At 43.1% G+C, this 288,358-nt stretch overlaps 2 protein-coding genes and 1 pseudogene across 3 annotated transcripts; 1 reads left to right on the top strand and 2 right to left on the bottom strand.

Moving 5' to 3' along the window:
* Nucleotides 1–9,424: 9,424 nt before the first annotated feature.
* TMEM30B (transmembrane protein 30B) lies at nt 9,425–12,563 on the bottom strand (the record flags this gene model as incomplete). Its single annotated transcript, XM_082648839.1, has 1 exon — nt 9,425–12,563. The coding sequence occupies one exon, from the start codon at nt 12,561–12,563 to the stop codon at nt 11,502–11,504; it is 1,062 nt and encodes a 353-aa protein (XP_082504965.1). The 3' UTR covers nt 9,425–11,501.
* A 35,716-nt stretch (nt 12,564–48,279) lies between these two features.
* PRKCH (protein kinase C eta) lies at nt 48,280–271,750 on the top strand. Its single transcript, XM_082649021.1, has 14 exons — nt 48,280–48,736; nt 120,337–120,400; nt 168,656–168,806; nt 173,603–173,637; nt 177,008–177,096; nt 178,635–178,764; nt 181,239–181,366; nt 184,289–184,432; nt 184,614–184,787; nt 208,009–208,163; nt 249,391–249,529; nt 250,183–250,371; nt 268,902–269,045; nt 270,454–271,750. Exons 1-14 carry the CDS (start codon nt 48,374–48,376, stop codon nt 270,598–270,600), a joined length of 2,052 nt encoding a protein of 683 aa, XP_082505147.1. The 5' UTR covers nt 48,280–48,373; the 3' UTR covers nt 270,601–271,750.
* LOC309818483 (large ribosomal subunit protein uL11-like) lies at nt 216,715–217,832 on the bottom strand (annotated as a pseudogene). The gene is made up of 2 exons: nt 217,710–217,832; nt 216,715–217,200 (listed from the first exon to the last, which is right to left on the bottom strand). The product of its transcript is annotated as a large ribosomal subunit protein uL11-like (transcript).
* Nucleotides 271,751–288,358: the final 16,608 nt, after the last annotated feature.

The raw sequence follows: 288,358 nt of genomic DNA, 5'->3' as shown, positions 1-288,358 counted from the left end.
GGCCTAACTTTATTTCCTGTCAACAGAAATAACTCTGATTTATATTTGGTCATCAAGTTCACACACTCACATACAACTTGTATTGGGAGAGCACAGAGAGTTGTAATATACAGAGCTGTGATGTATGCCTGTCCAGCGAAGCTTCCTGGTCCAAAGGAGACCTCAGGGACTGAGAAAGACACTTCAGTATTCTCACTCTTCTGACACTATATCCCCCTGTGCATCCTTCCAGTGAGTTATATTACGTGGGCTTCAGATGAGCTACATGTCGGCTTTGATCTCTGAGCCCCTCACCTACGCTCTTTGTGATCCAGAGGTTGGTTGGCCTGTATCCAGTAATTGCGGTGGGATGCTGAAGGCTGAGGGGATGGTCCATGCTGGTATCTGGCACATTGTTTTATTCTTTTAATATCTGGATGCATCACAGGAGTGAGAGGATTTTTTAAATTCCATTTCCTTTTCAAAACTGATCGATGGTCCAGGCAGTGGAAATTGAGTGAATATGCCTTTTCAGTTAATGCCTTCTTATGTCATCTGGTTTTGAATTCAGAAGTATTCTTTCCACTGCCCTGTTATTATGCCGTATAATTCATTGAATTTAAGATGCCATCAATCATAACATGTCCCATTCTTTTATGTACCACTACAAAAAAAATACTGCCTATTAAAGGAGGACCTAATAGTTCCTTATGTTTAAATTTTGTATTTTATCCTTTTTCAAGGGGTTCTTTTATACTTATTTGGATAGATTTATTATGTGTCCCACTTGTGCAGACATAAAAAGGAAAGTATATGTAAAATAAGTTGGCTAAGTTTCTCCTAAAATTTCTTCATATCCAGAGTCCAACTCTTCCAAATCCCTCTAGAGACAGATTCTTCAATGTCTATACATAATGCAGTGTTTTGCCCCAAAATACTATGACAGTGCAACACAATAACTACATCATGACTGTGGCCTGGCTGACAGTGAGTCTAAGTGACAGCAACTGTAAGAAGCCATGGATGGTGAGAAGCCAGGAAATTGAGACACATCCTGACTGTAGAGATGTTAAAACATGGGGGGTGGGGTGGGGGGGGAGGTATATCTTAGAATGGAAGAAATATGGTATGACTCAGTCTCAAAGCGTGGTACAAGATTCATGTATACAAAACTTAGAACTATTTTACAAAAAATTCTCTTTTTATTTCTGAGGTTCAACATCAACCTCAGAGAGGAATGCAAAGTTTTAAATTATCCACCCCTGAATTGCCGTCTCAGTGTAAGCAGTTCACGGGATCCTAAGTAAGCATGCTTATTTTACTTCTAGAGAGACTCTATAGGCTTTCTTTTTAAAAAGAAGTGGCCATGGAGACGGTTTATCTGTCAGTCTATGAAGACTGTGAGGCAACTTCGTATAGTTCCTGGGAAAGGTCCTTGCCAATATTTATTAGCCTCTCATTGTAAAAAACCTAATGTGTAATTTCAAATAAATAAGAATAAAAATTTCAAATAAAACCCGACATGTTCATGCTTATTTGGCAAAGTTATTTGGTGAAAAGAAGAATAGTAGCAGTCTTTTTCATTTTGGTGCCTAAGATACAACGAAGTAGATTACATATACTTTTCCAACAATAGTGTGAAGAATCTTTTACATAGCTCTAAAATAAACACAATCGTTTTAGCAGGAAAAAACCTTAAATTGGTAGTAACCACTAGAATTATATTTGAAGGAAATATTCTATGTTATTTGAATACAAATTAAAAATAAACACTCCAGTTTCTTTTTTGATAGATTAATTGGAACGTATTAAAACTCACAGAATTATTATGCAACTTATAAGCATTCATCTTTTATTTACTCTCAGGAACCTTACTTTTGGAAACTAGTATTCCACGTGAGCATTACACAATCACATAAAAGATTTTTTTCCTTCCCACCTGCGTTAGGCCCAGAGGTAGTTAAATGCTGGTGATTCTGTCGCCGTCCAGCGGAGGGCAGTAGCGCACATCTTTAGAAGAGGGATTCCCGTTTCAGGTTGGACGAGCCTCAACCTGAGAAACCGTACACCGCGTTCCGTGTCTCTTGAGCCAGCCTCCGGTGACAGTCCTTGGCAAGGTCAGCAAGGCCACGACGAGTTGTCTTCAGGGGCCCAGGTGGCAGACTTGAAGGCTCCTCTTCCCAGTTCTGTGGCATGTACTCCCTCAGCCCAGGCGTGTGTGATGCAGGAAAAATGCACGGCCCCGTGACACGCAAAGGATCTGGGACCAAGCCCCACCACTTGGCTGCTTGAGTTCGCCTTTGGCAACAAATTGGAGGGAATGTGGTTAAAATGCGACTCATTCCCTTCCCAAGATATCGGCACTTAGATTGCATTTCTTCCTGTTTTCTGCTCTGATGAAGGACAATGAGGGGGAGATGTGGAGGCTTTGGTCCTGTAGGAGCATCTTCGAATCTAAAAATTGCCTCCTTGTACCATCCCCGCCTAGAGCTTTGCTTCCTTCATGCTGTATTTGGACAAACTGGGATTGTTCAAGCCACCAGAATTCCCAGGGGACCGACTAGCAGGCATGCTCTGTGCCTTTGAATTCAATTAGAATGGAGTGCTTTGGGCAGTAGTCAATCTAATGACATTTTTATCATTCAACTTAAAGAAAATGTTAAATTAAAAAATTTTCCAAGTTCCTTAACGAGGTAACAAATGCTTTAGAACGACTTCTAATCGTATGCATTGCGTGAGTCTGTAGAAACACCGGAAACACCACAGAAAGGAGTGGACTCTAAGGGCCTCGTGGAGGTGTAGCATGAGAACCCTCCATAGTCTTTCATGAGGACAGGGTGCATTCTCTGGGCTATTACTTTTTCTAATACTATACTATATGCCTAGTTAAGGGATGATAGCAAAATGGACACCTGTGTATCTACCTCCCAGTTTAAGAAATAGAATGTTACCAGTACCTTTGGTGCCCCTGTTTGCCCGTCCCTGCTTCTTTCCATCTGCCTCCTCTTTTCTCAGAAGCAACCACTCTCCTAAATTGTAATCACTTCTGGGCTTTTCTTTTTTTACATCTTTATTGGAGTATAATTGGTTTACAATGGTGTGTTAGTTTCTGCTTTATAACAAAGTGAATCAGTTATACATATACATATGTTCCCATATCTCTTCCCTCTTTCGTCTCCCTCCCACCCTCCCTATCCCACCCCTCCAGGTGGTCACAAAGCACCTAGCTGATCTCCCTGTGCTATGCAGCTGCTTCCCACTAGCTATCTACCTTACGTTTGGTAGTGTATATATGTCCATGCCACTCTCTCCCTTTGTCACAGCTTACCCTTCCCCCTCCCCATATCAAGTCCATTCTCTAGTAGGTCTGCGTCTTTATTCCTGTCTTACCCCTAGGTTCTTCATGACATTTTTTTCCTTAAATTCCATATATATGTGTTTTTCTTAAATTCCATATACATGTGTATACGGTATTTGTCTTTCTGTTTCTGACTTACTTCACTCTGTATGACAGACTCTAGGTCCATCCACCTCATTACAAATAGCTCAATTTCGTTTCTTTTTATGGCTGAGTAATATTCCATTGTATATATGTGCCACATCTTCTTTATCCATTCATCCTATGATGGACACTTAGGCTGTTTCCATCTCCGGGCTATTGTAAATAGAGCTGCAATGAACATTTTGGTACATGACTCTTTTTGAATTATGGTTTTCTCTGGGTATATGCCCAGTAGTGGGATTGCTGGGTCATATGGTAGTTCATGCTATGATTCCTTCTCTATTCTGTGCCATTTGTTTAGTTGTCTTCCCTGGACCAAAATCACCCTGTTGTCTAAATTACTGAAGCTTTGGAGTAAGACTTCATTTCTGGTAGGTCAAGCGAGATTCCCCTTCCACCTCCTCACTCCCACAACCCCTGTTCCTTTTCTTCAGGGGTGTCTTGTCTATGTTTGTTCCTTCATGAGATTACTCTTAATATTCAGAGAGGATGAGAAGCTGAGTGCCTTCGTGTGGATCCTCAGTCTGACAAGCTGGTTTGAATCCTGGCTCTTCATTACTATCTGTGCTGCCTTTTAGGCTAGTTACTTTACCTCTTAGCTTCAACTTCCTCATCTGTGACATGCACATCATAGTAGCACCAATTCACAGGATTGTTGTGAGGATTACAATGGGGTAACATAGATAAGGCACTGAGAACATTGCCTGGAAGGTGACACTATCGGCTTTGAATAGCTGAGAGCTTCTGCAGTCACACTGACCTCCTGGCTGTCTCTTGCCAACCATGTCACCTTGGAACAGTTTCTTTATTTTTCCAAACCTCTGTTTCTGCATATGCACATGGGGATAATATTAGGGTTGTTATAAAAGTTAAAGGAGAAAACCAAGGAAATTACATAGCATGTTGTCTGGTAAATGCTTAACAATTTCATTTCAGCATTTTAACTAGATTTAATTTTAAAAGTAAATTGGGCCTTAGTGCTAAAAACTGTCTCTACACTCACTTCTGGGTATCTACAAAAACACTTGCTTGGGAATCCAAAACGTTTGCCTGGGCGAAGGATGATGATAGTAAAGAGAAGTTTGCAAAACCATCTCTTGCTTTCTTGCAGCTTTTCCTTGCTTTCATCTTTTTGAGGTGCAGCATACTCAGAAGGAAAAACTGTTCCTGATTAAAAGCCAAACTCTCCTTCCTAGGCCTTCCCTGTTTCCACAGCCTGCTTTGCCAGCTTAGGGCTGACCAGGCAAAGCTGTTCCTTAACTTGTTTTCCAGAATCAGAGGAAAGCTTAACATAACAAAATTTTATAGCTCCTGCCCGGTAACATATATTACTTTAGAAAAATAAAAATACCTTTCCCTTATCATGCATTATTCTTTTACATGTACAATTTTCCTGACGTATTGAAGTAATATTCCACGGTTTGCTGTGACTTGGAGGTTTATGGCCCTTCTGTGGCAGATCAGACTAAACATAATTCATTCATAGCTACTTAGTGCTCTGGGAAATAAACCCCTGAACTTAAATAACTATGGTGTGACCTCTGTAAAATATTATTTATGGTTTTAAAACTACTATTATGTAGATATCAAGATATGCCAAATGTTATAAACCAAACACCAGCTGGCAAATGGGACAACAAGTATTCCATTTATTTTTGCTTTTCTTTCTGGATATTTCTCTACAAATGCTATTTTCACTTAAATGGATTCTGGGGTAATTATCTGGTGGAGGAAAGCAATGCTCATTTACATTTTATTATAGAATACTACAGTAAGTAAAACAATTCTCTATAAAAAGCACCACAAAAATATAAACATTCCATTAACTTACTGCAGTTTAATAGGAAAGATACTGATTACCTTTGAGTATAAAGTAACTGTCCCCACTATCAGTGAACTAGTGTAACCCATCTGTTATTCATTTCTGCAAATTAGTTTATGGAGGAAAACCCAACTGCACATTTAAGTTATCCAAATGGGAACTCTAAGTTTAGTCTTTTCATGCTGTCAAAAATATGTGTGCATTCACAGCACTCCTTATTGTAAGATTTTCAAAAGTGTAGGGTGTCATCTCCACACCTCCTTGATTTCCTCAATGATTTCCTGTGCATTCGACTATATTGTAAGAAATAAGCTGTTCAGTGGTAGTTAAGTCATGGAATCGTTGGTTTCCTAATAATCATTCAACAAATGTTTGAGGACCCACCACATGCTGGTCACTCAGCTTGACACTGGCAATAATAAAGATAAATGAGAAAAAAGAAATCCTCAGTGCTCAAAGAACTAACAGTTTGAATATGGAGGTAGATAACCAAATAAGAAATTTCCAGGCAGCGCATCAAGGGCTGTGAGAGAGGAATAAGCACAAAGGGAAGACGAGGCTGAGGACACAGTGGAGGAGGCAAGGAGGGCTTGTGGATGACTTCACAGAGGACGGAGACCCAAACGCTGAGCATGGTCTTGAGGATGACTGGGGAGATTCCGGTGGTCAGGTGGACGTGCAAGACCAGCACGGGCAAAGACACAAGGGGATGCTGGGTTCAGGCCTCTTCAAATCATTCGATATAGCTGAAATTTGCTGGAGCCTTGGAGAAAGAAGGGATGAAGATTCAGTGCGAGGCCAACCATGGAGGTCTTGAAGGCCCTGCTGAGGAATTTAGGCTTCCTCCTGTAGGCTGTGTGTAGACATGAGAGAGCTGAAGTTGAGGGTCACGTGATGAGGTTTGTGTATTGGCTAGCTCCTCGTGGCTGGGATGTGGAAAATAAACTGGAGCCCAATTAGCAGGCTCCTCCAACTTCCAGATGGAAAATAACAAAGTCCTGGGCCAGGGCAGTGACAAAGAGAGACCTGATTGAAAGTGCATTTGGGATCTGGAAGCAACAAGATCTGATAACCAGTTGGATGCAGGAAGAAACAGAGGGAGGAGTCAAGGAGGTAGTTCGGGTTTGGGGCTTGGATGCTTGAGTGGGACAGATGAGTCATTTTCAGCACCTGGGACTATTCTTGGAAGAATGAGTTTGGAGGAAAGGTCAATGGGTTTCCTGCTGACCACGTGGAGCTTATGTTATTTGTAGGACATTTAAGTGTGTCCCAGAGGCAGCTGGACGTGTGAGTTTGGAGAGAAGTTAAGGTTGGAGATAGAGATTATGCCATTTATATATATGATGGTCAGTGTTTTTAAAGATTCATGAAAGTGAATAAATGAGCTAATTTGCCCCCTAATGGTATGAAAGATACCATCATTCGGTTATTTGCAAACTATCTTGATGTAACAAGGTAAGTCTTCACCCCTAAAGCCCTGTAGGTAAAAACAAAAAGGGAAGGGTAAAAAGTGTTTTCCATTCTGTCATTTGCTATGAATAGGAAGTGATGCAGCTCTCATTTTGGATTCTTTAACAAAAATGGGATATGTCTTTTACTTATTAAAATCATAACAAGATTTAATCAAGTCTTCCTTTGAGAATACTCAAGTGATTCAAATCATTGAAATGATATCACGGCCACATCCAGAGGTTGTGCTTTTGTTGTAGAAGACTGCCTACTTTTGTCGAGTTCCAAACAAAACTGAGCAAAATAGAAGGGAATCTATTTCTCCCTCATTAGTCTTGATGACTTTCTAAAAGCTCATGCATTTTGATGGCTAAGATTAATGAGACCACATAGTGTGAAGCACCTTGGACTTTCAGAACAAAGGCCTTTTAGAAGAACAAAGTATCATTATTAATGACACATCACTTACAGTTTTCATCAGTAATGTTAGGTTTCAGCCACTTTAATGGGAATTTAGTTAAGAGCTCCAATGTGGAGAGCAAGGCTATTAGAGGAGGTTCTTGACAGTAATACCTTTTGCTTCTAAGGAAGAAGATAAATCATACTGAAATTGATCAAAAAGACAAGCTGAGAGGTTCAGAAGGTGAGCTACCATCCACTTAGTAAATTTCTCAAAGGCCTTATCATCAATGAGTCCGCTGGAGAGCTCTGCCCTCTGCAGTGGGCTCCCTTTGTGGCCAAGTCTCCCCCTTCTGGACAACTTGCTGGCCCAGAAAACTGCTTCTCGCTCCAAACTTCACCTTTCTTTTTTATTTCCTCTCTCCTCTCCCTCCACACCCCCAGTCTATGTTGGGTTTCACTGCCTCAGGATCTTCCTTTGTCCTATGGTGAGCTGCTCAGTCAAGTGCATGAATAAAGGAATGCCACCTTGCTGTGGTGAACTAATTTACACCATTACCGCTAAAGGTGAGAATCATAATGCCAGGTGGCAAACCAGTGGGGAAGTATTTTTCCCTGAATACATGTCGTTAGTCTTATCAGATAAATCATGGGGGATGGTGGTATACATAGAGTCAATGGTGTTTGCGATTTTTGCAAATTCTTTACACAAGATGCTACTTTCAGATAAGATCTCTCAGGGACCTTAATGTGTTTCGGTCAGATTCACTAAGACTCTCTCAATGACACTTTATAAATGACTCTGCTTTTGTTGGAGGGAAATTACGAGAAATTCTCCTGGGGGAAAAAAACTGAAGTTAAAAAAAATTTTAATTTTGTCGTCGAAATCAGTCAGCTATGTTTTATCTGTAGGAAAAAAAAAAAAAACTAGAATGCAAAGAAATGCCCAATGAAAATAAAGGAAGGGGGAATTTAGTATTATTACCGTAACTGATGACTTATACCCAGGGGCATATAAGGAATTGATTACACTGCAGCTCTACCAATAACTCTTTGAGATCTTAGTCAAGATTGTTGAGATCCCCAATGACAGGAAGAGAGCACAGACACCACAAGGCAGAAGGGGTTGTGGTTATATAGTGTGAAGTGATATTGTTACTAAAGGAAATCTCAGACTATTATTCTGTCTCTGATTTGTAACAACTGTATAGTCTGTGAATTGTTTAGTTGATTTGATTCTGGAGATCCTTGGAAAATCTTTCTTGTTATATTATTCTGTTTTGGGAGTTCCTGCCAACCACATTAATTAGTTTCTCTTTTGTTTGTGGTTTACAAGGTAGATCAAAGCACATTTCCAGTCCAATTGTTGAGGTTCACTCTTTTCTGTCTCATTCCAGATGACACAGCTCTAGCTAGGAAGCCTTTACTGGACAACATGAGAATTCAAGTCCAGCTAAAATGCTGAGATACCAAACAAAATGCTACAGTGCAGGAGAATGTTTTGTTTTTAAAATTTCTGAGGCGTTGTAGTCCAAAATACCCAACAAATAATTGCAATTTAGAATTTGAGTAAAATGCAGAAATGGAGAAGTAAGATTACTGCAATCACATTCTTTAGTAACTTTTAGTACTAAATATTATTAAAAATTGACCACAGGGCTTCCCTGGTGGTGCAGTGGTTAAGAATCCGCCTGCCAATGCAGGGGACACGGGTTCGAGCCCTGGTCCGGGAAGATCCCACATGCCACGGAGCAACTAAGCCCGTGTGCCACAACTACTGAGCCTGTGCTCTAGAGCCCGCCAGCCACAACTACTGAAGCCTGTGCTCCTAGAGCCTGTGCTCCACAAGAGAAGCCACCGCAATTAGAAGCCTGCACACTGCAACTAAGAGTAGCCTCCGCTCACTGCAACTAGAGAGAGCCCACGCACAGCAACAAAGACCCAATGCAGGCAAAAATAAATAAATAAAATAAAATAAAATATTTTAAAAATTGACCAAATTTTACCAAATTCAAACAATAGTTGAAGATCATCTGATTTGTACTACATGTTGATGTTGATATAAGCTCAGATTCTGCACTGGGAAGTTAACACTGAAAGATTGAGTTCACTGTGAGCTTTATTATGAAAGATGATTTTCTTTCTGCATTATAAATCTGCTAATAGCAAATGAGCAAAGTGGTTGCTAGTTGGTACCTTTTTTAACGTCTGTGCCTTTAAGATCATAGTTCAAAAGAATTAAGCAAGTGCGATAAAAAAGGCAACACAAACATAACCTTTATTCTCTTTCAAAAACCTGGAGAATAAATAGGGCTTGGAACCATATTCATTGATTTAATCAGAATACCTTAAATTTTGTAGTCCCATTTAAACTTTTATAGCAATACAATGATTATTGTAAAAGTGATGGCAATATACATGGTTGTTCTCAACTAAGTAGTAAAAAAATGTAGTAAATTCTCTTATCCATCATAAAGAAGGGCTAGGCTAGTGAGCTGCTCGATCAAACACTCATAATAAATAAAAATTACTCTCTATATATCTGATCATATATTCATAGCCTAAAATCACAATACACAATCTGACAGTAAAGCTGTGCTATGTTCAGGAGTTGGGAAGCCAGCACACTGGGATTATAAAACATTTTTTGGTTTATGTAAATACTGAGACAGAATCTCTAAAATCACGACTGTTCCAGAAGATCTGAGACAGATGTCAATGAACATGCATGTCTATCGGCTATTAGTTTTCAAAGGACTAGAAGAGTAAAATAAAATTAATGTAAATTATTTAATACAATTCAATATTGCTTTGACTACTTAAGAAAAATACCTCAAGGTATTGCACTGCCTTATAGGCATGAGCAAAAATTGTAGTAACTGGAAAGTAGCCGTAATAGAGAACAGGCACTGAGAATTCTGACAGAACACCAAATAACTGCTTTTGGCAAATAAACTGGTTAAGATGATCTCACTTTTTTAAAGTTCTTTTGTCATAAAAGGGGTTTTTTAAATTCTATTTTCTTAGAATAATTTTACATATATTAGAATGATTTTAGAGCAGTCAGAGTTTAACATTATCTCAAAGGTTCAAATAATTCTTAAGATTCTAGTTTACACAAGACTATATTCCTTAGCATTCATTTAAACATATTACTAAAAACAAACATGGTTCATCTGAGAACATAGATTAAAATTTTTTTTTCTTAAACCCAAGGGAAAAGGTATGAATGTAGCCCTTTCTCTCTAAGCATAAAAAGTCATTTAGATGACAAAGAGGACTGAGTCCAGAGTCAGGAGACACAGATATGACTTTAGGGAAATCACTTTCCCTCTAAGATCCCTTCCAGCTATCTGATTCTAAGGTTAAAACATTCCCTCTGAACTATACAAACTGACCTGGCATTTTCCAGTTTCTACACAGTACCTGGCCACCCTGCCCCCTCAAAAAACCTTTTAATTTCTTACACTCAAATATCAAATGAATTGATACAAACCCTGCTCTGCAAATCTGTATGCCAGCTAGTTGTTTTCACTTATTCTGCACATTGTAGAGAGCTTCCTGTGTTCAAGAAGGAGTGCTAGACCAAACTTGCTTGTCACTGCCCCTGGGAACAAATGACCCCCTGGAAAACTGGACGCAGTGATCGCGTCAGGCCCAGCTTCAGACACCTGAGGAAATAGGGAAACAGGCAGTTATCCTACTTGCTCCCTGGTTCAGGGCACTGATTCCCAAACTTGAGGGAATACAGGAGGAATCTCCAGATGGGTTTGTTAAAACCGCAGCTTCCAGGGTCTCACCGCAGCCTTATTGTATCAGAATTTCTGGGGATGGGGCCTCCTAAACTACCTACATTTTTAATCAATATGTTCTCCCCCACCCCTCCATGTCTCTGCTGGTTATTTATGGGCTTCCCTCTCTACACTCCCACCCCCCAAAAAAGAAAAAAGAAAACCACTGTACTGTAGCGGTTAAAACTCTAGAGTCAGCGTCAGGAGGCAATGAGCAGCTGCTAGATCTGGAATGAGTTATTTAACATCTCTTCACCAGATGGGGGTTGAATGAGAGGAGTCTAGCCGTCCCTTCCTCTCTCAAAGAACCTCACGTGTCAACTCGTGAAGGAGATGGGGAAAATGTGCAGGGATGTCTCACTCTAGCAGTTCAAACACCCCAGAAGAGTCTGGAAGCCCCCGATCGGGTGTAATTCCTCTCTCTCTCTGGTCCCCTCATCCACAACTGGAGGCAAAGTGAGGCGAAGTTGGAACTGGGTGACAGTCGGGAGGGAGAAACCAAAAGAAGCTTGCAAGAGCGTTGTGGCAAGAAGCAGAAAGAGTACTCTGAAAGCAGGAATTACTCGTCGTCCTCGTCGTCGTCGTTCTGGTCCTGGTAGCGAATGTAGACGACCAGCATGACAAATCCCGTGAGGATGCAGAGGGAGCCGACCACCAAGTAGGCGATGCCCAGGAACGGATTCTTGCCGCCCATCCAAGAGATGCTGCTGAAGTTGATGAGCTTGTGGCCGCCGAAGACGCGCACCGGGTAGTTGTAGGTGATGTTGACGCGGTAGGTGCCCCGCGGCAACCCGGCCGAGTAGTTGCCCTGGCGGATGCGCGCGTACAGCTTGCGGAACGTGGGCAGCGCCGCCGTGCGCATCCATACCACGAAGTCCTGGTTGATGAAGCCGGTGTTGTTCGGGTCTGGGCTGAGCTCGTAGACCGGCCGGTGCCAGCTGGGCGGGGGCGCGGTGCCCAGGAAGGCCAACGCCAGGCTGCCGTTCACCAGCGGCGGGTTGCGGAACTTGACGTGGTAGTCGGTCCACCAGGCGATGCCGGTGCGGTCGAGCGGCACCTCGACGTAGGGCCCGCCCGGCAGGCGCTGGTGCCACAGCGAGAAGGAGTCGTTGAAGAGGCTGTTGGCGATGGCGCCGCAAGGCGCGATGGGCAGGCCAGCCGCGCTGTACTGGTAGGGGTAGCAGTCGTTGACCGGGTGGTGCAGCGCGCTCTGCAGCCCGCTCAGCTGCGCGTCGTCGCGGGACACGCCGTAGCGCCGGTTGTTCTGGTAGAAGTTGGTCAGCTCGTAGTAGAGGTACACGGGGCCCTGGAAGAACTCGGGCAGCGAGAAGTACCAGGCGCACGAGCAGCGGGGCGGCGGCGCGCGGCCCTGGCCGGCGGCGGCGCACACCGAGCAGTTGCCGGTGCCCGGGTCGCCGGTGTAGTCGTACTCGAGCTCCTTGATGCCGTTGGAGGAGTAGTAGAGGCCCAGGCCCAGGCCGATGAAGGCCAGGCCGGCGCAGAAGAAGAGCGGCAGCGTGATGCTGGCTGACAGCAGCGGCTGCCAGGCGGGGAGGCGCTGCTGAGTGAACGCGGTGTTGTCGGGCTGGTGGGCGCCCCGGGCGGTGGCGCTCCAGGTCATGGCGGCCGCGCGGACCCACGGAGGGGAGCTCGGATGGGGCCGGCCGGGGGCGCCTCCCCCTCCTCACTGGGCGAACCCGGGGCTACCCCCAGGGCAGGTTTCCACCGGCTCAGGTGAGTTCTGGCCCCAGCCCCGCCTCCGACCCCCGCACAGGTGAGTCTTAGTTACAGGTTCTCCGGGCAGTGACCGGACCCTTCAGTTCCGCCTCGGCCCAGGTGATCGGCCAGCACCGCCCCTGCGGGTAATCGAGAGCCGCGCCCCGCCTCTTCGGAGGTGAGCGGGCGGGCGTTCCTTCCCTCACCTGGCGGGCCCAGAGCTCGCTTTTCCTCTGGATCCGGGTGGGTCCGGACTCTAGCTCCTCCTCCCCGAGGTGAGTGGCGGCCCCAGGATGCCTCTGAGTGGCTCATACCTTGCTCAGGTACTTCCTTCCCTTCCGCCTTCCAAGTGACTAGAGTGCCTGGGCCAGTCTTGCCCGAAATCGTAGGAGCTGCAGCCTCCAGCACAAAGTTCCACTGAGGGATTGCACCGTGCGTCCTGGAGCCTTGAAGATTTCAGGTAATTAATCCTCTTTTATCTGAAAGTGGAAAAAAGTGTCTCTGGACCCTCTTGTCTTTGTAGGTTAACTTAGGGGCCCCCTTTCAGTCAAGTTGCAGCCACAAGTTGTAATGCCCAAGAGACTGCACTATGGTAAATTGGTTTGGAATGCCGTGCCTGCATTCAAATTCTAGAATTTTTTTTTTTTAAGGGAAAATGATTTTCCGGCTAGGTGTCCCAATCTGGCTGTATAACTAAGAAAAGTGGAAAGTTCTCTAAAAATGACACTTAAAAAAGAGAACTAAAGATGGCAGGAGGTTCAGAGCCTTTAAATATCTCTCTAGCTGGTGGAGAAACCACACAAGGAGAAAATTGCACTGGACTACATGTGATTTCTTTTTCTTTTCAGATTATTTGCCTGACTGGAAAAAAGTCCGACCCAAGGTCCCAAAAGACCTAGCTGCTATCCACAATCAAGGATGTTAGGACTTTGGGCCTAAGGAGGTGAACTACAAGGTTTTATAGGACTTACTGCAAAGGAAACCCAAAATAGCTCTGAACATTGCTTGCGATTCTGGCTTTTATATCTAGGTTGGTACAATATACAAAAGAGGGTGTCGGGCCATTTCAACTTTGTGCTAAATCCTCCTTAGGTATTGAGGTGTTTCTACCTCTCTTCCCGCTCCTAAAATGCAAATAACTTAAATATTTGCTATATTACACTTCTGCACTTAGAATAATATATTGCATTCAGGAGTTATTCAAACCCATTGAAATCTGGAAAGTTAAAATACTTGCTAAATTAAACAACAGGGATTTTTTTTTTAAGCATCTTTCAAGTGTTAGCCCTAAGCTAAGCAAGGTAGAAGACAGAAGACAATTAGACTAAAAAGGACCCTTGATCTCAAGGCACTTGCAGTCTGATAGGGGACATATTACTCAGGAATAAGATGAATCAAAATAGACAATACACAGCATATACTCAAGTACCAAATTATACTTTACAAGAATGATACTAAAATTAAAAAGTAATATTGTTTTAATAACAGAAAATTCATTCTATCTTGTTGAATGGAATGAATGCAGATTGCAAGCTTTAGCTATTAGAGAATACTGAGGGAGACCCAGGTGACTCGAATTCCACTTCCCGCACTTTTAATCATATCCCAAGAGAGGAAATCCCAACATTGTCCACAACTTCCTATGGTGTGATCCAGTCTCCACTACACCTTTCTTTCAAGAAGATAAAAGAAGAAACAGTTCTCTGTATCATTTTGGTGGGTTCCATCCACTCCTATATCATTGAGTCATCAGTTGGCTTGACATAGAGTCCACAGAACTAGTCCCTAGGAAGGAATTTGGTTCCCCAAACTTAACCTAGTGGATTTTAAGTCTAACAATTGCCCTGCCACCACTCCCCGGAAGTGTGAGCCCTCCTGTTGAGCTGAGAGACTTGCCAGCTCTCCCCTCCCTGGATGACATTCATTTATTCATTCTGATAACTAGGGTCACACCAGAGTGTCCCAAAAGCCAAATGAAGAGAATATTTCAAGACAAGGAATGGTCTACAGGGTGAAACACAGCTGAGGGTTCTAGTGAGACAAGAAATGAAAAGGTTTAACTTCTGTGGGAACAATTTGGGTGGTGGGGTGGGAGGAGTCAGGCTGTCTCAGGTGAGGGAAAGAGGATGTGGAGGCAGCCCAGGCAGGACAACGCCTTTTAGAAGTATGGGGGAGGGGCAGGAGAAAGGCAAGTGGCAATCATTTAGAAGAGTATGTATCCCAAGGGAAAGGCTTCTTTATAGATGGCAGCAAGGATTTATTCTGAGGGGAAAAGATAACAGTTCCGGCAAGGTTGAAGAGAGGGGCGACAAGCTCATGGATGGTCCAAAGGCAGGAGCAGGCAGGAGGCTCCGGGTCCAGAGAGCAGGTGCAGGGTCAGCTCACCTCTGAAACAGGGAGTAAGGATGGATGCAGAATGCAACTGGGCTTTGGTCTTGGCTCAAGGGGAGAAAGTTCCCACATAAGAATTTCTTTCTGTGCAGTAAAAGGCATTGGGGGGCGGGGAAGGGAAAGCATGAGCCTAAGGAAGTCTATGAGGAGGGGAAGAGGGAACTGGCCTGGGATATATGAAGTGATGTTGAGTGGCTTCGTCTAGAGGAGTCATGCAACCCAGGCTGGGAGAAGGCAAGTGAACACGTCCAGCACATGGGGGCTTTCAGTGCAGGTGAATTGGAAATAAAGGCTTAAGATATTGCAGTTATTGTGGAGCGGGTGGCTTAAGTGATAGGCCTTAGTATTTAAGAGAATAGCAAAGAAAAATGAAACAAAGCTGGGGGACCAAAAGAGAGCATAGGGACCAGCAGACTGGCAGTCCTAATGATGTTAATTAACGAGCAGGTGGCATGAAAGCTGGGAGGGGAAAAGCCCTGGTATGAGATGGGATGTTAAAGATTTTGGAGGGGCTTCCCTGGTGGCGCAGTGGTTGAGAGTCCGCCTGCCGATGCATGGGACACGGGTTCGTGCCCCAGTCCGGGAGGATCCCATATGCCGCGGAGCGGCTGGGCCCATGAGCCATGGCCGCTGAGCCTGCGCTTCCGGAGCCTGTGCTCCGCAATGGGAGAGGCCACAACAGTGAGAGGCCCGCGTACTGCAAAACAAACAAACAAAAAGATTTTGGAGGTGAAGCAGTGCCGGGATGCATGTATACGTCATGTCTTCTCTACCAGCTTGCAAGTTCTGAGAGGCCAGGGACTGGTATGTATTGCTGTGTCCCCCAGAGTTCAGTGTATAACGAGGGCTCTGACCTCGTGTCTTGCATTTGGTTATGTGTTATGATGCATTAAAGGACACGTGACTCTTGTGAACTCTTCCCAGTCCCAAAAAAGAAGTTAGTTCATTCTAAACAATTCTTTTTTGTGTCTGTTTATTATAAAGAGAACTCAAAGTGAAAGGAAAAGTCATTCCCAATCCCAGTACTCCTCAAATCGTTTTATTTTTCCATTTTATATTGTGGGTTTTATCCATTTAATTTTAATAGATTTTAATTATAAAAAATACATTATCATTCTGTGTGTTAAATTACCTCCTTATGGAATGAGATGAAGAATAAAGTAAATATTTTCTCTGTTGCTTTGTGGTCTTCATAATTTTTAAATGGTTCCAAAATTCATGGTTTTGCCATATTTAACCACTCTCCTATTGTTGGGCATGTGGATTATTTCCAGTTTTTCAGTATTCCAAAGAATATAGTAGTAGACATCTTTTCGCCTATAACCTTTCATTTTATATTATTTCCTTAGGGTAAATTTCTAAAAGTAGGAAAGGGGCTTAAAAGTCAAACCTGTTAAAGATACATATCTCTAGAGTCTTTGACACTGCCACACATTGTTTACTTGGCTACAGTCACCAAAATGTTGCCAACAAAACCAGTTGTAAACCACAGAATATATTTAGTCTGCGCTAATAAACTATCAGATACTAGGAGAAGCAATATAAGATAGGGGAAAGAAAGTTGCCTGACGTTAAGGAAGTCCAAGTTCTACTCAAAAGTTCATCAAGAAATAGCTGGGTGACCTTTGTCAAATTGCTTAACTTCTCTGGTTTCCTGATTGCTTATCTGTAATGAGTGTGTTTGCCAAAATGATAGTAAATATCTCTTTCAATGCAAAGATATCTGTTTCTAGTCATCCCAAGAGGTCTTCCTTGCACTGACTCATTGAATAAATAGTCAGCATTAAAAAAAAAAAAAAATAGTCAGCATTTACTGAGTACCTACTGTGGGCCAGTCACTCTGTAGGCACTTTATGTGCAGTATCTCATCTAATTCACACCGCAAACCTAGGTGGTAGGTAATATTATAACCATGAAACTGATGCAGAACTAAGATTTAGGCTAAGGAAATGGAGGCTAGCCAAGTTCTTATAGAGGTAAGTGGTAGCTGAGAGTCTAGTGCTAAATTCCAGCATCCTTCATTTTCAGTCACCGCAGTGTAATGTCTAGACATACTTCTTCTTAAAAGAACCCAAAAGACTTGAACCGACTTCTAGTGTAGCAGGTCTTTTATACCCCAAAGATAAGAGAATTCTGTTCCATTTATGCAAAGTCCCAGAACATCTGAGTTGCCTTATTTTTGTTTAACAAAAGCTTTTGTTTTGAAGCCAACTTTTGTTCAGCATGTCTGTTTCTCTTGCTAAAGTAAAAATAACTTCACTTGTCTGGCTGTACTCAGTTTTTGCATTTATTTCATTTAGTTCATGACTATTTATCTTACCGTAATAGAGCCAAGGGTTTTTAATTGGTGTTCGCTTATATAAGTTTATACTGCTCAGGATTGTTGCCTATTACTCTGCCCATGGGGCAGCTTTTATTTAAAAGGAATCAAATTAAATTGCTTCATAAATTACAGCATGTGTTCAGAAAAGTTTGAAAAATATCCACTGTGCCTGGACTTCATTTTTCATTAAGAACTGTGTTCAGCAGACTTCCTGTTTCAAAAATTATGGGGTGGTACCCCCTAGTGGAAGATGCAGAGTAACTTCGGTGAACGAGTACTGTAAGCACTGGGGGCAGAAAAGACAGACAGGAGTTCTTTGCACTCCTTGCTGCAGTGTGTTGGAGTTTTGGGTCATCAACTTACTGAAAAACAGTGGAGGCCACTTGTGAGCAGAATTGGGTGAGTTGAGAGCTGCAGGGGGCAGTATAAAATGAACAATGTGACTGAGATAGGTGACAATAGGTCTTAGGTGGCACAGGCATTGGCTATGGGATGCCCAGGTTAAAAGACTGGAAAAATCAGCAGGGATTGGATTGGACTTGAACTATGTGCATAGAGTTTGGTTGTAGGAGTTGTGCTTGGTGAGTTGGTACTAGAGAGACCCAAAATATCAGGAGGACAAGTTGGGTGACAGAATTGAGATAGAGGGGAAGGAAAAGCTTTGTCACTGGAAATAAGAAAGAGTTAAATCAAAACTGAACTGGGTTAATGCAGTGTGAGAGGTGAGAGGGCCATATACCAGGGTGAGGATGGCAAGAGGGAGGGGACACCTACAGAGCAGTGTCTAGGGAACCAGCTTGTCTGTTGAGACTAAAGGCCACCCTCCCCTGCCCTTTCCCTGTCCCTGTGGGAGTGAAACTCATTGGTTTGGGGATGACCCCACTGAGGAATGTGATATACACACTGGCTTTCTCTTTCCCACAGTGACAATATCTATTTGAAATGTAGGAATCCTTCACTCTGTATCGGGAGTGAATGGTTAAACATTTAAAAATTTTCAAAAAGTTATCAGCTTGTCTTTTGACAAGATTCAACACCCATTTATGATAAAAACTCTCTGGAAAGTGGGCACAGAGGGAGCCTACCTCAACATACTATAGGCCATATATGACAAGCCCATAGCAAACATCATTCTCAATGGTTAAAAACTGAAAGCATTTCCTTTAAGATCAGAAACAAGACAAGGATGTCCACTCTCACCACTATTATTCAACATAGTTTTGGAAGTCCTGGCCATGGCAATCAGAGAAGAAAAAGAAATAAAAGGAATCCAAACTTGAAAAGAAGTAAAACTGTCACTGTTTGCAGATGACATGATACTATACATACAGAATCCTAAAGATCCCACCAGAAAACTACTAGAGCTAATCAATGAATCTGGTAAAGTTGCAGGATACAAAATTAATGCACATAAATCTCTTGCATTCCTATACACTAACAACGAAAGATCAGAAAAAGAAATTAAGGACACAATTGCATTCACCAATGCAACAAAAAGAATAAAATACCTAGGAAAAAACCTACCTAAGGAGGTAAAAGACCTGTACTCAGAAAACTATAAGACACTGATGAAAGAAATCAAAGATGACACAAACAGATGGAGAGAGATACCATGTTCTTGGATTGGAAGAATCAATATTGTGAAAATGACAATACTACCCAAAGCAATCTACAGATTCAATGCAATCCTTATCAAATTACCAATGGCATTTTTTACAGAACTAGAACAAAAAATCTTAAAATTTGTATGGAGACACAAAAGACCCAAATAGCCAAAGCAATCTTGAAGGAAAAAAATGGAGCTGAAGGAATCAGACTCCCTGACTTCGGACTATACTACAAAGCTACAGTAATCAAGACAATATGGTACTGGCACAAAAACAGAAAAATAGATCAATGGTACAGGATAGGAAGCCCAGAGATAAACCCACGCACCTATGGTCAACTAATCTATGACAAAGGAGGCAAGGATATACAATGGAGAAAAGACAGTCTCTTCAATAAGTGGTGCTGGGAAAACTGGACAGCTACATGTAAAAGAATGAAATTAGAAAATTCCCTAACACCACACACAAAAATAAACTCAAAATGGATTAAAGAACTAAATGTAAGACCAGACACTATAAAACTTTTAGAGGAAACCATAGGAAGAACCCTCTTTGACATAAATCACAGCAAGATCTTTTATGACCCACCTCCTAGAGTAATGGAAATAAAAACAAAAATACACAAATGGGACCCAATGAAACAAAAACTTTTGCACAGCAAAGGAAACTATAAACAAGACAAAAAGATAACTCTCAGATGGGAGAAAATATTTGCAAATAAATCAACGGACAAAGGATTAATCTCCAAAATATATAAACAGCTCATGCAGCTCAATATTAAAAAAACAAACAACCCAATAAAAAAATGGGCAGAAGATCTAAATAGACATTTCTCCAAAGAAGACATACAGATGGCCAAGAGGCACATGAAAACTGCTCAACATCACTAATTATTAGAGAAATGCAAATCAAAACTACAATGAGGTATCACCTCACACCAGTTAGAATGGGCATCATCATAAAATCTACAAACAACAAATGCTGGAGAGGGTGTGGAGAGAAAGGAACCCTCTTGCACTGTTGGTGGGAAGGTAAATTGATACAGCCACTGTAGAGAACAGTATGAACGTTCCTTATAAAATGAAAAATAGAATTATCATATGACACAGCAATCCCACTACTGGGCATATACCCAGAGAAAACCATAATTCAAAAAGTCACATGCCCCTCAATGTTCATTGCAGCACTATTTACAATGGCCAGGTCATGGAAGAAACCTAAATGTCCATTGACAGACGAATGGATAAAGAAGTTGTGGTACATATATACAATGGACTATTACTCAGCCATAAAAAGGAATGAAATTGGGTCATTTGTAGAGACATGGGTGGACCTAGAGACTGTCATACAGAGTGAAGTAAGTCAGAGAGAGAAAAACAAATATTGTATATTAATGCATATATGCGGAATCTAGAAAAATGGTACAGATGAACCAGTTTGCAAGGCAGAAATAGAGACACAGATGTAGAAAACAAACATGGACACCAGGGGGGAAAGCTGGGGGCGGAGCTGTGGTGGTGGGTGAATTGGAAGATTGGGATTGACATATATCTGCTAATATGTATAAAATATAAAATAAAATAATAAGAACCTGCTGTATAAAAAAATGAAATAAAATTCAAATCAAAAAAGGAAAAAGAAAAAACAGTTATCAGCCCTATGTTCTAACACCCATAATGTGAAGAGGGAGGGCTCATCTTAGGAAAACTGAAGTGCCCAAGACAGATGTGCTTAATGCTCTTTCCTGCTTGATAGCATCAACAAACTGAATAAACATACTTTTAATTCCACTATCTAGGTCACTGATACAAAAGTTTAAAAACCTTGGCCGAGAACCTGGGAACCTGTACTTGCCGTTTGTGCTGATCAATATGCCTTGTTAATATTCAATCTGGAGGTTGTATTACCCTTGGAGGACTGCAGGGGCCCCTGACCTTTGTCTCTGAAATGTGAATTTGAAGTGGTTGTGTTTAAAATTTTAGTTCTCTTTCTGTAGGAGAGATACTGTGAGGACAGCTGCATTGTGTCAACTTCTAAACCAAAGTCTGAGAATCTTAAAGGGACCAAGGCCCTGCATGATACTTGATCCAGTGGTTCCCCATCTGGCCAAGTAGCAAAATCATTGGGAGTGGGGATGGTGTTTAAAAATACACATTTCTCAGAGTCTGATTCTTGCCACTAAGTCACAGTCTCCAGGGGCTGGCACCCAGGAAGCTTGCTCAGAGCAGTGTGATGATCACCCAGCTTTGGGGGCCACTGATCTACTCCAGCCTCATAATCCATCTGGGGATTTGCTTTGATTAGATAGTCAAGGATTTCTGCAATGCAAGGAACAGCTTCAGCAACAGGTAGCTATTGTTCAGATGAGGAACGTCACAGAAGCAAGGAACTGAGGGAAGTATATCTGGCTCTCATAGGAGGAGAAAGTCATCAGGCTTCTCTCCTCTCTCTGCACTGTTTCTTGCCGCTGCTTCTCCCTGTAGTTCTGTAGGCCACCTTCTCGAGCAAGTTTGCTTCTCCAAATCTTGGACTTTGCATGCTTCAGGTTGCCACAGCTCTGACGTGGACACCAGTGCTGGGTCGCCTTTCAGCTCTTCCCGACTCTGGCAGTTATATTCTTTAGTTCAAGGGAGGCTCCAGCTTGGGTCACGGGTCCAGCCCTGGTCCAATCTGTTGTGGCCGGAGTGGGGAAAGGTCCCAAGACAGACACAGGGCTGCCCACATCCATCTCTTCAGTAAAAGTTGAAGGGACTCTTCCAAAGGAGGGGGTGTGGTCTGGCTGAGAACTAAAAGGGTGTCCACCACACATTTGTAACCTCCCAACGAGGGGGTCATTTGAGCTCCACTTGAACACTTCTTGTGACAAAGAACTCAGCAATTTGTGAGGTCCTTTCCTTGTCCAGTTCTAAGATTTGACAGCTTTTTGGGTAATGACCATAATGTATTCTATGTTCCTTCTCTAGAGGAATACAGAATAAACTTACTCCTTGCCCTTTAAGAACTCTGAAGATGGCTATCATGTTTGCATCAAGAGTTTTATTTCCAGAACATACTTGCTTAGTTTCCTGATTTGGTCCTCTTTGGGTTTAGACTCTCATCATCCTGATTTCCTTCCTTTTCTTGAGTTGGTTTCTTAATAAGAATTTTCTTACTTACATAATGTTTTTAAAAGGATTGAGGTGGCTTTAAAATATGCAGTAAAGCGACATACAAAAAATACTTCAAAGCAAAAGAATGAAGGCAAAGGGAATACATTTTGTAAAACAAGGTGGAGCTGAGTGAGAAGTTGGTTCCTGAAGCACCTGCCATGAGATTGTGTGGCTTGCTAAGGGTGGTCTACAGGCTTGCTTCTTAAGCTTTCCAGTGGCCAGCTTCAAGGGGGAAGGATCAACACTGCATCCATGGGAGGAAACAAAGCATCAGGTCAGAAGACTATTAAGTGATTTCTGGTGTAAAGACTAGGAAACATTTTCTCCTTGGGGTTCTCCCAGAGAAGATGTTGTGAAACCAGGTAAACAATGTCTTTAACAAAAACCTTGCAGTAAATATTGCATTCATTTCCTAGCACTGTTCCTTACACCATCTGCCAGAGTGAGATATAATGGTGCTTGGTCAAAGCACAATTCAGTGAAGCCATTCTAGGGAGGCCCCCCATCCAGTCTGTGTGTGCTTCTCTGCCCCGCTGTCTTTGGACGGTTCTCAAGCTACGTTCTGGGGGGACCACCAGTGGTGGGATTAAGATCCCCATCCCTTCCTCGCATCCCATTCTCTGACCCTGGGCTTCTAAGAAAGACATGGTTTGAACAAGAATTCTATTGTTAAAAAAGAAGTTTGAAAACGACTGATCTAAAAGAATGGGTGCACTGCTATCCTTCAGGTAATCTTCCATAAATATCATTCATTTCCCAAAGTTTTCCATAGTTAAGGAGCAGTTGTGAGTTCCAAGATTAAACATCGCAGTAAGTTCCTAGATCACAGAGCTTCTACATTGCCAGTTAAACTCAGGGCCATATGTTTTAATAATCAAGCAAGCTAGGGAGGGATTGACAACTTCTTATTAAATTTGAGGTACCTAACAAGGACATATGGTGGACAGAAGGCCACTGCACCTCCACTTGGAGGTGAACTAAGAAAGGACCATCTGTTGGTGCCCTGATTCTCCTGAAGAAATAATTTGGCATTTGCTCTAACACGTTGATACACAAAGTACAGCCTCAATGATTTTAGCTTGAAAAATTTATCTCATAACCAAACACCCATTTTATCCACAAGCAAATCTCAGTAAGTCACTCATAGAACATCTAGCTTTTATATTGAGAAGGGTCTACATATGTTTAAAAATATAGATGTAAAACTAGGAAGTTGATCGTTTTAGATTTAGAACAACTGGCTTTTCTTTGTGATAATAAAATATGGGGTCAGCTGACTATTAATGCCTTTCTGGTCCTTGATACTATGACCATGGCATTGGTGTACCAGAGAAAGCCCATCTTTCTCTTTCTTGTAATTGGAGTAAACACTGTGTCTGATCTATTGATGGACTGTTATTCCTGACCTTGAAACACAATGGTATTAAGTGCAGGTTCCTTATAAGCCTTTCAGGTGAGGGTGGGAATGGACCTGGGGACTCATTATTGAGCTTGTATATCTCAGCCTACAACTGATTTCAGCCTTCAGAGTCAAAAGTTATGGAAAATAGATAAAAGCAGCAAACACTCAGGTTTTTCTTGTTAGATGGCTCCATGAGATTGACAAAGAGTTTAATAATGATCAATGGTGGAATAGCTATGCCTATAGCTCCCTTTCTGTAGAACATTGACCCAAGAGTTCTAGAACTTACAATTTATCAAACAGGGAAGTGACGTACATTTTAGGTAGACCACCTAGTAAATTAAGAGAAGAGTAAATGACTGCCTTTAGGGAAAATGTGGTAGACTTAACTGTGGTCCAATCAATAAGGAGAAATTTCTCATTAAAATACCACTAACAAAGGGTCTTCCCCATCTACTCACAAAACCATGTGATAACTCAACCTTTTTAAAAAGACATCTGTGGGAATAGTGTATATGTGTAAGGAACCCTGTGTACTTTGTCACAGATGATTGAACAGTGAAAGTTGCAGAATTAATCAAACGTAAGCTCATCTTTATTAACCTCCCAAATTGGCAAAAGGAATCTGTTAGGGCAAAGCCCTGAAATGCCTGATTGACCACAGCACTGTGGACTGATAGACCTCTCGCCTTCTTACAGGGCCTGCAGCTAGGGCTCAAAGCGGAAGCATCTGGCTACCCGTAGGCCCTTTTTACCTCGTCTCAAATCACCATAGCAGACACAGGACCCCGGAGTCCAAAAGCCTTGCAGGCTGGGAAGGGACGATGACAGCAATAAAGAACAGGCTTGTGTAGCACTGGTCCCAGGTCTTCCTTCCAGAAGCAGGGGGAACACCCCCATTGGGCCCTTCCCTGTAGGTTCACACAGCCTACCTCTGGCTGTCCTTACATCCAACTGGGATGACATCTCAACCCCACGTTGAAATGGCAGAGTTCCCCTTGCCCAGCTTGTACAAACACTCATCTTGGAGACCAAATCACTTTGTTCTCCAAACATCTGAAGTTGAAACCTTTTTTTGGCAAGTAAGTTCGCTAAGATCAGAGCTCTCTCTTAGAAGTGATCTGTGGGCGATCAGTCTCCTCCAAGAGTTTTATTTAGCTCAATTTTTAAAATGTGCTAAGTGATAAGAAAGAGTCTTGCTAGGTCCTAGTCTCTGTCTGCAAACTTAGAGCACTCAGCCTTCTCCTTGCAAGCTCTGAAAATTTAACCTCTTGGGCAGCACCCACGATCTGAACATTGGGATTTCTCCCAGGACAATCTAACATGGGAAACTACCTCAGAACCTGCCCATCCACAGAGTGGGTGACTGAGCCCTTCTGAGGCAATGATATGTTTGTATTGAGATTTACTTTTTACCTGCTCCTGGGTAGCCATTTATTGAATATAATTCGCATCTCTCGTGTTGCACCACTAATCTTGGTACACTTTGTTTGTTGATACCTGACTGAGGTGAATGGTCGATTTGCCGGCCCTATCTTCACCCCTTCTTAGAGTCAGTATTCTCCCCACTCCCCCAAATATGGGGTTTGGTCAGACAGTTACTAAACAGACTTGAAGTTTTACATTTGTTATTAAGTTTTATATCAATTTAGAGCCATAATTTCTATTAATGAAGATGATTTACATTCTGATTCTGTAAATCCAGTGCATTAGCCATCTCTGCCAGCTTTGTGTCATCCAGATATTTGATCAACATACCCCTTCATCCAAGTCACTAAGAAAAATGCGGACTGGATTTGACTCAATGTTGACTTGTTGACTAGGTGGTAGATTTATTTGATGGACTGTAGCATGAGCTTCAATGTGTTATTGCAGATCTGTTTATCGTCATGGAACAGTGTCCACAGTATACTGAAAACTGAAAACAATCATTGAATATTACGCGTTTTAATGCTAGTGCTGTTAAAATATGTGTGGGTGTATACATACTCGGAAAAGGGCCTGGAAAGAGATGCACCCGGAAAAGTCACTGTTTATCTCTGGGTGGTCAGGCTGCTAGTAACTTTTCCTTTTCTTTTTAATTCTTGTATGTATCTTCTGGAAAGTTATTCAATGAGCGTGGCTTGCTTTTATAAACAGAGGAAACAAAAAAGAATTTTATAGTTTAAAAAATTCAAAAGAGGACTTCCCTGGTGGCACAGTGGTTAAGAATCTGCCTGCCAATGCAGGGGACACAGGTTCGAGCCCTGGTCTGGGAAGATCCCACATGCCACAGAGCAACTAGGCCCATGCACCACAACTACTGAGCCCACGTGCTACAACTACTGAAGCCCGTGCACCTAGAGCCCGTGCTCCACAGCAAGAGAAGCCACTGCAATAAGAAGCCTGCGCACCGCAATGAAGAGTAGCCCCTGCTCACCATAACTAGATAAAGCCTGCGTGCAGCAGCGAAGATCCAACACAGCCAAAAATTAATTAATTAATTAAAAATTCAAAAGAAATCAGGAGAAAGATCAAAGAGATCCCTGCGGCATATCTCTAAAAACCTTTCTCCAGGTCCAGGAAAGTGGTTCTCAGACCATTGTGCTAAACAGAATTATTGGAAGAGATTTTAAAAAACATCTCCCCTGGGAGAAGCACAAGATGAAACTGCTGTTGCCAGTCCCTGGACCAGCCAGTGGACAGAGCCACTTAGCTATGAATACACCTAAATTCTCTGCCTTCTACCGGCTGTGGGACCCCAGGTAACCAGCCTAAGCTTCAAAAAACTTTTTTTTTTTCCTGCTCTTCAAAATGGAATATTAACATCTATCTTCAAGGATGGTGGTGAGGCTTATATGGAGTAATGCACACAAGATGCCTAATCCAGTGCCCGGCGCATGGTAAAGCCTGGTAAGTGATATGCTGTCTCCATGGCATCCAGCCCACAAGTCTAAAATTTATCCTCAGGTCATTCCTTATCACATCTCTTCCCTCTTCTCCCTTTCCAACACATTTTAGGATCTTATCTGAGTCCAAGAAGCAAGCAAAGAAACTGATTGCTTAGTATTGATGCCAGTTTGTGCAAATCATCATTTCTAATGATCTCCATATAAAGTAACAAACCTTCCACATGTAACTTATGTTTTAACTTTTTTGTTTAGATCCTTTGCTTCTTTTTTGTGGCTTTTGCATTATGAAATCCCCCTTGCATTCTGGTAAGCCTGGAAGTTAATTCAAGAAACATTTGCAATTGTATGTAAAGCAATGTGTGATCTTCATTCCCCAAAGAACTTAAAGGCAGGTGGCAAAGACTACACAGGAAAAATCAGTTTTCCACATCATAACATTTTAGTGGAATTTTTGTCATTTTGAATATTCTATGTGATGAGGGAAGAGTGAAACAGCATACTTTATTTTTGAAATCCCTCCTCAATTAGAGCAGGATATTTTAAAACAAATCTTATGGGAAATTATCAATTTCTACAGCATATGGTTCAAACCACCTCAGAAAGGCTGAGACCAAAGAGAGGTAGCCTTGAAGAGACCAGTAAGCTGGAAGGGAAGGTGACTCATTTGACTCGGGAGCCCCACACCCAAGTCTCAGTCTGGGAGGCATTGTTCTTGGAGTAGCAAGCCTGACTAAGATGGTACACAGCCGTGCTCCTCCCATCTCTTCTCCTGTTTATGCCCCCAGAGCTGGATGGCATGTATGAACAATGGAAAATTCCTTTGACTCCAGAGCTGGGCTGGAGAAGGGTCGTGCCACATGCTACAGCTTCCCAAGACAGAACCAATAGATGCCATCTTTACTTTCTTTCCCTGGAGTCCAAGATTCATTCAGTAGTCCGCAAATGTCCCCAGTCTTGAGGGGCTGCAGGGAGAGTACTTAGAATAATCAGTTTCCATGCAGAAGACTGGTCCCACATTAGCCTTGTAGAAATCAAGATAAAGTCCTTCTACTGATACCCCTAATTTACCTCTTTAAAAGAAAAAAAGAATCATCATAGTTGAACATATTATTTCATCCAAGGTGTTTCTAGTGATTTTGTGATTTTTAAAAAATGTGTATAATTTATGGTTTCAGGTTTTTTGTGATTTACATTTAAAATGTGATCTATAGTTATCTCTGCAATGTGATCATGTGTAACTCACATGACAATATTAGGGAAAAGATAAAATTGTTGTTTGCAATGCCAGTTGACTAAACAACTTTGAAACTTGAAATTTATTTGAGTTTCCTTTTATCATTATTATTATTTTAGTTCTGTTCTTTTTTTCTTCCTCTTTCAGATATGGTTTGTGACCATTAGGTGGCGCTGTGCATTTCAAATATGAAAAGCACGTGAAATTCCAATGCTAGGCTGCGCGGAAGAAAGTGATATGCATTAGTTAAAATTGTCACATTCTTGTTTCAATGAGGGCAGAAACATTTTATTTTTCACATAAAAATTTCCAGTATTATAATTTATTAAACAACCCAGAACATAATCCCACAGTTCCATCTGAAACTTTCCTTGCAGAAAGAAAATGTTCCTTACTGTATGACATAAAAGCAATGCCTCTTAGACTTAGAGATTTGGGTGTGGGACTCCTGAGTCAAATGAGATACTTTAACTTTCGCCTCCCCTTTGGAGCACTGTGCTCCTCATTTTCTAACAGTGTTGATGAATTTGTATTAGTGTAGCCATATTCTCTCATTTGGAGGTCCTTATTACTGGAAGCATTTACTTACAGATAGGATGCAAATTCATTTACATGTTATCTGAAATGCTAGCTTTAACTCTAGAAAATAATAAAAATGGCTTTCTTAGGGATCAATCCCAGGATCTAGCTTCACGACTCTCATTGTTAACCAACTAATGGAAGATGTTACTCAAGTTTAATCCCCAGACAGAATATCCCATAGCTCCTGCTACACCAATAGTCTCCTGTTCCCCTATTTCCAGCCTTCCCTCCCACTGTGCACCCAGTCACTCTAGAGCTCTGCCAGGGGCCCCTTGTCCTCTCCTCCCACAGCTCCCCCTGAGCAGTCTCTCCTGCACCCAGGACTCTGGTTACCTTTTGGTGTTGATGTTTCCTAGTCTGTATCTTCAGCCCATGTATCCACTTCTTCCATTTAGATGTCTTCAGGCACTGTTATACTTAACTCATCTGAAATGGAACTCACCCTGCCCAACTCCAAACCAGCATTCCCTCCGTGGGGCAATGCCACCTTCATCCGTGCAGTTGCCCACGCAGAGATCTGAGAGTCAGGCTCCACCCTCCCTTGCTTTTATCCACCCATCCTTAACGTTCACTCTGCCACTACTATGGACATGGGTTGGATCATCTCTCATTTAGATGATGATTGTATGTATGTATTTATTTATGGCTGTGTTGGGTCTTCGTTGCTGTGTGCGGGCTTTCTCTAGTTGTGGTGGGCGGGGGCTACTCTTCGTTGCAGTGCCCGGGCTTCTCATTATCGTGGCTTCAGTAGTTGTGGCACGTGGGCTCAGTACTTGTGGCTTGCGGGCTCTAGAGCTCAGGCTTAGTAGTTGTGGTGCATGGGCTTAGCTGCTCCGCGGCATGTGGGATCTTCCTGGGCCAGGGCTCGAACCCGGGTCCCCTGCATTGGCAGGCAGATTCTTAACCACTGCGCCACCAGGGAAGCCCTAGATGATGGCTGTTAACCTTCTCCTAGTCTTGGTCCCTCTGAACCCTTTTTTTTTCACATTATAGCCACTGATCCTTGTATAATGTGGTTACCACCATGTTTGGATCCTGCTGGAAACCCTCGATAGCCTCTCATCTCTCTCAAGACAGATCTAAACTCCTTAATGTGAACATAAGGCCCTGGGCCCTTCCTACCTCTCTGGCTCTGTCTCCTCTGTCTCAAACTCTGTACTCTGTCCTTAGACACACCTGTCAGCATATCAGATCTGCTGGACTTTCTCCAGCCTCCCACCTCTGTACACACTGTCCCCTCTGCAATTCTTTTCTGTCCACCCCTGTCTGTCTCCTGCATAATTCCTAGCTTAGATGTCACCGCCTCTGGGAAGGGAACCTTCCCCACTGCTTCTCCCGATAGGATGAGCTCCCCTGCTTACCACGGCCCTTATCACACTATATGGTAATTGTCTGTTAGTCTACCCTGCAGACTGTAATAAACACATCTCTTACTCTCCGTCCTATCTCCACCATCCAACACAGTTCTTAACACATAGTAGGTCCTCAGTAAATATGTTTTGAACGAATGAATGAAGACCTGGTCTATGTAGCTCACTTTCGCTTACTGTTTATAACCCAGGTCAGTTGTCTTCCCAGCTCACCCCAGCGGGAGTGAGTCCCTTCCATCGACCACCACGGCACTGGGCACAAACCTCAGTCAGAGCACATATGTTGTGTGGAAATTGTGTGAACCATCTCCACTAGACTCTGCACTCTTCAGGGCAGGACAAGGTCCTCCTCAGTTATTCCATGAGAGTGGAGAAGGAACAGATTTTTCCTGCTTCCAAAGATCATGCAGCAAAAGGTGGTGAAGAGAGAATAAGTTTTCATCTGATTTGGGGGTTTAGGCCTGGTTTTGTTTATATGGCTATTACCTTCAATTTTAGGTTTTTAAAAATTTATTTTACTTAGAACTCTGTCTGAGGTTTAGAGCTACAAACCTTTGCTTGTGAAAACTACTCATGCGATCATTTAAGGGTGTTAGGTCCCATAACGTTTGAGTGAGGCTGTTGTTAGCGTTTCCGGTGCGTGTGAGGAACGTGCGTGTGTTCCGACTTCTGTTTCCCTCTGCTAGCCACTCTGTGTACTCACTTCCTTCAGAGGAAGGGAGTTGATGATCCGTTCCGTAGTAATAAAATATAGTAATGTTTCTTGAGCACATACTATGTGTCAGACACTGTTGTAAGCATTTTACATGCATTAACTCACTTAATCCTTGAAAGACCCTTTGAGACAGGTGCCATCGAGTGTTAGCATTCCCATTTTAGAGATGAGAAGACTAAGGCACTGAGAGGTTTAGTAATTCCACCCGGGATGAGAAGAGGAGCCGGGCAGTTTGCCTCTAGCTCATGACCTCTTATATACTATATTATACAAAAAGCTTGACAGGAAATACATTTTTGATTATTTTAATTGAGGATACTAACAGCTGTAAAACATTGTCACGTGGACCTGTTTCACTATGTAAATATCTCTGAGTAAAAGGGCAGTTTGTTACCCAAACCTCCCATCTCCTCTGCCTCAGACCGGAGCATTCCCAGCCCCAAACTTTGCAGAAAGCCTGTAACCCTTTGCCTTTCAGGTATAATCCTAATTGCTCATCTCCCGTGACACCTTTTCTTGAGACAAGCAAAGCCTTGCTCAGTTCTCCATAAATGGAGAGCCTTCTTTCTTTTGATCACAGATCTCTAACTGCTAAGTTACTTTCCTTCCATCTTCCTGATCCTAATTTAGAGACTTCTTAAGTTTTACAGGATCTCTTGCTAAACATTATTCATTGTGTATAATAGTACACCACACATCTTATCCCTAAGAGTTCACGTATATTTGAGCACGCCCCACTTAACCTGAAATCAAACTAGAGCACTGCAGCCCACAATATGGCTACAGAAGTTAACGAACTATATTGTGATTTGGTGTAACACAATGTAGGCATATGTATTCTCCATTATTAGAAAGGTTATTTTAAAATAAGTGTTTCAAAGGATAAATAACATTTTTTTCACACAGTTTAAATACTACCTGACCTTTCAGAAAGTGATTTAGAAAGATCTTCTTCCCATATGTAAGTTTTTCTTCCTTTTATAATCTGAAGACTGTGTACTATAGGTCCCTGGCCTCATTTCCCCATTTCATTTTATCTCATAGTTTATCTTTTCATTTAATCTTGAACTGGAGCATTTTTGAGCATTTCATTCAATATCTCCTATCTAATATCTTTGTTTCGTTGGATGTTTTATTTTTCCTCGGGGTACTGGAATACTCTTATGGAATGTGTTTCCTTAGATAACGTGTAACAGGAAGGGAATCCTATTTAAAGGGAAAATGTTTAAATACTTTTTTCAAGACCAACGGTGTATTCTGGCTCAAAGAACCTCCATATGAATATCATTAAACTATTTGCTCAATCAGTATTTATTGAGTACCTACTAAGCCTGAAATCATGCCAGGCATTGGGGAAATGAGATAAAAGCACAATCTTATCTTCAAAGAATTCATAGTATAGGGTAGGAGAGAATAACTATTTTTAGACAATCAGAATACAGTATACAGGTGCTGTAAAGCAGGTATATACTGGAGGGCAAAGGAGCAGAACTAGAGCTGATACCCTCTTTGTGGTTCCAGAAAGATTACCCTGAAAAAGGGTCACAAACTGACTCTGGAAGTCAGGATTAGCCCTGTTATTTTCATTGCAGAAAGAAATACTGTTGGTTTTGAGCTCTACAACTTTAATTCAGAAGGAAAAGAAAGCAACATTTTTCAGCTAAGGCTATAGGATCATTTTGGCGTTATACTATCTAACATACCTCATGGAACTTTCAATTTCAATTATTTAAAAAAATTTATGTTTAAAATTTCAGAATGTTTCAAGTTTTGTATGTTTATGTTGTAGTCTGGGGGATGCAATCTATTTATTTTTGAGGTGAAATGTACTTACAGTGAAATGTACTCAAGAATACAATTACCAAATTACAATTATGAGTGTGTCAATGATCCTTGTAATGAGCACAAAAATTTGCCGTATAGAACTTTTCCATCATTCCAGAGAGTTCTCTCAAGACCTCTAACAGGCACCATTCTCCATAGGCAACCACTGATCTGGTTTCTATTACCAGAGTTTTGACTGTTTTATTTCTTTAACAGATATAGGGCTATTCTGCTTTTCTCTTGTGTCAGTTTCTTCTTGTGTCAGTTTTTATGTGGTGTGTTGTTTCAAGAAATTTTTCCAATTCATTTACGTTGTTGAATTTATTGGCACAATGTTAAGCATAATATTCCCTATTATTCTATTAATATCTATATGTTCTGTGGTGAGGTCCCCTTTTCATTCCTTACATTGGTAATTTGTGTGGGGTATTTTTTTTCCTTGATAAGTATTGCTAGGGGATTAAAAATGTTATTAATCTTTCAAAGAACCAAATTTTGACTTTGCTCATTTTCTCTGTTTTCTATTTTATTCATTTCTGCTCTCAAGTATTTCCTTTCTGCTACTCATTTTGGGTTTAATTGGCTCTTCCCCCCGCCCCCTCCCCCCAGCTTTTAAAACCTTATTTTCTCCTATGAAAATATAAATGTTTAAATTACCCTCTAAGCATTGCTTTAGCTGTATCCCACAAATTTTGACATTTTTTGTTTTTATTATAAGTCAGGTGAAAGTATTTTCTAAATTCCCTGTGATTTCTTTTTTGACTTATAAGTTATCTAGAATTATGTTGTGTGGGTGTGTCTGTGAGGGTGTTTCTGGGAGAGATTAGCATTTGCATTGATGAACTGAATAAAGCAGATGGCCCTCCCCAGTGTGGGTGGACCTCAGCCAGTCCGTTGAAGGCCTGAATAGAACAAAAAGGAAAGTTGAATTCCCTGTCTGCCTGATCACTTGAGCTGGGACATTGATCTTCTCCTGCCCTTGGTGCTCCTGGTTCTCAGGCATTCAGACTTGGACGGGAACCTATACCACTGGTCTCTGGCTCTCAGGTCATTGAAGGACACCACTGGTTTCCCTGGGTCACCAGCTCACAGACAGCAGATCATAGGACTTCTCAGCCTCCATAATCGCATGAACCAATACCTTATACTAAATTCCTATCTATCGTCTATCTATCTATCTATCTATCTACATGTATCTATCATCTATCTACCTATCTATCTATCTATCATCTATCTATCATTTATCTACCTACCTGTCTATCCTATTGGTTCTGTTTCTCTGAAGAACTTTGACTAATAAAGTGACTATTCCATATGCATTTGAAAATAATGTGTATTCTGCAGATACTAATATGCATTTGAAAACAATGTGTATTCTGTAGATACTAAGTGAGATATCTGATAAATGTCAGTTAAATCAAGTTGGCTGATAATATTGCTCAAATCATTTAATCCTTATTCTTTTTTGTTTGTTTGTTTAGTTCTTGTATCAGTTACAGAGAAGGGTGTTAAAATCTTCAACTATGATTATGGATTTGTATATTTGTCCTTTAAATTCTCATTTTTACTTCTTGTACTTAAATCTTTTTTTTTTTTTTTTTTTTTTTTTTTTGCGGTACGTGGGTCTCTCACTGTTGTGGCCTCTCCCGTTGCGGGGCACAGGCTCCGGACGCGCAGGCTCAGCGGCCATGGCTCACGGGCCCAGCCGCTCCGCGGCATGTGGGATCCTCCCGGACCGGGGCACGAACCCATGTCCCCTGCATCGGCAGGCGGACTCTCAACCACTGCGCCACCAGGGAAGCCCTACTTAAACCTATTTTTAGTCCCATAGCTATTTAGAATTTTTACGTCTTCATGATGAAATGATCATTTATCATTAAGAAATATTACTTCAACTCTGATCATTTTCCTTGACTTGAAGTTTATCTTGTATGATGATATCAACACCAGCTTTCTTAGATTTGTTTGGCCTGTCTTTTCACCTCTTTTTACTTTCAACTTCGCTGGGTCTTTAAAATGCATCTTGTGTAAACTGCATGTAGTTGAATCTTGCTCTTTATTCATCCTTGTAATCTCTTTCTTTTCATTGGATTGTTCAGTTCATTTACACTTAATGTAGTTATTGATATGGTTGGATTTAAGTCTTTTATCTTGCTAGTTGTTTTCTATAGTCCCATTTATTTCCCCCTCATTTTCTCCTTTTATGTCTTTGTTTTGGTTAATAAAACATTTTTAGTCCTCTATTTTATTTAATCTTTAAGAGTTGGAAGATCTTATTCATTTAACAAATAATTGTAAAACTTCTTCTGTATGCCTGGCGCTGAGCCTGGTGTTGCATACAATAGGGAAGAAAATGAACATTTCCGCATCTACTGAGTTTGCATGACAGCAGATCTAAGATGATTAGTACTCTATTTTAATTCAATTTCTCTATTGGTTTTAAGTTATACATCTGTATTTTTTTTCCCCAGTGGTTTCTCACAGTCTCCAACTAAACTCCCTTCAGTGATACAAATATTCCATGTGCTTTTCCAATATAAGAGCTTAATATGTGGCTATTAAGACCTTGAAATGTGGCTAATAGAACTGAGAAACTGAATTTTAAACTATATTTCATTTTAATTAATTCAAGTTTAAATTTAGTCACTTGTGGTTAGTGATTACTCTGTTGGATAACACATCTTCATCATTCTACTTGGAGTTAATATTGTACCACCTCACGTAAAATATAAGAACTTCACAATAATATAATATCAACTCTATCCTTTTTGTTATTGTTGTTATATATATTTACTACTACATGAGTTAAAACCCCTACAATATATTTGTCTTTTAACTGTCATTTAAATAAATTATGAGAAGGAGAAAAAAAGACAGTCCTTCATATTTACATGCCTATTTGCCATTTCCTCTGCTCTTCTTCTTGCAGAGTTCCTGTATTCTGGTGCTTCCTTCCTCTACTGCAGGTTTCCCCCTTGCTATCATTTCCCATCATCCTCAAAAACTTTTCTATGACTATTTCTTATAGTTCACAATGAATTCTCCCAGCATGCGTTTATCTTAAAATGTTTTTTCTGTTTTCATTTTTCAAAGATATTATTACTGCACATATAATTCTGGGTTGGCCACTTCTTTTAGCATTTTAATGATGACATTCCGCTTCTTCTGGCCTCCATTGTTTCTAGTGAGAAGTCAACTCTCACTCACAGCATTGCTTCCCTGTATGTAACTGACTTTTCTCTACTCTATCTTTGGTTTTCAGCCTTTTGACTATGACATACCTAGGCGTGGTTTTTTGGATTTATTGTGGTTGGATTTTGTTGATTACACAATTTGTAGGCTGATGTTTTCCACCCAATTAGAAGAGTCCTCAACCACTGTTTCTTCAAATTTTATTCTACTCCATTCTCTTTCTTCTCTTCTACTAGGACTCAAATTACATATATATATATATATATATATATGTAATTTCAGATATGTTCTTTTTATTTCTAATATATCCATATGTTTTATTTCTTTGCTGATACTCCCCATCTGTTTACTCAATATATTCATCTTTTCCTGTTCACCCATAAATATATTTATAGCTGTTTTAAAGAACTCATCTGCTAATTCCAATATTTGTGTTCTCTTGGATTCTGCTTCTATTGACTGTTCCTTTTCTTGATTATCAGTCACATTTTCCTGCTTCTTCACATGTCTAATATTTTAAATATTATTCTTGAATACTGTTATAAGGGAGTTATAGAGAGTCTGGATTATTTTACCTTCCTTTGAAGGGTGTTGACGTTTCTTCTATCAGGCTGTTAAATTACTGGCAAATCTTTTTGATCTTGTTAGGCTTTGTTTTATTATTTGTTAGGACAGTTCTATTTCAGATTGATCCTTAGTCCTGGGGCATGGTCCTTTCTCTGGGTCATGGTACTTACTCCTAAGGTATGGCCTCTTTGGGGTTTCAGTTGAATGCATCAGGTGCTTAATAAGGCCTCTCCACTGTGTCTGGGCCAAAATTCTCATGTTTCCAGCACTGCACAGCCTGTGATATCTTGGCCCAGCTCTCTTACTTGTGGAGCCATTCTGTCTTAGTCCTCATGAAATCTCGTCCTGCACACAGGCTGTCAGGGAACACTCATGAAGTCTTCTTTGTCACCCTCCTCTGCACAGCTTCTTCCTTTATGATATCCTGCCTTACAAATTCCAGAGACCACGGATATCCTCAACTCTATCTGCACCTCTTCAGCTCAGCAGGACATCCATATCCCCTTGGATTCCACTTCCTTATGGTCCAGTTGGTGACCCCAGGCAGAGAGCTGAAGAAGATGTGGGGCTCTCTGTGTGTTTCCCTTCTCCCGAGTATCACAGTCCTACAGTGTTTATTGCCAAGTGCCTGAAATCAGTTACCTCAGATATTTATAATTGGTTTCAGTGGAGGGCCAGTCCAGTACCAGTCACTCTGTACAGCCAGAAGTGGATGTCCTCTTCTGTATGATTTGGTATGATATGTATTGGGTTGGTCAAAAGGTTCATTCAGTTTTTTCCATAAGATGTCTCTAGTAGCACTTAGTTGTCTTTAACTTCATTCAAAACAATTTTGTTAGACTGTAGGTGACAGCTGTCATACCAGTGTGCATTTAAAAAAAAGGCTTATCAAAATTGGTGAATTTTTGTGTAGCCATTTTAATATTGAAGATGGAAGAAAAAAAGCAACATTTTCAGCATATTATGCTTTATTATTTCAAGAAAGGTGAAAACACAACTGAAAGGCAAAAAAAAGATTTGTGCAGTGTATGGAGAAGGCGCTGTGACTGATCAAATGTGTCAAAAGTTTGCGAAATTTCATGCTGGAGATTTCTCGCTGGACGATGCTCCATGGTCGGGTAGACCAGTTGAAGTTGATAGTGATCAAATCGAGACATTAATTGATTGAGAACAGTCAACATTATACTACGTGGGAGATAGCCAACGTACTCAAAATACCCAAATCAAGTGCTGAAAATCATCTGCACCACCTTGGTTATGTCAATTGCTTTGATGTTTGGGTTCCACATAAGTTAAGTGAAAAAAAATTTCTTGACCATATTTCCGCATGCAGTTCTCTACTTAAAGGTAATGAAAGTGTTCTGCTTTTTTTTTTTTTAAATAAATAAATTTATTTATTATTTATTTTTGGCTGCGTTGGGTCTTCGTTGCTGCGTGTGGCTTTGTCTAGTTGCGTGAGCGGGGGCCGCTCTTCATTGTGGTGCGCAGGCCCCTCATTGCAGTGGCTTCTCTTGTTGCGGAGCTCGGGCTCTAGGCATGTGCGCTTCAGTAGTTGTGGCTCGCAGGCTCCAGAGTGCAGGCTCAGTAGTTGTGGCGCATGGGCCCAGTTGCTCCGTGGCATGTGGGATCCTCCCGGACCAGGGCTCGAACCCGTGTCCCCTGCATTGGCAGGCGGATCCTCAACCACTGCACCACCAGGGAAGCCCAAGTGTTCTGTTTTTAAAACAAATTGTGACGGGCGATGAAAAGTGGATACTGTAAAATAATGCGGAACGGAAGAGATCGTGGGGCAAATGAAATGAAACACCACCAACCACACCAAAGGCCGGTCTTCATCCAAAGAAGTGATGTCGTGTGTATGGTGGGATTGGAAGGGAGTCCGCTATTATGAGCTCCTTCCGGAAAACCAAATGATTAATTCCAACAAGTACTGCTCCCAATTAGACCAACTGAAAGCAGCCCTTGATGAAAAGTGTCCAGAATTAGTCAATGGAAGATTATCCATAATCTTCCCTCAGGATAACGCAAGACCACATGATTCTTTGATGACCAGGCAAAAGCTGTTACAGCTTGGCTGGGAAGTTCTGATGTATCCACCATATTCACCAGACATTGCACCTTTGGATTTCCATTTGTTTAGGTCTTTACAAAATTCTCTTAATGGAAAAAATTTCAATTCCCTGGAAGACTGTAAAGGGCACCTGGAACAGTTTTTTGCTCAAAAAAATAAAAAGATTTGGGAAGATGGAAATGTGAAGTTGCCTGGAAAACGGCAGAAGGTAGTGGAACAAAAGGGTGAATATGTTGTTCAATAAAGTTCTTGGTGAAAATGAAAACTGTGTCTTTTATTTTTACTTAAAAACCGAAGGCCCTTTTTGACCAACCTGATACACCTCAATAAAGTACTAAAACAAAACATCACTTTTCTTTTTTTCATTTAAAAATCTTTGTTTCATTTCTGTGTCAGGGCACTGTTCCTGATGATTATTATGTATTCTTAATCTTACCTCAATAATTGTTAGTTTGTTGAAGTTCATTTAAATTATTATAATTAATATTTCTAAATGACAATGATCAATAATTAACATTAATATCTGTGAGACTCATTACAGTGTTTATCAAACATTGAAAAGACATTTTTCAAGACTTTAAAACAAAATGTGGGTAGAACTAAGTGTATTCTAATATCCTTCTATTTTAAAAAGTGTGATAAAATTATGAGATAATAAAATGATCTACGCAAACCTTGTTCACTGGCAAAAAATTCTATTTGTAGTTTTCTTAAAAACAACAAAAATAACATTTCTCACTGGTTATAATTTAACTGGCATGTCAAAGGAAAATGCTAGAAACAAATTTTCCTGACCCTGAATTTCTAAGAAACTGAAATAAATCATCGACTGTACCATAATTTATGTGTTTTACTTTATTGTTTAACAAAACATATCCAAGCAATATAAATGATACTGCTGTTTGTATAAATCGATTAGAGATAAGGCATACTGAGTCAGTAGTTTACTTGAGACTAGAACCGGCTCTGGGGAGCTCTGGCCTCACTTTCTGAAGACCCGGGGAATGTGTAATAAACAACATGAGAAATGGCCAACTTCTGGTTCTGGCTCCTCATCTGTAAAATAGTTTTGGTCTAGGGCTTCCCTGGTGGCACAGTGGTTGAGAGTCTGCCTGCCGATGCAGGGGACACGGGTTCATGCCCTGGTCTGGGAAGATCCCACATGTATCCGGAGCCTGTGCTCCGCGATGGGAGAGGCCACAACAGTGAGAGGCCCGCGTACCACCAAAAAAAAAAAAAAAAAAAAAAATAGTTTTGGTCTAGAGTTCTCAGGCATGCCTTCCAGATCAAAGGACCAAACCTTTTTGCGTTTGTATCTTTATTTTCCAACCCATCTTCTTATTACAACGCTATATTTTTGTCTTTCAGTCTTTCATCTTAAAACGTTCTTTCCATACGTTTATTTTCAACTCAAAGTAATGACAGCTGTATTTCTGGGTGGTTATCATATTCGTCGAATACTTATAAATGGGAACAAAGAAAACGAACATGTGGCAAAGTGCCAGGTAATTTTAAAACAAGAAAACAATTACCCCATAAATGTAATGCATTGAGTCTTCGATTGCTATTACAAAAATGGACCCAAACTAACAGAAGTAGCTTGTGCATTTACATGGAAATATAGACTCTGGAATGATATCACTGCCTGCCATCAGTTATCTCAAGCTGAGTCCAAGTTTTTTAAAGTCATTTCCTAACTAATGTTAACAAGCACAGGTGTTTCCTGATTTCAGTTGTTCAAACTCTCAAAAAAATGAGTAAGTCAGGGAAATGTGTAAAATTCCTTTGTTGGTTTCCTTTCTCCTGTATCGAGCCCAAGTTTCATCTTAGTACTATAAGTGGTTTTTGTGTTTCCATGCCCATTTAGCCCATGAGCTTATTTTCTCCGTATTTGTTTGTCTTGTTACTGGTGTTATTTTTTCAAGTTTTCCTCCATATTTAGAATCTCAATATGAGTGACTATATTTGAACTAAGACAATGTGTCAAAAATTCTCCCTCTGATTTGAAGAGTCTCTGAGGGTGGTGGAGTTGAGCCCCTGGTCTTGAGCACAAATTCCTCAGCAGAGAGGGGGGAACACATGGCGTAGTGTGAAGCAGTAAGAATGAGGTGGGGGAAGGGAAAGTGAGCAGCACGGTGAGGAAGAACTGATAACATTTAAATAATACTATAGGACTTTGCCACGTGTTTTATTAAAGTTGGTTTTTCACTTAATTCTGTGCAATCATGTGACTTCTTTAAGGTCATCTAGTGATTTTAGAGGATGCAAACCTAAATCTTTGAATGCTATTGTCTGTCATGCCTGGGCTTCTTGAAATTAAGTATAAAAGAATCAGCTAAGCCTGCCAAACTTCGTCAAAAATGCCAATTCCTTGGCCATCCAACTCCCTACTCCGTCCCCAAAATCATGGCCAGAAAGTCTGAATTGCCCTTCTGTCACTTGTTGGCTTCTAGAGCTAAAATTATGTTGCCTGTATCGTGGGACTGCATTAAATTATTAGAAAACAAACAGTACATTGCTTTACTACAAAGTATTTACCTACTTTGCTCTTCTAGTATCTACAATTGCTAACTTTCTGTATTCTAAACAAATGCCTTGAGTCAGAGTTCTATGAAGGGAAGACGGGAAGGGATTTGGGGGATTTTAATATGGAAATATGTATTGGTTTTTGTAGAAAGTTAAATTTTTCTCCTTGCCTGAGAAAGATGATTGGGGTTGACGTGAAAATTTCATACTTCATTACCAAGATTTCAAGGACGGAAAAGCTTTTTTTATACCTCCTTATTATGAACTAACTATAAGCTCTTGGGAAGAGGGGACAAACTGCTTTTTCCATTTCCAAGAACGAGAAGACGTTCAAGTTTCACCAGAAAGATGACAGGAAATGATTACAATTTGAAAGGGTTAAAGTCCACCTATCTGTGATTTGGTGTGCAGTTTTTTAATATTAGCTAAATAAACTTAAATTGCTGAAATCTTCATTCCAGAAAAAAATAGAAAAATCACAAAATACAGACAGATGAAAAGAAGAAAAAGCCACCCACAATAATAAACATTTATAAAGTTGCTTACTATGTGCCTGGCACTGTTTCAAGGGCTTTACAAACAGCTCTATAGAACACACATCAACCCACTTTATGGATGAAAAACTAAGGCATAGTAAGGAGAGGTAGAGCCTAAAGTCACACAGCTATAGGGGATAGGATTTGGGTGGAGACAATCTGGCTCCAGAGTCCCTGTTTTCAACCTCTACGCTAGCCAGACTCTGCTCTGTAATCTATGACCTGTGATAGCCATTGTTCACACTTAGGGGTCTACCCTTCCAAATTTACACATACACACACACACGCAACATACACATGCACGCTTTACACCAAATAGGATCCTGCTGAATTACAGTTTGATAGCCTGCTTTTTTCACTGACAGTATATTGTGAACATCTGTAATGGTTACTATAGGAAATAGTAACTGCCACATTCTGGCTAAATATTCTATTTAAAGTGAAGCTCCTCCCCTCTCCCTTTGTACAACTAAGAAAAAGCATAGGCAGGAAGGCCCAGGTGATCTTCCTATTAAGATTACTTGAATTGACAAAAGCCATTTTATGTACTAAATTTATCACTATCTACTATTCAATTCCAAGGCTGAAAGAACACGTGGAGGGTGTTACAAATGACCTAAAGGCAATTCCAGAGGACTTTGAAAAGTCTGAGTTTGATGCCCAACGACCAGAATGGAATTACGGATTAGATGGCCACTGAGTAAACCCAAGAATGCCATCAATGAGACATAGAGAAAATCCAGCAAAGGGCGAAAGAAAGATGCCATTAGGACAAAATAATCATTTTCCTCTCACAGGTTTCTTACACAACCCTTAAAATCTAATAACTTGGTTGCTACTTCATAACCACTTAGCTTGTTAATGGACTAGAACCAAATGATAAAAGTTAACGGAACAACTGGACCATTAACTACATTAATAATAGGTTTAGAGAAAATTATTACTATTTTAAACCATAGTTGCTTGCTTCTATCACTAGTGTTTTTTAGAAATATTAAGATATTTCGAAACATACTAAAATGAAAAGTTACAGTAAGTTCTGCATTCAGAATTAAGGAATTTTGAATTATTTTAGTTTCAAAAGATATTTTTGCCTCATTTGGTGACATGCTTCCGTAAGTTGTGATTATAGAAGTGGAGACGAAGAAATGTTGGAGGTCACTAAATGCAGATTCGTCTTGGCTCCCCTAAACTATTTATCTCTTATGGTATATGAGGTATGTCTTTTTAAAAAATCTACCAAACTTTAATTCAGACCGAGGACTTTTTTTTTTTTTTTTTTTGCGGTACGCGGGCCTCTCACTGTTGTGGCCTCTCCCGTTGCGGAGCACAGGCTCCGGACGCGCAGGCTCAGCGGCCATGGCTCACGGGCCCAGCCGCTGCGTGGCATGTGGGTTCTTCCCGGATTGGGGCATGAACCCGTGTCCCCTGCATTGGCAGGCGAACTCTCAACCACTGTGCCACCAGGGAAGCCCCGGACTGAGGACTGTTTCTTAACAGAATGTTTGTAACGTTTTCCAGGATTCCATAGTACTAATAAGAAAGGCACTTAGGTGATGCAAGGGATTTAAAATGAAAATATTCTAACATGGGTAGATTCAAGTAGGTGAGTTATGTAAAAAAGTAAATCAGCCATGGGAGAGATTTGTGTTTGTTCTGTTCATACTCAGAAAATATTTAACTTCACTGGAGTTTCCTGTTAGAAAACAATGGCAGAAATGACTTACGGAGTCATTGCTCCTGATCACCAGGCTATGTCTAGGCAACTTGACTGCTTTTTATGAGGGTATTACTTTTATGTTTGCTCCTCTGTTCTGATCTCAGTCCCTGGAAGGCCCTTCTTTTGAGGACGGGTGGGGAGCTCAGCCGGTCTACCCCATCGGCTCTCTAGGACTTTGCCCCTCAGCCTTCTTTTCCCTCGTTCCCTCTCTCATTATGAGCTGTTCATCCACTGACTCACAGACTGTTGTGTCAGGACCCTTTGGCTCTCTGAAGACCTGTTACTCTGATCTCATCCCAGACTCCTCCCACCCCACCCTACCTCCCGACTTTGCCTCTGTTTCTTCCTCCAAGTCATTGAAGATTCTCCTTTTATCTGGTTTCAGAAGCCTCACAGTGATGTGTCTAGGTTTGGGTCTTCTTTCATTCATTCTGCCTAATACAACATGTCCTTTTCAATGTGACACTCGTGTCTTCCTTGCATTCTGAGAAACGGTACAACATCTGTGAAATAGCTTACCTTTCTCTGTTCTTTTTGGAACATGTATAAGGACATTGAGGCCCACCTTTGCCACTTTCTATGTACCTTTATACATATACCATTATACATACGTGCCTTTGCATATTCAGAAACGCATAAGGGACAGCACTGCTATAACCCCTGTTCTGTGTGGCACTCTCTCCTGACTGCTGAGAATCTCCATCTTCTTCCTCTTTGTACTCAGTGTGTATAATAGTTTTCATTCCTACTATGCATTAAAACCACCTGGGATGGGGGTTAGGTGTGCCTGTTTTGAAAAATGGACCAAATCTTAGCTCTTTCATGTATTAACTATGTGACCCAATTCACTTAACCATTCTGGCCCTCACTTTTCCTATGTGTAAAATAGAGATAATAACACTTACTTCTACGGTTGTCATGAGACTCAAATGAAATGTTTGTCAAGTGCCTTGTTACAATGCTGGTGGATACTTAATCAATGGTAATGTGGCGGCTGAGGTAACAGCTGAAATGTACCTTGTGATTGCCCATGTATCACATACTCTATATTGAATTATGTAATCTTCAGAGCCCTTGTAGATAAGTACATTTAGTATTCGTTTGTAAGTCCAGCATTCTAAGAACTGTGTTCGTTTATCTGTGTCAAACTCCAATCTTGATCCTGTAGTAGGCATATTTTATGTACTGCATAGCATATTGATATTTCTTACGTTAGATTTTTAAAATGCTATTTACTATCTTTTTTCTATGTCATCATATGTCATTCTAATAACGATGTGATATTCCACTGAGTTGTTATTCTATAATTTACTCAGCCATTTCACTATTACTGGACCTCTTCAGGCAAATAAGTGACTCCTTACTTTGAAGATTTTGATGTATGGTATCAAACTGCCCTCCAAAGGCTGTGTCATATTATCGTAACATGGGGTAGTTTTTGACCTGGCTGCATTATTCTCTAAATTCTCTCATTCTATTTTAAAGTGGAAGGGGGGTTGTGTGAAATGTTCCTTAAGAAATTAGAAAAGTGGCAGTGATTTAGTCAATCAAGCAATCAATCAAATAGCATTTAGACAATGTACTAGGAATTGTATATAGAGAAGTCCAAAGTTATAATGTGACTAAGACAAGAAACAAGTAATAGTGATAAGGGAAGAAAAAAGAAACAAACCTCTAGTCTATAAAAGAACCTATAATACATATTTCAAAGTAGTCTATACAGATATGCAAGTTGCTACATTGTATTATGTACAAGCCACTAGTAAGCAGGGTGGGATGTGTAGAGAGAGGGAACTTCTTGCTCCCCTGCCTTTCTTAAAAGTCATGACCAGCTCTGGATAACAGCTGTCACGTAGGCGAGGTCTGTATGGGCAGCTAGTCCTCCCCTACAGGGACTTTGTGCTATGTGCTGTCTTCTGCCTGTCTAGTGTACCCCAGGAGCCACCTAATGACACATGACACAGGCTGGAGACAGAGTCTTCCTCAAGACTGAATTAAGGATACTAGTAGAGGAAATCCTCGTTCTGCTGGGGCTGTTAAACTAGAAATCCAGGAAGCTGGGGCTGCTGTAGACCGTCTTCCCTGGCTATAGGCAGACAATTTTAGACAGCAGGCTAAGAGCCACAGGCATAGATGTTTCTTAAACTAAGGCCCATTTTTTCACATGTGCCTCAGATGGCATTCCCTCCTGCAGTCTCAGAACGGTACGAACTCTCTCCTTTCCTGCATTGTTCCCCTTACTAAAAAGCCCTCCGTCTGGTGATTGCGTCCTGATCTTCAGCTCTCTCTCTCCTCCTCACTCCAGCCAAACGTCTTGAAAGAGTGTCTAAGCTCACTCTCTCCACTTCTTATTTTTCACCTCAACCTACTCCAAATAGGCTTTCATGTCTACCCTTCTACTGAATCGGCTCAAAGATTACTCAGGACCTGTCCATTGCCAACTCCACAGGGCTTCTTCAGTCTTGTTTATTTAATCCCTTAGCATCCTCTGACCTAGCTGACCTTTCCTTCCTGCTGGAGAACTTTGGGGTTAGTTTCCACAATAACTTAACACCACATCCTCCTGCGTTTTCTCTCACTCCCGCCTGCCACTTCTCAACTCCCTTGCCTGCCCCTCCACCTATAGATGTTGGGGTTTCTGGAAGGCCGCATCATAAGCCCCTTCTTTTCTCAAGCTACGTTCTCTTCCTATCTTTTCCTGGAACAGAGATCTCATCCACTATTCCAGCTTTGATTGCGATCTCTATACTAACGGCGCCTACATTTATGCCTTTACTTCAGACTCCACCTCTGACCTTCGCAACCACATAGCCCCGATTGCCCACTTTGGATTTACACCTAAACGTATCCAAGGTGTATCAAACCTGACATGTTTTGAATTGAACTCCACCCCCTCCGAACCCTCCCACAAACCTGCGGCTCCTCTCCTAGTGTTTCCTAATGACTAATGGCTCTGTAATCCACGCAGTTGCTCAGGCTGATTTCCTGCAAGTTCCCCCTTGATACTTTCCTCTTCCTCATTCCCTCCCTTCCATCCATCCCGAGACCTGTCAATCCCACCTCCTTATCCTCATCGCCGTCACACCACCTGAGTCCCGGTCACCGTCTTCTCCCGTCTGGAGTTCAGCAGCAGCCTCCTCTCTGGTCTCCCCACACCTGTGCTTGCCCCTTCCAGTCCATTCTTCACACAGCCCCAGAGAGGATTTTCAAACCCCAATCTCATCCTGTCCTGGCCCTGCTGAACAGCCTTCAAGAGGTTTCCAGCTGTTCACAGCTAATGTCCAAAAACCTACCACTTCTGGTCAGTCTCGGACCCTGACCCACCTTTTCAGGCTCATTTCAGTCACTTGCCCCTCCAGCCACACGGAATCCTCTCTGTTCCCCAAACAGGTCAAACTGTCCCTTTTCTCAGGAGCCCTGGATAAACAGATCCTTCTGCTGTCAATGTTTTTAGGTGACCCTTCTCTGACTACCCCTGACCCGCAGGTTACATTATCCCATGGCACCTTGGCCTGTTCCTCCACTGCACCCTCCCTTCGTTGTTTTTCCTCCCTTGTGGGACTGTGAGCCCCAGGAGAGCAGGCACCATGGCTATCCTGCTCACTGCTCTGTCACCACTGCTCACCTATGCCTGGCACTGACTGATAGGGCAAAAATGGAGTATCTTGTGTCTCTCATCACACAACCGTAGGGCAGCTGTATAGCTGGCCACGATCTGGGACAGTCTTCTTTTAGTATCATAGCCCAACAGCAGCAAATCCTTTAGTGGTTCTTAAAGCTAGAGTCCCACTCTTTGGAGGAGAGGATGACAAAGTTGACGCAAATGGTCCCCTTGACCTCTTCTCCTGGAGCACCAGGGCCACGCAGGAACTCCCTGGATGATTGAGAGCTTGCTTTACGAGCCCCATCTAAAGCTAAGGGGTCATTAGGACGATGTGCTGCATCCTTGCCGTTCTTCTAAGGACATTTTGCTGTTTTCTAAGACAGGCCCTCCCCCACCGACCCATTGTTCTTATTTGTTTTCATTCCATAGTGTGCCTCAGTGAAATGTTGAGAACCTAGGTTAGAAAGCCCCCAATAGGGCACTGTGGGTAGGGGGGCTAGAAAGACTGACCCGCTAGCAGGAGGCTGAGTCGCCAGGGAGAATGTAATTAAGTATGTTAAGAATGGCCTAGGCTTTATGGGAGACAAATTGGTTGACCTGGCCCTCAGGGAGTAAGGAGCTCCCAGGGGACAAAAACTGCAGGAGCCCCGAGTGGAGAAAAAACTGAAGGCTGCCCCCTCTGACTCATAAAGAGAGCAACAGCCCCGAGTGTTCCTAGAAGAGGCGATCGAGCACATGTGCCAGGGACTGTGTGTGTGAACATCTACTGTTCTTGTCATGCAGGGCCGGGTGGACCGGGAATCACCCCGCAGAGGAAGAGATTTATTACGTCCCGGCCATGTCTGTCTTCAGAACTGAACTTTCCTGCTCTTTGTGCAACAAGACACACCTCTCCGAGGAAGGAGGCGGACAGGATTTCCATCATCACTACTGCTCTATTAAAAACACACACACACACGCACACACACAACAACCGTGTAATTACTCTCCGCAGGAAAGGTACACAAACAGGATGGGCCCAAGCTGAACTCGGGATGAGCCATCCCTGTAAAGATTAGGTAAAGGAACCTCCCGTCACGCACCCGCCTCCGGCCAGGGCCTCTCCCAGATGGCCACGTTGGGTCGCCATCCCACCTCCTAGGGGGGACGGGGGGGCGCGGGCGACTCCCGGCCGCGTGGGTTCCCTGCTCCTCCTCTTTCCCGCCTTCCGGCGCTCCCCGGGTCTGTCTCCCACGCTTCAGGTGTTCGCTCAGGCTGGGCCGCAAGCCCTTCCCTTTTTGGCCTGCACCTGGGGTAGCTTCCAGCCCAGAGCTCCCCGCCAGACCCCGCTGCAGGGAGCGCGAGCAGAGCGGTGCGAACCGGCCTGCGCCGCGCTCCCCAGGCCGCTTGCGCCCCGCTACTGACCGAACGCAGGGTCGGGCGCCGGCCGCGCGCCGCGCCCCCGGGCTTCGGAGGGCGCGCCAGCCCCGCGCAGGGTTGCCGTGAACTTGGAGCCCGGCGGCGCGAGGCTCCTGCCCGGGATGGGGCGGCAGCTGCTTCCTGGTTTGAAGCTCACCGAGTGGGGGAGAGCGTGAGCCCGCGGAGGCGGGGGCAGGAGCAGAAGCGGGAGGAGGCGGGGGCAAGAGACGCTTGAGGCTCGAGCTAACCGGACGGGTCGCTCCGGCTCTCCGGGGAGAGGTGCTTCCCGGCCCTGGAGAAGGGGCGAGTCCCGCGCGAGCCCCCGGGAGACGCCGCGCGCTCGAGAGGGACGGTCGGGCGACCCCGGCCCTCTGAGGGCTTGGCGCCCGGCTCCCCTCCTTTCCACCTCGCGAGGGAGGGAGAGAGGGAGGGAAGGAGGGGAGGGAAGGTCCGGCGGGGGACGCAGAATGGCTGTTCGAGGGGGGCTTGCGATTTGCTTTTCCCGGGAGCTGCCTCCACTCCTGCGGCCGCCGCGAGGGCTGGTCTGAACGAGGTCTCCCCGCTCTCCCGCTGCGAGACCGCGCGGTCCCTGGATTGGGACAGCGGCCCCGGCATGTCGTCCGGCACCATGAAGTTCAATGGCTACTTGAGGGTCCGCATTGGCGAGGCCGTGGGGCTGCAGCCCACCCGCTGGTCCCTGCGCCACTCGCTCTTCAAGAAGGGCTATCAGCTGCTGGACCCCTACCTGACGGTGAGCGTGGACCAGGTACGCGTGGGCCAGACGAGCACCAAGCAGAAGACCAACAAACCAACGTACAACGAGGAATTCTGCGCCAACGTCACCGACGGTGGCCACCTCGAGCTGGCTGTCTTCCACGAGACGCCCCTGGGCTACGACCACTTTGTGGCCAACTGCACCCTGCAGTTCCAGGAGCTGCTGCGCACGGCCGGCGCCTCGGACACCTTTGAGGGCTGGGTGAGTACCTTGAACCCTCCCCTTTGTGTCCACTCCGCACCTTCTCCCCCCTTCATTTTACAAAACTTGCCCGGGGCGCGCTTTCCCATCTTCCCAAGCGCAGGGAATTCCCTCCACTGCGGCCCTCGCTTTGGTTCTCGCCCAGGTGGCCACGGCACTGGTGGTGCGCTAGGGCACAGGTGTGTCTCTAGAAAGCTATCCTCGACACGGTCCCCTTTCGGGATGGCAGCTTGGGCTAACGGGAAGTCGGGGTAGGGGCGGTCACCCCCCTCCGCCCACACTTTGGGTAAGGCGCCCCAACTCTCAGCTTGAGGGTAATACGCAGGAAAGGCAAAGAAGTTGTGATAGATAGGAAAGTGACTTGATTTGGGTCAAGTTCTTTAAGCGGTTTTTAGGAGAAGGCGATACATTCTCGCAGGTATTATTCATAATGTTTCTGGATACGTGTTGGTTCAGCAGCTCAGATGTGCACACGTGTTTCAGCATGCACATCCATTACATCCCAGAGGTACATAACCTGCATTGGCAGGGATTGGAGTGCCTGGGTCTTCAGTTGGCCAAGTTTCGTTTAGCAGTTTTCCAAGGAGATGAGGTTTACGTGTGTTTGTAACTTCAGTTCAGTTTCAGCCTGAGAGGGGTGAGTCCTGCAGTATGTGTTTCTGTTGTTATTGGTACTGAGAGTTTAGAGGGCTCTTCGGCAGTTTGTGAACCGCCCCCCTCCCCTCTCCTCACCTGCTGGTGCTTCTGTGTATTGACAAGTAGTTAACCCGCCACTTCCTACTTGCCTGTGCTTTTTCACATAGTTCCCATGAGGCAAAATTTCTGCTGCAAATAAATTAAAATGTCTAGAGCACTCTACACAGTGCTAAAATGCATTTGCTTCTTAATCTTCATACTGTTTTTGTGATGCAGGTGTTATCCTTCCCACTCTTATGTGATGAAATGATAATTATAATGAAGTGGTCTGGCCTGGCAAAATGGAGTAAGCCCTTTGAAGAGTCTCGGGAGTTTAATGATTTAAATTCTGGAGAATGTCAGTTTTGAGCCCAGAATGGTGACTCAGTATTGAAAACCTGTTTGAAATTAACAAGTGGGGGAATCAGATGGATAATAAGGAAGATTCATTTAGATATTTATTTTACACTTTGAGGAATTGATTATTTTATCATATACTTTGTAAACTTACAGCAGCTTGTGGAGTAGTCTCTTAAATAGGAGAAAAAACCATAACGACTGTTTAACCATATCATCAAATTATATTGAGTTACTTTCCCTTCAGCTGAATTTACTTTGTGGAATTTAGAAGTGGATTAGAGAGGAATGGCCAAAGTAGAGATTGACTTTTTATCCTGTGACTTTCTGGACAGGAAATAGAGGTGAGTCTAGGAATCTGAACGGAATTATTAAATTAGTGTCTGATTAGGAGTTAGGTTGGGCAAAGCTCTGAAAGAACTAGGTTCTGAAATATGGTGGTGCAGACTGACCGATGGCCATTAGAAGCCTGTTTTCCCAAAAAGCTCCTAGACTGGTTCATTTTACCCCTAGTCTGCACATTTGAATCACCTGGGGAGCTTTTCAAAATCCCCACTTTTAAAGACTCTAGACAGGAATCTATTATGGCTGTGGACCCCAGCATCAGTACTTTTCAGCTCTCCACGTGATTGCAATGTGCAGTGAGGTTTGAGAACCTGTAGCCTAAATGAAGACCGCAAGATAAGGGCTGGAGAAGCTTAAGTGTAGAAAGATTCAGGTTACCTGACAAGGTGGGGGTATTTAGAGCTGCCTATTGTCCCACTGGCTGAATAGATTTAAATGTCAATTAAATTTCTGTATCTATAATTGTCTGAATTCATTATATTTAGATGTTTAATGTGGTGTTCCGGAGAATATGAGTGTTTGGTAGGATAGGTCAGCCTTTAAATGACCTTGGAACTGGTGATTTGTCAGACACTCATTCAATTAGGAGGCAGTTTTTAAAAGTTCTGGGTATTTTGAAACTGTGATGATAGGGTAGAATGGGTAGTGTGTTTCCTTTCTTTTAAAATTTTTTGTTAAGAAAATAATTTTAAGAAAATATTTGGAAATATATGGAATGCTTGTTTTCTAAATGATCCTTTATAGGTCTAAAGGTGGTTTTGAAATTTAGAATTACATATTTATCTTTAGCATATTAAATTGAAATGTGTAGTTTATTCAGGAAGTTACAAATGGAGTAATTTACTCTACAGTAAATTTATTTGTTGCAATTGAAATTACAAATTGCTAAACTCTAAAAAATACTAAAAGCTTAGTTCTTGCTAGATCACGAGAAGAGACAAAAACAGAAGACACCTTTATTATTAGACTAAAACAAAGTTGTTAATGCTCTTTTGCTTAACATGCTTTCTGAGTATTAAGAAGATAATCATTGGCGTTGATTTTGAACCAATTTCGTCTGTATTACCTTCTAAGCTTGATGAGAGAAAGGGTTAGATCTCTTCTGTGCAGTATATTCCTAGTATCAAGCACAGTGCCTGCCATGGATTAGGCAATCAACTATTTCTTTCCTAACTATACTATTTCATTTAATTTACATTATATCCAAGGAGGTAGTGGGATATAATGTAACAACTAAAGAAATTCTTAAACGGAAATTCACAGCATTAAAAACTTAAATTAGAAAAGATCTCAAAGACCTGAGTTTCCACCTGAAACTAGAAAAGAAGAGCAAATTGAATCCTAAGTAAGCAAAAAGAAGGAAATGTAAAGATAGCAGAGGTTAGTTGAAGCAGAAAATAGAAACAGCAGAGAAAAATCAATGAAACAAAAAGCTGTTCTTTGGGAAAAAAAGAACGTAATAAAATTGATAAACCTCAAATGATCAAGAATAAAAACACGCAAATTACCAATGTTAGGAATGAGAGAACATCACTATAGATCCTATGGACATTTAAAAATATATATTATGAATAACTTTATGCCAGGAAATTCCACAATTAGATGAAAGGAACAAATTCTTTGAAAGATACAAATGACCCAAACTCATTCAAATAACTTGAATAGCATTATGTCTATTAAGGCAATTGAGTTTGTAGTTAAAAACCTTCCACAGTGCAAACTCAAGGTCCCAGAAGGCTTTACTGGTGAGTTCTATCATACATTTAAGGAAGAAATATTGCCAACTACACAAACTATTTCAGAAAACAGAAGAGAAGGAAACACATCCCGGCTCATTTCATGAGGCCAACATTACCTTTATACCAAAACTTGATGAAAACATTACAAATAAATAAAACTACAGACCAGTGCCCCTCGTGAATATAGATATAAAAACTCTTAAATTTTAGCAAATCAAACCCAGCAATATAGCAAATGATCAAATGGGGTTATAACCAGGACTGCAAGGTTGATTAAACATTTATAGTCAATCAGTGCAACTCTTCATATTAACAGAATAAAAAAGGAGATTCATATGATCATCTCAATAGATAAAGAGTATTTGACAAAATTCAATACCCATTCATGATAAAAACTCTCAACAAATTAGTAATAGAAGAGAACTTCTTCAATGTGGTGAAGGACAATTGTGAAAAACCTACAGGTAACATGTTAATGGTGAAAAACAGAATGATATTCCGCTAAGATCAGGAGTGACAAGGATAGCTACTCTTACCACTTCTGTTCAACAGTGTATTGGAGGTCCCAGTCAGTGCAATAGGCAATTAAAAAAATAAAGTACATGCAAAGGAAGAAGTAAAATTGTAGAAAATTCTAAGACACCTACAAAAGGGCTTCTAGAACCAACAAGCTAGGTTTAGCTAGGTTGCAGAATCCAAACCAATCTACAAAAATCAGTTGTTTCTATATATTATCAGTGGACAATCGAAAACCGAAATAGAAAAATACCATTTAAAAGAGCATCAAAATATGAAATTGGATAAATCTGATAAAACATGCAAGGCTTGTTCACTGCAAATGACAAACCATCACTGAAATAAGTTAAAGATCTAAATAAATGGAGAGAGATACTGTGTTCATAAATGGGAAGATTCAATATTGTTAAGACCTCAATTCTTAACAGTTCTTCCCAACTTGTTCAATAGATTTAATGCAATCCTAGTTAAAATACCATCAAGCTTTGTTGTAGAAATTAACAGACTGATTCTAAAGTTTATATGAACATGTGAAGGACCCAGACTCATCTAAGAATAATTTTGAAAAAGGATGAGTTGGAGGACTTAAACTATCTGATTTCAAGATAACTATAACATTACCATAATTAAGATAGTGTGGTATCGGAGTAAAGAGAGTCATATAGATCAGCGGAGTAGAAGAGAGTCTAGAAATAGGTTCACACATATATGATAAATTGACTTTCTTTATTGACAAAGATGTCAAGGCAATTCAATGGGGAAATGATAATTTTTTTCAACAAGAGGTGCGTGAACAATTGAATAGTTATGTGCAGAAACTTGAGCATTGACCTTTACCTCATGTCATACACAAAAATTAACTTAAAATGGATCATGGACCTAAAAAAAGGATTTTAGCTATAAAATTTTTATAAGAAAACATAGAAGAAAGATCTTAGTGCCCTTGGGTTAAGCAAACATTTTTTAGACAGGACACAAAAAAGCAAGTACTATAAAAAAAAAATCAAATCAGCCTATTAAAATTAACTATTGCTTTTCAGAAGATACTTAAGAAAAAGAAAACACAAGCCACTGACTGGGAGAAATTATTTGCAACATGTAAATCAGACAAGAGACTTTTAACGGGAATATATAAAAACTCTTAAAATGCAATGAGAAAAATATTCAATTTAAAAATGGGACAAAGATTTGAATAGGCACCCTTCATGGAAAATAGCACATTAAAAGATTAGTCAAGGAAACGTAAATTAAAACCAAAACCCATGGGAAAGGCTAAAATTAAAGAGACTGATCATACCAAGAGTTGGTGAGGAAGTGGAGCAACTGGAACTCTCATATACTACTGTGCAGTATATAAAATAATAGTCACGTTAGAAAACACTTTAACAGTTTCTTAAAGTGTTAGACATATACTTACCATGGGACCTAGCTACCCTTAAGTACTTACCAAGAGAAATGAAACCATTTTACAGAGACTTGTACATGAACATTCACAGCTGCTTTATTTGTAATAGCCCCCAAACTGGAAAATGTCAGTCAACAGGTGAATATTTAAATTTATTTATTTTATTTATTTATTTTTGCCTGCGTTGGGTCTTCGTTGCTGTGTGTGGGCTTTCTCTAGTTGCGGCGAGCAGGGGCTACTCTTCGTTGAGGTGTGCTTGCTTCTCATTGAGGTAGCTTCTCTTGTTGCGGGGCACAGGCTCTAGGCACGTGGGCTTCAGTAGTTGTGGCTCAGGGGCTCTAGAGCGCAGGCTCAGTAGTTGTGGCGCACGGGCTTGGTTGCTGCGCGGCATGTGGGATCTTCCCGGACCAGGGGTCGAACCCGTGTCTCCTGCATTGGCAGGAGTGCAGTGTTCCCTACACTGGCAGGCGGATTCTTAACCGCTGTGCCACCAGGGAAGTCCCCAACAGGTGAATATTTAAACAAATTCTGTATCTATTCAATGGCATACTACCCAGTAATAAAAAGTGATGAACTATTGGTACACGTAACAGTATGGATGAATCTTAAAATATGTGATTTACATACTGAAAGAAGCCAGACACAAAAGAGTACATACTATATGATTTCATTTATGCAAAATTATGGAAAATGTAAACTAGTTTGTAGTGACAGGAAGCAGATCAGTGGTTGCCTGGGAACGGGAGAATGAAGGTGATGGAGGGATGGATTACAGAGGAGGCACAAGGAAACTTCTGAGCGAGATGAATATATTCATTATTTTGATTGTGCTGATGGTTTCACAGTTATATACTTAACGTCTAAGCACATCAGATAGTTCACTGTTAAGTGTGTGCACGTTGTTGCGTGACAGTTATACTCAATAAAGCTGTAGAGAAAAAACGTTGAGGATTTATTATCCTTATTTTACCAAAGAAGATGTTAGGTAAATAAGTGCCTGAATTAGATTTGAGCCAAGGCTGACTCTTGAAAACCATGTTGCCTCTTTAGTGCAAAAAATATTATCAGAGTAGGAGCGTTAAAAAACACCAAACTCATTAAATACAGTTTCTGACTTTTGGACACAGTCTCATTTTCTAAATTATCACTGTCAGCTTTTTTTCTGTTTCTTCTAGAACCGGTTTGTTTTGCATAATTTCTTGAACTTCTAAAACCCGAAAGTTTGTCTAAGTTAAAACCTTATCTTCTCCTTTCACAGATTTGCTCTGTATTCACTGACTTTCCAAATGGGGACCAGCACTTAATACTTAGTGCAGAGCATAGGGACATGGCAGGAGGCAGGAGGGGCTGGAGGCTGCGTCATGGAAAGGCTTGGCATCCCCTCAGGAAGGAAGGACCTGCTTGGCAGTATCCCAGGCTGTTTTCCTGGTTCAACCCTCCTGAAGACATTCTGTTCCCTGCAGCAGTGGAGGGCTGCTTTCTCTCAACTCAGTGAGGTTACCTATTTAGTAGTCTTGGTTACCTGTTTAGTAGTCTTGTCAGGGGAAGCCTCCAGGTTACCACTTGGCAATCGTTGATTATCTTTGCTCTTGATTCCTGGATCCAGGTACATGAATTTATAGCATCAGATTGAATCTTCTAGATTCGTTATCTAGCGGTTCATTCTCTTTTGTACTTTGTGGTACAGTTATTTGTTCTCACAATGATTTTTTTCGGAGCCAGTTTGGTGAGGAGCGTTTAGGGAAGAAACATATTTTAGCATCTCTAGGGAGGTTTATCCCAGTGTACGTGAATTGTGTTGGGTATATTGTGTCTTCAGTTTCATGGTAAGAATTTTGCTGCAGTGGGGCTGGCTGTTTCTCATCATGGTTAAGTTGTGGCTCAGATGTTCCCCCTGCAGAGAACACCTTCCAGACCACGTTATTATCTGTCACCCTTCATTGCACTCATCCCTCTCTGAGATCATTTTGTTAATTTATTTTCTTATTTTACCTTCCTCCTTTAGGGTATAAACACCTTGAGAGCAGGGACCCCACCTCTCTTATTCACTGTTCTAAGTCCAGCATCTTGAGCAGTGTCTGGTATATAGTAGGCACTAAATCTCTGTTGAAATGTGATTTTGGAGCAAGTAAAGTATAAGCACTTTGGAAGGATCTTGACTTAAACATTTTATTCATCTTTTTAAAAAAATTTATTTATTTTTGGCTGCACTGGGTCTTCGTTGCTACCTGCGGGCTTTCTCTAGTTGTGGCGAGCGGGGGCTACTCAGGCTTCTCATTGCCGTGGCTTCTCTTGTTGTGGAGCACAGGCTCTAGGCATGTGGGCTTCAGTAGCTGTGGCAAGTGGGCTCAGTAGTTGTGGCTCGTGGGCTCTAGAGCACAGGCTCAGTAGTTGTGGCGCATGGGCTTAGTTGCTCCGTGGCATGTGGGATCTTCCCGGACCAGGGCTCGAACCTGTGTTCCCTGCACTGGCAGGCGGATTCTTAACCACTGCTCCACCAGGGAAGTCCCTATTCATCTGTCTAAAAACAAAATGAAAGTAATTCGGGATTGACCAGTTATTACAATGATCACAGTGTCCCTTGTAAAAAAAAAAATCAATTAATTACATACCAACTTGCACTTGAAAGACTGGACCAGATTCTTGTGTCCTTTGAATATGATAATGGATGGAAAACTGTTTGGAGAATTCTTTGCTTTTGCTTATTTTACAAGACTGTGATTTCTAAACCTGTTAATATGGTATAACTTTGTTCACTGGTAGTTTGTGAGCCCGACATGTTAAATTCGGTTGTGCAACCCTGGAGAGCTAATGAGGTTGGTGGGCAGAGTGAATCATTTTATCTTACATAACTCTTAGTGCAGTTTTGGTATCTAGCAAATGTTTAGAATGATGACTAGCTGTGATAGTAGAAGTGCAGTATTTTTAATGAGAGGGGTAGCATTTATGTAGAATCAGAGAAGTGCCTTGGATTTTCTGTGGTCTTCCTTCTATTTTGTAAAACAGTTGCTACATCTGGGACTCCATTTGTGTTGGCTGCTGGCTCCATTTTATTAGAATATGATAAAAATGAGGCCTGAAAGTCATTTCCTGACCACCTTCTTTCCACCTTCATCATTGCTGCATCCAAAATGATCTTTCTCAGTTGCCGAGCTGATAGTCATTCCTTTACTTAAAACCCTTCAGTGGTTCCCCACTGCCCTTAGATAAAACACAACTCTTCAAAATGCTATAGAATGTTCTGCATGATCTGGACCCCAATTTCCTCTTCAGCCTTATTGCTTACCTCACCCCAGCCCACACTCCATGCTCCAGCCACAATGAGCAGCTTTCAGTTCCTCAAGAGCGACCATGCTAATTCCTACTTGTGCTTCAGGTCTCACCATAGACCTCACTTTACCCAGGAAACTTTCCCTGACATTCCAAGTCTGGGTTTGGTTCTCCCCCTCCTCCTTCGTGTTCCCTCAGCATCCTAAGATCTCCACTGCCCACTCCCCCTGTATCCTGAAAAGATGGATATATGAATGGATTGGGCTCTCATGGAAGTGTATGATATTGGTCAGAGGAGTTCAGGGTTTAAAAGTGTGGGTGATTGACTGAGATTCATCCCCTCTGCTCCTGGGGTAGCTACTCTAACAGACTATTACATGTTTCTCTATGAAATGCCAAGCCTTAGGTGAGCTTTCATGCACCACTGAGCGTGTCCTATGTACCAGGCACTGTGCTGTACCCTGGAGAGGCAAGTGGGCAAGACAGACATGGCCCTTTTCTTCACAGGCCTCGTAGTTCCAAGGGGGAGAGAGATTGGGGAGGTAGGGGGGACAACAACCAGGAAATGACAGAATAGAAGTAAGGACTAAGATGCTGGTGAGTGCCTGCTTTGGGGAGACCAGAAACATTTTCCTGGAGGAAAAACAGTTGATTTTTAAGGCTCCAGCATAGATAGCATGGCCACAGGCCTGCTTCAGTTAAAGGACCGTGAAAAATCATCCCTCAAAAGAAGATAAGGAACGTCTGACCTAATAATGCTTTCCCAGAGAGACATCACAGATCCCTTTTGAAAGTTAAACGTTCCTGACCCACAGAAATCTTTCCATCGTCCGAAAGTTTGGAGGGAACTAAGTTTCAATATCTATGAACAGATGACCCAAAAGAACATTTAACTCCTGAAGACAGAAAACAGTAGCACCCTTTCTGAACCATCAAATGCCCCAAGCTTTTTACAGATCAGAAAAGAATCACTGATGTTGAAGCGGGAGAGTCTAGTTCAGAACAGCAACAAAAAACCTGACAGCTCTTAGGCCCGTGGACGGGCTACAGATGTATTCATTTGGCAGTGATGTTTAACATTCAGTCTGAGGGCATTTAGTTCTGTGGTGCTCTAGTTTGCTGCAGACCCCACCACCCCCTAATACTCAGTCCCCTTGACTCATTACCTGCTTGGTCCTGAGAAATTTTTGAACCTACTATAGCTCAGTCCTTTGTTTTCAGAATGTGGAAACCAAAGCTCCAGCCAAAGTTTTACTGTTGCCTTAGCTCATGTGATGTGTGACAGACAGACACACTTAACATCTACATAGATATGAAGATGTACTTATTTCAATTTATTTAGATATGTATTAATTTGTAAATACATTAAGTTAGATATTTATATATATTTGTGTTCTAAAATGTTAGTGGAAGCTGGCTTATTAGTAAATATATGGGAAGTTTATGGGAACTTTAACTGTAAATTAGTATAGTATTAACTACCCAATTAAAGAAACTCTTTGTATTTCATTGTACAGCTTCCAGCAATATATAGGTACTGTTCTGGGAGAGTCAGGAGAGCTGGGTTCAAGGTGTGGCTTTGCCATCTGTCAGCTGTGACTGCAGGCAAGCCTCTGTGTATCAGGGTCTCGGCTCCCTAGTTTCTATCAAGAGGGGGCTGCACTAGAATCTCTCTAAGGACCCTTCCATCTCTAAAGCTTCTGCCTCCATTTGTTAGGCAGTTACATCAGTTCTTTGCTTTAGGAGTAACTGGTTTGGTTTTAAGCAGTCAAAATGACTTATATCTTCTCAAAGTTAGTTAACTCCTAAGAATTCAGTTGGTCCAAATCTAAATTGCTCCGGCTTGGAGAGGATTTAACTCATGTCTAAATGACTTTCAGCATTGGTAGTGATGTTGATGTTATTTCCTTGGTTTAGAATCAGCCTTAAGGAATTACAGTGGGTCCTCATTTCAAGCCATGCAGTTATATTTCTTTTTTTAAAAAATTTATTTATTCATTTATTTATTTTTGGCTGCGTTGGGTCTTCATTGCTGCTCACGGGCTTTCTCTAGTTGTGGCAAGCAGGGGCTACTCTTCGTTGCGGTGCGCGGGCTTCTCATTGCGGTGGCTTCTCTTGTCGCGGAGCACAGGCTCTAGGCAACGTGGGCTTCAGTAGTTGTGGCTCGTGGCTCTAGAGCGCAGGCTCAGTAGTTGTGGTGCACGGGCTTAGTTGCTTCGTGGCGTGTGGGATTCTCCTCGACCAGGGCTGGAACCCGTGTCCCCTGCATTGGCAGACGGATTCTTAACTACTGCGCCACCAGGGAAGCCTATATTTCTTGATTTACACTAATGGGTTCCTTGTTCTATGGGATGGTAAGTTATGTCCCTGTTTTCTCACATCAGAGAGCGACTGAGAATCCCACCATTTGAGCTTTTGCTAGAAGCCATTCTCACTAGCATGGTAATTAATGCTTTGTAGTCATGAAATGTCTGTAGCCACCAGTCTATCTATCCACCCTAGGTGATGACAAATACTATAAATCACTTGTAGGACAGACTTAGACTTTTTTTTTTTTTTTTTTTTTTTGCGGTACGCGGGCCTCTCACTGTTGTGACCTCTCCCGTTGCGGAGCACAGGCTCCGGACGCGCAGGCTCAGCGGCCATGGCTCACGGGCCCAGCTGCTCTGTGGCATGTGGGATCCTCCTGGACCGGGGCACGAACCTGTGTCTCCTGCATAGGCAGGCGGACTCTCAACCACTGCGCCACCAGGGAAGCCCAGGACAGACATTTTAATTAGATGGAGGAATGGGCCCAAGCGTATTGGCTATTGTAGTGTTTAAGTGCTATACTGAAGAATTTTATGAGATGGGAAATTTTTGTTGAGAACTGTGGTACTATCCAGAGAGATTTATCAAGAATTACGTTAGTGTGTTTCTGTAGCACCTGTAAATTAGAAAGTGATTGTCAGAGCACATAGGATGTTTTAGTAGAAAGACTAAACTGTGCTTTTATTATGTGTTGCCTTCTGGAAAGTTCCTTTGATTTTTTCATAAATTTCACCCTTGCACAACTTTGACCTTACAGGGAAAGAAATGCTTAAAAGTTAACCAAAGGTGTTTAGTTTGTGCTGCGATAAAAAAAATTAAGAAATTTGCTATAGGATAGAACCATGGCCAACATGAGCTCCTTGTAATTACTTTAATGAAATAAGTCACATGGGGCCAGTGTGAGCATACTCTAGACCTAGTGCCTGTTCTCCAATTGCTTAAACCAAAACCACAAAGCTGAATTTTTATTTGCAAGTCATGTATATCTCTTGTACTTGCTTGTCGCTATTTCTGCTTCTCTCTCGTAGCACTTACATTTGATGGGCCTCTGTCCTCACACTGGGCTTAGGTGTTCTTGCCTGTGATGTGTGATGCTGGCATCTGGGCAGCCAGTGTTCTGTGGCCCCTTCCAGTATCAGAGTTATGTGGTTCTGGTCATGGTTCCATTGGACGATACAAATTCTGCTCCCTTCTGAAATGTCTTCTGGACATTGTTCTGCTGATACTCAGTTTTGTTCTAGGCTCTAAAATTATTTTTGAAAGAGCCATATTAGCAGAATTTCCTAAACAAAATGCATTTATTAATTTGTGAGCTGTGGACCTCTTAAGTGCTTTATTTTTTATTACTCTTGTTCCATCACAGTACAGAAGAGTTGAGAACAAATTTTTAGCAGAAGCAGTGCTTCTGAAACTGTTTTTGAACCCTGGACCCTTTTAGTGATGTTAAAAGCTATGGACCCTGTTTCTAGAAAAATGCACGTATGTGCATATTGCCAGCATGCTGGGAAAAGAGTCATCAGGTTAGTGGTCCCCTGAAGCCTGACTGTGGACACACGGCCTCAGCTTAAGAAATTACAATGAAAAGTGTCAAAAAATAAGGTTTTTATTAATTCCTAATTCCTAGGACATTGTACTGATATTTTCCCCTGCAATTAGAGGACATTTTCACTTCAGCTAATTATAGGAGACAGTTAACTAGTAGAAAAGAGAAGCTGTAAATTTTAGAGAAAAAAGATGTAAAGTGGCTGGCTCCTGGTGAAATATACTAGATAATGACCCATTTTAGGACCTATTTGGTTGTGTTATATAGGTATTTTCAGAAGTTTCTACTGTTGAAGGGGTTTCTTTGAGGTTTGCAATAGATGAAAAGTTAAAAAAAAAAACAAAACTAGGACAGTTTGAGTGACCTTGGCTTGATGTCTTTTGTTAATATAAAGTTTTTCCCTGTAAAAAGAGATAGGATTTATCTGTATACTTAAAACTTTTACCCTCTTCTTGAGCTGTACTGGGCCTTACGGTGAACCACTGTGTTAGTCCAAGACAAAATGATGAAATCAGTGATGCTTGCCTGTTCCTCTTGCCCTGTGACCCCTGGTCTCTTATGGCCTGGGTCCCTCTGACCCAATAAGATTTTCTGATTCTGTCCTGAGTTCCAGCTCACCTTGCTGAGACCTTGGAAAACAACCTGATGGTGGTAGAAATTGAGCTGAATGGAGGGCACCCAGAGCGCAGCCCCCTAGCTAGTTGAAGGTGAAACTTGAATTTAGCTCTCTGGACTTCAAGATTCTTTCCTGATGCCACTTTAGTGTGTGATGGAGGCAGCAGGAAAGCCATTCAATCATTCATAGATCTTTATTGAGCACCTACTGTGTGCCCGACTCCATTCTAGGTGTTACAGATGGGGCAGAGAACACAACATCCAGAATTTCGGCTCTCACGGGGCTTCTACCCTCTCATGAAGAGACAGATAATAAGCAAACAAACAAAACACAAAAAAATAACAAATCATGGTTAGGTGCTAAGTGGAGAATTAAAACAGGGTGATGTGATGGAGTGTGACAAGGTGACTGCTTTACCTAGAATGGATAGAGGACTCAAGAGAAGGTGACATTTTGGCTGAGACCCAAGTGGCAAGAAACAACCAGTCATGTGAAGATTAGAGAGAGCATCCCAGGCAGAGGGGACAGCTAAGGCAAAGCCCCAAAAGTGGCAACAGGCTTGACGTGTGGAGGAACAGGCAGAAGGTATTAGAAAGAGGATAGACTTCATATTAGCAAGTGCAGTATGTTAACCCCAGGTCTGCCACGATGAACCAGTCCCTTCAGCTCTATTGCCCCTTCTGGAAAATGGTGCTAAAGTTAGATAACTCTTAGGATTGGTGTGAAGATTAGATTTAATACATTAAACATGCTCAGCACAAAATAGGCCCTCAAGAAATGGTAGCTTTGGCTGCTTTTAATCTCCCAAGGAAATTGATATTTTGACAGGGGTCTTCTGAAAATAATATTGGCCAAGGAAAGACGTTCGGATGGTTGCACTTTAGACAATGAAGGTGACGATGTAAACGTTTCCTGGGAATAGCGTCTGCTTGCTCTCTACCTCTTTCAGTGCCATATTTTCCAAAAAAAAAAAAAAGAGTAGGGGAAAGGAAACGAAGACACTAAAGTTTATTCAAGATTCTTGAATTTTTGAATGATATATTTATTTTCTATGGAGTCATAAGTATTAATGGAAAATTTTAATACTTAGAGGGATAGGATAATTGTACTGCAGTGATACAATTGATAGGGTCCCAGGTGTTTTTATTTTATTTTTTTAGGAAACTATCAGTATAAATGTATGGATGAGAATTAATAATCATGGTGCCAGTAATGATAAAGGAAATAAAACCTCAAAAATTATGAATAAGTGGATACAGTTGATTCTTGTTGACTACTGAAAGCTCATTTACCTTATTGACTATAATTTTGTGACTTAATTCTGGATAATTGTGTCTATTTTGAATAATTTTGGATCATGCCTATTTTGGCATCTCCCTGATCTCCGGAATTTCTGACTGTCCCTTCAATATCCATTTGGTCTGTGTTCAATGTAAAAAGACACATTAGCATTTGCCTAAGCCATGTAAGATGCATATTAAGATTCAGAATCTACAATGACAGTCATAGCACACAAATACCGGCTTTGAGGAATATTTATTGGACAACTACCGTAATTAGCAGTGCATCATAGTGTGATGGTTGGGTGTCAGCCAGATTGGGGTTCAGCTATTTGTTTTGCCTCGTATTGTAGAGGTCATTTAACCTCTGCTAGCCCCAGCTTTTTCATCATAACGTAATACCTACCTCACAGGGTTATGTGACAATATAGTGAAGACTTATGTAAACCATCTAGCATGGTGCATAACACATACCAACCACTACAGAAGAATCATCAATGTCACAATTACTACCACCACCATCACCACTCTACCCCAGTACTTACATATGAAGTCATGAGCCCAGCCTTTTCTGAAATTAACTCTGAAAACAGTCTGATATTTATTTACCTAGAATTTTGGAGTTTTTAATTTTAAGGAATTTAGACTTTAGAATATCTAGAATTTTAGAAGGGATTTTTGAGTCCAGCCTTCTTGCCGTGTTTGCTTTTTATTTAAGATTCTGGAGTGTAAATCAGCGGATGGTTACTGGTGGAAGAGGAGATGGTTTCCTTATCCTGGGTTTGGGGTAAATGCTGTACAAATGTCCATTCTGAAAGATCTTGCAAGGAATCTGGGGAAATGAAGCTGGAATTACTATAGTTGCAATGTTGGCCCAAGTTAGTTTATGGAAAACCTTGAGTTTGAGTCTGTTGGTTTGCTTATCCGATATTGGATAGAGAGAAGGTTCTGAGTTAGGGTGGGTAATCACAAAGAAGTAAAGTTGCAACATTTTAGTTGCGAAAGTCTGATGGAGCCCCCTTTCGAGAGCTGAAGTGAGCATGTTTATTGCTGCAGTTGAGAAAGATGGTAAATAGCCTCTTTAAATAGGCATTAAAAGACGTTTCCTTGATTTAAGTTTGAACATGTAATGCATTGGTTGTGAATTGTTCTTTCATCCTTTCAAGGAGGAAAACTACAATTTTAAAAGTGCATAGTTTGAACTTGTGGATTTCTGGGTGAATCAAAGATGCCAATAATTTTGATTTGGTTTAAAGAAAATATGACGAGTTCCCCCTATATCGATTCCCTCTAGTTTTATCTGTCGACTTGATACTTGTTTGGGGGGTCCTAGATCTTTCACAGGTGATTTTAAGTTAGAGGTTTTCTGATATGAAAATATTTAATTTTTCAGAACAAAAGTTTCATCTGCTCCATAGTAAGGGCCAACAGTGTTTATAGTAATGTTCAGCGCGGCCTTGGTTTTGGCTGTTCAGAAGCCTTGGTTAGCTCTTTGGCTCTGCGGAGAATACATTGTTTTTGAGTCTCCCTGCTGGGCCTCCCTGCCTTCTTGTCATGTACTTCCTGTACCTGGGTTGTGGTCATATTGATTTGCTGGGGCGCTGCTGTTGCAGATATCTGGGGGCGAATGAGAATTTGTTCATGGGTGTTGCCCTGACTTCGTCCGCTGACCTCCTTTCAGCCCAGTTTTACCACTCTCTGTGTGAGCACTAGAGACCCTCAGCGGCTCCCTGGTCCCTGGCAAAGTGCCCTGCACGTGGTAGAGATTCAGGAAACATTTGTAGAATGAAGAAACCCCTCCTTGTTCTCCTGTCTTGAGTCTTCCTCAGGATTCAAACACTGTCATTCACTTTTGCTAAGAGATCTTCTCTTTAAAAAAATTCCTATTTCAGATATAGACATTCATACTTGGTGTGTGTGAGGTTAAGAGCAGCCTCAGGAGTCGTTTAGAGAGAATGAATATGCCAGTGTGATTTTTATTCCCTTGATTATTTTAAGAAGTGTAAAAGGTGTGTGAAAAGACGAGCTGAATCCCAGGTTCCCCAAATAAAACGTTAACTTTTGTTTGGGTGATAAAAGATGGTTTTCAAAGGAGGAAAAACTGACTCAAACCATCTTCTGGTATACCAGATGTAAGGACCATATTAATGGCAGCCTGCCCTTGGTAAGAACAGGGCACCAGCAAGGGGTGTAAACTAGATCATGGTTTAACTGTGACCTTGAAGGAATAGTTGCCATTTAAGCTTACTTTTTTTAAAAAAAAAAAATTCTGTTACAGCAAAATAAATGAGTGACCCCTGAAGTTGCCTCATTAGGAATCCAGTGTGCATTTTTCTCTCTGAACGGAATATCTGATGGCCCATCATCTACTCCTCCTGCTGTAATTTGGTCCTATTGGGCTTCTGCATGTAGAATTTTGTTTTAAAACAGGAAAAATAATGATTCTGAAAAATTGTTCCTGTCAAGATATTAAATGAGTCTTTCCATTAATATCATTTCCATTAGTATTTTGAAGTCAAATTACCTAGTGACAGTTTGGCTTCAGTGAAGCTTACATTAAAAAGAAGAGACTGACTGAGAGAATTGGAAGAAAAATAATGAATTCTCAGCACTCTCCCCAAGCCCCTCCCCCCAACTCCCCCTCTCCTTACTCTTCTCAGGACCCTTGCTCCTTACTTGTCTCCTGCTTGGGTCATTGGTTGGAAGAGCTCAGGTTAGAGTCAGAGTTATAATCAGGGAGAATTTAAGTTTGTTTCCTAGCACCCAGATTCTTCTCTGTAGTCAAGGGCCCTAATGTTCTAAGAAAACTGAAGTGCACAGGTGTGAACTTCCTGCTCCCGCCTGTGGCGTCTCCTGCAGGCAGTTTTGGGAAGAGGCCCAGTCCTATACCTGCTGTTTGGGCTCCCTCTGTATCCACCCTGGGTCAGGTGTTTCATTTCCTGTACCTTCATCCTCTCCCTTCCTCCCGGCACCTTTCCTTTAGAAATGACCCAGATCTCTTAAGCACTCAGCATCCCCAAACCCCATAGAACAAACCACCCAGGCCTCTCTTTGCCTTGCTTGTTTCCCTTTATTTTTTTAAATAAATTTATTTATTTTATTTATTTATTTTTGGCTGCATTGGGTCTTTGTTGCTGCGCGCGGGCTTTCTCTAGTTGCGGTGACGGGGGTCTACTCTTTGTTGCAGTGTGTGGGCTTCTCATTGCAGTGGCTTCTTGTTGCGGAGCAGGGTCTCTAGGTGCGTGGGCTTCAGTAGTTCTGGCACGTGGGCTCAGTAGTTGTGGCTCGCGGGCTCTAGAGCACAGGCTCAGAAGTTGTGGCACACGGGCTTAGTTGCTCTGCGGCATGTGGGATCTTCCCAGACCAGGGCTCGCACCTACGTCCCCTGCATTGGCAGGCGGATTCTTAACCATTGCGCCACCAGGGAAGCCCTAGTCTCCCTTTTGAGGTGAGGCTCAGTGTCTCCCCTTCCCATCTCGGCCACCTCCCCAAAGAGCTGTCTGCATCTGTCCTCCCTAGCCCATTCATTCTTCTTCCCAACGCAGGCTGACTTCTGCCTGCATCACTGTGTGAATACCGCTCCTGCAAAGCCCAGGAATGGCCGTGTAATCATGGTACTTACTTGTCTTGTTGACTGCTACCTTCTCTTTGCTTCCCTGCTTCTGTGTTTCTCCAGCACCTTCTGGGAATTTTGTTTGTTTCTTACTGTACCCCTTTCATTATCCCTTAATCTCCTTTAATATTGGTGTTTCCTGGAGTTTTGTCCTTATATTGTTGTCTTTCTCACTCCAGATGGTCTAATCTGCTCTCCTGGTCTTAACCATATTGCACATATGCCAAGAATTTCCAAAGCTCTGTCTCCCATCTTTGTCCCTGGGCTTGATTACAGCTTCTAGGATTGGGGTAGGCTCAGGGCAAAGGGGTTTATACTCTGTCTCCTTCAGTCTATACAACAGTCGTGAGAGATGAGCAGTGCCATGGTTCCTGCATTTCCTACCCGAGGAGACTGTGGCTTAGAATGTCCAAGAACAGGTCCAAGGCCTTGTGTCTAATAGGCTTGCTGGAAAGACCTACTTGGGCCTCCTTCAGGCATTTCCAAGTCAACGGTGTCCACAACTAAATACCCCACCTTTATCCCTACCTGCTCCTCCACCCACTTTCCCAGTCAGAACTCATCTCACCATTGTTCAGGTACCTATGCATCATTGTGGAGTTTTCTCTCTCCTTTCACCTCTTTTCCCATTTTCACCAACTGCCAAGTCCTGCTGACTTGGCTTGCTAAATATTCTTGAGTCAGTTTCTCTTTTCCATCAGCACCACACTTGTTCAGGCCCTTATCACGTAGATAATTCCAATAGCCTTGGAACGGGTCGCCATGAATCTACTCCCTCAAATCCGTCCTCCACAGAGCTACCCGGATCAGCTGTCTAAAAACTCGACCTTAGCCTCTCTCCTGCTAGAAATCTTTTAAAGGCTTCCCATCTCCTATAAAGTGCAGGCTCCTTGGGAAGATTCCCAGTAGTCTGGCCCTTGTCTCCCTCCCCCAGTCCTTTTGCCACCTCTCCTTGTCTCCTAGCTCATGATCTAGGTACAAATGAGCTAATTAGGTTTTCCTGCTGCTACTCATGTCTAATTCACTTTGTTTTCAGTACATACTGGGGGAGGAGAGCAGGTATTCCTTTGTAATTTGTGCAGAGGACTTGTTGCATAACACTGGAGAAGATAGGAGGGATGAAGGTTACATAGCAAAAAGATGTCACTTGCCATGTGACACACACACGCACAAACAGGCCTGGGCACGCACATGCACATAACAACACACACGGCATTCCCAGAGCACCTGCTACAGCCAGAGGCGCATCAGGTGCTACGGGTGCACAGCTCAAGGAGCTCACCTGTAGTGAGGGAGACGGCACGAGCCCACTATTTCATCAGAGGGTACCTTTGGAATAGAAGTGTGTGCAGGACATAGGGGATTGTGAGCCTGCTTCAGGGAGGACTTCGTGGAGGAGGAGGTATCCAAGTTCAGTCTTCAGGGAAAGTCAGTATTCACCAGATTTAAGGTGGCACAAACTCCTGTGCCTTGTCTCCCTTAGGGATTTGTATTTTTTCCATAGAATTTTACCCATGTGGGTCATTTTACACAGGGCTAACAACACTTCAGTGCCTTTTTTTTTAATCATTTTTTTTTCAGTGCCTTTTAAAAGCAAACTGTGTCTACTATATAGAAAATAGATAAACAACATGGACCTGCTATATAGCACAGGGAACCATACTCAATATTTTGTAATAATCTATATGGGAAAAGAATCTGAAAAAAAAAATATAATATATATGTAATATACATATAATATATATGTAATATGTATATATATCTGAATCACTTTGCTGTACACCTGAAACTAACACAACATTGTAAATCAAGTATACTTCAATTAAAAAATAAATTAAAAAAATTTTTAAGTGCTAAGTTCATTTAAAAAATTAAAAAATCAAAAGCAAACTCTGTCTGGTTCAGACCATTGGCAGGAACTTGCTTCATGAGGGAAAGGGGACTGTCTTGGCCCCTGTTGATTCCCAGTGCCTGGCCCTGGTAGGTGCTGAATAAATGGTTGAATTGGACACCTTGAGTGAGGGGTGAGAAAGGGTTCTCCTCTTTACCCTGGAGGTGAGACAAGTCAGTGTGACAGTTGAGGCCGGTGTGGGATGGGCCTGTGAGGTCGAAGCATGGTGGCCTGCCTGTGTCGTGGAACTGGGCTGGCTCGTGGCGGGGGCAGTGTGTAGGCTAGATGTCCAACTCTGTTCTGAACACCAGTGCCAAACTCATTTGCAGTTGAAGGGAGTGCCCTTTTAAAGGCTAAACGAATAATTAAATTCAAGCAGAAGGGTGATGGAGGTGGAGCTAACTCATTTATTAGCATATAATAGGATCACTCTAACTTCTGTAAATGTAAATGATGGCGCTTTGTCCTTTCCCAACTGCAGAAAAACCTGGGAGACATGCCCTGGATTATGAGTTCGTCAATAAGCAGCTGCTCAAAGATCTCAAAATACCAGAATATGTCATATCTGTGGGCTTTGTCCTGTAGTTAATTACAGATTTTTATCTCCACATATGTGAAGTTAATGATCATCTGGTTTGGGCCCGGAATTATCTGCCCCAGACCCCCGTTCCACTGGGCTTCGTCACTGCCTACTATTGGTGTGAAGCCTTTGTTTTTCCACCAGAAGAATCGCACCGTAAGTGTTTCCACAGGAACTCTGCCCTTTGCCAGTGTCATTGTTGTGGCTGTACGGCAGAACCCACAGGGCGGAGGTGTTTTAGCCCTCGCTGAAAATGTCACAGATCTTTCCATCCCTCACTGCAAATTTTCCAGTGCGTTCTGGTCCACCGTGGAGTCTTAAAACCAGCTTTACTGATTCCCACATAAGAACTGATCATTAGATGTCCTAAATGATCCGTTGAAGACTAGCATGCAGAAAGGCCGTTTAGTGTGTACCGCTAGCTGCTAACATTTGACAACACCACGTAGAAGTTGCTGTTTAAGGTCCGAGAAGTGTGTAGCATCACTGTTAAGACAGCCAAGGACGTCACCGTTAAGTGAGCCAAGTTAAGACTTACCTCTGGCTAAGGCAGTTTTGTTCCTTTCAGTTTCTCAGTGGATCAACAGATATTGTTCTGATTGAGTCCCTTGCTTTCCTTTTTTTCTGAGTGCTTACAGGGTGGCCTGGAATAGTTGGCTGTTAACTGGACTTCACGTTATGCCTGGTTGGTGTTGATGGCAGAGCAGTTGCCACTGTGATCGAGTAGTTATTTGCGTTGGTAAGTCAAAGGAATGGCTTGGAGGCTAGTGTACTGTCTGGAGGAAGGTTCACTGTAACTCTGATTAAGAAATTACTGAATCTCAAATGACTATAACCCAAGTGAGAGATGTTCCAAAAGAGTGGCTCTTCAGAGAAATAGTGACCAGCTCATTGAAAAAGAAGACACTAGGCTAGATAGAGAAGACAGCTGTGTTCAGACTGGTTGACTCCTCTTCTAAAACTATGAAGGGACTAGGCTTTATAAGGAAAAGGTCTTAAATTTTCATTCATTCTGGAGCTGTGTTAGAACAAGGACTCGACAATACAAAGGCAGAGCGACAGATTTCTTTAGACTTTTATCTTAAACACAGAACATCTATCTAATGTGCAAGAGTAAGACCTGGCCTTTTTTTTTTTTTTTTTGTAATCAAGCAGTATTTTGAGTAATGTTCATTATGTAACAGCACATGGCACACTGTGAAAGTGTAAACATTGGTTAAAAAATTATATGAGTCTGAAGATGTTTAAAAAGAATCTTGTTCATAACTTTGTTAGGCTGAGATGGGTGGAATTATCTTTGGCACCAGGAAATTGGTCTGGATTATTTAGAACAGGTTTTTTCCAGATTCCGTCTTCTGTGGACAAGCACAGCCTTACCCCTTGGCTTTCTCTCGGGTCCAGGATTCTTAGGTGAGTTCTTAGGCGATTCTTAGGTCTTACAGTCTTCAGTGTCAGTCTTCTACCCCCAGAATCACGTCCTCTTTATGCTACACCAGGCCTGTGTTTTGTAATAGTGGCTCTTTTGGATGGTGACTTCCTGCCTTTAGTAATCTCTCCTCGTCGTCCTGAAATGATGCCCGTTTATCTTAGGAACATCATGAAGGTTGTCATTTGAGGGACATGGCTTCTTGTGGGCTTGAGAAAGAAGAGCTGTAGCGTTGGTTCACGCTGTTGATGGAACCGGGTGATCTCTGAAAGCTCCCCCGGCTCTGAGAATTCTGATGTTATCCACATCCACTGCCAGGGTTGCAGCTTCATGACACTGGAGGTGTAAGAAGAAAAGGAAATAAATATGAGAGACTTAGCTCTGCTGGGCCAGTGGGAAGTGGGTCAGGAGTTGAGTGAGACGGTGCCTGGCATTTTTCAGCCACATCAGAGCAGAAGTGTCTTGTGATGCACGCAGAGGCAGGCGGGTCTGTTGTGTGCCAGGGGTTCTCAGGAAAATAAGCTGCTGTGTGACAGGTGTGGCACACTGCCAACTGGAATGAGTGACCAATTTAATCTTTTTTTTTTTTTTTTTTTTGGTGAGTTGTTAAATGAAGTGCTTAATGTTTGGAAGTAACTTACTTGAGAGAAGAAGAGCCCATGGAGAGTGCTGGATGGCTGCCGTGGGACCAGATCTGTTCTTTTCAGGCCGGCAGAGCCAGCTCGGGGGCAGTCAAACAGCTGTAGGTACAGCCGGAGCAGCATCAGGGCCTATAATCAGCAGGTTTGCTTGTGGATCAGCTAGGTGGAGTGGACACCTGCTGGTCTGCTCTGATGAAAGTACTGGCCCTGCTGGTCTTTGCTTGGGTGTGACTCTGAAAGCTCCTCCCATGGTTGGGCTATGTGACCTTCTGTTTTCACCAGGTTCAGACTGCTGGCTCCTTCAAGCTAAAGGGATCTTAGAGTTCATCTAGGACCAAAGTTTTCTTTTCTCTTTTTTTTTAAGTTCCAGTGACCACCTTGAACTCCCAGTTGAGTGATTGAAGCCAGGCTCGAATTGCTCACCAAGTCTCCTACTTCACGTGATAGTTTTTTGGTTTCCACTTTGAGAGAATGACCTTCTCAGGCCTGCAAAGGGCTCTTTCTGTTCCTGTCACAATACTAGGCTGCACACTCACCCTCCCGCAGTTCCCTTTTCTAGTATATTTCCTCACAAATCGTTGTCCTCTTTCCCCTATTTTTAGGGTAGCAGATCCTAAGATACTCACATATAGATACCCTCCTTTCTCAAACCCTTCTCTAGGGAGCACATTTATGGAGGACAGTCTCTCTCTAGAGTCTTCTGTCATCTGCAGTCCCTTTGAGGCTACCATGAGTAGGGTGCTACCAAGTCTTTTCTAAGAGTCTCCATTTAATATTTAATTATTCCAGACTAAGACCTCTCATTAAAAGAGAGGGGCCTACGTTAGGTGTCTTACCTCCCACGGCCTCTAGTTAACATTGACCACTACATAGGAGTAGTAGGTCATTTGTATCCTTTCCCCATCCGTAGACCAAAACTTTTAGTATTTGTATCTGGAGACCAGATTGACAGAGCCTCAAATAGTAATTTGATGGAGGTGCATATTGAAGAGGATAAATGATCCTCCACCATGAGTCTCAGCTTGTTTCCTCTGTCTTAGAGTTCTGCTGTGCAGCGTCCAGAGGGAGCAGAGAAGTGATAAATGGAGTCGGGTGAGGGTGGGGTCATGCGTAGTAATAGTAGGTACTCAATAAAGGTTAATTAGGTGTCAGGCTGACTGCTTCACACACATTGACTTATCCAATCCTCAGAATACCGCTGAGATATATAGATTTTCTTATGAGCCATTCCTTATGAGGGCACTGAGGCCCAGAGACGTTAAGATACTTGCCCAGGTAAGTGATGGAACTAGAGTGTGAACCCCTGTATAGAGTCACTAGGTGGCATTTCACCTGCTTCAGGTGATGATTAGAAGCAAGATGTAAGACCTGTAGATGAACTCCTGTGTATTTACCTTTTAAAGGTATATGTCTCTTAATTCTGATATTGTGGCGTTATCAAGAGCTTAAGAGTTCATAGGGCCTGGATGGGGAGAACATGCCCCATGCACTGCATATGCTTCTGTAGCAGATGACAGGTCCTCAGCTTGGTGCCTGTCTTAGCAGTGGGGTGAGTGAAGTATCAGATGATCACACAGCACACATTTGATGGGCTTTCTCTGGAATTTACCTCCCCTCAAACCCTGTGCTTGCTGCACTATACATTTCTTCTACCTTTAATTTTATGCTCTCTTAATAGAACAGTGAATTACTAGGTAAAGACGTGATGGAACTTACCAGCACAAGCATGGTGCAGACAGTGTTGGCTGCAGTCTACAAGCAGTCACTGGAGGTAGTCGGGAATTTCCCAGTGCTTATGGCTGTAGCCTATGCCAATGGCCTTTTTTTCCTCTTTTGAAATATTTTAAGATTAACTCTTACTTTGCCAATAGGTTCAACACTTTCTTCAAGCAATTATTATGTGTCTGGGGTTCTGTTAGACATGGATCATGCAGAAATAAAAGGATAGATTCTCTGCCCTCAGGGAGCTTACCTCATAGGGGAAACAGACACCTAAATACTTCTAGGGATCACAGATTTTATTTTGTGTCTAACATGACCTTAATGCAGAATTCTAAAGGAATAAAACTTCATGAGCAAAGCAAGCATGAGCAAACATTTCACATCTTTCTGCCTGTGTTTTGTGAACCATTCTGTCCGAGACTTCAACCAGGCAGCCATTATAGGAATGAACATTTAAATGAGTTCCTTTTCCTAAGCATTACGGTTTTCCTCATTCACCTCTTCATTCCATGATTAGCTAATGAAGTTCTCCCGTCATTTTTAAGTTTAGAGGTGGCTTAGGAATTGTGCCATATATTTACTTGGACTTGTTTGCTGTCCCTTGCTTTACAGTCTGTTCACTAATGATTGCATTGTTTCTTTGAGTTCCTTTGAAGTTGATGGTACGAGGTGGGGACTGGTAGGGAGAGGAACCAATGATAGGTATTCCAAAAACTGTGAAGGTATTTGGGAGAAAATCCAGGAGAAGCTGTCACAATGCTGCTTATTTAAGGTGGTTTGGTTTGTGCCAAGTTTGGAGGAAATTTAGTTACTTAAAAAAATGCAATTGCTTTTTATTTCACTGTTTTCCTTGGAGTCATGCGGATGGGGTGTTGCAGTGTAAAGCGATGTCCTTATACCAATGGTAATTTTCTGATGATCTCCAAGACTGTATGGAAAGTGTTAGCACAGGTCCTTCCATGTGCTCCTCCACTATCACCTGCTCGCTGGCCCAGGCCTTGGTGCCCACATGCAGGTGGTTGGCAGCCACCTTGTACCTCTTGCCTGCTGGGCTTAACAGTGGTGTCTCTGGCCCTAATGCAGTTGGAACATTTGTAATTTATTCCCAAATCCCAATTTTGTGGAGGTTTGTACTCCCAGCTTAGATTTAATTACCCCTGAGTGGTGGTCAATGTTAACTAGGGGTCATGGGAGGAAAGACACCTAATGTATGTCCCTTGAAGAGAAGTGCTCAGTCCATTTTCATCAGAATTTGGTTAATAATGCTTCTGTTTTACACACCAGGAGCCTAATATAACTAGTAATGAATCTCCTTAGTAATTTATATTGGCAGATCTGTCGTGTTAGATATTAAAACATTTTACGCCACGTGTGTTAACTTCACTCAGTCAGTGAAGTGTCCTCAGGGTGAGGGAGGATGCAACCATCTTTACCCAAATAGAAAGGAAGAGAGGACCCGGGTTCTTCAGGGAATGGGATGAAATGCACTTTACTGAGCTTGGCTGGGGCAGTGGGATGAAGAGGGGAGTTAACAGGCTTGGGGAGGAGAGCATCTCACTAAGCTTTCCAAAGCTGGTTCAACCAGGTGCCGAGAAAGCTGTCGAAACCCACAGAGGAACTCCCCGGTTCCTTTCCATTCCTCTTTCTGATATGATCTTAGACCAGTTTATTTACTGGTCAGCCTTCCAGTTTTGTCTGCACTGGTCTATTTTCACATCTTCCTAAATGGCAGACAGTACAGTGCGGTGTTTTCGGGGGAGGGTGTCACAGTGAGAGCAGGGTGCCATGGAGAGGACCGCCTGCTCCTTTGTTCAGCGCGAGTTGTCTGGGCTCACCCTGCGTTAGAATGCTCCAGAGGTGCGTGGCCAGAGAGTGGATTTTGAATCAATAGAAGGAAAGGCTGGGTGGATCGACACATGAGGCCTTTTGAACCATGTGTGACCTCTGGAGAGGCAGGAGGTAGGACAAGGTTTGCTGACAGACGGAGGGAAACAAAACTCTGCCTCTGGCGTGCAGGCTTGGTCAGCCACTTTTCTACTTTGATTGTGTTAAGACGGAGGGAAGCTTCTCTAGTTTTTACTGGGGCCAATACAAGAGAAAGGGCGTTTGTTACTGGTGTTCTTAATTTTAGTAAGCTCTGCCGAGCTGCTTTGTACACCAGACTTAGTACATAACTTCTGTGGCTGAGCATTTTTTCTTCTTTCTCCCCTGTCACAGTCACCAAAAGCCAATTAGCCCTTGATTAATATCATTTTTCCTATGAATCCTCCAGGCTCGGTTAGTCTCCCACCCCCACTTTATACTTCCCTAGCAGTTGGCACTTCTGCCTTGTAGCACTTTGCACACAGTTATTGACAGTTGATTAGTTATCTCCTCCTAGGTTGTAAGCTTCATGAGCCAGGGTCCATCAGCATCCTCCGCTCCCAACACACGCTTGGCACACAGTAGGTGACCAGTTAGTATTGGTTGTCCAACCCACCAGTAGACTGACGGAGTGGCGCAGAGGCAGCCTTTGGAAGCATTAAATGGAATCATTCTGAGAATTTGCTAAAATGATGGTGGGTAACAGTTTATACTCTTACAAGTCTGCCCTTGAGACTTGTAAGTGGCAGTTGGTTTGCTTAGCCCTTTACAGGTTTCACAGTGTTTTCCCTGTTTCTTTTCATATGCGTTTCCTACTTTGACCCTCACAGTCATTCTCTAAGGCAGGTATATCATCATTTTCCATTTCAGCTGAGGGGACATAGGAGGTTACACGGCCTGTAACTTAAGGGGTGTAGCTGGGGCTTGATGACAGGTCTTCTGACTCTACATCCAGTGACCTTCCTGCTATCTCATGTTGCTCCTCCCCCTACTGTCATGGTTATTGATCATCTACTATGTACCAGTCCTTAATATTGTGTTGGCCAAAAAGTTTGTTCAGGTTTTTCCACAAGATGTTATGGAAAAACCCAAACTAACTTTTTTGCCAGCCCAATATTTGTTACCTTATTTAATCTCTCATCAGTTCTGTTGAGGTAGATATTATGCCCATTTTGCAGATGTGGAAATGGAGGCTACAAGAGGTTAAGTAACTTTCCTAGAGACACATAGTAAAAGGCATAGGAAGAGTCTGGGTTCAAACCCAGTTCTCCAGTGCTGGAGGGCACAGCTGTTGCCACAGAGGGCACAGAGTGCCAGCTGAAACCTTGTTGACTCTTCTGGTGGGGAATGGGGAGCAGTGCTTGTCACTTTAGAAATTCTGGTTGCTGTCTGTATGTTCATCCTTATGTTCATGGTGGTGTTAGAAATACTGTATGGTATTTAGCAAGTGTCAATGACATGCCAGGACTGTGCTTGGCATGCAAAGATGAATAAGGTAACCATACAGAGAGCTATTGACAATATAATATGTTATAAATGACCCCCAAAAGGTCTATGCGTTGTAGGAATGTAGAGCTGGAAAGATAACCAACATTTGTATTCTTATGATGTCTCTTGCTTTCACGGTCACCCTTTTTGTATTCTTTTTCTCCCCCCATCCCCCGCACTCCCCCCCCACCCCCCCCCCCGCCCCGTACCGCCATCCCCCTCCCTCTCCAGTCAGGGCTGAGGTTGAGACAGTAACCTGTCCAAAGGCTACTTGTCGGCTACTGGGCCCTAGAAGAACACCAACACATGCATTTGCCTGGTCGGTGTTGTATACAAACAGTATAAAAACAGAAGAGAATTGACAGATATTTAGATCTATGCACTTGTACACAAAATAAAGATTACTTTTATCTGGTTAGTGTTTATGCCTTGGCTGCTGGCTCCATACTCCTCTGGAGAGTAAGAACATCTCGTTGCCCCTCGGAATCGTTTCCGAAACTGAGCCTAGAAACTGCAGCAGAGTCTGTGTCCTCACCTCTTCATCAGAGTCCCATGCCTCTTAGACACTATCAGAATGTCTCCTATCCCCCGTGTCTGTCTGTACCGGGGAGCTCAAAGCGCTTTATAACTACACTTGCCCCAGCAACCTGGGGAGGGAGGGAAGGGAATACAGTCAGTTCTCCTTTGTGGAGGCAGAGGTATCGACTGTGTCTGTTAGCTTAGACCTTCAGGTTATTCCAAAACACCCTTGCTGACTTCGATCTTACGGTGCTCAAAGCCCAGTCCTCTAGTGTCAGGTGTGGCAAACATATCTGTTGAGGGATTATAGGTTATTTTTTCGGCTCTCCCTGGAAGAGCCCAGTCTGCCTCATGCAGCCTCAGCTGAGGAAATAAGTAGACTCTGGTGCTGCCTTTTCTTCACCCCACACCTTTGATGAAGCACCGCTTTGCTTTGCATGTTAGGATCCCAGGGTGAGAAATACGCTACACGTGTTTCTAATCTTGCAGTCAATTTACACAGCTTAAGCAGTGCTCATTTAAAACATTGCAGAAGCTGCACGAAATTATACCCTATTAGAAAACTTTAAGGTAGCTACTGATTCCCCAAAATAAATGATTGGGCTGTCGCCACATCGAGTTGCAATGTTGAGTTGCAACCTTGAGTGTTGAGTGAGGGCTGCATCACTGGCCTTTATTTCCCTTGTCTTTATGGGATGAGGGTTCCTTTGAAGGGCCCCAGGATTCTGGAAGAATGTGTTTCTAAATTTTCATTCTCACAGGTGGCGCTTCTAGCTAAGGTCCTGCAGGGTTGCATTCTGCCACACTGCTCTTCCTGCTTTGGGCATGTGGGCGTGCGGAGTGGGAACTGCGTGTGGTCATGGTTGGGGGCCTGTTGGGGAAGAGGACAGGGAAAGGCAGGCTGGCATTCGGTAGCTTTAGTCTGTCTTTTCTCCTGCTCTGCCTTTCTGTCTCCTGAATTTCAGGATTTGGGTGCATGTATACATTTAAGATTTGCTCTACATAAACGAAAGCATACTTGCTTGCTGGGAGGGACATATGCGAGGGAACTATGCGGTGTCTGGAGGCACGGTGAGAGGTGGGGAGATTCTGGGGGAGGCCCACACGGTGTTGGTGGTTTTCCAGTTGGTAGAATAGTGTCGGCGCCCTCTTCTCTGGTACAGGTGTAGCTCTCTGGGGCCCAAAAGACAAATCAAGATTAGTAAAGAAAATGACATGCTCTTGGCACGCTGTGGTTTGTATTGAGGAAAAAGTGACACCAGTTTGAGCTTTCAACTTGAATTCTTAGTAATGAATTTAACGAAGAGGTGGCTTCCCATATCTCTTTCTGTTTAGCTGTAAAACTATAAAAATGCATGCTGTTAAGTTTGGATGGCTGCTACTCACCAGGGCAGGTGAAGAGACTTTTACGCTGACGCCTTGGGCTAACCCTGGGAACAATTGATGCTCCCTCGCAGAGGAGGCTGCTTTCACACTTTTCACAGTCAACTGTGAAGTGCAGAGTCTTAGAGCAGCAGCCCTGACTGTGGTAGGAAGGACCCTGGGGTGACTGTCCCAGCTTGGTTGCTAAATAGCGGTGTGAACTCAAGGAAACCATCACGGCTGTCTCCACTGAGATTATGTTTCAACAGAGGAATCAGACCGTTATCTCTATGGGCTTTTCTGGCTCTAAATTCTGCAATATCTACATTAGTGTAAGTCGACATCTTTTATTTGAACTGTTGGGGCCAGATGTGTTCCTGAATTCAGGATTTTTCAGTTTTACACGGGGCCGTGTGTCCTCTGTTAAATAATATTTCCCCTAGGGGCTGGATGGCACCCTGTAATCAAAAGCATTAATGCTTGGGCTTCCCTGGTGGCGCAGTGATTGAGAGTCCGCCTGCCGATGCAGGGGACGCGGGTTCGTGCCCCAGTCCGGGAAGATCCCACATGCCGCGGAGCGGCTGGGCCCGTGAGCCATGGCCGCTGAGCCTGCACGTCCGGAGCCTGTGCTCCGCAACGGGAGAGGCCACAACAGTGAGAGGCCCATGTACCGCAAAAAAAAAAGCATTAATGCTTCTGCAGTGCAACATGAATATTCACACTAAGTGGGATAAATGAAGATGGCAAATTGCCTTATATTTGTTGAGGTCAGATTTTTGACAACAAACATTATAAAAGTTTTTCATGTTTTGGAGCCTTTTGAATATCAGGATTGCAGGTAAGGGATTATGGACCTGTATAGACAAAGGGGGAAAAAATCTGGAAGATTATGTATCAAACTCTTAGCAATGGTTTTCTTGGGTAGAGAAGTGGAGTGGAGTTACAGAGGACTTTTATTTTCCAAATTATATATTTTTCTAGTGAGTGTGTCTAATTTTATAATCAGAAAAAATGATTAAAGATATGTATAAAAAATAGCTAGAGATACATTTAACAAATCCATTGCACTGTTTGTTAGGACATTAAGGTTTGAATGATGTTTTTCCTCAATTTTTCAAATTTTTGAATTGCAACTATAATTTACATATACTTATATTGTTTCTAGATAATAATATTAGAAGAAATATAAAAAGAATATGTAATAGTAATTAAAAAGTCAGTGGTAAAAAAATAAGTCCTTTGGAGTCCCATGTGGGAGGTCAGGAGACACCTCCTCCTTCCTGGTTTGTAGAGCACATTATAGTGACCTATTAAATAATAAAAATCACATGGAAGAAGCAAATAATGATAGCCAAAATATAATGTATGGGAAAACACTTTATGGAAATATAAGGCCTTACAGAAATAAAAGATGTTATTGAAGTAACATTGCAATTCTTTGGTGGCCCGGAATGAATGGAGTTGGTGGGAATGGGCTTTGTCTGAAAATGGACTGGAAGAATTCCTCCAAAATTGAAGGAACTTGCACTTGCAGTTTTATGTATGGAACATAAGTGGGATGGCTGATAGTTGATTGTTTAATTTTGTCAGTTCATACATAAGGACCTATATTATTCTTAGTTTTCACATTTTTTCATATTTCTAATCAAAATATACTCATCACTCATTTGTTACCTTTTCCCACTTAATTGTATAATTACTCTTTGTATGTTGCTGCATAATATTTCAGTCACTGCTTTACATAATTTGCTGACTTATTGCTATTTCTAATTTTTTTTTTTTTTTTTTACAAATAACACCTCTCTGTGCCAGTAGGTCTTCCTTTTTATTTCCCCTCGTGTATCTAGGGATTGTTTTCTTATGAAAGATTTTCTGAATGTAATAAGAACTTGAAGTTTATTCCATAAGCATTTATTGAGCACCTACTGTGTGTTGAGGCTTTGGAGATACAAAGATGAATTTTTAGAACCTTTGCATGAGCTGTGTCCATTTCCTGGAACTCTCTCCCCATCACCTGGTTAATTCTCCATTTGAATTCCACTTCACCAGGAGGCCTTCTATGAGTCCCCCAAAGTAGTTTAGGTTTTTCTGTACTTTTTCTTCTCATTTAATCATGGTTATAACTACACGGTCATTCTGGGATTATTTGTTTTATTTCTGCTTTCCTCAATAGACTATGAACTCTGAGAACAGGTCCCATGTCTGATTTGTTCCTCTTGGTACTTTACTAGGCACTCAAATATCTCTAATAAATGAGTGCTTGAATAAATGAATTAAATGTTTGAATGTGTTCCCTGCTTTGAGAAACTTAGAACATTAGAGGTGACCAATGGATTGGGTTGATAATTTCAGTGATATATAAGTGCTTTATGAAAATAACCTTTTTCCCCTTTGCAACAAAGTCCCTGGAGGAGAACTCAGTGCCAGCATGTTATACAATGTCTTACCTGATTTTACCCATACTCTGCACTAGGAGTGGGATCATCTTAAGTTCTTTTCTGCTAAGGCTATTGCTTTTCTGTACAAATCCTTCTTTGTCATTGCATTGTATACCAATAACATTCACCTTTTGGACTTATTTTGACATCTTTGTTTTCCTCATATTTAAAAGCTTTTTCAGGGCCTCTTTCACTGGTGTTATCTGATGGCTATTCTTGTTTTGGTCTTTATGCCCTTTTAAAAACTGTTAGTTCCTTGAGGGAAGGGATGATTTGATCTCCGATAGTATCTAACACAAATTCATGTGGAACAGTGTTGGTAATAAAACTTTGGATAGGATACATTGGAAAATTCATTTTTTTAAATTTAATTTTTATTTTATATTGGGGTATAGTAGATTTACAATGTTATGTTAGTTTTAGGTGTACAGCAAAGTGGTTCAGTTATACATGTACATATATCCATTCCTTTTCAGATTCTTTTCCCATATAGGTTATTACAGAATACTGAGTAGAGTTCTCCGTGCTATACGGTAGGTCCTTGTTGGTTATCTACTTTATATATAGTAGTGTGTGTATGTTAATCCCAAGCTCCTGATTTATCCCTCCCTCCCAGCTTTCCCCTTTGTTAACCATAAGTTTGTTTTCTACATCTGTGAGTCTGTTTCTGTTTTGTAAATAAGTTTATTTGTATCATCTTTTTAGATTCCACATATAAGTGATATCATATGATATTTGTCTTCTCTGTCTGATTTCACTTAGTATGATAATCTCTAGGTCTGTCCATGTTGTTACAAATGGCATTATTTCATACTTTTTCATGGCTGAGTAATATTCCATCCTATATATGTACCACATCTTCTTTATACATTCCTCTGTCAATGGACATTTAGGTTGCTTCCATGTCTTAGCTATTGTAAATAGTGCTGCTATGAACATTTAGGTGCATGTATCATTTCAAATTATGGTTTTCTCTGGATATATGCCCAGGAATGGGATTGCTGGATCATATGGTAGCTCTATTTTTATTTTTTTAAGGAGCCTCCGTACTGTTCCCCATAGTGGTTGTACCAGAAAATTCATTTTCTTACATACGTTTTAATGTATCCCTTGGGTCAAATGGAGAATTTTTTTTAAAAGATGATTATCAAATAAGTATTTAAGTAATTGGACCAAAATTTATATTCTTACCTTTTTACTAAAAACATACACTAAATAATTTTAAAGGAAGATTTGGTAGTCTCGTGTTCAAGATTGAAATCTCTTGACTACTATTGCTTTGACTTATCATTTGCTTCATGGGTGGCTTCTGAATTCATTGCTTGGAATGTTGCTACTCAGGGCCAGTGTTGTTAGTATTGCTCTGTCATGATTTTATTTGTTGCTACTTCCACATTCTAGCTGACCTGGAATCTGGAAGATGTCCACCAAAACACCTGTATAATTCAGTCTGAATTCAGAAGTGTCACTTGCAAGAGAGGCAACCTCAGGCTCATGACACTCAAATGATTTAATCATAAATCTCCTTATACATAATAGAAACTGGCAGGTGACTCACCATGGGTGGAAGCCTGAAAACAGCCTGCCAAAGAGGGTAGTTTTTCTGGTAACACATCACCACCCTTTTGAAGTATCCAGAGAACCTGAAGAGCAGGAACTGCCAGTCAGACTGACTGAACGCTTGGCATTCTTTCATGGAAAGATGACAACTCATTCAGGGTGAAAGAGGAAGTGGAGGGGGCGGGGCCACAGAGCAGGAGGGTGACCTGACATTTCCATTATTTTGTAGGCTGCTAGCTCTAGTGCAGTGGTTGTTTGGGGTGGGGGGGAGGAGTTGGAATCATGTACCTCATTGTCTATGTCTAAGGGAATGTATTATACCATTTTTGTCAAGGAGGGAAATTTGTACACGTTTTATCCTTGTGTTGCTTCAGAATCTGGATTGCTTGTGATCCCTGCTATTCCCCTCACACTGACCTTGGGACTTTGCTGATGATAATTCTAGCATCATTTTAAGAATTGAGATTCTTCTGTGTCAAATTCTGTGAAATTTGAGAGCCAGAAGACTCTTTACAGGCTATTTCTGGCTTTGCCACTGACATGTTTTGAGTGTCAGTTGATTTTTGTCTCAGTTTAGAAGCTTACATAGTAAGAGTCAAAAGACCTATACTTTGATAATTTATTAAGTGTTGCCTTGGGACATCTTTGGGGGGAAATAAAGGTATCTTTAGTTCTTTGTTACTTTGGGTAGAACCCACTGGGGAGTTCAGTAGGCAACCAGTGGTGAGGAGGGCCGTGGTGGGTCATCTGAAAACTGGTCAGTCCCCCAATTCTATGGTCTGTCTGTGCTTCTGCCATCCTTGTCTGGTAGCAACCCAGGCCCAGGCCAAAGCCAGGACTGCCTTCTCCACCTGGGAGAAGGTGGAGGTCCCGTACCTGGGCCGCCAAGTCATGCAGGGAAGACTTGCACCTGGGCAGGTTGATGCTGTCCATTTCAACCCCCTTCTACTGAACACTTACTCCAAGCAGTTGGTTCTCCAGAAGGCCTCTCCACCCCCTCATTCAAGTGACTGCATCTGAGTTCGTTAAGAAACTTGGGACTTCCTAGAATGATCTCCACCGATTTCCTGTCCTGGTGCCTGCAAACATATGTGTAGTCACCTCCTCTGCTTCCCTCTAGGTTTCTCCCATCCCCTCCTGCTTGCTCCTAGGCCGTCCTCTATTAGTCATTATGCCTTCCTCTCTAATTTTCAACCTTTGCATCTTGACGCTCTCTTTCCCTTTGGCTATGCAATGCTCTCAGCATTTCCTGTGTTTGTACTTCTTGTACTTACTAATATATATTTGTCAGATCCAGTGGACATGCTGTAGTCCTTGTTGCTCTGGACATCCTTGTTGTGTCTGATGCAGCTTATCCACTCTCTTGTGCTTAAGAGTCCTTGGCTTCCAGAAGGGATGGTCCATGCCTCTGGTTTTCCTGCTGCTTTTCTGTCTTCTATCTCCTTTGTGCAATTGCCCTCCTTTACTCAGCCCTTGCTGTTGAAGTTCAGTTCTGGAGTAATGCTCGTCTCTTCTCACATACTCTGGCTTCAGGGCTTCATCCACTCACTGAGTTTTCATCACCATCTATGTGCCGTGACCCCCCAGTTCTCTGCCTTACACTGCAGCCTGGTGTGCAGCATCTGCTGGTCATCACATGTATACCTGAAAAGCTCCTTAATTGCGTGGGGGCTGAACGCACCACCTTTCCTCCGAAGTCTCCCCTTTCTCCCATCTTCAGAGACTATATTGCATGGTGGTGAAGGTTGGTGCTTTGGAATCAGACAGATCTGGATTCTGACACTCACTGATATTTGATCTTGAACGTATCATTTAATTCCCAAAACTCAAGAGTCTTCCTTTTTAAAACGGGGATAGAAATAGTACCTATCTCAGAACGTTCTTAGGAAGTAGACCCTAATATATCCATACGGTGCCTGGCTCAGAATAAGAGGGCAATACATGTTTGCTTCTACTGGTGGTATTCTCTCTTAGTTACCCTCATCCATCGAGTCATCCTTAATACCTGCTTTCTTTAGCTCCTATATCCAACCAGTCTCCCAGTGTGGCTGATTTCTAATTACCATTTATTTCCTAGTCCTGGAAATTTCTGAGTTTCCTCTTCTCTTGATTCTCACTACCACTGCCTCCATGCAGGTCCTCATTATTGCTCCCCAAGATGAGGCCACAGTCTCCTGCTTTCTTTTTGTTCCTGCAAGTCCAGTCTGCTACCAGGTGGCCTCTCTCTGTTTAACAGGACCTCTCCCCTGGTTGAAGCCCTCTGGTGACTCCTGTTACGTGTAAATCAAAGACCAAGCTCCTTAACATGGTATCCCTGGTGTCTCATGGCCCTTGGTGGCCTTTTAGCTTATTTCTCCCCACTCCCTGACTCCAGCTCTATTCATGAGCAAAAATACCTGCTCCGTTCCCTGCGCATGCCATGCCGTTTAGGCTCTTTCTCACCTTTATTATCCACACTACTTGGAATGCTCCCTTCCCTGCTTTTGCCTTACTACCTCCTTCTTCTGAGGACTCCCCTCAGTTGCCACCTCCTCCGGGAAGCCTTCCCTGCCTGACTCTCTATGATAGGTTAGGTCATCTTCCACAGAATCCTGTTATTCTCTGTACTCATCATGCGCTTACCAGGTGGGATCACGGTCTATTTATGGTCTTTCCTACCAACATAAATCCTGAAGGGCAGACGCTATGTATCATTCAACTTTATATTTTTTGTACCTAGCTCGATGCTTGACATGTCGTAGGGACTTCTGAAATGTTTGTTAGATGAATGACTGAATTCGAGCAAACCTCCCGATGACCTTGTTTTTCTGGTTTGTGTGGACTACAGTGTTCTGGGGCAGGACTGGGTTTCAGCAGTTCAAGCCATGGCTGGGCAGCCACAACAGAAGTAGACACGCTCATATACCTTCCTTGGAGTTCCTTGTCCTAGATGACAGCCCTGGAGTGAGACTGTCACCTCACTAGTGTCAGAGCCTGAAAATTATTCCTGTGAAGAATAAAATGTGTCACGTTATTGGCTTAATTTTTTTCCGGAGAAAACGTTAATATTTTAAAACCTATGGTAATATTAACGCTTTCTATTTGCATGAGAACTTCCCTGATGAAAGATACCACAGGTGTAAAGTTTTCTGAGTAGTGTTACACCACGGTGGAACTACTTTCCATCGATACAGAGATAGAGAACATGTATACTGTGAGACAGAACTTCTTTAGAGATGGAAAATAGACTGACCTACTTCAGCGGCTGATTGTTTCCTAATTTTCTATTTTAAAAAGATTGCAGCTGAACACTGAAAAGCTTAGAACTCTGCTGCCCAATACAGTGGCCACTAGCCACATGTGGCTGCTGAAGTTTCAATTGAATTAAAATTTAAAAATTCAGATCTTCAATCATGTTAGCCACACTTCAAGTTCTCGGTAGCCACCTATGACTAGCGGTTACCATATTGGGCATCTCAGATATAAAACATTTCCTTCATTGCAGAAAGTTCTGTTAGACACACTGCTTTTGAATGTGAAAGTCTTGATGGATAATCTCAAAACCACCTAACCACAGAGGGAGTTTTACAGAGCTATGAAATAAGAATTGTTACTGGGTACACCATATAATTGCTGTGTCATTTTATATAGTATATATAGCATTATGTCTCCTTATCATTTGAACTTGTCTTTATCTTCAGAGACGACGATATTCAGACACCGAATGTTATATTTTCTGTCTGGAAATGTTTTCTTATACAACTCAGAGGGGAAAATGAAGAACGTGGGTTGAATAAATGGAATTATTTTTCTTTGCTTCACATTATCAGAAAAACTCACAGGCTAAAATACATCCTGAAACTAAATATTTACATTTCTTAAAGAATGTCATCTCTGTGAGTGTGTGTGTGTGTGTGTGTGTGTGTGTGTGTGTGTGTGTGTGTGTGTGTGTTGGATGAAAGGGAAACAAATGATCTGTATTGTTGTATAATATAAAAACTTAAAAATTAAAAGCAAAATGAAAGCAAGATCTTCTGCTTTCTTTTGTTTTCTTCCATATTTGCCTTATCCACTTGGATTCTGGTGGCCTGAGGAATTTAAGAAGTAAGCATAGGCTTAGTTCAGCTGGAACCATGCTAGGAAGCTCTAGCTATTTTGTAGTGCCAGGGAACTCACTAGAATATTTCACTGTGGAGCAGCAACTTTTTACACTGAATACCTTGGATGCCAGTACTGTAGAGGGATGGGAGGAATTGGAATGATCGTTCAGAAGGAATAAAAGTGACAGACCTGTACAGTTCATCTCACACACACAGATTCACGCACGACTGCCGTGCACAGGGAAGTATGGTCTGAGTCATTCGTGATTAAAGACCCCAGGAGACCATAGGTGACTCCCATCTGGATGGCTTCTGACACCCAGTTCAGAGGCTGCAGCAGGTGGGGTAATTTTTGGATTACAGAGAGCTGTGATTTCATATTACCAGCTTGTTTCCCCACCCTGTTTAAAACAGTGCTTGGGGACATTCTTCCGCTTAACATTTTTTGAGAGGAGGGACGTGAGCTTGAGGGTAAAGGGCACCGAATTCTACTTTAACCTTCCTGTACCTTCGTCTTCTTAGGGTGCCTCCTTATTGAGGGAGAGAATAGAGGGCATGTAAGTGTGGAAAAGTTTGTAAGAGAGTGAAGGGCGAAGGGTATTGGTCCTAGATAATAATCACACTGGTTATAGTATAGGCAAAGTGGGTTCCTGACCAACGTTACAAGTTTATTTTACCAATGAACTTTTACTTCCCAGTGAAACATTAGAATTTCCGGCAGTTAATTATTTGTGGACTTTGTTCATGGTTTTTCTAAAACTTTCAACTCTGTCTCCCTTCATCACAATGGGGCTCAATTTTATACCCTTTACGTCCCCTTTTGAAAAGAGGCAGTATAGCCTGGTGTTACAAATGTGGGCTTTGCAGCAGATAGATGGGGGATGGAAACCCATGGTCACTGCTTGGACAAGTTATTTAAATTTCCAAGCCTTAATTTTATAACCTGTAAAATGGGAATGATAATGCTTACCTCACAGGCAAGAGAAGGACATTTTCATGTGTGGAATACAAAATTAAGTCAAGTTGACTCATTTTCAGAAAGACCTTTGAAAATTAATAGACATGCCATATTTCTTGATCATTTTTATGATTAAGTTTGGTCATTTTCTTTGAGTTTTACCACATGTATTCACTTAGTGTTATAAAACTGTAAGGAGAAGGGGCTCTCAGTGAAATTAGACAGTCTCAGAATCTGTCCTACTATTAGGGAATTAATCAGAAAATAAAATTGAATGTGCTCAAAAGGATCTATTCCTTTTAAGGCAAATCACTGTATTATTTAAAGGAAAACAAAGAGGCCAAGGGAAATGAGAAAACTAGGAAATTCAAAGGAAGTTCATTTTTTTTAAAAAGCCCTTGATTATTTGAACTTTTTACTGTTTTGAGGAATATCATTGTTCACTGATTTCAATCCAGCCTAAGAGAAATAAAAAATCCACCTTATCCTCCAGAGACTTTTTGAGGACAGACTACCCAGTTTTGAGTGATCACAAACATTATCACAGACTTACAAGAGTCAGGATTCATGTGACTCTGACACAGAGGAGGTGGAATAATCAAGTGTTCCTCCCATGAACACTATGCAGCAATCATCACAGAAGGAAATGAAGTTCCCTTTTCCTTAATGCCTGGGCTGCTTGGGCCAGCATTACTGAAGATGTGTGTCCTGTGGATTGCACCCGATACTGGGCAAATTCCCAGAGGTGGAACGATGGGTCCCAGCCTTGGAGATACATATCGTATAGAAGGGAACGTGGACATGAGCATAGGCAACGTCAGTATCAGATGATGAGTGCCCTGACAGGGAGCTGGGAGATGACAGAAAACAGCTCCTTACCCCATGTGAGTCTTTGTGGAGAAGTCACCTGAACGGAGTCTTGAATGATGAGTAGGACTTAGTCATATGATGAATGGGCAGGAGAGAGGGCCACTGATTGTAGGCTAAGGGAATAGCATGAGTGTTAACGCACTAAACATCCTGTGTATGTTGGTAAGTGCAAGCCTTTCAACTGAGCATAAAGCACAGAGTGAGGGCTTCCCTCGTGGCACAGTGGTTGAGAATCTGCCTGCCAGTGCAGGGGACACGGGTTCGAGCCCTGGCCTGGGAGGATCCCACATGCCGCGGAGCAACTAGGCCTGTGAGCCAGTTACTGAGCCTGCGTGTCTAGAGCCTGTGCTCCGCCACGAGGGAGGCCACAAAAGTGGGAGGCACGTGCACCGCGATGAAGAGTGGCCCCCACTTCTTAAAAAAAAAAAAGCAAGGGCTGCAAGGGGAGTGGTGTAGCTGGGGGCTAGACCATGAAGAGCCAGGTCTATTATGTGAAGGCTTAGAGATATGCTCTAGCTGGGGAGCCATTGAATTTTAACCAGGGGTGTAAATGGTCAGATCTGCCTTTTGGATGGGTTGCCATGGCAGCTTGGTGGATCAGAGACTTGAGGCTGAATGGCAGGAAGCTATCATGGTCGGCCAGATGAGAGAGGATCAGCCATGCAAGTAAGCAATGGAAGTTAGGGCTGGAGGGAAGATAGGTGTGAGAAGTTCCCATGATGTGAGGTTTATATGACTTTGATCAATTGGCTGTGGGAAATGAATGAGATGGAGGAAACCAGGATGACTCCTCCAGTTCTGGTGGTGGTATGGATCTGGGGAATGTAGGAGAAAGAATTGGTGTGGGGGTCAAGATGACGTATTGATTTTAAAGTGTCTACCAGCCAATTGAATGTGCATCTGAAGCTCTGGGAGGATGGATGGCTGGAGACAGGAACCTAGGAGTCATCCACATAGAGGTGGTAGTTAGAACAAATATGAGTAGTTTGATGCTCAAGGAGAGCACAGAACGAAGAAGGCAGTGGACGGAGGACAGAGTCCTAGGGAATAGCAGACAGAAGTGGAAGGATGGATGAAAGAAAACATTCCTAGAAAAGACTGCGAAGAAGGGCTCTGCAGGCGGCATCTGTGCTTGTCATAGAAGCTGGGAGGGGGAGGCTTTTGAGAGGTTTGGAGTTGAGCTAGCTAACCCAGGCCACCCTAAGTATTTGATGAAGTAGCCGTCAAGGTAGAGTGGGTTTGGGCGTTTGAAGAGAATGGAGATTGTTTGGAATAATCCAGTCACTGGAGAAAATGGGAGGTGAGCTGACCAAAGAAGAGTGGAAGAAAGGTGAAGAGATGCTGAGGCTTGAGGTTAGAAACTCTGAATGACCAGTGGCCCCAGTGTATGTGGCTCCCCAACCTGTGTGCAGGAGCAGAGGCAGCAGATGAGGAGATTGGTCCAGGGTGGGGTGTTGCCAATCAGAGGTGGTAGAAAAGCAGGGTGTGAGGACGTGAAGGTACTAGCAAGAGATGGGAAGGAAATGCAACCAGGAGGGGGCCTCACAGGTTGGAAGGGAACAGTTCATGGCCTTGGAGGGCTCTGTGTGGTCAAAGAACAGGTGTAGAGGGAGGAGCCAGGAGGCTGTAGGGTGGTGTAGATCCCAGAGCAGTTTCAGTGTGTGGTCATGTGAGTGGGTGGCAGAAGTGGCCTGGCAGTGGAGGGTGGCCCGCAAGGAAAACTATAGAAAAGGGACTTCGATTCCAGTTGCACAAACTTGTAGGATTCACTCTGAATTACAAGAGAATGTGTTGAATAAAAAACTGTATTTGGATGTTTAAGAACACAGTAGGTAGGTATGTGTCCTAAACGTTTTGAGCAGTCTTCCTAGATGCAGGGGCATCTCCCCTCAGCATCTCTGAAGGCACCTGTTGGGATTCTGTCGTCATTTATTTAAAGTGAGGGAAAAAATCTGGGTTTGTGTCTCTTTAAGGAGGAAAATAAGAACGCTTAGACAATGAATATAATTTATGATAATACTTCATACTTTTCAAAGATATTGTTTGCTATTCAGTTTAGTTTGGTAGTTCTGGGTAATCCATTAAAAGTCAATTTTTAGTTTGTTACTTTCTGCAGAGGTGATAGAAAGGAATATATAACCCATATATTTCACTGAGTAACAGAAAGAACTGAAAGCTCTAAAGTCAATTTAAGTGTTTTCTCGTGCTAAGAAAGGCAGTAGATTGATGCTGAATTATACACATTTCAATGCAATTCCACCTAAAAGTTCATTTTCAACTTTATATATTTCTGTATTTGATTTTTTAAACTGCAGGTATGTCTTCTAAGATGAGAAAAAATAGAAGCAAATCACATTAGCATGTAGTTTCTCGTCTCCTACCATGTGCTGGGTGGTGTGAGGACAAAGGATGCATAAGACTTGCTTCTTGAATCCGAAGAGATCTGAATGTAGTTGAAGAAACAAGACGTAAACACAGGAAAAGTTAGATAATTATGCAGGAAGTAAACAGCAAGGCATGACGTGACTAGTGGACAGATAGATACATGGTTTGGGCAGCAGTTCTGCAGGAGTTCAGAAGAAAGGCCATTTCAGGCAGTGACGGTAAAGGAAGGGGAAAGTGACGGAAAGTGAAGGGAAAGAAGAAAAGGATTAAGTAGAGGGACTGAACGTTGGGAATTATGAAGCCTTGTTCTACAGCTTCTGCTTACCTTTTGCCTCCATTTCCCAGTCGGTAGAAGGGCATGATGGTATGTTGCCTCCCAGACTGTCAGGAGGTGAGACAGTGATTGCAAAGTTGTTTGCAAATAAGGCCTGGGCCTTCCATAATGTGTAGGAGGTACAAATGGCAAACCTTTGGAAGGTGCGTGAAGTTTTAGGTTACTAGGGTTTCGTTTCTGTTGTTCGCATTTACTGAGATGGAAAGAATTAGCATATTGCTAACGTTTGGCCTTGTTTGCCCCCCTTTTTTTTCAGTAAGAAAAGACTCATAAAACTCGGAAGACATTTTATGCAAAATTACTAGACAAATTACTGCTTTGGAAAAATTGTTTCCATGGCCATGTATCCTTTTTTATTTCTTTATTTCCTTGAGCAAAGATAATAAGTAGTAAGCAAAACAGGAGAGGAGCCAGATTCCAATTTAGGGGGAAAATAATTTGTAATTCACTTGTTCACCTGGTGTCCTTAAAAAAGTCAGTGGAAGTTGCAGGGTGGCTGGTGACCACTTTGGGTGAACCTAGCCTGACCCCTGGCATTTTGGAGACAATGCCTCAGAATTCATGGGTTTCCTAGATATAAGGACATGGATGTTAGTCATGTCAACTTTATTGTTAATTGCTTTGGGGATATAAATGGTATTCATCAGGCAAGGAAGCTTGTACCCAGACTGTAACTAATGTGGACCCTTATACATTTATTGATCCTTCAACATCTCTGTGTTCCATGTTTATGCAAACATTTATACTTGCCCGAATTGCCAAAGACTTTGAGGCATTCAGGGCTCCTGGGCTCTTAGCGTAATGGTGATGAACATGGGACCTTGGAAGTTTAGCCTAAAATTCACTGAGTATTCAGAGAGTACCTCTCTGTCTAGGGAGGTGGCTCATTGCTGCTGTGGTGTTCCCTTCTCTAACGTAGCAGTAGTAACCTGGACAAAAAGGGAAATTTCTGAGATAAATACTTTGAGTAGGGAATTCTGTTTTCCTGAATATATCCACTTGCCTACATATTCCATTGCTCCACTCCTTCACTGCTTCTGGAACTGGTAACCCAAGGGCCATAAACATGACTTTCTCCTACTTTGGCAGATTGGGGGCCTAGAGCTAGGAAAGTATGTCAAAGAACAGTGGGGATAGAGGTGAGACAGGAACTGAAGGAAGCGTGCATTACAGCCACAGGGAAGCGGTAGAGTCAGCTAGTACTCAGAGTGACATCTGCCCCTTCCCCAGTCTAAATGTCCACGTCTGACTCAACGTCCTCAGAGGACACGCACCGGGAAAAACAAATACGAGACGGTGCGACTCTGGTATTGCAATGTGTGTACATGCATGTGTATCAGAGAGCAGCCCTGATGTAACTACCACTGAGGTCACAGTGAGTGAGGTCATGGTGGGTGAGGTTACATGCAAGAGGCACCGCACACCTGAGCTGCCCTTGGTGCTGCTCTCCTCCCACGATTTCCCTGTCTTCAGCATCCACCTTGGTGCCTGGCACACAGTAGGTGCTCAAAAAATGCTTGCTGAATGACTAACTGGATGAATAGGTGCTAACTCTGACCCCTGTTGGAAATTCTGTGACCTGGAATCATTCTACAAGGAATGAGAGCCCAGGGGAGATTTATGTCCTGCTTGTGACTTTCTTGTAACAACTGCAAAATAATGTGTTACTCAGATGGACTACAGGCTCTAAACCCAGGCTCCTTGGAGGAGCCTTCAGGTTTCCATGGGCCTCAGGAATAGGATGCAAAGTTGGGGTTTTCTGGGGAGAGAGTCAGAGGGGTCTATGACCCAACCTGGCCTCCTGAGGGGCAGTGCTTTAACCCAGCCTAACCCTCCTGTGGGCATGCCAGCGCCTTCTAGTTCCAGCATCTGCTGGAGGTTCCTGACAGAGCCCACATTTCGCCTTTTGTTATGAAAAAAAAAAAAAAAAAAAAGAGAGAAACCGTGCCTCCAAGGTGATCTTGCCTTTGAGCCCGGTGTGTGTCCTGATCGGGAAGACTTCCTGCTGATGGTCCTTGGCCTGATGCCGGAGATGAGGAGACTCCTCCAGACCGATTTGTAAGGAAAGCCCTTAGAGGCAGAGCTGACTTTATGGAGTCTCTGCTCAGCAGACAGATGGATGTTTATGAAGTAACAGAGGAGGAACAACTAGGCCAGAGGTCAGAGGACTTAATGCTGATGTGCCCTTTGGCAACTCCTGTAACTCTCTTGTAGGTATTTTCCATCTGTAAAACTAGGGCTGGTACCAATTACCTCCCGAGTGGAGCCAACAAGGGGAGTGTGCTGTGGAGGTCTGAACATTCTTGAAATTTTTACAAAAATTTAGAATAGAAAGATGTTTGCTTATAAATAAATGGTGATTTGCCCCCTGCAAATAAATTCATTATTCATTTTTGCAGCCTTCGAAATTATATATATAGGCATCCACTTGGTACTTATGGGGAATTGTTTGAAGGATATTTAACAATGCATGCATGCATTTATTCATTATTCATTTATTCAGAAAAATGTGTAGAAGTCTAATATGTGCCAGACCCTGGAAACATACTTCAGCCTATGCTTCCTTTTTTTTTTTTTAACATCTTTATTGGGGTATAATTGCTTTACAATGGTGTGTTAGTTTCTGCTTTATAACAAAGTGAATCAGTCATACATAAACATATATTCCCATATGTCTTCCCTCTTGCGTCTCCCTCCCTCCCACCCTCCCTATCCCACCCCTCCAGGCTGTCACAAAGCACCGAGCCAATATCCCTGTGCCATGCGGCTGCTTCCCACTAGCTATCTACCTTACTACGTTTGGTAGTGTGTATATGCCCATGACTCTCTCTCGCCCTGTCACAGCTCACCCTTCCCCCTCCCCATAACCTCAAGTCCGTTCTCTAGGAGGTCTGCGTCTTTATTCCTGCTTTACCCCTAAGTTCTTCATGACATTTTTTTCCTTAAATTCCATATATATGTGTTAGCATACGGTATTTGTCTTTTTCTTTCTGACTTACTTCACTCTGTATGACAGACTCTAGGCCTATCCACCTCATTACAAATAGCTCAATTTCGTTTCTTTTTATGGCTGAGTAATATTCCATTGTATATATGTGCCACATCTTCTTTATCCATTCATCCGATGATGGGCACTTAGGTTGTTTCCATCTCCTGGCTATTGTAAATAGAGCTGCAATGAACATTTTGGTACATGACTCTTCTTGAATTTTGGTTTTCTCAGGGTATATGCCCAGTAGTGGGATTGCTGGGTCATATGGTAGTTCTATTTGTAGTTTTTTAAGGAACCTCCATCCTGTTCTCCATAGTGGCTGAACCAATTCACATTCCCACCAGCAGTGCAAGAGTGTTCCCTTTTCTCCACACCCTCTCCAGCATTTATTGTTTCTAGATTTTTTGATGATGGCCATTCTGACTGGTGTGAGATGATATCTCATTGTAGTTTTGATTTGCATTTCTCTAATGATTAATGATGTTGAGCATTCTTTCATGTGTTTGTTGGCAGTCTGTATATCTTCTTTGGAGAAATGTCTATTTAGGTCTTCTGCCCATTTTTGGATTGGGTTGTTTGTTTTCTTGTTATTGAGCTGCATGAGCTGCTCGTAAATTTTGGAGATTAATCCTTTGTCGGTTGCTTCATTTGCAAATATTTTCTCCCATTCTGAGGGTTGTCTTTTGGTCTTGTTTATGGTTTCCTTTGCTGTGCAAAAGCTTTGAAGTTTCATTAGGTCCCATTTGTTTATTTTTGGTTTTATTTCCATTACTCTAGGAGGTGGGTCAGAAAGGATCTTGCTGTGATGTATGTCATAGAGTGTTCTGCCTATGTTTTCCTCTAAGAGTTTGATAGTTTCTGGCCTTACATTTAGGTCTTTAATCCATTTTGAGCTTATTTTTGTGTATGGTGTTAGGGAGTGATCTAATCTCATACTTTTACATGTACCTGTCCAGTTTTCCCAGCACCACTTATTGAAGAGGCTGTCCTTTCTCCACTGTACATTACTGCCACCTTTATCAAAGATAAGGTGTCCATATGTGCATGGGTTTATCTCTGGGCTTTCTATCCTGTTCCATTGATCTATCTTTCTGTTTTTGTGCCAGTACCATACCGTCTTGATAACTGTAGCTTTGTAGTATAGTCTGAAGTCAGGGAGCCTGATTCCTCCAGTTCCTTCTTTCGTTCTCAAGATTGCTTTGGCTATTCGGGGTCTTTTGTGTTTCCATACAAATTGCAAAATTTTTTGTTCTAGTTCTGTGAAAAATGCCAGTGGTAGTTTGATAGGGATTGCATTGAATCTATAGATTGCTTTGGGTAGTAGAGTCATTTTCACAATGTTGATTCTTCCAATCCAAGAACATGGTATATCTCTCCATCTATTTGTATCATTTTTAATTTCTTTCATCAGTGTCTTATAATTTTCTGCATACAGGTCTTTTGTCTCCTTAGGTAGGTTTATTCGTAGATATTTTATTCTTTTTGTTGCAATGGTAAATGGGAGTGTTTTCTTGATTTCACTTTCAGATTTTTCATCATTAGTATATAGGAATGCCAGAGATTTCTGTGCATTAATTTTGTATCCTGCCACTTTACCAAATTCATTGATTAGCTCTAGTAGTTTTCTGGTAGCATCTTTAGGGTTCTCTATGTATAGGATCATGTCATCTGCAAACAGTGACAGCTTTACTTCTTCTTTTCCGATTTGGGTTCCTTTTATTTCCTTTTCTTCTCTGATTGCTGTGGCTAAAACTATGCTTCCTTTTGACACCCAGGCTGTGTACTTGGCCACATGGTTTGGGTTTTGTAAATCAGCTTTAGAAGAATGCTGCTAGAATTTTCTGTGCAAAATGCACCATTGAGTTACTGTTGGGATATTTCTGGGCAGGTCTGTAACCACTTTCAGTACATCCTATATGAAGATGCACTAAAACAGTGGTTCTTAAACTTTAGCCTGCATCAGTATCCCCTGGAGGGCTTGTTAAAACACAGATTGCTGGGCCCAGCCCCAGAGTTCCTGATTGACAGGTTAAGGTGAGCGGGATGCTTAACCATTTGTCATTCTAAGAAATTCCCGGGTGGTACTGATGCTGCTGGTCTAGGGACCACACTTGGATGTGGTCTTACATTAGACATTTCTTTAGACCTAAAGGCCTCGGGAGTTCTGTTCCTCCTCAGAAATTGGTGTGGTTTCATTGTGGTTAATGTGAATCATGGTTATGATCTTGGTTCCCTTTTTGCTTTGCTTCAGAAATTCGGACTGAAATTTTTAGGTCAACTTTAATCAAAGTTAAACTGTTTACTTTTAAATTTAGCCCCAGCCTTGACCTCCTATTTCATTTTCCCCATTCTGATTTTTTTACCTGTTTATATTTTGCAATTTTATTATGTAACTTCCGGTAAACTGTTTTGTGGAATATAGTACATATTGATAAATGTGATTGCAGTCACCATTCTTGGGCATTTGGCTTTTCTGTTTTAACTCTTTAATATATTAGCTATAGGAGTAGTTTCTCCAGAAAAGTCGAATTATTAATAGCAACTAACCAAAGTGGATTGAAAATAAAAACTTGGATAAGAGGGTGAGAAACAAAGTTCTCAGTAAAAAATTATAGACTTGTTTTTAAACAACTGGTACATAGGTAATATGACATACAAGCAGAAATTTATATTGCTTGAGAACCTTACTATATAAAAGCAAACTATATAGTTTCTTAGATTGTAGGATGAGCAAAGAAGGGATGGAGCGGTGAGAACAGGGGAGGAAGAACTAATAAAGTGGGTTGCCAAGCGTTAGTGTGCATCAGAGTCAGTCACCTGAGGGGTTAGTTACATGGGGTGCTAGTTTACTGGGCCTGGGCTTGGGGCCTGCATTTTTACTAAGTACATCAGGAGAGTCTGGCTCCGGGGGCCTGGGACAAGTTCTTGTGCTTTTACTCCTTTAGTCCTGGGGAGAAAAATGAAAAGCGGGGGTGTCTTAAAAACCTCCCAAGTCTTTATCCTTTTTTTTTTTTTTGGAGGATGAGGAGTTCCTGTTCAGATTTTCTGCAACTCTTTGTGAAATCAGATAGTGTAATGGGCATGACATCATTTGCATTACACAGCATTAGCTCCAAAAAAAATACTCATGTTAGATGCTGGTTGGAAGCAGTTTATAGCTGATTTCTCTCCTTCCCCTGCCCCTTTGTCTCTTCTCTTCTTCTCCCCTTTCTCTTGCTCTCTCTTCTTCTACTTTGAGTTTAATGGAAGACCCTTCACCAACAGCTTGTCTAAAAACAATCTGGAGAAAGGGAATCAAGGGGAGTACTTCTTAAAAGAAAAGTCTTGGGTTCTCACTGAGGACCTTCTCCAGGAGCATGGTGCAGCACTAAAGGTTGCAGTATGAAAACTGGCTCTGCCTGGGATGGGCTAACCCGCACCAGAAGGGGAAAGTGGGAAACAGGGCCAACTTAGCTTTGATGTGGCAAAGCTACGTACACTATCTAAAAAGGTCAGGGCTCCTTCTGCACTGCTGCCTCTGGCTGGCTTTTCATCCATTTAGTGAAAAACTCACATTTATCGCCTGTAGTATTGTTACTAATTCAGATTTAGATTTCTCTAAGGGTCACCTGGATTCAGGTCTCCATGGAGGCAGTCTTTATTTAAAAGGGACTTTTCTTAAATAGATGTTTTATTTTAGAATAGTTCCAGATTTACAGCAAAATTGTGCAGATAGTACAGAGACTTCCCACACCCCTCACACGCAGTTTCCTCTCTTAATATCTTACATTAGCGTCGTACTTTTATCCCAGCTGATGAACCAGTAATGATACATTACTACTAACTAAACTCCATAGTTTGTTCACATTTCTTTAGTTTTTACCTAATGTCCCTTTTCTGTGTTGGGATCCCATCCAGGATACTGCATTATATTTAGTTGTCATGTCTCCCTAAGCTCCTTGAGACTGTCACAGTTTCTCAGATTTTCCTTGTTTTTGGTGAGCTTAAAAGCTTGAGGAGCCCTAGTCAGATATTTTGTAGGATATTCTTCAGTTTGGGTTTGTCCGATGTTTCCCTTGTAGTTAGACTGAGATGTGGTGGGGTTGTGGTGAGGAAGACCAGAGTAAAGTGTTGCATGTCATTACATCACGTCAATTACATCAGTACACATTCCATACACACATACTAGCAAAAAACTGTTGATGGAAACCTTGATTGTGTGGATGAGCTCACGTTTGTCACGTTTTTCCCATGGGGTTGCTCTTTCCCCCCTTTCCGTCCTGTACTTTTTGGAAGGAAGTCACTATGCACAGCCCACACTTAAGGTTGGAGAGGTAGCCTCCACCTCCTGGGCTGGTGGATGGGGGATAAGTATATACGTACATTATTAGATGTTCTGCTCACGAGATTCCCCCCACACACCATTTACTTATTTATTCAACACTTTATTTAGGTCAGTGTGGAACTGTGGATATTTATTTCATACCTTAGGTTATAATCCAACACTCCATTATTCGGTTGCTCAAACTGTGCCAGCTTTGGCCTTTGGAAGCTCTTTCAGTAGGCTCCTGCGTCCCTTGGTGACATATCCCCATCATTGTGGGTTTTTTTTTTTTTTTTTTTTTTTTGCGGTACGTGGGCCTCTCACTGTTGTGGCCTCTCCCGCCGCGGAGCACAGGCTCTGGACGCGCAGGCTCAGCGGCCACGGCTCACGGGCCCAGCCGCTCCGCGGCATGCGGGATCCTCCCAGACCCGGGCACGAACCCGTGTCCCCTGCATCGGCAGGCGGACTCTCAACCACTGTGCCACCAGGGAAGCCCTGTTTTGGGGTTTTTTTTGAGCACTTCCTTATTCTTTCTGGCACTACAGACGCTCCAGGCTCATTTTGTATATTTATCGCCCCAGCCGTAGAATCAACCATTTCCCCAAGGAGTGCTGTTCCTTTTATTGCAAAATGTTATTAGAAACCACGTTCTGGGCATTGGGTGTCCTTGTTGCTACTAGAGTGTCACTGCTTCTAGGTCCTCTCAGCTGACAGAGCAAGGAGAGATGTATTTATACCAAGCCTTATATATACACATATATATAAGTATTTCTCTCTCTGTATGTATGTATCTGTGTTAAGCCAGACGTGAGTTTGCACTGATGTCTTCAACTCCAATACACGACTACATGGATCGTTCTAGCCTTTCTCCCTTGCTTGTCTGCAGATTCCAACAGTGAGAACTGCTTCCCACCATCTGCCATCCCTTTATATACGTGTGTAGTGGCTTCAGAAGGGTTTACTGGTTCCACCCCACGCCCACCCCTCAGCTTTTCCAGCTAGAGTTCAGTGCTTACGTGAAGTTCCTTTTGCTTTAGTCTTGAGTCCTCACTCATTTCCCAAGTTACTAGGTCAGCACCTTTTCCCTCTCTCCCTTCAGTGAGGTTAACATAGTTTTGAGTACACTTGATTCTCATGTTGCAGTTGCATTCCATCCAGGGATCTTTTGACTCGTTGAATGCTTTTTATTTTTTTAATTGCATCCATTCAGGTTCACTGTGCTGTAAAGTTCTATGGGTTTTGGTGAATGCTTGGCGTCCTGTATCTGTCATTACAGCATCATACGGAACAGTTTTACTGCCCTCAAAAAAGCCCCTGTGCTAATGAAGCATTTTTAAGAACTTGAAAGTATGGCTAGGTGAAAGGAATAGGAATGAATATTAGAAAACAGCTTCTCATGAAAAAGCAAAGGCTGGTGGGGCCTTGTCTGCTGCTTTAGGAGAAGGCAGAGCCTAGGGCCCAGGGATGTGTTTAGGTTAGAGTCAAGTGACATGACTGAGAAAAGAATAGGGGTTGGGTCTTTCATTTTAGCAAAAAGCCTCCAAAGAGTCCTAGTTGAAGTACCTCTGGTTTAGACGTGAGGTGGGAGGTGGGTGGTGGACATCCTGTCTCAGGCCTCTCTTCTTTTTTCCAGGCCCTACAGTAGCCTCAGCTCACCCTTTGGTTGAACATCCTGCCTAGAGTCCTGCCAATCAGTTACATCTGAAAGCAGTTCCGGTTTTACTTCGAAGTGATGTTCAGAAACTGGTCTGCTGTCAGCCTGTCCCCTGGCTGAAGCCCTCGTTGGCTTTCAGCTGTGGTTGTGAACTAGTTTCTAAGAGCAGGCAAAGTTAATTTAGTAAGAAGTGAGAGAATGGGACAGGTGAACTTTAGGAAAACTTCCTGTGTGGTAAATATTAATCGAGTTTATTGAAATCCATACATGTATTAGGATTCCCTTCACAGGGTGGTGGGAATGGTACTTGAGGACCTAAAATCCAACTCTAGTTCAACCTCCAGTTTATTTCAACCTACCAATTTATTAAGTCATTTACCCCTGGGTGACTGTGCAGCACAGTGGGCACAGTTGTACTTTACTTTGCCTTACTCGGAAGGTGGCTGTGAAGATAAATGGAAAACAAATGTGTGAAATCGCTCAGGGTACCCAAGGTAGATGGAGTGCCTGTACCCTCTGCACCCTCTTCTTTCTCCTTTGCTGGCTCTGCTTTCTCCTTTTCTCTAAACATGGCTTTCCCCCTTGACTCTGCTCTTTTTTTTTTTTGCGGTACGCGGGCCGCTCACCGTTGTGGCCTCTCCCGTTGCAGAGCACAGGCTCCGGACGCGCAGGCTCAGTGGCCATGGCTCACGGGCCCAGCCGCTCCGCGGCATGTGGGATCTTCCCGGACCGGGGCACGAACCCGTGTTCCCTGCATCGGCAGGCAGACTCTCAACCACTGCGCCACCAGGGAAGCCCCTGTCCTGTTATTTGAACTCCATCCTCTGTCCTTGGGGTCACTGTCTTGTAGTTCAGTTGTCCTTAGTCTATGGATGGCACCTACCACTCTGTCTAGCCCTTTGTTTCAAGCTACAGGCCCCATCTATCTTTTTGCCAAGCATTACTACCTCAATGTCTCCTCAAAAAATCAATATATTTAAAAATTAGAGTCAACCTAAACCAACTGACCTTCTAGATTCTCTTACTTCTTCCAGGGTAAGTCTTCCAGGCTTCCAGATCCTGGAGCCCTTGGTTTTTCAGCCTCCCTGGCCCTTAGCCCCCAAGCCGTACTGAGCTCCTATAATCTTTCCTTCCTGTCTCCCCCCAACCACCGACCTGTACCATTGGAATAAACTCTTAACTGTGTCCTCTTCCCCCAGTCCGGTCACCCCCTCTACCTTGTCTCCCAGCCTGGCCTCCTCTACTATTGCTAGTCTAATTTTTCTTAAATTTAAACTCTTAACTTGGCATCCAAGGTACAACTTGCATTTCTAGCTTTACCTTCCAGCTTAATTCAACTATTTAACTAAACTACATATTCCTTCTTGCTTCTGTGCTGTTTGCTCTCCTTTTCCCCACCCCCCTTCTCTTGGCAGGGTAAATTTTAGAGGGGGAATTAAACTTGCAGGTAGAGGGTATAGCAATATGGATGGACTTTGGCTAAGTATGAGGAGGACCATTCCAACAGAGCTGCTAAGGAGCGGGTGGGTATCATGGAGGAAGGCCAGCTGTTACCTCCCGGTTCCCAAGCCTGGGGATCCCATTAAAGTCTTTATCTTCCTACACCTCTGTAGCATGTCTCTTCTTTTCTGAAGCTGCTTCCTCCCATGTCCCATGATACCACACTTGGGCGAATTCCCCCCACCCCTCGGATTGCATCTCTGGTTCTTATTATTTCTCCCTTTCCTGTGCTCTTTCTTGAAGAATTTCAGACTCTTAGTGACCACCTTTTGAGAAAGATCCCTAAATGAGAGCTCCAGCCTGATCTTCACTCCACAGTTTGTCTTTAGTTTTATCTTCTTGCCAGTTGTTTCTATTTGGGTTCCTTTGTGTCCAAATTTGAACTCATTTCCTTCCTTCTAAAACATGTTCCTTCCCCCTGAGTTCCCTGCTTGATTAATGGCAACAGAGGTTGGCAGACTTTTTCTGTACAGAGCCAGCCAGTAAATATTTTTGTCTTCGTGGCTCATAAGGTCTTAGTCACAACCACTCGTCTCTGCCCTTGTAGCATAACAGCAGCCACAGACAATATGTAAATAAAAATGGGTGTCTCTGTGTTTCAGTAAAGCATTACTTAACAAAAACAGGCAGTGGCCTGAAATTGGCCTGTGGGCCATAGTTTGCTGACCTCTGATCCTAGGTCACCTGGGCCTCAGATTCAATATTCCTTTGACTTTCCTACTGCTTTTTCTTTTCATATGATTTTAATTTCCACTGATTCCATCCTTACGAAACCTTTCATATTTCTAGACCATACTCTCCCTCATTCATTGGTCTAGTAGATAAAATGCCCCTTTTACATGTTACTGTCCATCAATTTACATAATCAAAAACCTCTAGTGTCTCATCTTTAATAAGGTTAAAATTCTTTAAGTGCAGCTCTTTCTTCAGTTTTGCCTCTAACCTTCTCTCTTGCTCCTCTGAATGGACACTTCTTCATTCACGCTGGTTTAGTTTGTGTTCTGCTACTGGATCTATCTCTGCTCATGATGTGCTCCTGACTCACAGGGTCTCTTCCTGCTTATTGAAACTTGCCTTCGGGCCTCAACTCAGCTGAAGCTCTGCCCTAGCCCAGCGATTGCTTCTTTTTTAAATTAAATTTAATTCTTTTTTAAAGAGCAGGGTCTTATTAGTGATCAATTTTATACACATCAGTGTATACATGTCAATCCCAATCGCCCAATTCATCACACCACCACCACCACCACCCCGCCACTTTCCCCCCTCAGTGTCCATACATTTGTTCCCTACATCTGTGTCTCAATTTCTGTCCTGCAAACCAGTTCATCTGTACCATTTTTCTAGGTTCCACAGATATGCGTTAATATACAATATTTGGTTTTCTCTTTCTTACTTACTTCACTGTGTATGACAGTCTCTAGATCCATCCACGTCTCAACAAGCAACCCAGCTTCGTTCCTTTTTATGGCTGAGTAATATTCCATTGTATATATGTACCACATCTTCTTTATCCATTCATCTGTCGATGGGCATTTAGGTTGCTTCCATGAGCTGGCTATTGTAAATAGTGCTGCAATGAACATTGGGGTGCATGTGTCTTTTTTTTTATTATTTTGTTTTTGTTTTTGTTTTTTCTGTACGCGGGCCTCTCGCTGTTGTGGCCTCTCCCGTTGCGGAGCACAGGCTCCGGACGCACAGGCTCAGCGGCCACGGCTCATGGGCGCAGCCGCTCCGCGGCATGTGGGATCTTCCCGGACCGGGGCACGAACCCATGTCCCCTGCATCGGCAGGCAGACTCTCAACCACTGCACCACCAGGGAAGCCCACATGTGTCTTTTTGAATTATGGTTTTCTCTGGGTATATGCCCAGTAGTGGGATTGCTGGATCATATGGTAATTCTATTTTTAGTTTTTTAAGGAACCTCCATACTGTTCTCCATTGTGGCTGTATCAATTTACATTCCCACCAACAGTGCAAGAGGGTTCCCCTTTTCTCCACACCCAGCAATTGTTGTTTGTAGATTTTCTGATGATGCCCATTTTAACTGGTGTGTGGTGGTACCTCATTGTAGTTTTGATTGGCATTTCTCTAATAATTGGTGATGTTGAGCAGCTTTTCGTTTGCTTTGTGGCCACCTGTATGTCTTCTTTGGAGAAATGTCTATTTAGGTCTTCTGCCCATTTTTTGATTGGATTCTTTGTTTTTTTAATATTGAGCTGCATGAGCTGTTTAAATATTTTGGAGATTAATCCTTTGTCCGTTGATTCATTTGCAAGTATTTTCTCCCATTCTGAGGATTGTCTTTTCATCTTGTTTATGGTTTCCTTTGCTGTGCAAAAGCTTTGAAGTTTCATTAGGTCCCATTTGTTTATTTTTGTTTTTATTTCCATTACGCTAGGAGGTGGATCAAATAATATCTTGCTGTGATTTATGTCAAAGAGTGTTCTTCCTATGTTTTCCTCTAAATGTTTTATGGTGTCCGGTCTTTCATTTAGGTCTCTAATCCATTTTGAATTTATTTTTGTGTATGGTGTTAGGGAGTGTTCTAATTTCATTCTTTTACATGTAGCTGTCCAGTTTTCCCAGCACCACTTATTGAAGAGACTGTCTTTTCTCCATTGCATATCCTTGCCTCCTTTGTCATAGGTTAGCTGACCATAGGTGTGTGGGTTTATCTCTGGGCTTTCTGTTCCATTGATCTATATTTCTGTTTTTGTGCCACTACCATATTGTCTTGATGACTGGAGCTTTGTAGTACAGTCTGAAGTCAGGGAGTCTGATTCCTCCAGCTCCACTTTTTTCCCTCAAGATTGCTTTGGCTATTCAGGGTCTTTTGTGTCTCCATACAAATTTTAAGATTTTTTGTTCTAGTTCTGTAAAAAATGCCATTGGTAATTTGATAGGGATTGCAGTGAATCTGTAGATTGCTTTGGGTAGTATAGTCATTTTCACAGTATTGGTTCTTCCAATCCGAGAACATGGTGTATCTCTCCATCTGTTGGCATCATCTTTAATTTCTTTCATCAGTGTCTTATAGTTTTCTGCATACAGGTCTTTTGTCTCCCTAGATAGGTTTAGTCCTAGTTATTTTATTCTTTTTGTTGCACTGGTAAATGGGAGTGTTTCCATAATTTCTCTTTCAGATTTTTCATCATTAACGTGTAGGAATGCAAGAGATTTCTGTGCATTAATTTTGTATCCTGCAACTTTACCAAATTCATTGATTAGCTCTAGTAGTTTTCTGGTAGCATTTTTAGGGTTCTCTATGTATAGTATCATGTCATCTGCAAACAGTGACAGTTTTACTTCTTTTCCAATTTGTATTCCTTTTATTTCTTTTCCTTCTCTGATTGCCATGGCTAGGACTTCCAAAACTATGTTGAATGATAGTGGTGAGAGTGGACATCCATGTCTCATTCCTGATCTTAGAGGAAATGCTTTCAGTTTTTCACCATTGAGAATGATGTTTGCTGTGGGTTTGTCATATATGGCCTTTATTATGTTGAGGTAGGTTCCCTCTATACCCACGTTCTGGAGAGTTTTTATCATAAATGGGTGTTGAATTTTGTCAAAAGCTTTTTCTGCATCTATTGAGATGATCATATGGTTTTTATTCTTCAATTTGTTAATATAGTGTATCACATTGATTGATTTGCGTATATTGAAGAATCCTTGCATCCCTGGGATAAATCCCACTTGATTGTGGTGTATGATCCTTTTAATGTGTTGTTGGATTCTGTTTGCTAGTATTTTGTTGAGGATTTTTGCATCTATATTCATCAGTGATGTTGGTCTGTAATTTTCTTTTTTTGTAGTATCTTTGTCTGGTTTTATTATCAGGGTGATGGTGACCTCATAGAATGAGTTTGGGAGTGTTCCTTCCTCTGTAATTTTTTGGAAGAGTTTGAGAAGGATGGGTGTTAGCTGTTCTCTAAATGTTTGATAGAATTCACCTGTGAAGCCATCTGGTCCTGGACTTTTGTTTGTTGGAAGATTTTTAATCACAGTTTCAATTTCATTACTTGTGATTGGTCTGTTCATATTTTCTAATTCTTCCTGGTTCAGTCTTGGAAGGTTATACCTTTCTAAGAATTTGTCCATTTCTTTGAGGTTGTCCATTTTATTGGCTAGAGTTGCTTATAGTAGTCTCTTAGGATGCTTTGTATTTTTGCAGTGTCTGTTGTAACTTCTCCTTTTTCATTTCTAATTTTACTGATTTGAGTCTTCTCCCTCTTTTTCTTGATGAGTCTGGCTAATGGTTTATCAATTTTGTTTATCTTCTCAAAGGATCAGCTTTTAGTTTTATTCATCTTTGCTATTGTTTTCTTTGTTTCTATTTCATTTATTTCTGCTCTGATCTTTATGATTTCTTTCCTTCTGCTAACTTTGGGTTTTGTTTGTTCTTTCTCTAGTTCCTTTAGGTGTAAGGTTAGATTGTTTATTTGAGATTTTTCTAATTTCTTGAGGTAGGCTTGTATAGCTATAAACTTCCGTCTTAGAACTGCTTTTGCTGCATCCCATAGGTTTTGGATCATCGTGTTTTCTTTGTCATTTGTCTCTAGGTATTTTTTGATTTCCTCTTTGATTTCTTCAGTGATCTCTTGGTTATTTAGTAACGTATTGTTTAGCTTCCATGTGTTTGTGTTTTTTATGGTTTTTTCCCCTGTAATTGATTTCTAATCTCATAGCATTGTGGTCAGAAAAGATGCTTGATATGATTTCAATTTTTAAAAATTTACTGAGGGTTGATTTGTGACCCAAGATGTGATCTATCCTTGAGAATGTTCTGTGAGCACTTGAGAAGAAAGTGTAATCTGCTGTTTTTGGATGGAATGTCCTATAAATATCAATTAAATCTATCTGGCCTATTGTGTCATTTAAAGCTTCTGTTTCCTTATTTATTTTTCATTTTGAATGATCTTTCCACTGGTGTAAGTTAGGTGTTAAAGTCCCCCACTATTATTGTGTTACTATCGATTTCCTCTTTTATAGCTGTTAGCAGTTGCCTTATGTATTGAGGTGCTCCTATGTTGGGTGCATATATATTTATAATTGTTATATCTTCTTCTTGGATTGATCCCTTGATTATTATGTAGTGTCCTTCCTTGTCTCTTGTAACATTATTTTAAAGTCTATTATATCTGATATGAGTATTGCTACTCCAGCTTTCTTTTGATTTCCATTTGCATGGAATATCTTTTTCCATCCCCTCACTTTCAGTCTGTATGTGTCCCTAGATCTGAAGTGCGTCTCTTGTAGACAGCATATAGATGGGTCTTGTTTTTGTATCCATTCAGCAAGTCTGTGTCTTTTGGTTGGAACATTTAATCCATTCATGTTTAAGGTAATTATCAATATGTAGGTTCCTATGACCATTTTCTTAATTGTTTTGGGTTTGTAGTTCCTTTCCTTCTCTTGTGTTTCCCACTTAGAGAAGTTCCTTTAACATTTGTTGTAGAGCTGCTTTGGTGGTGATGAATTCTATTAGCTTTTGCTTGTCTGTAAAGCTTTTGATTTCTCCATCAAATCTGAATGAGATCCTTGCCAGGTAGAGTAACCTTGGTTGTAGTTTCTTCCCTTTCATCACTTTAAGTATATCATGCCACTCCCTTCTGGCTTGTAGAGTTTCTGCTGAGAAATCAGCTGTTAACCTTATGGGAGTTCCCTTGTATGTTATTTGTCATTTTTCCCTTGCTGCTTTCAATAATTTTTCTTTGTCTTTAATTTTTGCCAATTTTATTACTATGTGTCTCGGCGTGTTTCTCCTTGGATTTATCCTGTATGGGACTTGCTGCGCTTCCTGGACGTGGGTGGCTATTTCCTTTCCCATGTTAAGGAAATTTTCGACTATAATCTCTTCAAGTATTTTCTCTGGTTCTTTCTCTGTCTCTTCTCCTTCTGAGACCCATATAATGCAAATGTTGTTGCGTTTAATGTTGTCCCAGAGGTCTCTTAGGCTGTCTTCATTTCTTTTCATTCTTTTTTCTTTATTCTGTTCTGCAGCAGTGAATTCCACCATTCTGTCTTCCAGGTCACTTATGCGTTCTTCTGCCTCAGTTATTCTGCTATTGATTCCTTCTAGTGTATTTTTCATTTCACTTATTGTATTGTTCATCTCTGTTTGTTCTTTATTTCTTCTAACTCTTTGTTAAACATTTCTTGCATCTTCTCGATCTTTGCCTCCATTCTTTTTCCAAGGTCCTGGATCATCTTCACTATCATTATTCTGAATTCTTTTTCTGGAAGGTTGCCTATCTCCAGTTCATTTAGTTGTTTTTCTGGGGTTTTATCTTGTTCCTTTCTCTGGTACATAGCCCTCTGCCTTTTCATCTTGTCTATCTTTCTGTGAATGTGATTTTTCTTCCACAGGCTGCAGGATTGTAGTTCTTCTTGCTTCTGCTCTATTTCTTTTTTTAACTGAAGTATAGTTGACTTAAAATGTTGTGTTAGTTTCAAGTGTACAGCAAAGTTATTCAGTTATAAATATATAAATATATGTATATATATACATATTTACTCTTTTCTATTATAAGTTATTAAAAGATACTGAATATAGTTCCCTGTGCTGTATAGTAGGTCCTTGTTGGTTATCTGTTTTATATATAGTAATGTGCATATGTTAATCCCAAACTCCTAATTTATTCCTCCCCCCTTTCCCCTTTGGTAACCATAAGTTTGTTTTCTGTGTATGTGAGTCCATTTCTGTTTTGTAAAGAAGTTCATTTGTATCTTTTTTTAGATTCCACATATGTGATAACATATGATATTCGTCTTTGTCTGACTCACTTCACTTAGTTTGATAATCTCTAGGTCCATCCATGTTGCTATAAATGGCATTATTTCATTCTTTTTTATGGCCAAATAATATTCCAGTGTGTGTGTGTGTGTGTGTGTGTGTGTGTTTACATACATACACACACACCACATTTTCTTTATCCATTCATTTGTCAGTGGACATTTACATTGCTTCCATGTCTTGGCTATTGTTAACGTGCTGCTGTGAACATTGGGGTGCATGTATCTTTTCCAATTATTGTTTTCTCCAGATATATGCCCAGGAGTGGGATTGCTGGATCATATGGTAACTCTACTTTTAGTTTTTTAAAGAACATCCATAGTGCCTGCACCAGTTTACATTCCCACCAACAGTGCAGGAGGTTTCCTTTTTCTCTACACCCTCTCCAGTATTTATTATTTGTAGACATTTTGATGATGGCCATTTTGGCCAGTGTGAAGTGATACGTCATTGTAGTTTTGATTTGCATTTCTCTAATAATTAGCAATGCTGAGCATCTTTTCATGTGCCTGTTGTCAACTGTATGTCTTCTTTGGAGAAATGTCTATTTAGGTCTTCTGCCCATTTTTTGATTGGGTTGTTTAGTTTTTTTGATATTGAGCTGTTTGTGTATTTTGGAAATTAAGCTCTTAATTGTAGCATCATTTGCAAATACTTTCTCCCATTCTGTAGGTTGTCTTTTTGTTTTATTTATGGTTTCCTTTGCTGTACAAAAGCTTTTAAGTTTAATTAGGTCCCATTTGTTTATTTTTGCTTTTATTTCCATTACTCTAGGAGGCGGATCCAAAGAAATATTGCTGTGATTTATGTCAAAGAGTGTTCTGCCTATGTTTTCCTCTAGGAATTTTAGAGTATCTGGTCTTACATTTAGGTCTTTAGTCCATTTTGAGTTTATTTTTGTGTATGGTATTAGAGAATGTTCTAATTTCATTTTTTTACAAGTAGCTGTCCATTACAAGTCTCTGTCTCATTTAATGCCACCAAGATTGTCATTGGCCTGGTGACTCTCTGTGACCACTTCTCTTTTACCTTGTACCCCACCTCTGATTACAAAGTACAGCTGCTGCTCCCTCCCCTGTCTTCCCCCGTCTGCCTCCCCCTCTCCATCCGCTCTGCTGCTGGCTTAGCTCAGGTCACCTGCAACCTTTACTAAGACCAACAGAATAGCCTTTGAATATGTATCTCCACCACGAGCTTCTCTCCCCTTATAATCCCAACACCCTGTCTGTAGGGCTCTATCATATTGGTATAATCCTGAAACTTTGCAGATTGAAACCCCTCAGCGGCTCCCCATTGCCCTGGGATAAGAGCTAGCCTTCCAGGGTGCCAGGAGGCCACTGTTGACCTGATAGCTTTTCCTCTCCAGCCTAGTTTCTGACCCATCTCATTTACACAGCCTGCATTCCACCATACGCAATCCTAATAGTCCTCAGTGCATTTGCACATACTTCCGCTCTGTCTCCCCTTCCCTGGCCCACCTGGAAAACTGCTACCTGTATTTCTAGGTAGGGCACCCATGTCCATTTTGGCAAAGCTTTCCTCTTCCCTTCCCTCTGGGAGGCCAAAAGGAGTGAAAGTTTCACCAGATAACCCTTGGGAGAGACCTTGGGCTTGATGTATTTTCTAATGTTCCTTCAGATTCACAGTTATCTAAAGGTGACCAAGAGTCTGAGCAATGAGAAATTAAGTAGACACATCTATAAAACATCTTGAGAGACTTCCCCGGCTGTCTAGTGGTTAAGACTCTGTTCTTCCACTGCAGGGGGAGTGGGTTCGATCCCTGGTGGGGGAACTAATCCCTCATGCCGCTTGGGAAACAAAAAGACCTCAAGTCAATGCTGAAAAGAATGCCATAGTAAAAACAACAACAAACAAACAAACAAACCTCTTAAATGCTTAAGTATGCTGTATAGTTTGACTTACTCCTTGCTTTGGTTTTGCTTTCTTCCTCCATTACAATGTAGAATAATTCTGGATTTGTTTATATCTTTTTTTAAAAAAACCTGAAATCTTCTGTAGCAAAACTGAGACTCTCCACCTCCTAGTATGTCTCCATCCTTGTGGGAGCTTCACCTCGGGGAGGCTCACTGGGGGGGCCGAGAGCTCTCCCCAGGCAACCCACAGAAGCTGTGAAGAAGGAAGGGGGCTGTGAGGCCACCGAGCAGGAGGGTGGGCAAGGATGGCAATCCTCACCTCCAGCCACAGTCCAAAGGCCACCTGTCCCTTTCATTTAATACCTTATCCTGGCAAGGACAGAGTTACATTCTCTTCCGGAAGGGTCTATGGAACAGAAAAGAGAAGGATTGAGATCATGGTGAATGTGCCCTTTTAAAGTGTTCTTTGATGTAGGGAACACAATTACCATGGTTCCTCTCTCAGTTTAGGGTCTGCTCTGGCATGAGGTCCTTGCGGGGCAGACACCTTATTGGAGGAGAAAGCAAGTACCCTCTTAGCTCTGGGGGGTGCTGTTCTGAGAGTCCCCTGCTGGTTTCAAGGGTGGGCATTTGACTCCAGAAGAGCTCAGCCCACCCTTTTTGGTCCATCAGGAGTACCAGCAGCTCTGGATCTCCTGGGCTGGGCAGGTCCCTTTAGAGCCTCTGTTCTCCTTCACAAAGGAGGTGTCAGGTAGGCCTCCCAGCACAGAATTGAACTCCCTTAGGAGGTAAAGAGGGAGGAATTGTAGTGGAGTGTTTTGAAGAGCCTAAGGCATCCCATCATCTAATTGACATTTTCAATCCCTTGGCTATTGGAGTCAAAGATTGAGAGACACACACACAGCACTTGTACAATAGACCATTTCTATCTATCCTTAGCCTTCTCCTTGGCAAAGAAAAAGTATTGTAGTCCTCAGAGATATCCAATCTGGACTACTTATTCCTGGTTTTTCATTTTGGTCAGGGACAATTTGAAAAACTAATTTTAATACAAAAGAATTCCCCTTTTGCCAGGAGTTACACTATTTACACTAGGACATAGGGGTAATGGGCTCTGAATTGAAATAACTCTAAGTTTAAATTTGCAGTGATTGGGTATGTTTAGCTGGGGGTGGGGAAGAGTTACCATGAGGCTTTATGCATTTGAGCGGCATACTCTTCTGTAGTCTTTACGTCCTCTGTGGAGTTCAGAACCTGTTTGTGGCTTGGAGTCGTAGAATCTTAGATATGAAAAGGGCTTAAAAGCCTAGTTGTCCACCTTTATTGTCTAGGTGCAGAAGCCAGATGACCTGCCACCAGAGCTGTGGTCACAGCCGAGGGCTCTTTCCCCACCATCCTCTTCGACCACATGGAGGGTCCAGACTTAACCACTGACTAAAGATAGTATTTTCCTTCACTTTAAACTATAGTCGTATTTGATAAGTCTCACCTTTCTGTTCAGTTTTTGCCATCTGCTTTTTCTGATCGTTTTTAATCTGTGGTGCTTTTTAGTGTGCTTTTAACACCTAAACCTTGTCTGGTTGCAAAAACAGAAAATCAGCAGGGACATAGGGTTTGCCTCATTCACCCCCTTTTCCTTTAAACTCCTTCCCATGGCGAAGCGATGCGCTGTGTGTCTGCAGCACATGACCCTGACTCAAGTCCTCCAGGCAGCTGACTAGTGGAACCTGAGCTGCCCGCTGCATTCTGCTAGCCCCAGCACAGACTTGCCACATGCCCTTGTGAAGAGCCATCAGGCGACACCATCAGGCTGATGCCACTCCCCCTGGCCTTGGCAGTGAGGAAGCAAGGCTGGAACACCGAGGCTCGGCATTTGGCCGGGAGCACCCTCAGGTGCCGAGGGCACAAGTCTAGCCCAAGTTCCCAGGGAGACGGGTGATGCGATTGACCTAACATGCCAAGGCTTGGGCAGTCTGGTTCGGGTGGAACAGAAGGCATCAGGCAAACCTGCAGGCAGGTGCAGGCACAGCAGCCTACAGGGAGGCTGGTGTGGAACTGGGGCGGGGTCTTCCCTGAGTCTGTATCTTGGCTTGGCCTTCTCTGCTGGTGAATTCCGTAACCTCATGGAGCCTTCATTTTCCCCTCTGTAATGGTGGTGGTGATACCTTGCAGGGAGTGAAGGTGAGAAATAAGGTAGGTCAGGCACCTACCTGGCAGGGCTCCTGCACATTGATGAATTCAAGACACAGTAACTGTTATTTCTGTTACTAAAGAACATAGCTACATGTCTCCTTGTTGGTTATTGGTACAATTCCGTAAAGAAATTTTTTTTCCTTTAAGAATTTGAACTCTCATTTTCAAGTCTCATGGTTTTAGCTGGAAGAGAATTATGAAATGCTTTATCATGTTTTTAAGTTCTTTAGTTACTTATCCCTAGAGTAAGACCTAGAAAAGTTATAGAAATGATCCACCTAGCCAAGAATCTGAATATCACAGATGTCTGGCCCAAGGCCCATAGAGTTTAGGTGAACCTTGTACCTTTGCCCAATAAAGGATTGTTTTTGTTTCTTTTAATATGCTAGGGCCTTTTGCTTATCCCAGGCTGAGATGAAAATTAAGTAGCCAGAAGTTTCCTGCCTGTGATCAATTCTAATGCCTTCTGTGAAGGGAAATGGTTGTAAATTATTACCAGTTAATTAAATGAGTGTTTCCGTTGAGTCCTGTCTGCAGGCTTTTATCCAAGCCTGTTTAGAATCATGGAATATTAGAGCTAGAAAGGATTTTTTAACAATCCTCTCATTTCATGGGCAAGAAGACCGAGTCAGGGATATAGGTGACTTGCCCAACTTCTGCAAAGTGTTGCCAAAGGAAAGAAAACACTGGCTCAGGGTGTGTGGTGGAGGAGGGGGGCTGGCGATCAGTTGGCTCGTCAAGTGAGCAGAGTATGATCCTTAAGGAGGGGGCCTGTGCAGTCCATATGCTACTGGTTTGCCGTGGAGCCATCTTGAAGTGCTTTTATATTTTACAAAGTGCTGTCAGAGTGTTTATTACAGGATAAAATACTATCATTCCCATTTTATAGGTGATGAAATTGAGGTGGTCAGATGACCTTCCAATTCAGCTCATTAGACCAAATCAACAGATATTTTTTGAGTGTTTACTTGGTTCAAGGAACTCTACTAGGCCCTTCAGGGAATAAAAAAAAGTCAGATCCGGGCTTCCCTGGTGGCGCAGTGGTTGAGAGTCCGCCTGCCGATGCAGGGGACACGGGTTCGTGCCCCGGTCCGGGAAGATCCCACATGCCGCGGAGTGGCTAGGCCCGTGAGCCATGGCCGCTGAGTCTGCATGTCCGGAGCCTGTGCTCCGTAATGGGAGAGGCCACAACCGTGACAGGCCCGCGTACCAAAAAAAAAAAAAAAAAAGTGTCAGATCCCACTGGAAAGGAGCTTACAGACTTAACTGCAAGTGAGGAGATGTAAGTCTATGAAATTTTATCTAATTGTTAAGGGTATCAGTAAATAGTAAGATAATAATCGAGAAAGGAATTTTGAGACTGCAGGGATCAATGTGCATGTGAGATCTTCCTGGCAAAAGTTTCTTCCTTCAGCTTCTGTAGTTACATCATCTTTGCTAGGTACACTCAGCTGCTGCTTCCACGTGCAGCCTCAGGGAGCTTCTCTGGGAAATCCTGAGCACCTGGCAGTGATCCTGACCCTAGGAGTCATTCAGTCAATGTTGGAATGAGTGGATAGGTGAAGAGAGAAAGGCTTTCTAAGTAGAGACAGCAGCACGAGCACAGGTGTGGCTGTGACATAGTGAGGAGATGGACCTGACTAGAAGAGTAGGTTTAAAGAATGGAAATTTGAAAAACAGGTTTGGGTTAATTAGTGGGGAGCCCACGGTGCCCTGGAAAGCCAGGTAAAGGAGAGTGAGTTTTCTTTTGAAGGCACTAGGAAGCCTCTGGAGGCTTAGATGGAGGAAAGTTGATGAGAGTGGCACTTTGGAAAGGGCATTTGGGCAGAGAGAGGTAGACACTTGTTTGTTTTTATACCACAGAAGTTTTAAACTTTGATGCAGTCCAATTTATCATTTTTTGTCACTTGTAATTTTGATGTCATATCTAAGGAACCGTTGCCTAACCCAAAGTCAGGAAAATTTATTCCTCTATTTTCTTCTAAGAGTTTTATAGTTTTAGCTCTTACTTTTAGGTCTGTGATCCATTTTGAGTTCATATTTATATATGGTGTGAGGTAGGGGTCTGCTTTTATTCTTTTGCATGTGGAATCCAGTTGTCCCAGCACCATTTGTTGAAAAGAGTACTCTTTCTCCATTTAATTGTCTTGGTACTCTCCTGCCCCTTTTTAATCCCTCTCTCCCACCTGTCTTATTTCCCTTACCCATCCCCAGGCAACCACTGATGTTTTCTGCCGCTATAGAAACTATATGTTTACAGTCAGGTTAAACTGTATGTTGTCTCTCTTTTTCTAGGCAGTATGTTCTCTTTTGTGTTTGGCTTCTTTCATTTACTATTTTTCCATGTTGTTGCATGCATCAATAGTTTATTCTTTTTATTGTTGAATACTATTCCATTGTATGGCTATATCATATTCTTTAAAAAGCGCCTTGAGCATTTGCATACATATTTTTGAACATATGCTTGCTTTATTCTTGGTTAAATACCTAAGAGTTGAATGGCTGGATCAAATGGGAGGTGTATGTGTAACATTTTAAGAAAATGTCAAACTGTTTCCAAAGTGATAGTTCCATTTTATAGTCGCATCAGCAACATATGGGAATTCCAGTTGCTCCACATTCTTACATTTAGTATGGTCAGACTTTTTAGTGTTAGCCCTCATAATAGGTATGTATTGTTATTGCATTGTGGTTTTAATCTGCATTTCTCTAATGATTAATGAGGTTGAACTTGTTTTTATATACTTATTTGCCATCTTTATATTATGTCTTCTTTGGTGAAATGAAGTGATGAAGCCCATTTTTTAAAAGTTGGGTTGTTTTCTTATAGAGTTTTGCAAGGTCTTTATTTGGATACAAGTGAGAAACAAATTACACTATTTTCTCCTGATCTGTGCCCTGTCTTTCATTCTCTTGACAGTGTCTTTCAAAGAGCAGAAATTTTAATTTAGATGAAGTCCAATTTGTCATTTTTTTCACGGATTGTGCTTTTTCTTTTTTTTTTTTTGCGGTACGCGGGCCTCTCACTGTTGTGGCCTATCCCGTTGCAGAGCACAGGCTCCGGACGCGCAGGCTCAGCGGCCATGGCTCATGGGCCCAGCTGCTCCGCAGCATGTGGGATCCTCCCGGACCGGGGCACAAACCCGCATCCCCTGCATCGGCAGGCGGACTCCCAACCACTGCGCCACCAGGGAAGCCCTGTGCTTTTGGTTTTATATCTAAGAAATATTTACCTAATCCAAGGTTCCAAAGATTTTCTCTGACGTATTTTTCTTGAAGTATTAAAGTGTTAGGTTTTACATTTAGGTCTGTGATCCATTTTGAGTTAATTTTTGTATAAGTTACAATGTGTGAGTTGAAGTTCACTATTGTGTATATGGACATCCAGTTACAGCACCATTTGTTTACACTGAGTTTTGATGATTTATCTATTTGTGTGTCAGAATGTCACTTTTAAAGGCCATTGCTTTCTGAGTTTTGACAAGGGCCCAGGAGTTGCCCTTCTCACTAATAGAAGTGGTCTGTAGGAAAGAGGGCTTGGCATATTCACTTCTCCCTGAATGACTGTTACAGAAAGTATGCACAGTACATCCATTTCTATGTGGGACCTCCATGGCCCTCTGGCCTCAGCCCTGTCATGGTGGATATTCTGTAAGTGCCTTAGATGATGACAGGGTAACCCAGGCCCTGATTTGGAAGGCCATAAAGCTGACAAGGAGAGTGACTGAATGACTGGATCTGGGATCTAGTGAGCCTTGGAGCCCAGAGCAACAAGCTGAAATTCTGCAGAAAAAATATGGAGCTCTTAGGATTTGGGGCCTAAGCACTGCACAGGATGTGAGAAGCAGAGCCTTACAGCATGTAGAAAAGATGCAAAGGTTTTAGTTGATGGCAAACTCAAGCTGGGTCACTGGGGCTTCTCAAAGTGTTCATGAAGTCTGTAGCTGCATCACTAAAGGGCACTGTCACTGTTGAAATCAAAGTTGGTGATAATGTTGCTTTGCCCTGTTAGCGTCTGATGCACCTGCGGGCTGATGTTCACTCTTTCATGGGAATGTGGAGAAATTGGAGCATATCTGGAGGAAACCAATCAGAATGGTAAAGGAGGAGAAAACCATGTCCTTTATGAAGCTGCTTGGAGTATCCTTGCTTGTCTGTTAATTTACTCATTCACAAAACCATTTCAGTCCTCTTATGTGCAAGTCAGGGTCCTAAGGGACCAGGGCATAGTGGCTACAACAACGAAGGGGTTCCAGCAATGGTCTCTATAATGGTGTGGAGTTGCCCACCTGTCTAAAAGAGGTCTCAGGAGGTCTTCCTGTAAAAAGTGAGTTTTGAGTTGATTCTCGATAGACAAGTAAGAGTTTGACAGGTTAAAAAGAGAAGGATTTTCTAGGTATAAAGATTGCATGCCTCAAATCACTAGGCAATAAGCTTCAGACAGGTAATGTATATTTTTCATCATTTTGACTACATTCTCCATTATGCTGTCTGACCCGTAATACATTTTGTTGATCTCTAAGGTTATAAATGAAATAATATGCCTCCCTGAAGAGTCTACAAATAATTTATAGATGCTGAGATATGGGTTGTGTATGTTTGGGATGGTAAGGGACACAGCATATGGGGCTGTGTGCCCTGCTAAGGAGTTCGGCTGTTATAGAAGGGAGAGGACACATAGAAGGATTTTAAGTTAGAAAGTCACATGGTCAGATTTTCATTTTTGAAATGTCAGTGGTAGCAGCTGGGGGATTATGAGTCTGGAGATGGAAACCAGCTAGAAGGCCCCTGCAAGGGGCAAGGTGAGGCAGGGCAGGAGGAGTGGAGAGGAAGGGGAAGGTTTAAGAGAGGCTCAGAAAGTGCACTTGGTGGGATCTGGTAGGATTATATGCACATAGTGAGGAGCCTGGGCTGCTGGGGAAACGGGGGAGTCATTTGGGGGTACATGATAAGACTTTGGACTCTGGACATGTTGAATTAAAGGGACTTGTCTTAGTGAGACACTGAGATGGAGACTTTCAGAAAAGGTGCATATATAGGTTTGAGAATAAAGTGTGTGCTTGAGACTTAGGAAATGAATGTGACTACACCCTCTCGGAGGTTCTGATATGTTTGTTTTTTCTCCTACTCCTACGCCCAAAGAATGTCAGGTGGGTTTTGAAATCATAAGCCTGAATCTTCCAATGGAAGGAAAAGAGGACTCAGGAGCAGCAGGGTTTAAAGAGAGATTCATGAAGGAGGAAGTGGGCAAGAACATCAGATACTGGCAGACGGGTCAGCTGAGGGGAAGATGGACACATGTTTGGATCTGACCATGGGATGTGACAAGGGTTACAGGAGCTGTTTCAGTGCCAGAGAGAGGCAGGGGGACAGATTGCGGGAGATGGCCTGGGCGTTAGAAAGTGTAGAGGGGAGGTGATGATTGTCTTTACAAATATGACTTATTCTCTTTGGCTGCCAATTTGGATAAGCCTTTTGGGGTGCAAGTGATAGAAAACCCTACTCAAACTGGCTAAAGCAAAAGGAAGTTATGGGCTCAAATAACTGAAAATCCAGAAGAATCAAGCAGGGCTTGATCTAAGGCTTTAAATGACATCAAGACCTGGTCTCTTTCTGTCTCTCAGCTCTCCCTTCTCTATTGACTTCATTCTCCAGCCCAGTGTGGTAGTAAGAATGGTGCCAGACACTCCCAAGTGTACGTCCTTCCAGATTACAGTTCAGCAGGAGTGAGATCGTACTTCTTCCTTGTAGATCCAGGATTCCTGATTGGACCTACTTGGATTTTGTGCCCAAACCTGCACCAGTGATTGAGGGTTGAGAGGAGCAATTACTCAGATGGCCAGAGGTAGGGCATATGCCAGCTCCAGGCCCGTCATCTTGGCCGAGGGAATTCAGTGCTCAGTTTGGCAAGCCTGGGTCACATGTCCGCTCTGGAACCAGCAGTAGACTCTCAGCTGAGCCATGGACTAATGTGAGGGCAGGGTGGTTCTCCAATCAAGCTGAAGTGCTCTTCCCAGAATCTGCAGAGCTAAAGTATGCACTACAGCAGTAGGGGACAAAACTAGGGTCAATGAATGGAAGCTATTGGTCACTGCATTTCTGCTGTTAGAGAAGGATCTTCTCTGGGGTACAGGAATGAAAGACGCCAGTTGTGGTGGTAGTGAGTTGACTGTCACTGGAGGTGTCTAAGCGGCCACCACCATGTATAGATGCCAAACCATCAGCACTGTGTAGGTGAAGCAGATAACCTCATTTCAGCCGCATTTTCAAACTGTTTCTCTGTGATGCACTAAGGAAGACATTTTACACCAAAACCCAGTGTACCATTCTCACGCGTATAAAACTGCAAACAGAATTTTCATGGCGTGGTGCTTTTCCTTACTATTTGGCTTGTTCATATTTTCTGTTCTACTTTATTCTAGTTGAAAATCCCTGTTGTGTGCAACCCACTACCTGGTTTTCATGTCTCACTAGTGAGTCTCGACCTGCAGTTGGTAAAACCCTGTTCTAAGGTCAGAGGTCTTAGATGGACTAGGCTTACAGATGGCGTTTGAGTCTGACTTTTCCACTGTGATGGTGACTTGGGTCAAAAATGAGGCTCGAACCTGTTGCACTGTGAGAGCTCCTGATTCTGAGTGCTGGAGTCTCCTGCTGTCTGTCAGAGCAACTCCTGCCCATGTGGTGGCGTAGCCTTCTTTGTTTTGTGGGCCCTCGGGCAGTGTTGGAGGGAGTTTACGGGCTGGATCTCGGAGGTGGCCTGGCAGTTGGGAGGCTGGCAGCAGCTCCTTCTGTGCCAGCAGCAGTTGATGTTGTGAGGTCGAATGTGTGTGCATGTGTGTGGCTCTGCCAGGCTTTTATATTGAAGATGAGGGAGTGGCTTTTAAAAATAAAATATTTTTGACTTGAAACAAGTCGAGGCAGAGAGTGGAGACAATCAGAGACTGACATCCTGTTTAGTCATCTCTCCAGAGAGCTCTATTTTCAGAACTGTTCTATAAAGGTTCACAAGTGGTGTTAAGATAGTTAAGGGGCTATTGTTAAGTTAGTAGTCGTGATGCAAGAAGCTGATTTGACCACTGGAGTGAGTTATGCTGTGGTAACCACACTGATAACAGACTGAACGCAGAAAGAGGCAGCAGGGTTTATAAGAATTGGCTGTTATATAGATGAAGCTCTCCCAGTCAGTATAAAACAGGCATCTTTTATTTCGAAAAAGCATAAACAGGGTGTAGTACTTAAAAACAGGTGGTGGTGAGCTCTAGGGTAAGGTCAGTGCATTTCTTTTCTTCGGTATTGGTCACCTATAGATACAATACAAACAGTAAATAGTACTGTTAAGGCTCTTTGAGATTGTCTGACAGAAGCCACATCGGAAATGCTGAATAACGACGTTATGGACTTGGAGATGGGAGCAGTGAAGCTGGGCATGGTTAAGGACCTTGCCCAGAGTGCAGAGCTGCTGCGGCAGTCGGACTGGAGTCCGTGTCCTGGTCTAGTTTGGACGCTGTACCATGTGATTCTACCCAAAAGACCATCCATATCTATACTCAGCTTCTCTGAACCTCCCTCTCTTAGACGAAAGGTCAAAGGCAGAGCTGAAGCGATAGGCTAAACCTGACAAGATTTTATTTAAGGACAATTGTAAATTTATGTATCGGAGCCCCAAAGAACCTCAGAATCCGTGGCTTAGAGGTGTTCATGGGTAGTTCAAGGTTAGCATGAAGAGGGCAGAGCCTGCCTACCTGGGCCAGTGTGGTCAGAGCAGATACAAAGGGTCCTGCCCCATCCTGGGGCCATGCTGTGTGAAGGTCTTTGGGAGACGGGAGTGTGTGCAGAGGACTGGCTCTAGTGAGAAGACGTACCGCTGCCTCGTTGGCAGAACGTCTGTCTTGTTTTCTCAGCTCGTAGATAAGAACTTGAAGGAACGTTGATGTTCCCATGAACAGTCGAGAGGAGTGAATGACAGCTCACGTACTGCCTCCCCTGGTGCTCCCTGAGGATGAACTGCACTCAGGTGGAGATGGTGTAGACAGAGACAGCACTCTTCTATTCAAACTCTTTACTTCCTCAAACTAAAGGTACGCGGTTGCCCATGGCATTGGTTCATTGCCTTTATGTTGCCATTATTTCTCTACTTCAAACTCTTGCCACGTGGTTTAGCAAAATATTGTTCTTACAAATGGTGCACATCAGTTAGGGGCGTCTCAAAAATAGTGACCACGTGTATGGTTGCTCATCAATATCACAGAGAGCCAAAAGGGAAGAGGAAAACATTCGAGAGAGGGAAAACATTGCACGGTTTCGTTTAGATCTGCTTTTCATCCGTTACAGTTTCTTGTGCTGTCACTTGTTTCCTGCCCCTCTACTGTTCAATGAAAAACATAGATCTGATTTATGGCTGTGATGTGTGCCTTGAGGCCTGTCTGTCAAGAATTATTTGAGGCCCACAAAAAAATACTTCAAAATTAGCATATAACGTACAATTTTTTTCTCTCTTTCTAGGTGGATCTGGAGCCAGAAGGGAAAGTATTTGTTGTAATAACCCTAACAGGAAGTTTCACTGAAGGTAAGAATGAATTTGGGGTGGTTTCAGGTATTTGTGTACTCTTAGTTCATACTTAGTAGGAATTTATATCATGGAGCATATAAAAAGAGCATTTCGTAAAAGACGCTTTAAAAATTGACTGTATAAACCAGGTTGGTTGGTATTTTGTTGTCTAATGGTCTATTGGTTTGGGTTGCCAGATTAAATATATTTGCTAACTCTGGCAATCTTGTGTTTTGTTTAACATACTCACTGAGGTTTTGTTTTTATTCATCATCATCTTAGTTCTTAGTTCAAGAGGTTCTTGCCTCTTTTGGTTCATGTCTATTAAACTGTATTTTAGATTTTTGGCTTTGGACCAACCTTTTAGTTTGCCCTAGGAGTGTATTAAAAATTTAAGGATTGCGTTTTCTTCCTTATAATCTTTATCTCATTCTGTCCTTTAAGGTATTCTGTTCCTCTTCCCCTTGCGCTACCTCCATCTCCCATTCCCCATATTTAAAAAATCGAGGTAAAATTTATATACAGAGAAATGAATAGATCAGAAATGAAGAGTTTGGTTTTGACAGATGCATACAACTGTGTAACAAGTGCTCCAATCCAAGACATAGAACATTTTCATCCCTCTGAAAGTTCCCTGTGTCCTCTCCCAGTTAATCCCCTGCTGCTAGAGGCAGTGAATGCAGTGTTTTGCTTTGTTTCTCCACTATAGGTTAATTTTGTCTCTTCTGGAAGTTCATATAAATGGAACTACATAGCAGGTTCTCCTTTGTGTCTGATTTCTTTTGCTCAGCATAATTTCTCTGAGACTCACTCATGTCATTGTGTATATTAGTATTCTGTTCCTTCTTACTGCTGGGTATTCTATTACATAAATGTAGCACAATTTTGTTTGCTTATTCTCATCTTGATGGACATTTTGGAGTTTTCCCTGTTTGGGGTTATTATAAAGAACGCTTCCATAAACATCCTTGTACATAAATTACACTTTGATTTTTCTTGGGTAAATACCTAGCAGTGGAATTGCTGGATAATAGAGTAGATACATGTTTAACTTTATAAGAAACTTTCAAATGGTTTTCCAAAGTGGTTGTATTCTTATATTCCCACCAGCAATGTATGAGAGTTCCAGTTACTCTGTATCCTCCCCAACCCTTGGTATGGTCATTCTCTTAAATTTTAGACATGCTGGTGGCTATGAAATGATATCTTGTAGTTTTAAGTTGCATATCAAATTCCCTCTAATTTCTGTCTCTTTTCTGGTGGCCCTCCAGTGTTTCCAATTAATTGTTTCAGAATGTATTTCTAAATATCTTAATTGTTTTGGGTGGGAAGATTAGTCCATTACAAGCTACTCCACCGTTACTAAAATCCTTGCAAAGATCTGTGAATGTGTGGCTTCGTGGTTTGTCTGTTTGGTGTTGGCATTTTGCAAATTGAGGACACTTTTGAGAAGTGGTTTTCTCTCGTCTCAGCCAACCCTTCTCATTCACGTGGGCAAATTGTCTTAATGTTAACATTTTTCAAGTTGTTGTCTCAATTGTCACATCTTATCTTTTGAAATTAGCTGAAACTTGGGATACTTGAACATGAAAAACTGTCCAGATTACAGTTTGGGGGTCTTCTGCCTGCTCACAGGTCTTTTGGTTTGGCTTGGTATCTTGAACATATAGGATTTGTGGGAAAAAGGAGTCTGCTCGTAACTCAGTCAAATAAAATATAATGTAATATTACAGAACATTGCTGATAGAACATTCTTACAGCACACGGAACATGGGTACAGCCATGGTATAGACAAGCCCAGCAGTGAGAATAGAGGTGTGAATGAGGAGTGAGATTCTGAATGTGCTGAACTACGTTTTTGCACTGAGTGACAAGGGACCAGTGGAGTAAGGCCATGCCTGTTAGACCAGGTCTGATGGTGCCATTGTTGTTACATGACATCTTTGTTTTAGAGTTACACCAGCTCTCTAGGACTAAATTTTATTAAGTTTTTATCTTCCTTAATTTTACACTAGAAACATCAGAACAGTGGCTCTGGAATACTCCTCAGTATTCTCATAGTATTGGGTTGGCCAAAAAGTTTGTTCGGGTTTTCTGTGTTACAAAGGAACTTTTTGGCCAACGCAATATTAATTTATTAGTTATAGTGATAAGAAGAAAGGAGTGTTATTTGGGGTGAGTTCTTACCAGGTCATTGCAATTATATTCCTTTCGGAGGTGACCCTGCGTAAAATGTTGAGGCAGGCCGAGTTCATCTTTGGTAATTCCACCTCCCCTCTAAGTCCTTCCTGTTCTCTGCCTTCCACTGTCTCTTACTCCAGTAAGATGCCCAGTGATCTCCTCTCTCCAGGAACACTTGCTAATAAGGAAGACAGTGAATTCATGGACTAATTCACACTAAAATGATAGTGATCGCTATCTTAGCACTCTACCCCTCTTAGGTGTGCCTGCGTAGTTTAAAAGATGCTGAAAGAGCTGTTTTATCCATGAGAAATAGATTTTTTTAATGTTGAAATTTCAGGATCTATGGCATCACGGTGTGGGCTGTATTTTAGAAGCTCAGGTCTGTTCTCTTTGTCTGTGGGAGCCTTGCCTTGTCAGTTTGGCTCCTAGGCCGGGGCTCAGCTTGAGCTCGCACGTTGCTGCTGCCTTAGGGCACAGCTTCCTTGTCACATGCAGACAACGTGATGGCTGCCTCTGTGTGTGTTACACAAGGAGGGAATGGAGCCTCCCAGCCCACACACACCTGCCTCAGCTATGGCAGCACCTGGACCTGGCACTGTGAGAATGTCCCTGGCTTGGCCTCTCACCTGTCAGCCACCCTAGACCATCCCTGGCCATAAAGCGACAGGTAGACTGATAGAACATTTGGAGCTCTAGTTTCCATCTGGGATGCTGAAGGGTTTTACATAAAGAAGCAGGATGAGGTCAGGCTTGCCTGGTGTGGCTCAGGCTGTGAAGGGGGCACTGGCCTGGGATCCCAGAGGGATTGTCGAAGATCAAGAAATGTTGGTTGATGAAAGAATGAAATAATGCCACATGCAGCAACATGGATGGACCTAGAGATTATCAGGCTAAGTGAAGTAAGTTAGAGAAAGATAAATATCATATGATATCACTTGTATGTGGAATCTGAAAAAATGATACAAATGAACTTATTTACAAAACAGAAACAGATTCACAGATTTAGAAAACAAATTTATGGTTACCAAAGGGGAAAGGTTGGGAGGGGCATAAATTAGGAGGTTGGGATTAACATATACACACCACTACATATAAAATAGATAAAAAGGACCTACTGTATTGCACAGGGAACTCTACTCAATATTCTGTAATAACCTATATGTGAAAAGAATCTGAAAAAGAATGGATATATGTATGACTGAATCACTTTGCTGTACAGCAGAAACTAACACAACATTGTAAATCAACTATACTCCAATATAAAGTAAAAGTTAAATTAAAAAAAAAAAGGAAGTGTTGGTTGAGCCTCGGCATGCATCTGATCTATCTCACAGGGTTATTTTGAAGGTCAGGTGGTAGAATGTGTAGGGAAATGCTTTGCAAACTGTAGAGTGCTCTGTGAAGGTACACTAGTGGTTCTTATCTCTGTGTTCCTGTTGTCACAGCAGCAGCAGTCCTGTCATTCTCCCCACCCCTGCCTGGGACCCCAAGTACACTCAGCAGGTGTGTTTTATTTCGATACCGCCTTTATTTTATACTAGAAGCTTCGAGAATTTAGTGGACAGTTTCTAATATGATGTTGGCTTATTGCCATGGCTGTTTCCCTTTCATGGCCTCCTATAGGGGTTCTGCCATTAGCCCAGATGTTATAATCCCAAAGCTCTCCTTTAAAAAGCAGTTGCTTAAATGGAGCTGTGGTCTGTGATGTACAGGACTGGCATTAGGAGCTACTGACTACTCCTTATTTCACCCTGTCTCCTCTTTTCATCTTTCATTAATTGTGCTGAATTAGTAGCTAAGGCAAAAACGTTTTTATTAAATATAAGACATGACTGAGAAATGCCTGCTGGGTACAGACCTGTGATCTCATCACAGATGCTGGGGAGATAAAGATGAACAAGACACGGACACTTGAAGGAGCTCATAGGAGGCAGGCAGATGCAGCCCATGTTTGCAGTGCAGGGGCCCAGGTCCCAGCATAGGAATAAGTCCAAGGCATGGTGCTGGCTGGCAGGAATATGTGATTGGATCAGCCAGGAGATTTTAGAAGAAGTTTCACAGGGGAGGTGATGTTTAAAGCAAGTTGGAATGATCCATAGAAATGTCGCAGGCCGGGGAAGATGGTTCAAGAGGGGATGATAGTTTGTTCACAGGCATAGGGGTGAGAGAACAGTGACGGGTTTCAGAGACTGAAAGTAGCAAGAGGGGTGCCGAAGGTGAGGGAGCGCAGTGGGAGGTGTAGCAGAGACTTGGGAGGGCCTCATGCGTAGGTTTGCCCGGGACAGTCTGAGTTTGTCTGCTATACCACTGTAACTACTAACAGTGTCACCTTTCACTCTCAGAAGGGTCCCAGGTTAGAGGATAAATTGCATGGTCACACACTACTTCTAGGCTAGTAGACGTGATGGGGTGCCAGTGAAGGGTTTTAAGGAATGAGAAACAAAATCTGACTTGGTAGCTGTGGGTACAAGGGGCTTGGGGCTGGGGGCTGTTCAGATCATAAGAGGAGACAGGGGTGTAGACAGCCAGTAAGAGACAATTAAAGCTGTCTGAGGGAGAGGTTACTAGAGCCCAAGTTCAGTTGGAATCTGCAGGATGGATGGAGAGGAGGGGACTATGAGAAATATATAGATCTCGAAACCAACAGGACTTGGCAGTTCATAGGGTGTCAGGGATGAATAGGGATGAGACCCAGATGATGCTCAGAGGGGTGTGGCGTCATTCACCAGAGCAGAAGCATAGGAATGGAATGTGATGAATTCAGCTTTGAATGGGTGGAGTTTGAGAAGCTTGTGGGAAACCCGAGTGGAGATGTTTAGGAAGAACTAGCAATAGGAGTCTCGCGTTTGGCAAGAGATTGAGGCCTGAGATGTAGCTCTGGGTGCCAGTGGGAGACAGGCACAAGGATGAAGGGTAAGAAGAGTTAGAGAGAAAGCCAAGGTTGACTAAGAGCAGAACTCTGTGGAACACCAGTAATTAAGGACCTGGATCACAGATTATAATTTGTCAAACTCACCCAGACTCTGCTGAAGGTTTACTTAATGAACACCCATTTTGTTAATATCCTCGTTCAGTAATATTTGAGCGCTTACTGCATGCCAGGGACTGTTTCGCCAGGTGGTAGAAATTGGCATCAAAATGGTGATAATGAAGTCTGGAGAAAGGACAGAACATAAAAGTCTTTTTGAAAAGTCATACTTGAATTGGTGTTAGCAGTAGTAGCTTCACAATTTGATGATCAAGTATGCTGTGTATAGGTTTATGTTTAATGCTGAGGTAAGAAGATGAGCCTGCTTAAAAACCTACAGTGAGGGCTCTTCATTAAACGGAGATGGAGCAAGAAAACGCTTCGTGGAAGTCTGTCACAGAGCTGAAGGCATAACATTATCAACGGGGTCAAAAACCCATCACCATTGTTCCTCTTAAGAAAGGTGTTGGGCTTCCCTGGTGGCGCAGTGGTTGAGAGTCTGCCTGCCGATGCAGGGGGCACGGGTTCGTGCCCCAGTCCGGGAAGATCCCACATGCCGTGGAGCGGCTGGGCCCGTGGGCCATGGCCACTGAGCCTGCGCGTCCGGAGCCTGGACACCAGGTGGTGCGAGCACACCACCCCATCTGTGGGGTAGTCTTGTCAAAAAACCCAGCCCAAATCTGGTCAGTCTTCCACATCTAACCACCATTGTAGACGAAATACAGTGGATAGGGGCACATTTTAAATGACACCAGGAGATGCAATCAGCAAAACCCAAACTGTGGAAAAATTTGATAGGACAAGAGACTTGGTTCCTTTGACCAGAAATTGGAAGAAAAAAAAAGAGAAGGAGGGAAAATCAAAATAACAGAAGAGAAACATATTAACCAGTTTCAACATATAGAACATGTCAAACACAGATTGCAAAACAATAACTCCCAGGACACAGCTGGGAAAATGGAAACAGTAACTGTATACATGATGATATTAAGGAATTATTAACCTGATTTCGCAGTGATTGTGGCATTTTGGTTGTTTAAAATAGAGCGTCTTGGGCTTCCCTGGTGGCGCAGTGGTTGAGAGTCCGCCTGCCGATGCAGGGGACATGGGTTCGTGCCCCGGTCCGGAAGGATCCCACATGCCGTGGAGCGGCTGGGCCCGTGGGCCATGGCCACTGAGCCTGCGCGTCCGGAGCCTGTGCTCCGCAACGGGGAGAGGCCACAACAGTGAGAGGCCCGCGTACCGCAAAAATAAATAAATAAATAAATAAAATAGAGCATCTATTAGAGATACATATTGAAATGTTTACTGATGAAATGATAGCTGAGATTTAGTTCAGAATATTCCAGAGGTGGGAGGAGGGGAGATAGGGTACAGATAAAACCAGATTAGCCACAAGCTGGCTGTTGAAGCTGGGTGATGGTTACATGTAGGTTTATTATAAATTTGTCTACTTTTGCATGTGTTTGAGATTCTCTTTAATAAGAAATTAAAATTACACATTTAAAAATCTATTTTCTAAACAAAAAACAGAATCTGGGTTGCCTCTGCAACATCCAAATGATGCTTTAACTTTGAACACATGCTACCTATTCTCATTTATAAATTAAAGCTGGTGTTTTTTGTCTATATATTTTATCCTTAATTCCCAATTTTTATGTATTACAAAGAGGTGAGTTAAAAAATTTAAATGACTAAAGTATTTCAGAAATATTTTAAAGGTTCTAAATAAATACTAAGCTGTGAGTCAAAAACTGCAGGTAGGAAGAGATGAGTAAGATAATTCCCTTCGTTCTGTTGTAAAGTTCTCACTCATAATGAATGACAAGTGAATCATCTCCTATTAAATATTACATAACATTTTGCCCTTAGAAAGTTTAATTTTAAGATAGTTTCCTAAAAGAATAAAGCAAATCAAAAGAATTAATGGTAGAAGTATCTTTATGAAGATAGTAAGATGAAAGTTCTTTGTGGACATGTTTCTTCCCCAGAGTTCCCAAAACAAACTTGAAAGTATTCTGCACCAGTTTAGGAGGAAAAAGTAACTTCTTAAAAGACAAACAAAAATGCCACCTGACAGAGCACCTGTCATTTGTGGATTTGAAGCTCGTTGAGAAAACTTCGCTAAAACTTTGAATCGCCCCCTTCTTTCAGGCTCTTATTATGTTACTTGGAACTAATAACACATTTCCCCCTGGGAAGAACATAGAAAGTGCTTGAATTTTGGTATCTGCTTATTCTTTCTACTAAGGCAGTGCATTATAATGTAGAGTAAGATTATGATCTTTTTGAACCATTTTCACTCAAATTTCCTGTGTCAAACCACTGGTTTACACATAATTATGTTCTCTGCTAAATCATCATGGCCACATGTACCAAGGTCGATGAAACGTGTTAACTGCTTGAAGGCTGCAACCCCCAGTTTCTCACTGTATCTGACACTCTCAGTGTGTGTCATTTTTAAAGGGGAAAATGTTATCTCTGATGACAGTTGTTTTTTAGTATTCCTTTCTCATGTTTCAAGCCTGGTGACAGCTTGTTGATATACTTTTTCTTAATTTAGATTTTTTTTTTAATTTTTAAATTTTATTTATTTTTGGCTGCATTGGGTCTTTGTTGCTGCATGCAGGCTTTCTCTAGTCGCGGTGAGCGAGGGCTACTCTTCTTGCGGCGTGCGGGCTTCTCATTGCGGTGGCTTCTCTTGTTGCGGAGCACGGGCTCTAGGCATGAGGGCTCAGTAGTTGTGGCTCACAGGCTCTAGAGTACAGGCTCAGTAGTTGTGGCACACAATCTTAGTTGCTCCGTGGCATGTGGGATCTTCCCAGACCAGGGATCAAACCCATGTCCCCTGCATTGGCAGGCGGATTCTTAACCACTGCACCACCAGGGAAGCCCCTAGATTTTTTTTTTTAATGTATTCTTTCTATACATTTATCCTGAGGGATGAGTGACTACTTCCGTTCTCTTGCTGGTCCAAGCAGTTATGTGGCTCCCACTGGAAATGACTGCCAGGTTGGAGACAGGGTAGGAGAGAAAGAAAGGTATTGAGGGAACGGGACACTGGAAAAAGAAGAAATGATCTTTTTAGAGGATTGAGACTAATCGTCCCATGTCATAGTTGACCTGCTCCTCCTTTCCATGACAGCGGGCTCATTTATTGAACTCCTTCTGAGGACCAGACGCTGTGGTAGGCTTGTAATTGAGCACGTAGCAATAGCAGCCCTTGTTTTATTTTCTTCTGGTAGCAGGATAGCCTCGTACCCTCGTAACTGATGCCTTCTGTATGTTCCCGCTATCCTGTTTGTTATTTCATTTGCTCGTCACAACAAACTTCTGAGGCTGATGTGATCCTCAGTATGCAAGCTCAGGGACACTGATTTGCTGTGGTCTCCTGAATAATGAGTGCCAGAGCCCAGACACAAGCTCAGACTGGGAGGCTGAGGTGCAAGGTCTTTCTAGGTCATCTAGCTATCTGGGAGGTGTTTCCATGTCTTATCTTGATTCTACCTTGGGAAAAAAAGACTGTCCTTTAGGTGGTATAATCCCACCCTCCTCAGAGTTTTGTCATCTTTTGGGATGATGTCTTTTTTGCAAGGCTTTCCTTGGATTCCTCCTTCTTAAACCTAAAGATTGACATTGACCTAGGAAAGGTTCCACCTTCTCAAATACAAGGTATGGATCAGAGAGCTCAGAGAAGGCTGAGCTTAAGATTTGCTGAGTTTTACCGTCATCATCCGTAGTTTCTCTTAATGCAGGCATTAAACTAGAACTCGGAAGAAATTCAAAGTCAAATGAACGAGTTCAGCTTAGGATATGACAGCTATATTTGCCTAGTTATACCTCAACCATCATTAGCTTCATCCTGACTACTTCTCTTACTTGCATTGACTACTGATGAGTAACTTTTAAGTGGTGTTTTTGTTCAGAATTCTTCATTTGGTTCTCAGAATGTGGTCCTGCAGATCTCTGGAGGTTCCAGAGACATTTTCAAGAGGTCTGTAGTTCAAAACTATTTTCCTTATAATACTAAGATGTTCTGTCTTTTTTTTTAATGTGTTGACGTCTGCACCAGTGGTGCAAAAGAAGTGGTGGGTAAAAACTGCTGGTGCCTCAGAATGACTCAAGCCACCAGTGTACAGTTGTCAGTGTAGCCAGTGTATTCTTCCTCTCTGCAATTATGTGGCAATGGCAGGGAGGAAGAGTTTCACTTAAGAATATCTTTGATGAAGCACTAAACATGATTAGTGTCCTTAAGCTCATCCCTTGACTATATATCTTTATAATATTCTGTGTGACAAAGTGGGAAATTTGCACAAGACACTTCTGCTACATACTGCAATACTACTGTGTCTCAGGAAGAACACTTGTATGATTGAGCTAGCCGCTTTTTTCCCCCATGGGGCACCATATTTACTTGAAAGAATGATGGACAAACTATAGTTATGGAGACTTGGGATTTTATCAGGTATTTTCTTAAAAATGAGTGAAATGAGCTTGTTACTTCAAGGCAAGCAACTGTGAGTATGATGCCAGTGATAAAATTGGATCCTGCAAGCCGTAGGTAGAATTTTGGAAAATTTATATCCACCATATGAGCTTGTCAGCTTGCAATACTTAAAAAAGACTTTTCACATGAGTTTGTTGTTGATGTTAACAACTGTGATTTTTAATATTGTAAAATAGGTCAACATTTGGAAGAGGATCTGCATAACTCAGTAAACCCATGTTTTCAAAATGACCAGTACAAAATGTTACAAAACCATGCATGGGTCAAGGATCCATTGAAAGCTGAAGACAGACTAATCGATTTAATACAACAGTATAAAAAGTTCATTGATTGTTTTTAGAGTCTACATTGCAGCTAACCTTTAAGAAGCTACCACTTGTCAAGTTTTGATGTAGAATCAAAGAAGTACCTGAAACTATTAAAACACTCTGTTTTCCACTAATTTCCATGCGAGGCTGGATTTTGTTCACATTTTTCATCTAAAACAATGTTTCAGCAGATTGAATACAGAAGCAGATCTAAGAATCCAGCTGACCTCTAAGTCACACATCAAAGAGATTTGCAAAATTGTAAAACAATGCCACTCTTCTCACTTAACATTTTTTGCTTTAGAAAATAGAGTTATCTTTCATAAAAATATTGTTTTTGTTAACATGCAATGGACTTGTTTTAAATGAATAAATATTTTTAAAAGTCTCAATTTTAATTTCTAATATGGCAAATATTGGTAGAGAGAACCCACAGAAACCAAAACTGAGTCCTTGATTTTTAAGACTGTAAAAGGGTCCGGAGCCCCAATTATTTTTAGAATTTCTAGGTTATTTTTCCCCTTTATCTTTCTTTCAGAAGTCCAGAACTTTTCATTTTAGTGAGCATTTAAAGAGAAGGAACTGACAGACATTTGTGTACATTCTGTTGGGGACTGATGTTAGGTGACAATTAGCTGATAAACACAACAGAATAATTCGATCATTTTTTGAAACTGTAATCCTTTTTCTCTAATTATTTTGACTGTGCAATGTACTTTTTCAGCCGGTTTTTGTTATAAGCCTTTTCTCATAAAAATAGGGAGGTCAGGAAATGACGCCCAAACAACCCAAAAGCGTATGGTGGTTTCTAACTTTAGAGGTGCCTGTTATGGGTAGCTTGATGCTAAACCTTTGCTTGATTTGAGCGGAACAAGGCAGTCGCAATACTTCTGAGCAAGTGATCAGAGCTGTAAGCACTAAAAGCTGAACTGCAAAAATAGCTCAGAAGTCTATGGACGGAAGCATCAGCGGATTCACCTTATGTGACACTCACTTATTAACCAGCATGTTCCTCTAAAATCAAGGTTCTTGCAAAACAGAGTCTGACTGGTATCTTCATTTGCTCAAGCTTCATATTTTTTTAGTTGAAATTATACTCATGCAGTGTTCTCTCAGTGGATCTGAGATTTGGGAAAAACAAATGATTTAATTATCTGATAGAAAAATTAATTGCTCCAGAGTCTGGTTTCATTATGCTTCAATCTCATTTCCAGCAACCTCAGAGCTCTCTGCTCTTTTTGTTTCAAACGAACAAGGCAGCAGAGGTTCTGTTTGCCAGGCCAGTAACATTGACATCCCTTTTATTAGGTTTTCCCCAGTAACGCCTGTGTCAGTGGGCAGGTAAAGAGGCAGGAAGACCTGTTTCTTTCCTTCCCCCCTGAAACTTGTCTTCAGCATTAAGATTTCATCCTGGTATCTGAAATTTCTGTTCAGCAGTAGCTGACTTCCTGCATGAGCTTGAGAGTGGGCGAGGGGGGCCTTAGTGATCTAGGGTTGAAGACACATTCTTTGTGTATGTCAGAGACTGCCTTCGATTTTCTAAGTGCAACTTAGTTCTAACATTGTTATGGAGAAAGTCAGTTGCTATCTCTGTGAATTTACTTGGTTACAGAATATACTGGGTTGAGCGATACTTCCAAATTATCACCGCTTGGATCCAGTGGGTCAAGGGAACTCTCTCTGGACACACACAGAGTATTTGTGTATAACATTATGTGATGTATATATGCATGCCTGTGTGTAGGCAAGTGCTTAATAGTGACACTGAGTTTATTATAGTAGAACTCAAAAAGTGTGTAGGTGGAGACGCAAACAATTAGACAAATTAACATTGTATGCCAAGTGGTAAGTGCTATGGAGAAAATAGAGTAGAGCAAGGGGACAGAGATGAAGACTGTGTGTGTGCAGTTCTGTTCAAATCAGGTTGGTATTTGAGCTGCAGATCTGAAGGAAGGGAGGGACCATGAGGTTGTGGTAGGGGAAGAGGGGACAGGAAATACAAAGGCCCTAAGGCAGGGGCGTGGTAGGTGAGTGAGAGCAGTAGGGAGAGGATCGTGGCTGAGCCTTGGGGTCTGGGGGAGGTACCAGCATCATTTTGACACAAGGTGTGTACCCTGTTAATGTCACTTCCCTTTTCAGGAACATACCTTTGTTAATTAAGTGAAGTTGAAGTTCACCTATATTTGATGCTGGCTTGCCATTTGGCTCATTGAACATAATATTCCTCCTTTGGCTAGGGGCTTGAAGAGCACCATATTTACAGCCACTTATAATGATTTAATGTAAGTTGCTAAAGCAGAAACTTTTAAATTTATCATGAAGACTTTCCCAAGTTCTGTGCATTCCATCAGGGTTTCTTATTGTTCTAAGCTACATTAGGATCCACTACACAGCTTAATAAGCATTAAAAGTTCAAATGTACTATCTGGGGATATATAACAAGTCCATGCACTGCTAAATATAATTAGCTATAATTCAATTCTAGTTATAGGTTGTTAAGAAATTACTCTTATTTGTGAGCCTCGCCCATCTTAAACACAGTAACTTTAGGTTCAGCTTGTCTTCTGTCTGTGAACATGGTGGGAACTATCATTTGTTAAGTTTTAATAAATGTTAGTGACACATCTACTAAACATCTGGAAAAGTAAATAGGTTGAAGGTCAGTCTGGGTACATAGGGGACTTAGAATATACCTTTTGGAAGGTTAATTCTTACTGCATTTGGACGATACTTTTTTCGTGTGAATGAGGACACTTCCATCACCTGAGTCCTTAGATTGGGAATTACCAACTACTGAAAATGGGGCCTTCAAAAAGTATGAAATGTCAAGAGAGGATCTATATTCTAGATCAGTGGAATCACTTGAGAATTTTGAAAACTACAGATTTTCAGGCCCCAGACTGAATCAGAATCTCTGGGAAAGAGGCCAGGGAAACAGATTCCTAATAAGCACTTAGGCTGGTTCTAATAGTTGGCCATGTTTGGATGCCCCTGTTGTACCTTAAATCATATCTAATTTGATAATTGGAACATTCTGGTGATTGGGAGGTTTGCTAGTTGAAAAAAATATGTAGAAAAAAACTGCATAGCAGCGTGTATTAGTTTGATGCATAGTCTTTTAAGAGTTGACAGAACTCCAAGTTCATTTTTTTTAAACAGCCTTTAAAATGCTCTGATGTCAAATGGTTGGATTATAGTTTTTTCACTTTTAGGAGGAGAAAATGAGACTCAGAGGCAAAGGGCCTTGCTAATGTCTACACTCGGTGCTAATGCTGAGACTCAAGTCAGGATTGAACATAGTAAAATCAGGTTGGGAATGTTGGCTTTGAGACAGGTTCTAGATGTTTCCCCTTCTCTTCAAGTAACTGGGGTCAGGAAAAGGCAATTTAAAGTGATTCCAGTTACAATAGGAGCCAAGATTTAAAAAATAGTGTAAATGTTTTAAAAGATTGGATGGGTGCTCTGTCTTTAAAAATGATGACAAAAATTATGAAAGTTTCTTTCATCTCTTATTTATCAGTGTTTGGGTTACAACGGCACCTGTATGCTAATTTTTAGAACCAAGAACAGATCAAATAACTCAGCATGTACTTTTCTGACTGATTTGAAGGCTTGATATCTTTCACTTTATGCTGACTTTCTCAGCACTATCATGAGGAGGGTTATTTTTGCAAAAATATTTGAAGATGTGATCAAGTTTTCCAAAGGCTGGGCATCGCTCCATCAGTGTTGATCTCTTGTTCCTTGGTGGTGGACCTGACACCTGGATTTACTTTGTCAGGGCCTTAGCTGTGATTGGAGCAGCTTGTCAATCAATTTCAAGACCTGCATCAGCTACAAGGTCTCACTTTGACCCTGCGCCTGACTTTAATTGTGTAAGTTGTATTGTGGAGTATAGCTGATACTCAGAAAATGAGAACAGCAGCCATTCGCATGGTAAGAATAGGATAGTTTTAAGCAGGTAGGAATGTCAGAGAAGGGACTAGTTTAAAAGTGGTCAGTCTGTTCCTTGATGACGATTTTTATGCTTTGAGCATTTAGTTTACCTTTATCAATCTCACTATGATGGGGGATTTTGGAAATGAAAACTCAGATGACGAGTATGGGTGTCTCAGTGAAATAAATAACTTATTTCTTAGGAAGGGTGTAGTAACTCTTGAATATGTCAGTAGTGTTCAGATACCATTGTGTAAAAGGGACTGCATATCTGGGTACCACCATCTCATCGAATGGTTACTTAGAATCCACCCAAAGGGGTACCTAACAATAACTGGAGGAGTCTTTCCAGCAGTGAACTTTAGGAAGGATTCATTGACAAAGACTGAACTTAACTCTCAGAGGGAACCATTGATTTTGTTAAACATATTAATAAGTGACGATTCAGTAGGACTCTGATACCTCCTGCTGGCCCCTCAGGACCCTGTGGGGACACTCAGCCAGGATGCAGAAGAAACTTACTGAGTCCTGCTCAGGTGTACCTGTGTCCAGTCATGTCTTGCTCCACGCCTCTGTCTCAGGGGTTGCATGTCCTTAGTAGATACTCTAATTCCTAGGTTCTTGGTCTTGCCTCTGTGAGTGATCCAAGTTCACTCCAAGCCCAGTCTTATGGGCCCTCTTTCTAATATGTAGGATATTGACCATATGCTGGCTATGTCTGTTTGGTCGTCTCTCTCTCACTCTGACCAGGAACCATGAACTGCTTAGGGGCTGAAATCGGCCCAGAGGTGGGTTTTGTTTTGTTTGTGGCACAATACAGTGCTTTTGAAGTGTTTCAACTTGAACTCTTCAGGCCGGGCAGGGTTCTCCAGGGCATCCCTGTTCCCAGCACTGCCTGTTATCTGAATTCCCTCTGACTTCACATCTCCATGGCTCTACCTCTCATTTTGCAATCCTGAATCTGTTTTTTCTTGGCCATGTGTAGTAGCCGTGGGGCACTCTTAATTTTCTTTTACAGGGAAGGATCACTTCTTTGCTGGAGTCAACTGAAAACACTTTCCTTTCGCTGAAGATCGTGAAAGTTCCTCTCTTGCACCATTCAGCATCCCAACCGACCCCGGTGGCCCTCCCACTTCCGGTTTTGGGTCAGGCAGAGTCTCACTGTTCAGGGGAATTTTGCAGGGAAGGGTAGGGAAAGAAATCTCTCTTTGTTGTTTTTTTGTTTGTTTGTTTGTTTGTTTTTTAATCCAGGAAATAAGTCAGACTTTTAGATAATAGATCACTTTTAGTGATGTCTCCAGCTTCCTGAATGCCCCAAAATGTTCATTTCTGGTGTTAGTGTTAATCCTTTCTTTAACAGAACCTCACAGATACAATCCCCTGGGAACTGCTGTTGGGAATCTCTTACTGTGCTGGAGATGCGGGGTCAGTGGTAGAAGGGCATCAGCTTTCAATCAGATGGACCTGGTTCTGCTTCCTGTACTTCCCAGCCATGTGTGACCTTGAGCAATAGTTGCCTTACATGAAAAGTACAGGGCTGGTGGTATCTACCCCCAGGATTGTTTGTTGTGAAGGTTATGTGAGATTATACACACACACACACACACACACAGTGTTGTATTATGGCCTGATGCAGATTACGTACCCACCCATTTGGGAAGGAAATCTGTACCCAGTTTATTTCCATGTACTTTGTGATGAATCATCTGAAAGGCACTGGGGAAAATACGATGACATAAGCCTCCTTTCTCAGTCATTGTTTCAAATCCTAGACAGCATTTGAACCTATCATGTATTTCATGTTCTGGAAGGGGTGCAAGGTACATTCCAGTCTGTGTGTCTAAGTGCTTTTGATGGGAGCTGCCATTGATGAAGCCGTGGACGTGAGAGAAGGTACAGGAATAATTCACTCCCTGTGAGGGGGGCACTGCTTTGCCAGTTTCCTGCTTGCTGGACCCCAAGGAACATAGGTTGCCCCTCTTCCTAAATCTGCCTGCCAAAGCCAATGTTACATCTTTCCCCAAGTCACCCCTTGAGGATCTAGCTAATGCCTGGATTGCAGCTGCTGCTGCACGGTGTCTCCTTGTGAGGGCTGATGGTGTGTGTGTGTGTGTGTGTAACTGCCATGGTCTCTTGGTAGGAATGGTGGTAGGACAGCAGGACAGGCATTAGGGTCTACTCCCCTGTCTAGCATGACCCAAGGAGCAGTGGGTCCAGGAATTGTCCTTTGGGATCATATTGAAAACCAGCTCCCATGGCTGGCTGGTTCCTTCAGTGCAGATATATGGGTGCAATGAGTACCTTCTTCACATAGCTATTTTAAGATGAATGAGTTAATGTTTGTAAGACATTTCTAGGTCCCAGAAAGGTGTGTTTTAAAAGCAGATTGCATGTGCTGCTTGCTGTTAATTTCTTATCCCTAGAGGATTGAATTTTAAGTGACAGGTTGCACATTGTAAATTGTCAGGCAGCATTGGCTCTTGTCCTCTACCTTTTCCCCATACCCGGATTTTGTTAGGTTTGGTCACCAGCCTGATGACCTAAGTGCTGTCCATCAACTCGGAGCAGCCCTAGCTGTTTTATTTTGTTGTTGTTGTTATTTATTCACACATTGCAGTTGGTTCACTCCATGTGGATGTTTTCGTAGCCTTTGGTCCTTTTCCAAATATTTACTTTACTTTGTTAAATTAGTTCCTCATTTATCAGTTAAAGTGTGTGTTGACTTTTGTGGTTTTAATTTTACAGGCTTGGTTGTCTTTGTATTGCCAGATGGTGTCTCTTGTTTGAGTCCATAAGCAGGGTTTGTTTGTGGACTGGCTTGTTTTGTTGAGGGCTTAAGCACTACCTAGTTCCTTCTTAAGTTAAGGATGGTGTTATGTTCAAGTGAAAATCCATTTTAAATCCAGTATTTAATTATTAATTAAAATATCTCTTGTGTGGGGCTTCCCTGGTGGCACAGTGGTTGAGAGTCCGCCTGCCGATGCAGGGGACACGGGTTCGTGCCCCGGTCCGGGAAGATCCCACATGCCGCGGAGCGGCTGGGCCCCTGAGCCATGGCCGCTGAGCCTGCGCGTCCGGAGCCTGTGCTCCGCAACGGGAGAGGCCACAACAGTGAGAGGTCCGCGTACCGCAAAAAAAAAAAAAAAAAAAAAAAAAAAAAATATATATATATATATATATATATCTATATATATATCTTGTGTATTTTGGAGGCAAAATTACAACTTAGTTGCTCATGAAGGAGGAGCACGTGCTAGAAAACTGGGAATTTTTGTGGCGGTTTGGCTTGGCTTCTTTACGCTGCCCCGTGGTGCCTGTAGGGAGGGTAATACGTATCCAAAGGGCTGAAGGTAGGCTCCTGCTTCTGGGAAGGCTGACAGGTATCATCAAGGTATGTTAAGGACTCTTTTGCTCTGGGGGTCTTGGGGAAGTGCTGCTGCCTGTGATGGTGAACAGAGTCTAGATCTGGGTGTTTACTTCCTGCTTCTAGCACCATTTCTGGCTCGTGGACGGTGACAGTGGGGACTGTCGCGGCTCAGTTGCTCCTTCTGCAGTCCCCACCGTATTCTTGGATTCTCCCCCATCCCCTCTCTCAGTTGGAGCCCAGTGGACTCCGTGAGTTAAGGAGATGGGGATTTGAGGGTCCACAAAGACTAAGGCAGCTAGAGATAGGATAGAATACCCGAGAGGAGACAGCTGCCCAGAGAAGGAACCCCAGAAATATGCAAAGTGACCCCTTTAGTACTGAGTACTAAACAGTATAAGGACATACCTGAGGCAGGGGAAAGAGTCATCCAACAGCATTAGAGAGAACTGTGCCTGGTACTAACGAAGGGCCAGGAATAGTGCCTGTTCCTACCAGCTGGACTGGAATATCTCAAGATGCATGGAACATTGAGTTGAGTGCACAGAAGGGCGTTGCCTCCCTAGTGAGGAATAACTAGCCCTAGATTTAGCACTGTTCTAGCCCACCTAAAAAATCTAAAAATCAAAATCTGATAGGATCAGGGCTTCCCTGGTGGCGCAGTGGTTGAGAGTCCGCCTGCCGATGCAGGGGATGCGGGTTCGTGTCCTGGTCTGGGAAGATCCCACATGCCGCGGAGCGGCTGGGCCCGTGAGCCATGGCCGCTGAGCCTGCGTGTCCGGAGCCTGTGCTCCGCAACGGGAGAGGCCACAGCAGTGAGAGGCCCACATACCTCAAAAAAAAAAAAAAAAAAAAAAAAAATCTGATAGGATCAAACTATTTCCAAGTAACTTAACTGTGCCCCCAAACAAAGCTCAAGAATATTTATGGGAAGACAAAACTATCCAGTACTCAACAGGTAAAATTCACAATGCTTGGCATCCTATCAAAAATCAGACATGCAAAGAAGCAAGAAAATATGACCTGTAATGGAAAATCAATTAATCAATTGAAACTGGTCCAGAACTAACACAGATGTTAGGATTAGTAGACCAGATATTAAAACAGTTATGCTAAGTATTCATATGTTCAAAAAAGTTAAATACAGAGAAGGAAGATTAACCCCCCCCACACACAAATCGGATCTCAAACATGATGTGCCTACAATCAAGCCTTATGTAATTTAATCCTTAATGTTACTTCCACCAAATCCACATGACCCAAACCTGGGCCCTACTGATTTCTCTGATCCCTAAGCCCATCCTGGTCCACTCAGTGTTCTCTTGAGCCCAGACGCTGGGGTCGCCACTGCAATGCTAACTCAGTGATGCCAGGAGTCCGCTGCACCTTTAACCTTCCTTCATGCCTGCTGTGCCAGTGCCAGACCTGAGCAATCATTCTGCAGTGCTGCTCCTGGGACAAAGAATGCATCTGAATTCCTGGTGTAGCACCCAGGCACTCAGCAAAAATCCAAGTGTGCTTCTTGGTTTTTTTCAGCAATTCCAAAACCTTTACACTTGCAAGCTTTTTCTTTTTTTCTTTTTTTTTTTTCCCTTTCACACAAATTCTGGTTCTAATACTCTGCTAAAAAACATCCAGCAGCGACTGGGCCCGTGAGCCATGGCCGCTGAGCCTGCGCGTCCGGAGCCTGTGCTCCGCAACGGGTGAGGCCACAACAGGGAGAGGCCCGTGTACCGCAAAAGAAAAAAAAAAAAAAATCCAGCAATAACTTCCATCTTTATGTGCTCACTGTCTCTCAGTGTGGCCACCTCCTTTCTTCCTTTCTGCCAGTTGCCAGGGAAACCACTCTTCTCACAGAGGCTACACCCTTTTCCTGGGAAGATTCATCCTCTCTGGCGTCTTTAACATATTCTTGCTTGTTCACTTATCTGGTCTGACTACACTTTGTGCTTTTGGTTGCTTCTCCTTTGGTCATGCTGACGGAAAAAAAAAATTCTTCACCTGACCCTCAGCTACCATCCTATTTCTTTCCCCCTGTTATAGCCAACTATCTTGACAAATATTCTGTACCTGCTCCTGACCACCTACTTTCACCCCAGTCTCTGATTCTCTCTTGTTCAGACACCTCCTGATTACAAAATGTACCAGCCTTTCTCAGCAATCTTCCTCTCTGACCTTCCTGCTGTATTTGGTTCTGTTTCCTGTTCTTCTTTTGGGAGCCTCAAATCACCACTACAAATCTCCCCTCTGTTCTGAGTTGGTGATGCTCAGTGCCTTCAGCTCCTTCTCCCATTCCCTTCAACGATAACCTTCATCCTTCGTCCTCTTCAAGACCCCCATTTACCCCGTGCCTCCACTCAAAGCAGGTGGCCTTGCTTCCTAAGCGGTTAAGAAAATTGCAGCAGGCGTGACCTCCCTCAGCTACATCCTGCTCACGACTTTATCTGCGTGCCCACCATCTTTGTTCCTTAGCCTCTGTCCCAGAGGACAGTTGTGCTTGTTTTTGCCAAAGACCTGAGCTTCCTCAAGCATTTGGCTTCCCTACCTCTAATTCTTCACTTCCCTCTCTCTTGGTTTCTTTCCTCAATCTGTAAACATGGCCAAGCCTTCTCATCCTAAAAATCCAGCACCTCCTTGGGTACTTTCCAATGTGTTTCTTCTGTTTCATCCAGATGTCTTCAGAGTATAGCCTGTGTACACTCTCTCCCCTTCTTTGCCTTCTGTTTTCTCCCTCAGCCACTACTGTAGCTCACTGGCTTCCTTCATTATCATTCTGCTCAAGGAGCCCTTGATGAGGTCACCAGGGGCATCTGTATTGCCAAATCCAGCGGCAGTTTTCAGGCCTCATCTTACTGGACATCTGTGTTGCCTTTGACAATGCCCATCACTCCCTCTACCTCAGGGCCCTCCACTTTTCGACTTCCATGACTCTGAAGTCGGCTGACATCTCCCTGACTCTTCCTTCTCTGTATCTTTGGACTTCTCTCCATCCCCCTTCAGTTTGCTTCTCCGGGCATCAGTGTTCAGCACACTGGTGTCCTCATGCACATCCCTGGGGATCTGTTTTAGTCCGGGGATTTCACTCTGCCTGTCGCTCTCCACCCTGACATCTGTGTCTGTAGTCCAGCCCTCTCACCTGAGTGTCAGCCTCCCATATCCAGTCACATGCTGGGAACCCCCACCTCGGTGTTCATTCATTCTTTCAGTTAGCAAACATGCATCTTCTATCCCCATGTTCCGTTGAATATGAAATGTTAGCTATGGTGGAAGAAAGCATCCCCCCTCTGCCAGGTGTCTGATCCCGTTCCCATCTCTTTTCTTTCCTCTTCCTTCATGGGCTTCCATTCCTCCTCCTGTATCTTAAAAGTGAGCACCTATAAGATCCTTATAGGGTCTTTCATCTTCAGGGAGACTGTCAGTTATTACCTGCAGCCTCAGTTCTTCCCATGAGCCTTAGTTCAGTGATATCTTTCAAACACCTTAGACTCAGACCCGAGTCATCATTCTCCTCCCTTCTCAACCCCCTCTGCCTACTCCATTTCTGTCCTTGCTACTTCTCTTCTCCTAGACACCCAAGCTCGAACCGACATATTTCCCCCACCTAAGTATTTTGTCTCTCCAACTAAAAACAAAAGCAGTGTGCAGTTCCTGCTCTGTTGTGTACCTCAGTCTGTGCGCCCCGCCCCCGACATCTGTGAGGGTATGAAGTGAGGCAGAGAGAAGCAGCTCCTACCACGTCCCGTTCTAAAAAGCATCTGCAGAGCCCCCATCCCTTTCCAGCTGTGACATTAAGTAATCACAGTAGAAGTGATGTTTTTGGAAGAGGTTTCATCCAGACTTCCATTTCCAACCAGAAGGAGAGCTAGGGAAGAAGATTAGCCATTGAAAGATGAGGATGTAGAATCAGTTTAATGAGGATTCTTACTGGGGATGTTTGCAGGAATTATTTTAACAACACTTACTTTAGACTATGCTATTGCAGTCTTCTTTCCTTTTGGCTAGTGGATTCCTTAACACCATATGGGGCCACTTCCGTCACTTTCCTGTTACCTTCAGATTTTTTTCTTCTCTTTGCCTCACTTTATACCCTCACAGATGTTGGGGGCGGGGCATGCAGACAGCTTTATTGAGGTACAGTTGCCTAATAAAATTACAAGATGTTTAAAGTATACGTCATAGTGATCTGAGATACACATACATCATGAAAGGATTTGCACCATCCAGTTAATTAACATCTGTCAATACCTTCTGTTTTTAAAGTTATTTTTAATTGTAGTAAAATACGTTTAACATAAAAATTTACCATCTTAACCATTGTAACTGTACAGTTCAGTGATATTTATTACATTTGCCTGCGCAACCATCACCACTGTCCATCTCTAGAACTTTTTTCGAAACTGAACAGAACTCTTGTGAAACTAAAACTCTACCCATTAAGTAATAAATCCCATTCCCCCTCTCCCCAGCCCCTGGCAACCATCATTCTTCCTGTTTCTATGAATTTGACCACTCTGGGTATCTTTTATGAGTGGAATCATACAGTATATGTCCTCTTGTGACTGATTTATTTCACTTAGTATAATGTCCTTGAGATTCATCCATGTTGCAGCATGTGTCAGAATTCCCTTCCTTTTTAAGGCTGCATAATATTCCACTGTATGTAAATGCCACATTTTGTTTATCATCTGTCAGTGGACTCTTGGGTTGTTCACCTTCAGTTTTAAAACAGTCTCACATTAATATTTTAGGCTGAATCCTGTTCATTTTATTTATTTATTTATTTTTAAATTTTTTTTGTAGTACGTGGGCCTCTCACTTTGTGGCCTCTCCCGTTGCGGAGCACAGGCTCTGGACACGCAGGCTCAGCGGCCATGGCTCACGGGCCCAGCCGCTCCGCGGCATGTGGAATCTTCCCGGACCGGGTCACGAACCCGTGTCCCTTGCATGGGCAGGCGGACTCTCAACCACTGCGCCACCAGGGAAGCCCCTGTTCATTTTATAAGCTCCAATATCACAGTCAGTTGAGGCCTCCTTGACTCACCTCCCACAACTGTGACCCGGCTGCTTGGAGTGAAGAGGAGGGTGAAATCTCTTTTTCTTTTGAGGTATAATTGATATATAACATTACATTAGTTTCAGGTGTAAAATGTAATGATTTGATACTTGTATATATTGTGAAATGATCACCACGGTAAGTCTAGTTAACATCCATCACCATACATAGTTACAAAAAAAAATTTCTTTCTTGTGATGAGAACTTTTGAGGTCTACTCTCTTAGCAGCTTTTAAATATGCGATGCAGTATTACTAACTGTCGTCACCATGTTGCACGTTACATCCCCATGACTTGTTTATTTTATAACTGGAAGTTTGTACCTTTTGGGAGGAGGGTGCAGTCTTGTCCTGAGATCCAACATCCCCTTCTGTCCTTCCTCTCCCCCCTTCTTCTCCTCTCTTCCTCCCCTCCTCTCCCCCAAGAGTGATTGTCTTGGAGCCAGCCTCCCTTCCTCTGCTTCAGGTTGGGGAGGGAATAGACTCTCAGCCCCTCTAATGCTGAAGTCCCCTTCCTTTCTCAGACTGGTTCTGACTTTGAGGGAGTGTGCAGACCTGGTGATGGGGTTACCGGTTCTGTCTCTAGGAAGCCCTGCTGCGGGGGGGGGGTGCTCTCAGAACTTAGATTTGGGGTACCTAGCACCTTTCGTCCTCAGTGAAAATTTTAGGACAACAGGAAAAGTCCCACCCAACCTCCTGCTACACTTAAAAAATTAAAGGGGACCTAGTTCTAGATGACTGTATGATCACTGACTGCAACTTCAGTCTCTCCAGAGGTGAGACCTTTTCCTTAAGGTGAACTTCTTTGAAAGGGCTTCCTCCCACTGTCTGCATCCCAGATTGCTTTACCAAATAGAATCCCTATTACCCTTTTTTGGTAACCTTCCCTGGTCTACCATCATTTTAACTGCAAGAGCCTTGTTTCTAGGGCTGTTCGTGCAGTGTAGCAGCTTTAAATGGCTGGCTTAGTGGTTTCTAACCCTGTTGGTTAGCAAGGCTTTTGCTAAATTTCCCAGCTCGCCACATAAGTGTAGCTACTTAGACTCTGTGTCTTTTGGGACCAATGATGTATTTAATGGCAAAATTAAATTCAGTAAAGTCTCTAATTGGATTTTGTTTCATTTACAAAAGTATGTAAACACGAGTTGTATATATGTTAGCCATGTTTTGTGGTCTGAGACAGTGTTTGGTGCATTGCGGATGCATCTTCCTTTATAAGGAGTCCACCCCAGCCCTTCTAGACCCACAGCTTAGCAATGGTCCCAGTACCCAGTTTTCTTTAAAAAAAAAAAAAAGAAAAGAAAACAGCCTATAGAGTGATTGAATCTTTATCTTACAAAACTTGAGCGTCTACATGAAAGCCTCTAGGTTGAAAGTATGTTCGTGTGTGCAGCTGGTTTGGGTGGGAGGGCTTTTTCATGGATGCTTCTAAGAGCTGATGAGGAAGCCACGCCGGGGTTGCTCCTCTGCTGGGAGGGCAGAGGCAAGGTCATCTGACCTGCTGATTACACTTGAAAAGGGAGAGTGTGTCTTTTGCCACCTCAAAGGGCAGCTGTTTATTGAATTTATCCACCCTACAATTGTTTTCCATATGGAATGGTTCCTGGAGAAAGATCTAACATCTGCACAGGTCTATCCTGTTTCTTGGCTGTGTTTACCAAAGCGAGTTCTGCTCTTACGTTTACCCTGCGAACCGCACGTACGGCGTGAGGGTGGGTTTGGCCCGCCGGTCCAGTTTGGGGAGGTCATACTTTGAAGCATGTTGCATGTTTGACAGGTCAAGCTCCTTCAGTCATTCATTAAATATTAAGTTGGTCCCGGGCCAGGCACTAGCCTGTGTCCTAGTGATAAAAAGGGGAATGTTGACAGCATCTCTGCTTTCAAAAAGCTTACAGTCTGGAGAGGAATAAACACAGTCAGCGTGACACGTCATGGTTGCTGCACAAGGGGCCAGGGTGCCTCCTGGAAGAAGGCCTGATGGCTTCAGGAGAGAGGGTGGGGACAGAGGTGAAGCTGGGCTCAGAAGGAGAGCCACGTGTGATGGGTTATGTGGATTCTGTCTCTGTATCTTGTAATCTTAGGATTAGCCTAAGCTAGGGGTGTCGGTTTCAGGTACTGAGAGATGTCTCAGAGACCCTCAGAGTAGCCGGAAGCCGTTGTGACAGGTTGGGCAACTGTACTTATTCCTCTGACCCCAGAATCAGAATTATCCCTTTGCTTGGCATCAAAAGATGCCCCTTGGTCCCTGGGTTTTGCATTGGAATTAGTAAATAGGGAATTCACTGGCATAGATTGAAAACCTCTTGAAGGCTGCCTCACAAGAGCAAGGACGTTAACCCTGAAGCCCGGGCCATTTTCCATCCTGAGAATTAAGCTCTGCCGCTTCGTAAATTCCCATCGTGGTTTCAAATGAAGAGACCATTGTTCCTTTTCCTTCCTAAAAGAAGCAATATATTTAACTTCTGGCTTTCTGCCTGACTGATGGAGGGTTGATCTCTATGAAGCCAACACCCGTGGCTTCCCAGCAGGACAGACCCTCAGTGTTCATCTCATCTTCCCCTCTCTGGTTGAAGTTATTGAGATTCTCAACTGGCTCGGTAGGAGTCTTGTGTTAAGTCCTAGTAGGTGGCTACCTGGCCTGGATTCCCACCCTGTGTTTAAAGATAAAAAGACAAGGTCGTAACTCTTTTAGCAGCTAGAGATTCTCCAAAAGACCTATTATGGGAATTTAAAAGCAAATGTCTGATGGGAAAATCTGTACTATCTTAGGACTTTGAAGCCCAATACAAAAGAGTCTTTATAGTTGTTGAATAGTTCAGGTCCGGGCAGGTGTCCAAGAGGAGAAGTTTTCAAACTTATTTTTAAGCAACAAAATACTTTTTCCCCCCAGATGAAATCTACAGAATTCAAATACCATAAGGTTTCTCAACCTTGGCATGATTGGCATTTTGGGTGGGATAATTCTTTGTCATGGGGGCTGTTCTGTGCGTTATAGGAAGTTTAGCAGCATCCCTGGCCTGTACACTCCAGATGCCAGTGGCAACCCCAGCCTCGCTCCAGTTGTGATAGCCAAAAATATCTCCAGACATTGCTAAATGTCCCCAGGGGGCAAAATCACACCCAGTTGAGAACCAATGCACTACAGTATATAAAACTGATTTTTTTTTTTTTTTTTTAAAGAAGGAACCAATGCTTAGGAAGGGGGATTAAACTCCTTCTGAACTCTGCCCAGGGTTCCTGACCCTTCCTGGCGGTATTTGAGGAACTGGTGTGGGGCTCTGAGGTACACAGGTGCACAGTCCCAGAGGGATAGGTTGTCATTTTCAAGATCTGGAACATGGGGAACTGGTTAAAATTTTAAAAATCTAAAATTAGACAAACGTACAAGTATTTTGAATGTACACTGAACAGTTACATGTGTATGAAGGTATACTTTGTAGGTGTACTTGGCTCTGTAGAATAAGGAAAGAGAGATGGTTGGATGATAGCCACCTAACTGCGTATGCACTGGGCTTTGGCTACCACATTTTGTCCTCTTTTACCAGGGATGCCAGCTGGGGGCATGTGGCTCTCAGCCCCATGCCAGAGCCCACCCTTGCTGTGTGACCCCCAGCTTCCGTGAGACTCAGCAGAACCAGCTCTCCTCAAGGTGGTTCTGATCAAGGTAGGATCGAAGTGCGGGCCAGTACCAGCAGCCTCTTTCAGCCAGATTCTAACTGGATCCCAGTTTGGATCGTTGTTCTGAAATCATTGGATGGGTTTTCGTACTTCTGTGCTTCGTACTTAGGGAGTATCACGTGCTTTTGTACACGTGTGAGTGACTTTCAGGGAGCCCAGCTCTGCCTCCTGTCCCCTGCCACTCTGAGCACCAGTTGGGGTGGGAGGAGGACTCTGGGAGTTTGGCACGTGCTGCTCCCACCTTTTCCTCCCTGACCCAGGTGGGGAAAGTGTGTGGAAGCCTATCCCAGAGGCAGCCTCTGTAGCCCAGGTACGTGGGTGTCAGTGTAAAAAACAATACCGCTGAGTCATTCTCACCAGTGGGCGGACACATGGGCTCAGGGAGGGCGGGGATTGTCTGCCTAGAGGGCTCAGCTTCAGTCTGTCTGTCCAGCAAACTCCCCCTAACCCCATGCCACAGCTGGAGTCCAGCATTAGATCACTGGAGAGCCTGTGCCTTGCTCGAGGGCTCACCCCTCGTCCCAGCCATCTGTTGGGCTGCTGTTGAAGGTCTTTGGCCCTTAAAGCAAAGTTCTGTTTTCCTCGAAGATGGCATGACCCCTACAGTGAGCTATGGGGACAAAGGAATGAATAAAACTCATGTACCTATATGTCCATCTGTGGGTCTCTAACCCTTCTTAGAAATCCACTCCCAGAAATCCTGCAGGAGTCTGGCAGCAGTTTGCCTAGAATTCCTGGATGAGGCTGTGAAGAGCCAGTGGTAATGCTTCTCCGTCCCCCCGCCCTCTCCCACTGCTGCCACCATCGGCTGGAGGAGAGGAGCTCGGGGGGCGCCTTGGGTTGGAATTGGGTGAGGGATCTGAGACCCCCCAGCTCCAGAACATCTAGAAAAAAGGTTTCTACTTCTTGCTTAAAAGGTTTCTACTCCTTGTTTGAAATCCATTTTATTTACTTAAATCTTTGGTGTGGATTATTGCTGTAAGCACACAAACCACTGAGCTAAAAACAGAGGCTCAGCAAAGGTTACCACTGATATATGAGTATGTAGTAGATGTTATCTCGCGGATGGTTTGATGAGTGACCCAGGTATGTAACTGGTTTGTTTTGAAAGGGGAGTAGAGTTCCCAGGACTCCTCCCCGAAGTGCTCTAACAAGTGGCTGCATTTTCTGACCTCTGTACTTTTGTCATCTTTTATCATCTAATTATGCAACCCGTTTTAGGTGCTGCTGAGATATGAAAACTAAACATACAGGATTGAATGGGTTTCAGAGCTAGGAGTTGCAGAAAATATTCTTACACTTATACATAACTTTATAATGTATACATTGTTCTTATGTGTATTCTCCTCTTTTTTTTTTTTTTTTGTGGTAGCGGTCCTCTCACTGTTGTGGCCTCTCACTGTTGTGGCCTCTCCCGTTGCGGAGCACAGGCTCCGGACGCGCAGGCTCCAGACGCGCAGGCTCCGGATGTGCAGGCTCAGCGGCCATGGCCCACGGGCCCAGCTGGTCTGGGGCACGAACCCGTGTCCCCTGCATCGGACTGGGGCACAAACCTGTGTCTGCTGCATCAGCAGGCGGACTCTCAACCACTGCGCCACCAGGGAAGCCCCTATTCTCCTCTTTAATCATCACAGATCAGCCCTTGTGACCTTGGTTCTCTCTTGGCCGTATCTTGAGCGAATTTCAGGAATCTCATAACGCTGAAACCTCTCGGTGTCTTTCTTGATCTGTGCAGGCTCACGTTCCTCCTTCCTCCCCAGGTCTGGTATTCTTCTTCCTTCTAAATCTCATCTCCTACTAGGCCTTCATACCCACTGTAGTTCCAGCTATAGTATACTACTTGTGGGTACCTGAATGTGGCAGGCTCTTTTATACTTCTGTTTACTTATCCATTCATTCATTTCTTCCCCCATCCATTCACTCACTCACCCATGTATTCATTCATGGCTATTGATATGCGAACACTAGGGATACGTCTCCCTACCCCCACATACCCCTAGTTCACAGTCTGAACAGGTAAATGTGAGTCTGCGTGATAAGAACTTTGGTGTTGGGGCTGGAAACACTACAAGGTGACAGTCAAACCCTGACTTGAATAAGGGTCAATGAGGCAAGCAAGTCCTTAAGGAAGTTGTTTTACAGGGAGGTAGGGTGGGAGAGTAAGGACAGGAGAGAGGAGGGCTAGCCTGGAGCCCAGGGCCAGGCAGGGATGGATGAATGTTAAGGGTTTAGTGCAGGCAGATAAACCGGCACGTGCGCTGCTTTGAGGACTTTGCCCTGAGGCCTGGAGGCAGCCACTGAAAGGTTTTTCAGAAGGAGCTGGCTGGGTGGGAATGGCTGAAACAGACTCTTTTGGGTATTTCCTGTTCCTTCTGCTTCTCCCCCTGATCCAGTGCTGCTCGGGCTTTGGATTCAGTGCAGTCAACACCTCCCCCTGCGTTGCTTCAGATTCCCGGGCTCTCTCCAGGCCCCCTCCTCTGTCTCATAGCACCCTGGACACGCAACCTAGAAATAAGGCAACAATTGCTTTTGTATTTTAACTCTCTATTGATTTGCGGGTCCTTCCTGCTAGACCACTGGTTCTCTGAGTTTAAAATACAGATTCTGGGTTCCTACCCCAGATATTCTGATTTAGTTTGGAATAGAGTCTGGGAATCTCCACTTCTTAATAAGCAGAAATATTCTAGCAGAGTGTGAGTTTAATGAGGCTCTATGTCTTACGTGTGTGTGTACACACTGTACACACACACACTGACACCCACACACTTTGTCTTAATCATACTGGGTTGGCCAAAAAGTTCATTCAGGTTTTTCTATACCCTCTACCATCGGAAAAACCAGAATGAAGTTTTTGGCCAACCCAATACTTAAAGCCATATTTAACAGAGTGCCTGGTACATAGTTGTTATGCTACACATGTTTGGTCTAATGGAAGAAGTCACCCAAATTTATATATATAAGTAGCGTGGGAGCCTAAATTAAAGCTCACGGGTGACTGTGAGGCCAGGCTCTTTTACAGATCACTATGTCACAGCTGCCACATTGTGATGGCCTCGGAGAAGCAGGCAGTCCCATTGAACCACAGAATCCTAGAGACCCAGAAATGGGAACAAGGGATCTTTAACTTGCATTTTATGATTTTCAGTTGTGTGTTGGTGCAACCTGCAAGGATTCCACTAATGGGTGTTAGAACCTCATTATGACGGATCCTGTGAGGATACAAAACCTAGCTCTGGCCTCCAAGAAATCTTTGGTCTACTTGAGGTAAAAGGGAAAAATGCACAGGCAATTGAATGACTTTGTGAGATGGGGAAGGCCGGGTGGGGTGCTGTGCACGGACGAGCATCAGAGCCATGCGCTGATAATGAAGAGGAGAGCGCAGGTAGCTAGAGGGGTCTCCAGACGCCTTGGGATGAGGAAGCACTTGGATGAGGATTGGCTTGGGGAGAGTGAACAGCTGTTCGTGCTGACGAGAGTGACCTGGGCAGAGTCTGGCTGGAGGAAGGGCTCTGAGTGGCAAGGACGCCAGCTTGGAGCAGGTCTGTGTAGAGGCGCCACAGGTGTTACTCTGGAAAGGGATATTGGTCCAGCCTTGGGGGGGCCTTCAAGGAAAGGCTGGGGATCTGGGTACTTGGCAGTTTCAGGCAAATTCAGCTGTTTAAAGGTCTGTTTTCCTTGTCTCCAACTCTGTGCACCTTAACAAAGTCATGCATTTCTGAATCTAAGAGAACAACCATATACTTCTTTTTTTGGAGAGCCACACTTGAGTTCCAGGTGAGTGGAAAGCAGACCAGAATGCATCCAGGGACCGTTTTGTCTGGCTCTCCCTAGGGAGGAGTGTTCTCATGTCACCACCTGTTCCTCGTGCCCGTGCCCTGCTCACACCACCAAGCTGTCACGTTCCCTATGGTGCCATGCATTTGCCAGTGCCTTCAGTGAAAACACTTAAAAGATCAGAACTATGATTTCCTTAGTCATTAATGCAAAACACAGTGCTACAGCCTCCAGACACGTGATCTCGAATAAAGTTTTCAGTTCACACTGACCCTGTCATTGCTGAAGCCAGATTCTTCACTCTTTCACAAGTCTGGGCAGACAGCCTCACTGAGAATGTTTTCATCAGAGGTGTCACTTCTTAATAACCCTTTGATCCAGGATAACTTCTTCATAGTCTTAGATGGTAGTTTTGCCCCAAGGAAGTATAAGAGGACTCCCGTGAAGGCTCTTGTTTTCTTTAGAGTTTGCCACAAATACTGGCAGAAGAAAGTCTTCTATTGTTAAAATTATTTATACAGTTTTAAGTGAAGGCTGTAGCTTATTTTAAAATGTTTCTGTTTTGAGTCTTTTATCTACAATTAGAGCATGAAGCTGGAGTACCCTGTCCTTGTGTTCACAGAGGAATTTTCTCACACAGCTACAAGAAAATGCGGAAAGTTTTGTTTGAGGAAATTCGACTCTTTCATCTCTCATGAGTTACTGCTTCAGGAGCGCAGTTTACAAAGTGGATTAGAGTCAGCTTGTAATGGGGAAATATATGTGCTCACAAAAGCAGCAACATGGCTCTCCCCTCGAAATCCCACCTTGTTACCGGTCAGCACCAGATGCTGAGAATTACTGAGCTTTCACCTGGCTCTTAAACACCAAAAATGTTTTGTTTACATTAGTGGGGACTCTTATTTTGGGAACGTGAAAAATTCTGTGTCTGTCAATCACAGAAAATATTCCCCATTGGTTTGCTTCTGAGATTCAATCATTGCCTAAAAATTAAAAAAAAAAAGTTTTTACTAGGTAGACTTGTCTTTAATTGTCTCTTTAAAATACTTTTGGGACTTCCCTGGAAGTGCAGTGGTTTAGAATCCACCTGCCAATGCAGGGGACACGGGTTCAGTCCCTGGTCCAGGAAGATCCCACATGCCGCGGAGCAACTAAGCCCGTGAACCACAACTACTGAGCCCAAGAGCCACAACTAATGAAGCCCGCGTGCCTAGAGCCCATGCTCTGCAACAAGAGAAGCCACCGCAATGAGAAGTCTGCGCACCTTGATGAAGAGTAGCCCGCGCTCGCCGCAATTAGAGAAGAGCCCTCATGCAGCCACGAAGACCCAACAGAGCCAAAAATAAAAAAAATAAAATACCCCTTTTTTGGAGGTGAGGGAATGAGGTGGCTCAAACTTTGAGTAACTATAGTTTTTCCTTTTTTGCATAGATGGTTTAAAGAATTTTGAATGCCACTGTTCCCATCCCACCCTTATCCCCTGCTCCACATTCATGGCCAAAGGTTTAAAAAAAGTTCTTAAAGGAAGCAACGTTAAAGCAAGAGGGACTTATCTCTTAAGTGTTACAGAGCACTCCTACAGTTTTACATTCAGTTTCCAGTTCATCTGGAGAGTAGAGGGAAACATGAAAAGCTTCATTCCTTACAGATCAAGTGAAACCGGTTCCTATCTTCTCATTAAAACAAGTAAGAAACAGAAAAAGTAGACTCTTTTTAGGCCTCTTTCATCAGAATTACTGTGTCACGTCAAGGAACCAATTGGTAAGCTTTGGGCAAGAGCTCAAATAGAACTGAGTGAACACTCTGTTTCTCAAGGGCAAATGGTAGAGGTTTATAAATGCTTTGCAGTTAGAGGGCGTGCTCTCATCCACTGTTTTTGATCTTTGTGATCAAAGATGGATATGAGGATTTTTTAAAAAATACGTCTGTACAATAGCTCGGGACGCTGCTTCCACGTAAAGAAGGCGAACAGTCACACCCATTGCTGATGCTTTCAGAGCCTTGGGCAGTCTTGGAATTTGTGTTCTTTGGACTCTGCTGAAGTTGCCTAGTTGCAGTGGCAGTTGCTAAAATCAAATGTACTTCAGTTAGTAAAGAACTTGACAAAGATATTAACAAGACTCATTTTAATGAGGCCAGAAAAAAAAAAATCTGTGTGTGTATGCTAGGAATTGTAAATGGTGATGAAGCAGAATCAATGTAATTGAGATTAGTTTATTAAAATTCAGAAATATTACAATTTAACTGGATTATTTTACTCAGCTAGAGATGGTATAAAAAACTTGGCAAAAGTGATTTTTTACTTTGCTTGCTGGTCAGGATAATACTATATACATGGAATTTTAAAACATAAGTCTAGATTTTCTCTCCTCCCCACCCATATGTATGTATAAAAAAGTAAACATGAGCCCTAACCTTTCTGAAGCCTTCTTTGCCTTCAATCTGGACACAATCTTGGGCAGAGAGTTCTCAGGTGAATTCCATGCAATTGAATTTTCTCAACAGGAAAAACAGTTGCTAACTTCTCCCCAAAAGTAAACAGCTGTATCAGAAAGCCATAGTACAAATGGAAGACAAACAACTCAATTTTAAAAAAATAGGTGAAAGATTTGGACAGACATTTTCCCAAAAGAAGAAATATGGATGGCCAATAAGCACATGAAAACATGCTCAACGTTTTGAGGCAGTAGGGAAATGTGAATTAAAACCACAATAAGATACCACTCACTAGCATGACTAAAATGTAAAACACCAACCACACTAAATGCTTAAGACCGTGGAGCACTAGAGCTTTTCAAATGATTGGTGGGAGTGCAAAATGGTACAACCACTTTGAAAAATGGGCAGGCACTGTCTTTCAGAACTGAAATATATCTACTCTATGACTCGGCAATTCTTTTTTTTTTTTTTTTGTGGTATGCGGACCTCTCACCACTGTGGCCTCTCCCGTTGCGGAGCACAGGCTCCGGACGTGCAGGCTCAGCGGCCATGGCTCACGGGCCCAGCCACTTCACAGCATGCGGGATCCTCCCAGACCAGGGCATGAACCCGTGTCCCCTGCATCGGCAGGCGGACTCTCAACCACTGCACCACCAGGGAAGCCCAGCAATTCTTATCTTAGGTATTTATCCAAGAGAAATGAAAGTATATCTCCATGAATGGAAAGAAGATGCCAACTATAGTGTGATTTTGAACAACTGAAGGAATGAAAGAATCAAGAATATATTTGAGCTTGACATTTGGCGTGTTTTCTTTCCTCTATTAGAGGGTCTCAGAGTGGACACCTAGAGAAGGGAATGTAACCCTATTGTACTACTCAGCTCCTCGGTAAGCAATAGTATATAATGAGTTAATGCTGCTTAATACTTTCTTGTAAATCTGTGCTATTAGATATATAAAATAAAATTTTATATCCTCCTGGTGAAACAAACCTTTTATCACTATATGGTCACTTCTCTAATACAAAGGCTTCCCACAGAGAAGCACGACATATACTATTTCTCTTACAATGTATTTAATATGATATAATATGGCTACTCTGTTTCTTCTGATTAGTATTTACCTTGTATCTTCTTTGATTCTTTTGCTTTCTTTTTTTTTTTTCTATCCATGTTTTAGGTTTGTGTCATATAAACCACAAGTAGTTAAATTTCTTTTTTTTTTTTTTTTTAAGTTGATAGAGGTTCTTCCCACCACCATCTCCACCAAGTCCATTTTCCCTGCTCTTATGGTTTGGAAGATATAACCTCTTTTTTTAAAACTGGCCATACTTGGAATTTTAATACATCTATGTAACAAACTCTAAAGTTGGCCACTACCTTAACCTTCTACTGAGCAAATAAGGATGTTTAAATGCTTCAACTCCAGTCCCCTTACCCCTGGCTGATGTGTAATAAATTGGTTGCTATTTTTAGATGTCTTTTTACTTTTCTTTTGAAGCTCTATTAACTAGACATTACTTGCTTATTCCATCATTGTTTATACTCACCTAACATGTTTGTAATGTTTTACTCACCATTTTCTTCTGTAGCTCAGACCTTCCTTTGAGGATCCTCCTTCTTGAAGTACATCCTTTAAAAGTACATCCTCCTTCTTAAAGTACATCCTTTAAAAGTTGATTTAGTGAAGGTGTTTGGTGGTGAACTACCTCAGTATTCTGAAATATCTTTCTCTTCCCCTCATTCTTGAAAGCAAGTTTCATTAGGAACATAGACTCTAAAGAGTTAGAAGGAACTTCAGTGACCATGTAGCCCAGCTTTCCATTTCCAGAGAAAGCCTGCCTCTGGGCACACAATTTTTCCAGGGTCCCTACTGCCTGCAAAATAAAGTACAATTTCTTAGCCTGATAATGAAGATGCCCCTGTTCTGCTCCCATTGTCTCTGCTTCAGAATCCCCACCATCTGTCCTGCTTCTGTGTGGGAAGCCTTTGTATTAGGGAAGTTGGTTTTCTCATTGTTCTCTAGTGCCCATATACTAGGGCTTATGTCAGTCTTCCCAGATAGGTCATCCTCCCTAACCTTTATAGGGTGCCTTGGTCTAAGTTCTGCTGTTCCGTCAAGGCCTAAATGAAATGCCTTCTCTGCCATGGAGCCTCTCCTGACCACCCCAGCCCTCTTCCCCTTCCCCTTTCAACACCTGTAGATAGCACTTAGCCTCTCTGCTGGGTGCTTTTCATCTCTTTATAGCTTGTGTCTCCAGTTGGAATGTAAGCCCATCTGGATAAATGGCCTTCAAACTTCTTTGATCAAGTAGACATCAGTGAACAATTTTTGAGCATACACCCCACATATATGTATATTTTCTTAAATTATATATATAATTATATATATATATAGTGTGTGTGTATATATATATATATATATAGTACTATGATTGCTATAAACACAAAGTATCATAGAATTGAAGTGAGGAATGTGAGAAATAAATAAATGGAAGGTACAGTAGTTTCTTCCTGTATCCCACCATAACGATTCGAGAAACTTCTTGGAGTAATCTTGCCCTACTTCTTGGTGTTCTGGGCCCTAGTAAATAGTAGACATTTAGTAAATATTTAATGATGGTGCTGCAGTTACGAGGTATTAAAGTGATCAGGTCGGAAGGTGAGTATCAGAATTTGCTTGAACCTTGTATTCTCTCAACTCTGGACGTGGGTACGTACTGTTTCCTCTTCTTGCAACATTCTTCCCCATTTTTCCTGTTCCACCTCCCCTTCACTTGTTCTGAAAGTCGTAACTTCATTGTCCTTAAAAAGAAGCCACCTCTGATTGCCGCCTGTCCTGGTAAGGCTCCACCCCTTCCACACTTACATGGAAATGTGTACTATGCACAGTAATAGCCATTTACAGTCTGTCTCCAATGTAGGCTTTCAGTTGTTGAAGGCATTACTCTACCATGTTCACCATTGTACCCCTACTTCCCATCGCAGTGTCCAGCACTTAATAAAGATTCAAAATCTGTGGATTGAATGCACATATGATAGAGAAGGAAGAGGTTGGGTGTCCTTAGAGCCTATATGGGGACCAAGGTTAAAACAAAAGATGAGCTGCCCTTTAGTGTCCAAAATGGGACAGAATACCTGCTTGCCCTCAAAGTGGTTTGTGCATTGAATGACAGCTTTAGGGTTGAGAGGTCTTTTGCTATTCATTTTCCAGCGGAACCCTAGCAGTTTGTTGAATTGTTGTGTATTTAGACTATGTTTACTAGGTTATAATAAAACTCTGAATTAAACCCAAAATATCCAGACTTTTGTTAATGTGATACGTTGAGCTGGTACTAAATCCTTCAGAAGATGGAGGCATTTGTCACACCTTATCCAGCTATTTGGTGTATTCTTGTATACATTTCTGCTTTTCCTAGAAAGGTATGAACTCTTATTCAAGGATATAGAGTGGGTTGTTTATGGTAATAAAGAAGGAATCCTTTGAATGGATTTTAAGAAAAGAGGATTCATTTGTCTTTGACTAGTGGAATGTTCTTTCTGGTAGCACAGTAATAACAACACTGGATCATTAAGATGGGAATTTATTGCTAATCCCAAACTCTACTTTTATCAGTGGTTTCAGTCCCTGTCAGTACCAAACCTTGGTTTGCATTATTTTTAAAAGTTTAATTTGTCGCCTTTAAATTTTATCTGTCCCTGTTTAATTTAAGGCATAAAGCAATTGTCAAAAAAAACCCAAACAACAAAAAAAGCCAACCTAATAGCCAGATGTATGCTTCTAAGTTGTGAGCCTCTAACAGGAAGTGACCATATGATATAAATAACATTTGATTAAAGCAGCTGTCTCTCTCTCTCTCTCTCTCTCTCTCTTTCCCTCTCTCCTTTTTTTAAAATAACTATCAAATCTGGCTGAGATTCAAAGCCCTGGCATCAGTGTTGGAGCACATTTAGTTGTGTGATAAAGGTGTTTTACCTTCAGTGTTAGGTTTTGAATTAGTCTGTTTACAATGAGCAATGGTGCAGTGGTTTTAAAAATCATGTTGAATCAGCAACATGAGGGAGCAGCATTGCTTTCATTCCAGCCATGTAGCTGGAAAAGGAAATGATTAGACATCATACTCCTCATGGCTAATATCCTGTGAAGTTTTTCTAAAATCATGAAATCAGAACTCAAGAGCTTAGAAGGGACCTCAGAAGTCTACTAGTAGAAAGGAAAAAAACAAAAATTGAAAGGGAAATGGAATCAGCCACACTAAAGGGCAGGATTCTTTTAGTTCTCAGCAGGAAACACATGTTTATCTGGAAAAGATTTTGGTTGGACAGGTTGTTTGTGTAAGAATCTTTTTTGTGAGGAAGGAAGACTAACCTGAGCTTGGAGGCTGGCGGTGGAGAGGACAGTCTCTAAGCTGTTAGAGAATGAGATTGAGAAAAAAAGTACAGATTTCAAATAGAGAAACCCTACTTTCATAGGGGGGATGTGCTAATGCTATTAGCTTACTTTTAAGTCAGCTGTGCTGTATATTCATTTTATAAGATATGATTAAGTGGTAACTTTAGTATTAGTTGCTATAAAAGCAGAAATAGTAACTTTTAAAAAGATAGGGAAAATTTATGTCCACACAAAAACCTGCACATGAATGTTTATAGCATCTTTATTCATAATTGCCAAAACTTGGAAACAACCAAGATATCCCTGAGTAGCTGAAAAGATAAATAAACTGTGGTGTATCCAGACAATGAAATATTGTTCAGTGCTAAAAAGAAATGCACTATCAATCCATGAAAAGATACGGAGGAACCTTAAATGCATATTAGTAAGTGGAAGAAGCCAATCTGAGAAGACTACATACTGTGTGATTCCAACTCTATGACATTCTGGAAAAGGCAAATTTTGGAGACTGTCAAAAAGATCAGTGGTTGCCAGAGGTGAGAGGAAGAGAAGGAGATGAATAGGCCGAGCACAGAGGATTTTTAGGGCAGTGAAACTACTCTGTATATTGTAATAATGATGAGTATATGTCATTATACATTTGTCCAAACCCATAGAATATATAGCACCAAGAGTGAGCCCTAAGGTGAACTATGGACTTCGGGTGATTATGTTGTGTCGATGTAGGTTTATCCTTAGCAACAAATGTACCTATTCCTGTGAATGATATTGATAATGGGGGAGGCTACACATGTGTAGGGCAGGTACAGGGGGTATATGGGAAATCTCTGTACCTCCTCTCAATTTTATTGTAAACCTAAAACTGCTCTAAAAATATATACTCTTCAAAAATATATGGAAAGGGGGCTTCCCTGGTGGCGCAGTGGTTGAGAGTCCGCCTGCCGATGCAGAGGACACGGGTTCGTGCCCCGGTCTGGGAAGATCCCACATGCCGCGGAGGGGCTGGGCCCGTGAGCCATGGCCGCAGAGCCTGCACGTACGGAGCCTGTGCTCCGCAACGGGAGAGGCCACAACGGTGAGAGGCCCGCGTACAGCAAAAAAAAAAAAAAATATATATATATATATACATATATATGGAAAGGGAGCTTCCCTGGTGGTGCAGTGGCTAAGAATCCGCCTGCCAATGCAGGGGACATGGGTTTGAGCCCTGGTCTGGGAAGATCCCGCATGCCGCGGAGCCGCTAAGCCCGTGCACCACAGCTACTGAGCCTGCGCTCTAGAGCCTGCGAGCCACAGCTACTGAGCTTGCGTGCCTAGAGCCCGTCCTCCACAACAAGAGAAGCCACCGCAGTGAGAAGCCCGTGCACCACAATGAAGAGTAGCCCCCGCTCACCGCAACTAGAGAAAGCTCGCGGGCAGCAGCAAAGACCCAACAGAACCAAAAATTTAAAAATAAATAAATAAATAAAATTTTTAAAAAAATTTTAAAAAAATGTGGAAAGACGTTTTAATTGGAAAGTGGTTGGCAAAGTAGCACAAAGAATATGACACCACTTACATAAGATTGCATGTCTATACAGTGTATATATTTGGCATGTTCACCAAAATTTTCAGTGATTATTTGTATAGTAAGATTGAAGATGACTTTTTTTTTTTTTTTTTTTGCGGTACGCGGTCCTCTCACCGTTGTGGCCTCTCCTGTTGCGGAGCAACAGGCTCTGGACGCGCAGGCTCTGCGGCCATGGCTCACGGGCCCAGGCGCTCCGCAGCATGTGGGATCTTCCTGGACCGGGGCACGAACCTGTGTCCCCTGCATCGGCAGGTGGACTCTCAACCACTGCGCCACCAGGGAAGCCCCGTGAAGATGACTTTTTAAAAGAAAAAAATTTTTCTTTATTTTCTGTATCATTTGCATTTTCTCTAGTGACCATATATTATCTTTATAAACAACTGTAATGAAAGAGCAAGAAGACATTTTTATATGCTGCCTCTACTCTGATAAGTGAAACCACATCATGGTTTCATTATCCTCTTAAGTTCAGAAGGTTATCAAAGGGACAGGAGATACCATGAGTGGGACATTTTCTCTCCAGTTAAATTTTCTCCAGGTAAAAGAAAAATTGCCAGATAACTGGAAAATGCTTCAATTTTTAAGCATATAAAACCAAGATACTTTATCTAACTTAAGCTTGGAGTTGTGGATAATGCCATTTGGAGATAATTTCCAGATAGTTAGGATGACAGAGTGATGATAGGGACATACCTCCAAGGATCCAATACAAATTTGATGGAACAGAAACATATTTCCTGCTCATCCTGAAAGCTGATGGTTAATGATCCACTAAGCAATGTTTAATTTTCATTTTAAAAAACTGAAGAATGAAGAAGTGGCTGCTGGAAGTCTATTTACGGATGAAATCAGTGGGGGAAATAAAATATTTGTAGAATCACAGAGTAGAAATCCTTCCCATTTTTCACAGTGAGTCATTGTAGGATCCTTGCATTTGTCATAGGGAACAAGAAGAAATTTCTGTCATTAAATTGTTTGTGCAGAAAAGAGTAGGCACAATGATAGTCAAAGATTATTATTGTAAGAATTTTCTAGTTATACTCCATGTCATTCCACAGCAGCTTATTAGGAAATATATATGGCAGCAAAATATAAATAAGAAATCAGGACCAGGCTAAGTATGAATTCATTCTATGGTAGATGCTATGAATGACCTGCCCATATTTCCTCTCAGCCCACAAAGAAGGGCTGGAAATGCTGGAGAATTAATGTCCCCTTTCCTTGAAGCAGCCATTAACCAATGTCAGATGGGAGCTGGAAGATAAATATCCCAGTTTCCTTGCCCCTTGAGGATGTTCTGCCCACTCTTAGAAATCCCTGAAGGAACCCAGGTGGCAGGATGAAAGGGAGGAGAAGATTTGATGGGTTCCTGAGAACTATGGGTGTGGGGTTAGGGAAGTCAACATTGGTATCTACTAAACAGACTTAGTGGAGGAGTTTAAGATCTTCTGGGTTCGTAATGAAAGGAATCCTGGTCCTCCAAGCCCATTACTACTGGACTTACTCCTAGCCTACCACTGTCTTTCTCTGCAGAGCCTTGTGGATGCCCCATTCCTGGTACCTCAGGTCCAGACCCCAGAAATTGAGGACCGGGGGAAAGACTAGTCTCCCGCCTGACTAAGGCCCACTTGAAAGTCTTTTTGCTGTCTGAGGACCCAGCTTTCTCTCAGATGTTGGACAGTGGAAGCACCACCCTTTGGGGAAAATATACCCCCTACTACCTTACTATGGTTCAAATAGGACAACTACAGTAAGCCTGATTTCCATGCAGGATATTCACATACACTGTGAATTATGTGTATTTCCTGCACATAACTGGTTGGATGAAGGATGGATTTCAGAGGGGAGCAAACTTGTGCAGGGAGACTAGTTAGGAAACTATTTCACAGTCCAGATGAGAGGAAAAAGGCATGAACTAACTATACCCAGTGAGCATGGGAGGGAGAGACCCAGTCAGATCATAGAAGACTTAGTAGAACTTGACGATCAGTTTGTTGTGGATGGAGAAGGAGGACCTGAAGACATCTCTGCGCTGTTTTTTGGGTTTTTTTCTTCTTTTTCTGGGTGACTCCAAGCATAGTGGTACTATTATCTAGGAAGAAACATGGGTTCAAGAGGTTGGGGAAGAGGGTTCAGCCTACAAATGTCAAGTTTTAGGTACTTTGGGGATGTCTTGAAGAGATACTGAGAAGCTACTTAGAAACAAGTTTAGTAGTTAGAAGCCAGAGCTAGAGCTGCAGATTTGCGAGTCCTCAGTACATAGGCAATTGTTGGAAGTCAAGAGGTCTTTTGAAGTCTTGGAGGAGATGAGTGCCCCTAAAGACCAGAAGAATGGTGTACAAAGAACCTTGGGACACACACATGTTTAAAACGTTGGGTGGAAGAGAATAGCTGGTGAGGGAGACTAAGAAGAAATTGTGGAGTGAGAGGAACCAGATGTTATTGGAGCCAAGGTCCCTTTCTTCAGGGCTGAGGAGAGAGTTTGTACTTTGGACAATACCCGTAGATACAAGGGGTGAAATTAAGAAGGAGGTGATTGGACGATGGGAGATCAGGGCTCTTATAACAGTGGGGTGAGAGGCCTTTCCCAAGGCTCCTGATGGAACTTGGGTACCATTTCTGATGGCCGCATCCAGGACCTCTGTTCTGCTCCTCTTTCTGCTGACAGAGGAGACTGGAGGGTTAGGTGGGGTTGGGTGAGAATGGGCTCAGCTTTCATGATGCTATGAGCCATGAGTCCTCTGCGAGAGGGTCAATCTAGTAACAAATTATTTTCCCCCCTCTTTCCAGTGATAGTCATCCCCATGAGTTTGCACGATGGTAGATGCTTTTGTAGACTGTGCTTCCTCAGAGGAAGCCAAGTCCCTGAGAAACACCTGTGTATAGCTCCTGTAGAGTCAGGTCTCATACTACGTTGAGTTGAATCATTCTGTCTGAATTTAGAAATACCTATGAGTCATGTGATTCAGCTCTTTTCAAAAAACAGAAGATTCTGTTCTGCTCAGTGCCATTTGGGGGCTTTTGCTTGCCATTTTTAATACCAACACTGTCACAGCCATTGTGACTGGTGCTGGCATAAATTCCTGGAATCCTCTCCCTATCCTGCTTCACCAGGTTCTCCTTCCTCTTCCAAACAACAGCTAATCTCAACCCATTTATGAAGTCTTCCTTAATTAATCAGACGACTAGGTACACAACTCCTGCGATTCTCTCTTCACTCAACACCCAATAAATGCTGTCACCCACTGGTTGTGTGTACCTATCGTAAAGACTCATTTAAATTATGTATTTGCTTAATACGTGTGCTAATTGTTCTGTTATTATCACTATTGTCTCAGACAGGAATCATCTAAGTTTAAGTTCTTAAGCATCATTCTTCATCACACAGTTCTGTGATCACGTGGTTGCTTATTCAGTATGTTGGATAATACTAAGCAAAATTCTCTCACTACCTTATTGCATTACCTTTCAAGGATATTTTGTATTTTAGAAACATTAACAACATAGCACACTCTGGTTCTTTCTTGACTAGTAACTTTTGGTCAACACTAAGGTTTTCCTGTTTGTTTTTCCCATAGTCATCACCTCCCAAGTGCACACATGAGAAAATGAATGTCTCAGGAAGAAGAAAAAAGACATCTGATAGCATTGCTCAGTAGTTCAACATAGTAAACAGGGTCTGGCGTCCCCACTTCTATCATTGGCTGCCTGACCTCACTTAACCTTCCTGTTAGTTTCTGTTTCCTCACCAGAAAATTTATTACTTTCCAAGGGAGAGATCCAGTTGATTCTAGAAGATTCTAGGAGACCCAATGTTAATAATGTTAATAAAGGACAAAGTGCAGGATGGTGTTAACCGTATGGTCCTGGGATAAGATCAAGAGTGGAGGATTCCGGGGGTAGTTCTGGTGCTAGCTAGCTACTAGATGAGCCTTGAGCACGTTGTTGAACTTCTAGGTAATGGTTTCCTAGGTATTGATTCTTCTTCTAGGCAATTAGGTGATTGGATTAAAAATCCCTTCTATTTCTTGAACTCTGAAGTAAGAGTTTTAACAACAAGTATAATAGGTAGCACTTAGTTGCCACCTGCTAGGTATTTTTCTAATTATGTTACACTTATTATCTCAGCAAGTCCTCAAAATGGCCGTTTGAGGAGAGTTCTCTAGCCCTTCGTGTTCTACAAATGAGGAAACTGAGGCATAGGAGATAAAACAAGTTGCCCAAGGTCACCCAGTTTATAAGGGGAAGAAGCAGGATTCACAGCTGGGCTCCAGATTCGAAGCGCTCACCCACCACACTCTCCTGCCTGCCATATATAAAGGCTGCACGACCTCCCTGCACCGCCCCCTTGAAGACCAGATTTTAGTAAACTAAGTGCTTTTGCTGCTGAGCAAATTCAACTTAAATTGCATTCTACACTACATCAGAGGTATTTCTTTTATATGCTTTATATCAGTAATTCTAAAAATTAAAAAGTGCCGTAGATTTCTCTTTCTGATTTAATATGCTTACAGTCATTTGGAAACTTGGAACTATGCTGTTTTGACTCACATCAGAATGTTTCAGAAGTACTTTCAAATACAGATGTCTATATCTGGTATATAAAGCCTTAAATTCAGGTAGGGAGAGCAGAAGACTAAAAAGGATGAAATATTTACTATTTTTGAGATCAGGTTTAGACCGTATGACAGAGACTTCGGAGAGCCACTCCTCCCTGGCAGAGCCTCACATCAGCAGCGCAAGTTTCAGACCAGCACAGCTTTCTGCGATGGAAGCTTACCCTGGGGTGGCTCCTACTCACTTGTGCCTCCTCAAGTTCTGAAAGAGTGTGTGGGCTGACAATCAGATTTTATGAAATATAATTTTATTTCAAACTAGTTAAGCTTCGTTACATTTGACATAATTATTCTCCACCCTGTGGTTGGGAGGGCTTGGCAACACCAACTCCTGGATAAGACAGATCAGGGCTCCAGACCTGCCCACCTCCTGAGACTGGAATGTGAGTTTCCACTCTGGGGCACTGAGCCAGCTTCCTATTTACTTAGAGGCATTGAGCACCTCAGGAGCAAAACAGAGGTTGTGATGCAAGTTTTGGCTGCAGAGCATGTTAGGATGGCTTGATGTGTTCACCTAACACGTGATCTGAAAGATTTCTCAAAGCCCAGGGTACACAGGATTACATCGTCTTTTTTAGCCCTTCTAACTCAGTCCTAAGTCAACAGGAGGCCGTGTGAACAATGAGGAAGCTCCCTCTGCGCTCTGATTGTCAAATGGGGGTTGAGTCTGTGCTCTGGGGAACACAGTTAAGTCCCAGAGTTCTTTCTTCCTGGTCAGGGCAGCCAGCAAAAGAATGGTGATAGGGAAAGCCATATGAAGCCATGGGGGCCCCGGTTTACTTACATGACTTAAATTTCTTGCAAATTCTGAGGTGTGGGTGAGTGTGTGTTTGCTTTCTAAACAAAAAGAGGCACATGTGCAAAAGAATAGAGAAAAGGGAAGAGTGAAGTTTAGTTAAAATGACCATGTATGAGGTCTTCTGAGGCACCTGGGTATAGGAGGTGAAAGAGACATAACCCCTAGTTGCCTGGGATAAGGGAAAAGATGGAGGTGTGCTCCCAGGTTGCTGTGGAAACAGAGGGGAGAAGCATTTCACTCTGATTCAGGATTTGCCTTAGGCTCTGAGGCACACAGGAAAGTCTAAGTTAACTAGTTTAAAACAAAACAAAAAAAAAAAAAAAAGGAAGGAAGAACATTCCAGGGCGGGGTGAAAGGCAGGAGCGAAGGCATTAGGGGATGACCGACTTGGTGAACAACTACAAGCAGTTTCTTCCCATGTCCTTCCAGCTATAACAAATCACCTGGAAAATTGATAGGTCACATTACTGCAATGGTAATAGCTGTTGAGGGGGGAAAAGAAAGACCCAATTCATGAAATATTAAAACTGCAAGTGAGCTGACCTTTTAACCAATCTTTATAGTATTAAGGGATTAAATGAGTAAATTATTGGTAATTGGACCCCCAGGGAGAATTTAATTTGCATTTAGATGTGATAAGTGTTTAGTAATTCAATACAAGTTTTACTTTGGCCAGTACTGAGCTGGGTCTTAGGTTGGTGATAATGTAGATCAGGTATAGGGTCTTATCATTAGGCTAACTTTCATCATCTGTCAACAAACAAACATTAAAATCTGTTTATTTTGTGGTTACTAAACGGCTTCTAGAAGTATTGTGAAAGAGAGCAGTACAGTACAGTGACTTCTGTTCTTATGTGACCCTTATCCAAAATTGTAAGAACCTCTCAGGAATATTGATTATGACACTATCCCCGTAGCGCTGAGGACAAAGGTATATTTTCATCTTCTTGAGATAGCTGGGAAACCTGAGAATGATAGTAATTGGGCTGCTTGCCAAAGATGTTACACACACACACCCCAAAACAAAACCTGAAGCAGGTACAATTTTAACCATGCTAGAGCCTCTGAAGAATTGGTATCTTAGCAATGTTTATTTGGACTATTTCTACATTTTATTCTTTGAGATTTCTTGTATTGACCCTAATTTTTACTGTTAAAAAGAATATAATGATTGATATCTATATAACATATATTCCTGCTTTCTGGTGTTTTTTTATAGAAAACAAATCCTAGAAGTTGAATTGTTGCATGAAAGGAAATGCACATAACACTTGGACAAGGTCACAAAAACACTAACTCGAAAAGATATCCGCACCCCCGTGTTCATAGCAGCATTGTTTACAATAGCCAAGATATAGAAACAACCTGTGTCTATCGATGGATGAATGGATAAAGAAGTTGTGATATAGATACACAATGGAATATTAGCTATAAAAAAATGAGGATATCTTACCATTTACGTCAACATGGATGGACCTTGAAGGCATTATGCTAAGTGAAATAAGTCAGAGAAAAACAAATACTTTATGATCTAAAAAACAAACAGGAAAAACAAAACAACCAATTCACAGAAAAACCGATCAGATTTGTGGTTACCAGAGGCCGGGTGTAGGGGGAGGAAGAATTGGAGGAAGGTGGTCAAAAGGTATAAACTTCTGGTTATAAGATAAGTAAGTACTAGGGATGTAATGTATACAACATGATAACCACAGCTAACGTTGATGTATGGTATATAGGAAAGTCGAGAATAAATCCTAAGAGTTCTCATCACAAGGAGAAAATATATATTTCCTTTTCTTCTTTGTTTTTATTGTATTTATATGAGAAGGTGAATGTTAGCTGAACCTATTGTGGTAATCATTTCACAGTATTTGTAAATCAGACCATCATGCTTGTACACCTTAAACTTACACAGTGAAGTTAGGTCAATTATTTCCCAATAAAACTGGAATAAATACTTCGACAGGTATTTGTCAAATTGGTCACCGAAAGAAATCATTCTTGAAATAGCTACGTGTTGAATGTGACCGTGTGCCTAGCTCTGGGCAAAACGTTTCTAACGCGTTATCTCATTCAGTCCTTGGAAAAAACCTAGGAGGAAGGCACTCCCTGGTTTATAGATGGGAACACTGAGGCTTAGCAGGGTAAATACAGCCAGAGGATGGTGGGGCGAGGACTAGAGACCAGTTTATGCTCCTACCAGCAGAGGCTGGAGGTGCAGATTTCCCTACACTGTAGTAAGAGTAGGCATGTTAACTACCTTTATAAGTAGTTGCCAACTTAAGAGGTAAAATGTCATTTACCTTGCAGTTCTTACATGTGTGTCTTGGATAGCATTGGACATCTTGGCATGTTTATTGTCTATTTGCATTTATAATTTTATGAATTCCCTGTTCACTTCCTCTGCCCCTTTTTTACTAGATTGTTTATCCTCTTTTCTTAATGATTTATACATATTATAAATAGTAACACTGTCGCATGTTGCAAATCCTTTTCTCCCCAGTTTGTTTTAACTTTGTTTTGTGTCTGTTGACAAGTAGGACTTTCAATTTCATAGATTGCAAATCTGTGGATCTTTTATGGCTGTAGAAATTTGTTATCCTCATCCCATTACTAGGAGTGTATTTTTTTCCCATGTTTTCTTTCTTTCTATAATTTCCACCTCAACATTTATCTGAGATTATTTGGGTGTAAGGAGTGAGGTAAAGGTATTTCCCAAAAGGCTACCTAGTTGTCTAAACACCACTTATTGAATAATCCATCTTTTCCCACTGATTTGAACCATATTCTCTTTCAGCCAAATTGATTTCTAGTTTTGGACTTTTCTTGAGGGGGTAGAGCACTGTTTAAATTATCGTAATTTTATAATATGTTTTAACATGTAGAGCAGGTCCTCCCTCATTGAAATTTTGGGACAGTTTTAAAATATTTATAGTACCAAATAAACCTTGAAAAAAATTGTCAAGTTTAGAAACATCCTTTGGGAATGTTGATTGAAATTTCGTTGAATTTGACATTAGATAGAATTGACAACTTTGTAGTATTGAGTGTTCCAATTTAAGAACTTCATTTTTACTTATCTTTTCATACCCTTCAGTTGGTTTTATAGTCTTTTTTTCATATAAATCTTCCACTTCTGATAAATTATTTCCTAGATAATTTGGTTTATTTGGTTGTATGAATGGGATTTTTTAACTTATTCTAATTGGCTCTTTTGATATACTAAATACCTTGACTTTTAATGATTTATTATTGTCCATCACACTGAACTCATTTTTTTAATAGATTAGGCTGAATTCTCCTGAGTTTTCTAGTCATACATTAAACAACTTCAAATAATGGTATCTTTGCCACCTTTTCCTAATAGTTTGATCTTTTGTTTCATTTCTAACAACTTTGGTGAGTACTTTCAGAATAATATTAAATAATAGTGGTGATAATTAGTCTTATTCGTTCTTAACTGTCACAGGAATTTTGTTAACATTTACCATTCAGTTTGATACTTCTGACCTGTGAAAATGTGTGTTAGTCATGTTAAAGAGACAATCTTTTAGTCTTTTCGAAAGAATTTTTTATTGGATTACAAGTTAAATTTTATCAAGTGCCTTTTAAACATCTATTGAAACTGTCATACTTATTCTTTCACCTATTAATAGAATAAGCTATAATAGATTTTGTAATAATATGCCCATTGTTATGCTCCTGAGAAAATTCCCACTTGGTCATAGTGAGTTTTTCTTTTTAAGATAATTCTGGATAGTATAGAAGTTTCTGGTTATTTGAGTATATTGCTACTGGGAAAAGTCTACATAAAATGAATCCTTCAGTATTAGAGGTAGTCCTTTAAAAACTTTATCAATTCCTTCTAAAAAATTAGACTTTTTGGTTTATGTGACTAATTTTGACCATGTATTTACATGGAAATCTTCTATTTCTTCCAGGTTTTAAAATTTATTAGCAGATTATTCTTGCATGATTCCTTTAGTTTCCTTTGGAGCAGTGATTCATTTAAAAGCATTATTGAAGAAGGAATCTTTATTTTATAATCACAAGTCTCTGCATACATTGGAAAAGTTCTAGAACAGTTAGGTGGAAGATATCATTTATGATCTTTAAATGGTGCACAGTTTTTAGAGTCTTCAGATTAGGAGCCACTACTTTTAAAATATGAAATTAGAAAGGGAACTCTGAGTGTGTTCCCAGTTAATTTCTGCCTCTTCCAAGTTAACAGAGGTGGTGCTGGAACTGATGCTTTTGGGCAGGGCTCTCACTGTGTTGGGGGCAGTTCCCTCACTAAGTTTGTGAGGACAGCAGAATGAAAGGGGAGTAATGAGGAGCCCTGTTTGCCAGCCGGTCACTGCAGCCAGTCGGTGCACCTGAGGTCCCAGACAGCTGGACAGGGACTGCGAGACCATGCTGCTGTCACATACTGGCGCATCGAAACTCTGGGGAACCCACGCTCTGTTCCGGGGGAGACTGGCCCAAGATAGCCAATTATAACTAGGCAGTTGGGAATCCCAGGGTTCACGTATGTCTAACAAAGCATGATGATTTTCTGGGGTGTTTTACATCTTGAAGAAAGAAAAAAGTAATTTGGGGAGTATTTGAACTACCAAACTTTCTCATACATTAGGTGCTGGTAGGTTCATTACACATTATTCTTTTTTCCCTTCTTTTAATGTATAGCTACTCTCCAGAGAGACCGAATCTTCAAACATTTTACCAGGAAGCGCCAAAGGGCTATGCGAAGGCGAGTCCACCAGATCAACGGACATAAGTTCATGGCCACATACCTGAGGCAGCCCACCTACTGCTCTCACTGCAGGGAGTTTATCTGGTAAGAGGTCCCCTGTCTTCTCTCCTCCCAAGAGCTGAGACTTCCTCTGGTTGTGTGTGATTTCAGGAGAAAGCATGATTATTAAGAATTGTTTTAGAATCTGATTTTTTTCTCTTACTCTAATATGTTGACCTAGAAATTTTAATCCCCAACAAAAAAATTACACAATTTACAGATTAAGTTTTATATGTTATTTCTTTTGCCAATCATGTTGGTAAAAGTGCTAATGAATCATGAACTGGTTAAAAAGCACTAATTAGAGAGAGAGGCTAATCAGTTAATAAATGATCTATCCCTAAGGAGGAAAGAAATATCAACAGTATTTCTCTAAGAAGGCATGAATCACATGATGACTTATGGAATTAATTGTTGCAAGTAAACTAAACATACAGTAGTCTTCAGCCTTATAGTATGTAGACAAAGGTAATAGCTTTCAGTGATCACATACTATAATCCCTGGCATTTAAGAATCAAGATAATTAATAGTTGAGAAATTCTAGATGATTTGGGGCAATATCTTACTATACATGTTACTCAAGTGGCAAATCTATAATGTAAAATAAATTTAAGTAATAGTTATCTTCAATCAGAGGCAACATTAAACATATTTATTTGCAGAGAGAAGGAAGAAATACCCTCACATGCACAAAACATACACATACACACCCTTCTCAGGAGGAAGAAACACACTTTCATATCTGCAGCATAAAAGGAGATCTTTGTTTTTGTTGCAAATTTTAGTCATTTTGTTTAAAGCAGAAACACTTGATTCAGATTCATTTCTGAGTATTGATCAATTACTTTGTGTTTTGTGGGGGGTTTTGTGATTACTTTGGATTTTATACCTTTTAACAGTCAGAATGCAGGCTTAGTTTGTGTTTCTGGCCTTTTTAATCAAGAATATGGTCTTGTCTATGAACCTTTTAAAGTACTATTGGAATCCGTTTGCTAGTATTTTATTGAGGATTTTTGCATCTATGTTCATCAGTGATATTGGCCTGTAATTTTCTTTTTTTTGTGATATCTTTGTCTAGTTTTGGTATCAGGGTGATGGTGGCCTCACAGAATGAATTTGGAAGTCTTCCTTCCTCTGCAATTTTTTGGAATAGTTTCAGAAGAGTAGGTGTTAACTCTTGTCTAAATGTTTGGTAGAATTCACCTGTGAAGCCATCTGATCCTGAACTTTTGTTTGTTGAGAGCTTTTAAATTACTGATTCAATTTCAGTACCGGTAATTGGTCTGTTCATATTTTCTATTTCTTCCTGGTTCCATCTTGGGAGACTGTACCTTTCTAAGAATTTGTCCATTTCTTCTAGGTTGTCCGTTTTATTGGCATTATAGTTGCTCATAGTAATCTCTTATGATCGTTTGTATTTCTGTGGTGTCTGTGGTAACTTCTCGTTTTTCATTTCTGATTTTATTGATTTGGGCCCTCTCTCTATTTTTCCTGGATGAGTCTGGCTAAAGGTTTATCAATTTTTTTTTATCTTTTTGAAGAACCAGATTTTAGTTTCATTTATCTTTTCTATTGCTTTTTAAGTCTCTATTTCACTTATTTCTGTTCTGATCTTTATGATTTCCTTCCTTCTACTAACTTTGGGTTTTGTTTGTTCTTCTTTCTCTAGTTGTTTTAGGTGTAAGTTTAGGTTGTTTATTGAGATTTTTCTTGTTTCCTGAGGTAAGCTTGTATCACTATAAACTTCTTTCTTAGAACTGCTTTGGCTGTGTCCCATAGGTGTTGTGGTTTTTTTTTTAATATTTATTTATTTTTGGCTGTGTTGGGTCTTCGTTGCTGTGCACGGGCTTTCTTTTAGTTGCGGCTAGCGGGTGCTACTCTTCGTTGCGGTGCGCGGGCTTCTCATTGTGGTGGCTTCTCTTGTTGTGGAGCATGGGCTCTAGGCACGCAGGCTTCAGTAGTTGTGGCTCGTGGGCTCTAGAGCGCAGGCTCAGTAGTTGTGGCGCACGGGCTTAGCTGTTCCATGGCATGTGGGATCTTCCTGGCAGGGATCGAACCTGTGTCCCCTGCACTGGCAGGCGGATTCTCAACCACTGTGCCACCAGCAAAGTCCCATGTCCCATAGGTTTTGGATTGTCACGTTTTCATTTTCATTTGTCTCTAGGTATTTTTTTTATTTCCTCTTTGATCTCTTCAGTGACCCATTGGTTGTTTAGTAGCATACTGTTTAGCCTCCATCCGTTTGTGTTTTTTGCAGGTTTTTTTTTCTTATAGTTGACTTCTAATATTATAGTGATGTGGTTGAAATATATGGTTGATATTTCACTATTCTTAAATTTACTGAGGCTTTTTTTGTGGCCTAGCATGTGATCTATCAAGAATGTTCCATGTGCACTTGAAAAGAATGTGTATTCTGCTGCTTTTTGGGTGAAATGCTCTATAGATAATATCAATAAATATCATTTGGTCTAATGTGTCGTGTAAGGCCAGTGTTTCCTTATTGATTTTCTGTCTGGATGATCTGTCCATTGATGGAAGTGGGGTGTTAAAGTCCCCCACTATTATTGTGTTACTGTTGATATCTCCTTTTACATTTGTTAATATTTGCCTTACGTATTAAGGTGCTCCTATGTTGGGTGCATATATATTTACAATTGTTATATCTTCTTGGATTGATCCTTGATCATTATGTAGTGTCCTTCTTTGTCTCTTGAAACAGTGTTTATTTTAAAGTCTATTTTATCTGATACAAGTATTGCTGCTCCAGCTTTCTTTTGATTTCCATTTGCGTGGAATACCTCTTTCCATCTCCTCACAAATATCATATGATACCATGTGGAATCTAAAAAAATGGTACAAAGGAACTTATTTACAAAACAGAAATAGACTCACAGACATAGAAAACAAATTTATGCTTACCAAAGGCAGAAGGAGGGGGCAGGGATAAATTAGGGGTTTGGGGTTAACAGATACATACTACTATATATAAAACAGATGAACAACAAGGACCTACTGTATAACACAGGCAACTATATTCAATATCTTGTAATAACGTATAACGGAAAAGAATCTGAAAAAGAACATATATGTATACATAGATTTGTATATATATATATAAAATGAATCACTTTGCTATGCACCAGAAACTAACGCAACATTGTAAATCAACTATACTTCAATAAAATAAATTTTAAAAAGAAATAAGACATTAAATTTGTACACAATAAAAAAATAAAATATAAAAGAAAGAAAAAGTATAGAGTCTTGTCTAAACCAAAGGCCCTAAACTGGCTGTCGATATGTATGAAGCCTAAAACTGTAGTCTTTAGGAAGACGTTCCTATTCCATTTTTTGATGAAAAAATTAGCATCTCTGGCAACTTCGAGCCCATTTTTCTTCTTTGCATGTTCCAGTTAGACCCACCTCTCCCTGGATTTGCCTGACCAGAAGGGTAATTGTCTGTTGCTCTTTTATTTCATGTCACACCATTTGGCTTCCCTCCTTTACGTGACCTGTCTGCCCCTGTAGGCATTTGTGGTGACAACCTGTGATCTCAACTAACGTTCTTAATGGAAACTTACTTGATAATTTCACCAATTTTTTTTCTACCAAGGAAACTTTAACTCCCACCTAACTGGCCTTGTGAAACACACGCACACGCACACACACACACACACACACACATGCACACTCACTTAAAATAGTGGTTATGTGTTTTATATATATACACACACACACACATACACACACACACACATACACACACACACACACACACACACATATGATTAAGCACATGGACTCTGTCATTCAATCTCATCACCAACTAGATGTGTGAACCTAGACAAGCTATATAACCCAGCAATGTCTCCTCATTTGCAAAACAGAGACAATAATTTTATTTTATTTACATAGTAAACTTTTATATGCACTAGAGTGCCAGGCACTGTTCTAAGTATTTTACATTATCAACGCTTTTTATCTTCATGATAACCTTATAAAGTAGGTACTGTTATTATTATACCTTTTTATATATTAAGAAACAGTGGCTCAAAGTAGTTAACAACTTGCCCCAAATCACATCCAGGCCATCCAGCTTCAGGATCTGTGCTCTAGGCCATCCTATTATATGTGCTACCTCACGTGGCTTTTATGAGGTTTAAATGAGATGGTAGAGGTCAGCTGCTTGGCTCATGGCCTGGCATATCCTACTGGCTTAGTAAAATGTGGTTTTTGTTAATAAGAATGAGAATCATATCACCATCACCCAGAGACTGTATTAGGGAGAGACAGAGATGGAAGCTGTGGGTATGATGGGCATATTGTGACCGTACTTCTGCTCCCCAGTGGACTCTGGGTGATGTGGGCACACGGAAGATGGAAGATGCCTCAGGTCAGGCAGCTGGAGTGGACTCACCTGTTTACATCCATATGTATATCTGCATCTGTTTACTTCACCCTCTGCATGTCTTTATGTGTATGTGAGAGAGAATGATCAGTAAGGCAGTAAAGTGAAACTTCAGGAAGAGGCTCAGTCATACACACAGAGGAGGTTTATTTTCACTGAGGACTTGGGGGATTGCCGCAGCGATGGGTAGAATGAGAACTGCCAAACTCACCTGTTTGTTATTCGGAGCATTCTAACTCATCAATTTCCTCCTTGTCCTGTGGTAACAAAAAAGGGCTTAAAAAGGACATTATTTCTGCTGCTTCTCTGAAATTGTGTTTTTTATAAAGGACCAGAGGATGAAATTTGTTTTCCTTAAGTACTGTAATTATAGGAACATTGTTGCTGAAATATTTGACTAATGGTTTCTTTTTTCTCTATTGTCTTGAACAGGGGTGTATTTGGGAAACAGGGTTATCAATGCCAAGGTAAGAAAACATTTTAAAACTATGTTTAATCTTGTTGTTCCTGTGTTAAAAAGTGATTATACCAAGAGGAAACAGGATACATTCCATTAATATTTTGATAAATAACTCTCTGTAGGTCAAATGAGACCCCCGTAGAATTACAACCCTTTAGTTTTGTTTAAATTTTAGCCATGTCTTTTTGTAGACAAAGTAGAGGGGATGTTTTTATTTCTGAATCCAGGATACCTATATACGTGTAGTTGTTTAAAGTTTTGTCTCTGCAGGATCATGAACATACTAAAAGGTAATGCGATTTTGTGAGCAGGACCCTTGAGTCTTGAAGATAAATTTTTGGTGTTTTACAATCCCCTTGTCCGTAGGAGTGAGAAGTAGCACAATGCTGATTTCTCTTTACCTGCATTGGAAATAGAAGCTATTATCCAAGTTGCTTTTTGGATTTTCTGAATTTAGTTAAATGTGAGAATGTTCAAAGTTAGGCTGTTAAAGGTCTTGTAAGTTATTATCCATTCAATTTATTTTGATTTTCACAATTCTGAGATAACCTCGATTAGTGTTCCGGAAGAATTGGAATGAAATAAAAAAGGAAAGAGGAAAAGAAGGCTCCTTAATCTGGAGGTTTAGCCAGGCTGGGTTGGACTTTTCTTTTATTTGGGCCTCCCTCATCATTAACTTGAGCGTCATCTCATGGTTTATCCATATGGTACCTATTATCTTAATTTACACCCTACAGATCATTGGTAAAATAGTACTACCTATCCTAGAGTGGTAACCTATGGTAAACTAGGTAAATAAAGAAATCCCACCTTCTCTTCTGAAGGAGGGGAAGTAAAATATTATTTCCCTTAGAAGAATGGAATAAGACATACATTTGGATGTAATTTTGACTTTAATATGTATGAACAATTCTGAGTTCTCAAATTTAGGAAAAACTGATTTGATATGACAACAATAATTGACCTTCTGCTATTAATTTCAGCCTCAACTGAGAGCATAGTTCACAGGTCAGAATCAATGTCACTTTTTGGCTTGGACCTCTCCAGCACAGGGGTATGCTCTGTCCATCTCATGCATACAAAGATAACTTGAGAACCTCTTGGTAAACAAGATTACATTTTTGAGTTTAAAAATACATGATTTGTGACGTATCTGTTGTGTTTTTAGTTTATTTCTTCTACCATGGCCCATAGTGCCAGGATATTTGAAGAGCTGATTTTCAGTGGGCCACCTGTTAAAGGACCAGGAAAGAACACTGGTCAGGAGACATGAGGACACTAATTTGTGCACATCTTGCAAAGGGATATAAAACCACATGCCTAGTTGGAAGGATATACCAATCATGCTAAAAAAAGCACACAGATTAAAGCAGTCTTCAGAACAAGGAAATTTATAAAGGATAAGGGAGGGCATTATGGAATGATAAAAGGAGTCAGTTTTCCAAGAAGACATAAAAATCTTTAACGTATATGCGCCTAATAACAGGGCATCAAAATACTGAAGGCAAAAACTGATAGAACTGCAAGGAGATATAAACAAATCCACTATTATAGTTGGATTTAATTTTATTTACTATCTCAGCAGTTTCTGATTCTGATTGATCGGCATTTCTGCCTGATCCAGCAGGCAGAAAATCAGTAAGAATATAGTTGACCTAAACAGCACTATCACAACTTGATCGAATTGACATTTATAGAATTCTCCATCTAAGAGCAGCAGAACACACATTCTTCTCAAGCTTACTAGGAACATTTACCAACATAGACCACATTCTGGGACATTGAAACAAACCATAACAAATATAAAAGAATAGAAATCATAAAAAGTATCTTCTCAGACCACAGTGGAATTAAACTAGAAATCAATAACCAAAAGATAGCTCAAACACCTCCAAATATTTGAAGATTAAGCTACATATTCTAAATAGCACATGGGTCAAAGAAGACTCAAGAGGAAATAAAAAATATTTTAAATCAAATGAAAATACAATTTATCAAAATTTGTGGGAGGCAGTGAAAGCAGTGCTCAGAGGAAAATTTAGAGTATTAAATGCATATATTAGAAAAGAATAAAGGTCTAAAATCAATAATCCAAGTTTCCATCTTAAAAAGGAGAGAAATTTAAGCCTAAACTGAGCAGCAGAAAATAAATAACAAAAATAGAGTGCAAAACAGTGAAATTGAAATTAGGAAAACAGTTTAAAAAATCCACAAAACCAAATGCTATCAATAATTCTCCAAAAAGATCAATAAAATTGATAAGCCTGTAGCCAAGCTGACTGTGAAAAAAACAAATGCCTTGGAATATAAGATTTTTCTATGTGAAGGATTCCCTCATATAGAAAGACCAGTTCTCTGGGCACTTTCAACTTGGTTCTCCTGAGAATTCAATCTGATGACAGCTAGATTTGTTTTAGATTATAGTGCTACTTGCTGACATGTCATCTCTCTTTATGTATTTAATCCTAGAAACTTCCATATGTCTTGAAAGATCTTAAAAATGATGTGTATTTTCATATTGCTTCATTGCACATGTTCATCCTTTAATGGAAACTGGACTCTGCACTCTATCAGTTGTCTGAATGAAAATTAAAAAAATGTTATTTAGAAAGTTCTAACTATTCAAGCAATTGATTGGGTCATTCTGCAAATACTTAATGAATGCCTACTTTGTTCAAGTCATCATGCTGGCTGGGAATCCTGAGGACATTAGAGGCTGTATGTGGAAGATCTGAAATGAGGGAGGCCAGCTAGAGGTTGTAGGAGACTAGAGGAGGGAGAGAGTTTCAGTCTAGAAGGGGAGCCATGGGGAGTATATTTTCATAAAAGAGACATTTTTTAAAGTTGTGTCTTGTTATACATTTAAGGTTTAGTGAAGTGATAGGAAAGGAAGATACCCCAGGGATTGAGAGGGACATGGACAGTGTGTTGGGGAGAGTGAAGACTTGCTCCAGGAAGAGCACCTAGTCTAGTTATTAGTGGAACAAAGAGCCCCCAGAGAAGAAAGGTGACAGGTGAGCCTGGGGTCGGCTTGGGAGAGCCTGAAACCCATCTGGGAAATTTCAACTCTAGTTTGACTGACTGTGAGGCACGATTGAATGCTTTAGATTATGGGCCTGAGGTGACCAGAATCATATACTGTGAGATGATTCCTCTGGAGGTTGGGGCAGGAAGGAGGAAAGCCAGGAAGGATGACATTAGTTCCGGACCTGAGTATGAATAGTTCAGGCGTGAGCAAAGGCCTGAGTTAGGGTGGTGGTGAGGAATATAGGAAGAACGGGAGCATTGGCTGCCATCATGTGGGCCCACCATCTAAATCAAGCCACCATGGCCTGGTGCCTCCAATAAATGTTTAATGGCTGGATTTAATTTCCTAGTGTGCACCTGTGTCGTCCACAAGCGCTGCCATCATCTAATTGTTACAGCCTGCACCTGCCAAAACAATATTAACAAAGTGGATTCAAAGGTGAGATAGCAGTTTGCTGATTAAGTGCCTGCATGAGCTCATGCGAGCACATTCTCTCTATCTCGCTCTCTCGCTCCCTGTCTCTCTTGCTCGTTCTCTCTCCCCCTCTCGCTGCCTCTGTCTCTCTTTCTCTCTCTCTCTCCCTTCTTCCCTCTGCTTTTCCTTCCTCCCTCTCATTCCCAATTCCCTTCCACACTCCTTGAAGCCAATGGTGGTATCAGAATTGAAATTTCTCTCCTTTTTATATTATGGCATTTGTATTTCTTTACTTGCATAGCTTGACCTGTCCTGCAAATGACTCCATTAGTGATCAGCTGGGTAAAAGCTCTAGGGATCAGTTCTACTAATTTGCAGAGAGATTTCCCTGAGTTTGGCATCAGATGACTGAGATTTGAATGTAGAACCCAGACTCTGCTAGCTAGCTTCTCTCTCGGCCTCAGACCTAAAATAGTATCAATACTACAAGATAGAATTGATATGGTAAGTATGTTGTTAACTGTAAATTGCACTTCCTAAATAAAGTGACCTTTGGCCCCCTCCAGCCTCTCGAGGAATTTCAAGGAGGATCTAGATCTATACATAAAGGCTTGAACATCACTCTTGCCATTAGCATTGCATCCAGCTGAGGTGGGCATACATTCTAAATTCTGGAGGTAGAAGGCAGTTGGAGTATTACCAACAGTTAGCAGTGGATTTACAGATGCACTGAAGAGTCTGACTCTGGAACTTGTTGGTTCTTTACAGTATACGCCCAGGATGGCTGAGAGTACACACAGAGGCGTGTGTACTTTCTTTTATGAGAAAGAGGCCAGAAACGTTTCAAGAGGAGTAATATTGCCCCACGACTTGTTATGTGTGGCTCTGTGGTTATTGCTTCCAACTGTGATATAGACTATAGAGCATATGCCTAATTTAACTATTTGCTGGAAACAGTATGTGAGATTTCACCTGATCCTGAGACGTGATCGTCTGTGAGATAAAAGCAGAACCTTTGCACTCAGATATCAAAATACAAAGACAGGCAGAGGCTGGAAGGGCTGAATAAGATCACCAGTTGAATGTCACTTTGGAATAAATTCCTTCTGTGGTTCCCTGTCCTCTGGGGGTCACCCCATCCTCATGACACAATTTCTGAAAGAACTCGTGGTGATAGCAAGTGTATGTTGCCTATAAAAGACGTGTTGAATCCTGAAGTTAAAAGGTTCTAGAAATAGACATGGGTGTGAGGAATTGGCCAGGAGAGAAACACGGCCAAGTGAATGTAAAATGTGAAATGAATATTTAAATTTCTATTAATCTCCCAAGATGGTGGACAGGTTAATGTATACCACACATTTCTGTCCAGCCAGTCTTGTTCGCTAGAAAGTGTGTTTCGTCTGCGTGGTGAGGCCTGGGTAATTCATCGTGGCCGAGCAGTAATAGTGTACTCATCTCGGGTGTCATAGTAACACTTTGCGTTTGGTGGGCTCCTGTTACAGTTTTCACAAAAGGTGTGGGTATGGAATTTCAGCTCTCGTCCTCCTGTTTCCTTGCTACAGATTGCTGAGCAGAGGTTCGGAATCAACATCCCACACAAGTTCAGCGTCCACAACTACAAGGTGCCAACGTTCTGTGATCACTGTGGCTCCCTGCTCTGGGGGATAATGCGACAAGGACTTCAGTGTAAAAGTGAGATTCTCGGGGGCTTGGGACCCACTTCCTCGTGAGAACACCTTGCTGCGAGCTTTCAGAATTCTGCAGTTCAGAATCTGACCTAGGACGGATGGTTTCAGATACCTTGTAAATGAACATCTTAGTGGCTCTCTCTATGTACGTGTCCCTTGTCAGGCACGTAAAGAGAGCTACATGTGAGCCACAGATTTCCTAACCATGGAATGTTTACTCACTTGCTAAATGAAATGTCCTGTCTGGTTAACTAACCCGTTGGCTATCCTCTATTTAGTACTGAGTACAGGCTAGTCATTGTGTATTTCCATAGGTATTTGAAAGAGGAAAAGATGGGATCTGGTCAGAAAGGGAAGATGGTAGGAGGTGAGGTGGCCAGAAGAGAAGGTTGAGTTGTGAGTAAGAGCTAGCAGGAGAGTTGGTTTGATCACCTCACCAAAAATAAGCAGGAATTGGGTTATAAAAGCATAACCCAGGGCTTCCCTGGTGGCGCAGTGGTTGGGAGTCCGCCTGCCGATGCAGGGGACACGGGTTCGTGCCCCGGTCCGGGAGGATCCCACATGCCGCGGAGCAGCTGGACCCGTGAGCCATGGCCGCTGAGCCTGCGTGTCCGGAGCCTGTGCTCCGCAACGGGAGAGGCCACAACAGGGAGAGGCCTGTGTAACGCGCAAAAAAAAAAAAAAGCATAACTCAGTCCGCCCTGTGTCTTCTCAAAGAGCTTGATAGAGATCAGAGAGTAGGTGGCCGTGCGAGGGCATGCACTTCAACAGCAATGTCCAGTGGAGCCTGAGTTTGGAGCTTTTGCCTCAGCAGAGGATAAGGATGTGGGGGCTGGTCCCTGTCCTGTTAGGAGTTGAGGGGCTGGTGACCTGGAGTCATCTCTCATTGAGTGTTGCTGTAACAATCTGGCTGTCGTGGGGTGCACTGTCCTGTGCTAAAATACGTGTGAGTTTCAGCCTGAAGCCTGAGACACATTCCGTGTCACCAGGGGAGGCAGAGTTCATGTCAGTACAACTGGACAGCTTCCACTGGCTGCCTGGACTTAACCAGACCTGCTTCTATTAACAAAAAGGGGCTAGTCACTTGTCTTTAAGAAAGGCAAATTCTTTTATTTCTTCAGAGCACCATTTAATTATTCTTTCTTCATAGATACCTGAAATAATTCTTTTTCAACCAAAACAGCAGCCAACTCACATGTAGCTTTGTTTCAGGCACTGCTTGATCGTTAGCTGGATGGTGTCACCCAGGTGTGGGTTTCTAGCGTGAAAGTCACTTTCTGCTTTCGTATGGTTGTTGCTGACAGGCAGAGCCATGGGTGGGATTCATCTGCATTGCACTTGTCCCTGGTGGTGCTGAGGATAGCACGCCTGCAGTGTTCCAGCTCCTATCATTTTTGCTTTTATTGTCACTTGGAGCTTTAGAAAGGCCACTGCAGGCTTGTATATCTCCATACCAGCCTTGCTGAGAGAGGTGGATTTCCTATGAATCTAATGAAGCTTAAACCTTGGAGCTCCTCCCTTGCAAGGTACCTTCCAAGTTCTCTACTTGATGAAGTGCTCTTTTTCTTAAAGAGGGCAACCCTACAATTGCATCACTTCAGGCACCACGAAACCTGGCTCTGTGTATGCTTCCAAAGATGGGCTGACACACCTCAATGCATCTTACGCTGCTTTATCCCTGCCTCCGATCAGCAGGGCCCGTGTCAAGAAACCATGTCAGAACTCTGTGCTGATTAAACCTCGGGTCTTTCATCACCCCAAGTCAGCTTCCTGTGCACCAGGAGCTTAGCTTGCGTCGCTCTCCTCTTCCAACTGCCACTTGCCTTGACCTTTAAAAAAGTTGCTTTCTGTCACCCATGAAGCCACAGGCTGCAAGCACTGAGAAATACAGCTGCTGCACAGGATGCCGCATTCTGTGCTGTGAGGGCCACCCAAAGACAGTGCTCAGAGAGAAAGCTTTACTTAGAGCCGTTTCTCTCAGAAACACCAGTTCCATCCTGTCTGAACAGCCATCTACACGTGGCTGTTAGATTGCTACCTTTTATTGAGAGTTACAAGGAATGGCATAAAGTCGGTTGACGCGTTTCCTTGTTACTTAATTGAGTGAGCTGTTGCCGTGATGAATGTTTTGATCTCTGTATTGAATCATGCTGGGAAATCAGTGATGACTTTTAAAATATGATTTAAGTGAGTGTCTTGCATCAAGTCACAGTGAAAACAAAAAGAAATTTGAAATGTATTATTCTTCCGTATGCCAGGCTTACTGCTTCTGCACAGAACAGAAATAGAGAAAAAATCAGGGATTTACTTACACTCAGGGATCGTTGTGAGTGTCAGTTGAATTTGATGAGAAGATCTCATTATTCAGCCTGTGCAATTCCTCAGTCACGGTCTTTCAGGTTATCTCAGCTCTCTTTCACAGCACATGTTGACGTGTCTCCTTTCTGAACGTGGATTCCCTTTTCCTCTTCCATCCAGTATGTAAAATGAATGTACACATTCGATGTCAGGCGAACGTGGCCCCAAACTGTGGAGTGAATGCAGCGGAGCTGGCCAAGACTCTGGCAGGCATGGGCCTCCAACCCGGAAGTATTTCTCCCACCTCGGTGAGACTTTGCTATTTTCATATTTTGTAATTTAGAAGTTGTTCAGATGTGGCGAGCCCTTAGTATTGTGTGTGGCATAATCAAAGTTCCTAGTCTCAGCAAATACAATAAACAGATTTACTGCATTTTTAAAGAGCATTTTGTTCCACAAATAAGGTTCTGTATACAATTATATAACAAGAAATAATGAGCGTGCAGATATAGCAAGAAGCAGAAAAGGGATTTTTTTTTTTTTTTTTTAAACAGCTTCCTGTCATTGTGGTCTGGTGAAAAGCCTGGAATCCAGGGTCCTCGGTTCTGCTCTTGTCGGGGCCCCCAGCACTGCAGTTGACCAGTAACTATGGGCCTTTGCTTCCTTCTCTCTGAAGGGGTTGAACTTAAAGAGCTGATGTTCTCCACAGGCCTGGAATCCAGCAGTTGTGTAGTATTTGTTTATGGATCGTGAATTTATCTCAAGTCCAGCCACAGACAGGAGTTCCTTCCTCTTGGCGGGAGTGGGTGGAGCATGTCAGTGGCTGTGTCCTGCCACCGCCCTGAGTGACCCTCCCCCACCTGCTGTTGTCCATTAGAGCTTCAGCCACATCCCAGGCCCACATCCTATTGCCGCCTTCCTGGCTGTGGTCTGCTGGGAATTGGGCAAGAGCCATGGTTATGGCTGAGGCTTCTGAAATGTGTAGCTTGACGCCGGGTTCAGGAAAATTCTAGATTTAACTGTCAAATCTCTCTGGGCACTTAGGAAGGGAAGTGCAATCACTGTCAGGTTCTTGGTTATCCAAACAGTGTCATCACTAACCACCCCATTTCCTTTTCACTGAAGGGCCCTGCCTGGTACAGCAGGGGCTTGGATTGACATTGCACTTCTTGATTTCAGGAAGGCGTTGGCAAAGTCCTTCAAGTCTGTGTGTCGTTCTTGTGGACAGACAGGCAGGATGCTATACCGTGAGGGGGATTTCCAGTGCATGGGACAGCTGTGCCTGAAGAGTGTAGGTTAGGGATTTCGGCCTGGCCCAGGGCTTCTGAAATACCGTGGAAATAAGCTGAGCCATGTGGCACAACCTCTAGGAATGGGCAGCGCCACTTACCACTTGAACCAAGTATCTTTCATGTTCTGATACTTAATAGTGAGAAAACCCAAATTAGCTGACAGTACAGCATTGAAGAGAGACATCTTCAGTCTATCAAAAGAGAAGAATGGGTTAAACAAACAAACAAACAAAAGATTGAGACGCTGGATTTAGAGTTTTCTGGCAGGGGAAGTATTTAAGTGGAGGAAGTGAGATTCAAGCTGGTAAAATTTTTCCATCTTTGAAAAATTTATGATCAGAAATCTAGAGGAGAAACTATTAAAATAATTGGATTTTAAAGGTGATCCATTTTATATCTTCAATCACTGTTTCCCTGGGTTGAGTAAGAAAAATCCTTGTAGTTTCAGGATATTGCCCAGCTGTGTATTACAAACATTGCTTAGGAGTTACCCCAGATAAGCTTTTTTTTTAGCTAAATAGGTCAAATGCTCCAGGATGTCAGACTTTTGGTCTCTTATCTGGTGGTAGCCTGTCTTATAAATATCCCAAGGTAGACACCTGCACGTCACCTTGTCTTTAGGTAGCACCCTCCCTGGGATGAGTCTTGTACTAGTGGGATGGGGCTAGAGAACTCCCCAAAGAGGCCACACCTACTTCTGGTTCTCTGTGGTGAACCGGGAGCTCTCATTGTGTTGGTGGTTAACCTTTCTGGAGGGCAAGTTGACCATGTATCAGAAGTCTTCAAAATTAACACATTGGCCCAAAGAATTCCCTTTCCAGAAAGTTATCTTAAGAAAATAGACGATGTTGATGAGGATGATCGTGTTGATAAAGATGACAACACAGCTTAGGTTTATGGAATGTGCCAGGCACTGGTCTAAGTGCTTTAAGTGCAGTTAGTCATTTGCTCCTCATAACAACCCATGTTGCAGGTACTATAACATCCCCTTTGTTAGAAGAGGAAACTGAGGCTCAGAGAGGTAGGTGACTTGTCCATGGTCACAGGGTTAGGTTGTAGAGCTGTGATTTGAACCCAGGCCGCCTGCTTGAGAGCTTAGACTCCTAATCACCCTGATTTGAAGATTTGCCTGCAAGTATGGTCACTGTGTGTTATCTATACTAGTGAAAACTGGGAGATAATCTATATTTCCAATACCAGGAATTAGTGAATCAGTTGTGATATATCCATAAAATGGAATATTGGACAGCTTTTTGAAACTCACGTTCTTGAAGGAAATTTAGAGATATGGATAATATGCATGGAAAAATGTTAAATTAAAACTTGTGTTATGAAACAATTTTATTGTATTTTTTTAAATTAAGTGTAAAGATAGACGTGTGTATATGTCTGTTTCTATTTTTTGTTTTTTGAGGAGGGCTGATGAGATTATAGGTATTGTCAGTCTTACCCTTCATATATTTACATTAACTTTTGTTTCTCTTTTATAATTTAAAATATTATATATAGAAGTGTTGCTTCCTCCGTTCTTGGTGTGGAGTGGTGCTCAATTCTCTGAGCAGTTGTGAAAGCTGCTATTTGCAGGACATGGACACCAGGTGGCGCTCTTGGAACTTTGACCACCCTGTAGAAAGCCACCACAAGAAAGCAGGTGGACCAGACTGAGACATTTTCTATATACTCCCATTTGAGCACAAACTGAAACTCGGTGGCTTAGATATATTTTAAATGATTCTGACCCAAATACAGTAAGCACAGATCAGGAGTTGGTGCCGAAGCAGTTCTGAGTGGCAGAACCTGATCACATGTCAAGCTGTATTGATCTTTCCCCATGTGTTATATTGAGGGTTGAAGCTGCAAGTAAGGTCTTCTTCATCCATAAATGCTTCATGCTCCACTGTGATTTCTGACTCGATGTATTCCTACTCTCCTTTGCAGAATCTTCTTTCCAGATCAACCCTAAGACGACAAGGAAAGGAGAGCATCAAAGAAGGAAATGGCATTGGGCTTAATTCTTCCAACCGACTTGGGATCAGCAACTTTGAGTTCATCCGAGTACTGGGGAAGGGCAGCTTTGGGAAAGTGAGTCTTGGCGCCAAGTGTTCGGGTGGTTAAAGGATGCCTGCTCCATGTATGTTGTTTGCCTGTGCGTGTATGTATACACATGCCCATTTCCCACGTGCCATCTGTCTTCTGCCCCAGACGAGGCCACACCCTAAGAGCTGCATGAGTTCTCACGTTCCCTCCTCCTGCTTTGCCGTAGGTGATGCTTGCAAGAATAAAAGAAACAGGAGACCTCTATGCCGTGAAGGTGCTAAAGAAGGACGTGATCCTGCAAGATGACGATGTGGAGTGCACCATGACAGAGAAGAGGATCCTGTCTTTGGCCCGCAATCACCCCTTCCTCACTCAGTTGTTTTGCTGCTTTCAGACCCCTGTAAGTATGACCCACCTTCACTGCCTCAGTGGCCTCCTTTCTTCAAAAGCTGAGCTCACAGATGTTGAAGATTTCATAAAGTAGAGTATTAGAAACTTTGGGGGGATGGACTCCTAAGGTAGGGTCATTTGAAGTATCCAGTGACTTCTGATGACAAGAACCAATGAGCTAACTGCTTCCTTCCTTTCATGCTGTCCTGGAGAGGGATCACTTGGAGGGTTGTGTGTCCTAAGATTGAAAACGTCTTCATACATAAGTCTTCTCTAGCAGAGTGAAGGTTGCAGAAGTCGAAGAATACAGTAAACGTCAGGGACTGCTTATTTTGGTGACTTTAACCTCAGCTCTGTTGCTAAATGCTGAACTGGTTCTGACCCGGGGAAAAGAGTTCAGACCAGGATAGGCCCGAAGGGGGCACCTTGACTTGTAATGTCCCAGGGCATTGCTCCCGGCCTCAGTCAAGGACCCTTTGCTTGATCCTGTGGACTGATTGTGGGATTCTGTCTATCCCATCATGTTGGGCAATTAAGAATGCTTTGGGCTGCAGTTAACAGAACATGTGACTGACAGTGGTTTATACAACAGACAGGAAGGATGAGTTTAGTTCATCAGTACAGACTTTTTTCTTGGGAAGTCTGACAGTAGCGATGTTAGGGTTGGATTAGTTGCTCAGTGACCTCAGACATCTCTTCCCCGTGGGTCTCAAGGTATTTGCCACAGCCCTAAACATCACACCTCATATGACAGCATCCGAAGCAGGAAGCTCGGGGGACAGAGGCAGAAGGGCTTCATGGACCACTCTCCTTTTATCAAGGAGAGAAAAATCTTTCCTAGACCTGAGTTACAGGCTCACCCTGAGCTGCAAAGGAGGCTGGAAGAGCAAATATCGAGTCAAGATAAGCTGCTTTATCATGGTTGGCTCGCATCAACCTTGACGTATCCCCTGGGGCAGGACACTCTGTAGCCCATTTAGCGTTGGGCTCAGAACTGGGCTCCTGTTGTCAGTGGAGAGGGAAGAGGGCTCCTGTGAAGGCAGCAAGAGGGTCTGGCACAGATATTTCTTGATCTTCTTGCTGTCAAAGGCATTCTGAAAGAGAATTCAGGACATGTCCCTTGCCTCTGCTACCATCAGGGATGTAAAGGGTGTGATGGGAGCAGGATGGGGGCGTCCCACCTGGTCCAGTGATGCTGCGATGCATTTCTAGGGAAAGTCACAGCTATGCCGGAACCAGAAGGGCCAGTCAGAATTCGTCAGGCAAAGAGAATGAAAGCGAATATGCAATAAAGTTTAAACAGCTCAGGCATGGATCTACTAGTAAACGGGAAGAGGAGGTGTAAATAAAGCTCACGAGCATAAAATGTGAAGTTGAGGAGGGGCCTGGTGAGAACTGAGGCTGCAGAAGTAGCCCAGGCCGCTGTAGGCGCTGTTAAAGGAGCTAGGGTTTTAGTGCTAAGAACAAATGGAAGACATTTAAGCAGAGGAATGACATATCAGATTGCATTTTTTAACTATTAAAAACCATTTTATTTTATTTTTTTGCAATAGGTAGTATAAGCATCCTCCAAGTAACCATACCCTCTCTTTGAAAGGAACAATTATTACTAGTTTCAAGTGTAGCCTTTCAGAGAGTTTTTTTGCACCCAGAAGTATACACACACACCACATATATGCATCCATATTTATTTTTCTAAAAAGCACAAATGATAGTATGTATTTGTCCACCATTCTGTATCCTTTTTTTAAGGGAAAAAAAAATCCAAAACGGTTTTATTAAGGAAGTAAATCTCTGTAATGCATCTCGCAAAATTTACACATTTAAAAAAATGGAGGTATAATTGACATGTAACATTATATTAGTTTTGAGCGTACAAAATAATGATTTGATATTTGTATATGTGGTAAAATGATCACCACAATTAGTCTCGCTAACATCCATCATCACACAGTTACAGAATTTTTTTCTTGTGGTGAGAACCTTTAAGACCTACTTTCTTAGCAACTTTCATATATGCAATACTATGTTATTAACTGTAGTCACCATATTGTAAGTTGCATCCCCATTCTCCTTATTTTTCTGAAAAAATGTAATAATGTATCTTGAGATTGTCTTATATTTGTATATACCTGGCTGCGTCCTTTTTAATGGCTTCATACTATTCCATTTTAAGAACATGATGCAATTTATTCAACTTGTTTCCTATTGCTATATATTTAGGCTGTACTTAGACTTTTATTTCAAAGTTGCAGTGAGTCTCTTTGTACTTTTATCTTTAGGTACTTGTGCTATGATTTCTATATGATACACTCTTAGAAGTGATATTGCTTTGTCAGAAGTAGATGCATTTATAATTTTATCTAGTTGGCCCTCTCTCCCCATCGTGGTTAAAGATAGCTAACACTTTATCATTTGAATACCAGGCACTGTTCTAAGTGCTTTATGTGTATTATCTCAGTAATCCTTACAGTAATCCCATGAAGTAAGTTCTGTTAACATCACTCCCATTTTACAGATGAACAAATTGAGGCAGGAAGAAATTTAGCTTCCAAGTGGCAGACGTTTTCAGTCTGACTGCTGAGCCCAAGCTCTTACCACTTGCTGGCTGTATTTCTAAATTCCTACTCCCAAACCATGTGTGAGAAGGCTTATTTCCCCCACCCTCCTGTCATGGCATGCTACTTATCATTTTGGTGGTTGGAGAGATTTTTGAAAAGGTGTCTTTGGAGTTCTAACCGGCATTTCTCTGACGGTGAATGAGGCTGAGCGTTCACGTGTGTTTAAGGGTCCCTTGTGTTGGCAAAGACGCATGTACAGCTTAGGGAATGGACGGAGCAGGGAACACTGCAAGCCGGGAGACAGGAGGGTGTGTGAAAGGGGATGCACAGCGTGCACTCCCATGCTGTCTGAGTATGTTGGAAGGAGCTGGGGTTCAAGTAATAGCTTCTTGGGCTTCGGTTTCCTCTGCGCTCCTTCCCGCCCCTCATGGTCTAGGCTCTTTGAGGCCACGCCCTCCTCATCAGAGTCCTCGGTGGCTCCAGGAGCCCTGGAGTCCCTGGAGTCCCTGGAGTCCATGCCGCCCCTACCACCTTGCCCGATTCTTGCTTCCCATCTCCGGGTCCATGGTTCCTTCAGAGCTCCGGTTCTGCCCATTCTCCACTGCTACCCAGAGTATCCCCAAAACACTATTTCCCATGCTCTGTGCTCTGTCCACCTGAAGCCCTTCATCAGCCCTCATCCAGCTGTTCTCCCGGAGAAGAGTGGGGTGACAGCCCTGAGCGTGAGAACACCCTTGTGAAGAAGGCAAGACTGATGGGTGGTACTGGTCACCCGCCTGAGCTTCAGGCTTGCCTTCTCCTCATTCCATGAGCCGGACAGGGCCATACTCAGGTCGTCTTTCCAGGGCTGCGCCAAAGTGCAGATGGTTTTCTATGACATTGGGTTAGATGGTATTAACAGTTGACGGACATGGTTGTGCAGTGGCTGCTTCAAGTTACTCTAATGAACAAATAAAGAAGCGTCATCTACCCAACTCCAGGGGACTTTACCTACCGAAGGAAATCCCCGTGATTCTGTGGAAGCAGTCTGAGGTCTTACCAACAATTACAGGGTGTTGTAGTAGAAAAGAACTTAACCTGGACCAGATTGGGAGACCAATAAATATAGAATATACAATGCAAAATTTTCCAGGAAAATATAAACTCTACAGTATCGCCAAATATTAGTGTCCACATGTTATTTCCACAGTGTTCAGCCGGTGAAGCCTTTATTTCAACATGGGCCATCTATTTTTCCTAGTGACAGTTTCATATATGGCCACAAGGTGGCAGTCGTTACCGCAAGGTGCTTTTTATTTCTGCACCAGAGAGACAGGAGCTGACTTTGGGGTTAAAATTTGTGTGTTACAGTAGATGTCTCCAAAGCAAAGGATAATGGGAATTTTCCCTTGCCCTAAGTCTAATTGATAAAGTGGTAAGAACCAACTTAAAAGAACCAAGTGCATTTTTCTCATGCTGAGATAGAGATATACAGTTTCCATTTTGCTGTAGTTTAAGCCTTCTCTCGGATTTGCAAGGTATCAGACTCCACATATGCATAGCATTTGCTCTCTGCATCTGTCCATCTGTCAGAAATCCTCAGTCACTATCGCCATTTGCTACTGAAAAACTAACTATAAAGAACAGAAAATGTTAGTTACCATGAGAAATTAAAGCAGGTAAATGACTACTTTTAGCTAAAAAGTACTTTTAGCTAAAAACTGGGTTTGGCAGGCCCTGGCCTCTGAAGTGAGATGCTAGTCTGCAATGTGTCACTTCACTGTGAAGACGCTGGCAGAGACGGCAGTCCACTTGCCGTCCAGCCCTGCAGAATGCGTGTCTCTGAGGCCCAGGAGAAAGGGAGCAACTTGCTGAGGACCCCTTAGGCTGGGAGTGGTGGAGACAATGTTTATCTCTGGGTCAGGCTGACTCTGCAGCCTGGCTCCGTCCACTTGGTGTCTTATACAGCATTGAGGTTGTTGGTTCAGCATCTGCTTAAAGCCCCTCCTGTCTGCCCTGACTCACCTCCAACCTGCTGATATGGAAACAGCTCTGCCTTTGGAAACGGAAGACCTAAGTTCTTCCAGCTCTGTTTTCCTCTGTCTGAATGGCTTGCAACCACCTTAAAATTCCTTTGAGCCTTCAAGGTCTCATGGTTGAGATGAAAGCAGAATTGCTGTGAGGACCAAAGGCGAGAATGCAGACACGCCGTTGCTACACGCGCGGCAACTCGGTGTTGTGATGACCGCCTCCTTCCCCACACCAGAAAGATGTCCTGTGCCTTCCCAGGGGCCAGCACAGACCCCCACATGGAGGTGACAGTAAACACCCACAAAGTAGGCATTTTGAAACTCCTTTTGTTCTTGGCCAGAACAAAAAGATAAGCGAATTTCAAATATTAGATAATTTGTCGTTTGCTGCATAGAATTATGAGCCCATGAATTACTGCCCCGATTTTTTCAATATAATGCTTGTTACTTGCATGTATATCATTCCACTGGCATCCTCATAAATTTCTGAAAGCACTGTAAATCCTAATCGTTTGTGAATAATTTGATAACCTGGATCCAGACTTATAAGAATGCATATACTCTTGGATCTGTTGATTTTATTGCTGATAATCTAGCCAAAGAAAACAACGTAAAGAATAAAATAAATGTTATGCATAAAGATGTTTAACTTTCAGTGCATTATTTATAAGAGGAAAATCTTGGAAACAACTTCAGCCTTCAGCAATAGGAGTCTACTTAAACAATGCACTATTTGATGAAGATTTTCAGCCAGTAGAAAAATAATTGAATATTAAGTAGTTAGATCATCGTGTGTTACTGTCAGAAGCATCTAACGTGTAATATTTATTGCATATAATTCTTACATCAGCCGTAGAAGATGGGTACAATTAATTATCCTTATTTTGCCGAGTGCTAAAGTGAAGGAGTTAAGTTACTTGCCCTAAATCTAACAGAGTAAATGGTGGAACTCGGAGATGGGAAGCCGGGAAACAGTACAGAATTTATGATGATTAGGGGCGTGAATCTATATCAGGTTTCACCCAGGACTGCAATGTGGCAAACCTGGCCCCTCCTCCAAAAAAAGCCTGAAAGGAGATGATGCCAGTAAACTACCAGGGACTGTTATGAAGGTTGTGGAATTAGGGATGATCTTTTTCTTCTTTGCTCGTTTGTCAGTTTCTGCAATGTGTTTCTGTTTCTTTGTGGATGAGGGTGGGAGGAGTGAGGCCTTATGAAAGGAGCAGGGCCCAGGGTCTGGGCTGCCGGCCTGGTGTAGGCCACCTTCCCCGCTCTTTCAGGTTCAATTCACTTCACACGCCTTTCATCTTAATCAGTGACTGTTGTGCCGGCAGCCGAGCCTGCTGGCATTTATGGCCTAGGCTCCGGGTCTCCCCACCCCCAGCTCCCAGGGGCTCTCCTTGGCTCTCCTGGAGCCCTGGCTGAGTGCTGAGGGCCGAGACCAGGAAGAACAAAGAGGCAGCAGCAGCAGGAGGGGGAGTGGCAGAGTAAACACTGGTCAGATGCTTTAGCCTTTGTTCAGAGACCCAGTTTGTTAGAGCAAAGGCTTCCATTTGGAAAACATAAGACACACTGTGCTTGGTGCCCAAGAGCTGCCTCTCGTCGGCACTACCCCGGCCGCGTCAGGTCCACGAGCCCGGTTTTTGGGAGAGAACTTGTTTGCATTTGTGAGCTGCTGCCCTGCGAGGGACGGGGGACAGATTACACAAAACCTCCTTTTACAGGGACAGAAGCCCAGTGCTCTCACCTCCCTACTGATGGGGTGTCCTCGGGTGTCACCTGCAGGGGTCGTCGGCGAAGCAGTGCACCTGGGGCTCCTGGCAGGGGCATTGCTTTCCCTAAGAAGCTGCCACTCAGTGTCGGTCAACAAAGCAGAAATCCAGCCTTTGAAGGGTAGGGCGGCTAGGAATCTTGTGACCTAAGTGCTGTCAGCTTACACAACCGGTGCAAACTGATTTTGGTGCACTTAAATCACACTTAAAATATGTCTGAAAATCTCCTGCCAGCATGGGTGCAGGGAAACAGTCTTTTCTCTGGGTTATTGTCTCCATCGTCATATTAAATATTAGCAAAGGGGTGTACATGTGAGAGAGAGACAGACAGACAGACAGACAGAAGAGTTAGGCAGCAGGATGGTCGTGTGGCCCTGGAATGCATCTTTCAGAATCTCATCAGGAGGTCACTACACTGCAGCCTTCAACAGGAGAGCCCTGAGTTCTCATCTTGACTTAGCTAATAGTCCCCTTGTCTTGAGGAAGGTCCCCTGCCTTGGATTTTTTTTTTTTTCCCAGATAAGCACCTCCTGTGCCCTTCTGTCACAGACCTGTTGGCAGAAATGCCTCCCAATAGGGACCCCCCACGGACTTCGTTCAGGTGGGGGTGGGAGGTGCAGTCAGCCCTGCACACCCAACCGCCCTGCAGCCCCTCCAGCCCTCATTCCGTTTCCCGGTGTGCAGGGAGCATCTGGAAGCGGCAGCTTGGCCACTTGGCCCCTGGTACAGCTTTACCCGCTACGCTCTAAATCACAGCGACATCCCGGGCAAGGGGAAGAGCCCTCTGTTAACACGTCACATAGCTGGTCGATTCTTGGCGCCTCACTGCGCCAGCTTCGCAGAAGGGGTGGGTGAAGGATGAAGTAGCAGCAGCAGGTACTATTCACCGAGACCCTAGCATATTCTGGGTGCTCGTGTTCACTACCAGTGTCTAGACAAGTGTACAATTCGGTATTTCCATAAATAGCTGTTGAATGAAATATCTCATTTAATACTCAAAACAGTCCATGGGGGTATAGATACTATTATCCTCATTTTAAAGGTCTGGAAACTGAGGTCCAGAGAGGTTAAAGAACTTGCCCCAGATCACACAGCAAGCAGGAGTCAGTCTGTGGATTCTTAACCAGGTCGTCCAGTTTTAATAATCTAATATGGCACAAAGAGAAGTATCCTCTCTCTGCAGTGTGTACAGCTGAGGAGAGTGTCATCAGGCAGGAGTAAAGGCAGTTTTTCACAACATACAGTTTTGTGGCCTTTTATAAAATACCTAAGGAGAGGCCATTTCCTCGTCCCTGTTTGGAACTGGGTTTCCTCCTTTCCCTGAGCAGTGAGTGCCATAAACACCATTTGGTCTGCTTATGGGCCGCTTATGGGTCATTTGGTATAGTTTGCCTTTGGCTCAGATCAAAATAGAAAATGAACCAGAACATGGTGTTTCCCAGTTGGGCATGTTCCCAACTTATTAATCGTGTTCCAGATGGGAAGAGAATGCACATAGGCCATCTCTGGGCTCTGCGTTTCTGGGAGGCTGATTTAGGACCTTTGCTTCTGTCCTCGGAGGCTTCCCGGCTCCCCGACTATCTGTGACTCAGTAGGGCCGGGAAAATGAATGGGAAATAGGAGGACGCGAAGTCCTTGCTGTTCCTTTGGCTGTCTCTGCTCAGGGAGGACTGCCAGAACACTTGGTGTGACCAAAGGGCTTGAAAGGGTTGCCATGTGTTTTCCTTTGAGGTTGTTCAGCTGTAACTGGCCTCGTCACTAGCTGTCATCCACACCGATGACCCAGAGATGCCCTGGACTCCCCACCTCCGTGGTTGTAAGGCGGTTCGTGAATTGTGTGTCACTTCCGTCGACTTATCTGAGAGTGGCCAGGGTCAGACGCGGCCCTTGTGCTTCCCGATGACTGGCGAGGCTTTGTGGCAGTGAGTTTGGGTTACGGTTTTCCCTGATTGTGCCTGGGAACCTGCCAAACTATAGATACTCCCGCCTCAGCAGGCCCTGTTTTAAAGCACTGGGCTTGAGGTGCCAGGAGTGGCTCCAGGCATGAGAAGGGGATGGGCTTTCTACCAAATAGTTGAGTGAGAAGTCAGCCAGTCCGGGATCACACTGATGGAGGGCTAGGGGGAGAAGCAGTGCTTTTAATCCTCAGTCTAGCTGGGAAGAGGAGATTCACACGCATGGCATAGACAGTATAATGGCTGTGTTTACTCCATGCTACCAAAGGAAAGGTAGCTGAAAACGAGGACTGGCCTCTGGGGGAAAATTTTACCTACAGGCCAGTCTCTCCTCAGAAGGGCAACCAGAATGACTATCAAACTAACAGTCTAACCAGCAGCACCTGAGGGTGGCCTGCGGGTGTTTCTCTGGGAAGCTGGGTTGGCCTCTGCCAGGACCAACTGGGACCTTGAGGCCAGGGCCTGACACGACACCTGTGGGTGGCTGGAGTGGGTCCCCCTTACCCTGAACCCAGAATCGTGCAGTCTAGAAACCCAACTGGTCTGGGTGAAAACCACAGACCATAATGTCTCCTAGTTTTGAAATACTTGCATTTTCCATAATTGCTTCATCACTGGTTAGAACCCAGCTGCGCCCATCTCCACTAGGCCCCAGAACAATCCGGGGCCCCTCAGGACAGAATCAGCCCCGTCAGTCACTATCAGCTTAGCCGACTTGTAGTGACAGAGGCTTGTCCACCAGTAGGTGAAGATCAAGGGTGTTCATTCATTTGGCAAATGTGCACAGAGTTCCTTCAGGGTGAAGGCTCGGGTGAGCCCTGAGGATGCAGCAGTGGACGGAGCAAGGAGGGGCCCCTTCCCTCACGGAACCGGTGTCCTCCCGGGGAGTTCGGGGGCCTGAGCAGCCTGTTCGTAACATAGAGTCAGCTGCTGACCCTCCACGGTGGGCTGGTCATGGTAGCAGTTCTGGGATTGCCATTTAGGACAGGCTCAGAGCAGCCATCCGCTTAGAAGAGAGTCTGTGGGGCTTGTATTGAAGTTGCATTTGCATGTGGATGCCTGTGTGGTGCAGTGAATTGAAGACCTGATGGAGATTCCTGGGGGCAGGGACGGCGATGGGTTCTGTAGCACCACTGGGCTTGGGGCCCAAAGCAGGAGGCGTCATGGAAGAGCAGGCTTACTTCCCATGCTCACCATTGTAACTGGCACAGTGTTCTTCATCCCTCTGGAAAGACTGGCCCCCACCCCCCTATCAGTGCCGTCGAGACTGACTTGTGCAGGGTTCCTCGTCCAGCCTTCCACTGTCAGAGAGCACCTTGGCTGTCTCACCAGCAGACCTTCCCACTCCACTGGCGGGCTCTGGCAAGCCCCTTTGGGACCACCCAGGGAATTCCTGTTTCCTTTCAGTGCAGGCGTCCAGCTTTTAGTATATTTGCACAGCAAAAGAGCCGGCTGTATTTGGAGCTCACTCCTACCCATTTCTTTAGGATGGTCTGTAATGATGTATTGCTTAGGTCTCACAAAGCGAGTCTTGGAACTCCTCCCAGAGTCTCAATTCCATTCTCATTGTGTATGATATTTTCAACGTTAAAATAATATAATGTATAATTCCCAACCAAAACAAAAGAGGAGAGCCCTTCCTTCAAAACTGCTCCCCTCCCACCCATACGTGTTTTCCTGCTCCTGTGCGGTGGCCGCGTGGGAAGTGCCTTTGTCCTTTTCCTTCCTCTCCTCACCCCCAGGGAGCACTGACCCATAGTCTGCTTGTGAAGTGGGAACTAGCCTGTGCCCACGACAAGCCCAGACCTTCTGCACTAGCGTGTGTCTCACCAGTGGTGGAAGGCGGTTCAAGATAAGTGAGCCACAACCAACAAGGTAGAGAACTGGACTTAGAGACTGGTTCAGGTTCCTCTTCTGGAAACCTGCAGAAGTGAGAGCCTGCTCAGAAACTCGGTTTGCCCCTCCTTACTTTGGCTTCAGGGCAGATCCGTAGCAGGACGTTCCCTCCACATTGCTCAGAACTTTACCTCCAAGACCTTGACCTTCACCAGCAGGTCAATAGTTTAAGGAATTGAATGACTGGCGAATGTTCAACCTTTCCAGTAAAAAAGGTTTTAAAAAAATAAGTTAAAAAAATTTAAATCCCGTATTTGTACAATGTGATATCATTTGCCCACTACTAATATTGAGGGCAGGATAACCCTTTGTCACAGGAGGGGAGGGAGCTGCCCTGTGCGTTGTAGGATTAGCAACGTCCCGTCCCGGCCTCTGCTCACCAGGTGCCGGCGGCACTTCCCTAGTTACGACAACCAAAAAAGTCTCCAGACATGACCAGATGCTCCCTGGGGGAAGAATCTCTCCAGCTGAAAACCAGTGCCTTACATGAGTGTCTGGTGGTCCAGCCTAGATATGGGAAGTCAAGTAGGCTGGATCACTAGCCTTTTCACAGAGGCCAAAGAAAATGTGACAGATCTTCTTTGTAAAGACATAAGCATTATCTCTGTTTTTTTCTGAGTTTGTAGACAGACAGAGCTCCTGTTTGGGGACTCCTAACAGCTGTCCTGTTAAAGAAGATGTTGCACATATATACAATGGAATATTACTCAGCCATAAAAAGAAACAAAATTGAGCTATTTGTAATGAGGTGGATGGACCTAGAGTCTGTCATACAGAGTGAAGTAAGTCAGAAAGAGAAAGACAAATACCGTATGCTAACACATATATATGGAATTTAAGAAAAAAAAATGTCATGAAGAACCTAGGGGTAAGACAGGAATAAAGACGCAGACCTACTAGAGAATGGACTTGAGGATATGGGGAGGGGGAAGAGTGAGCTGTGACAGGGGGAGAGAGAGGCATGGACATATATACACTACCAAACGTAAGGTAGATAGCTAGTGGGAAGCAGCCACATAGCACAGGGAGATCAGCTTGGTGCTTTGTGACCACCTAGAGGGGTGGGGTAGGGAGGGTGGGAGGGAGGGAGATGCAAGAGGGAAGAGATATGGGAACATATGTATATGTATAACTGATTCACTTTGTTATAAAGCAGAAACTAACACACCATTGTAAAGCAATTATACTCTAATAAAAAATAAATAAATAAAAAAACAGCACGCTGAGTGTCAGAGCCTGGGGCATCTAAGGAACAAAAGATAAGCTCAGTGAGCATATAGTTAAAATGGGTTATGTTAGAAAGCAAGCAATACAAATAGTGCAGCTTCTCGTGTTTTGGCATTTAATGATTATATGTCCACTTTACCAACAAAGCACTGAATGAGTGGCATTTTATGAAAATCATCGTCACCACTCTGGTCTTAAAGGGGTGCCTCTCTGTGAGTCAGATTCTTATCCTGTGTGTGGTACATATGACTGGAATTTACAAGCAGAGATAAAGCTTTAAGAAATATTTCCCAACCAGTGTATAAAAATGTGCTGGTAGCAATACAAGTGCGCTTTGGGGAAAGCGGACTTGCTGTTTTCTTTCTTTTGTTCCCATGTATGGGAATGCCATTTCAGCTTAAGATAGATACCTTAGAGGCTATCTGCAAAACTGAGTGGTCTCTACATATTAAAAGTAGATCCTAGCCACCACAGACATTACCTGTTAATACGTTGAATGGTAATATTGTGTCTACGTTGCATTTTTAATTCAATTCAGTGAATGTTTCCTGAGCCAGGGACGTTATGTGCCAGGGACTGAAGGCATAAGGAAGAACAAAATGTGGACCTGCCCTTTTGTTGCTTTCAGGCAAGGGTCTTCCTAAACACAGATAAGTCTTATCACTGTGTGATAGAAGACAGTCATAGCTTGGTCCCTGGGGAGGTTGGAAAGGCCTTCCATGGGAGGGGCTGTCTGAGCTGTGTTTTAAGGATGAATAGGAGCCCTACAGAGACAGAAGGGGGATGGGCCTCCCAGACAGGTAATAGCAGTGCAAAGACACAGAGGCTTGAAATTGTACGATGTGCCCAGGAACCCCCAAATAACTTGATGTAGCAGGATTGCAGGAGAGGAAATACAGGGAGGAAAGAAGACATCCTTTGCTGAAGAGTTTAGACTCAATCATGAGGTGAAAGGAACTGGCAGGGAGCAACCTAAGCTTTGCATTTTGGGAGGGCTGCAGGTGGCTGTCTGCAGAGAGAGGAGACTGGGGGGGCAGCCCTGGTAAGGCTGTTGAACCACTGGCCTGCTGAACCTTCCTACTCCAAGGCAGCAGCCACAGGGATGGAGTCAAGGAAACACATAGGAGGTGGAATTGATAGGACTTTTTAGAGTAAAAGAGTGAGAGGAGTAGCGAGAGTTCTGACCAGCTGGGAGCCTGGGGGAACGGAATAAATGTTTTGGGTTTTTTTGTTGTGTTTTTGTTTTGCAGAAAATCCAGCGGTAAGATGTTGCTCAGAAACACTGTTCAGATGGGGAGTGGATTTTAGTGTCAGTATCCACTTGGCATAGTAGAAACTGTCATTTAAAATATGTCAGTAGGCGTTTATAGAAGGAGAAGAGAGGAAGGCTGAAGAGGGATTTCTAAGTAAGGGAGGTTAAAGGTAGGGGGAAAAAAGAAGAATCAGGAGGAAGTGGTTTCTTCGGAGGAGCCATCAAGTGCCGAGATGAAGTCCGTTCACCAAGGGATTCAAAGCTATCCACTGGATTGGGGATGTGGTTGTTTGTGTGGCCACCTTAGTCACCATTCTCATCCTTGGGGTTTGAAGGGCCCATCACACTTCATTTCACCAGCTAAAGCTTCTCGACAAAAGTAACACAGTGTCCTCTCCCCTGGGTAAACTTTTTCATCTATTTCTGATCACTTTGCCCCTCATCTTATTAGAGCTGTGTCTCTTTTACTTGGGTCTCCCTACCTTTACAGGAAAGTCTGCATCTTTCTTCCTCAGTGGACAGTGGAGATCCATATTTTGCCCACGTTGCAAAAAGGATCTGGGAAGAGATTGTAGGGGATCTCATTCCCCAGCCAGAGGGCCAGAGAAGAATGATGTTGTGGCTACACTGGAAGTCTCAAACTCAAAATAGCACATGGAAGGCACATTCCAGACAGAAACTTCAGCAAGCATGCAGCACCATAGAGCAGAGGAAGGAACAGACTCTCAGCCAGTGGGTTGCCAGGCATCATCTTGAGGCAGATACGGAATATTCTTGGCCAGATTTGATACTTACCTAATTGGCAAAATGTTTAATCAGAAAGCTATAACCCAGAATGTCCTCCCATGAGGAAGACACGTCTAGTTGATCCACAGATCAAAGGGAGACATGAAATCTTCTTTAACAAGTTGCGAAGTTTAGGAACCTCTGTCATGAGAAAGAATCTAAAGTGAAATGGCATAACGGAATTTTTACTCTTTATTTTACTCTTTATTCTGTAGCCCTATACAAACTAAATCCATAAATATCTTCAATAGACTTGTTCCTATTTGATGCTGAAACCAAAATCTTTATAAAAAGAATGTACTATGTGAAATAATGATTTAAAGGAATCCTATCCTGCATACCTTTAAGTGACCAAACCTTTTTTTTTTTTTTTTAAGTGAATAATCACCTAAGGTATCTTCTTTGGGAATCTACATTCAGAATTTAAAAACCATGTCCAGTTCGTAATAATCTGCTTTCAGAGATGCCTGTTTTTCCAGGCTAATAAAAATGATCTTTATCATAGGACAGTGACTAGACTGTTAATACCATGTCTCTTATTCTCATTAACGTAAGCAGAAATCCAGCTAATTGTAGGACTTCATAGAAATGGCATGGGGAATAGTACGCAACTGTTAAAAAAAATCATGGTTTTGATGACTAAGTACATCAGGAAATATTATGTAATGTAAGTGAAAAAGGAAGGGTATGTTTTTTTGTTTTCTCTTTTTCTGTTCTTTAAACATGCTATAAAGTGTTAAGTATAATTCGGACATAAGGGGAAAATCGAATGTAGTTAAAATTACTTTGTAAATATCTTAGGTGCTCTAAAATCGGCAGTTCTTCAGACGCTAAAAGCCATAAATGGTTTTGTTTCTCCTTGTGTTTAGACTTCTCTCTCTGGGTGTCAGGATTACAGGTGATTTTATTTTCTCAATTTTCCATGTATTTACTTTGTAGTTACATTTGAACAAAGAACATGTAATTACTTTTATAAACAGAAAAACCAGAGCTTTATAAATAAAGGGAAGTGGAGTGGCGTCAAGCAGACCTGCCTCTCTTGAACTCTTTCACGAACGGTTTTAACTGTGGACGAGACACTTCACTTCTTTGCACTTGACTTCCACAAACTGGCCGGGTAAAACTAGTCTTGGCGGTTTGTTCCAACTTTTCTAATCTCGTTTAAATTTTATCGGGAAACAAAAATGGTCTCCTGCTATGGTAGTTCCTCAAGGGTTTATTAAACCTTACCGTAGTCCAGGCACCGGGGGCGGTGGTACTAGAGATACATCATTTGGCATCTGGACTTTGCCTTAAAAGGTTTCGGGTCCTCCAGAGAAAACACAACCAAGTGCACAAAGTGAGCACAGCCAGCCCTGTGATACTGGGCAGGATGTGTGTGGACCGGAGACGCCAAAGGAGGCTCCAGCAGGAAGGGAGGACTTGTGCCCCAACTTTGCTATATCCCTGATCGTATGCTGCTTATTTATGCTTAAAAAAAACCATCCTGGCCCAGATGTTTCACAGGATGTTGACCTGCAGGTTCGATTGCCTCGTTTCCCTCATCTGGTACATATGCCAATGAGCCTTGTCGAGTTTCATTATAAGAGAGGACCGTAACGTATCCAGTTTGCCAGGAGAACACTTGGTCTTTGGAAAGAACTGTGTGTCCCTCCAGGTTTAAAATGCAAGCTCCTAAGGGCTTGTTATATTGGAGACATATTTCACCTTCCCAAAGACTAGTTTCTGAGCTCAGATAGGATGTACCATGCCTGTGGGCTTGACAGAAGAGTTGCTGGGTAATTGAATTAACTTCGCATATCTTCTGGGCTGCACAAAATGATAAATTAAAAACAAAACAAACAAACAAAAAGCCATTCGATTCCCTCTCCTTGTTTCTTCCTTGAAGACTTTGTAATCATTCTTAATGTGGTTAAGTTCAAGTTGTTTCCAGTTCAGGCATGGTGCAATCAGATTTCCTCACAGGGGTGCTTTTCTGCTGTCACCTCCTTGACGTCAGTAACGGTTTCCTGTTGGTTTGAACTCCCTATTCACCCTCTAGATGACTTTGTCAGAGAAAAATTATAAAACAGAGGCACTTATGAGAAATCTATTGTCTATTACTGGAGATTTCCTTTTCCTTGTCCACAGCCGGTCAACAGCACTCCACAGCTTTTGATACAGGGTTGACGTGTTACTCATTTAGAAGTAATTCCAAAGCAATTCTTAGAACTTGGCTAAGTAAGTATTGATGTGGCTCCCAGCTTAACATTGCCTTAAAGCAGTAACTAAATTAGTCATTAACTTTAAGTGTTGTTTCTATTCTTTGTCTTATTTCCAAAAGGTAACCTGCATCCTCACTGTAAATACATCTTTAAATGAGATTTACATGTGTCAGTGGCAGTGACCATGGATCCTTGGTTTAAACAGAAACATCTTTCTCAGTCTGTTTATAAGAAAAAATCGACTTTGTAGAAGGGGAGAATAGCTACTATAAACAGTCTCGTTTACCATAGTGTTTGCAGTTCATAGGGGAGCACATTTGCCTTGCAATAATGATTATGGTTATTATAAAGCTCTTAAAATAGAGAATATGAATTATTATCTAATATTAGGAAAATGAGAAAACTTATTTGGTCAATGTGTCCTGGCTCATCAAATCTAGTTTCGTGACCCCTTGTTAAATAGTCACGTCCAAGAAAGATAAGTTCACTTTATCAGGTCAGGGCCATGACTGTGCAGTATCGGGAAGAGCTCCTGCAACCCAGCAGCTGCCCTGGGGTCCTCCTGACTCCCTGATCCCTCGAGATTCCTGTCCTGAACCGAGGGTCGGGGAGCTGCTGCTGTAGCGGTTGCGGCTGCCGTTTCGCTCCAGTGTACTCGCCAGGCCGAGTACTCCACGAGTGGGGCACCATCTCCGCATCCACCACATAACTGTTTGAAATTCTAAGCTTAAATCATTTCATCCTCGAACACCTGTGAGTTCAATCACCTGATTATCCCCATTTTGCCGATGAGAGTTTTGAGAGCGAAAAAATAAAGAGCGCACAGCAGGAGCTGCCTTGGCATCTCGGGCTTCCTGACTCCTGACCCCTGCACCGTGCTTTCTCTTGGCTACACCAGGGACTTCAGTGCTGGGCACAAGGTCTCCCAGATGTAGCTCTGGTCCTCTTTGTGTGATGTAGTAATAACAATAGAGTCTATTTGTTGAGATCCCTGTCTGGGTCTGGGGCTGTGCCAGGCACTCGGCTTCGGTTTAATCCTCACACGATCGGTGTAGCTAGAGGTGTTATTACCCTAGATTTATAAATCAGGAAACCTCATGCCCCTTAGAAATCGGTGAATGTTTCAGTTACAAATCTCCTGGTAGCAAATAATGGAAAAACACTTAACTAGAGTCATGCAAAAAGGGAGAAGTGAAAATAAAGAATCAGAGGTACAGTGGTGTCTCGTGGAACCCAAGGGCACACAATGGCCACGTCTCTCTGGGGACCTGAAACTGGAAGGGTGTGAGGGACCCAGGTAGTTTCCTTCTCGGCCCATTCACACTTTCTTATCTTTGCCCCATTCTTCTCCCCCATCTGTCCATCCAGGCTTCCACTGCTCTGATATACCGAGACATCTCATGTGTTGACACCACAGAGGCGGCAGCCTCAGCTCCCTAATTCATGTTTCCTCAGTTCTTGCACACAGCACAGCCTACATGAACACCTGTCTATCTCAGTTCCAATTTTCTGGGAAGGGGACTGGGGCGGGAGGCGGGGAGCAACTTGGTCCAACTTGCTGTGTGCAGGATGTCCAGCACTTACCCATGTGACGGTGCCAGGGCAGGTCTCTGAGAAAGGAAGGGCTCAATGGGCTGAGCAGACACCTCTGAAGGTGTCTGGCACACGGACCCTAAGGGGTCTCATCCCTGGCCCGTGCTCACTCTGCACTCACCCTCCTTAGGCGACGTCACCTTGCCACAGGTACCATAGCACTTCTATCTATACTGGTGTTTTCTCTCTAACGTTTCCTCATGCAATTGTCCAACAGTTTTACCTCCTAAAAAACAGTCCTTAGGAGGGGCTTTAGGGAATGCACACTGCTTATACTGACAGCCACTTTCAGGGCAGAAGGTATTTTTATCCCCTTTGGCCTGGGGAAGTAACATCCCTGAACTGACAGTAGCCAGGGCAGACTTGGCCCAGGCTGCAGCCGGTCAATGGAACCAGGCACGTGATGACAGGAATTCTATTATTAACCAGGCACCAGCTCCTTGGCCTCCTGTAACTCACGCTGGGCTGGGCTGGGCTGGGCTGAGTGGGACAAAGGGATTTCTGAGTTGCTTTCATTCCCCCAGGTGTTCCTCACCCCATGTTAAAGACTTGCATTTGTGGTTAGTTGAATCAGGAACAAAAGAGAGGAGCAAGGGACAGACAAAGGGCTGGGCCACTTGGCTTTAGAACTGAGGTTAAGCCAGCCTGGGGGACCTTAGATTCTCTACTGTGCAGATCAGGGCAAGATTTCCCATCGAGGAGCCAGAGGCCTCGGGGAATGCCGTGCAGGTGTCCAGGCTCAGCATCTAGGAAATTGGATTTTAGAAAAACTGGAATGCTATCTACACAGGCTTAAATACAGAAACAACCGTCTGCCCTCACTGCCCAAGGTGGGATTTGGAAACTCTTCCCTGCCCCAGAAATGACTCATGGCAGCCTTAATCCACCGTGCAGTGATCCCAGCAGATGCTTCCTCTGGTTGCTTCCCAGTTGGGTTTCTTCAGCAGGACTTAGTGTTTGTCAAGTCATCAGTGAGACTAGGTCTTAAGCAGCACAGATAGTGGAGCTGTAGGCAGGAGGTGATCTTCTGCCTCGTTGCTTCATTGCTGCTTTGCAAAGGGCATTTGTTCAATGTGAAAGGTTTCCAGCGTGATGGCATTCACGCCATAGGAGTAAAATGCCGTAGGAGCTGGAGTCATCGGGTTTTGTAGCCGATGTTTATCATTTGTGGCAGCCTCCAACACTACTGCAGTCTTTTTCAAGCCTAGCCCTTAGAAAGCATAGCTGCCACCTGCTTTAGCCCAGACACTGGGCCTGTAATTATGACAGAGGCCGATAGTGAATGACCGTGTGTATTCATAGGACCAACGCCCCGTTCTCAGCTGTGGGTGACCTGCGGATAGGGTGAAGGGAAGCTTCCTAACTAGCCTTGGGTTTTTTTTTTTTTTTTTGGGGGGGGGGTGTACGCGGGCCTCTCACTGCTGTGGCCTCTCCCGTTGAGGAGCACAGGCTCCGGACGCGCAGGCTCAGCGGCCATGGCTCACGGGCCTAGCCGCTCCACGGCATGTGGGATCTTCCCGGACCGGGGCACGAACCCCCTGCATCGGCAGGCGGACTCTCAACCACTGCGCCACCAGAGAAGCCCAGCCTTGGCTTTTTGTACCAGCACTTGACCCTGAAAGCAGCCTCAGCACCTGGGGAACATCCCCCTTTGCACTCCCGACACCGTGCCTCACACCTGACGCTTCAGCTGTTCATTCACCTTGATTCCTGCCTCCTCCATCCCACTCCATCCTGACTCGTGCTTCCTCATCCTTCAAGGCTGGTGAATCGGCTCCTCTTCGAAGCTTTCCCCCAACCCCACCCCAGCCTCCAGGCTGCTCCGGTGTCCCTGCTCTGTTTCTGCATGATGCCCCCTGTGCCCCTCTACTGTGCTTAGCACACTGGGCTGATGTGCTCCGGCTACCAGAGCTTCCTGAGAGCAGGCCTGGGCTCTCGTTCATTTTATGATACTTGGCCCCCACCCAGGGCCTGGCATACTGTGTGCTCAGTAAACGTGTATTCCTCCTTGTTGAGACCCTTAAAGCAAGCATAAAAGGTCTCTGAGGGGACTTCCCTGGTGGTGCAGTGGTTAGGTCACGGGTTCGAGTCCTGGTCCGGGAAGATCCCACATGCTGTGGAGCAACTAGGCCCGTGCGCCACAACTACTGAGCCTGCGCTCTAGAGCCCGTGCCCGGCAACAAGAGAAGCCACCACGATGAGGAGGCCACGTGCAGCCAAAAATAAATAAATAGAGTAGTATTAAAAAAAAAAAAAGTCTTTGAAGGACTCAGTAGACTCTATGAAGCCTGTGTGCCAGAACTCAGACCCTCTCCTCTCAGTGGAGCCCTGGGACCCAAACCAGAGCCTGCCGAGTCTCATTTTGGATGTGATTCCAACAAGCCTGATGGCCTGGTTATATCAGGCATCAGAATGGCTATGAAGGGAGAGGGTCGTTATTAGGGGCCCTGAATAATGGGCAGCCAGGGATGTGAAGACCCCTCTTTCTGCAACTGCTTTCCTAATCCCACCTCCCACTGCCTAAGTACCTGCTCTAAGACAGTCTCAAAATTGCACTTTCCCAATCTCTCATCTTTCAGATGAAAATTAGGGAAATATGGAGGAAGCCATAGGTGACTTTGCTTTGTTTCTAATTATAAGAATAATGCACACTCATCATAGAAACCTTCAGATGGAATTTCCTGGAGGTCCAATGGTTAGGACTCCACGCTTTCACTGCCGAGGGCCCGGGTTCAGTCTCTGGTCGGGGAACTAAGATCCTACAAGCTGCACCGTGTGGCCAAAAAAAGTTTTTTTAATAAAAAAATTTTTTTTAAAAAGAAACCTTCAGAGATACTGAAAAGTATAAAGAAGAGATAAATGACATACAAGATCTCACAACTGAAAGCTGACTTGTCATACATAGGTATTTTTTGGTCTTTTCTGTGCATATCTGCATCTTTGGCTGTAACTGAAATAATTCTGCACATTCATGGGTATGATCTTTTTTTTTTTCTAACTGAAAACATCTTCACCATTACAGCCACCACCAGCAGCCGCTACTGTTTATTGTGCACTTTCTAGAAGCCCCACCTGAGGACAGGTTTAATGAAAGTTCATTGCTGAGGATGGCTTCTCACTCACCCCCACTATGAGTGAATCTTTGCTAAAAGCTGGATGTTTCTGTCATTTAGCTCCGCCTCTACAAAAGAAATCATGGAGAAATTGCTACCTAATTTGAACTGCCTTGGCAGCAGACATTCTAAAATAGAGTGAACAGAACTGTATGTAAACAGAAGGTCTCTTCACAGCAAACGCATTTTGCTAGCTGATAAACATGCTTTTAGTTTTCTACCTTGTGACATTATTGTAGGTCTTTGGTAAGATGGACTATTACTTTTCATTAAAGTGTCCTGGTATCTCCTGGCTCGTTCTCCCTTCCTGCTTGCTTAAAGAGTTGCGTGTAGCCCGAGGGCTGGGAGCTGTACCCTCTGTTCTAGGTGGTGCCAGACAGGAAGTTAGAAATGAGACTCTGGGTGAAAAATAACGCATATTTTCGCAGTTCTAAAGCTTATGACCTCTTGCTGTGCGTGCCAGGCGTGCACGCCTCCCAGGAACCCGTGCATTAGTTGAGAAATCTGCCGCCGGGGCAGGTGGTGGGGCCGAGACAGAGAAGCATGACTGGGGAGGGAAGGCAGTTATGTCCTTCCCCAGATCTGGAATTTAGCCCAGGGTCTGGCTTTTCAGACTTGAGATTATGAGAATTATTTTAGGAGGGAACTAGGAATGGATGCAGTTTCCCTTGGAATGCCCTCATCTTGATGCCTACTGCCTTAGACGTTCTTGCTAGCCCCCGCTGACTTCCAGCAGCCTAAGGGGTAGCCACGTACCTACTGACCCAGCTCTAGCAACCAGATATTTCAAGCTGTTGGAATTCATGTGACTGCCAGTCCCAGCCATGCAAAGGTGAACAGGCCAGATGACAGAAATGTATCAGATGGACCTTCTTGCTGAGGGATGGATTGAGGCAGCTTTACCGCCTGGGGGGGTTCATCCGGGCCCCCTGAGGCCCCTCCAAATGAACACAGCGTCGGCATAACAATTTCTCATGCGGATGCAGCTCTTAGACCCGTCTCTATCACATGCTTACCCTCTGCCCCGCCCACTGCTAACCTGCTCCTTCCACCCGAGCCCTCCCCGTACAGAAAATAGGGAACCCCATTGCTCATCCAAGCTCGCCCCACCCAACTCGGCCTCTCCCCCTGGTCAGTCACGCTCACGTGAAGGCCATTAGCTTAGTCAGACGGCTTGATATATCTAGGATTCTGTTGGCTTATATTGGTCAACCTGAAGAGTTGTTTTATTGACGTTTGGTTTGGGGTTTTGTGTGCGTGAGTCTTGCCATTCCATCTTCACTCTTAAATTCTTGCTTCTCATTAGCAGAAAGAGACGTTTCATAGACCCAGAGGATTTTTTTTTTCCTTCTAATTAAGGTTTGTCTTAAAATTGGGCATAGGAGGTCATAAGTTGTAGTGTCTTCTGATTGGGAAGGGCCTGATTAAACCAGTGCTGGATCAGGAGATGAACAACAGCAGACACAATCTCTGTCCACCATTCAGCTGTGAATGCATGGCAATGCCAAACAGAGCTGGCAGCACCTGAAACCACTAATAAGGATGGCTTCTGTGTGCGAATACACATCCTTTGTGAATTGGTAAGATACCAGTTTCCTTACAAAATGACCTCTCACCCTCCCACCCTCCAAAAGGATGACCACTGGCCCTGATTGCACTCATTTGGAAGGTCTCAGCTCCCACATCACTTGCTCAGAGAGACCTCCCCTGACCCCCCAAGCGGATGACACAATATCATTGCTTCCTCCACTTTTCCTTCACAGCATTGACCAGAATTTGTACATTTGCCTGTTTATGTGACTCTGTGGCTTTTTTAAAGTAATGTGTATCTCCCACACTAGACTCTCTATGGATAGAGACTGTGTCTGTTTTGTGCCTTTTTTTACTCTCTGTTGGGTCCCCATCACCTAATTCAGCACTGGCTAACTTGGGACTCCATAAATGCTAATGAGAGGGAATGAGGAAGTCCATTGGTCTCAGAGGTTCCTGAAGCAAAGCGTTTTATGCTGTCCATCTTGGAGAATCACTTTTTAATGGAGACTTGTACACTTCTTCCATTAAGCAGTGTTACTTTCCATAGCGCTTTATTCATAACACTTGCACAGTACTTAGTACATTGACTGCAACAGTGACTTCTAAGAGCCCATTTCACCTGCTAGGTTAGAGTTCCTTCCAGATGGAGACAGCATCTCACTTGACTTTAAGTTGCCTTTTCTGATTCAGGAACCTTCTGAGGGGCCAAATAGAATTTCTAACATTGAGGCAACTCTGAGGCTGTCATTAGACTGTTGTCTGGCTGATTTGTCAAAAATGTTTTCCTTTCTCTGTGATTATTCTCCGCCCAGGTGTGAGGACCTATCAGATGTCCCTTACTTGCTGTGATTAACCCTACATGTTCCAGACAAAAAGGCATGCACTTTTTGATTTATGCTTCTCTCTTCCAGTTTATAAAACTCAACAATTCTGGTAGAGATAACATCATCATCCTCACCTTATTAATGTTGAACATCCAAAAAAAGTTAAATTCAAGGGTACATAGTGTTTAAAGTGCAGAACTAAAACTAGAACCAAAGCCTCTCTACTTTTTATTTAATGCAGAAATTCAACGTTGTGTGGAATTACTTAAAGGAGATCCAGACGTTACTAGCACCACCTAGCCCCCATCCCCACCATCCCAAGGATTTAATCCACCAGACCCTCCTGCTTTGCCCTGACCCGCTGTCAGGATGTTCCATTGAGTACCTCCATTTAACAACCTCTTCTCCCCACGCCGGAGCCCAGGGTCATGTGATGCTGACTGAATTCTAGGCTAATGGCTACACCACGTTGGATCCTCTTTTGTCTCTTTTGTGTTTGTACCCAGGATCGTCTGTTTTTTGTGATGGAGTTTGTGAACGGGGGCGACTTGATGTTTCATATTCAGAAGTCACGTCGTTTTGATGAGGCACGAGCTCGTTTCTATGCTGCAGAAATCATTTCGGCGCTTATGTTCCTACACGACAAAGGAATCATCTATAGGTGAGTTTTGGTTGCTGGTAACCCCTCTCATGATTCATCCCTGGGTCATTCCCCTGTTCAACCCGTCCTTCCATTTCTCATGATGAACAATTGAAATGGTTTTGGAATTAAATTCACCGAGCTTTGTGTGTCCATTAAAATGAATGAATAACACAGCGATTAACAATGCCTGCGAACTAAAACCTGCCCCCGTGTGGTATTCGTAAAATAGGCTTGAGAGTCTCAGAAGAGACTGTTCAAGAACTTGTTCGGCTGGAGTTTTCTAAGGCCAAACCCTGCAAAGGGCTGAACACGTGGCTGCTCTCTTTTTTCTGTTTTAACCTTGAGAGTGATTCGTTCCATGTTCAGAATCCATGCCTGAACTGCAGAGCATGGATGCCTCTTGCCCTAAATTGCTGTGATTAGGAATCACAGTCCAATGAGCTTGCGGCTTACCAGTCCAGGAGCCAAGAGGTGACCTGCTGATGGCAGTGTCCTCCTGCTTGATGATACCTATCACTTGAAGCCCCCTCCCAAATATTGTTTGATTCCATTTCATGACACACAGTCTTTTGATCGTAATATATCATACGTTAAATGGGCTTGAAATCTGGTTGATGTTGTTAGATCTCAGAGCTCAGGGGAGATCAAATTAAACTTTAGTCAGACACAAAGCTGAGTAAAGTGGAAAATGTAATAGTGAGTGTTAGATCATTTTTATTCTTAAATTTCCCTTTTTTCCTCTGTTGAAAATGTCATCCTGCTCTTTACATCACATTATGACTTAGTTGCCACACATACTCCTTTTTTTTCCCCCTCTTGAGAAGCAATTGTTTCTTTCCCTTGAGAAAAATTCTGTCTCATGTTAGGCACATGAATGTTGAAGGAAAGAATTTCCTGATTGTTTATTAGCTTGCTAAAGGCTCTTCCTTTCGTGAGCTCGTGACAGCATGAACATCATTATTAAAGTGTGAGAGAGCTTTAAAAACTGAATATTCCTAAGTACCCTGGGAGAAAAAAGTAGGAAAAGAGAAGTGAGACAGTAAAGAATGCAGTAGGACTGGTCGATGGTACCAGAAAGAAGTGGGAAAACAAGAAGGTAGAGCAGGCACTGCGCAGAAATGTCTTCTAGTGAATTCGCACTGTAGAACATGAAACCTCAAGTAGACACAGCTCTTCTGTCACAGCCCCTGCTGTGAAGTAGAAGAGGGGGGACAGCACGGGGAGCCAGGCTGGATAGGCAGCAGTGGGGTCGTCCCTTGAAGGTCCTAAGGAATCTCCGCTCATTCCTAAGTCCTGAGGCGGCCCCAGGTCACTTTGGATGGCCTGTGCTTTGAGCTTTCTCAACCAGGACTTGATGTTCTCCTGGCGGCTCCAGCAGGGCGTTTCTCCTGTCTCAGCCCTCCGCTCGGCGCATGATTGGTGGTGGTTGCTGACATGATCTCTGGTGCTGGAGGGAGTTCTAGGTCCTTCCTGGTGGTGGTATCGGACTCTGGTGTGTGTTCCACAGTTGTTCTCCTCTCCTTGCTTTAGCTACCCATCTCTGCTCTGTTTAGCCCAGGGAGAGCCTTCCCCACATTTAATTTTTAAGAGTAATCACTTCCCTATTTGACAGGAACTTGTGTTGTAAATTTAAAAAGATTAACAATGGCAACAAGAGCTAAACAGAGTACTTGTTACAGGCCTAGTACTTGACCTGAATTTCTCCCTTAATCCTCCCAACAATGGTATTATACAACAATAATATTACTTGTGTTACTTAGATGAATTACTAATCTTCAAATGAGTTAATAACCAGACTATTAACTGGTAGTGAAGCCAGAATTCAAATTATGTTTTTAACCACTGGGCTATACTGTCTCCTCAGGAGAGACTTGAAGGCTTAGAGTACAACCTTAAAGTAAACTGTCACGTAAACCCATTGAAGAGTGGGTTTCTTACTCCCCTTTTGGTGATAGGGTGACTTTGATTTGTGAAAATGAGGCAGAATGGGTGTCTTAGTCCATTCAGGCTGCTGTAACAAAATAGCACAGATTAGGTGGCTTATAAACCACAGAAATTTATTTCTCATAGTTCTGGAGACTAGAAGTCCAAGATCAAAGAACCAGCATGGTCATGTTTGGTGAGGGCCCTCTTCCTGGCTCCTAGCTGGTACCTTCTCACTGTGACCTCACGTGGTAGAAGGGGCCAGGGATCTCTTTGGAACCCCTTTTATAAGGCACTAACCCTATTCATCAGGGCCCCACCCTCATTACCTAAGCACCCCTCAAAGGCCCTACCTACTAATACCATCACCCTTTGAGGTTAGGATTTCAACATAATGTGGGGGAGGGAGGACACAAACATTCAGACTAGCAGTGGGGAAAAGCAGTAAGGCCTAAATCATTTTCTTGAATACTCAGGCTTTTCATAAGCACTGTATTACCTTGATGCGAGGCACATACTAGATGACCTGTGTGGGATGTCAGATGGAGACTGCCTCTCCATCTCCCTGTTTCATTTGTCTTGAAATATAGAGGATGGACATTGTAGCCTGATGTGGTTTCTGGTGAAGCAGTTATCAGCCCACATCTTGAGAAATTTTATTTCAGTTCTTGATATTGCGGTTCAAATCTGAGAATTTAATTCACTCTTTGACTTGAATTCCATGTTCAGGCTCTAACTGATATGGTTGACTTTGAAGGGAACATATTTAATTAGGATAGATTCCAATGCTATTTTTATCCTGTGTATTTATTTCATGGGATAATTTAATTCCATTCAGGGTACTGGCCTGAGAGCAGAGTCTTTAAGGATAAGCCTTTGAAAACCAAGTCCTTGTAATTCACAGAGAGCAAAGGGTACATTTGGGTCATAGAGGGTGTGAATTTGATCCAGAGAGCACAGTGAGAAATGTGGGAGCACAGGACAGCCTTGTTTATCATACATGTCCTGGGATGGCCTTTATCAGAGCTAAAAGGATGAATGATGCCTGAATGATGCCTGTGATCTCTCCAAATAGAGCTGTTGTTTGGCTGTTTTATGTTTTTGTTTTTTTCTGAGGGAGGTGTTTCTTTTGCAGCAAGTTACAAAGATGGTACCATTTGCAAGTCATCATCAAATGGGACTTTAGAAGGTAGTGCCTTATGCCTTTCTTCTCTCTCTCAGCGGACTGTGCCTTGTGTGAGAGGAGACAGGCCAGTTACATTCAAGTGCTTTTCTGCTTGTGTTCTGACCCTGATTCTCAGATGTGTTCACTTGCGTTCCATGGAGGAACAGAAGCCCAGCTCTTGGGAGTTACAGCAAGAAAAGAGTCTGCCCCTTTGCCTTTGGTTGGAAGGTCTGGAGCCTTGCTGTGGCCCACAGACCGAGAAAAGAGAGGGCTGCGAAATAAGCAGTCACTTTGCTAAGGGAAAAAAAGACTATTCAGTCCTTTGTCTGGGGCTTATTGGCTGACTGGAATCCCAGACAGTGCTCATGAATAATTTACATGGGCACTGACTTTTTTCCAGAGTCAAGCCCTACAGAAATGGGGAAAACAAAGAGGCACGCATCCCATTTACCTGCCTGCCAGCATTATGGGCACCGTTCTCTATCGTGTTTCATAAACTGTGTTAGGGGAGAACTCAGACATCATTTGACGTGTCAACACCTAACTCCCAAAGCCAGCAAGCACACGTTGGATTTGCTGTTTCTGACAAAGCATGGAATGTATCTAAAATAGGTTGAGGGCTTCCCTGGTGGCGCAGTGGTTGAGAGTCCGCCTGCCAATGCAGGGGACACGGGTTCGTGCCCCGAAGATCCCACATGCCGCGGAGCGGCTGGGCCTGTGAGCCATGGCCGCTGAGCCTGTGCGTCCGGAGCCTGTGCTCCGCAACGGGAGAGGCCACAACAGTGAGAGGCCCGCGTACCGCAAAAATAAAATAAAATTTAAAAATTAAAAAATAAAATAAAATAAAATAGGTTGAGTGAAGAAGAATTTATAGAAGAGCCCAGCTGAAGTTTTGATTCCTCCTTCCCAGGTTATACTTGAACACAGCACATTTCAACGTATACTTTTCAACTCATGCGTCTGACTGCTTTGTGCCCTGTGCAGTTCTCATCATGCGGGCTGCATGGATATCAATGGTAATTTGCCCTCCCATCGTCCAGATGTGGAACTGGCCACAGAGGCTGACTGCCAGACCTGACATATTGTTTTGTACTCATATACTTATACAGTACATTAACTTTTAAAGAAAATCACTTTTGATTTCTCCTCAAGTTAGAGAACAGTCACTACCTAATTTGACTTTTTTTCCCCATAAATTCAGAATTTGGAAAGATTAGCAATCTCCCTGCCAGATGAGATCTATCAAGCTAGTCTCTGAGCACAGCTGTGAGACATTGTATCTGCATGAATACACCAACCTCTATATCATCTGACTCTTGTTTCTCAAAGATACCATAAGGGACCATCAGGTTCCTTGCTGACTCCACATACCTGTGTGATCTGAAGTTAGCTGAGTACCATTTTGCTTAGAGAGGCCATGCTGAGAGAGGCCACCTCTGTGAGTATTGCTTTCATGTTTAAGAATTCACAGGTCAGGACTTCCCTGGTGGTCCAGTGGTTAAGACTTTGCTTTCCAACGCAGGGGGTGAGGGTTTGACCCCTGGTCAGGGAGCAAAGATCCCAGATGCCTCACAGCCAGAAAACCAAAACATAAAACAGAAGCAATATTGTAACAAATTCAATAAAGACTTTAAAAATGGTCCACATCAAAATAAAATAAAATAAAAAAAAGAATTCACAAGTCATCTGTTTCCAGATCAACTTGTGTGTTGGGTCCATGGTGAATATCATATGCTTGAGTCATTGTTCTCTGATATCTAGCTCTTCCCCCTCTTGAAAATTGTGGCAACACCTGTCTGAGTCCCATTTCCGGGGACCTTTCTTACTCCTAAGTATTTATCAGAGTTTCAGAGTCCCCAGATGTCTTTCATTTGAGCCTGGAATTCTGGACTCCTATCTACAGTGGAATTCGATTCTATACTTGTATTTATTCTACTCACTCTAGTGAGAAAGGTGGTCTTTTTAGATAAAGTTGAAAGTCAAATTTCGGAGCTCTGTTTTCCCTTTGCCATGTGATAACATCATTCTTTCTGCTCCAAGAAGTAGGTCTACTCTTTCTTGCTCTATGTGCTACAAAGACAGCCACAAATTGTCGTGTTTTTATCTTCATATAGTCCTTGTTTTTTCAGGAAGCGCTAGCCGTGGGATTTTCAATACATTAGTAACTTTCACTTCGGATTTTGGCTGTGAGCTCTCACTCAGGATTATTACTGGAGCTCCAAACATTTTAGTCCTATTCCTGCCTTCTCTCTTCTTAGCTTGTTATGCATGTTCTGTCAGATGATGGGCTCATTCAGTGCCTGCTCGTCCGTCACCAGAAAGTGACTTCAATCCCTAACTCCTGAGATCTTTTTTCAAAGGTGTGATGGGGAGCTCTGAGGATTTCCAACTTACTAAAATAGCTTGACATGTCCCCCGAATGAAACTCATCAGCCCCTATTCTCCTCCCTTGCACAGCCTTTGGGGACGTTTGACAAGAATTTATTGAGCATTGACTCTGTGCCAAGGATATGGTTACTGTGATAAGCAAAAACAAAAGTGCTCCCTTGTGGAGAGTATGGTCTAGTGAGGGAGAAAGACATCAATCACATAATCATACTAATAGAAAATCACAACTGTGACCAGTGCTGTGAAGAAGAGGAATGCATTGCAATGAATGAGAACCTCTCATCGGGTGATTCAATCTGGTCAGGGGAAGGTGGAAGATTTTCCTAAGGAAGTGACTCATGAGCTGAGGTAACTAGTAAAGAGTGAAGGAAAGAGCGTTCAAGACAGAAGGAATAGCAAATGCAAGTGCCCAGTGTCAGTAGGGAGCATGGCAAGCTCAAGGGCTTTTAGAGAAGTCCAGTGTGGTTGGAATTTAGGGGGCATATCTTCCCACAACTGACGTTTCAATATCCTAATGTGGTCACTGTCCTCTGATGACTTTGAGATTTTTTAGGCACTCCTTATAAATAATTTATTTAAAAATTGGGTAAGGCTAGTCATGTTGTCAGTCCCTGGAGGAGCCATTCACTCACAGTGAGTTTCTTGTGTCCAAATCTATGTGTTTGTTTTCAAAAATGGAATTATAAAGTGTCAGAACCAGATGAGACCTACAAGATTACTTAGTGCCGAGTTCCCGGTTAACAGATGAAAGAATTCAAGTCTGAAACATCCAAACAATAAATTGCTTCTCAGAATGGATGTTTTCTTAGGATGGCTCACTTGCAGCTTGTTTTTTCATCTCCAGAAAAAAAATATTGCCATTAGAAAATTTTGTTTCAATCTTCCACATACTGCTGGCCTGAAGGGCTAAGCAAGACATTCGGAAGCATGTGATATTGTTCGCTCCATTTCAGTGAGGAAAATGCAGTTGAGCTCAGAACATTAATTACTGAGCTCCCGCTTGTGTTAGGAGATATAGATACAAAATGAGTAGATGTGTTGTCTGCCCTCTGAGGTGCTTTCTGTGGGGTGGGAGAGATGGCCCGTAAATAATAGCAAATGGGCTCCAAAACTGGAGTATGCCCAGGGCATTATGGGAGCACAGAGCATGGCCACTTAGCTTAAGACGGAGATTTAGGCAAACTTCCTATGGGAGGGGATGCCTGAGCTGAGTGTGGAAAGTTAAAAGCTGAATAAAATTAAGTAGGGTGTTTAGGTAGGGCGCAGACTTGAACAAAATCTGAGAAGTGTGAAAGTCCCTGGTGAATCTGTGGGTGGAGTGGAAAACTACTAGAATTTTGGTAGTACTAGAGCCTAAAGGTTGAAGTATGGTGGAAGAATAAGGCCAGAGGGCTTGACAGAAATGAAGTTATGCAAGGCTTAACATTCTTGAGAAGTATGAATTCTGTATCACTTAGGATTTGGCACCATTGCCTGTCACAGGAAATATAAAATGACAGTGGCTTAAACTAAACAGAAATCTCTTCCCTGTAAGGAATCTGGAGGTAGGGTGTCCAGCTCTACCATTAAAGCTCCATGGAGTCCTCAGGGACGCAGATTTCTATCTTTTCTATTCTGCCGTCTCCAAGGTCACCTCATGGTCTAAGATGGTTGCTGCAGCTCCAGAAGTCATCTCTGTATTCCAGTTCCAGGCAGTAAGAAGGGCAAAGGGCACTCCTTCCAGCTGAGTCAGCTTTCTTTAAGGATCCTTCCTGAACTTCCACACAATACTTACCATGGAATTGTCCAGAACTTGGTCACATGGCTGTACCTAGCTTCAGTGAAGGCTAGGAAATTACTACATGGCTATGTTCTAACTAAAAATTGAGTTTCTCTTATTAAGGAAAAAGAAGGAGAATAGTTATTTGATAGAAAACCTGCACTGTCAGGTACAGATTTCATACCAGGAGATTTGGCTTTATGTAGCAGGTAAAGGAGAGTCTTTGAAGAATTTTCAGCAAGTTGCATGACATGAGTGAGTGGATTTATGTTTTACATGTATTTGGCAGGGGTGGGGGGAGTGTGTGGACATGTGCATGTGGACAGCAGGGGAAGGTTCAGTTTGTGGCTGTTACGGTGCTCTGGGTAAGAAGATAAGGAGTCTCTGAACTAAGATATTGACGGTAGGGCTGAGGAGAAGGGCATACGTTTATGAGATACCAGCAAGTAGGACAGACAGGGCTTAGTGTCTAGGTGGACCCAGGGCATGAATGAGAAACCTGGGGTCATTGCTAGGTATTTAGTTAGAAGTTTGAATAGATGATGGATGGTACCGTTAGCTAGGAGAGACCATGAGCCTTGGAAGAGATCTCAGCAGAAGATGAAGATGAGAACTAGAAACATAAGATGTCAGGTACTTGAGACACATTCCAGTGGAAATGCTAAATGGGCAGATGGGTTTGAGTCTGAAGCCCAGTGAAGGGGGGCCGGAACTAAATATTTGGAAGTCATCAGGACATAGCTGTTAGTTCAGATCATAGGACTGGATGAGATCATCCAACAACAGTGTCTTAAATGGAACACTGAGCTAAAGACAGAACCCTAGGGAATCAGGCCCCATTGGGAAGCCGCCTAAATTTGGCTGTGTGGTTACACAAAATACTGATATACTGCATCATTTAGAGTACGTGTCCCCAAAGTAAAATTCCATTTAAAATATAATGCTACAAAAAAAATAGAAAAGCATCACTTATTTTAAAGTAAGTTTGAGAGGCAGCATATATTCTTTGAACTGAAAGAATGCTGGGCCTGGTTTTCAGAAGGACCTAGGTGCTAGTCCCAGCCCTGCTTCATACTGGTCCTGAGGATGTGGGTGGGTGGCTGAACACTCTGAGCCCGTTTGCCCTTCTGTCCAATGGGGTACCATTGACATAGCTTTCCTGTAGGGTGTTGATGAAGCTCCAGTCAGGTGGAAATGTGAAAGCTCCTTGAAACATGCCACGTCGATAGAGATTATTCTTTGCATACATGCTATCAGCAGATTTGCACTTTCTCTGTAGCATTGGCTTGAGCTGAAACTTTGCTCGTGATGCATCCTCAAAAATAGAGAATTCTTCACAGAAATTGGAGTTGTGGCTTGTGAAAATCAACCCTCTGAAGACCAATCTTTTTTGGAGGCATGGGGATCGTCAAATAATCCTTTATTAAATTATTTTTCTTTGTAGTTCTTGTAGCTGGCAATTTCACCACACCACTGTTGATGTCATCTATGATGTTGTGAGGGGGGCAGCCGTCAACATTGCAGCCCACAGATGGGCAGTCCCCAGGATCTCTTTAATGCTTCCAAAGAGTTCTCTAGCTAAAGATAGATGCCACATCTGTCATGCAATGTTGACAGTCTCATCAAAAGTGATGCTGCCACTCTGTTTGATGTTTTTCTGCTTCTTTCTGTCTCTTGGTGATTCCTTGAGGGCTTTGATGACCAGAGGCAGAGGCAGAAGGTACCATCTTAATCTGGGCCTGTCTGTTCTGAATGGTCAGTTTCACTGTAATCCTCAGACCCTTCCAGTCACCAGTTGCCTTGGTGATGTCATTACCAACCTTTGTTTGTTGTTGTTGTTTTTTGTTTTAAATGCCAAACATTTTTTTTTTGATGTTGGGGGTAGGAGTTTATTAATTAATTTATTTATTTTTGCTGTGTTGCATCTTCGTTTCTGTGATAAGTGGGTGAAGCATTGTATTTTGTTTTTCAGAGCTTTTAGAGAACAATTGATTTTCTTTTTTTTTTTTTTAAAGAAGATGTTGGGGGTAGGAGTTTATTAATTCATTAATTTATTTTTACTGTGTTGGGTCTTCGTTTCTGTGCGAGGGCTTTCTCTAGTTGTGGCAAGCGGGGGCCACTCTTCATCGCGGTGCGCAGGCCTCTCACTATCGCGGCCTCTCTTGTTGCGGAGCACAGGCTCCAGACGCGCAGGCTCAGTAGTTGTGGCTCATGGGCTTAGTTGCTCCGCGGCATGTGGGATCCTCCCAGGCCCGGGCTCGAACCCATGTCCCCTGCATTAGCAGGCAGATTCTCAACCACTGCACCACCAGGGAAGCCCATTACCAACCTTTTCTGGAGACAGACCCAGGGGGCCGATCTTGGGGACCAGAGCAGGTGTGGCACCAAATTCCCCATCAATGCACCTCAGGTATACGACTTTGATCTCGTTGGGGTCGAACTTAGGCAGCATGGTGGAGGCAGCTGGTGTCAGATGAACCGGGATTCAGGATGAATGAAGAAAGTTGCGCCCTGGCCTCCTCTGAGCCAAAAGCTGAAAGGGGACCAATCTTTTTACAGTAAACTAAATCTGATTATGCTTTCCTTTCAAGCCAAATAATTTTCTTTGCATTTTAGCCATATTTTGATATCATGTATAGTTAATATAGTTACCATGTAGTTATCATAAGTCCTTAAGATAGTTGCCTTAGGAAGCCCTGGAGCACTGGGGACATATTGTAAAACTTGAAGACTATACTGTTGCATCTTGTTTAAATGTCAGCTGCCTCTCTAATGTATAGGGGAAACAGTCGAACTCATTTTGAGTTTACTTTTTCTGGTATTGAAGCAAAATTTTCTTTTGTTCATTTGAGGGGCGATTCAAGAACATTTTTGGACCATCACTATTTACCAGGAGTAAATATCCTGGTACAGTTTCTCCAAGGATCCAGATTAATGACAGAAAGAAATTTCAGCCCTGAAACACTTTGTTTCTGCACTTCACTTATTAGATCAGAATACTGATCCTGGCATATATCATCCGTGTTTGACCTTTGCATGAACAAAGGCTGTGGTTATTTGGGACTAATTGATATATGTGTTAATTGATTCCACTGGCTAATGAAATCAGACCACCAGTCTTGCTGTATTCCCCACCAAATTGATCCAGCAATCTACTGCTTCATTATAATTAAACACAATCTTGGATTCATTTGCTAAGCTCTAAAAATAGAATCGTTGATCTTTAGGTACCAGATGAACACTGCCATTTGTAAAAAGTGATTCAGTTGTACAGTTAAACAAATGCCTACTTAATGCAAAGCTTTATGTCACACCTTCAGAGACTAAAAGAAGAATAAAGGAAGGCCTCGCCCTCTAGCTTGGGTTACTTACTCATTCCTTTCACACTTAGGTGTTGAGTACACATCGTGGGCCAGGCACTGTTCAAAGCTCTGGAAATAAAGCTACGCTACCCTCCAGGAGCTTAAATTCTAGCACAGGTAGTCAGACAAGCAACAAGTAAGTATATTGAGTGTCGGGGTGATAAACTCCGTGGAGAAAAAGCTATGTCAGGGAAGATAAAGTTTGAGGAGAATGGTTTTACTGTTTACACAGAGGATTAAGAAAGGCTTCTCTTGTAAGGGCTCTTTGAGCAGATGAGTAGAGACCTAAGGACGCGAGGAAACAGGCTCTCTATGAATAACGGGGGGAAAAGCATTCTGGGTGGAAGGAACGGCAGGGACACTGTGGGAGGGGCATGTGCTCTTCGAGGTCAAGGATGGCTGGACAGAGAGGTATGGGGCAGAGCGGAGGAGATGATCCGAGCTCTCTCCCTGATTCTGCCACACAGAATAATAGCCATGTGTGCTGAGCATTTATCTCATGAGGACAAACACCTCTGTAAAGGAGTTGTACCTATTTAATTTTGCCTTCTTATGACATCTCTCCAAGGAAATGGTGTCAACCTTCTTTTACAGATAAGGAAACTTGAGGCTCTGGGAAGTAACTCTCTCAAGGTCATGCAGCCTGTGGTGGAACTCTATCATCCCACCTCAGGTTTGAATCCAGGAAGGTACCAGTTCCTCCATCCTCCAGGCCTTGGGACATGAATTTCCCTTTGCCTGGAACACTTCTCCCTCTCTCTGCCAAGGGAATGCCTGCTGATCCCTGCAGTCTCTGCTTAGATTGTCACCTCTAATGGGAAATTCTCCTGGACCCCCTTGCCCCCCATCTCCGTCTGGGTTGGGTGCTCACCCTCTCTGCTCGCACGGTGTCCTGTAATACCCTTCCCTCAGCATCCTTCCTGGCCTATGCCTCTCTGCGTATGGGCTGCCTCGTGAGAGCAGGGACCATGCCTCTTTAACCCAGTATCTATCGGCACTATTATACTGGTCCAAACCCATGATTTGCTGAGAAATCAAGGTAGTTTTTTTTTTTGTTTTTTTTTTTTTATAAATGAATGCCTTTTGAGAATTTGACCTACTGAGAAGAATGTTTGAGCATCCATAATAGTATTTTTCAAATGATCGTTTTAATTCTTACGGATTTAAAAATTTTAGATTTTCATTTTGATGATAACATACGTCTTTCACTCACTATAAAGAAAAAATTTCTTCCTTGTGATTGTAATTCTCAAGTGAAAGATATTTCATAGGAAAAGACATGTCTGTCAGTGTTTCTTCACATGTTCTTTCAAAAGGAGCTGTACGGTCTTGGGTTTGAGAAACAGTGGTGGTCTCTGCCACGACCCTTCTACACTGGATGACTTAGATCCATAGAATTTGTAGAAAACTTAAGTTGTGTACTTTTCTGCTTTAGGTGACTCTAATTCCTCTCAGATTTACATCAGGTCTGTCTGCTGTGTTCAGAGGACTTCAACAGTAATCTGTTCCATTTTTTTATGCCTTTCTGCTAAAAGGAAAGGTAAAAACTGCTTCAAGATCATTTTTACAAACCAGACATTGTTTTGTAAGTTCCTTAAACCTATCATGTATATTTTACCTATATGACTATGTTAGAAATCCTGGTGATTTCACTTTTTTTTACAGTTATGGGTAAGTTATCGAATACCATCAATACCCTAAAATTATTAAGGGGCTGTACAAAGATATTTTTCTCATAAAGATGTGTATATACAGTCTTGGGTATACGGGTATACATTCGTCAGTGAGAGCAATGATTTTCCCCGTGTTTTTTATTTTTAAAATAAAATTGATTCTCCTCTAATTACAAAAGTAACATATAGTAACTGTTGAAAATTTAAAATTAAATAACCTATAACCCTACCACTGAAAGATAATCATTTTCTTCAGATATATTTCCTTAGAGTTTTTTTTTTGTTTTTTTTTTGGGTACATGGGCCTCTCACTGTTGTGGCCTCTCCCGCCGCAGAGCACAGGCTCCGGACGCGCAGGCTCAGCGGCCACGGCTCACGAGCCCAGCCGCTCCGCGGCATGTGGGATCTTCCCGGACCGGGGCACGAACCCGTGTCCCCTGCATCGGCAGGCGGACTCTCAACCACTGCGCCACCAGGGAAGCCCTCCTTAGAGTTTTAAAATGTATTTACTTTAAAAAAAAAAAAAGAAACAAAATTGAGGTCATACTATATATACATTTTTAACCTGATTTTTTTTTCACTTAATTTGTCATGACCATTTTCCCCATCATGAAAGTCATCTACATTCTCTTTTAAACCTAATATTACATGATACAGAGTGGTCTACCATATGGACCTACTTAATTTATAGTACCTTTAAGTTGATTTATTAATAATGGTGAATTTATTATAGCCTTGTACACATCTGTTTGGATCCGTCTTTGATTCTTTTCTTGGAACAGATTCCTGGAGGTATTACTGCTGAGTCAAAAGGCATGCGTGTTATTATAACTTTTTTTCCTGGGGTTTGAGGGACCTGGGTTCCAGTTCTGCCTTGCCACTTCCGAGCTGTGTAATTTTGAGCAAGTTACGTAACCGCTATAAGCCTCAGTTTCTTCATTGATAAAATGCAGATCCTAGAAATGCACACCTGAGTGGTGCATGTGAGGCCTTTAGCCCAGAGCCTGGTATGTAGTACATGCTCAGTAATGTTCACCTTTTGAACATTCTTTGGAAAAATGCATCAGAGCACATGTTTTAATGATGAGTATTGGTGTTACCCAGTGGGTTGTATTTGCCTTTCCACTTCACTCCACCCCCACCCCTGTAGATCTTAGGTGTACAATTTGATAGGTTTTGATGAGTGTACACAATATGTAATCAATTCTCTAAATAACAGATAGAACGTTTCCATCATCCCAGAAAGTTTCCTTGTGCTCCTTTCAGTTAATCCCTAATCACCCCTATAGGCAACCAGTGTTGATTCTATATAGATAGTATAGGATGTGCATATCCATATTAGGATCCTGAAAACAAAACCACTTCTCAGTAATGTCCTTGTGAGTGTAAGAGGATGGGGTTCTTTAGGGTGACTTTGTGAGTGCAGTGATGGTCATGGTTCAGAAGAAACCCCCCAGAAGACCTCATTCCTTGTCAGCTTTATTCTCTGTAGAGAAAATAGTTCAAGAGGATGTTTATCAGCACATCAACAGTGGTTGTCTGAGTATCTGAGGGAATGTAGGTGGTTTTTATTTCCCTTTTAATGCTTTTCAAATGTTCTACATTGAACAAACATTGTCTTTTTAATCATTAAAAATATTATTTTCAAAAGGGAATCTCACATATGATATTGAATATACCCCAATACGAGTTTTGCAACGTGATTATATCAAAAATAGGTACCTTGCTGCTGCTGTACCAGTTAAGTTCTGTCAAGCCTTGGCCTTCCGGCTGTGATCACTCCTTGTCTGTGAGTCATCATCCTAGTCTACTCAGGCTTCCATAATGATCACCATAGACTGGATGACTTAAACAACAGAAATTTATGTCTATACTTGTAGAATCTGGGAAGTCCAAGAGCAAGATGCTGGCCATTTTGGTGTCTGGTGTGGCCTGTGTTCCTGGTTTGCAGACAGCCACCTTCCTGCTGTATCTTCACATGCCACAAGCTCTCTAACATCTCTTCTTATAAAGGCACAAATCCCATCATGGGGGACCCACCTTCATGACCTTATCTAACCTGAATTACTTCCCAGAGGCCCCATCTCCAAATATGGGGTGGTCAGGGCTTCAACATATGAATTTGGGAGGTATGCAGCCATTCAGTCCATCGCAGTGGTTCATTCATACGTTTATTCAATTTTCAACATTTTCTATTATGTGAAGCAAGGTGCTTTGCAACTACTTGATAGTACAAAATCTACCTGGAAATAATTTCAGCCCTGAGGAGAATAGTACCTGCTGGAGTTGAACACACCATGGATTGACGCGAGAGAACAGCTGAGGATTAGATGAGGGCATTGTCATTCTTTTGGCTCACTGAGCTGTGTATGTTAGTCTTGGAGGGTATGTTTTCCAGTTGTGTTGAGACCAAATCCTCCTCCTGGATCCCAGTACTTAAGCCTGGCAGGAGAAATAGCTAAGCGGAACGTGGTATTATTACTGTTTGCCTTTTGATAAATAGTCTGCCTGAAGGTGGAATTTTTTCCATTGTCTTGCAAATGTCAAATTTTACTTATCAGCAAACTTCCTAAGAAGAAATATAACTTGGTGCAAGCACCCTGTTACCATTTGGCCAAAATGCCCAGACACTGATGAATTTCTGGGTTCAGCTGCAAAGAAAAGGGAGTGAAACTGACAGGCAAACTGCCCCACACCTTGGAGAATGACGTCACTGAGGGATCCGGTTCCCAAAGTGCGTGCATGGTGCTCAAAATGGGAAGGTGGCAGTTTGACTGTATGACCTTTCATTTCTCTTTCCTCCCTTGGCACTGCTCCTCCAACCTTCAGAATATCCCTCCAAACCTGCTTTTTCACATATAGAATCTCTGTCCTACATTCTTGATACTTCCCTGATCCATGTCCCACTGACATGATTTTTGAACCTTGGGATTGGAAGGGAGTTCACAGTTATATACCCTTCTTTTTCAAAGCATGAATACCTAATAGCCTGCTGAGTGGTCATTTTGTCTATATTTAAACACCTCCAAACAAAAAGGAACTTGTTCCCTCCACTTTTAGGCATCAATGACTTGGAAATTTCACCTTTGTATTGACCCAAACAGTATCTCTCAGTATCTTCCATTCACTGGTTCTGAACCACCTATAAGGAGGAAACTGAAAAAACACAAATCTTCTACAAGAAAGCCTTTTAGATATTTGGAGGCAATCTGGTTCTTCCAACGTAGTTTACCTGTCAAAGAAGGAAATGTGATTAGTGTGATATTGTTCATTCTGGTTATCTTTTTGCAATCACTGATTTCTGAGCAATCATAAGCCATCCATGTAATTTTTCATTCTTGATTCAGTATCTGTTTGATGTGTTGCATTCTTCTCTAGTAAGATCAGCAGCGTCATAACTAGTAATTGGTTAACTAAAGTGAGTTGTGATGTTAATAGCTCACGTTATTCCTCTTAAATAAGACTTGGGCTTTAACTGAATTTTGTTGATGCTGATTATAGGGGCAGCAGGCATGGTGGGAAGTTGATTGTTGATGTGACTTTAGAATAGGCTCTTCAGGGCTTCCCTGGTGGCGCAGTGGTTGAGAGTCCGCCTGCCGATGCAGGGGACACGGGTTCGTGCCCCAGTCCGGGAAGATCCCACATGCCGTGGAGCGGCTGGGCCCGTGAGCCATGGCCGCTGAGCCTGCGCGTCCAGAGCCTGTGCTCCGCAACGGGAGAGGCCGCAACAGTGAGAGGCCCACGTACCGCAAAGGAAAAAAAAAAATAGGCTCTTCAGAGTTTCCTTTTGCAAAGATGAGGCAGAGGATGAGCACAGGTGTGGGGATGGGGGAGATGAAGACCTGAACACCTCGAGTTAGAGGTACCTGTGGAACGCCTAGTCAACTGACCCATCTCAAAGTTGTAAATACCAGGCTAACGCTGAAGACAGTGGCCGTAGGCTCCAGGTTGATTGCGTGGCAACAGTGTGCAAATGAGGCAGTATTGACTTACAGTTAAGAGCAAGGCTTTGGAATCAAACTTGGATTTGAAACTTACCTCCACAGTGTACTAGCTCTGTGATACTGGGTAAACTCTTTAATTCCTCTAAGTCTCAGTTTCCTAATCTATAACATGGGGATGACAGTTCTGCTTATCCCATGAGGTTATTTTGAGAATTCAATTCATGCTGCTTGTTTATCCCCATATCTGGTATCAGTTAATTCTCCATACATGTTATCAGTTATAAAGAAGAAAATGACGCAGGGAAGAAACTTGAATAGTGAACCCATTTAAGAGGTGGACAGATTTCCTAAGGAAAGGTTAAATAAATTACAGTATACCCTGCAGAATATTATACAACTATTGAAAGAGTGAATGAGTTAGATTTACATTTATTCACCTGGGTGGTTTTTTCCTGATAGATAAATCAGTGAGAAAAATAAGTTAAATGGTTCATATGCTCATTTAAGTCCCACTTTTTGCTTAAAAATAAAAAAGGTAGCAAAACCCAACTGTACATAGATATGTGCATGGAAGAAGTTGTGGGAGAGCAGATACAAAACAAGTTTGGGATGGGGTGGACAGTTATTAATTTTTCGATAGGTATCTTCATATTGTATCACACTGATTGTAGTGAGAATGTGTTACCTTTGTGATTTTTGAGAACCAATATTTTTAAATGAAATAAGCAAAAGGAGTGGGGGATGGGCAGAGGAAGAGGAGAAATCAGTCAGTAGGGAGTGAAAGGGAATTGTCAGCAAGGGAAGGGATGTTTTCCAGGGGGTGCAGGATGAAGAGCCAAGATCCTCAGGCTCTTTCTCTCATTTGTCATGGCTCTATCAGGGCTTGGCATCCAGAGCTTTGGTTTCCTTGTTCATTTTCATTTGGTATCCCTCCATTTCTGGCACATGGTATAGCAATATTTCTTCTTTCTTCTCTTCATTTCTGTTTTATTTCTAGCTACTGAGCTTGTCCAGAGGAACACATTGGGAGAGATAAATGATATGAAGATGGGTATCAACAGGGTATTAGTTATTGACTAAAGAGCAGTGTCGATGTAAGTTAATTAGATGAGTTAATGCATACATATGATAAAAAAAAGAAATATTGAGCTATTCTAAAAAGATTACAGTGAAAGCTAAGTCCAGCTTCCTGATTTCTCTTTCTCAAGGCAACCAGTTACCCATTTCTTGTATGTCCTGCCAGAAATGGTTTACATATACACAAGCTCTGTGTTTCCTATCGAAAAACAAATGGTGCTATAGGATACACTTGAAGATTTCCTAAGCCTTTTGAAAGACCAGCTCTAAACTCCTGTAAAAAAGCTAGCAGTTTTGAGACTCCTCCTCTTTTCCAAGCAGGGTCTGTGGGTGAGGGTTCAAACCTGCAAAGAATTCTGCTCTTGTTGGAGAAACTGTGCAGGTCTGTGGAGATCATGCAACAGGCTTATAAAAGTTTATTGCAGTTATATAGCTACAAAGAGAAATTTATTTCCAGCCCTACACGTCGTGCAGCTGCATCAGTGGTTATGTTTATCACGGGATTAAGGAGCAGCGGCACTCATGTCCACGCTGGCTGCGTGGTGCTCGCTTTGCTTTGGTGCACAGTGGTCATTTACCAGCAGCTTCTCAAACCCCTTTCTCTGCAAAGCACTGGAGCAGGCACTGGCAAAGGGAGGGAAAAAAATCAGACGTGAGCTCTTATGCTCTGTAAACATGTGGAAGCCTTCCAGATCTTGTGAATTAAGCAAGAGCGGGTGTTAAATCTTCGTTTAATCCAAGCAATGAGAAGCCGGCGCCTCCCAAGTTTGCCCTGAGTGAGGATTTTAACACTCCTTTGACAAAGAAATGGGAGGGGGCAATAGAGGAAAGCAGGTGATAAGTGAGTCATGAAATTCACCCTTTAGAAGAACAGCTCTTGCCATCATGAGCCCTTCCTGAGTGAGGTACCCATTGTGTTAATTCTTGAAGGAAGGGAGGGAGGGAGGGAGGAAGGAAGACCAGTTTTTTTGGTTAGTGTGTGTTTGTTCTAATTCCTACACTGGATGCTGGAATTGAGAAAAATACTCTGTAGCGGAGAAATTAACTTAAGACTTAACTTACAGCTTGGGAGGAAAATTTTGACAAAGCAAACCTGAGATCTAAATGCCGTCAGGCTGGCCGCTTTATTGCTACTCTAAAAAAAGGAGGATTCAGTTTGGGCCTAAAGAACACTGAAATTTTGTTTTCTTGTCTGTAAAGAGACAGGTTCAAACCTGTCAGAGGCAGTTGCTGAGTTTCCTTATGACTGACTTATATGTGTGGCATTGATTTTTTTTTTTTTCCCGTAAGAATCTGGATGAGTCATTCAGAAAGTTAAAAAATAGCAAAAAAGAAAGAAATGAGAAAAGCTAGCCAACGTCTGCCCCACATGCCAGGAAGGTCCACACAGACGGGAAAAATCTGTGAGGTCTCTGTTTGTTTCTCCCCATGCAAATACTCAGCCGCGCTCCGCAAAGCTTGAGTGCCCTATCTGTTCAGCTGCCATTTAAGAAATAAGACTCTGTTCTCCACAGCTTATTCCTTGGAGTTTCAGAGTGTAAAATATGAAGGGTGTATAATCACAGTTCCCAGCATTTCTTGGCATTTCAGCTTTGGCAGCAAGAATGGGAAAAACTGAAGCTTTTATGGCTGGGAAGGCTGAGTGTAATCTTTGTGCTGTGGCACTACCAAAGGAAGTGAGTATGTTAAAAAGCACGTTCCCTCCGAAGCCTGTCTGAGGGGCCGCTGGGCTTTGTTCAGTTTGCTGCAGCTATGGTATATTTTTATGTTCTGTTTGCATGAAAAGAAAGAGGAAGCATCGAGGGCTTACTCTGCAGAGCATTTTCATAGTATCTCACTTGATACGTGATCCAGGAAGGGTGGCCTGGGTCACACCTGGTGTGTAAAGAGTTAACTCTAGAACTGATAACTTCCCAGAGAAGCTCAAGATACTGTACTTCCTAAGAATGAGTTCTCAAGATAACAACTCGGCAAAGAGTTAAGATGAGAAGAATTCAGGAAAGGACAAGCACTTTCAAGAGAAGAATTTCAAGAAATTGCTTTAACTCTGAGTGGGTAGCTTACATGGTGAAGAGGTAGGTCAGCCCCGTATCTTAGTTTTCCCAGGGAAGCCCCAGTCTGCTCCTGTGATTCCCCCTGAATAGCGCCCCCCTTTTACTCAGAGGCCCATTTTGGACAATACATTGCACAGTCACCCTACAAAGAGGTGTCCACATTCTACAACTTTTTCTTTTTTTTCTGTGAGATGGCAGAACCAAAGAAAAGGGGATATGTTTTAGAAGTTTAGAGGGTCCCTCTTCTGTAGGAAAGGAATTCCCCCAGCATTTTCTTTTCATGGACTATTCTCTCCCAGGCCATGAATTGGAAATTTAGTTATTAACCGTTTAAAAGTATCTTTTTAGCATTGGTCACTATCTTCATTTGAAAGACACATGGAAGAAAATTGCTTTTCCCCTGAGTCCCATGTGTTATGTCCTTTGCATGATACTTTAATATATTTGCATGAGAGATAAATTTGTCAGTAGTCATAACTTTACGGGTCCACATTCATCTATTTATTTATGCATCTGTTAAGTCATTTATTCATGCAACAGATATTCATTGAGACCTACTTTGTGTCTAAGGATATCATAGTGACCAAGATAGGCCAGGACCCTGCCTACAGGAAGCATGTATTCTAGTGTAAGCATATAAAAAAGTAAAAGTAATTGCTCTTGAAAATGACATGGAAGGAAATAAGTGCATTTTTCATGTTTAGTTTTACTCGATAGAGCTGCAGAAAGGGGAGATGAGAGAGACAGACAGCTACCTCTCTGTCCATTTCTTTTGTTGCTGAACGGGGTCTCAGACTCAAATAGCTTCAGAATAGGGACCAAAGGGGACACTACAGTCCCACAGTTCTAACCAAATAGAACTCATGTGTCTGTACAACTAAAGTTCAGTTTAAAAAAGAAAAACAAGGAACCCAAGGCCAGACCACATTGGGCCCTGGCCACTCATTCACTTCCTCCAAAACTCCCAGATGTCCTTTAGCTCCACATCAGTGCCCACAGGCCTGGTTCAGTCTTCCATTGCAGTAGGTCCCCTTGTGGGTCCTCAGAGGAAACGAGGGCAGTATTTATTAGAATGTTACAACCACAGGGAGCTTTTCCACCTCACTTTGGAAACACTGAGCCATCCCTCCAGAGTTTGGATGGCGGCCAGACTCTGCTCTAGGAAATCTGATGGAATATCCCAGCACTGGCAGAAATGTCACAAAGATCATCTTTCATCATGGAATTTCTACACACTTCTGTGGAGCTCCCGTGAGTCAGCAGGAGGAACTCCACCACGCTGTGGCCCCGGGCCTCCAATCAGAGGGGCTGTGGAAGTTTCCCAGCCCCAGCTGGGGGTTGTCGGGGGGGTACGTGGTGTTACCATACATGCCAGCCCTGGACTGCAGACTCCTTCGAGTGGGCGATGATGACCCTCCCAAGCCAAGTCTGAACGCCTTGGCTTCTTGAGTGGGCTGTCTTCTGGAAAGCTCATCTTCCCTTCTTCTTTAGCCATCACCCACCCCCTGCCACTCTCCCAGAAAATTTCTCTTCAGTGTCAAGAGTGAGTCTCCTAGAAAACCAGACACTATCCTTAACCGAGACTTTCATTAAGGATGGGAGAGGCTATCAGTCACCTGCCCTATGGCTCCATGGGGCTCTTTCTCAGACCAAGAAAGAAAGAAAAAAGACAGCCCCTAAGAAGGAACCTGACTGCCTCTTATTCCCTTTGGCCACACAGTGACTCCTCCTGAACAGACATTTAATGCAGTAGGAAAGTTCCTGCAGCCAGTGGCCTTCCACAAAGCCTCTTTTAAGGCACTGGTGTCTTCAAATGGAATTAGCTAGACTCTGTTTTCTTTGAAGTTGAATCAATATGCATAAGTCGTAATTTCCCTGTTAGTAGCTCCTTCCCTTTGGTTCCCCCAGCCTTTAACACAGCTATTGACAAGGGGAATGCCTACTGAAAATTACTGTATATCCTTGATTCCAAGTAACCAAAGATCACAAGATGCTGATGGTATCTGATACGATGAAAATGAGGATACTGGCAACTGGCAAGTTTTTTTGTCATTAGTTTCAAGAAACTCCCCTGTTGCAAAAACATTAAAGGGGATGGAGTGGGCACAGATCTTAGCATCAAGGTGATACAGAGGTTGGAGTCTTGTTCTTCTGTAGATATTGATAAGGGTGTGGTTTTTTTCCCCCTCTCTAGGCACAGTGATGGAGGATGGCTTGGTTAATGATATTATTAAGGCCATCCTAGTGACATCTATCCAGGAAGCAGGAATCTAGATGGCCAGAAAAGCGTATGATCAGCTGACTTTGAAAGCTCTTCCTTTTTTTTTCTGTGCTAGTCAGGCTTCTGCATGAGGACAGAATATAAGGGCAGTGGTATGTGCAGACACCCACATTTTCCACTGTGTCAGAAAAGCAAAGCCAGTCTACCCCTCCCCAGTTTCTGTCTTGGTAGATTCGTGCTCCTGGTCACTTCTTTCACCCAAATGGGGGAACCCAATCTCAGATAAGAGGAGGTTTGGCATTACATAGGATAGAGGTGAAAAAATGCTGGTCGGGTGGTTGGGTTTGTCTCACACGTGAGACCCTGTGCTGTAAATGGTCTTTCTTAGACGGATTGCTCGTGTCTGTAAATGTGTCTCAAAGAGTGGAGCTTGAGGGCATTACTGCACTCAGAACCTATAGTCAGTTGTTTTGCTCTGCTCTCAAGACGGTGCTGCTAATTAGATTCGTAAGCATCCCACTTGGCGGTGCTTCTTTCCCATCCACGTTCTCACCTTCCCAAGGTGAGCATTGTTCTGAGTCATGTCCAGATTCCTGTAATGTGTTATTAACATGGGCAGTAGGGCTGCGTCAGTCCAGGGCCTGGAGAGCTGTGCAGAGGCAGAAGGGAACTTCAGAAGGAAGCCCCAAGCCCTGCCAACTCTCTTCCAAGGTGCCAAGCCTCAGCCCCCTGCCAAGAGCTTTTGGTTTCCAGGAATCACATTTGATGCAGGTTGTGAGTTATGGCATCAATGCATGTTTGTCTTAAATGGACTTTTTGGTTTGGAAAGTACCCTTCACCCCGCCTGACATACTGTGGTGCACTCATTCTCCCTTGTTGGGCTGGGGTTTGCAACATGCAGGCTCAGAGCAGACCATCGTTAAGTCTTTCCGTGGCCTTTGTTTGACCATGAAGCAGCCGTCTCCACCATTCAGTTACTCATTCAGTTACTCATTCAGTATGTCCTACACATCTGCTTGGTACTGGGTTTGGCTCTGAAAACCAGAAGATACATAAAACGGGGTCCTTGCCCTCAAGGCTTTAGTCTACTGGTGGCTCCAAACACATACATAAGTTAGCTTAAGGCATGGTACCATAAATGGTCAAAGTGAAACGAAAACAGAATGCGATGAGAACACAGAAAAGGAAGCTATTAATTCTGATGCAGAGGCTTTGGAGAAGAGATGGCACTTGAGCCATAGGTTTTTAGTTAGCAGCAAAATACGGAAATACTTTCCAGGTAATTGGAACAGTAGGGGCAGAGGCCTGGGGGCAGGAAGTGTCCTGTGCTGGGGAATCATGAGGACTCAATGTGATTGAGGGACCAGAGCAGGGGGCGGGTGGCAGTTGAGGTAAGTTGGGGTGAGAACGTGGAAGGTTTTGGATGTGGGCTAGGAGGTTTGGGTTTTATTGGCCTGTCAGTTGAAACCATCAGAAGCTTTGGAGAAAAGAGACTAATAGGAAATAAGTGTGCTGTGTGAAATAGAGTGCAGAGGAGCGAGTCCAGAAGCCAGGAGTTCAGGTAGGAGTCCTTGGAGTAAGTCAGGCAAGACCTAGTCATGGCTTGAAGCAAGCCAGTGCCAGTGATGGAGAGAGAAGAGGGATGGGAGATGGAGTGGGGGGAAAGCTGAGAGGACCCTGGTGAATTGCATATGGAGACCAAGGAGTAGGCATTCAAGATGACTCCGAGATTTCCCGCAGAGAACTCTAAAGCTTTTTTTTTTTTTTAACATCTTTATTGGAGTATAATTGCTCTGCAATGGTGTGTTAGTTTCTGCTTTATAACTTTCAACTGAGTGAAGACAGCAGTGGGTAATGTCCAGTTTCATCCTTTTGGGTTTGAAGGGTTGACACATCCCTGGTAGCTTTGCCCCCAAATCAGTTAATGGCTAACTTCTCGGGCATCTCTGGATCTCCAGAGAGAGGTGTCAGGGTAGAGGTTTCAACTTGGGAGCCATCTGTCCAGGGTGATATTTGAATCCATGGGCTTCCACTGCGCAACTGGCCAGACCGTGTGCTGAGCAACTCCAGGGAATGCCCCTCCGTCAGAGTCTGTGATAATGTGTGTGATGACTATGAATTTCCTAGGTAATGGTGGTAACACGTCTTGAGAAAAGGGTGCCTTTCTCTAATTTGCACAAAGATGCCATCTGGTCTAGCAGCTGTGCTGGAAATAAACCCAGGCAAGGGCCAAGAACAGAACCTCAGGGAACCGCCTACCCTTCAAGGGAGGGTGGAGGAGGGGCCCAGAAAGGAGACACTTAGGAGTGGTTAGAGACGTGAGGAAGACTGTGTTTATTAGCTGCTTTGGAATTTACCTGACAACGTAGTCCCACTCGGTGAACTCCCATCTTACTTCGGTTTAAGGATTCAGGTGGAGCCCCTGCAAATAGTATCCCTGAGTTTCCCCTTTTCACATATCCCACGGGTTTCTCCCCACCCCAGCCAATGGGAGAGTTAACAGTCTCCATCCAGTTAGGACCTAGAATGATCAATTCTGTGGCTCTGCTCCCTGAGAGCCAATACTGGGCAGGTGAGCAACATGCAGAGTGAATAGATGTCTCTGGAATGCCCACTCCAGAGCGTCCCCCGGTGGCTCCAAGAGGGCGGGCCATGTTCGCTGTCCCTAGGAAAGGACACGCCCTCAGGCCACTCACCCTGTCACATTCGGCTCCAGCCAGAAGTCAGGAGTTGCTGGGGCCACTCCCAGCCCAGAACAGGCAGAACCTCTCTGATGGCCCTGAGTCCTGACCTCTGAGGGCCTGGAAGGGCAGAGGAAGCATCTTGCCTCCTGAGCCATGCAAGGAAGAAAAGGCATCCCCAGAGCAATGGCTTGGAGGGTGTCTCGACTCATCTGTGGCCTCCCCGACGTGTGCCAGCAGGATGGTGTGAACGCTTTTTGCAGAAGAGAAAGCACGAACCCCGCCTCAGCTGATGAGTCTCTCCCATGTAGACCTGTCGCTGCTGCCTCCCGGCCTCTGTGACCTCGTTTGCATTGATGGAAAGTTACAGGAGGAGAGAGAGCACCACCTTCCTGGCCAGGAATGTGTCACGTAACCCAGACCAAACATTCCGAGTTCACATCTGTGTCAACGGGACCCAGGCCCTATAGGCAGATAACACATTGTTCAGAATGGCCGTAACACTCAGAGTGAAACTGGGGTTCATCAGAGTGGGTGGAACTCCATGGCTTGTACATTACCTACATCAGTCAGTCAGAATGTTCTGTTTCAAAATAATCACTTTTTTCAGATCTTAAATGTTGGTGATTTTTCTTTCATCAGCTGATCCTTTATTTTTAATTTGAATGAGGAAGACTCCCTTCTCCAACAGGGGAAAAAAAAAAATCACTTGTTCTGTCTCTGGGGCTTGCTTGTTTGGTTCTTAACCATAAGTGAACCTAGGGGCCCTGGCTTCAGAAGCCCTTGGGATAATTTCATACACTACATCCTGAAAACGCGGGCGATTACATAACCGTTTTAAAAGAAAGGTCTCTGAAGCAGAGAGGAGGGGAGAGAATTTTTCCATGGCTTCAAAGGGAAAATCTAGGAGTAGAACCCAAGAGGCTGAGGTTCAGGAAATGTGTTCTCAGACTGCCTTCTCTGGAAAATGCAGAGAACCGCTGGCTCCCAGTGACGATTTTGGATTTATCAACTTTCAAAAAGAAAGTGGTCCCGTATGATGGGAATTGTGTTCTTTAGTTTTGGCTTAAAGGACTTTCTGAGATTTTAAGTCGATTCTTCTGTAATATTCTGTCCCTTCTGGTTTTGGAGTTTTCCATGAGATGCCTTTTACAAAAAACATCAGATGAGCTTTTCAGAATGATGAAGGACTTCAGGAATCTTATTATTCCTTTTCTTCCCGGACTAACCTTTTAATTTTATGCAAAATGTACAGGGGTAATTTGTCTTGGCTGGTTATAATACTACACTGTTGTGAGGATGCTTAATCACCAGGCATACACATTAGTCATGCGCTGTTGTAACCTACAAGCCCAGCTTTCTTGTATTAACTCTAGGACGAGATTGAGAGCCAGAGTATTGAGTACAACTGGCTGCGTGGCACGAAGAAGTCACCACCAAATGCAGAAAGCGCTCCCATTATTTCTTCCTCATTTCCTAAGCACCCGTTATGTACAGAACACCAACTAGGTATTTGAGGGAGATACACTGGCCAAAAGAATTTTATACTCAAGGGGTGTATGGGTAAAGGGCATGTCACCAGAGTTTAGGGTAAAAAACTAGGTCTTGTTCAGTTTAATCAGCACTTAGTTGCCCACTCAGCCCAGGCACCTTGCTCTGAGGTTAGAGGGCTGAATTAAGCATGGGAGAGACCTGCAGGGAAAACAACAATTACAGTCAGTGCAATCAATGCTGTAATTAGAAGTATGCAGCGAATTCCCCTGGAGCACAGAGGAGAGACATCATGCTTGTCCAAGGAAGGGACGCAGGAAGTTTCTGAGGCACAGGGGCTTCAGTGAGACTGAAGTGGTCAGACAAGCCCAGTAGAGAAGAAGGAAGAAAGATGCTAGCCAGAGCTCCTCAAACTATCTGCAGTGGTAAACCAGTGGATTTTTCTTCCTTTCCAATCCATTTAGGACCAATACTTGTATAAAATGTAATAAAAGTAAATTACTAGAAAAATGAACTTTTAAAAAGACATAAATAGAAACCCACATTTTTATTAGATTCAACAGACATAAAATTACTGTTGAAGAGTTATAAAAGTTTCTGCATGCTGATTCTCAAGTTTTCTATTTACCTCATTGCTACTTCATTCATTTTCTACGTCCTTGTGGGCCAGTAGCAGTTTGCAGGTGAGTACCAGTCCGCGGACCACACTTTGAGTAGCGCTGCTCTAGGCGCAGAGAGCCTTTGTCCACCAGAGAGCACGGTGCTCATCTGGGAATGTAAAGCAGGCGAGGACAGTGTAGGGAGGAAGTAGTGTAGGCAGGGCCGGCAGAGGCCCAGTGGTGGAGCATTACGGATGCTACAACCAGACAGGAGCCTCTTAAAGTTTCAGACGTTCAAGGGACAAGATCAAAACGTAGTTCTGAAAAGTAACTGGTAGAGCATGGAGAATGGAGGAGAAAAGGGGACGCGAGACCAGTTAGGCAGTGCAGTGATCCACCTGGGAAGAGATGGGCTGAATAGAGACCATGGCAGTGTGGTGCAGAGAAGGCATCCGATTCTAACTATAATCAGGTGGCGTAATTGTCGGTTCTTAGTGGTTGACTGGATGTGAGCAGTAGAGAGGGGATGTCACTGAGTCCCATCCCATTCTTTTACAGATGAGGAAACTGAGGCCCAGAGAGGTGGCAGAGCTGAGGCAAGAAACCTTGCTTTCTTGCTTGGAACGAGTGTCCTTGTCCCTTGACTAGACAGTGCACCAGATAGTACCTGCATTCCAGCTTGACCACCTGACCCCCTGTGCTGCCTCTGAGGAGAGGGTAGGATGTGTGTCCCTCAGAAGGTCCTGGTGCACCAAGATGCCAGCCTGCCCGCTGCCCAGCAGCACTCAGCCAGCCGGCCTGACTGCCTGTGCTCTCCGCTCATGGCCACCGTCTTAATGACAGAATCCACTCCCAGGTTCACTGTGTCCTGTAGTAGTCAGTTGAATTCACATACATCCTGTTTAGGAAGTCAACAGAATTTTTAATATCCTCCTTTTACAGGAACACAGGTTGCTCTCACCTATCAGCCCAACATGAACAGGCAGTCACCAAGCAGGGCCAGTTTACCTTTCTCTCTTGGATGGAATTGGTTTGGTTCTAGATGGGACAGGAAGGATTCATGTCTGGAGCGGGGTGGACTTGAAAGTGTGTTCAGAGACACAAAGGTTCCTGGGGTACTGTACTGGTCCTAGGTCACCTCTAAGACAGGACCCCAGTAGGCAATGGCAGCTTCATGTCTGCTCCAGAGGTCCCAGATGGGTGCCAGGGTTCCAGCACAAACCAGAATCAACCAGTTTCCTAAGAGTCCCCCACGTCCTCCCTTAATCCAGCTTCTTTGGGGTCTCAGGACCAAACCAACACCAGATGGCAGAGGGAGCATGCTCTTCAGAATGTCAGCCATTGGGGACTTCCCTGGTGGTGCAGTGGTTAAGAATCCGCCTGCCAATGCAGGGGACACGGGTTGGATCCCTGGTCTGGGAAGATCCCACATGCCGCAGAGCAACCAAGCCCGTGAGCCACAACTACTGAGCCCGCGTGCCACAACTGCTGAAGCCCGCGCGCCTAGAGCCCGTGCTCCGCAACAAGAGAAGCCACCGCACTGAGAAGACCGGGCACCGCAACGAAGTGTAGCCCCCGCTCGCCGCAACTAGAGAAACCCCTTGCGCAGCAATGAAGACCCAACGCAGCCAAAAATAAATAAATAAATAGATAGATAGGTTTATTAAAAAAAAAAGAATATCAGCCATTTATTAGGGGCTCAGTAGGTGCAAAGCACGGTGTTAGGCACCAAAGGGAACTCAAAAATACAAAGATAGAAAAATGAAAACAAGGAGGCACCGCCTTGGAGATCACATTTTAGTTGGGAAAATGAGAATCATAAAATAGCAGCCCGAGGCAGGATTTTGGAACTTGTGCTCTCTGCCTGCCCCTTCCTTTGAATACCTGTGACCGTTGTTGGCTTCCTGTGGTAAAGGAAGGTGAACACCAGTGCAGTGGCCTTGATAGAAATTCTTAAATGGTACCCGGAGTTGACTGCTCATTTGTGAAAACACGTGATAAAAAATATTAATCGATTTAGACACACTGAAAAGATACCTTCAGTTATCACCATATTGTTTAAACAGTGAACAATTAGAAACAACATCTCCCAAAAGTGGCCTTGCAGGACCTGGGTTTTATCACATCATTGAATGTACGAGACCCATCTGCATAACTGGGTTTATGTCCTAGATAATTAGGCAGGGAGAGGGTAGTAGAAAACGAGAACTGGGTGTACCAGTGGAGTTTTATCTGATTGCATTGTGAGATGTGGATCCCATGTCAGTTCTTCAGAATGGAATTAAATGTCCCCGGCCACAGCGATGGTATTGATAGGCAACAACAGGATTTAGTGACTTCCCTCTCCTCCTCCAGCTTAGTCTGATTGAAAGAATGGATCACCTGTAGTGAACTGCCTGGCAGTTCAACTTAAGCCCACCTTTTCTCGTTGTGCTGGGCAGGGCTGCTGATGCTGAACAGAGATCTTTGTTCCTACATCTTAGTGCTTCAGAAAGTGGTCTCAGCAAAGACGTGCAGAGGAGACGAAGGTGTTGGATGATGGGGTTGCACCAGTTCTTGAGACGTTTTGCTCGTTGTTGGCGTCAGGCTGGGGCACTGCGTGGCACGCTGCTTTGGCTTCTTGCTCTCTTCCCCGCAGAGCCGTTTATAAGCCAGATGTGTCACTTAATAACCTAATAGACCTCCCTGCCTCAAACTCAAAAGCTTACCGTAGTTACTTAGAATTTATAAAGTCCGTGTATCCTCTTTGTTGGTTTTGATTCTCATAAAAATCTTAAGTAACCGGCCATGCTGTTATCTGTTATGTGTTTCTTTGTTGTTGTTGTTGACGAGGAAATAATAGCTAATGCTTCCATGGCACTTCAGTGCATTGTGGGCACTGTTTTAAGCAATTCATATTTGAAACACTCATAATTCCCCATGAGGCAGGAACTCTCGTTATCTGTGTTTCATGATAAGGAAATATACGCAGAGTGATTAAGTAAATGGCCCAAGATCACACAGCTAGTAAAGAATTGAGCCAAGACTCAAACCCAGGATGCCTGGTTCCAGAGTCCCTTAACCTCACACTACACCACTTCCTAGGAACAGGCAGACAAAAGTCAGTCGAATAACCTCCTTAAGGTTGCCCGGGGGAGGGGGAAGGAAGCAGATTGAAAGAGGCAAATGGGGGCTGTATTGCTCCATAAGGGCATAATCGAGTATTTGCCCATCCGTCATTCTTGGCCACAAGTTCAGATTTGCTCTGTCTTCAGAATTGATCACTCTGGATTTGTTACCAGATCATCAGCATGGACTATGGTTCCCTAGGAAATGTAAAATATGCCCCACTATCATTGCTGCATGAAACCTTATATTTGCAAAAGGTCTTTAATTGCCTCTGTAATATACATATGGGAATATGTATAATGTTGTGGCATGGATTATTTATGGAATGAAATCCGGGGTTAGTAACTGTTTAGACTAAGGTCGATCACCTTGTGACCTTAACAGTGTTTTAACAGAGAAACTGAGGAGCTGGGGAAAGTGACCAAACTGAAATAGACTTTATTTACTGGATCAAGATTAGTCCAGCATTTAGGCAAGAAGAATGTTAGTCTCCTCTCAAAAAGTATGTTCGTCTTCTACTTCTGCTTACAAGTTTGGTGATACTTTCTAAAGTAAAAATAAGGTGCATAAGCTAAAAATACTTTTCCCCCTGATTTGTGAATTCTGTTGACTTTTAAGATCTTAGGAAGTTATGATGACTCTTACGCATTTAACAGATTACCTTTATTAAGAAGAATACTACTACATAAAATTGGCAAGTCTTTGGACAGTGTCTCCACAGACAAGTACTCACATATTTCAAAGTGAACAACTTAAATGCCTGTTTTGAAAAACCTGGGCTCTTTGGTTACAAGACCAAGTACCGGGAACAGACTAGGTAGGTGTTCAGGAAGTAGCAATGACTTCTCCCAAAGGGAGATATCTTAGGGGAAAATGCGATGCTTTGCACATTTTCTCTGACATGTGCAGCGTTAGGAGGAAATCAGTAAAGTTCCTTCTTGGAAAGGAACTCAGATGTGTGTTGCTGTCCTGAGTCCAGCCTGTGATCAGTAGTCTGGGAATGAGCTGTGGAATATTCCAGGCCTACCCTTGGAGTTTGTAATCTGATTGGGAAAAGCAAGACTTTTTATGCAAAACATAATTAGAAAACAAAGCAGTACTGACTGTAATCCAGGACTAAGATGTGAGCTTCACATGCAATTCTGAGGGCCTGGGAGTGGTTCTGAATAGATGTCCTTGGGTTTTTTCAGACTTCCGTTTAGATGGCTCAGGTTTCTGCTCGGATAGGGAGAGCAGGTAACCAGATGAGACCTGTTGATTGTGGCCAAAAGTTCCTGTTCAGGTCATCCGAGGGCTCCCTCCCTCCCCACCCCTCCCCTGCTCTTCCAGCCCCTCCCCTCTGAGATTGCTATTGCATAAGGTATTACTAATGCTGGCAAAGATTTGTGTTTAGCCATTTGCCAAAAACAGCCTGCTTTTGGGGGGGGGGGGGTTGGGGCTATAAAATCTCCTTCCTGTCATAAAACATTCCTCCTCACCCCCTCCCAGCAGTACCCACGTCCCCCTTCACGTGGTCTGCAAGGCTGCATGTTCCTTCAGCAAATGGCTGCACCAGCTTCTGCTGCTTGTTTGCCCCAAGCTGTAACCCTGGCAGAGGAGGGACATTACTGTTTCTTCGCAGTGGACTGGCTTCAGGGAACCAGCCCCAGTGACAGGATCTAGTCTCATTAGTCAGAAGAGTCTTGGGTTTCCTTAGAGGGAACCAGCCGCAGCTAGACAAGTTAAGATGTCTCATTGTCCCTTACACTGTCTCCATCGTCTCCAGAAACCATGGCTAGCATTTCCCTAGTGCTGTGTGCCCGGTAACGTTAACAGAGTTTCACTCTGTGAACCCGTTTGTTGGTATTGGCACCGTGTGTCCGACATAAACCTGGTTGGATCCGTCTGCCCCTGCCCATCGCCCCCCCTCCTCCACAGCTACCCTGATTGTCATTAAAATCTTTCTGCTTAGGAGGGAGCCACGCTCTGATTCCTCCTTATTGGAAATCTTTCCATCCTTCATCTTCATGCACGTGCCCTGCAGACGGCCAGCCAGGGAGGGTCTCCTCCCTGCCTACCGTGACCGCAGCTTGCAGGCTCTCAGTATCCCTGTGACTCACTGATGCTATTTGCGGTCTTGCTAGCTGAGAACCTCCATTTCCTTGTTGGATTTCTGTGGTTGGAAAGCCACGCTGCCCTGGCAGGTAGTTTTCCATGGAGCAGCTGCACTCGGCTCTCTGCAGTCGGGGGGCCTGCGGAGTTAAAGCGGGATTCAGCGTGTTGATCACTTTGTGCCCCCTGGACCATCAAGTCCAGGTATGCCGTTGGGCCTGGCATCTTTTCTGTGTGGTCGGAGCTAGGCCCAATGGCCAGGAGTTCCCTGACCACCAAGGGGCTGTCATCTCCCTGGTGTCTTTGTCTGAAGCCCTCCACCCTGCCTCCGGCTCTCTCAGCGAATGCTGTCAGGTATCACGTAGGAAGCGTTTTGGCAAGAAGTGTCGCTGAGAGAGGTTTTCTTGGCAACTATAAAATAAGAGTACTGTAAGGAGTGCTAAATAAATTTGTGCCGCTTCAGCCAGGGAATTTCAACCCTCCTGGGAGTGGGGGGGTGTGGAAGGAAAAGATATATATCGAAGGCTCAACTGCTGGTTTGATGGCTCATTCATTGGATGGTCCTAAGGAGGTGTGTGACCTGCAGTGTGGACATTAACCAAACTCATTGCCTCTTGCATTTGTCCAGAGAGTCAACGAATGTTTTCTTTGCACTTATTTTTCCTACCATAAGACAAGGCAAGGGGCAATCTTTCAGTCCCTTTGCTCAAGTTAAGTTGGTCCTGTGTGTACACAGGAGTGAAGGTGGAAACAGGCGACCTGCATATCAAGTGCACCAAACACCAGCACTGGTTAGAGCCCAGCACCTGGTCTGTGGGGGGTTAGTTCGTGAGTCCCTGGCCCCGTTTTAAAGGGAGTATAATAGCCAGACTCGCCACGGAGTCATTTTTGTGATCATTTCCCATCTCAAATAGCTGTTGGGAAGAAGTATGAAAAGGTAGGGGGAAAAGAGCCACAAAGGAGCCTCTAACACTTCCTGGGTTGGAAATTGTTTTACCGACTTTCATTTACCGGAAAGTTAAGTTATTTCGCATTTACCTTCATAATAATGAATGTTCATGCCTCATGTATTTGTTCTTAAGCTGATGTTGCAATAGATCAGCCTCACAAACACCAGATAGATTGTCACTTCATGAGGGCAAATGGCATGGGGACCTCATTTAATAATTGGGAATGTTGCTTCTTTTAGCAGGGGCCTCATTTTCGTACTTAAGTTGGTTAAGACTACAGGGACATGTCGTAGGGCTATGGAAAATACCAGTGCTATCCACAAGCATTGGCAATTTCAGTGGCTAAAAAAATGAGCTTATGACAACAGGTCAGAATTCTGAGTCCACAAATGTTCACATTCCCTAAGCGAGTAAGGTGATCTTTTTCAACGTTCCCGTACGGCCTGGGTTCCAGAATAAATCCTTTCCATTCCTACCAGTAGATCACTTTCCCTCCACATCTTCCTTGGGAATTACAACCTAAAACAGTAGAGAGACCAAAGAAAAGGATTAAAGCCAAAAGATGTAAATACATATTTTATGACTTTTCGCTGGCCATCAAAGTAATACGTAATTCCTATAAAATTTAGAAAATACAAAAAAGGAAAAATCATTCATAAACATATAACCTAGAAATAAACTTGTAATCGTTTTCTTTTAGCTTTTCCCACCTCTCCCTTTTCCCTCCTGTCTTTCTTTCTTCCCTCTGTCCCCCACTCCAACAACTGTAACATAAGAGAATATTGAAAATACAATTTCGTGTTCTGCTTTTTTATTTAGAATCGTATCAGTCTGTAAATAAGTTGTGAAACCCAGCAGCTATAAAAAGATTGATAGATTTGACTATATAAAAATATGAAAGTTACCATAAACAAAACAAAAACAAGCTGAACAATAATATTTGCAACCCGTATAACAAATTACTTCTATCCATAATGTATAAGGAGCCTCTAAAAAAGAATCTAAAAAATAACTCAAATTTTAAAATAGGTAAAACTTGTGAATAGGCAACAGACAGAAGAAATACAAATGGCCACTAACCATATATATATTTTAAAGATTAATCTCAATTATCAGGAAATGAAGTTAAAGCAATGAGATCATTTTCCCCTAGCAAATTGGCAAGGATACAAGGATGATTACATCTAACCTGAATAAGGAAGCTAAACGGATGCTCTCGTACACTATTGGTGGGAGTATAAATTGGTACCAGCTTTTTGGAGGGCCGTTGCTCAACATCTATTTAAATTTTAAATATTCATACCCTTTGACACAGCATTTCCACTTCTAAAAATTTAACCCTCCTACAAGAGTGCAAATAATGTTCATTACTCCATTGTTTGAAGATGCAAACAATTAGAAACAATCTAAATGTTCATAGAGAGGGGACTAGTTAAATTATGAAACATCTTTATAATGGAATTTTTTGTAACCATTACAAAGAATGAGGCAGATCTACAGGATATAGAAATGTGTCCAAAAGTTCATTAAGTGAGAAAAGCAAGTTAATTCCTGATTTATGGTAGTGTAGCATTAAGAAGAAAAGATTGGACGACTAGGAACCTGTCATTTTTGCCATAATTTTTTCAAGAATGACCAAATTTTAGGTAATGAAAATAGTATTTGTATAATCCCCAAAGAAATAACTTTCAAAAGACAAAAATTCTGTCATAAATATTTCCCTGCATTTTTTGCCCTTCATACGATTTTAATAGCTTTCACAAAATTCTGTCCTGGATATACCATAATTTATTTAGCTGTTCCCCTATTAATAAATAAATTAGCTTGCTTCCAAAATTTGCTGTTATGCACAATACAGCAACAAACATCTTTGTAAAATAAGACTTACGTTTACACTCTCCAAATCGTCACTTCATGTAGCAGAGGTTGACAGTTTAACCTAGAAAGAATCCATAAGATGGTTTTGAATGTAAAAGGGTAATGTTTTCTAATCCTTTTAAATCTTAACAGGACCACATATGATCCACTGGAAGCAAAAGAGTTGGATCCCAGCTTCCCGGCACTCAGCTATGCTACCCACTCTATCATTTCTCTCTAGTGTTTGTGGTCTCAGTGTGAAAAAGACCAGGGATGTTATCCTCAGGATACACTTCCCAAAGCTTAGTACCAAGCCCTCTCCTTTTTATTCCATTCTCCCTCCCCAGGTGAACTCATCCACACCCAGCTAATGACTTGCAAATTTCTATCCTTTGCCTGGCCTTTCATCTGAGTTCTAGCCATGTATATTCAGCTGCCCATTAAACATCTCCACTCAGATGTCTAAAAAATACCTCAGTATGTCCAAAATAAATTCTTTGAGCCAGAACATGCTCACACCTTCTTTCCTTTTACCTTCCACATCCTTGCATTACTAAATCCCATTGCTTTTTTTCCCCTAGTAGTTCTCCATCGATCGAGTTCTCTTTACCTTACTGCCCCACCCTGATCCAGGCCACCATCAGTTCTTTTCTGAATACTCCATTAGCTTCCCAGCTGGTCTCTTCATGTTTGTTCTCATCCCCTCTGACCTATTCTCCTTCCTGTGGCTGGAGGCTTGTTGTGAAATCAGATTAATGCTATCCTTCTCCTGTGGAAGACCTTTCAGTGGTTTCTTTTAACTCGTGGGCTGAAGACTGAAATCTTCCCTGGACCCTGGTATATCAGGCTCCTGCCATTTCCTGCCCCCTTCAATATTCTGAGTCCCTTGCATATTGCCTGGCTCACAGATGGCACCCAAAGGTTTGTTGGGTGGATGAATGTCTGAAATGTCTTCTCTGAGGTGACATGAATGGCATTACTATATCTAACTTGTGATAAAACCAAATTTTAGGCTTTTGTTATTTCAGTGACTTTTCAAAATTCTTTTACCAATTTAATACAGTCCGTCTTGCTTTGAAAAAATGTCAAGTTTATATAAACCCACATATTCAAAACCCAAGCCGGCCCTAAATGGTTTTGTTTTGAAACTAAGATCATAATCCAAATTCACTCTCTTGGCAAATGCCACCTCTTAACTCTTGCCCACATGCCAGCCTCTCTTCCTTAGAAGAGGGCAGCAAGTTACCTTCTCAATATTTGACGACTAGAGAGGGATTTGCTATGCATTCCCTTACTCCTGTACCTTCAAGGATTGTGTGAAATCCAGTCAGCTCCTCCATGCACAAGCTAAGAACCAAAGCAAAAAAATTATTTTTCCAGAATTTTGATCATGCATTTAATAATGTGCACAAAAATGGCCTTTGGGCATAATTCAGGGTCAGGATATTTGTTGATTTTCAGATGATTCTTGTTTCTCAATTGATGTAGTCCTCTCAGGAAGCAGTCTACTAGGAGGATTAGCCAGTGACACAATAGTACTGCATGGAAGAGAGTGTGCCTGTTGTAGTGGGTTTGGAGCCCAGGCCTTGGAGGGAGGTGAGCAGAACTGAGTTCAAATCCTGACTCTATCCCTGGCTCACTAAATGATGTTGGTGTAGAGCCTACTTCATAGGGTTGTTTTGAAGGTAAAATAAGAATATGGATAAAGCACTTAGCATTTAGTGAACATTCAATGTATGTTAGCTACTAATGACACTGATTGTTGTTATTATTATTATCATCATCATTATCATCCCCAGAAGGTTTTTTCAGGTTCTCTGGACACACACACATACCCCCAAATGAGCAAACAGACAAAAAGCAATATACTTACAATAGTATATTGACTGTATATTTTAGGAAAACTAATAGCAAAGTTGTACTTCATTAAAAAGTTGTTGTCATTTAGATTTAGATATTAAAGTATGGATAAATGAGATGATTTCATGTTTTGGATTTGCTTCCAGATCTGGAACAGGTGGGTCAACAAGGGAGAAAATACACAGCTGAAACACGATGGGGCATTGATAGCGGCTTTTGCTGTGAGATCACTGTGGGAGTCGTTGTGTTATTCACTATACTTTTGTATAAGTTTGAAGTTTTCCAAGATAAAAATTTTGTAAATACATTAAAAATAGCTACTGAATAGCCTCTTAGATGCATTCTTGTTCAGGGAGCCAGCTCTCAACTCACTGTCCTTTATTTCTTTTGGAAGAGTAACTGATTCTAGTGATCTAAGCAGTAAGTCTCTTGTCATTATGTTTTATGACTCTCAGAATAGCTTATGGTGGAAACAAAATAAATACAATTTCTGAATTTCCTTTGTCTTCAACCACTTGAGAATCCTCTCTGAAACCACTGTGGGCATTTTAAGTAACCCTGATTACCCAGCAAGAACAATGTACCTTTCAGACCATCAGGGAGGATAAAATAACTCTTTCTACCCTTCTGTGCTTGCATAACAAAGGTATAGCTATTAAATACAAGCGCTCAATAAGCTAATGCGTGATGAGCCCGTAACTGTGTATTCAGCAGTTTAGGATCTGAGCCTCTGCCCTGTATGAACTTGTAGTCTTCATTGTGTAGCCTTGTTAACTTTGGCTGCCGAGTTACATGTGGGCAGAGGAGGCTGAGGAGCTCCAAAGCCAAAAACGGACCTCTGCATATTTCATATTCAATTCGGGAGTCAGAGGGTGACTTTTTTGCTTTTTTGTTGTTGTTGTTGAAGTGAAGATGTCTATTTACCCTTAGAGCGGAAGCTGACCGTGGCCATAAATGGTTCTGTAACCTTTGCATCTGTTTGAAAACCCTCTTCCGTCTGCGTGTAAACCAGGGGAAAGGATTATGCTTGGGTCCTCTCTGCTTTATAATTGCCCCTCCTAAAGCAGTTTCTTTCCTCCAGCTTCACTAAAGCAAAGAATTTGAACTTATATTTCAGGGCTCTTCTTTTCCCCTGGAATCTCTCTCTAAGGGGTAAAGCGCATGGATTTTTATGGGTTTAATTACTTTGGAACAAAAGTCCCAGTGAAGTTTATGGAACTTCCTTCCTTCCCCTAAAAATAAAACAGGCTCTGAACTGACCAGCACGACTCACTGTTATCCATCTGACATTCTTCTGCTTATGTCTTTGGTCAGCATCTTCTGCCAGCCCCGAGCTGAGACTAAGGAGGAATAAGGCTCAGCCCCAGCCACGGGGGGAGACAGGTGCGTAGACAGAGTCTTCCGGAGTGCAGTGAAAGGTGTGCTGTCGTAGGGCTCCGAACTGCGTGCTCCAGGGGCAGAGTTGACTAGCTGGGGACATTAGAACAGACCCCACAGTGGAGGTTGGAGATATCTGGGCTGAGGGCAGAACTGATAGCCTGGGATTATGTTATGCTCTTAATCGAACCCCCTTAGGATCCCAATTTGAGAGTTTTGTCCTATTAGGTAGCATCTGATGTGAAACGAGCAATGGCATTTCCCTCAGGGCTGGTCCGGTTCTGAGAATGCCTAAAATGAGACTGCAAACTCAGGACTGAGGTATATAACCTGCCTCTGTGTCCTGGGGCATCCTATGACCAGGCTGAGGCTCATCCCCAGCGCTGCTCGGTTCTGTGTCCTGAGTGTCGGGGCTGTGTTCCAAGACTGCTGTGTGCAGAGGGTATTGTGACGGGCAGCTTAGAAAACTGATGACAAAGCACTTTTCCCTCCCCGAACAATTCCTGCTACCTGTGACAGCTGCTGAGCAGTAGACAATCAAACCCCTTTACCTGGGTGGTTAGTGACAAGCTCTCCTGAGCATCTCAGGCCAGCTCTTTAGACCGTTGTGGGTTTCTGTTAGCACTTGTTTCTGCTACCCAAGGAGATCCTTTCCGAGCCCTTATCAGGCATTATATCAGCGCTTATCAGCCCTTCAGGAGAGTTCAGAAATGCAGTCACCCTGTTTGGCAATGTGAGAGAGTCAGAGCGCTCCGGGAGCAGGACCACACGAGCCTGGACCGCTGGGCTGGAACATGGTGCTGATAAAGCCAGTCCCCAGGCTCGGGTCCCCCACGGCCTTGGTCTCTCCTGAAGCCACAGACTAGAGGCGGCTGGCCGAGGTTAGAGATTATAATGTTTGCATCAGTCCCCAGAGGAGCCAGACAACCGGGCGCTAATAGGGCCTCGGGTCTGAAACCACTTCTGGAAGAACAACTGCGTGAGACCGTGCTCTTGGCAGTGGCCGTGACCAGTGCCATCCTCACCCCCAACCTGTGCTTTTGGGATTCCGCCTTCACGCTGGCTAAACAAATCTTGCTCACGCTGGGTGTGTGTGTCTAGGGGTCAGTGGAGGAGGGTATGGTTTCCACAGCCCACTGAAAGCATTGCTTGTGAGGGAAGTGGGATTCTGCTCAGGGAAAGGGGCGGGAGCCTGATTGGAGGACGGAGGCCGGGTTTGAGTTAGAGGCAGAGGAGCCTCGCTTTCCTGCGGTGGCTGCACAAGTACCCAGCACATCTTTGCCTGACACCCGGGAGACGCCTGGAGCGCAAGCACAGAGAGGAGGCTGGTCTGAGAAAGCTCTGCTGCTTTCACCTCGCTTATCGGGGATTCCTGGAAAACAGGACTTGGTTTTCATTCCTGGGTGTCTTCCAGTGACCACTGTCTGTAAGACCTGCATGGTCCAGCTGGATCAACTCACAGGGCCCAGTGTGGAAACCAGTCTTGCCAGTTCTGTCATCACCTGCTTCCTCTGAGCCACAGCGTGATTCTGGGCTGGACAGAGACCAGCCTTTCCCATTGGGCCAAGCAGCCCAACAGACCTTTATTGTCAGAGCAGGGATGGGAGAACAGAGCTATGAGTGCCTCGACACAGCCCACTGGGGACGTGAAGATGCCCAGTGAGGGGCCGCCAGCACTCCTAACAGCACAGCCCCAGGAGGCCGCGGCCATGGCAGCCTCCCACCTGGCAGGCGACTGCAAACCTCCAGGGAAGCGTAGGCACCTAGCATCGCCTTCTGGCTGGGCAGCCTTTCCTTACTGATAAGTCCGCGTGGCTGCCTCTGAGCACGTCATTCCTTCAAAGACCAAAAGCATAAAGGTGTCGCCCCACAGGCAAAGCTGCTTCTCTGGACCTCTCCCGAGGCTGAGCTTAGAGGCTGGCAATGGCGTCGGTGTGTAGGACTCTCTCCCAGTTTGCCATGGTGCCAGACCTCCGTCTTTAATGATGCCCGGATATGCATGGCGATGGCAGAGGTGGCGCCAGAAGCCTGTGTTGGGGAGGGGGTGTTCGGGGGGCACTGCCTTTCACGTGCAGACAGTTTTATTAGCATCCAACCCATGTTCCTGCCTCCACTGAGGCCTTTTACCAGACAGTTCTGCTGCTGGGAACGCACTGCCCTTAAGTGGATGCTGCTCCTAGGGGTTGGGCGAGGGACGGTAAGTGCCTTTTTGTCGTGTGCTCACCATAATATCTGAGGCTTCTGTGTATCTGGGGTACACCTGAACAAACCCTCTTCTTACCCTGTTTTGCTTTTCCCTGGTTATTCACGTCCCCACTGACCCACTGAATCTAAGACAGAAACCCAGGGGTCATCAATTTTGCTGCTTCTTCTCATCTCCCTCTAAATGGTCATCGAGCCTTAATACTAACTGTGTTTTCACCAAAGCACTGCTGACCGACCCCCTAGTTTTCATTCCATCTGTCACTGTCCTCGTTCAGGTCGTCTCTTCCCTGGACTGCTTCAGCTGCCTCCAGCGGATCTCTTCTCATCAGCTGGAAATCGTAATTAGAGAGCTTCAGTGGGTCACTTTCGCCTAATATCTAAATATCAGAATGCCTTAGTGTGGCATTCAGGATACTTCACAGTTTGGACCTAACTTTGCCTTCTAGCCCTGGCATTTTGATGGCCCCCGTGTTCCCATGCGAGCCCCCTCTCCATCCTTCCTATACCACGTGGGGTTCCTGAGCCCACCTGCACCTCACACCTCTGCGTCTGCTCCATGTAATAGCCTTGACCACCTGCCCACAGCGACCTTCTCACACCCCTTCCCTGTCTGGAAGATGCTGACTCATGTTTTAAGACCCAGCTCAATTTCTGTTTCTACTGTGGAAATGTCCCTCTCCCCTCCCACTAGAAGGAATGAATTGTTCCTTCTTGTGTTTCTCTCACAGCGCTCGGTTCATACTTCCTTTGTGCCACTTGTATTATACAACAGTTGGTTCTGTCTCCCTCCCCAACCCCCTTCTCATTCTCCTCTCCTCCCTCCCCCGTGTGTGTGTGTGTGTGTGTGTGTATGCATGTGTGTGTATCTCTATACACACACATCTATATGTATACATTTTGAACAAATATTTATTGAGTGCACTATGCTAGGCACAATGGTGAACAAAACCGACCTGGTCCCTCCTCCATGGAGCTTACAGTCTAGCAAATATTTGTCTCCCCATTATACTGTGAGTTCCTTAGGAAGAAGGATCGTCTGTACTCTTCATGCCTATCACAGTCCGTGCCACACAGTGGCCACTTGCTCCGGAATGTTCACTGAGTGAAGTCCAGTGGGCAGAGATAGATGCCAGAGAACAGGGGGCGGGTGGGTGGATGTCTCATGGGCTTAAGGTAAGTGGGAAGCCTGGAAGTCACGTTCTCAGTTTCTAATGGGCAGCCTGTGTTTTGATATGTGGTTAGCCCATTCAGATGGAACCATCGTCTAGGGACCATGAGGCAAACGTCAAGAGCAGATCCAAATTTGTTCTCCAGATAACACAAGGAAGTGTGTTCCCTTTGAAGGGTGTGTGCAGAAAGCTCTCCCAGCTGCGTGATCTCCCATCCCGTGACCCAGCTCAGCCAGGTGGATGGCGTGGGGCCTGGCTGCCCCACCACATGCTGCTTTTTGTTTCTTGCAGAGATCTGAAACTGGACAATGTACTTTTGGACCACGAGGGTCACTGTAAACTGGCAGACTTTGGAATGTGCAAGGAGGGGATCTGTAACGGGGTCACCACGGCCACCTTCTGCGGCACACCCGACTACATTGCTCCAGAGGTGAGTGTGCTTGCTCCTTGAGCAGCTTTGGAAATCCAGGCTCTCTAGCAGCCCCGTCAGAAAAGCCACACAGGCTGCATTGATGTGCTGCAGCCTGGTGGGCGGCATTGAAAGTTGACGCCTCCAGACTCCTTTGTGGCTCATTGGGTGAATGATGGCTGAAAACGTCCTTGGTTCCTCCCGATACAAATGTGAGTCAAAAAGTTTTGTAAACTTTGCAGTTGCTTTAGGGTTTAGCCCTGAATGAGGACAAAGTACGTTCCAGGCACAGCTATTTAATTTTTTTCTTTGCCTCTACTCAGTTGCTTTGATCCCAGCCCCATTTAGCAGAAATAAAGACAAGCTCTTGAATCTTTCCCATAGGAGTGAGTGAGCCCACAGATACAGTTCCAAAACCCTTTCCGGTTTGGATCTGCATATACTATGACTTTGGCCTAAGCAGGCCATAGATGTTTGATCACCTGGATGACAAGGCCTCTGAATTGACCCCAGGGAGAACAGACCACCCTCTAGAGATGGAATGAAACACGTATGCCAACGCAGGAAACTCCCTTGTTTTACTTCACCTCCTAATCCATCCTTTTCCTTCGTCATTAATGATGCATTTGTTCATCAGATGCACGAAGTTCTTCTCACATTACCCCTATGCACAGATCCTCCAGGAGATGCTCTACGGGCCCGCGGTGGATTGGTGGGCAATGGGCGTGCTGCTCTACGAGATGCTGTGTGGCCACGCGCCCTTCGAAGCAGAGAACGAAGATGACCTCTTTGAAGCCATACTGAACGATGAAGTGATCTACCCGACGTGGCTGCATGAAGATGCCACAGGGATCCTGAAATCTGTAAGTTGGGTGCGCTCGGCCAGCTTTTGAACTACTGCAAACCAGCTTGACGAGTGTGCTTCTTGGGCTTCGGGTTGGTTGGTTTGTTTTTGAATACCACCCGCCAGGAAGCTACCAGCTCTAACTGAAATCTGTGTTTTAATCTGTAGAATCAAAGAAGCAGGGTTTTCTCAGGCTGTTTTTTTTCTCTTACACAATAGTTATTTTGGAGCCAATGCATGAGCAGTTGATAGCATTGTTTGCCATATATCAAGTATTTCTAGCACTTGTGGCTTCAGTGTAGGTGAAGTGATGCTCCCGCTTCATCCAGTCGGGACACATAAGGCCGTTGGGTCATGTGAACAGCACTCCTGGTTGTTTCGATACGGATTGTGTTTCTGTCGGCAACATCGAAGGATGAAGGGGCCTTTCCCGTAGTGCTGGGAGAGGAGAAGAGAGGTTTTCCAAAGTTGTGCAAGATCTCATTTGCTTCCATGTTATCCTTGTGCAAGTCAGGTGCCAGGCCCAGGATTCAGGTGCAGTGTAGAATATCACACTGAAAAAGTCTTTCATTCGTGCTTTTAAGGCATTGTGCTGGAAGCCTTATTTTCAAGTGTGGAAGAAAGTGGATCTGATGCTTTATGTTGAAAATAAGAAAGTAACATGTAATGAGAGAATAACATATCATTTGGGTCAGTTCTGTATTAGAAAATCAGGTATTATTTCCCACTAAATGCATAGGAGGAATAAAGATGAATATTCTTCAAATAGGGAAAACTCAGAACAATCCATTCTCTCCTGGATAGTATCTATGGGATAAGAATTACTTTGCTCAAATCATATCCTTTCCAGTGATTTGAGACAAAAAAACTAATTAGCCATGCTGGTGAAAGACTTGTCTCTCTTTAGAAATTGCCAGTCATAGGGACTTCCCTGGTGGTCCAGTGGTTAAGACTTCACCTTCCAATGCAGGGGGTATGTGTTTGATCCCTCCTCAGGGAGCTAAGATCCCACATGCCTCATGGCCCAAAACCCAAAGCATAAAACAGAAACAACATTGTAACAAATTCAGTAAAGTCTTATTGAATGGTTTAAAAATCAAATCCACATCAAAAAATAAAAAATCTTAAAAAAAAAGAAAAAGAAATCTCCAGTCATATAATTAGTGTCATTTTAAGGACATTTTGTATACAGATCACTGTGTCCTGGGGCTGATGGGATGATTGTCCCTGAGAATCCTCTACGGTGGTCTTTAGAGACCACATCATCGTTTGAGTTGAACATTAACCCACATCTGCTTCTCTCAATTTTTTTATTTCCAGTTTTTAGGAGTCCTCAACCTCTTTCTGGCATTTAGAATCCTCTTAAGAGAATTCTTTCTGACTAAATCTGGGACCTAGATTTCATCCCTTTTAACTCAATCCCTGTAAAACCTAGAACAGGCACTAAGCAATGTTAAGATCATATGGAACTATTAAGATGGTTTCTTCTTAACCAGATAAATCCAATTGCTTTTTTTTTTTTTACTTTTATTATAGTTGATTTAAAATGTTGTATTAGTTTCAGGTGTACAGCAGAGTAATTCAGTTATATATATATACATGTATTCATTCTTTTTCAGATTCTTTTCCCATATAGGTTATTACAGGGTACTGAGTAGAGTTCCCTGTGCCGTCCAGTAGGTTCTTGTTGTTTATCTATTTTATATGTAGTAGTGTGTGTATGTTAATCCCAAGCTCCTAATTTATCCCTCCCCCGATTACTTTAAACTATATCTTTGATGTATATAGAAATATTTTTGGTAACTAGAATATATGTTATCCAGGAACATCCTCCCTCCACAATCTTTGTTCTGGGAGAAAACAGAGCCTCTGGTGCCTAAAGAGAATCTACTCTTCAGTGTGGACTGAGTTGTTCCCTCTACTTCCTTCTGCGAAGCTGTGAACCTCTTCACTTCCCTTTATTTTGGCCCCTTTCTAATGCTAGCAGCTCAGCGGGTCATGGTAGCGGGTCATGGTGTGTCACTGGCCGAGCACTGATTTTCCTAAGTGGCTCTCTGTGTTCTGCCGGGAGTCTCCCCCCTAGGAAGCAGCTTGGGTTTCACCCCGTGGCGGTCTTATCTCCCAGCTCTGTTACATTCTGGCTGAGTGACCTTGATGAGCTAACACACCTCTCTGAATCTCCGTGTCCTTGCTCATAAAATCTTATAAAATTGAGGTAATAAAATCCATGTCATAGGGTTACTGCCCAGATGCAGTGAATGCATATGTAAACCACACAGGAACACAGTAAGCATTCTGTTTCTTCCTCCTTCAAGGAGTGTACCTTAAAAGTGATTTTCTGGAAAACACTGGAAAAGGTGTCAGAGAAAATTACTAAAAAACAGTCACCGAGAGGATTTCTGAGACAGTTTTGTACATTTCAGCCTCCAGACCTAAAAATAAAAAGCTTCAATGCTGTAGCTGAGGAAATTCAGCTGTTCTTGGCAGAGGACTGAGACATCTAAACAGAAGTGTGATCAAAGACAAGACAGAAAACAGGGAAGAGCACTGAAGACTTGGGGCGAAGCACCCAGGAGCAAAGGGTCAGGGCGTGGTGGTGAGGAACCTGCCTCCAGAGCAGCGCTGTCCGAGGGCAGATATTGACGCTTTCACCTGCTGGCTGTGGGACCTCGGGAAGATGGCACAATTTTGCCGCTCCTCGGTTTCCACATCTGTACCCTCAGGCTCTGAGATAATGCGTGGAGGACAGTTGGAACAGTGCTGAGCACAGAGTAGGTGCTCAGGAAGCAGCCTCCACTGTCATCAGTGAGAGCTGGGTGCATTTTTATTATTTTTTAATTAGTTAATTTATTTTTTGGCTGCGTTGAGTCTTCGTTGCTGCGCGTGGGCTTTCTCTAGTTGCGGCGAGCGGGGACTAGTCTTAGTTGCGGTGCACGGGCTTCTCGTTGCGGTGGCTTCTCTTGTTGCGGAGCACGGGCTCTAGGCATGCGGGCTTCGGTGGTTGAGGCTCACCGGCTCTAGAGCGCAGGCTCAGTAGTTGTGGCACATGAGCTTAGTTGTTCCGTGGCATGTGGGATCTTCCTAGACCAGGGCTCGAACCCCTGTCCCCTGCATTGGCAAGCGGACTCTTAACCGCTGTGCCACCAGGGAAGCCCTGGGTGTATTTTTAGATCCTTTGCCCTTTTCTCTGAAAAATTATGACTCTATTTATTGTATTAGGAAACGATTTAAACTGCTTTCTGGCTGTAATTGCAACTTGATTCAATTAGACCATTACAGTTTTTTTTTAATTGCTACTAGAAACCTAAGAGATTATCCATTAAAATTCCTTCATTTAATAGATGAGGAAACTGAGGTCCAGAGAAATTGTGACTCACCAAAGACCATTCAGCACATTACTTAAAACAAACAAATAAATTAGAACCCTTGCGCAACTCGCATGGGAATATAAAATGATGCAGGCACTGCGGAAAGTAATCTAGCAGGCAGTTCCTCAGAAAATTAAACGTAGAAGTACCATATGACCTAGCAATTCCATTTCTGGTTGTATATCCCAAAGAATTGAAAACAGGGGCTCGAACACATTTGTACATCAATGTTCATAGCATTATTCACAATATCTAAAAGGTGGAAGCAACCCAAGTGTCCATCAATAGATGAATGGATAAACAAAATGTGTTAGTCAGCCTTACAAAGGAAGGAAATTCTGATGCACGTTATAACCTGGATGAACCTTGAATGAATTATGCTTAATGAAATAAGCCAAATACAGAGGGACAAATGTGTGATTCCACTAACAGGAGGTACCTAGAATAGTCATTCATAGAGACAGAAGCAGAATGGTGGTTGCCGAGGGCTGGCGGCGTGGGTGGGTGGAGAGCTAGGGTTTAAGGGACGTAGAATTTCAGCTTGGGAAGATGAAAGAAGTTCTGTAGGTGGAGGGTGGTGATGGTTGTACAACCATGTGAATAGACTTCATCCCACTGAACTGTACACTTAAAAATGGTTAAGACGGTAAATATTATGTTCTGTGTATTACACCACAGTAAGGAAAAAACCCTGGGGTCAGAATCCAGCTCTTCCTGACTCCCAGTCCAGGGTCCTAAGCTAGCTACACCTGGCCTTTCCCCATTTTTCTTCTACGTCTCATTAATAAGTGTCCTGTACCCTTAGAGCACCACGTGTTAGCACCCAGATTACTCCCTGATGTGATTTCCACTTGTCCTAGAAGCATGAGCCACTGGAGGAAGTGACCAGGGTCCTGTGTACTTAATACCCACAGAGCAAGAATCTGCCACCTCTTTAACTTTCCGTAAAGTAAGATATAACGTTTGTGATAACCATGTTAGTGTTATTTAAAGATTGTGCATTTGAATCTTTCTCTTTTGACCTGAGTTGAGCCTGTGACGGTAGAAGGAGAAACTGATACTTTAGGGAATTAGGATCCCTGTCTAGTTCCATTCGGCAAATACTTGTCAGATGCCTTCCCTTGGCTTGGCCTGCGCTAAGTGCCGGGAAGCAAAGCTGAAAAGACACGGCCTCTTCTGTTGCTCACAGCCTCGTAGGAATGAGGACACGTAAACGGATACTTAGCTGGCTGCCGAGGAGGAATGATCAAAACTCTCTCTGGGGTCAGGGACAGGGAAATGACATAAGGACAAGGCAGAGGAAGCGGCATGTAGGCTGGGTGCTGAGGAACAAATAAGGGTTCAGTAGGGTTGACAAGGGGGAGAAGGGTATTCTAGACAGAGGAAACAACTTGTGCAAAGCCTCGGAGGGGAGAGGCAGCCTGCGTGTTCAAAGAACTCCAGTCACCAGTTCCGCCGTGGGTGTGTTAGGTGCAGGGTAGGGGCTGGGAAAGATGAGTTTAGGAAATGGGACCTCTGAGGGGTTGGGGAGACATTCAGAAAGTGGTCTGTTCCTTGCAATTGGTCACATAGGTCTGGAGCTCAGGAGAGAGGTAGGAGGTGACCACTGTAGCATGGTAGTGAGAACAGGGGAGAAGGCATGGCCTGGGGGAGAGGGTGAAGAGTAAAAGGAGGACAAGGCCTGGGGACACCAGTATTGAAAGGGTGACAGTGGAAGAGGAGGTCAGGAAGGAATGACTTCAGGTTGTGTAAACATCTCAATCTGCAGCTCATCTGCTAGTTTTACTTGTGGTGAAATAGGCCAGTGGTTTTACAGTGTGATTTCCCCAGAAACTGATGCTCGCAATAACTTTTGAGTAGTGCTAGCCAGGTTCAGGAGCAAATGGTCCTTGGCCAGAAAACCGAGAGCTTGGGGAAGTATCTATTAGGAGGTAGGTAAGTTGAAATGTTTTTAAGGACCCTGAACAAGCTTTCATTTTGTTGTGTAATTCCAGATCAAGGTAAGGTACACTGCTTTCTTTAAAAATACAGACTTCAGGCCTTTGCCAAGGATTTTGTGACCACCTGTGATTCTGGGAGCTTAGTGACTTCAAGAGTTCCTAATGTTATGAACCTAGAGGGTATCATGCTTAGGGAAATAAGTTAGAGAAAGACAAATATTGTATGATATCACTTATATGTGGAATCTAAAAAATAAAACAAACTAGTGAATATAACAAAAAAGAAACAGACTCAGATATAGAGAACAAACTAGTGGTTACCAGTGGGGAGAGGGAAGGGGGCAAGAAAGGGGTAGAGGATTAAGAGGTATAAACTACTATGTATAAAATAAGCAAGCTACAAGAATATATTATACAACACGGGGAATATAGCCAATATTTTATAATAACTATAAATGGAGTATAATCTATAAAAATTTTGAATCACTATGTTGTATACCTGAAACTGATATAACATTGTAAATCAAGGATATTTCAACTAAAAAAAAAAGTTCCTAATGTTGACTCCGCTGGGTAGTGTCTTACATAGTCCCCAAAACTGTGAGGAAGTCGTGCATGCTGTTTTGGATTGTAATCACTTGTCATGGAGCTTGGTGACTATTAGAAACATAAACACAGAATTTCAGAGATGGAGGATCTTTAAAAACACTTTGTCTAGGGCTTCCGTGGTGGCGCAGTGGTTGAGAGTCCGCCTGCCGATGCAGGGGACACGGGTTCGTGTCCTGGTCCGGGAAGATCCCACATGACGCGGAGCGGCTGGGCCCGTGAGCCATGGCCGCTGAGCCTGCGTGTCCGGAGCCTGTGCTCCGCAATGGGAGAGGCCACAACAGTGAGAGGCCCACGTACCGCAAAAAACAAAACAAAACAAAACAAAAAACACACTTTGTCTAACTCCCTGGTTGGTAGGTGAAGCTGAGGCTGAGAGGTGAACCAACCTCACACAGTAGAATGGAAGGAGCACACACTGGTCTGAGGATCATGAGACCTCATTCTACTCCTGCCACTGCTTTCCAGTCTGTACCTCTGTAACGCAATGATGTTAACACCTACAGTACCCACTTCAAATGAGGTAGCACCCATGAAAGCATTTTCAAAGTGGTGTGCACAATACAGGAGTAGTTATTAGTATTGTTATGTTATGAGTAGTAATTTTACAGCACGCTGAGAGGTGTCATTATCTTCATCCTCCCTTTGAACAATCCACCAACATCATCAAGATTATTAAGCACTTAATTGTACATGAGGCTGTGTTAGCTTTTTATTTTGGAGAGAGTTGTATTTCTGTTTTCCCAGGAGCCTTTTTTTTTCCAATTATGCATTTTTTTTCTTATACCTTTTTAAAATTGTAGTTGATTTACAATGTTATGTTAGTTTCAGGTGTACAGCAAAGTGATTCACTTATATATATATATATTATATATATATATATATATTCTTTTTCAGATTCTTTTCCATTATAGGTTATTACAAGATATTGACTATAATTCCTTGTGCTATACAGTAGGTCCTGTTATTTTTCTATTTTTTATTTTTAAAGATGTTGAGGGTAGGAGTTTATTAATTTATTTATTTATTTTTGCTGTGCTGCGTCTTCGTTTCTGTGCGAGGGCTTTCTCTAGTTGTGGCAAGTGGGGGCCACTCTTCATCGCGGTTCTTCATCGCGGTACGCGGGCCTCTTACTATCATGGCCTCTCTTGTTGCGGAGCACGGGCTCCAGACACGCAGGCTCAGTAGTTGTGGCTCACGGGCCCAGCCGCTCCACGGCATGTGGGATCTTCCCGGACCAGGGCACGAACCCATGTCCCCTGCATTAGCAGGTAGATTCTCAACCACTGCGCCACCAGGGAAGCCCCTATTTTTCTATTTTATATACAGTAGTGTGTATCTGTTAATCCCAAACTCCTAATTTACCACTCCCCACTCCCCAACCCCCAAGTTGAGTACCTGAGTGCACCCCAAAGAAAGATTTTTAACAAATAAACAGAGAAGGAGCAAGCACCCATTGGTGAGCTCTGCCCACGCTGCGGCCCTCGCCTCTGTGTGCGATCCTTCCCCACCAGAGAGGCAGGAAAGCCAAGATCCCCGAGCCAGCCCTTCACATCCGTTCTCACCACCGAATCAGCATGGTGGGTCGTCTCTCCTTGGCTTCCTGAGATTTCCTGATGATCCTCTCTTTGGAACGTAAGGTCAGCACTGTTCCTGGAACTGGTGTCTGCTGGATAGTTTACTTGCCCTTTTGTTTCTTCCCTTCAGAAGGAAATGCTTTCTGAATGCCTTCTTACCTTTTTAAGTAGAAGGTATTATTATCATTCCCTGTCTGTAGAAGCTGTTTGGATGCCCATTTATGTAACACTAGAGAGTCATAGATGTTCAAGACCTGGGGGCTTCGTATGGTATAATAACGTCAGTGCGTCCTCTGAATTCGGGGTGAGGGGTGTTCTTGTCTGTCGTTCAAGGAGAGTGAGGGGTTGAACAGGATGGGCACCAACATCTTACCCAGTGTAACTCCTAACCCAGTATTACTTTCCTTCCTCTCACCCTTCCCATCATCATCTTTACCCCCACCCCCAAGATTGGGTAGCCATACACCCAAAACTCAAAAGTCCTCCCAAATTTCACATGAGCTTGGATAGAGAGCTGAGAACTCGCGTGTGAGAACACTCCCCACGGAGCACAGAGTTGCGGGAGGAGGCGAGGGGGGCACACAGCTTTTAGCCCAGTTTTCTACTTGAAAAAATTCCCAAGTCATTAACCAGTGATCCTGACAGCTGAAAATAACCATAGTATTCACCCCAAAATGTACAGCGGAAGACTTTTTCTTGCTTGTCCTTTTGTCTCTCATGTCTCATCTTCGCTGTGAAGGGGTGTGTGTGTTAAATGCTCACACGTGCATGTTCCAAAAGCAAGACCATCCTCCCCTCCCCCCTCAGAGAACAGGTTGTAAAAACTGGCAACACCCACAGAAGGTAGCACAGGAAAGATACATAAAGATACACACTCGTGTGTGAAAAACAGACCTAGACTTTCTAGATTGCTGACCTTAAAGATGATTTTTTAATTGTTTTTTTTTTTTTTACTTGGTTTTGGTATAAATACACGTTTTCTGTTGGCCACCATGTTACCGAGTTTCCTAAACTGGCACTGAATTATCCCAAAACGTGAATAATCATGACACAGACGAAAATGTACGGTTTGCTTAGAGGTTCTGCAGTTGCGCTGAGCTTTGGCCTCATCAGCTCCAGAAAGACTTGAGGGAGTCCTCGTGAGTCCCCAGAGCTTAGGAAGGTGATGCCCTCTGTCTCTGAGGTGAGCATGCCTTTGTGCTAAATCATCTCCGGTGAGAGATCACAAGGCGCCAGTGCTGACTTGGGTGAGGTCAACGCCCTTTTCTCGGGGCTCACACAGGTGGCCAGGTTAAATAAGTGCTGAAAGGAGTTTGCTGCATTCTCCTGAGTCACCTTTGTCAGTTCGGGAGGCATTGTAAACTTGGCCTCAGAAGGAGATTATAGCATGCTTTCGCTCCTAAGCTTTACAGAAATTAAGCTGTGTGTTTGCATGTGGGCTTATCTGTCATCACGCCTATCAGATTTCATCCTCTGTGCGTTGCCTGCAGGAGTCTCGTCTGCCTCTGTGTACAGAGAAGGAACCACAAGTAATTTGGGATCCTCTTTTAGCCCTGAGTGTGTCTCACATCTGTTACCAGGCAATTGACCAGAGCGGCACTGGGCTTGATCCTCTGCATTTCCTCCTCCCCTCCTGGCAAAGATTGGAATGGTCAAGGCAGCAGCCAAAGGTGGTCAGCCAGGAGGGGGCTGAGGAAGTGGAGGGAAAACTGGGACCAGGGTCATGCAGAGGACCCAGCTCTCCATCGTTAGAGCCAATTTTTGAAATAGCGTTACAGGGAAAATCCAAAAGTAAGTTACTAAAAGGTCCTTTAAAAAGAGGATGGTTAACATGAAGCCTGGCAGCCCCTGCCCTTTGCCGGGACTGGAGTTCCCATATGAGGAAATGGAGCTTCAGGCTTCTTACTGAAACTAACACCTTCAGAAATGGACCATTTATTCACAGATAGGCCAGGCTAGTGTTGGCAGAAAACAGAAAAATACTGATCTTCCTAGAGGCTTCATTTTTGGCATTCTTTATCATTTTATTAAAGTTACTATTCTCAACTTCCTTCCCCCATTTTAGATTGTTTAGGACCTCTATTCTTAGGAAACTTACATTTTATCTGTGACTAGCAGCGTGAAGAATTTTTTTTTTTAATGAAGTATTAATACCACATGACTCTTTAATCTTCCTATCTCAGATAGAAGCATAAAGATATCAGGTTTTGTAAAATGAGCATGGAAATCTCTTCTATGTAGGGGTTTGCTAACTGATGCCTGCGGGTCAGAAGAGCTTTTTGTTTTAAGTTGGAAAAACTCTAAGGAACACACTTAAAAACTCTAAGTAGTGCACTTTGTTTTCTTTCATTTGTCCCTTCCAGTGATCAAAGAGCATTAACTTTTAGCAGGTGGTGCTTAGGTTTGGTTTGGACACCCAAGATAATGTGTATCCAGGATAAAGAAGGGTGTTGCCCTGGGTTTCATCGGGAGGAAATAAAGACCTTGTGTAGTACGCCTCTGGAGGATCCTTCTTTAGCACTTGCTTCCTTTCAATAGCTGCACTTTGGGGGATCACAGCTATCAGGTGAGCTTCCTTTTCCTTCAACACTTGGGAGTTATTGGAGAGCAGTGAAACCCTCACCATTAGTCAGAGATGCTCGGGTCTGGTTTGCCAGGAATAAAACCTTCTTGGCCAACAACACTGGCATTGGCACAAGGGCCCGACCTTGGGCTTCTGTCTCTGAGACTCATCTCTGATCTTAAACTTTTTTTAACCAGTGTTATCAGATGACCTTAGTGAAGCTACTGAGATGGCTTGGGTTTCAGGGGAAGCTATAATGAGTATAAAACACAGGCAAGGCAGAGTGTTAAGAGCATTGATAAGGAATAAGTATATGCCCATGTAAAGGCTGCTGGATTCTAATCAGAGACAGGATGGAAAATATAGCCAACAAACCTGCAACAGATTTTAGCACTATTCCTGCCCCAGTGCAGAAAGAGAAAGAGGACAGGGCATTTTTGTACTTGTTTCCATTAGGAGGGAATGAAGTGCACTGTAGACCGTCTCTGGAGATATCTCACAGAATATTCTGATGTGGCTCAGGTAAGACATTGATCCGTTGGTGTGTTCAAATATACTTACATACGCACCTGCCCACTCCTTCAGTAACTAGCTCTGGAGATCAGCTTAAACATGTTTTATTTCATTTTTATAAAGCAAGTCCGCTTCAGACCCAAGGAAAACATGGCATCTTCAGCTGAGGGAGGTACAGTTATCTTCAAAAGTTTTCTAATTCCAAATAGAGAAGAAAGGATACGACTGTAGACTGTTGATGTAGGCACAGAGCCTGGAGGACATTGCTCTCCCCTCGCACCTGACGACAGATGGGTCATTCAGGTGGTTCTTTCAGTGTCTCCAGTAAGACAGTCCCGCTCCTCCCGGGGAAGCGCCTTCTCTCACTGAATGGCATTGAGTATTAGAAATTTTTGTTTTAATTTTCCTTATGACATCCTTACATACACTCCTTTAACTTCCACTCCCCATACTTATTTCTCCCATTTAGAACCGTCTCTTCTGGCCAACAGCACTTCCATTATTTGAAACTATCAACAGTGGCATCTGTCTTTTCTTCTCCAATATAAAGACCCCAGTTGTTGGAAATAAAACCAGGTGGTCAGAATGAAGGATTCCTTGGGTTCAAGACTATTCCTTTTCTCTCCCTTCTCTTAGCACCTGCTCTGGGTGTACATCTCCATCCCTTCTCCCTCCATAGAGTCAGAGAAAGAAGAATAGCTTGTGGGCCAGCAAAGGAAGTACAGCATAGGTAAACACACACAGTGCTGTGCATTCTTACCTGGGCATCATCCCAGGATTGCTCCTGACCTGTCACTGCTCTTTCATCCACAATCCAAATGAGAAGATTGGTAAACCTCAAAAAGAGGTTTAGCATAGTGACTGAGGGCAAAGGCTTTTACTGTTAGATAGGCCTGGCTTCAAATCTCAGCTCTACTGCTCCCAAACTGTGTGGCCTGGGGCAGGTTCCAGGTGGGTCTGTTCCTCAGTTTCCCTATTTTTTTTAAATTTTTATTGGAGTATAGTTGATTTACAATGTTGTGTTAGTTTTAGGTGTACAGCAAAGTTCATCAGTTATACATATACATATATCCACTCTTTTTTAGATTCTTTTCCCATACAGGTCATTACAGAATACTGAGTAGAGTTCCCTGTGCTATACAGTAGGTCCTTATTAGTTATCTATTTTATATATAATAGTGTGTATATGACAATCCCAATCTCCCAATTTATCCCTCGCTCCCTTTCCCCCCTGGTAACCAGAAGTTAGTTTTTTACATCTGTGAGTCGATTTCTGTTTTGTAGATAAGTTCATTTCTACCATTTTTTTAGATTCCACATATAAGCAATAGCATATGATCTTTGTCTGGCTTACTTTACTCAGTATGACAATCTCTAGGTCCATCCATGTTGCTACTAATGGCATTATTCTGTTCTTTTTTATGGCTGAGTAATATTCCATCTTCTTTATCCATTCCTCTGTCCATGGATATTTAGGTTGCTTCCGTGAGCTGGCTATTGTGAACAGTGCTGCAACGAACATTAGGGTGCATGTATCTTCTCAAATTATGGTTTTCTCAGGGTAGATGCCCAGTAGTGGAATTGGGTCATATGGTAGCTCTATTTTTAGTTTTTTAAGGAACCTCCATACTGTTCTCCATAGTGGCTGTATGAATTTACATTCCCACCAACAGTGCAAGAGGGTTCCCTTTTCTCCACACCCTCTCCAGCATTTATTGTTTGTAGATTTTCTGATGGTGGCCATTCTGACTGGTGTGAGGTGATACCTCATTGTAGTTTTGATTTGCATTTCTCTAATAATTAGCAGTGTTGAGTATCGTTCCATGTGCCTCTTGGCTATTTTTATGTCTTCTTTGGAGAAATGTGGCTGGCACTGGTGGTTGCCAGCTGTATGCCCACCACCGCAGCTGGCAGGAAGGGGTATGAGAGGAGAAGGTTGCTGACTAGTCTTCGTAACGAGGTCAGACTCTACCTGTGATAGTGGCAAAACACAGAGACACAGGAGGCTGCAACATACACAAGCATGCATTTTATCCACCCCAGGGTGGCCTTCATGGCCGTGAACCATACTCTGTTCTGTGTCCTGTGTTCCTTCTCTGCACTCCCTCCTCAGGACTCTCTGTAGAGTCATAAAATTCCTTCTTCCTGACTAGGAGCATCTCCCTGGAATACTGATGGGGATGTCCTATGGCATGCTTACCAGCACTATCTGCTAACTCTCTGCCCTTTGGTCCGAAGTTGAATGAAAGGAAAAGGTCCTTTTGTTTGCCCAACAGCCAAATCCATCTGTTAAGTAGAAAATACAGTGTTCTCTCTCTCCTGGAAGAAAATCTCGTTAGATTAATGGCCCTATTTATATAACTAGTCCTCTTCCTATGAAATCAGATTTTGGAAGGAAATATACTTGTAGTCATTGCCTACGTTTGAATGAGTTTTAGAGTACATTTGGACCCTGTTATCTCTAGACACATTGTTAACATGGGGTGAGTTTGAACTCTATCCTCTGGAACATCTGAAAACTCAAAACCAAAGCCGCCTCAGGTGTAGCAGAGCCCACAAGACGTGACAAGTGCTATAGCTGACCTCAGAATTATAGGAAAGTGTTGCACTGCACCCTTCACCCTGCGCTCAGCACTTCCCTTCTGTTGTGAAAGCAGATACAACTGCACGTTAAAACCTGCGTATCATCTGTATTCTTACTTTCAATTGTCTTTAGAAATCTTTGCTGTCAGAAAAATTGTTTTTCACTGAGACCATCACTACCACCCCCCTGTTGGAGTCTGGGGCTGTGAAGGTAGAAACAGACCTTGGTTCCTTTTCCTGGCTGCAAAGTATGAGAGAGAGAGAGACAGAGCCAGATAAGCCTCGGGGCCAAGGCTCACCTCAGATGTTCATCTCTCAGAGGCTTTTCAGTCCATACCCCTGTCTTTAGGTCGGACAGGGTGGCCCTCCAAGTGGTTTAACAAGATCTTGCTGAAACTCACTAGCTTTGGTTGAAGGCTTGCTCTTGTGCCAGGTATTTTACACTGATTATCTCATTTACTCATTATCATATTAGGATATACAGAAAAGTCTCCATTTTATAGTTGAGGAATCTGAGGTCCAGGGAAGTTAATACATTTGTCCAAAGTCACACAGCTCATCAATGGGAGAACTGGCATCCAGACACAGCAGTGAAGCTGCAGGGCCTCACCAGTTCCCCTCTGGGCCCTCCATATCAGAGGAGCTCTTATATCCTTTATGATCCGTCCCTGGCTGGCTGGAGGCTTGGCAGGACATTCCTGTACAGACCTGGCCTGCATTGCTTATGTTTCTTCAGGAAGGTGCCTGGATGACTGCTTTCCCCTGTGGTCATGCCTTCTCTGCGGCCTTGAAGGAACTGTTGTTTCTCATTCTCTGGGCAGGTGTGCTTCTGATTCCTTCTGGATCCTCTAGAGAAATTCCACTTTCACGAGGGCCACAGGAGGAAGGGGAATATGAAACGAGTCCACACATTCTTGCCCCTGCTCTCCAGTTAGCTGGAGACTTACATTCGGGGTGGAATCAGATTTTCCACCCTGGCCTCCTCCCTCTTTGCGGCTTATAACGTGCTTTCATTGACCCTAGCAGCCATTCTGCTTCCTTTAGTAAATGTGTCCAGAATCTTCCATGGAGTCACTTTATTTTCCTCTTTGGCTGACTTCCCCATTGGGACCACAGTCGGGGAGAAGGTCAGTTGAGGTGAGGCAAGCTTTCAGTATGACCTTAGACACAGCTGAGTGATGGCTGTAAACGCCACGGTTGTTAACTTGTTTGGCATTCGGGTCCCAGTAGGGGCATAAGCAAACAGAGGAAGTTTTCTGCAACGGGATCGTGCCGTCACCATCACAGCAGCAGGAACACCGTGTTTAAGGCGAGTCCTGGGCCTGGCCTAGGGCAGTGAACCCCTCCTGTCCCCAACCCCATACCCCTCCACCGACATGTACTGTGAAAGATTCCAGGCCTGGGACTGATGTTCAGTGTTCCCTGAACTTCCCACCTCTGCATCTTTGTAGGAGGGAGGGGTTAGTCACAGAGGAGCTATAACCCTCCCCGCCCAGACTTCCACGCCCTCAGCACCACCCATCACCCCTCCTCCTGCCCGGAATGGTCCCTGTGCTGGTTTCTGTTCCGTGGTCTTCATCCTGCTCTGGCTTTCTCATGAGCTCCTGCTGCCACCCCGGCCTTCTTTCCACCCTATGCCAGGGCTCGGAGCCAGGGCTCAGGCATGCGGGGAGCCAGCCAGGTATGAGGCCGAGGGGAGTGGTGGGAACAGGGGGTCACCCGCCCCAGCTAATGAGGCAGCCACTGCTCAACTCCAGGTCATTTTCACCAAGAAGAAGTGCAGGTCCAATGTTCCAGAATATTCCATCTTCCAAGGGAATTTGGAAAACTTGACTTTCATGTGTGTGATGTGACATTTGCTACTTTTTAAATGTTTGACAAGTAGTTAAAATGATTTTAGAAACACTCTATGTGGGCCAAATAAAATGTCTGTGGCCTGGAGCTGCTCTCAGTTCTATTCTCTCTCCCTCCACCTCTGTCCTCCCAGCATCAGCTCTTTCTCACCAAACGGTGATGGCCCTAGGTGTCAGACCTCTCACCCTGGCCTGCACCCCAGGCTTACAGGGCTAGTCAGCTCCTGGAGGATGTTTGCGCATCTCAGATGCAAAGCTGAGCTCACCAACCTCCCAGATCTGCAAGACCTTGAGAAATGGTAGATGTTTTTGTTTTCATCCCTTTGACCAAAGTTACTACCGCTACTACTACTATACTTCTGTTAACACTAATACTCCCAACAATAATCAGTCTCTCTTTTGTTATCCTTTTCTGTCCCTCAACAGCCGGAGAGGACCCTGGGACCTGGCTGTCCTCCTGCCCCTTCCCCCCAGCTCCAGGCAGTGTGGAATGTGCTCATTTTTCTTCCACAAGCTCCCCAGGACCTGCGCCCCTCTTTTCCTTTACACTAACCAGAAAATCTAGTTTCCAGACTTGTCGTGTCTTCTCGGCTGTCGTCTCAGCCTCCTAACTAGTCAGCCCCCTACCCACAAATCTCTTACCCCTCCATGAGGGATTTTTCCATCCCATCGTGGCTAGAGTCATCCCTGGGTCACAGGGCAGCTCTCGTCATTCACCTCTTCGTACGCTTTCGTCGGGTCCTGCTGGCTGCCCCACAGTTCCTCGGCCGTCCTTTCACGGCAGCCCTACCACCCTATAGGCTCCCTCACCAACGTGGCCGGTGGTTGCCTACCACTGTGCCAACTGCGTTCTCAGGCGTGACTGCCCTCTTCCTTCCTGGCTCTGTTAATTCTATGTATCTGCCTCATGTCAGCAACTGTCATCTCTTCTGGGAGGCCATCGCCTGCCCTCTCACCACCAGCCCCCAATGCGATTTTCCCAGTCTCTCTCCGAAGCTCCCGCTGCACTTGGCAGTGTCTCTCTTCCTTTCGTCCAGCTGCGTTACAGATAAAGTGTGCTTGCCTCGGCCCCTTCTCTTGATCAGCTCCTTCTTGGGGGGAGACACTGTCCTTGTCATCCATGTACCCACCCCCTATGAGGCCTAGTGCACTGCCTTGCATAGACACCTACAAACCTTTGTAAATTGAATTTTTTTATGTGGAGAATGAATATCTTGAGCCCTTTAGATACAGCCAAAGTTAATACTGCTGGGCTTCCCTGGTGGCGCAGTGGTTGAGAGTCCGCCTGCCGATGCAGGGGACGCGGGTTCGTGTCCCGGTCCGGGAAGATCCCACATGTCGCGGAGCGGCTGGGCCCGTGAGCCATGGCCGCTGAGCCTGCGCGTCCGGAGCCTGTGCTCCGCAACGGGAGAGGCCACAACGGTGAGAGGCCCACGTACCACAAAAAACAAAACTGCTTGGTTATTTGAAAGGATTTATCAGAATTCTAAGCATAAGCTAGTGAAAGGGCCATTCTGCCTGACTCCATTCCCAGGGATGAAGTTTATAGAGGAGAGCAGCCACTATTTGGTCTCCTGTTCCTTGGGCAGTGCTTTTCCACGGTGCCCCTTGGGAGGCTGGCTTGCGTGCCGGGGCAGGGAAAAATGGGCAAAGTTGTTCAGACACCAGGGCTTCTGCCACCCTGGCATCAAGAGCCCCACACTGTTCCTCTTGCCCAGAAGAACAAGTTGTACTCACACATTCACAAGGTGTCCTCTGCTCGCACCGTTGGCAGGCCTGGGAGTTTCCCACAAGCCATCTGGGTCTGTTCTGCTGTCCTTGTAGCTTGAGTTTTTTGCAGCATTTTTTGTTTTTGTTAATTAGCTCTTAGAATAGACATGGCTATTCCATCAGGGATTGTATCCTATTGACTTTCCTAAGGAGAGAATCTACTCATTTCTTTTGTATATTTATTTTCCCCTGCCTTTCTGAGTTGCACAGACTTATCTGGGGAGAGCCCACGCAGCATGAGCTCCTAGCTCTTTCAGAGCGGAGTTGTTTATGAGATATATTTCCTAAGTCTACGCTGATCACCGTGCGTGCCCAGAGTGCTAACTGCTGTGGAGCTCTGAAAGCTGCTTTTACTTTCGAGCTCCACGTCCCAATTCAGCGCCACCAGGCCTTTCATTCCTTGTCTCTAGGAAAGAGGAGAAACCATTAAACCCCATCCGTGTCTTCAGTTTTTACTGGCTCCCCTTGGAAGCTTTTTTAGCATTTTATGAGGTCTGTCCTGTCAGATTTGCTTAGGGACTTCGGCAGCCTCCTCCCTCCACCTGATCCCGTTCACCTGAAGCAATCCACGAGGTCTTGCAGCTTTGGACACCTGACATGGCAGGGCTGCTCACCTCCCAACCCTACCCTTTCTTGTGTGCACCTTCAAGATTTTTTCCAAAATACTGTGTAAATTCCACTCCAAAGCCATTTCTATGAACACATCATTACTTTTGTGTTCATAAATCAGACTTGGAAAGGGGTTCTTGGGGACTGTTATAAATTCATTTAAAGATAACTTGATTGAAAGTTTTTAAAAAGTTCTTATCCAAGGCAATTTTCTTTTGATAATGGGAAATTAGCTTATGTGTCTTTAAAATTGAAAATGACATTCTGGCCATGAAAAGTGAATTATCCTATACTGGTCTTTGGTCAGGATACGATCAGAATGCCTTTATTGACCACTCTGGGAAAGGAGGGTTAGCCCAAAACATCTTGATAGGAGCTCAGCTGCGAGGAAGTGCCCAACTGATATAAATACAGAGGATTTATATACACACATTCCTTGAATGTATGGCAGTGCTTTTAAATTTTGGACTATGTGGCAAGAGTCCCAGTTATGAGACATTTCAAAATGGAGGGGCAGGAGAGAAGGGAGCATCTCAAAGGAAAAAAACTTTTCACTCAAAACTGTGATATCTTTGTTGCATAATAAAAGCGGCCAACTTTGTTTTTCCTGGAGCCCGAACACAGAACTTTAAGTTTTTCACCCTTGCGGCTTCTTCACACAGCTCTTCAGAAAAATGACTCTCATTCTTCTCTCTGTGGTCTTGTCAGAGAGTGGGAATCCTGGCCGGCTGGCTGGGTCTCTCAGAAGAATGGCACAGCTGTTCTGAAAAGTAGCCCCATTCATAAGATGCCGGCTGTCCACAACTGCAGTGCTAGAGAAAAGCACACTATTTTATAAAGCGTTTCTTTTCTTTAAAGAGGAAAAAAAATATACATGGTATTTACAGGACAGAAAACCGGGCCCCTCGGTTTTATTTTCGGTGCCACGTCTGAAATGGAAGTGGGGAAGGCCATAAATACACATGAGCAATTTGCGCCTCGTGTAAAGGAAAATTGCGCCTTTACGGGATGATTCATGGTGGCTGTGCCGCTGGGAAAATTCAGCCGGTTAAGCCAGATCAGCCGGAAAACCTCACATCGGCTCTTCTGCCAGAGCGAATGCCTACCGTCTTGTGACATACTTATTGTCTAGGATTGAATGATTGACTCTCTTTCTCTCCCTCTCAGTTCATGACCAAGAACCCCACTATGCGCTTGGGCAGCCCGAGTCTGGGTGGCGAGCATGCCATCTTGCGACATCCTTTCTTTAAGGAAATCGACTGGACCCAGCTGAACCATCGCCAAGTAGAACCGCCTTTCAGACCCAGAATTGTAAGTTGTCCAAGACCACCTTAGTAGACCTTCTTCTTTCTTAAAACGTCTCAGTGTTTCACTGAGCAGCCCGGTGGTCCCCTGGGGAATGATCAGACCGGAAGCTCAGCCTGCCGCTCTGCAAGGTACTTCACCCAGGAGGAGGCTGGGCTCCTTGCCCCTGAGGCAACGTCTCTGTGTGTGTGTGTGCCAGGGTTACTTCTCCAAAAGTTTTTACCTCTTGCTTGCCCTGGCCCCATCCTCTCTTAATTTAAAATTTCCTGGGGTCTAAGAAGGCTTGAAACTTTCCAGGTTTCCCCAACGTTGTTCCTAGCTGCTTTCCTTACGCTCCTTAGGGTGCCTTTCCCAAGCCCCCAAGAAAGTAGAGAGGCCATGGAATGCTCCTCAAAGCCCTAAGCCTGGCTCCCTGGCTTGGAGAGCTCAGGTCTGTAACAGCTACTGCAGCACAGGGCTCAGGGCAGAACAGGCCGAGTCCTCTTTGACTAGGAAATACTGGGAGCACCTCACTAGGAAGTGAGGCAGCTGAGTGGGGTGGCGTTCCTGAGGGTGGTCCAGCTCTCGGTCTGAGAGCTAAGCTCCTTCTCATGGGTGGGTCAAGAGAACCACAATGGGAAGGCAGAGAAGCTGGGCTGGCAGTACTTCAAGAGTTAGGGGGACGAGGGGTGCTCAAAGGCAGAGAGAAAACTATCATTGACTCAAGGAAGAGAAGTAGGAGGTCTCACAATGGTAAAAATGATCTCTCCAGCGTTAGTTTATGAAGATGTAAAATACACATTTCCAAGCGTCATTAGCTTCATCTGTAACAGCCTGCTAGGTTGCGACACAGAGACAAAGCCACTTCCTTTAATGGACATCCCCCTGCCAGCCCCTCTGGGAGGAGGGAAAGCTTTGCCAGCAGGGCAGAATGAATCTGACTATTGAGTAAAGTGAGAGGCATTTGTTCCCTAAACTCAGCATTTCCAAGAAGTCTTTCAAGAAAATCTCTTCAAGCATCTAGACCTTTGTAAGACAGGAGGTGGGGCAAGCGTGACTTTGCTCTACCTCTGTTGGTTTATGTGCCTCTCCATTAGGCCTGCTGAGAAGTGGTACCTCAGTGAAATGGGGAGGGTGAACCAGCTGGCTGGGTCAGGTGAGCACATTAATTTTTCAGTTTCCCAACCTAAGGCTGGCCTGCTCAGCAAGATTTTTGTGGGGTTAGTGAATTGGCGGTTACCAAATGCCCTAGTAATACACAATGCAGTAGAAGTAGTATAAACACTGTTTAACCGATCGTCATAACTGTGAATAACACTACCGAGAGAGCTGCAGGGCAGGCCTCTGAACTCATTGAAATGGGCTAAGTCCTGTGGAAGATGACTAAACCTCAAGTGCATAGAATCTGAAATTTCCCTTGTTTCCTTTTTGACAGAAATCCCGAGAAGACGTCAGTAATTTTGACCCCGACTTCATAAAGGAAGAACCAGCTTTAACTCCAATTGATGAGGGACATCTTCCTATGATTAACCAGGATGAGTTTAGAAACTTTTCCTTTGTCTCTCCAGAATTGCATCCATAGCCGTATGGGGAATGGGAGAGATGGCATGAGAATCAAAAGGGGATAGAGATTTTCCAGGAATTTCCTTTGTGGGGAACTCCTCAGCATCAGCCTTAGAACAAGAACCTTGCCTTCAGGGAGCAGGTGGAGAACTCTGTGAAGGACGGAACGTCAAGAGATCAACTACAGTATTTCAAGTCCTGAGGGAGCCATGGTCCTGGAAACAGTTGATACTGAAATGAGATTTCATGAAGAAATACACTGCTCAGCCTCTGAGTTTCCATAGCTACTTGGGGTTCGGGAGATTAACAGGAGCCAAAAGGAGAAAAGGTGTGAAGAATAAATCAGATCCTAGAACTTCTGAGCCAATCAATCAGGCGTTTTACTTCAAGGGACAAACCTAGACTTTGTATGGAGTGCCGGGCTCTTCTGTAAGCCACTGAGCCCCGAATACTGGCAGACTTCTGCAAGAAGTCTGTAAATGCTAAGGAAGAACTTGAAGAGAAGGAAAGGGATGGCTTCCAAATAGAACAATTTACTCTGAACAAAAAAGTGTGTCCATAAAGCTCATAACTTAAAGCCCCCTCCTGACAACAGATGGGCACCAAGGCAACGGCCACAGCTTATTCTTTTATCCTTACTTTCATTTAATAGATATTTATTGAGTGCCCAGTGAGACGGGGCCGCAATACCCAGCAGTGTAAACAACAGACTTGCTTTCACCAAGCTTTCATCCTTAAGTTACGTGAATGGCATTTGCGTTCTGTGAAAGGCCTCTCCACGTTGCCTACGTCATACTTTGCACATAACGTTTTTCACAGAAGGCAGCTCAATGCCCCAACAGCAACTATCCACATAATCGGCAGGTTAATCAGCAGGTGAGCTCAGGTGCTCGCTGACCTGTGGAATCTCATCATGGGGGCAATGTGCCAATATTGCTCTGGACTCATCACTGAAGAATCGCACTCCACTCGCATCCATGACCAGACTTATGGCTTATACCTTAGCAATTTATTTAAATTATATTTTAAGAGACAAAGATGTTTGTTTGGTATGCATTTTAATAATTAGAAATGGCTCTTGTAAGCAGGACATGTATCAAAGAAGGACCTTATAATATGTACCCATGTATGCAGTTGGAGAATTTTATCTGGCTGAAATAAATGCATTTTGTAACAAAAGGGATTTTTCTTGTCCAGAAGGATTTGTCCCATCCCCACTAGGAGAGGAGATATGTAATTAAAATAAGCTTTGAGCAGAATGGCTAGAACTCTTGACTCAAAGCAATGTCCTGAGAGCAAAGGTTGGCATCACATTGTGTAAGGCACTTAAATGAACGTGGCCTGTCTCTTCCTAACCACAACTTTCATTCTGAGTCAGGGTAATGACTGCTAAGCATCGCTGCCACAGAGTAACCCTCAAACTCCTAGTAGCTAGACATAGTAATTGCTTATTTCTCATCCAGTGAGAGCAAGTTCAACGGCCCTCTTCCAACTCATAACTGTGCCCTCTGATAACGCAGCTTCCAAGATTGCCATAGCAAGGGAAGGGAGAGATGGAGGCGGTGCTTACTATTTAACTACATCTCCTAGAAGGGACACACATCACCTCTGCTCACACCAGATTGGCCAGAACATGGCCTCCCTCTAACTACAAGCAGGACTGGGAATTATAGAGCAGCCAAGGGGTATCTGGGCAGAAGTGACGGTCTCTGTTGGGGATTCTTTGTTGCATCCCAACGTGAAAAATGACTCTCGAATGAAGAGAGTAGCTAGGAGCCGCCCTTTATGTTTAGCTCTTAGCAGTGCAGAAATACTCTCACCCATGCAGTTTTACTAGCTCTTCCCAGTATCCCTGTGAGGCAAGCAGCTCGTTCTACCACTATTTCCGGTGTGAATACCACGGTACATTTTACACACGAGAACAAGAGAGGCTCTGAGAAGCTGAGTTAGTTGATTACCCAAAGGTTTCAGACTTGGTAAAGAGTGGATCCGGTCTAGAGTCTAAATCTTTGATGTTCTGATCCAACAGACTTCTGGAAAGGGAGGCTCATTCTGACTTGAGGACTTTTTTTGGCCTTTGTAGCGACTTCGCAGCTCTGAAGAGCAGTGGGGCTGATGAGCTGCTGGCTATGGTTTACTCCACAGTGTAAAGAACCACAAAGAATAAAGCAGGCCCCCGTGTTCATTTACAAAATCCATTATCACAGGCCTACAGAGGACCCAAATATCTTCCAGACTCAGCAGCTTCCCTCGTCACAATCTATTCTCAAGCCTGCTACCTGGGTCCCCCAGTTCAGGTTCAGTCCATTCTTCTAAGATCACTCCAGACCTATCAGATTATCCAACAGCCAAAGCCTGCAATGATGGGATTTCCAGCGCTTCATCCCCATCGCTCTTTTATGTGAGGAGAGAGAGGAGGTACGTGATATTGACCTAAAGCTCAGTCTCCGACTCCAGGGTTAGAGCTCTGTTTCACATCTTTCATCAGTTCTCCTAAACCTCGCATCCCTTCTGAGAATCACAAGGCCACAGGTCCACACTTCCTGAGGCGGGCTGGCCACAAGCCATTTGATCAGCAGGTGCTGAGTCTGCTGGGGCTGCCCAGTTCCCTGAGCTCAGCAGGTACCATGGAGGTCAAGACGAGGTCACACTGACACGTCCCTCCCTCAAGACCATCTCGCCTCTTGCAACAGGAATCTTGAGAAATCCTCAGGCCTTATCACCCTACTCCCTCTTCCCGACACCCATTTGTCCCTACTCTCCCAAACTATTCCACGCCAACCTAAGTTAGACATGCAGCCTTGAGTATTTGAAAGAATAAACCGTAAAGCATTTGCTCTGACGTGTTGATTATCCTTTGACTGCAGAAGGGGTTTTCACTTACTAATGGCTAACATTCATTGCACATTTACTATGTATGAAGCCCTGATGCAAACACTTTCAATGTATTTACTCATTCAGTGCCCCAAGGGGTGGGTACTCTCATCTTCATTGTACAACTGGGGAAACTGAGGTATTAAGAGAGATTAAGTAACCTGTTGAAAGTCACACAAGTAAAGCAGTAGGGTCAGGATTGGGACAAGGCGGTTTAACTCCTGAGTCCCTAGTTTTAGCCCAATTTGTTGAAATTCCTCTATTAAGGCCAATTTTATTTTTCCCACTTTTGTAAGGTATTGAGAACAATAAAAAGGGTGTAGGGCTTCCCTGGTGGTGCAGTGGTTGAGAGTCCGCCTGCCGATGCAGGGGACACGGGTTCATGCCCCGGTCCGGGAAGATCCCACATGCCGCGGGGCGGCTGGGCCCGTGAGCCATGGCCGCTGAGCCTGCGCGTCCGGAGCCTGTGCTCCGCGACGGGAGAGACCACAACAGTGAGAGGCCTGCGCACCACAAAAAAAAAAAAAAAAAAAAAAGGGTGTAAACTGGATTTAGCAGAAAGCACTAGATAAGCTGCCTGCTGGGCAGGATGGTATTACTCAGCCGGTCTGCAGAACCATTTACCAGCAGTGAAACCGTGTGATTTGCATGTCAAGGGCCTGGAGCTGCTCATGCACCCCCTTAAAGGAACTGGGGCAGGTCAGAATGACGTAATCAGGACTTGGGCCGCCCCAAGGAAGAGGAAACAGTCTGGTAGTCTGGGTCATAAACCCAGACTGGATGCTGTAAACCCTGTCTGAACCCCTGCGGTAACCTCTGAGCCTTGAGGGTAAGGGTGCAGGGTGAGGGGTTCCGTTCCCTTCCTCTCCCCTCCCGGAGGAGCTTCTTTGTGTTTTGGTAACCCACCCTTGTGATCCACCCTGCTGGTAGTACAGCATCATCAGGAAAGAGGTATATAGCCCAAGTCCTACCCGGGCAGCTGCATGTTTCCAGCTACAGAGCTGATGTAACTTGGCAGTAAAGAAAAGAGTGAAATAAAAATGCCCCGTTTATCATTTGTTGATCTTAATTAGGTTCACATTGCCATAAACATATTCCAGCCACAGATCTGGCCTTGACCACACCACAGGCCAACGTCATAAAGCTTTAGGTCCTCTTTATTCCCGGATTTGGTCATCCTCATTGCTTAATCTGGCTGTGTTGACTTAAAATGACTAGGCAGCCCACTGTGATTGCCCCTGGCTCAGTGTCCTACTTCTCATTTTATGTCACCTGGGGATAAGACTCAGATACAGCTGGAGACATTTGCAGTGGAAATGAGCCCTGTGGTCATAGTTGCTCTGAACTGAGGTGTGGGTTGGACAGAACGGGTCCAAGTGCGGCTATAAATGAGGATTTGTCGTCTCCCTTCCTTCCTGTGTTGAATTAGAACCAAAGCTGAATGCCACCGTCGGCTTCTTCCTGTCCCAGCTGCCCCTCTCCCCATCACCTCCACTCCCTTGTCAGTGCTTTCTCTCCTCCCCCTCCCCTTCCACACTCTTTATTCCCTGGTGTAATAAGTCAGTTCTGTACTCTCTCTCTCCCTCTCTCATTTGATTTTTACAGCCCAGCCGGTCATACAGCCAGTTTTCCAACCACCAAGATGACATAAAATCCTGATTTGCCTACGTTATAGGCTCTTTTAGAGCCCGGAAATGGCAGCCGTCCTTCCCTTGTGTTTCTGCATCTCCAGCATCACCCCCACCGCACCCCAACCCCGTGTCAGCTACTGCCCTGGCATAGACAGCCTCTGAGTGCAGCCCTGCCTGTGCCGCCCATGGTTCTTGGAGGTAAGCCGTCACAGGAGTGAGCTGGGCAGAGCGTAGGTCTGTGTGTTAACTCTGCCTCTTAACATGTGTGCTTGGAGAAAGGGGGTCAGTTCCCCAGCCTCCCATTTTCTGGCCCACACGCTGCACTCTGGCCGGCTCGGTCCAATCCGCAAATCAGTTCAGAAGAACCTGTGACCACAGGGCTCATCTGTGAAGTGGGAGTGAGAATGACACCTGCCTGGCCCATCCTATTACTGCAGGGCTTAGATGTGATACTCTACGTGAAACCCATACTACAGGGTGGGACATAGAAAATGCTCAGTCAGTGGTAACAATGATTACTGTGAGCTATTCCAGAGGACCAAGGGAAGGTTGCATGTGACGCCCCCCAGAAAATGGGCAGAGTGGGACCCCCATGTCCTCCATCCTGCCCACCTCACCTATGGGGATGCCTGCCAGCTCCATGTTGGAGGGCTTTGTACTTTGCTAACTAGTTGGCCGCTGAGATTTCTCAGGAGACTCTTTTAAAAACTTCTCCTAGGATGTTTTGAGTCCATGCTGCCCTGATTGACATGCAGAGTCAGCATTAAGCTTGAAACTGTGCTGCTCACCCTAAAAAAAGAGACTAAGAAGTACCCATGGTTTTCCCCTAAAATGGCTCTTCTCTCAAGCCTTTCAGGAATTCTTTCGTTCTGCTGGATTTAATCTGAAGGTACATTCAACTGACTTCTGACCAAATAACACAAGAACCACACCTCAACACCAATACCTGCCGGTACCCTCTGGACCCTCAGCACGCCTGTGGACCAGTTCAGAAAAGAGAACACGTGTGCTCAAGATGTCCACTGCATCCTAGCATGCCTAAGGATTGGAAGCCAACCGTAGCGTACAGAGCCTGTTCTTCCTGGATTAAGATACCTATGAAGGTTTCTGGTAAAACCAGAGAGCACGTAGTCCTATGTGTTCTCACTAGAACCTGGGCCGTAGCACCCCTGTCCTCATGTAACACTCAAAGACCACCCAGAGCTGCTTTTCTCATGCCACCAAGGCAGTTCTTACCTCACAGAGGTTTCATTCTTCTAAGGGCTCGGGCCACAGCTGGGAGAATTTGGGCTAGACAAAGTGAAGATTGTGCAGGCACTGAGTACAGTCCAACATTCAAGTGGTTGTAAAGGTTGAAAGAGGAATCTTCTTTGGAAACATTTCAAATTAGAAACCAAGGTTAGTCTAGTAGTCACAGTTGATCTGACAGTGTCAGGAATTACCAGGATGATCTCTGAAGTTCTAACAGGCTTGTGCTCTCAAGAGTAGAGATGAACAGAGGGACATGGTTCATCAGCCTCCACCAGTAGACATCAACTCCACACTACTCTCACCACACACAAAACCTCCATCACTCAGATTTCCTCCCTGTCCATCTCTGCAAACTTCACACCCTGGCACACGCACACACCCTCTCTGCTAGCTCTCTCCATCCGAATCCCCCTGAGTCTCACACAGGTCGCTTGTCCCCAAAATCACATATCCACGTGTTATACGTGGTTGGCCTTCATATTTCTCATGATTGTCCATACGTGGAAAGGAAAAAGGCTCTCTAAAATCATGATCAGCCCAAGATCACAAGAAGGATAAGCCCCCTGTTAGCAACTGATAATCAAGCACTTAAGAATGAAAGAGAAAGCAATATTCCTCAACTCAGCTCCCTTTCTATTTTCTCAAAGAAAATGATTTTCAAGGATACAATAGTTATTGAGAAAATGAATCATAGGCCAAGATGTATGAAGAGATGATATCAATTATTTAGGTAAGTACAGGCAAAATTGCAGAATTATTTAAGCAGTAATGCATGAGCACCAGAAGGGTTATTGATCCTTACCGGGGCTCATAAAAAACAACTCTTGAAAGTCTAATCTTGTTTTCTTCTTCGATGTTTACTAGACTGGTGGATCAGGTTTGTAAGATCAGTTTCACATAGCTGAGCTTCAACAACATACATGACAAAGTCTTACTTCCATGTGGCCCAGCAGGATTCAATGAACAATGGTACCCAAAGTATGGTGATTAATAGATTAGTATCAATCTGAAACAGTGTTCTGCAACCTTGGGTAACCCTTGCTTCCTGGAGAGTAACAGACAAATTTCACATCTTCCATGAGTCTTATTTTAGATTTCAAACATCATGACCAATCACAACAATCTGATAATGAGACAAAGTGCTACTTTGTTTTCAAACTACACATGCCCTCCCAGGAGATTCTGATACATAAAAGCAAAGTGAAGCTTAGAGATCCATTCACTCATGAAGCTAATATTTATTAAGCACGGACTATATGCCTGGCATGCTTTTGTGGCTGGAAAACACTAAAGCAAAAAAACAAAAATAAAAACACACCCAAAGATTCCTGCACTCTAATCTAGAGATGTGATAGTGTTTACCCAAATGAACCCACTCAATGGTAAGGCAGGCTTGTGGTCCTGTGGCACCTGAGCCATTACAGGTGCTTCAGAAATATGTGCTCTTGAATGACACCATCAGAGCTGGGGGTCAAACACCCACTTTTTGAATACAAAGATAATACACTTTCTCAGCTCTACCTGGAACAAATTTAAGAAATAAATGAAACTTTACTTGGGTCTGAAAAAGCTGATTATATCAGGGCAAGATGGAGATGATAGCAGGGGCAAAAAAGTAGGCAGAGGCAAAGAGAATAAATTCAATGTATGTATTCATCCAATGAATGTTTATTAGGATTTATCAGACCTTTTGCTAAGTTATGGGACACTATGACAAGCAAGACAGTCACAGTCCCCACACTCCCCACTGGAGCTTATGGTCCAGTGAATAGACAACCACAGGGTGCTGTGGCTACCCCAAAAAATAAAAATGCAACCGAGGCCCCAGACTTCCCACTGTCAGATGAGGGGGATGATGATCCCCACTGAGCTGGCCATGATTAGACTATGCCTGGAAAACTGCACTCAGTTGCAGACACCAGTACAGAGATACAAAGCTCGATCATATTCAGAGAAGAGTGAACTGGGTGATGAAGGGAGAAAAAGTGTGTAACACAGCAATGAGAGGGTAAACTGGGCGTGAGCCCAAGAAGAAAATGAGGGATGACATGGTAACTACCTTCAAGTATACAACAACTACTGTGGTGATCATTAAGGCTGCTCTTCAAGTGTTTCCAGCTCTCTGCCTCCTGGACATTGAGTAAGAGCCCCATTTTGGCCCCATTGTGGACAGGTGAGACCACATGAAGAGTTTTAGCCAACAAGTTAAGAGCAGAATGATGTATAATGTGTGTAACCTTGAACATTCAGTGCTGGGACGGACTCTCTTTCCCCTCCAGCCAAGCCCTCGACCAACCCTGGATGGACATTTTACAAGATCAGGAATAATTACTCATATTTTCATTACTGCTAAGATTGTGGTGGTTGTTTGTCATTGTGGCATAACCTAGTCCATCCTAATGCTTGCTATATGGAGAGAGTCTGGTAATTTAGAGCCCCCAGGGTTAAAACTAGGATCATGTCAGGCTGCAGCAAGGGTTAAAGAATTTGTTTTAGCATAAAAGTGAACTTTGTTTCACAAAGGTACTCAAACGTGTAATCAGCTTCCTTGGGAAAGAAAGAGTTCACCATCACTGGACATCTTCAAGGACTCTACAATCTTTGGTGAGATGGTGGACAGGAGGTCAGAATGGACCATCTCAGAGAGGCTCCTTTCAACCCTGGGAGACCATCATGACACACACTGAATGGGCTTAGCGAGCACACTGTAACTGTGCTGCTTCTCTGGGTCCACTGGGGGAGGCCTGGGGCTGGCTCACCATAATGTCTCCACTGGCCACATGCCCTGGCCCCTGCTGCTTTCACTATACCACACAGTCCTGCACCTGTGCTCAGCATTGCTGATGGGCTCAGGAAGTGTGTACAAACTGCACAGCAGCTCAGATGACAAAGAGGTAAAACAAGTGATAAAGGCTCTCTTGACTCACCATCATGCAGAGTGATAAATAGTCCTCTCGGACTACTGTCTGCACCATTAGCATCCTAGGGGCATTAGGAAACCTCTGAATTCACCCCTATTGATTTGTCCCTCATCATGCTTATCTGCTTTCTAGGAAGAAGAGCTAAACATCCTCCCTAACCAGGCAGAACTCCAGCACAGAGATCTGCTCTGGAGATATATGTGTTGAGAGTAAGGCTAGGGAGAAATATGGATCTTACCACCAAAGGCTGGGTTTGACAAGTGCACACAGAACATTCTCCAGGATAGATCACATCTTGGGTCACAAATCAAGCCTCAGTAAATTTAAGAAAACTGAAATAGTATCAAGCATCTTTTCCGACCACAACACTATGAGACTAGATATCAATTACAGGAAAATAAAACTGTAGAAAACACAAACACATGGAGACTAAACAACCAAGAGATCACTAAAGAAATCAAAGAGGAAATCAAAAAATACCAGGACAAATGACAATGAAAACACAATGACCCAAAACCTATGGGACGCAGCAAAAACAGTTCTAAGAGGAAAGTTTATAGCAATACAATCATACCTCAAGAAACAAGAAAAATCTCAAATAAACAATCTAACCTTACACCTCAAGGAACTAGAGAAAGAAGAACAAAGAAAACCCAAAGTTAGTAGAAGGAAAGAAATCATAAAGATCAGAGCAGAAATAAATGAAATAGAAACAAAACAGTAGCAAAGATGAATAAAACTAAAAGCTGGTTTTTTGAGAAGATAAACAAAACTGATAAACCTTTAGCCAGACTCATCAAGGAGGGAAAGGACTCAAACCAATAAAATTAGAAATGAAAAAGAAGTTACAATGGACACCACAGAAATACAAAGAATCATAAGAGAATGCTACAAGCAACTATATGCCAATAAAATGGACAACCTGGAAGAAATGGACAAATTCTTGGAAAGGTATAACCTTCCAAGACTGAACCAGGAAGAAACAGGAAATATGAACAGACCAATCACAAGTAATGAAATTGAAACTGTGATTAAAAATCTTCCAACAAACAAAAGTCCAGGACCAGATGGCTTCACAGGTGAATTCTATCAAACATTTACAGAAGACCTAACACCCATCCTCCTCAAACTCTTCCAAAAAATTTCAGAGGAAGGAACATTCCCAAACTCATTCTATGAAGCCATCACCCTGATACCAAAACCAGACAACCATACTACAAAAAAAAGAAAATTACAGACCAGTATCACTGATGAATATAGATGCAAAAATCCTCCACAAAATACTAGCAAACAGAATCCAACAACACATTAAAAGGATCATACACCATAATCAAGTGGGAATTACCCCAGGGATGCAAGGATTCTTCAATATACACAAATCAATCAATGCGATACACTGTATTAACAAATTGAAGAATTAAAACCATGTGATCATCTCAATGGATGCAGAAAAAGCTTTTGACAAAATTCAACATCTATTTATGATGAAAACTCTCCAGAAAGTGGGCATAGAGGGAACCTACCTCAACATAATATAGGCCATATATGACAAACCCACAGCAAACATCATTCTCAATGGTGAAAAACTGAAAGCGTTTCCTCTAAGATCAGGAACAAGACAAGCTGTCCACTCTCACCACTATTATACAACATAGTTTTGGAAGTCCTAGCCACAGCAATCAGAGAAGAAAAAGAAATAAAAGGAATCCAAACTGGAAAAGAAGAAGTAAAACTGTCACTGTTTGCAGATGACATGATACTATACATAGAAAATCCTAAAGATGCCACCAGAAAACTATAGAGCTAATCAATGAATTTGGTAAGGTTGCAGGATACAACCTGCAACAGAAATCTCTTGCATTCCTATACACTAACAAGGAAAGATCAGAAAGAGAAATTAAGGAAACACTCCCATTCACCATTGCAACAAAAAGAATAAAATACCTAGGAATAAACCTACATAAGGAGGTAAAATACCTGGGCTCAGAAAACTATAAGACACTGATGAAAGAAATCAAAGATGACACAAACAGTTGGAGAGACATACCATGTTCTTGGATTGGAAGAATCAATATTGTGAAAATGACTATACTACCCAAAACAATCTACAGATTCAACGCAATCCCTATCAAACTACTAATGGCATTGTATACAGAACTAGAAAAAAAACCTTAAAATTTGTATGGAGACACAAAAGACTCCAAATAGCCAAAGCAATTTTGAGAAAAAAAAACGGAGCTGGACGAATCGGACTCCCTGACTTCAGACTATACTACAAAGCTACAGTAATCAAGACAATATGGTACTGGCACAAAAACAGAAAGATAGATCAATGGAACAAGATAGAAAGCCCAGAGATAAACCCATGCACCTATGGTCAACTAATCTATGACAAAGGAGGCAAGGATATACAATGGAGAAAAGACAGTCTCTTCAATAAATGGTGCTGGGAAAACTGGACAGCTACGTGTAAAAGAATGAAATTAGAACACTTGCACACCATACACAAAAATAAGCTCAAAATGGATTAAAGACCTAAATGTAAGACTGGACACTATAAAACACTTAGAGGAAAACATAGGAAGAACACTCTTGGACATAAATCACAGCAAGATCTCTTTTGACCCACCTACTAGAGTAATGGAAATAAAAACAAAAATAAACATATGGGACCTAATTAAACTTAAAACTTTTACACAGCAAAGGAAACCATAAACGAGATGAAAAGACAACCCTCAGAATGGGAGAAAACATTTGCAAATGAATCAATGGACAAAGGATTAATCCACAAAATTTACAAGCAGCTCATGCAGCTCAATATCAAAAAAACAAACAGCCGAATCAAAAATGGATGGAAGACCTAAATAGACATTTCTCCAAAGAAGACATACAGATGGCCAAGAGGCACATGAAAAGCTGTTCAACATCACTAATTATTAGAGAAATGCAAATCAAAACTACAATGAGGTATTACCTCACACCGGTTAGGATGGGCATCATCAGAAAATCTACAGACAATAAATGCTGGAGAGGATGTGGAGAATAGGGAACCCTCTTGCACTCTTGGGGGGAATGTAAATTGATACAGCCATTATGGAGAACAGTATGGAGGTTCCTTAAAAAAATAAAAATAGAATTACCATATGACCCAGCAATCCCACTACTGGGCATATACCCTGAGAAAACCATAATTCAAAAAGACACATGTCCCTCAATGTTCATTGCAGCACCATTTACAATAGCCAGGTCATGGAAACAACCTAAATGTCCATCGACAGACTAATGGATAAAGAAGGTGTAGTACATATATACAATGGAATATTACTCAGCCATAAAGAGGAATGAAATTGGGTCATTTGTATAGACGTGGATGGTCCTAGAGACTGTCATACAGAGTGAAGTATGTCAGAAAGAGAAAAACAAATATATATTAACACATATTTATGGAATTTAGAAAAAATGGTACAGATGAACCGGTTTGCAAGGCAGAAATAGAGACCCAGATGTAGAGAACAAACGTATGGATACCAAGGGGGTAAAGGGGAGGTGGGATGAATTGGGAGATTGGGATTAACATATATACACTAATATGTATAAAACAGATAACTAATGAGAACCTGCTGTATAGTACAGGGAACTCTACTTCATTTTGCTGTACAGTAGAAACTAATACAACATTGTAAAACAACGATACCCCAATTAAAAAAAAAAAAAAAGGCTGCCTTTGAGCACTTGTCCCATCTTCTTGTGCTCTGCTGGAGCTGGCTCGTACTGGCTCACGGGAACCAATCAAACACATCTCTTCCCAAGTCAGTGTTGAGTGAGCTCACAATGTCAGCTTAAAATTGGGCCTGGTGGGAATATTTACACCACGAAAACTGGTAAGTGGTACAAATCAGCATTCTGTTTTGTTTTGCAGCACTATTTTGACCACTTACCAGCACACCCCCTGGTAAGAAATAACAAGAAAATCATGGTCTTCAGAACCAGGATGATCTGGTTCATTCTGGCTCTGCTCTACTTGTTGTCACTAGGGAGAAAGTACTAAAATTTCTGTGAACCTTACTTTCCTTGTCTAAAATGGGTATATAATGAAAATCAAGCTATTATGTACCTCATTGGGTAGTATGAGGATCAAATGTGATAATGTCCACATATCCCTTACTAAACTAAACAACGCTCCTTCACCTCGGGGCACATACAGACAACAACCTCCAAAGACAGAAAAAGAACACCTCTGAATCATGACTTCTTTTTTTTAAAGTGTAAAACAGTCCCAGAAGTGTCCCAGCCTTACATCCTCATATCCCATCAGCCAGTTTACCATCACACATGATTATACCTAAAACAATACTTGACAAGGGTAATAGAAGCCGAACTACAGCTCCTGAGTGTGCCCAGGAGTCCCAGGTGGGATTGGTGGGATTTTTAAAGCTCCCCACATGGTTTCAATGTGCATTTAGAATATAAAACCAGTGGCTTAGAGGCTAAGTCTTGGACAAATTATGACTTAGCCCACTGGGCCTGGAGAGGGATTCATTTCCTCCTGGAGGGCAAGGATGGAGGACACAATCGGGGTTCTAGGAGTGTGAAAGGGATAAAGGAGGCTGTATCAGGTAACCAGCAGTATTGGTCCCAGTCTGCATTCCTAGCTACTGGACCTTTCAGGGGCAAAGAGTTCAGTGGGGAAAACCAGAGGCATTAAGAAATGGTTTTTCTTAGAGTCAAGACACTCAACTGTTTGAAAACAGAAATGAAGTCTTAGATTAAGATTTGAGAAAATAAGGTGTGGGAGGGAGAAGGTTAAGAAAGTTTTTGCAGTTTTGGTTCAAAATGGCATCATAAGAGGCTCCTGAACTCCCCTCCTCCTACAGACACACCAAATCTATAGCTACATATGGAACAACTTCCTCTGAAAGAAATCCAGACACTAGCCGAGTAACTTGTACACATTGGGCAAATGAGAAAAAAACCCCACATCAAAACAGATAGGAGAGGCTGAGACAATCTCACCATAAACCCCACCCCCAGCTCAGTAACACACAACCAGGAGGGAACTCACAACGCTCAACTTCTCTCTGAGGAATGAAGGGTTTAGTCTTCATATCTGGTGTAACAACTTTTAAGACTTCAACCTGAGCGATGAGCCCCCAAAATATCTAGCTCTGAAAGGCAATTGGGCTTGTGTCCATGAGACCCACAAGGCTATAACAAACTAAGAAACAGTTCTTAACTTATTCCCATGGATTCATCATGACTATGACCCCAGGCAGCAGAACTAAATGCCCAGGTTTTCTGGGAAAGAGGCCTATTTGCTTACCTTAAAAGCTATGGCCTGAGGGGTAGACTTCTAAGGCATCTAGGGGTCAAATACAGTCATCTCCAGAGACTGGGGTGGCTGGCCAATGCCATTTTCACACTCTGCTTGTGTCTCACTCCAGGTCACAGGTACCTCGCAGAAAGGAGCTTGTGCCTACATCTGGTACCCTAGCATTACCAGCTGCCACCAAGGGGATGAAACCCTTGATAACCTGACTCCGGTGGCCAGCAGAGCTTATATTTGTGGGTGCAACAGCACTGTAACAGATGGAAAAACAGTTCTTAACTAGCTATCCACCCAAGGCACAGCACAGAGGCAACAGACTGAAATGCCCAGTCTTCCCATGAAAGAGGCCTATCTACGTATCTTAAAAGCTGCAGCCTGAAGGTCGGGCTTCTAACTTAACACATCTCTAGGGGCTAACTGCTATCCTCTCCAGTGACCAGGGAGGCCAGTGGGTGCCATCTTTGCAGTCTCCCTCTGTCCCACCCCAGGTAACCAGTGTCTCTGATAACGAAGCTTGTGCATACATCTGGTACCCTGGGTTTTGTGGCTGTCACCCAAATGATACATCCCTGAGAGTCTGGTGACCAGTGGGGCTTGTGTTAAGAGGTTCAATGGGATGGTAGCCAAAAATAAACAGTTCTTAACTGGCTATCCCCTAGGGCTCAGTACAAAGGGAACAGACAGAAATGCCCATATCCAGTGTTCCCCCTGAAAGAGGCATATTTGCATATTTTAAATACTGCTTCCTGTGGGTTTGGTTTCCTATCAACCTACATCTGGGGTTGACTGAGATCCCCCATTTGTGACACTGACAGGTCTTGGCACACCCCTCACCAACTGGGAGTCACCAAGATTAAAGATGGCTGCTTGGACAATCACAAATGTTTGAGAGAAAAGCAAGAGCTAGGGCAGGGTTGAACAGTAAGTTTCATCTCCTACACAAGGCCACTTCCAGACTGAGAGCTAGCTCTTTTATCTAATGCACAGAAACCAACATGGAGAGTCAAGAGAAATGAAAAACACAGGAATATGCTCAAAACAAAAGAACAAGATAAAAACCCAGAAAAAGACCTTAATGAAATGGAGATAAGTGATTTACCTGATAAGGAGTTAAAAATAATGGTAATAAAGATGCACACTAAGGTCAGGAGGACAACGTATGAACAAAGTGAGAATTTCAACAAAGAGAAAGTATAAGAAAATATAAGAAAGTACCAAACAGAATTCACAGAACTGAAGAATACAATAACTGAACTAAAAATTTCATGGTGGGAATCACTGCATTGGAACAGAATAAAGAAAAAAGAATGAAAAGAAATAAGGACAGTCTAAGAGACCTCTGGGACAACATTAAATGCAACAACATTTGCATTATAGGCATCCCAGAAGGAGAAGAGAGAGAAAGGACCTGAGAAAATATTTGAAGAGATAATAGCTGAAAACTTCCCTAATATGAGAAAGGAAGCAGTGACCCAAGTCCAGGAAGTGCAGAGTCCCAGGCAGGATAAACCCAAGGAGGAACATGCTGAGACACAGAGTAATCAAATTGAAAAAATTAAAGACAAAGAAAAAATATTAAAAGCAACATGGGATAAGCAAGAAATGACATACAAGGAAATTCCCAAAAGGTTATCAGCTGATTTTTTCAGCAGAAACTCTACAGGCCAGAAGGAGTGGCATGATATATTTAAAGTGATGAAAGGGAAAAACCTACAACCAAGAATACTCTACCCGGCAAGACTCTCATTCAGATTTGACAGAGAAATCAAAAGCTTTACAGATAAGCAAAAGCTAAGAGAATTCAGCACCACCAGACCAACTTTACAACAGATGCTAAAGGAACTTCTCTAGGCGGAAAAGGCCACAACTAGAAACAAGAAAATTACAAATGGAAGAAATCACCAGTAAAGGCAAATATACAGTAAAGGTAGTAAATCATCCACACACAAATATGATATCAAAACTAGCAATTGTAAGGAGAGCACAAATGAAGGATATTGGAAATGTATTTCAAATGAAAAGGCCATCAACTTAAAACAATCTTGTTTATATATAGACTGCTATATCAAAACCTCATGGTAACTGCAAACCAAAAATCTTCAACAGACACACACACAAAAAAAGAATAAAGAATCCAAACACAAGAGTAAAGCTAGTCATCAAATCACAAGAGAAGAGAACAAAAGAGGAAGGGACTAGACTTACAAGAAAAAATCCAAAACAATTAACAAAATGGCAATAAGAACATACAAATCAATAATTACCTTAAAAGTAAATGGATTAAATGCTCCAACCAAAAGACATAGACTGGCTGAATGGATATGAAAACAAGACCCATATATATGCTGTCTACAAGGGATGCACTTCAGATCTAAGGACACATACAGACTGAAAGTGAGGGGATGGAAAAAGATATTCCATGCAAATGGAAATCAAAAGAAAGCTGGAGTAGCAATACTTGTATCAGACAAAATTGACTTTAAAATGAAGACTGTTAAGAGACAAAGAAGGACAGTACATAATAATCAAGGGACAACTCCAAGATGAAGATATAACAATTTTAAATATATATGCACTCAACATAGGAGCACCTCAATAAATAAGGCAAATGCTAAAATCCATGAAAGGAGAGATTGACAGTAACACAATAATACTGGGGGACTTTAACACCCCACTTGCATCAATGGACAGATCATCCAGACAAAAAATCAATAGGGAAACACAGGCCTTAAATGACACATTAGGTCAGGTGGATATAATTTGTGTTTATAGAGCAATTCCATCCAAAAGCAGCAGAATACACTTTCTTCTCAAGTGCACATGGAACATTCCCCAGGATTGATCACACGCTGGGCCACAAAACAAGCCTTGGTAAATTTAAGAAAGTTGAAATCATATCAGGCATCTTTTCCGACCACAATGCTATGAGATTAGAAATCAACTACAAGAAAAAAACTATAAAAAACACAAACACGTGGAGGCTAAACAATATGCTACTGAACAACCAATGGGTCACTGAAGGAATCAAAGAGGAAATAAAAAAATACCTAGACACAAATGAAAACAAAAGCACAACAATCCAAAACCTATGGGATGCAGCAAAGGCAATTCTAACAGGGAAGTTTATAGCAATAGAATCTTACCTCAGGAAACAAGAAAAATCTCAAACAAGCTAACCTTACATGTAAAGCAACTAGAGAAAGAAGAGCAAACAAAACCCAAAGTTAGTAGAAGGAAAGAAATCATAAAGATCAGAGCAGAAATAAATGCAACAGGGATGAATAAAACAATAGAAAAAGTCAATGAAACTAAAAGGTGATTCTTTGAAAAGATAAACAAAATTGATAAACCTTAAGCCAGACTCATTAACAAAAAAAGGGAGAGGGCTCAAATCAATAAAATTAAAAATGAAAGAGGAGAAGTTACAACAGACACCACAGAAATACAAAGAATCATAAGAGACTGTTACTAGAAACTATATTCCAATAAAATGGGAACCTAGAAGAAATGGACAAGTTCTTAGATAAAATCTCCAAAAACTGAATCAGGAAGAAATAGAAAATATGAATAGACGAATCACAAGTACTGAAATTGAAACTGATTAAAAAACTCCCAAACAAAAGTTCAGGACAAGATGGCTTCACAGGTGAATTCTATCAAACATTTAGAGATGAGTTACCACCTATCCTTCTGAAACTCTTCCAAAAAATTGCAGAGAAAGAAACACTGCTAATCTCATTCTGTGAGGCCACCAACACCCTGATACCAAAACCA

The sequence above is a fragment of the Grampus griseus genome, assembly GCF_964374135.1.
Source record: "Grampus griseus genome assembly, chromosome: 2".
Taxonomy (NCBI): domain Eukaryota; kingdom Metazoa; phylum Chordata; class Mammalia; order Artiodactyla; family Delphinidae; genus Grampus; species Grampus griseus.
The sequence above is the reverse complement of the archived record's forward strand: the minus strand, read 5'-3'. Positions and strand labels throughout refer to the sequence as shown.

Excerpts from the sequence above, each read along its gene's own strand:
- PRKCH (XM_082649021.1), top strand. The coding sequence starts at position 48,374 with ATGTCGTCCGGCACCATGAAGTTCAATGGCTACTTGAGGGTCCGCATT. Across the intron at positions 48,737-120,336 it reads CGGACACCTTTGAGGGCTGG|GTGGATCTGGAGCCAGAAGG; the intron begins GTGAGTACCTTG and ends CTCTCTTTCTAG. Across the intron at positions 250,372-268,901 it reads CCACAGGGATCCTGAAATCT|TTCATGACCAAGAACCCCAC; the intron begins GTAAGTTGGGTG and ends TCTCCCTCTCAG.